We start from the raw sequence: 272,981 nt of genomic DNA on the forward strand, positions 1-272,981 counted from the left end.
ATACAAAAATTAGCTGGGCGTGGTGGTGGGCGCCTGTAATGCCAGCTACTTGGGAGAATGAGGCAGGAGAATCGTTTGAGCTTGGGAGGTGGAGGTTGCCATGAGCCGAGATCGTGTCGCTGCACTACAGCCTGGGCAACAGAGCAAGACCCTGTCTCAAAACAAAACAAAAACAAAATAAAACAAAACAAAAAAACCAAAAACCTGAGGAAGAAGTTTTTTTTGTTTTTGTTTTTTGTTTGTTTGTTTGTTTTTGAGATGGGGTTTCACTCCGTCACCCAGGCTAGAGTGCAGTGGTGTGATCACGGTTTACTGCAGACTCAACCTCCGGGGCTCGGTGATCCTCCCACCTCAGTCCCCCATGTAAGCTGAGACTACAAGCACGTGCTTCCACTCTCAGCTAATTTTTCATTTTTTTTGTAAAGGCAGGGATCTCTCTATGTTACCCAGGCTGGTCTTCAGCTCCTGGGTTCAAACAATCCTCCTGCCCCGGCCTCCCAAAGTGCTGGGATTAGAGATGTGAGCCACTGTGCCTGCTTGTATTTTCTTTTTGAGCTTTGGGAAATAACAAATGCTAAACCAATGTATGGCTAATTGTACTCTAGGTAGAAAGGTTAGTGCTTTGAAATAAAAGTAAAACCAGTAGCTTCTTCCCACAGAGACTGGCCTCTGCCACAGTGAAGTCAAGGGTGCACCTGAACTTGCAGGTGCTCTGAAGCCCTGGTTGACACTGTCTTACTGAAGACTCAAAGTGAGGGGCTACAAGTCCACGCAGAAGGTGACCTTTGATTGTGGCACCCGGTTCCTATCTTGTCTTTCAGCATAACACTGTGTTAAGTCAAAAATGCAGCCAATGAAAATGCGACTTATATTGACAGAAAGTCCCAGAAATGTTGATAAAATTAAAATTTAAAAACAAATAGACCAGGCACAGTGTCCTGTAAACCCAGCACTCTGGAAGGCCGAAGTGGGAGGATTGCTTGAGGCCAGGAGTTTGACACCAGCCTAGGCCACATAGCAAGACTGCATCTCTACAAAAAATATAAAGATTAGCTGGGTGTGGTGGTGTGAACCTGTAGTCCCAGCTACTAAGGAGACTGAGGCAGGAGGATCACCTGAATCCAGGAGTTCGAAGTTACAGGGAGCTGTGATCTGTACTCCAGCCTGTACTACAGAGTAAGCCCCAGTCCCTAAAAAAAAAAAAAGTTTGAGCGCAGTGGCTCATGCCTGTAATCCCAGTACTTTGGGAGGCCGAAGTGGGTGGATCACCTGAGGTCAGGAGTTCAAGACAAGTCTGACCAACATGGTGAAAACCTGTCTCTACTAAAAATACAAAAATTAGTTGGGCATGGTGGCCCATGCCTGTAATCCCAGTTATTCAGGAGGCTGAGGCAGGAGAATCACTTGAACCCAGGAGGCAGAGGTTGCAGTGAGCCAGGATGGTGCCATTGCACTCCAGCCTGGGCAACAAGAGCGAAACTCCGTCTCAAAAAAAAAAAAAAAAAAAAAAAGGGTGGGAGGCAGCGTGGTGGCCCACTTACGTAATCCCAGCACTTTGGGAGGCCAAGGCAGGCAGATCACTTGAGGTCAGGAGCTTGAGACTAGCCTGACCAACATGGCGAAACCCCGTCTCTACTAAAAATTCGCTGGGCATGTTGGGGGACACCTGTAATTCTAGGGAGGCTGAGGCACAATAATCGCTTGAACTTCGGAGGCAGAGGTTGCAGTAAGCCGAGATTGCACCGCTGCGCTCCAGCCTGAGTGATGAAGTGAGACTCTGTCTCAAAAAACAAAACAAAACCAGAAATAAAGAGGTGAAGAAAGTAGAGAGGAGGTGAGGAAAGGAAATAAATCTCCCTGAAGTGAATAAATCCACATATTCAAGCAGCATTTGGATTACAGTTAATGGCATGGGTTAGACCCTTGAGATCAAGGTGCAATTTTACGCATCTGTAATTTTTCTGTCACTTTTTCTGTAAAGAAGAAATCTTTGACCAAATGGTTACACTTCTGATGAATGTGAAGGAGAAGTGTGTCGCTACTCCTTGGTGTCCTGGGCTCGCAACCCTGAGGTCCCACCCGTTCTGTGCGGCAGAGACTGTGCTGGCTGTGCAGCCTCTCCGTTCGGAAGAGCATCCTCGGCAGACTGTGCTATCCTGCCAGACACAGTGGACCAGAACCCGTGACTGGATTTCCTAAACTCCTGATGGAAGAAGAATGAGGTGAAGAAGAAACTTTTTTTTTTTTTTTTTTTTTTTGAGACAGAATCTCGCTCCGTCACCCACATTGGAGTTCAGTGGCGTGATCTTGGCTCACTGCAAACTCCACCTGCCAGGTTCAAGAGATTCTCCTGCCTCAGCCTCCCGTGTAGCTGGGATTAGAAACTAATCTTCATCAAGTGTCCAGTATCTGTCTTACAATGTGCTGGGTGTCTTACACATGGTCCTACATAAAGTAAGACAAAGGCCAAGGGACACACAGCTGTCATTGCTTCCCATACAGTCTAACCCCTTCCTCCACCAGTTGGGCTGGGGGCAGACACCTGGCCCAGGCTGGGTCAGTTGGATTTTCTCTCTCAGGAGCTTTGGAACACAGGTCCTGAGAAAAGGAGCTGATGTGCTGCAGGCAACAGAACTGCAGTGTCATATATGGTCATAGCTTGAGCTATTATTGCAGTAGACCAAAGCCATGTGCAGATAAATTACAGGAGGCGAGAGAAGCCACAAGTGGGCTAGGCTACATCACTTGCGGAGAGAAGCAGACACAAGAAACTCCGCGGTGCGGAGAAGACAGAGGTCTCTGATTTTCCAGGGTGATGTGGCTGCACGCTGTTTCATTTCTCAGAGGTCTGAGGGAGTAACTGTTGTATCCTTAGTAAAACCATCTTTTGCTTAATGTTGACTCAAGTGAGCTTGTGTTCTTGGTGTAAAAAAGTGAAAAGTGTATGTTCCAAATCTAATCTAGGGACAGAACCGAATTTTGTGTGATGTAATCCCCAAACTTCTGGGAAGAAATTTTTTTTACTTAAAAATTTTTTTTTCATTTGTCTTTTACCATGCAAGACTTCATCACCAGAAATCAACATTTTTGATTTTGAAAAATTAAGGCAATTTAATATTAAACTTTAATGGGGTTAAGACTTGTTCTGGGAAACCTGTTACTCACCCAGTCAAGCAAGACGAAAGTGACCTTTAATCAAACATTCTTTTCGGGTTGTATCTGGCCCCTTGATGATCATTTGATAAACTCTTCCCCCTGTAAAATGTCCCTGCCAAGAGGAAATTGTATTCTTCTTCTTTTTTTTTTTTTTTTTGAGACGGAGTCTTGCTCTGTCACCCAGGCTGGAGTGCAATGGCATGATCTCGGCTCACTGCAACCTCTGCCTCCCAGGTTCAAGTGATTCTCCTGCCTCAGCCTCCCAAGTAGCTGGGATTACAGGCATGCACCACCACGCCCAGCTAATTTTTGTATTTTCGGTAGAGACAGGGTTTCACCATGTTGGCCAGGCTGGTCTTGAATTCCTGACCTCAGGTGATCCACCTGTCTCGGCCTCCCAAAGTGCCAGGATGACAGGCATGAGCCACCGCGCCCAGCTGGAAATTGTGTTAGTCTAACAGGGGACTTTTCCTTTGAGTGCAAGATTGTACTAATCTCATATACAAATTGTCTGAAAGTTCGCTCAGGCAAGGACAATGAGGCAAGCTCTGAGGCAGCAAATGTCTCAATGTTCTCCTCAGCAGTGGTCTTACCTGGGAACTTGCTAGAAATGCAAAGTCTCCAGTCACAATCGACCTACTGAATAGGAAACTCTATAGGTGGGACCCAGCCGTGTGAGATCCAGGTGATGCTGACATGCATGACATTTAAGAACCTCTGCGCTCAGGATGCTGCAGCTCATATAGTGCTTGCTGGATTCCTCTGAAGACTGGGCTTGGGCTGGGTGGTACAGGAGAAAGGATGTAACCAGAACAGGCTCCTTGTGCGACACACACAACACGTCAGTCTGCTAAGACAACCAGGTTGCAGCAGATAAAGAGGTTGAATCATAGGGTCACTGAACAAGGAGATGGGAGGGAACCTCGAATCCATCTCCTCAAGGAGTTTGGGGCCAGGGTTTTGAAGGGTTTGGAGTGGGCCGAGACGTGGAGCTCATTGGTGGGAGAGTGCAGGGTGAAGTTGTGGGGTAGGGAGAGGAAGAAGCTGTGTTTTCAGGCTGATCCCTTCCTCTGTGGGGTCTTCGAGCTGGGTGCTGGAATTCAGGGTCTGAAAACATCTTAAGCAATCGTTAAACAAAGTCCTTATACTTCTAATGTCAGCGATCCTGTCTATAAGAACAATGGGGAGGCATATTAATTCTTATGCAGTCTTCTGACCCTAATGTCAGAAATCTCAGAAACAATAGGGAGGCCAATGGTCAGGGTCCAGGGCTCCAGGACTTTCAGCAACAAGGCGGTGGGCCAGAGTGCAGCCTGCCTGATGCTGATTATAACTATATTTCTGTGCAGAACCCAGCACGCAATTTTTGTTCACCCTGTGGGGACATACCCACATGCCGGTTTTCCATATTCTTCTTGGCTCAAAGTGGCCTCCCTTCAATAAATAAATGATTCCCTTGAGAGGGGCTTAGACAGTGACCCAGTGAAAAGCCTCCCGCTGTTTCCACTGTGGACTGTGGAGCTTTATTCAGACAACAGGCCCAACTGCGGCTCCACTGGCCCTGTGATAACCCTACACTGTTGGCTGGCCTGCTTCCCCGTCCAGAAGGAGGTTAATGAGAAGGCGAACATGAGCACTCCTCACAGGGAACGTGCCCGAGCAAGTCTGCAGGACTCAGATTTGCTTGCAGTTGTTAGCCAAGCCAATCTCCTACCGACACATTTAGCTTGGGGACAATGTCCTGTCCCCAGACAGGAGGCCTGAAAACTTGACAGATGGCAAGAGCTAGCATCTTTTCTTTAGGATGAGGAGCAGGGAAGAAGTCCTCATTATTGGAGGAACACACATTTTAAGAAGGAAAAAATGGCCACTCCTTACTAGATCATTCCTCACCAGTCCCTCCCGCCTTCCTCAGGGGAAAACTGCTTTCTCTTTCCTCTGTGCCCCAGGGCAGCTCCAACTCCCCAACACAGCACGATACTGTTATCCTTGCTTCTAGACTGGCTCCTTAATGAGACTCTTTGAGGGCCAAACCAATGATTAGTCATCTTTGTATTCTCTGTTTGGCAAAATGTATTTGCTGGATGAATGAGCTTTAACTAGGGCTGGTGCAGATGTTTGGGTGGCAAGGGGAGTTGGCTAGCGGATCCTAAAACCCAGGCAATCAGCCCTTCCTGACTGTAGATTCCCGTTGGCCTTGTACACACACACACATACACACATCTTAATGGTGATTTCAGGACACTTAAAATTCCCTTTCAGTTTAAAAAAGTTTTAAATGGTCCTGGCACAGCGGCTCACACCTATAATCCCAGCACTTTGGGAGGCCAGCGTGGGTGGCTCACCTGAGGTCAGGAGTTCGAGACCACCCTGGCCAACATGATGAAACCCCGTCTCTACTAAAAATTCAAAATTAGCTGGGTGTGGTGGCACTTGCCTGTAATCCCAGCTACTCAGGAGGCTGAGGCAGGAGAATCACTTGAACCCGGGAGGTGGAGGTTGGAGGCTACAATGAGCTGAGATCATGCCATTGCACTCCAGCCTGGGTAAAAGCAACAAAACTCTATCTCGGGGAAAAAAAAAAAAAGCTTTAAATGGCTCTGGTGGCTAGTTGCAATGGTCCATTCAAATAGAAGAATTAGTTTCTACCGCCTTACTCCCAAAGAACACGCACATCTTACAGAAAGGTGAGATGCTACTCACGTGTAGGGTCATTTCGGTTCCCATCACAGAAAGCAAAGAAAAACACTGGACATTCAAACTATATTGTGTCAACCTCATTGGTTCCTTTGGGACTGCTGAGAAGTGTACCTTTGTGTTCTCCATGCACAGGGATTTGCTAAGGAAATGTAGAGTGTCAACAAGACCAGAGACACTGTTTTCTTAGTTGAGCGGGGTGGCTTCATTCAGGGACTTCGACATTTGCATAGAAACCTCTTGATTGCAGGGACAGCAGGAGTTGGCATGAATTAGGCTGGTACTTGATATGCTAATTACGATTCTCTATAATCTTTGAAGGCTGTTTGGAAAGAGAATTTAGAGTTGGAGAGACTGGAAATGCAGTTAGGTTAAATGACTTGCCCAAAGGTCTCAGAGCTAATGAATGGGAAATTTGCTATGTGTTTCCAATGTGCAAAGAATACTACACGCAATACCTCCTTTAATCCTCTCAGCAATTCTCTGGTGAGTATTTTATTACTATTATTGCCCTGCTGTAAGGGAAGCCACACAGAGCTGCCACTTGCCCAGACTTACTCTGTTAATGAGTGGAGGAGTCAAATGAGGTTTGTGGAGATTTCGGCTGAGGTCAGTCTGGTCCCACAAAAGAACATTCGAAGGTCATTCTATGCTTACCGGGAACAGAGCTAAGATTGTCTCAATTTTTTTTTTTTTTTAATCACTCAAAGATTTTAATGCTCAGTTTTTACAAACACATTCAAGTTTCCATCCAATTTTCTGATTCATAGCAAAATGTACTAGCTTTAAAAATGTGCATTCTTCAGCTTTCTCCTACACTTTCTTGCCTATTTTTCAAAACTGAGCACTGGGTATTTTTAACATAAGTGATATTATATTATATGTGCATTTTAATTGCATGTTTTGGGGAAGAAATGAAATCCATGATATTTTGGGTAACTCATAGTGTACTTATAAAATGAAAAGCTTGCTATCAAAATATACTTTTCACCGGGAGAAAGAAATAAAACAAACAAATGGATCTACACGAATTAAACCTTGCCTTTGGTAGATTTCAGTGCAGGACAGTCCAGAACAAACATATTTGCCCTTACTTCCCCAGAGCTACTCAAATTCTGAGTTGAGTATTTCAATTTTTTTTTTTTTTTTTTTTTGAGACAGAGTCTTGCTGTCGTCCAGGCTAAAGTGCAGTGATGCGATTTCGTCTCACTGCAACCTCCACCTCCCGGGTTCAAGTGATTCTCCTGCCTCAGCCTTTCGAGTAGCTGGGATTACAGGCATTACCCAGCTAATTTTTGTATTTTTAGTAGAGACAGGGTTTCGCCATGTTGGCCAGGCTGGTCTTAAACTCCTGATCTCAGGTGATCCGCCCGCCTCAGCCTCCCAAAGTGCTGGGATTACAGGTGTGAGTCACCGTGCCTGGCCTATTTCACTAATATTTTTAACTGAGATTTTATTAGGTTGGCATTTGTTTATCATTCCACATCTGTAGCCAAGCTCTGAGCGCTTACAATTTTCTGATAATTGTTGGGAGCTTACTCAGGAGCATCTGGACCACTGGACACTTGCGGTAACAGTCCACACCCAGCACTCCCTGTCATCAGATGCTCCACGCCTTTCTCACACTCACCTTGAGCTAGTAACTCTCCTCTGAGCTGTATTTCTTCAAAGATTTCTGAACAACTTCAGCAACTTTAAGGTCAGGTCACTTGCAAAGCTCAGCTCTCTCCTTGGCAAGCTTCTGTTTCTTTCTTTCTTCTCACAGCCTGTTCTTGATTAGGGTCACTCTGTCTGTTGTGGTCTGAGTAAAAGCAGGACCCAGTGAAAAGGGCCCTGCGTTCCCTGGCTGTGATGGCGCTCTTCTGGCCCAGCGTCTTTTGTAGACTGTGGCGGCGGGGTCTCAATTCTCAAACCAGCAATGAACATCTGCTGCTCAGTTCCTATTATTACTGTACATAATAGGCTGCATTTCTTAAATTGGAAAAAAAATGGGCATTTTGTACATTCAAGTTAGCCTTCTAGTTAGTTCCCGACCAAATTAACTATTATCAAGATGTTTATATTTCATTGAATTCACAAGCTGTCTGACAGCAACAAAGGTCGTGTGAACATTGTGAAATCAGGAGCAGAAACATGGAGGTGTCTTTTTTTTGCTTCCCCCCTCATTTGAGATTTGCAGCGTACCTAACAGCAACTGATATGGTATATTCTGTCCTTAAATTTAAAAATTAAAAAGGTAAACACTTAGGTTGAATATTTGGAGGGAAACATTGATACTTTTACGCAGCAAAAATAAATACATACGTATATTTCTCGTTTGTTCAAGACATTTCTCAGCAACTGGAAGTGCTGCTGTGAGACTTCTCCTGAAATCTGCACACGCTCTGGTGGTTGGTGCAGGATAAACGTGGGAATGTGCTGGTTCCTACGGCAAAGGCCCCGGTTGGGGCTTCTCCCTCCCAAGCTGTCCGGTGACGCCAGCCACACATGCAAGGCCAGCAAATTGGAAGCTGGTCATCACTGAGGCCTTAGGACAGCTTGGGTGGGTGTTGAGGGTAGATCTGAGGGGCTAAGGAAGGGGGGGCACGATGACAGGGATGGGCGTTGGCTGTGCCTGGCATGCAGTAGTTGCTCAACAAAGGTGGAGTCTCTAGACAGATGGCTCAGAAGTCTTCAGGGAAGGGGGAGGGAGGTCAAAGATGAACCTTCAGAGCCCGGTATCAATTCAAAGGAGCAGAAAAGCAGTGCAGACAAGGAGGCTTCTCATCTCTAAGCGTCTGCCTGTTCCTCTGCCTTCTAGAAGACACTTCCTGTTAGAGTTTCAGGTTCATGCTCCTGGTCTTCCCTCTTCTCCCTGGTTGGATCAGAGCCTCGATCAGAACATAGCTCCTGGGAGACCCCACTGGCCTCCAAGACAGACAAACAGGAAGAGGGGGATTGTGGCAAGTCTTTCCCCACTCAGTAATGTGGAGAAACTGCCATGGGAGACGAGAAGCTGAAAATGTTTCCATCTATGACCTAATAAGCTAAGGCAATTTCACACACACACGCACGCACCCCATCAAAAACATCATGAATCCTGATGACATCATTTTTGCATCTGCAATGCTATTCCTATTGTCAAGGGCCTTCCTAAAGCACCTTGTTAAATCAGCATTTGATTCAATCACACTGCCTGGACTCAAATCAGCCTCTGAGACTGCAACAGGCCATGCTTCTTCACCGCACCCACAGAAGCACAATCCAAGCACATACTTGGGCTGCTGACGCTTGGTCACTGCGTGTTTACTCACGTAGCACAAAGGGACGCTGGGCCACATACGGTCGTGTTGTTGAATGGAAGCTGAAATGTCACAAGCAGGTTTCCTTGAGCCTTAATGGGTTTTGTTTTCCGAAAGTCTCAAAGGATCGAACCACTTGCCCCTCTCCCTCGGTCTTCTCAGAACACTCTCCCAGGACCGAATTTCAACTTCTGGAGGGATCAAAAATCAACTCGTTAATCAGGAGCTCAAAGCCAGCCTCTTCCTGGATCAGTGTATGGGGGCTGTGCCCCTCCACACTCACGGCCCTATTCAATGTTTTAATTAAAAATTTTCTTCCTCATCTTTCCCATTTTTAACCTGTATAGAACTCATTTGAGTGGAACTCATTCTTCTGTGGGCTCCATGCACTCCCGAAGGCCTCCGATTCCTGATGAGCATAAAACCTTCTTTCCACCATCATCTCGTTTGCAAATGGAAATTCCAGAGCTGCTCCTGGCACTGAGAACCCCAGGGCAGACATCTGGTGGGAACTTTCCATGAGGAAGCAAGACATCTCGATGTGTCTGTCTGCCGTCTGAGGACCCTCAGCTCTTTCCTTCCAGCCACTTCTCTGGCATCTCTTTCCTCTGTGCATCTTGCAAAGTCGGCCCGTCTCACTCCTGGGAAAGCCCCCAGCTCTGATGGTGGCCTGGTCCCCGCGGGGAGTAGAGAGTGTATGAGAGGAGGCAGCACCCAGTGGGGCAGGAGTGTGTGCACCGCCAGGCAATTCAGAGTTCAAAGACCGGCCCTGCCACTTAACAGTGTTATGCTGTGCGGTGGGTGGCTTCTTCGCCTTGTGTCTTGGTTTCTTCATCGGCAGCACTGACAGAAAAATAGCATCTGCCTCCCCCAACTTAGGACCCATTACTGCGTTTGACAAGGCTCATTTGCTACCTTCACCATAAAGCCTTGCCAAACCTAATTACTTCCTTTGTAGGTTTTTGTTCTTGTTTTTGAAATTTGCAAAACAGAAAACCTATTTATTTTCCGATGAGAAATGGAACTATCAAGCACATTGTTTGCCTATAAGCAGATTTATACAGGAAGCTAAATTATTGTCAGGATGTTGGCTGCACACGGCTCAGAGGCGCTGGTGTTGTGAAGCAATGGTGGCCTCACACATTCATCTCCACTAATAATAGTTCATCCTCATTCAGGTGGCACTAGATGCCAGGTGATGTGACTCTAATGTTTATTTATTAAATTTTAATCCTCACTATAACTTATGAGTTAAGAACTGTTGCCTGGGCGCGGTGGCTCATGCCTGTAATCACAGCACTTTGGGAGGCCGAGGTGGGCGGATCACAAGGTCAGGAGATCAAGACCACCCTGGCTAACACAGTGAAACCCCGTCTCTACCAAAAATACAAAAAATTTAGCCAGGCGTGGTAGCTGGCGCCTGTAGCCCCAGCTACTTGGGAGGCTGAGGCAGGAGAATGCCATGAACCCGGGAGACGGAGCTTGTAGTAAGCCGAGATCACACCACTGCACTCCAGCGTGGGAGGCTGAGGATAGATCACGAGGTCAGGAGTTCGAGACCAGCCTGGCCAACATGATGAAAAATTGTCTCTACTAAAAATACAAAAATCAGCTGGGTGTGGTGGCGGGCACCTGTAATCCCAGCTATTTGGGAGGCTGAGGCAGGAGAATCCACTTGAAACTGGAAGGCGGAGGTTGCAGTGAGCTGGGATCGCGCCACTGAACTCCAGCCTGGGCGAAAGAGCAAAACTCTGTCTTGAAAAAAAAAAGGAAGACTTTCATCCTTAGTTTAATACTCTGCTGTTGCATTAAACTTGAAATTCTTAGCCCATTGATCTCTGAAACTGTGTTTCTTAAGAGAAATCCAGTGGGACAGTAGAGTGTATAGATTAACAGAGCAGACACATGCAAGATGCATGTCTGCTGTTCCTTGCCATCTGATTTGCACACTGCATTCATGTGGCCCCTGAGCACAGCATTCCACTGGGCCACGATATATGGAATTCAGCAAGGCTCAACCCAAGTACAAGGTAAGGGTGTCGTGTCCATGACCAAGTAGGCAGAGGCGCTGGAGCTCTGAGAGGCCATGCTTTCCTTTGGACCAGGAACTGACCAGAACTGGCTTTTGAATGCAGAAAGGAGACAGACAGTCGTGTTCAAATACACACAGATGGCCAAGAAACCCTATCACATCCTTTCTTACTCATGCTATTTCCCTCTACTAGCCAACCCACTGTTCCTTTTTCTTCTAATTCTTCCCTACTGTTTAGTAAGCTGAAGGAAGAGTGTTTGTAAAATACATGAATATCAAGAAGCAAAACAAAAATAGTTGAGTTAGTTTGGGACAGTGTTTCTACAATTCTAGTAAGAACAAAACGTATTATTAGTATATGAGATTCAAAATACAAATTGTGTAATATCTGTGATCCAACGTGAGCTAAAAGCTCATGCTTTTTGCATTTAAAAGTGGCATTGTACAACAGAAAGGTTTATGGTCTTGTTTTTGTTTTGATCGTCACGGTCTTAGAGTGCCCTTGTGCAATGCTAAGGTTCTGTGAAATGGCTTATATTGAACACAGGGCCTTGCTCTGAGGGCCAGGTGAGGCCCTAGGAACACAAACGCCAGGGTGACCATGGGGGCCAGCTCCTGATGTCAGCCAAAGCTTTTCTCTTCCTTGTGACATTTCCTGTATGAGATTATGTGTCCCATCAAGGCAGGTACCATGTTTTTTTTTCATCCCAGTAGAGGTTGCTGTTCCCAACCTCTACACATGGCCTAGCATTTTTGAAGGTGTTCAATAAAGAATCTTCAAATGAATGAGTGTATACACGAGTGAGCGGATGAACAGGCTATGAGGATTCTTCATCTTCTATCCCAGTTGGATTCAATTTGGAGATGTTCTTACCTGTGGGAATGTGCATTAGTCATGGCTGACCAGGCAGGCTGAGTTACCCGGCCTGGGCCAGTTCGCACCTGTTGTCTCCTGTAATTACTGAGTATCTCCTTTCACTCTCAGACGTTCTATGATCCAGATGATAAACTATATGACCACCCTAATTGCAGAAGGTAGGAAGGCTTCAGAAGAAGAACAATAGCCAGAAGACACCAGTCACGGGACTTCCTAAAGCTCGGTGTTGATGAAGGAAGGGACAGCAAATGCTTTCTAAGGCCTCTTTCTTTTTCTTTAGATGGGGTCTTGCTCCATTTTCCAGGCTGGAATGCAGTTGTGCAGTCACGGCTCACTGCAGCCTCAAACTCCCAGGCTCAAGCAATCCTCCCACCTCAGCCTCCTTAGTAGCTGGGACTACTGGCACACGTCACCATGACCTGCTAATTTTTTCAAGAAGATGGGGTCTTGCCATGTTGCCCAGGCTGGTCTCGAACTCCTGGGCTCAAGCATTTCTCCTGCCTCAGCCTCCCAAAGTGCTGGGATTACAGGCATGGGCCACCACACCCGGACTCTAAGGGCTCTTTCTGCTCTCAGATTCTTAGATCCTGTGAGATATATTATATATACACATATGTATTATATCATATGTATTTTATATATTATTATATATATAAAACTTTTTCTTTCTTTCTTTCTTTTTTTGAGACGGAGTCTCACTCTGTTGCCAGGCGGTCGCGGCTCACTGCAACCTCCGCCTCCTGGGTTCAAGCGATTCTCCTGCCTCAGCCTCCCAAGTAGCTGGGATTACAGGCATGTACCACCATGCCTGGCTAATTTTTATAGTTTTTTAGTAGAGATGGGGTTTCACCACGTTGGCCAGGCTGGTCTTGAACTCCTGACTTTGTGATCCACCTGCCTCGGCCTCCCAAAGTGCTGGGATTACAGGCATGAGCCACCGCGTCCAGCCATTTTTTTCTTTATTTACAGGCACACCTCATTTTATTGTGCTTTGCTTTATTGACCTTTGCAGATATTGTGTTTTTTACAAATTGAGGCTTTGTGGCAACCCAGCATTGAGTGCGTCTATTGGCACTACTTTTCCAACAGCATGTGTCACTGTGTCCCATTGTGGCGATTCTCACAATACTTCACAATTTATCATGACTAGTATGACTATTATCTGTCATGGTGATCTTTGCTTGCTGATCTTTGATGTTACTATTGTAATTGTTTTGGGGTGCACTCATATGAGATGACAGACTTAATTGATCAATGTTGTGTGTGTTCTGACAGATCTGTGGGAAATATTTAAAGAAGGAAATACAAAATTTACTTATTCTAAATCCACAGTATTGAAAAACACAAAAGCATGGTTAACTCTCAACATTCTACCCCAGTAAGGTGTTCAGGAATATGTAGAACTAACTGTGACATTGTGAAATATGTATTTGGTCTTCCTCCCGCTCTCCTGGTATACAGCTCCTGAAATCCTTGGACTCTTCAAAGTGATAAATGCCTTTCTGTAGCTTCAGGATGGGGGCTGTCCCTGGAAAAACCAAGGCAGGATTAGAGAGTTGGGACTTTCAACGCCACCTCCCCATCTCCGGGGAGGGGAAAAGGGCTGAAGGTTAAGTTGATCAGCAATGGCCAATGGTTTAATCACTCACGCCTACTTAATGAAGCCTCCATACAAACCCAAAAGGACTGGGTTCAGGGAGCTTCTGGATCGCTGAACTCGTGGAGGTTCCCGGAGGCTGGTATGCCCATGGAAGCTCCATGTCGCTTTCCCCATACTTCACCCTGTGCATCTTTTCTTCTGTGTCCTTTGTAATATCCTTTATAATAAACCAGTAAACATGTTTCCCTGGGTTCTGTGAGCTGCTCTAGCAAATCAATCAAAGCCAAGGAGGGGGTCATGGGAATCCCGATTTATAGCCAGATTGGAAGCACAGGTCACAACCTGGGGCTTTTGATGAGCATCAGAAGTACGGTGGGTGGCCTTACGGGGCTGGGGCCTCAACCTGTGTAATCTGAGGCCATCTCCAGGTAGACAGTGTCAGAATTGAACTAGAGGACACCCAGCTGACGTCCACTGCAGAATTAATTGCTTGTTTGTGGGGGAAAAATCCCTGTACATCTGGCATCAGAATGGTGTTGTGAGGGTAGACTGGGAGACAACTGAGTTTGTTTTTTTGACTCACCAGCATTTGTTATATCAATTCCATCATATAACCTTCCTAATTATGCTAGTCTATTAAAATTAGTTAACATCTTTTGAGTATATTTTGTCTGAGAATGAACAGAGGTGATGACGCGGGTTGGATGTTCCTTCCCCTCCAAATCTCACATTAAATGGCGACCTCCAGTGTTGGAAGTCAGCCTGGTGGGACGTGTTTGGATTACGGGGGTGGATTCTTCATGAATGGCTTAGCACCATCCCCTTGGTGATGAGTGAGCTCTTGCTTTGCGTTCACATGAGATCTGGTTATTTAGAAGTGTGTGGCACCTCCCCCAACCCTTGTTCCCACGCCAACCACGTGGTGCCTGCTCCCTGTCACCTTAACCATGATTGGAAGCTCCCTGAGGCCCTCACCAGAAGCAGATGCTGCAGCCAGGCTGGTGTAGCCTGCAGAACCACAAGCCAATTAAACCTCTTATCTTTGTAAATTACCCAGCCTCAGGTATTTCTTTATGGTGACACAGAAATGGCTGAACACAGGTGACCTACAACTTACTGTGAATAATCCCATATTGATAATCATTAGATTGGTGCAAAAGTAATTGTGGTTTTTGCCATTAAAAGTAATGTAAAAAGGGTGGGGCACAGTGGCTCACACCTGTAATCCCAGCACTTTGGGAGGCTGACAGGGGTGGATCACCTGAAGTCAGGAGTTTGAGATCAGCCTGGCCAACATGGAAAAACCCTGTCTCTACTAAAAATACAAAAAATTAGCCAGGCATGATGGCGCGCGCCTGTAATCCCAGCTACTCGGGAGGCTGAGGCACGAGAATCACTTGAACCCAGGAGGCGGAAGTTGCAATGAGCCAGTATTACACCACTCTACTCCAGCCTGGGCAACAAGAGCGAAACTCCATTTCAAAAACAAAAAAGGAATGTGAAAAGTAATAAAAATAGCACCTTTAAGTCAACCTTAACTCTCAGATTCATAAAGCTGGGAATAATATTAAAGCTTATTTAAATGCAACTCCTTAATTTTATAGACAAGGCCTCTAACGCCCAGGAAGACTGAGCCTACGTTGTGCAAGGTCACTAAACAAATCATTGTGTCCAGGAATAGAACCCACATTGTTCTATCTCTTCATTGGTAAAGTATGCCTGACAATAATTTTACACAGGAATAATACTTAAAATGTTTATTTCATAAGCACTGTTATTTGCTGCTATGGAACTTTCTATAAATCCATGGTTCTATTTTTGCTTTCCATGTAAACATACCCTTATTATGTATGTAAAGATGAGCTTAGAGTTGGGCTGGAAAGCCAGACTTCCTTCCAGACAGCAGGAAGAAATGGGAACTGGCATCCTCTATTTCAAATCCCTACTTCTGTTTTGACAGGTAATAATGTTGCCAGATGCCAGGGGTTCAGGCTAGGTCTGGTTGTCACTGTACAGAAAGCCAATCACTGAGACGATGAGTGTTGCTGGGGAAGAAAGGCTTTAATGCAGGTGATGTCAGCTGGGACACGGGAGCCCAGTCTCAAATCTGTCTCCCTAACCAACTGAAGTTAGGGGTTTATATAGCAGGGAGTTAGGGAGAGGTAAAGAAGGGGCATTGGTCAATAGGCAGCAGGTGCATTTCATGACCGAATGCCATCATCTGAAAAGTTTCAGTTCCCTGATACTATCTGGGAGGCCTGATGGTCGGTTTCCTGAGAAAGAAACTCAGACAAAACAAATGTAAGTTCCTCAGGCTTCAGCTCTATGGGCAAATCAAGCCGGGTTCAGCAACTCTGTAGGTAGAGAAATCAGCAATGGTGAATTATGATAAGAGCAAACATGGTGAGATGTAGAATGTTCTCAATTAACCCGTTAATTTCTCCTAAATTTTTTGGAAACACACGCTGCTGACCAGGAAAGGTAGAGAACTTTGATTAGTTTTCCTTACATAACAACGTATTTTCCCTGTGCAACAAGCCTAGAATCCCAGGATAATTTTTGAAGGTTTAGCAGTTATGTTTTAAGAGAAAAAGAGTTCAATTTCAAGGCAACATGCCAAAAGGTTGCAAACATGTAGCAAACATGCCAAAAGGTTGTATAATAGAATTCTGCCTCCCATGATGAAGAAGATTCTTAGAACCACCTGGAGGCTGTTTTAAATTATACACACACCCATCACCCTGCGACTGACCACTCTATAGTAGATTTTATTTTATCCCTGTAGGGAAGGGTGCCATCCCAAAAGCCACCACAAGGCGGCACCCTGCAGGACATCGCGGCTCTCCCTGGGCAGGAGCTGTCTTTCTCAACCCTGCCAGCCCCAGAGCCCCACCTCCCGCCTTTTTTTTTTTTTTTTTTTTTTTAAACAAATGCCCTTTAATTTCCTGAAATGAGAATCACTACTTGTGGTTGTCACTCCCCTAACCATATATTTTTAAAAACTGTTATACTTCTCTAATGGTAATACAAAAAAGAAATAAGAAAGCAACTTATAACAAAATAATATCTATTTCAATATATAAAGCTTAGGTACAGATATACTACAAAATATATAATAAAGTAGTCAGATGCTCTACATAGAAGCAACTGCTAAAACACAGACAAATACAGGTGGGTTCTATTCATGACTCCAGTCCTTTGAGTGGCACAAACTCAATGAAATGATCAAAGATAAAAAAATGCATTGAAAATCTCCAAATAAAATAGTCTTTATTTTATTTGTATTTTTTATTTTTTGAGACAAAGTCTCCCTCTCTCACCCAGGCTGGAGTGCAGTGGTGCGATCGCAGCTCACTGCAACCTCCACCTCCTGGGTTCAAGTGACTCTCCTGCCTCACCTTCCCAAGTAGCTGGAATTACAGGCATGTACCACCATGTCCGGCTACTTTGTTATATTTTCAATAGAGACAGGGTTTCGCCATGTTGGGCAGGCTGGTCTCAAACTCCTCACCTCAAATGATCCGCTGGTCTTGGCCTCCCAAAGTGCTGGGATTACAGGCGTGAGCCACTGTGCCCAGTCCAGTCTTGATTTCTATTGTGGTTTCATTCCTAAAAAAAAAATTCAGCAGATATTAAAACAGCCCTAAAAACATACTGCTTTAGTATACATATATCAAAATAACACGGTGCACTCTATTAATGTAATTATGATTTATCAATTAAAAGTTATATTAATTTTTAAAAAATGTTTTAAAAGCTTAAAAAATACTGCTTTATATGTAAAAGTATTTCGTTTACGTGTAAAACATGTACTTCTAGCCTTAGATAATGATAAACAGATTTTTTTACCCACGTGAATGTTTTAGGGGACACCCAGAAGTCCTGTAGTAGGAGAGACGACTCTTTTTTTTTTCTGGGATGGAGTCTCACTCCATCGCCCAGGCTAGAGTGCAGTGGTAAGGTCTAGCTCACTGCAACCTCTGCCTCCCGGGTTCAAGTGATTCCCCCACCTCAGCCTCCTGAGTAGCTGGGATTACAGGCACACGCCACCACACTCGGCTAATTTTTGTATTTTTAGTAGAGACAGGGTTTCATCATGTTGGCCAGGCTGGTCTCAAACTCCTGGACTCAAGTGATCCACCACCTCAGCCACCCAAAGTGCTGGGATTACAGGTGTGAGCCACCTCATCCCGCCTGGGACGACCCTTCTCTGGGCACATTGCAAGATATCTAGCCACCCTGACTACTCCCCTGCCCTCACTTAAATGCCAGTAGCACCCTCCAATCCAGTTGTTGTGACAACAGAAAACGCCGCAATATAGTCTAGAACGCTCCCTGTGGGTGCACTCTACACCCCTATGAAGAACCACTGGTAAGGAAGGAAAGGGCCTCCTTACACCTTCACCTCTCTACTTCCTCTGGTTCTCACGTCACAGGGAGACTCCCCTGTTCTCCCAGCAGACTGTAGGGCATGCTAGGTTGGGATTCTCTAGTTCAGGTTTAAGTGAGCAAATATCCATCACCCAGCATCTCACATGCACAGAGGTGGGTCATCCCGCACAGTAGCGGAAGAAGTTTTGAACAGAAATAGGAAGAATGCAAATGACAAGCCATGTGACACTTGGACCTGGGTAGAAACAATAACACATGTGCCTGTGGTCCCAACTACTTGGGAAGCTGAGGTGGGAGGATCACTGGAGCCCAGGAGTTAGAGTCTGCAGTGAGCTATGATTGCACATTCCACTCCAGCCTGGGTGACCAAGCAAAACCTTGTCTTTTTTAAAAAAGAAAGAAGGAAGAGAGAAAAAAGAAACACGAACGCAGTGCTTTTCAATGGGAAGTAAGATAATTACTTGCATCAAAAGTATTTGTTAAAAATACAGCCTTCTGGCCGGGTGTAGTGGCTCACCCCTGTAATCCCAGCACTTTGGGAGTCCGAGGCGGGCGGATCATTTGAGATCAGGAGTTTGAGACCAGCCTGCCCAATATGGCGAAATCCCATCTCTACTGAAAATACAAAAAATGAGCTGGGCGTGGTGGCAGGCACCTGTAATCTTAGCTACTCAGGAGTCTGAGGCAGGAGAGTTGCTTGAGTCCAGAAGGCAGAGGTTGCAGTGAGCCAAGATCATGCCACTGCACTTTAGCCTGGGTGACAGAGCAAGACTCCACCTCAAAATAATAATAATAATAATACAACTTTCCAGGCTAATATCTCTTAAATCAGATCCCTGGGGATATGGCCAGATAATCTGCATTTTTAACAGTCTCACCAGGAGATTTTAATGTCCTCAAGCTTTAAGAGCCTCTTAAGTTATTGTCATTGTCACCACCAACACCACGCACAGCTGCCAATGTGGACATGAAGCTTTTTTCAGGTCCCATGTGGCATTTTGGCAATCACCCCTGCAAAGAGAGCTGGGAGGTCCCCACAGACCCTAGTGTTGGATGCAGACTCCAGCTTCAACCTTGGCGGGTGGTGGGGAGGCGGGGGGATCAGGCATCAGGTTGTCCCTTTTCAAAGGTAACTTTCCTGCAGTGCCCAAAAAAGCCACTCACTCTGAAAAATTCCCTCTTCTTTCCACTCTTTTCAAAGAGGATGATTTCTCATGACTTCAACCAGGAATGCTTTCATATTTTAAATGTGCCTTTCTGTTAAAATAAGGGGAAAAACTGGAAGGTACATATATGCCTGGGTTTGGACAATGTATTAAAGGTATAGAAATTCTGCATGTAATTCTGCCTGGGAGTATAGAGTGAAGTATAGTCCTGAGTAAGTCACATTTTTTTTTTGTCTATGAGTCAAACCAAGTAAAAAAAGAATTCATTTCTCTTTATATAACTGTATAGATACAGAATAGATTTCTAACTCTCTCAGTGAGAGTTTGGAATCTGAGTGAAAAATCTGGTTTGCTCATATTTTAAGAGTTTTGAAGATTAATTCACTGGCGTTAAATAATGATGATGATGACATTGATAATAATACCTTACCCAAGGCCACACAGACAGCAAATGACTTGGGCAAGATTTGAACCCAGATTTACCTAGTGTCGAAGTCTCAGGTCTTGTCACCATACCACACCGTTCTTGGACAAAGAGGTTGTGAACACAGCCACACAAACATTACTCATCACACCACGGCTGCACGCGGCTCCTTAGGACGGTACTTGGGCCTCTGCAGAGGAATGAGACGATGGGGCCCTGGGCCTTGCGCCAGCATTTACAACCCAGGGTTGCAATGCAGGGAATCAGCCACAGTGAAGCAACCCGGAGATCTGCAGGCACACGAAGCCACTACCACCCTGGACACGAGGCAGTGGAGGACGAACAGCTACCAGGAGGAGCAGGCCATCCAGTGATGGCTGGAACCTCAGAAATCCACTCCTTATGGAGACCCAGCCACGGCCGGAGAAGCCGCCTGCAGTAAAGAGGGTAAGAAATAACCTGGTTTCTTCCTTCTGGGTCCACTCCCATCTCCTGACCAAACCTCCACTGGCCAAACCCAGTCAGCAAACGCAGCGGCCTGGAGATCCACGCTTCTGCTCCCTGCAGAGTAGCGCGAGGGCAAGACTGGATCTGAGGGCACACAGAAGAAAACAGGCATGCCCAGGCTGGGTTTTGTTATTTCACGGAATAAGCACTTTACAGTTCCCCTAAATAGTAAATCCCCTATTACCTTTAGATTCATTGGATTTAACAGAAAAAGAATTTAAAATCACGTGTTTCCTTTCTTTGCTCCCTCCTTCGCTTCCTCCCTTCCCTTCTTCCCCTCCCTCCTTCCCTTCCTTCCTTCCTTCTTTCCTTCCCATTTTTTTGAGACAGGGTTTCACTCCCATCATGCAGGCTGTAGTGCAGTGGTGTGATCATGGCTCACTGCAACCTCCCCTCCTGGGCTTGAGGGAGCCTCCCGCCTCAGCCTCCCAAGTAGCTGGGACTACAGGTGTGTGCCACCATGCCCAGCTTATTTTTGCTTTTTTTTTTTTTTTTTTGGTAGAGACAGGATTTTGCCATGTTGCCCAGTCTTATCTCAAACTCCTGAGCTCAAGCTATCTGCCCACCTTGGCCTCCCAAGATGCTGGGATTACAGGCGTGAGCCACCACACCTGGGCTACTTTTTCTTTTTCTTTTTTTTTTTTTTTTTTTTGAGTGACTTTAAAAACATCTATTATGCAAGCAGGTATCTCTTTATACCTGTAACTCACTGAATACTGAAAAACAAAGAAAGCATTATTGGCCGGGCTGGGTGGTGCATGCCTGTAGTCCCAGCTACTTGGGAGGCTGAGGTGGGAGGATGGCTTAAGCCCAGGAAGTTTGACTTCAGTCTGGGCAACATAGCAAGACCCCATCTCTTAAAAAAAAAAAAGGAAGAAAAAAGAAAAAAAAAAAAGGGAAAGCATTGATTGAATACTTCCTTACAAAGGGCTAGTAGTCCCATTTGCCGAGCAAATAATAAGTAATACGGAGGATGAATTTTATCTGACTTATTACCTGAAAGAGAGAGAAGCTGGCTGCAAATCCTACGGTCATCAAGCTACTCTCTTTGGAAGACTAACGTATTGAAACATTCTTGGGGGGCCCTTTCCTTGAGTGTATTTGGTATGAGAAGCTGGCAAGCTTGTGCTGAGAGTCCCGGCCATAATTCTTCCGAAATGTGAGGGTGTGGGAGGCTTCAGGGTCTCTGGAGGAAGTTCTAGGCAGAGGTCGGTTGTGCTGTGGCCGGACCGCGAGCCCAGCTCCCGCGGAAGGGGAGCGCTAGAGCGCCCTCTGCGGACAGCCCGCCCGGCGCGCGCGGTGGCCGACACCTGTCAAGCCTTTCCGGCTGTGCGGTCATCCACGCCCACCGCGGAGCCCACAGTGTCCTTCTCCCAGCGCTGGAGAAACGGCTAGGGCATTGGCCTCAAAGGAGATTAAGGAATCGGATTTCGTAGAGATTGGGTTTCGTGCGTGCCGTCTCACATTCAGAGGCATTCCCAGAAAAACGACCACAACAGCCTCGGAGCAGGCGAGGTCTCAGTGTCCCCAGAGCTCAGCCAGGGCCAGGCAGGACGACTTCGGGGCAGGACTCTCCTGACTTACAGGATTACAAAAAAAGGGTTCATCCTGCATTTTTTGAAGGAGATGGCTATGTAGGGTAAATCTGTGGTTAAGATCACAGACTTTGGAGTCGATGTTTTCCTCTTTATTTTTGTGAGTCGCCCCCCCCCGCCCCACTTTTCTGTCCCTGCTCCCTCGGTCCCCTCACCGCGCATACTGCCACAGCTACTCGCAGCTCCCATGGCCCACCTCCCTCTCCTCTAGGCTGCTGCCCCCGGGATCTTTCTGAGCACATCAGATCATCTTGCTCAGAATTGCCCTGGCTACCGCCTCTAGTTTAATGCCCAACGGCCTTGGTAGGATATTCGGTGCCACACACCCTCCAGTCTCCCCTCAAATCCCTAACCCACCTGCCTCCCCGCCTAGGGGCCCTGCTCTCTGCAGGCTCTACTGTGTCCTGGGCCCTCAGCTGCGAGACCAACCCCTCCTTCCAGGAAAATGCAAGCCTCCGCAGGCGGGGTTACGCTCCCGCCCTTCACCTTGTAATTATTACCTGACCCTCTGTCTCCTGCAACGCCAGGGCTAGACGACAGGCTGGCCCTTATTCCTATGGACACTGGCCAATATCCAACGCCTGGGACATAAACTGCACCCAATGGGATGTGGACTGCACTTTACAGTTTGCACGGTGTGTTCTGGTATTTGCTCAATCTTCACACACACTCAGGTGGCAGTACGTTTTAATGATGCAGGCGAAGGAACTGGGGCTCAGAAAGGTCTAGTGCTTTCAAGAGGTAGAACCGGTGCCCGGGCTCCGGGCTGTCTAAGCGGAAAGCCTGCAGGACTCGGAATCCTGAGGACCTGGGTTTAAGCCCGCTCAGCCAGGGACTGGGTGAGGCATCGCAGGCAAGTGACTTCACCTCCCTGCGCCTGTGCCTAGTCTTTACCGAAGACAGCAATTCCAATTCGGGACTGTGGTGAGGTTTAAATAAAACAATGCCCAGTAAGTGGCCGGCAGGCCTGGCTCGCAGCCGGAACTATAAATGCGAGTTCCCTTTCTGACCCCAGCTTGGCGAGGGCTTCTCCTGTTTGGGCAGCAGCTCCTCCTCTTCTGAACTCCCGAGGCCACAGGGGTGCCAACTGTGGAGCGCCCGCCGTGCCATTTTGACGCGAGAGCTGTGTCTGGTACCAGAGATCCTTAAAGGAGCTCGGGGACCAGGGGCACAGCTTAGACAGGACGCGGGGGAGGGGACGGGCCTCGGGGAGGCGGGCGGCGGATGGAGGGGCACGAGGGGGGCGTTGTCAGCCGCGGCACATGCCTTCCCCAAGTGGCCGGTGCCGCCCCTTGCCCCCACTTCGCCTCCGCCTCTTCCCTTCCTCCCTAGCTCCTGGCAGCGTCTCTCTAGGGCCTCAAAAAGCAAGGAGGGTCCCCGGGCGGCGAGGGCGCGTGGAACCAGCCTGCGCCTGCTCCCAAGGGCGCGCAGGCCCCGCCCCCTCCCTGCCGGGCGCCCGCCCCCCGGGAAGCGCAAGCCCCGCCCCTTCCCTCGCCCCTCCCCCGCGCGGCGCCGGCTGGCTGGAGGCGGGGCATGCGCACGGGCAGCGGGCGAGGGCGCGGGGCGGCGGGGCGCGCGCTTGCGGCTTCTCTCAGCCGGGAGCGGCGGGGGCGGGCGCGGGCCGTAGCGGGCTGGCGGTGGGCGGGGAGCGGGACGCGGGAGCCGGGCGCGCGCCGCCAGAGCCGCCGCGGCACCGGTGACCGCGAGCCCGGAGCGCGGGGTCCGGGGATGCGAGCGGCCAGGAGCCGCCGCGCTGCTGAGCCGGGAGAACTCGATCCACGGTGACCTCAGCGAGGGGCGAGCGCGGCGGCGGCGAACCCCGCGGGAATCCTTGGGGCCGGGGTGCGGGGGGCGGGGAACGGCGGGAGCGCGGGGCGCAGCCCGGGCGGGGCTGGGACAGTGATGAGCGAGTGCGCGGGGAGGCTGCACGCCGCCGCCGCCGTCGCCGCCCGGAGCGTCTGCCGCCTGAGCTGCTGCCCGCGGACCCCGCCATGGAGACGCTGAACGGCCCCGCGGGCGGAGGCGTCCCGGACGCGAAGCTGCAGCCGCCCGGCCAGCACCACCGCCACCACCACCTCCACCCGGTGGCCGAGCGGCGGCGGCTGCACCGAGCGCCCTCGCCCGCCAGACCCTTCCTTAAGGACCTGCACGCCCGGCCCGCCGCGCCCGGCCCGGCCGTCCCCTCCTCGGGCCGAGCCCCGGCGTCCGCCGCCCCGCGCTCGCCCAACCTCGCGGGCAAGGCGCCGCCCTCGCCGGGGTCCCTGGCCGCGCCCAGCCGCCTCTCCCGGCGCGGCGGCGGCGTCCCGGGCGCGAAGGACAAGCCCCCGCCGGGCGCCGGGGCCAGAGCGGCGGGCGGTGCCAAGGCTGCCCTGGGAAGCAGGAGGGCGGCGCGCGTGGCGCCCTCGGAGCCGCTGTCCCGGGCTGGGAAGCCTCCCGGAGCCGAGCCGCCGCCCGCCGCTGCCAAGGGCCGCAAAGCCAAGCGCGGCTCCCGGGCGCCACCCGCCCGCACCATCGTCCCCCCGACCCCGGCCGCCCGGATCCCTGCCGTGACCCTCGCGGTGACCTCGGTGGCCGGGTCTCCGGTCCGCTGCTCGCGCATCAGCCACACGGACAGCAGCTCCGACCTGTCCGACTGCCCCTCCGAACCCCTGTCCGACGAGCAGCGCCTGCTCCCTGCCGCCAGCAGCGACGCCGAGTCTGGCACGGGCTCCAGCGACCGAGAACCCCCCCGAGGAGCGCCGACGCCGAGCCCCGCAGCCCGAGGAGCGCCGCCGGGCAGCCCCGAGCCCCCAGCGCTCCTCGCCGCGCCCCTCGCCGCGGGCTCCTGTCCCGGGGGCCGGAGCATCCCGGGCGGGGTTTCCGGGGGTTTCGCGGGGCCCGGCGCGGCGGAGGATGCCCGGGGTCGCGCACCGCCGGAGCGACCTGTCCCCGGGACCCCCAAGGAGCCCAGCCTGGGCGAGCAGCCTCGGCTCGTGCCAGCGGCGGAGGAAGAGGAGCTGCTGCGGGAGATGGAGGAGCTGCGCTCGGAGAACGACTATCTCAAGGTGAGCCGCGCCTCGGCCGCAGGTGTCCCGGGGCGCCCCCGGAGGGCCTGGCTGCGGCGGGGACCCGCCAACCCCGCCTTCCTGGGCCTGTCCAGCGCCTTCTCCCTCCTGCCCTCCATGGTCCTGCCCCCGCATTGTCAGGCATTGGGAACTTAAGCCTAAACTTCTGGAAGGAGCAGCAAGACCTGGGGGTGTCCGCCAGTTCGCAATCCACTTCGCTGTTCTTGCGTCTAGAACTCTTGCCTCTCTTCGCTGATACTTTTACTTTTGTTGACCTGTTGGGGCCTAGGAGGCTGTAATCGTTTTGGGGACATCAGCCGACACCCCCGTCCCCGCTCAGAACGTGCCAGCCTCTCTTGTGGGAACAGGTGATCCTTCACCAGGGAGCTCTAGCCGGGCCACGTGCGGGCGTGGCGGTTCAGGACAATACCACTGGGGGGCTCCGGCTGCGGACCCGCCTGCCCCTTCTGCAATAACAGGAAGAGCTGGGGGCCCTCGGGGTCTCCTGGGCTCCGACATCCCGGCTAGAGGGGGCCGCGCCGTTTTCGGTGACCAAGCTGAAGCTCAGTAGTGGTCCCTGGAGCGTGGCCCGGGTTGAGGAGCAACAGTGTTGCGCGGGCCAGTGCTTTGTAAGCATCCAGGAGCCGGCTTTCTGTGTCAGGAGAGGCCACGCCAGCACTTTCTAAGGAATCGCGGCGCCTGCTGCACTCTGAGTATTTTCCGGCAGGGCCTGCGGGCAGTGGCCTCTTAGTCGCCTTAGCACTGGGTGCTTAATCCGGCTCCATCTTTTCTCCACGGAGGGGGGCTGACGCTGCAGACGGGTTCCCGGGGTCAGGACGATCCAGGTGACTTGAGAGAAAATAAGGGGAGTTGTACTGATAGCAACTGTTTTATTTATTGTAATCTTCAGGTTCGTAAACAACTCCAGTAGTATAAATCTGTGTATCTGTTAAGTCTTAATGAGCAGCCTTCAAACCCAGGGGTGTGGCCCTGCTTCTTCAGGGGGTTATGTGATTTGAGCTGTTTTCTCAGCAAATGATGAGCCTAACCAATACGGGCCAGTTTTTGGCTAGTGGGATTGAGGACTGGGTTTTAAGGTGAATGGTGGTGAAGTCTGCAGTTCACAATTAGAGCATGTTAACACTGCTGGGTGGTCCCAAGCCTAAATTTCTTATGGAGCTGCTCCAACCAGCTGAGCCTTGTAGTTATTTTACTTTGTGCAAGAAGTAACAGTGAGGCAGAGAAAGAGAGGTGACAAAATAAAGATTGGGACTTACAGCAAGGTGTTTCAGATAGTATGTTTGCTTTTGTCACTTACTCTTAGGTAAGAGACAACGGAGTGAAATTCAAAGGCAACTGTGTTGCGGGTGACTCCATCATGAAAGCTGTTTTGTAAATCTCCAACAAATGTAAGCTCCCTGAGGGTGACAAAGATAATCTTGTTTCTGTATCCTCGGCTCTTAGCATAACCCCTGACTTACTTTCTGATTGAATGGTGTTTATCCAAATGACTGCTATGCCAGGGAAGCCGGGCGCGGTGGCTCAGGCCTGTAATCCCAGCACTTTGGGAGGCCGAGACGGGCGGATCACGAGGTCAAGAGATCGAGACCATCCTGGATAATACGGTGAAACCCCGTCTCTACTAAAAAATACAAAAAAAACCTAGCCGGGCAAGGTGGCGGGCGCCTGTAGTCCCAGCTACTCGGGAGGCTGAGGCTGGAGAATGGCGTAAGCCCGGGAGGCGGAGCTTGCAGTGAGCCAAGATCCGGCCACTGCACTCCAGCCTGGGCGACAAAGCAAGACTAAGAAGTTTCTCATTATACCTTTGATCTTAAGGTAGGCTATCCATTATTTTGAAGTTCATCCTTGGTGCAACTGGTTATTTGCTTTATTTTTTTGCGATGAATGAAATGTGTCTGAGCCTGGAGTCTCATATAGTGTATTTGGTATTTCAGTGGATCTTCCCAACAACATAGTGTGGTGGTGGTGGTATCATGGTCATAACTACTGTTTCACAGACGGAGATGCTGAGAACCTAAAACAGAAATGACTTGGCCAAAGTCATACAACGAGTAAGTGGTGGCACCTGTGTTTCCCCAGAGCCTCTGCCCATTTTACTGCACTGCGATGCAGCCCTATTTCCAGCAAGGCTGCTTTCCTCTGAGCACACTGCTTCTGAGTTGTTTTCATAGCTCAAAATGTTCCTTGTGGTGAGCTTTTCTAGGGGCTCTCTGTTTTCTTTTCAGGTGAGAAGGCCGTCAGGCCTGTCTCTCCACTAGCCTGTATACGAATGGTCACATAAATCCCACTGCCAGTGTTTCAGTTGTGAGGACTGTTCAGTTGCCATTTAGTGTGGAGGAGGTGTCACTTGCATCCATTTACTCTGCCTGAGCCCACTTCCCCACCCTTCCTCTGGCAGCAGGGGAGAGAAGAGGGTTCTGAAGGAGGCTAGCAAACCAGATGATTACGTGTATGCATGTGAGGTGCTCACTTGGTCACTCAGAAGCTTAAATGACAATAGTTCAGTTCAGGAAAGAAACGCAAGGATGCTAATGGACTTTTTTTCTACAGGTCATGGAGCCTGCCCACATGTGCAAAATTGGGTCCAGAGCTTCAGGGACCCCATGGGGCAGAGGCAGTAGTCATGCCTTTGCAGTGGTGGTTAGCGTGTGCCCCTTATAAATCAAAACTTCTCTTTTTGTTGTTTTCAGGGGTACTTTTTTCTGTTTCTTTTCTTTCTTTTTTCTAAAGAGACAGTCTTGCTCTGTGGCCCGGGCTGGAGTGCAGTGGCGTGATCATAGCTCACTGCAACCTTGAAACTGTGGGCTCAAGTGATCTTCCTGCTTCATCCTGCTAAGTAGCTGGGACCACAGGTACACACCACCAAGCTGGGCTAACTTTTTAAATTTTTTATAGAGACAGGGTCTGGCTATGTTGTCTAGGCTTGTCTTGAACTCCTGGCTTCAAGTGATCCTCCCTCGTTGCCCTCCTAAAGTGCTAGGATTACAAGTTTGAGCCTCTGTGCCCTGTAGGGGTACTTTTTAAAGAGGGTAGATAAAAGTACATCCTTGACCTGCTGCTTTGTTAGGGAGCGCTGCACAGAACTAACTCTCAGGATTAGATACAGCATCCATCTATTCCATTGTATCTGACAAGGCTTGGCCCACAGATTTTACGTTGCTGTATTCTGGAGGATTCCAAGTAAGTGCTGTCATCATTGTTGTACGAGACTGTCGCAGTTTCTGAACTAGAATGACCAAAGCCCAATTCAGCAGAAAAATAAGTCCAGCAAAACCTTAGGAGGATGTCCTATGGATCAGGACATTTAAGTGGAATTATCTTGGCTTTTAGCCAGGCTGCTGTATTTTTTTATTTTATTTTATTTATTGTTTTTGAGACGGCGTCTTGCTGTGTTGCCCAGGCTGGAGTGCAGTGGCGTGATCTCGGCTCACTTTACCCTCCGCCTCCCAGGTTTAAGCAGTTCTCCTGCCTCAGCCTCCTGAGTAGCTGGGATTACAAGTGCGTGCCACCATGCTTGGCTAATTTTTGAATTTTTAGTAGAGACAGGGTTTCACCATGTTGGCCAGGCTGGTCTTGAACTCGTGACCTCAGGTGATCCGCCTGCTTTGGCTTCCCAAAGTGCTGGGATTACAGGCATGAGCCACCGCGCCCGGTCTGGCCTGTATTTTTTAAAATAGCCAGTGTCAACAGAGAAGTGGACACCTTCTGTTGTGCTGTAACAGAGCACAATTTCATCATCCCTGATTCTGCTTTCTGTTCCTTCTCCACCTTTATCAAATGGTGCCTGGGTGACGAGGTGAAAAATGCAAAATCAATCCAAGTAGCTGGCTTTTGTGTGAAAACACAGACAGAAAAGCACTCTTGTTGTTCTTTGACCTCTGATAAACTCAAATGCATTTGGAAGGTATTCCGAAGTTCAGGTGAGCGCTTCAGTTGAGTTATCCAAAGGCCTGGGCTTCTCATAAAACCCGGGCACTTTCTTAATGTCGAGGACTTGGGTAGAGTGCTGGTGTGTTCCTTCCCTGCCAGGCTGCCAGGCCTGTGTTTTGCTCGAGTGCTCTGAGACAATCAGACAAGCCAGAATGCTCATTGTCAACATATTAATTATGTTCTCTGTTTCCACAGGCTTTTCAGGAGGACTTAATCAGTTGGCGTTTACTAGCCTATTTTGAAAATGCTTTTAGTGGCCATAACCTCACACCTCCCCCACCCCCAAATAGTGTCCTCTTGCCATGCTGACCTCCGCAGGGTGGGTGAGGATTGGGGTGGGAAGAGCTGTTCCTTTTTGCTTTGCTTTCTCAGTTATTTCATAGGAATTGTTTTTTGTTGAAAGAAAACAAGTTGGTGCTAGATACAAGGGCAGATAAAATTGGCTTCTTGGAGAGGAATGTGATTTCCTAAGGGAGAGGTTGAGCTTCGGTTTTATGGGTTGCAGTGTCTCACTGCTGATCCAAGCTTACCATCCTGCTTCTCTTTGGAGTTAGCCTTTTGAGTTTCAAGCCCTGACCTGGTTTGTGACATTTGGCTGCTGGGCTGCCCAGGTGCCTGGGCTCAGTGTGGCCTGGGGATAGAGGGGCACTTGGAGAGGAGCGCAGGTGGTGCTCTGCCGCTGACGTGTCTTAGCGCCTCCTTGCTCCCTGCCTCCTACTCCTTTCTCTTTCGGAAGGGTTAACATGGACAGTATTCCCCATTCTTTCCCAATATTCGCTGTCCATACCCGCTGTGTATTCAGCCAGTGAAAGAGAGCGGCTGTGATCATTTTCAGTGGCAGCTAATGTAGGCGAGAGCTGTGGCCACCAGCTGCTGACTGGACCGTCACCTGGTAGACAGTGGGAGTGGCCCTGTACCTCCTTAGTTACAGCTGGATCTCTTGGAGGAGAACATTTCCCTTGTCCAGAGGGAAGTGAGGTAGATTATTCGTATGTTACAAAAGACAGTAGTTTCTGTCTGCCCAGAAGATAGAATTGTTGCAGCAGTAGCCAGATGACTGCTTCTACCTTCCAAACTGGGTCTATTTAAAGAGGAGGTGCTAAAATAGAGATAGTTACTGATTTTGGGTATTTAAAAGAGATTCAGATTTTCATATAGTTATTAACATGATTAAGAGTTTTCATCACTTATACTAAGAAACATGGATTCGGTTTTTATTATATATTCATGAATAACTATCCTATTAGAGGTTTTCTTTGAAACATGTAATTGTAATCTTGGTTTACTCTAGTGCACACATGGTACCTCATTATTCCTCTAATTTGAGATACATGATAAGGCTTGATTTGTCAGCCACAGGCGAAGGGGAATAGTTGACCGGACTCCACAGTACTTCAAGATTTCGTTTTATATACAAAACTTAAAAAAGATATTTAATTAAAACTAGCTTTTCAATGAGATAATGATCTAACACTTAAGTATTCTCTAGACTTGATGTTAATTCAGTAAAAAACTGTTAAGGACAGTTTTTTTTTCCTTATTTCCGTGTATAAAAAGACAATAGTGATTTTCCAATTTTATTTACTATCTCTTAAGTTACACCTGTCAGAAACATCATATGCTCTGCTTGATTTGGTTTACGTAAATTTTTAGTAGGCAGATGTCGTTAAGGTTCTGCAATACAGTTTTCTAAATTGGAGCATGTCGTAAGAAAATTAATGTAATGTTAGTTTGAAAATCGCTATCCATCATGACCCTAATTCCAATAATCATAGTTTTTGCTTTTCAGATGGCTGCTGCCAGCTTACATGGTTTATAATTTGCTTCTGTTTAACTGCTTTTCATTGAACCTGAAAATTACGTTTTTCTAGACTCTCTGGGAAGAGTTGAAATACTGGCCCTGGTCCTATCTCTGCAACAGACCAATGGTAGAAAGCCATTTATACTTATAGAATCTCAGTTTCCTCATTTTAAAGATGGGAGTATTAGCCAGGCATGGTGGCATGTGCTTGTAATCCCAGCTACTCAGGAGGCTGAGGCAGGAAGATCACTTGAGCCCAGGAGCTCAAGGTGGCTGGCAGTGAGCCATGGTTGCACCACTGTGCTCCAGGTTGGGTCACAGAGTGAGACCCTGTCTCTAAAAAAAGGAGGGAAGAGGCATGGATATCTTTGCCGCACATTGCAGTGTCTTCCTAAGAACCAGTTGCTCTAATGGATATGCTTGTGTGTTGTCACTTGTCGAGCTGTAAATGTTAGGCTGCATTTATTGGTTTACACTGATGGTCGGCTTTTAAAAGTACAATTGAAGGTCTGTTATTGTTTCATTTGTCCAGGTTGAAGCAAATAATTTATAGTATTTACTTGAAAGAGTGTGTGTTTGAAAACAGACAGGCCTGGGTTTGCAGTGTGGCTTCCGTTTACTAGATGGGAAGCTTTGGACACATGTAACTAGCCTCGGTTTTGTTTTTTGTCTAGAAACTGTGTAATATGTTCCTGACAGGGTTGTTGTAGGGTTGGTAATGAGGGTGAGGTGCTTAATAAACGACACCTGTTCTGTAAATTTAGCTAAAATATGAATTATAAGAGCAGTGATTTAAATACATGCAGTTATGGTGCATTAGTCCATTTTTATACTTCTGTGAAACACTAGACTGGGTAATTATTATAAAGATAAAAGGGTTTAATGGACTCACAGTTCCACATGGCTGGGGAGGCCTCACAATCATGGTGGAAGGCAAAGGAGGAGCACAGACACATATTACATGGAGGCCCGTAAGAACCGTGCAGGGGAACTGCCCTTTATAAAACCAGCAGATCTCTTTTGAGACTTACTATCACGAGAATGGCACAGGAATAACCCGCCCCCATGGTTCAGTTACCCTCCCACTGGGCCCCTCCCATGACACGTGAGGATTATGGGAGCTGTAGCTCAAGTTGAGATTTGAGTGGGGATCCATATGGTATGGGGAACCATATCATATGGTCTCTCCCTAATTTTCTTTTTTCTTTTCTTTATTTTTTTTGAGACAAAGTCTCACTCTGTCACCCAGGCTGGAGTGCAGTGGTGCCATCTTTGCTCACTGCAAGCTCTATCTCCTAGGTTCACGCCGTTCTCCTGCCTTAGCCTCCCGAGTAGCTGGGACTACAGGTGCCCGCCACCACGCCTGGCTAATTTTTTGTATTTTTAGTAGAGATGGGGTTTCACCGTGTTAGCCAGTATGGCCTCCATCTCCTGACCTCGTGATCCGCCCGCCTCGGCTTCCCAAAGTGCTGGGATTACAGGTGTGAGCCACCGCGCCCGGCCCCTAATTTTCTTTTCAGTACAACTAATGTTGGTGATATTTGTGCCAAAAAATATTGCTATTTACATCTGGCCTGCTCAGTGATGTGCAGGCCTGGTTGCATCTAGCCCTTGAACAGTTTTCGTCACCTGTAACATATGTATGAAAATGTAGCATTTAACATTAGGGTGGATGTGGGTTCTCCTATTGCAAAGTCTGAAAGCTAGAGAGGTTTTATACCTGGAAGCTGTATCTTGCATCTTAGGGCTATATTGCATTTTTAAAACTTTTGTCTGAGTTAAGATAATCCCAGGCATTAATGACTCTGGAAGGCTTTCTGGAAGGAAAAGCAACCACAAACCATTCTTTTCATGAACAGAATGGCCAAAGTCACTGTATATTTGTATGTAGGGATATACATATACATATATTGACTTAGTGTTGAACATTTAGTGATTATTGCTTGTATTAAACCGATTTGTATTAATGACTCAGTGAAACAATTACCTCTTTACTCAGAAACAAGCATTGCTATTAGGTTCTTAAAGTCTGATCCATTAGTTTCATGGATGGGGTGTGAATCAACCTTGATGTTGATTTTTGAAGATTCAGAACTAACTTCCCACTCCATTGAAAGAGTGACAACCACAAGGCTCATTTTAAAGCGTTCAGTCTGCAGTTGACCTCCTCTAGGAGTGGGTAGTGCAGGGGTACAGCTCCCATAGGGCGTCATCAAAGCCTCAGTGATCAGGCGTCAGTAACAGCCTCCTCTTTGTGGAAGATTTCTGGAAGGTTGGCAAGCACTGTCCTGAAAGAGCTGTGTTCTCTGGTCCCCTGAAGAGCCCAGACCACCCATTCTGTTTATGCATGTTCAGCTGATCAGCTCCTATGCTCAGTTCAGTAACTTCCAGTTCCAGCAGATCTTACCACAAAGACCAGGATTTACCAGGAGAGATTTCCATGGAGGAAAAAAGAAATGAAACTCGGTTAGAGTTCACAACATTTTCAGTGTTAAGATTGATCTTTCTTAAGACATACTAGGACATCTTATATTTTTAATATTTTCATCATTGGTATAGAAATTCTGTAGGAACATTTAGGAGCCAAGAAGAAGAACATTTTATGCATTTGACTACTAGGAAGTTGGTGAAGCTTTCTTCTTTAACATCTGTTCTCCTTGGTAGCCTATTGAAACAGGCTCCAGTTGAGTCCTGGTCAAGTGAGTAGCTCATTCTCTTGATGGGATAGTGTAGGCAGAGTGGAGAGAACCTACAGGCTGGATTGGGGGATGAGTTGCCATATCTGTGCCCTGTCCAGTCGACCATTGTGTATAGCTAAGGTTGACTGAAGCATCTTCGTCACCCCATTTTGTGCCAACTCTTATTTTTCCATAAGGATTCTCAATTTTATTTGTTGTGTTTCTTGTACTTAATCTTACCTAGGATAAACACATCTTCAGGAGATTTCTTTTTGTTCTTTTTTTTTTTTGTCTGAGGCTCAGATGTTGGGCACGTTGTTTTATATTGTTAGTCAATTCCTGGTTTTAAGAATAAATACAGGATTAGCATGAGTGGTAAGAATCCAGGAACAAACTAAATAGCAGGACAAGAATGGACAATTAGGGTGTCTAAGTGTAGGAGATACTTTTTTTTCTTGAACCTTAATATTCATTGAATAAAGTAAATGGGAATAACCAAGTGCATGCTATTCTGGAGGCATCTGAAACATCAATTATGAAACCAGTCAAGAAAATCCCTAGAGTGTTTTCTTAATCTTCCTCCTTCCAAAGTGTTCCTCCTTTCAATCTTGTGTAACACTTCAGTAGCGTGAATCTCTCATACCTGCAGCTACATCTGTAGGTTTGGGAAGAAGCTTTCATCATTGGGCTGCAAGGCTGGAACAAAGCGAGCATGCAGTTGTGTCTGATGTTAGTTGCCTTTCTGACTTGGTCTTTGTAAGTGTTCACTGGCGCACCTGTGTGTTCATTCAGCAGTATTTACTGAGGGCCTACTGTGTGCTCCATGCTGCTCTGGATGCAGAGAGAAGCAAGACAGACAAGCCTGCTCCCCTCTGAAGCTTACCTTGTTAGTGTAGGTGACAGTAAGTAGGAAAAAATACCAATACTATTAGATGGCACTTAGAGGTGGGAAGGAAACAGAGCCAGCAAGAAACTAGAGACTTGGGGGCTGATGAGGGTGGTCAGGGGAGGCTTTGCATGACCTCAGATTATATGATGGAATGAACTCTGCAGAGATCTGGAGTGGGAGTGTTTTCAGAAGTGGGAATAGCAGGTAAGGTCTTGAGGCCTGAAGAAGCGAAGTTCCGAGCAGTCTCAGACCCTGCAAGGCTAGTCGTGGGCAAGGAGGGAGTGTGGCCAGGAGGCCCTAGGAGGCCTGGAAAGAAGGAAGCCCCTCGAGGGTTTGAGAAGGGAGTGAGGTGGTCTGATTTGCACATTAAAAGGATCACTCTGCTGGGTGGGGGACAGACTATAGGAGGATTAAAGGGCCAGCTGGGCAGTGGGCACCTGTGTGTCTCCACTTACATCTGTGTGTGGCTCCCCTCCCCCAGGGATGGAGGCCTGGACCAGGGTGATCCGTCCAGAAGGGGCACAGCTCTGGCTGAGGGCTTGGCTGCAAAATGGGAGGGAAGGGAGGGCCAGGAATGACTCCTTGGGTTCTCCTGTATTCACGGTACATTCCTGTGGACAGCAAAGGGTGAAGGTGTGGGACATACAGGATGGGTGAATGGGAAAAAACATACCCAGTGTGTATTTAAAATAATGGAAAATGTCTCATTTGTGGATAGAGTCGCTTAGTCGATGCTGAGATGCGTCTTGTGGAACAGAATTTTTGGGACATTTGCAGGTATGTTACAGTTCCAGGGCAATTAGCAGTTGTTATCCTACTGAAGTGTATGTTCTTTGAAGGCAGGGTCCCTATGATTCATCTTAGTACCTAGATTATGCCTTAGAGATAAAGGCTTAGGTCAATGTTTGGTTTGAATCGAAAGGTTCGATTATCTGCAGAGTTGATTTTATTTGATTATGTACGGAGATGTTGGGAGTGGGATAAGTTCTGAGAGGCCACAGTGAATAATCCAGTTTTTTAGCTTCTGGTTACATAAGATTTGACCAGATACTCAGTTATATTATCTCGTGCAAATTTCCAGAGGTTCTGCTGCCTGTCACACAGGCGTGGCCATGAGCTGATGGGTAAGCGTGCAGGTTTTCGATATTTAGTATTGAGGAGCGGGGATGAAGGAGAGACACACCATCCTTTTTTGATGTACTTGGCTCATAAATCTTCTCTGTCTGGTTTGCATAGGATGAGTTAGATGAACTCCGTGCTGAGATGGAAGAGATGAGAGACAGTTATTTAGAGGAAGATGTTTACCAGCTGCAGGAACTTCGGCGAGAACTGGACCGTGCTAATAAAAACTGCCGAATCCTGCAGTACCGTCTTCGGAAAGCTGAGCAGAAAAGCCTGAAAGTGGCTGAGACAGGTCAGGTGGATGGCGAGCTTATCCGAAGCCTGGAGCAGGACTTGAAGGTGAGTGAGAGGGGTGGTGCGTGCACCCCCGAGGCTGCTGTGGACTGGCTGGCCACGTGCACATTGCCCTGGTGTTTTTTCCCTGCTTGTGCCTGTCTCTACAGATTGCAGCAGAAACAGTCTTGGTTTGCTTTATGGCTTATGGAGTGTGTGTAGTTGTGTGACTTTGACAGCCTAAGGTTTTAATTTATCATAATATTAACTTTTAAAAAATGATAATAATCTGCGATAACAAAGAATTAATACATGCCAATGGGTCTGACAATTGGATAGAAATTCTGCAGAAACTCTGAAAGATCTGAAATTAAAAAAAAAAAATCTATTGTAAAAAAAATCTGTTCTCAGTGTAGTCAAAGGCCACTCGTAAAAGTTGACCATATCACTTCACATTTTTTATTGTTATTTAGGTTTCTAGGATGCAGAAATCCTGACATTCCCATAACGCAAGCGAGACTTGTGTAGTGAGGATCTAACACCAGGAGAAATCACAAATTGTCTAAAGTGTCTTTGAGAACCACTGGGAGAAGTGGGAATAATGGGAAGAAATCCCAGACTTTATGCCATTTTCTCTCTGTGGGCAGCGAGGCCCTCATGACCTGATTATCAAATCATTTATCTAGAGATGAATTATGCATACTGTTCTCTTTATTACCAGAGTACTTGTGAAATCTCATCTAGCCTTTCAGTGTGATAACAGGAAAAGAACCTCTGTAATTCTACCAAAGTTATAAACCACTAACAAAATGTCATTCAGTGTAATAAAGGGTGATTTATATTTCTCTTACAAGGCCTCTTTCCTCATTTGCTTTTAGAAAGTAAACATGTTTAACTGCTTTGCTCATTCAAATGGTTTACAATACCAGAGCCACAGTACAAAATTTAAAACTTGACTACATTGAACATCTTAAGCATGCAGCATTTTTTTTTTTTATTATTTTAGACACAGGATCTTGTTCTGTCACTCAGGCTGGAGTGCAGAGGCACCATCATAGCTCACTGTTACCTCAAACTCCCTGGGCTCAAGCGACCCTCCCATCTTCACCTCCCGAGTAGCTGGGACTATAGGCACCACCATGCCTGGATTATTTCTTATTTTTATAATTTTTTTAGAGATAGGGTCTCACTGTGGTTCCCAGGCTGGGCTCAAACTCCTGACCTCAAGTGATCCTGCTTTCTTTGCCTCCCAAAGTGCTGAGATTACAGGCAACTTATTTGTTTTGTTAGCAGGTGGGTTCGATATTACTTTAGTGAATAGAAATGTTTATTTGTTTACTATTATTTAAATTTCTCCCTTAAAGCCCGTGAAGCTGGGCAGAATTGGCATGCGTGGTGACCATCTATGGGGGAGGAGGGTTATCCAAAGTGGGCTTTAAAAACTATTTATTTATTTATTTATTTTTATTTATTTATTTATTTATTTATTTATTTTTTTTTTTTTGAGACGGAGTCTCGCTCTGTCGCCCACGCTGGAGTGCAGTGGCGCAATCTCGGCTCACTGCAAGCTCCGCCTCCCGGGTTCACGCCATTCTCCTGCCTCAGCCTCCCGAGTAGCTGGGACTACAGGCGCCCGCCACTGCGCCCGGCTAATTTTTTTCTATTTTTAGTAGAGACAGGGTTTCACCATGGTCTCGATCTCCTGACCTTGTGATCCGCCCGCCTCGGCCTCCCAAAGTGCTGGGATTACAGGCGTGAGCCACCGCGCCCGGCAAAACTATTTATTTTAAAGCCATTTAACTTTAGCAGTTCGGGGGGTTGTATACCAACTTCAGTGACAGTAATGTTAGCACGTTCTGATAATGCACCACTATCAGACCAGCCAGAGTGGCCTTTTAGTCCAGATGTTGATTTCATTTTTAAACGAATCTCCTCCTCCTCTTAAAAACAAGTCAGTTATGTACTGCCAGGGTCTTTGCTGTGTGGTGTAATATATTAATGATTTTGCCTCTGACGTTATCTGATAGTACCCTTAGCACACACAAAGCCTCATATCCTGATAACGATCTCTGTGGGTCGATACAGGTAGCCAAAGATGTATCTGTCAGATTGCACCACGAACTGAAGACGGTGGAGGAAAAGCGCGCTAAAGCTGAGGATGAAAATGAAACTCTCCGACAGCAGATGATTGAAGTAGAAATATCCAAACAGGCCCTCCAGAATGAGCTGGAGAGACTGAAAGAGGTAATCCAGAACCGTGGGGCTCCTGCCCCTTTGGATTTAATAAGGAGGAGCTTGGAACTCCAAGTGCCCCCTTCTCATTGTGGTCGAAAGCCGGGGTTGGCAAACCGTGGCCTGTTTGGCTCAGAAGTTAGATTATTTTTACATTTTTTTCCTAGCATGGTAAACAAACAAGCAAACAAGCAAAACTCGCAGGAAAGAAAGCCCCCAAAAGTAAAGAAGGCTATGGATTCAATACTGTGTGATGCTTGCAAAGCCTAAAATATTTTCTATCTGGCCCTTTATAGAAAAGGCTTATTGGGGCCTGGTCTAAAGCTAGTTTTTGTAATTACCACTCAGATGAGCTGACCATTAATTCCTTTGATGTGTCCAAGTGGAGGCTATTATTGCTAGAGTACAGAATTAAGAAGGAGCTTTTTTCCCCAGAGTCTTCTCCAGTGAACTGGAAAGTATGTTATGGTTGTCTATGAAAGCTGTGTAAACAGACAATGTATGTATGCCACCTGTGTAGCTAAAATGAGTTAAATATAGACATTTTTAAATTTTAGGGAGTGATTTTTCTAGCAAAGTAGTCTGGAAAATGAATATTTTTTTTTCATGTGCATACAGCAATGCGAATCCTGTTTTGTTATTGACTTCCATTATAAGATTAAAGCAGAGTGTTTTCTTGGAAAATGTCCTGCATGTGTTGAAATTAAAAGCCCTTGGCGAAGGCTTTAAGCTTACAGTGAATTCTGGCATGTTACCTGCACCTGCCAACAGCCTTGCTTAGTGGCTCATTTTTCCTTTGGAAACGTTTCCTGATTCACACGGTTCTTCCAGATCCATGCTCCCTTCCATCCGCCACACCTGGTTCTGGCCCGCAAGGCTCTGGGTGGAGTTGTGCGTGTGTGGTGCAGGCCCTGCTCTCAAGGCGCCTCCATTTCAATCAGGTGCATAGATAATAAACAAATCACAGCAAAGTACAGGTGTGCCCCTCTCTGCTTCTGCCCCCGCCCCTCTGCTCACAGCTGCCTCGGCCTCCCTGCTCTTCGCACGCATATCCTCACCGGAAGGTTCTTTCTCCAGGCACTCACCTGTGGCTCATTCCCTTATCTCTTTCGGGTCCTGAGATTCACTCAGCCCCTCCCCTCAACACTCGTGAAATTTGTCCCCATCTCCACCCTGGCCAGCCCTGTTCACCTTCCCATCTGACATATGCATTCTGGGACATTATTTGTCTGTTGTCACCGCTTATCTGACAATGCTGTGTTTTCTTTCTCTTTCATCCCTCCCCTCCTTTACTGGTGCCCCTTCAGATCACAAGCTCTGTGGGGCAGGGACCGGGGCTTTGTCTGTCTGGCTCACTGTGGGGCCCTCATGCCTGGAACATGCTGGGTGGAGGAATGAATGAGGGAGCAGAGCATAGAGCTGTGTGATCAGAGCGTGCCTGGGAGATGAGGTGGCCTCCCAGAGGAAGAGGTTAGCTTCTGGGAGTTTGCTTTCATCACAGGTAACCCTCAGCCCTTTACTTACACTTGTATCTGCTCCCGGGACTCCAGGAATTTGTCCTCTAACCGAGGATCTCTGCCTCAAAGTACCAGTTGCTGGTACTTTACTTCCCTCCCATTCCTTTGTTCTAAGTTTGCTGGAATAATTTCCTTTCTCAGTTTGAGCCTGACCTTAACAGTTAGAGGGTAGAGAAAATAGTTTACAGTTGACTCTGGAACAACGTGGGGATGGGGGCCATGGGGGTCACCTCCTGTGCAGTTGAAAATCTGTGCATGTCTTGTAGTCCTAGAGACCAGGGAGGCAGAGGCGAGAGGATTGCTTGTGCCCAGGACTTTGAGGCCGGCTTGGGCAACACAGCAAGACCCTGTTTCTTAAAGAAAAAAAGAGAAAATAATGTATATAGCTTTTGACTCCCCCAAAACTTAACTAATAATAGCCCACTGTAGACTGGAAGCCTTACTAATATAAAATGGCCAGTCAACACATATTGTGTATGTTGTATGTATTGTGTACTGTATTCTTATAATAAAGGTAGAGAAAAGAAAACATGGTTAAAATCAGAAGGAAGAGAAAATATATTTACTATTCATTAAGTGGAAATGGACCACCGTAAAAGTCTTCATGCTCTTAGTCTTCACGTTGAGTAGATAGAGGGGGAAGAGGAGGGTTTGGTCTTGCTGTCTCGGGTGGCATAGGTAGAAGATTTGAGTGTAAGTTGACCTTCACAGTTCAAACGTATGTTGTTCAAGGGTCAACCATAGAAGTATATTTTATAAAATTTTATATGTGTATACATTTGTGTATAAATATATAAACATATAAATCTATATTTTAAGTAGGTGAAGATTCTTTTGCATATATTTAAATGGATTTGTGTAGGACTTGGCATCTCATTGGAGGAAGAAACGATTATTGTTGCTCTTGACATTCAAAAGCAAGGCCAGGGTGAGACAAGGATCTTCAGAGAGCCTGATGCTGGCTCAGGGTGGATGTGAGGAGAGAATGGAGAGGGATCAGCCCTCCCTTTGTAGGTTAGAATTACTGAGAGGAATTGTTCAATTAGGATGAAATAAGTATTTTACTTCCAGAGCTGCAGTCAGGGTGGAGGGACTGCATATTTACACCAAACTTCTAAATGAATCATAAAACTGACAGGAGTCCCAGGAGGGTTAGATGCTGGTAGATTAAACTGGAAGCAGAGAACAATGGCATCTCGTGATACAAGTTTCAAAGGTGGTGGAGGAAATATTTTTTGGAAGATGAGAATGGGTTCTTTTTGCAAAAGCCAGTACAAACAGGCTAAGCTTTGCTCTGGGGTGACGGTAATATTTTTTCTATCCTGAGCCTCACTTTTTGTTGTTCACCCCTGGAGTTTTGTAAATGGATGTGTGACCTGAAAACGGCAAGGACACTTCATGGGTTGTGTGTCTGAGCAGCAGCAGTTGTCGCAGGTGTGTGTGTATCCCCTCGGTCTCAGGGGTCTGTGAGACAGCATCTCCATGCTTTGTTTCCTCTGGAGCCACCACTCCCTTCTCTCTGAAGCTCTAGACTGTTTTCAGCTGCCTAGTGGACATCTCCAATAAGAGTTTTTCCTAGCACTTTAGACTCTGTCCAGAACAAACTCATCGCCCCTTGCGCCACCCTGCACCTGCTCTGTCTCCTATTTGTGTAATGGTCCCTGAGTCCTTTCAGTCCCCAAGGCTGACGATGGCGCTACCCTTAACCCTCTTCTCCCTTCTTCAGCTGCTTGCTCTGTGCTGTAGGTTCGGCTTTTGCAGGCTTTGGACATTTCTTTCTCACTGATACCTGATAGAACATGGATGAACCTTGAAAATATGCTAAGTAACAGAAGCCAGACATACTGTGTGATTCCATTGATAAGAAATATCCAGAGTAGATGAATTCATATAGATGGAAAACAGATTCGTGGTTTCCAGGGGCTGGGGACAGGGGAGAGGTGGAACCAACTGCGTAATGGGCGGGCGGTTTCCTTTTGGGGTGATGAAAATGTTTTAGAACGAGATAGATGTGGTGGCTGCACAACACGTGAGTGTACTAAATGCCACTGAGTTGTGCCCTTGAAAATGGCTTGTTTTCTGTTACGTGAATTTTAACCTCAGCACTTTGGGAGGCTGAGGTGGGTGGATCACCTGAGGTCAGGAGTTTGAGACCAGCCTGGCTAACATGATGAAATCCTGTTTCTACTAAAAATACAAATATTAGCCAGGCATGGTGGCGCGCACCTGTAATCCCAGCTACTCGGGAGGCTGAGGCAGGAGAATTGCTTGAACCCAGGAGGCCGAGGTTGCAGTGAGCCAAGATCATGCCATTGCACTCCAACTTGGGCAATAAGAGCGAAACTCCATCTCAAAAAAAAAAAAAAAAAGATTTTTCTTTCCCAGTCTATCCATACTTTTACCAGTCCCCCACCTCAGACGAGTATTTGAGAGCTGACAGTGTGGGCTGACCACGCACGTTGAATGTATACACGATTTCTAGTCCTTTCCTGTTCTCGCTGCATGCCAAAATTCTGACTATCTCACTCTGCTTAGACAGACAGACCTGCCTTGGCTTGTCTAACTCTTTCGCATGACGCAGCAGCCTATTACCCTCTGAGCCATCCCTGGCGCGCTGTTGGGTTTGCCACTCCAGGGCTGTAGACGTTGGCCTGAAATGGAAGAGCGGTTTAGAAGGATGACGGGGACTGTGCGCTCTAATTCTTTTTGAACTGCTAGAGGTGTGTCTTTGAAAAGTTACTTTCTCTATTGATAAAAGAGGGCCGATCTGGCTAAAATTGTCCCTTCCCACTAGCCAGCTTCTCACTGGCATCCTGTGCCTGTTCACTCTTGGAGTCTGTGACCCCAGGCACCTACATGCCCTCTGCTTGTACCAAAGCTCAAACAATTTTCATCTTTTTTTTTTTTCCCTGATATATTTCTTCTAGTATTCAACTCTACCTATAGTGGAGTCTCTCAAAAAGTAGAAAACAGTTAACCTTGGCTTAGTTTCCACTTCTTAGATTGCCCTAATTCTTTCACTGAACAATATTTCATTCTACCCCCAATTTTTAGAGTTCTATTACATGCTAGACACAAATAACAACTAGCCAGGTTAGCCAGCACTTATAGGGATGAGAGACATGTTCTAGATCATTCCGGTGAGCTCAGGTTATTGAAAAGAGTCCCAGGGAACCAACTAAGAGATGGCTTCTTGTGGCCGCCTTTTCTCAACCTCAGAAAATGACATGGATTCCCTGGGTTTGGTTGAGACTTCTTTTGTGCATAGTTAATCCTCAGATTTTGTAATAATTCCTGTGTGCTTGAGAGGAACGTGTTTTGGGGTGCAGACTTTGATTTAAATCTATTAGATTGAAGACTTCAAACTTCAATTGTAACCCACAGCAAAAAGGGCATCATCACTCAATATACAACTATAAACAAAAGTTTTTTTTTTTTTCCCGCTATTCTTGCCTATATTTGCTGTTTACATTTTTTTTTTTTAATTTATTTATTATTATTATACTTTAAGTTGTAGGGTACATGTGCACAACGTGCAGGTTTGTTACATATGTATACTTGTGCCATGTTGGTGTGCTGCACCCATCAACTCGTCATTTACATCAGGTATAACTCCCAATGCAATCCCTCCCCCCTCCCCCCTCCCCATGATAGGCCCCGGTGTGTGATGTTCCCCTTCCCGAGTCCAAGTGATCTCATTGTTCAGTTCCCACCTATGAGTGAGAACATGCGGTGTTTGGTTTTCTGTTCTTGTGATAGTTTGCTAAGAATGATGGTTTCCAGCTGCATCCATGTCCCTACAAAGGACACAAACTCATCCTTTTTTATGGCTGCATAGTATTCCATGGTGTATATGTGCCACATTTTCTTAATCCAATCTGTCACTGATGGACATTTGGGTTGATTCCAAGTCTTTGCTATTGTGAATAGTGCTGCAATAAACATACGTGTGCATGTGTCTTTATAGCAGCATAATTTATAATCCTTTGGGTATATACCCAGTAATGGGATGGCTGGGTCATATGGTACATCTAGTTCTAGATTCTTGAGGAATCGCCATACTGTTTTCCATAATGGTTGAACTAGTTTACAATCCCACCAACAGTGTAAAAGTGTTCCTATTTCTCCACATCCTCTCCAGCACCTGTTGTTTCCTGACTTTTGAATGATCGCCATTCTAACTGGTGTGAGATGGTATCTCATTGTGGTTTTGATTTGCATTTCTCTGATGGCCAGTGATGATGAGCATTTTTTTCATGTGTCTGTTGGCTGTATGAATGTCTTCTTTTGAGAAATGTCTATTCATATCCTTTGCCCACTTTTTGATGGGGTTGTTTGTTTTTTTCTTGTAAATTTGTTTGAGTTCTTTATAGGTTCTGGATATTAGCCCTTTGTCAGATGAGTAGATTGCAAAAATTTTCTCCCATTCTGTAGGTTGCCTTTTCACTCTGATGGTAGTTTCTTTTGCTGTGCAGAAGCTCTTTAGTTTAATGAGATCCCATTTGTCAATTTTGGCTTTTGCTGCCGTTGCTTTTGGTATTTTAGACATGAAGTCTTTGCCCATGCCTATGTCCTGAATGGTACTACCTAGGTTTTCCTCTAGGATTTTTATGGTATTAGGTCTAACATTTAAGTCTCTAATCCATCTTGAATTAATTTTCGTATAAGGAGTAAGGAAAGGATCCAGTTTCAGCTTTCTACTTATGGCTAGCCAATTATCCCAGCACCATTTATTAAATAGGGAATCCTTTCCCCATTTCTTGTTTCTCTCAGGTTTGTCAAAGATCAGATGGCTGTAGATGTGTGGTATTATTTCTGAGGACTCTGTTCTGTTCCATTGGTCTATATCTCTGTATAAACAAAAGTTTAACAAAGTAATGCTTAACTTTGTCATTTGGGGTGCACTCTGATATTTTCCATTCAGTTAAAAAATTTTTTAATGGTGGTTATAAGATTGATTTATAGTTCATTAGTGTATTGTTGGAATTTGGGAAAATGTGTTAACTCATTTGTTCACTGTATACAAATTTTCTATATCCTTTGTAGCTTTTTGTCCCATTATAATTATGCATTTTAATTTTGTTCTTGTAATTTGTCAAACTTTGCCTTGTGTATTTTGATGCCAAATTTTTAAGTGAAAACAGATTTAGGACTCTTCCTCGTGGTGAGTTATTCCCTTTATCAGTTGGTAATGACCTCTTTCTTCTAATGTATTGCTTTTTGCTGTAAAGTCTTTTTTATCTGCTTTCATCATCTATACCAAATTTCTTTTGGGTAGTATTGGCTTGGGATAGTTTTTCTTTCTGTTTTCTTTTTCTTTTTTTTTTCCTTAAACAACAGATATTTATTTCTGCCAGTTCTGGGGGCTGGGAAGTTGAAAATCAAAATGCTAGTCAGTGTGGTTCCTGGTGAGAGCCCTGTTCCTTGCTTACAGATAGCTGCCTTCTTGCTGTGTTTTCATATGGCAGAGAGCATGAGAGTGAGAATAAGAGAAGAGAGAGAGAGAGAGAGCGAGCAACAAGCGCATGTTCTGGTGTTTCTTCCTCTTTTCATAAAGATATTAACCCCATGATGGGGCCAAGGCCCCACCTCCGTAGAACATCACGCTGAGGGTCAGGGCTTCCACATATGAATTTGGGGGAGGGCATAAACGTTCAGTCCATAAAAAGGGGAGAGAAGAGGAGGCAAGTTAGGAGGCTTCTCCAGTAAATCCTTGAGAGAGGTGGTGGTGATCTGAACCCCAGGGTTTTGGTAATTCTTTTAAAAATTCTTTCCAATTTTAGATTCGGAGGCAGGTGTGCAGGTTTGCTACATGAGTATCTTGGACAATAGTGAGGTTTGGGCTTCTAGTGCACCCACCACCCAAACGGTGAACATTGTACTCGGTAGATAATTAGTTTAAACCCTCACCACCATCCCACCCATTCTCACTGCCTAAGGACTCCCCAGTGTCTGTTATTTACATCTTTGTATCTATGTTTACCCAGTGTTTAGCCCTCACTTGTGAGAACATGCAGTATTTAATTTTCTGTGTCTGAGTTATTTGACTTAGGATAATGGCCTCCAGCTCCATCCGTGTTGCTGCGAAAGACAGGGTTTCATTCTTTTTTATTGCTGCATAGTAGTCCATGGTGTATGTATACCACACTTTCTTTATCTAATCGTCTATTGATGGATACTTAGGTTGATTCCATGATTTTGCTATTGTGAATATTGCTTTAATAAGCATATGAGTGTAGGTGTCTTTTTTATATAATGATTTATTTTGGGTAGATGCACATTAGTGAGATTGCCGGGTTGAATGGCAGTTCTATTTTTACTACTTTGAGAATTCCCCGTACTGTTTTCCATAGAGTTGTACTAATCTGCATTCCCACTAACAGTGTGTAAGAGTTCCTTTTCCTCCATATCCATGCCAACATCTGCTGTTTTTTGATGTTTTAATAACAGCCATTCTGACTGGTGTTTGATGATATCTCATTGTGGTTTTAATTTGCATTTCTCTGGTGATTAGTGATGTGGAGCATTTCTTCATGTTTCTTGGCCACTTATATGTCTTCAATAAAGAAATGTCTGTTCATGTCCTTTGCATAGCCTGGGATAGCTTTTCTATGGTTTCTTTAGTTTCTATTTTTCTATGTCATTATGTTTTCTGCGTATTTCTTGTGAACAGAATATAGCTACATTTTTAAAAAATGTGATCTGAGACTCTCTTTTTTTTAAACTGATAAATTTAATCCATGTATATGCATTGTGGCTACTGATGGTTTGAGTTTATTTCTATCATTGCATTTTATTTCTTTATTTTCCCTGCTTGTTCTTTCTCTCTCTCCTTCCTTCCTTCCTTCCTTCCTTCCTTCCCTCTCTCCCTCCTTCCCTTCCCTCCCTCCCTCCCTCTCCCCTTTCTTTCTTTCTTTGACTTCTGTTTGAGTTTTTAATTCTGTGTCTTAGTTGGGAAGTTATACATTCTATTTTTGTTATTTTAATGATTACTCACATATTTAATATGCATGTTTGAAGTTTAAAACTAATCATTAGCTATATTCTCCTCCTGAAGAATACAACCATCTTAGAAAGCTTCAACTTTAATCAAATCTTGTCTTTCATATGTTTTATATCATTTTAGTTTCATCTTTTTAAAATGACCCTTTAAAAACTTATTTAATAGCTAATGCTTATTTAGATTAATTTATAGTTAATTTAATTGCCAGTTTGTTTACTTATCATTGCTTCTTGAGTGTTACTCCTCTGAGTTCGGTTTCCTTCTTGCTGATCTTTTAATACATCCTTCAGGGGTTCTTTTCAGTAAGCAGTATTGCCTGAAATGCCTTCATTTCATAATGTCTTGAAATCTTTTCAGTTGGGCATGGAATTCCAACACTTTGAAGATAATATTTTATTATCTTTTGGCTCATTTTGCTATAGAGAGGTCTGCTGTCAGCATAATTTTTATTTTTGTAGCTAATCTGTCTTTACTTCCTGATGACTCTTATGCTTTTCTTTTTGTGTTTGGTATTCTGTAGTTTCTGTCCACTTTGTCTAGATTTATTCTTATTTTGCTCAGCATTCACTGTCAGTCTGATTAAATCTGTCATGAGATCTGGAGAGTTTTCACTCCAAATAGTGTTTGATAGTGAAATTTTCTCAAATCGTATTTCCTTTCATCACCTGTATTCTTTCTAAAACTTCTGCTAGTCTCATGTGGGGCCTTCTTATGTTGCCCATTCTTTTTTTTCCCTCTGAGACAGGGTCTCGCTCTGTCGCCCAGGTTGGAGTGCAGTGGTGCGATCTCAGCCCACTGCAACCTCCACCTCCTGGGTTCAAGTGATTCTCCTGCCTCAGCCTCCCAAGTAGCTGCGCTTACAGGCGCGTGCCACCATGCCCAGCTAATTTTTTTTTTTTTAATTTTAGCAGAGACAAGGGCTTCACCATGTTGGGCAGGCTGGTCTCAAACTCCTGACCTCAGGTGATCCACCCGCCTCGGCCTCCCAAAGTGCTGGGATTATAGGTGTGAGCCCCCGCGCCCGGCTGGATGGCTTACTTATTGTACTGTTTTTTGAGACAAGGTCTTACTGTCGCTCAGGCTGGAGTCCAGTGATGTGATCACAGCTCACTGCAGCCTGGACCTCCTCGGGCTCAAGCAGTCCTCTCGCCTCAGCACCTTTCACCCCCACCCCGGGCCCAAGTAGCTGGGACTACAGGCTAGTGCCACCATGCCCAGCGAATTTCCATATTTTTTGGAGAGACAGGGTTTTGTCATTTTGCTCAGTCTGGTCTCAAACTCCTGGCCTCAAGGGATCCTCCTGCCCTAGCCTCCCAAAGTGCTGGGATTACAGGCGTAAGGCCTGCCTGTTATATATTTTTTTCTCATTGTTGAGTTTTGAGAGTTCTTTGTACATTAAATTAGTTAATTAATTAAAAATTTTTTAGAGACAGGGTCTCCCTCTGTCACCCAGATTGGAGTACAGTGGTATAATCGTGGTGTACTGCCACCTTGTACTCCTGGGCTCAGGGGATCCTCTGCCTCAGCCGTCTGAGTAACTAGGACTACAGTTACACGCCACTGCACCCAGCTGATTAGAAAATCTTTTGTAGAGCTGGGGTCTCGCAGTGTTGCTCAGGCTGTCTCAAACTCCTGGACTCAAGTGATCCTCTCGCCTTGGCCTCCCAAAGTGTTGGGATTTTAGGTGTGAGCCACTGAGCTTGGCGTATCTTAGATTCAAGTCCTCCGTTGGATATATGGTTTGCAAATATTTTCTCTTACTCTGTAGCTTGTCTTCTCATCCTCTTACAGGGTTTTCTCAGGGCAAAAGTTTTTAGTTTATGAAGCCCAATTTACGAATGATTCCTGTTATGGTATCAATTTTAAGAGCTCTGTGCCTAACCCTACGTCCTGAATATTTTCTCCTCCTCATTTTTCGGAAAGTTTTATTGTTTTACATTGCACATGTATGTCTGTGATCCATTTTGAATTAATTTTTGTATATGGTGTGAAACTTAAGTTTCATTTTTTTGGCCTGTGAACATCCGGTTACTCTGGCACCGTTTGTTGAAGAGACCACCTTTCCTCCATTGAATTACCTTTGCATTGTTGTCAAAAATCAGTTGGGCACATGTGTTTGGGTCTATTTCTGGGTTCTCTGCTGTGTTCCATTGATCTCTGCCAGAGCCACCCAGCCTTGATCACTTTACTGTGTATGTCCTGAAAGTGCTTTCTTGTATGGAGTCTATGCCAGTCTCATTTGGTCCCTCAATGGCATTTTGGCCCACTCACCTCTTTGCACAGCCCCATCCTTATGAAACACTGGATAAATATTTGTTCCATGGGTGAAGGTTTTATCATCTTTATTTTCCCTTGAGAAAGAGCCAAAACATCATTTAAAAATCTCTTGCTGAGGAATTTCTGATTCTTTATATCATTACCTCAGGATAGTTAATAAAAGCCAATAATTCCACTGTAGGTCAAGCTTTTTGACAATGACTGTGAGTCATGAAATTGCCCTGTTTGGTTAGTGATAAGCGAAGCCGCTTCTGTTCATCAACTTCCTGAACGTCAGCCAGGCTCCTCGCCGGGCTTGGACAACACCGGCTTGTGCCCTGTGTGCCGTACAGCTGCCTTCTTTTTATTTCCTGTGCAGTCTCACCCACAGCACTGCAGGCTCTGGGGGACCTTTTAGGGCAGATTATGGCACCCTTGGGATGGCTGCATCAGACACAGCTATGCTATGTGAGCAACCTGTTACTTTGCAGACTTCCCAAGAGATTGAAGATCCATCTGTTTCTGCCCTTCTCTAAGATAGCCTTTCTTGGAAAATGCGAATCTCTGATAATGTGCAGGACGTTTCAACATTTTACCTTCATGTTAGAATGGAACCTCTGACTTGTAGTGAAACGGGCACTGTGCTTCAGTCGCTTTTCTTAAAAATAATTGACCAGGCCCAGTGGCTCACGCCTGTAATCCCAGCACTTTGGGGAGGCCGAGGTGGGTGGATCATGAGGTCAGGAGATCAAAACCATCCTGGCTAACACGGTGAAAGCCTGTCTCTACTAAAAATACAAAAAATTAGCCGGGCATGGTGGCGGGTGCCTGTAGTCCCAGCTACTCGGGAGGCTGAGGCAGGAGAATGGCGTTAACCCAGGAGGCGGAGCTTGCAGTGAGCCGAGATAGTGCCGCTGCACTCCAGCCTGGGTGACAGAGTGATACTCCATCTAAAAAAAAAAAGATAAATAATAATGATAATTAAAATAGGCTAGGTGTGATGGCTCACGCCTGTAATCCCAACACTTTAGGAGGCCGAGGCAGGCAGCTCACCTGAGGTCAGGAGTTTAAGACCAGCCTGACCAACATGGTGAAACCCCATCTCTACTAAAAATACAAAAATTAGCCGGGCATGGTAGCAGGTGTCTGTAATCCCAGCTACTCGGGAGTCTGAGGTAGGAGAATCACTTGAACCTGGGAGGCGGAGGTTGCAGTAAGCCAAGACTGCATTGTAGCACTCCAGCCTCGGGGGCAAGAGCGAGACTTCATCTCAAGAAAAAAAAATAATAATAATAATAATTAAAATATAGACAACACATATTTCTGAATAATTTAGACTTTCACTAGGCAGTCAACTACATCAAATTTGTAGCATTGTCTGTTCTATGGGAAAAATAGAAACTACTGCTCTTCTCAAAAACACATTTTTTTTTTTGAGACAGAGTCCCACCCTGTCACCCAGGCTGGAGTGCAGTGGTGTGATCTCAACTCACCGCAACCTCTGCCTCCCAGGTTCAAGTGATTCTCCTGCCTCAGTCTCCTGAGTAGCTGAGATTACAGGTGCGCACCTCCACACCTGGCTAATTTTTGTATTTTCAGTAGAGACGGGTTTTCATTATGTTGCCCAGGCTGGTCTTGAACTCCTGACCTCAAGTGATCTGACTGCCTCAGCCTCCCAAAGTGCTGGGATTACAGGTGTGAGCCACTGTGTCCCACCTCAAAATTTATATTTGGATCTCTTGGGGGTCTGTTGAATTTATTTGCTACAAGTCATGTTATTGATGTAATATAATTTAGGTAACTTTATTCTTTTAATCTTCATATTTTTGAGACAGGGTCTCGCTCTGTTGCCCAGGGATCATGGCTCCCTGCAGCCTCGACCTCTTGGGCTCAAACAGTCTTCCTACCTCAGCCTCCCAAGTAGCTGAGACTACAGGCGTGTGCCACCACACCCGGCTAATTTTTTTCTTTTTTTTTTTTTCTTTTTTTTTTTTAGTAGAGACTGGGTCTCACCGTGTTGCCAGGCTAGTCTCAAACCCCTGAGCTTAAGCGATCCTCCCACCTCAGCTTCCCAAAGTTTTGGGATTACAGGTGTGAGCTACTGTGTTTGGCTAGTTTAGGTAACTTTTATCTTCAAGCGCAAAATCAAGAGTCAGAGAAATAGAAATACTTAGAAAATACTCCGTAGTATTCTCTGCGGCCTGAGTGCCCTTCCTTTTTTTTTTTTTTTTTTTTTTTGTTGAGACGGAGTCTCGCTCTGTTGCCCAGGCTGGAGTGCAGTGGCCGGATCTCAGCTCACTGCAAGCTCCGCCTCCCGGGTTTACGCCATTCTCCTGCCTCAGCCTCCCGACTAGCTGGGACTACAGGCGCCTGCCACCTCGCCCGGCTAGTTTTTTGTATTTTTTTAGTAGAGATGGGGTTTCACTGTGTTAGCCAGGATGGTCTCGATCTCCTGACCTCGTGATCCGCCCATCTCGGCCTCCCAAAGTGCTGGGATTACAGGCTTGAGCCACCGCGCCCGGCCAAGTGCTCTTTCTTGGTGTTGCTCAGACTCAGGTGAGCCGTCGTACACTGAAATGGTGTAACTGTGAGCCAAATAAGCAGTTGTGTTGTTTTTTCTCCCTAGTAATACAAAATCATTCAGCACTGAAAAGGCGCCGAGTTACCCGTACTTGGTTACACAGCCCAACTGAATGTCTGTCCCTGTTGGGCAGGTGATCAGGCGGTACTTGAATTCTGACCTGAGGATAAGCCCCAGAGAGAGGACGGACCCTAGGTGCTGGCAGGGCGCCGCTCCCCATGGCTGTTTGTACAGGGTGGTTATTCTTCCCTGAAAGAATGTTGGGGGTGGGGGCAGTTAGGTGCATGCTTATTCCTTGCGTCCTAGATATGCTTTCGTGTGACCTTCAGCAGTGTTCCTGGGACAAGGGAAGCAGAAAATGGGGAAGGCGTTCGTCAGGCAGTTGGCATTTGAACGTAGACACTGTTCATCTTTGGGTGCGGATGTGCTGTGGTCGCCCAGGCAAAGCCGTGTTCATTTAGCAGACATCTATCTGTGTACTGTTTAGCGCTGAACAGTTGCGGTAGACCTTTGCCAATTGTTTTCCCATCACGAGTGGCTCATCTCTCCTGGCAGGAGGGAGGAAGGTGAGAGCTGAGGATGCAGTGCCTGGGAGTCAGGGCGCAGGGCGGCCCTTGGGACTGTCAGACCACCTGGTGGGCCGAGGTGAGATGAGGCTGAGGAGTGTTTGGTCCTCTGTGTTTATTCATAGGGATTAGTAAAGCTTTTTTTTCATAAATGAGAGAAACAAAATCACTGCTGAAAAATCTTCCATGTATTGTTTTTGTAAATTATAGGAAACATTAAAATTTAAAGATGATATAGTTTTTCACAACAAGTCCCTATTTCTGTTGGCCTCATTTTTTGTTTGTTTGTTTTTGAGACAGAGTCTCTGTCGCTCAGGCTGGAGTGAAGTGGCGTGATCTTGCCTCATTGCAACCTTTGCCTCCTAGCTTCAAACGATTCTCCTGCCTCGGCCTCCCCAGTAGCGGAGATTACAGATGCCCACCACCACACCTGGCTAATTTTTGTATTTTTAGTACAGATGGGGTTTCACCATGTTAGCCAGGCTGGTCTCGCACTCCTGACTTCAAGTGATCCACCCACCTTGTCTCTCAAAGTGCTGGGATTACAGGTGTGAGCCACTGTGCTTGGCCGTTAGCATCCTGTTAATAATTGAGAGCCTCAAGCACTGGCACCGGGTGGGAGTGGGCCGGCCAGCCGGCTGGGTCAGAGTTGGGCCTTGGCCAGGCCATTTTTACTTTTCAATATTGAAGTAACACTCAGAGTTTCTTGTTTGTTTCCAAGGGTTCTCGTGTAGGAATCTTGGTTTGGGTTTGGATGTGTCATTTTTATCTTCCCTTGAGAAAGAGCCATAAACATGATTTTGAACTTATTTGTAAACAAGGTTACTCACAGGGTCACCTAAGTAATAAGGCCCAGTTGTCATCTAACCCTCGTGGAAACATCACAGGTGAGGGTTGCTAGAGGAGTCTCTTGAGTAACCCGCTTGGAGCGGCATTTCTCTGCTGCCGTTTTAGGCTGGGTCCTGCTTCGTTGTGGGGACTGTCCCGTGGACTGCAGGATGCTTAACGATGTTCCTAGCCTCTGCCCACTAGATGCTAGTAGCACCCCCCTCCCCAATTTGTGACAATCAAGAACTCTTTTCCCCTCCCACTCCCCTGAAGCTTTGGAGGGAAGAGTCGTCGCTTGTCCCTGAGGACTTGGTGTTGAAGAATTTCAACTGCCTTGAAGGATGTGTTTGACAAGTTTGTGGGTTGGCTGCACAAGGTTTGTTCTAGCACCTAGGAAAATGCTCTCGTCTCTCCCTTCTTACTGTCTCGGGTCACACCCTGCTCCAGAGCCATCTCCGTGAAGTCTCCAGCTTGGCTCATTATGTATTTTCTGAAGGGTACCCTGCATTTTCCAGCTGATTGATGAGATGGGTAGAAGGTGACACCCATGTTCACCTTCGTTCTCAACCTCTTGCAAAACACCCTTTTAAGTGACTCTATAGATGTTTGGGCCCTTCTCTGTGGGAAGATTAGAGGGTGGCAGTGCCAGGGGCAGGTTTTGACAAGTGGTTTCTTGTGCCATTGCTTTTATTGAGGCGGTGAAAGATTGTAGAGTGCGTGCCCGGCATCAAGCCCTTTGGCCAGTGATGCCAGGCCCTGGCTGCACGGTAGCATCCCTGGGGAGCTTCTAAGAATCCTGCTGCCCAAGCTACACCCTGGCTCTTACATCAGACGCTGGGTTGGTGACCCAGGCATCTGTGGTTTTTAGAACTTCCCCGGTGGTTTCAGGTCAGCAGCAGTGTGCCTGCAGCATCTCCTTCACGGAAGCTAACAATTTTCCACCAGGAGAGGGGCTGGGAGTTGGTCAGATTAATGAAGGGTAAAAGTAGGAGTTTCCCAAACTGGCATTTTGTGAACATGAGGCTTCAGAGTCACTTGTTTGGACAAATGACCTCTTTCCATCAAAGCCAAGGCCCCAGACAATTTAGCTATGATATATAATTACTCTAATGAGTTAGTAAGTTCCCAATCATGAGTTTTATATTTCCAGGACTACAGAAGTTGTAAAGGACAATAACTATATGGTTTCCTGTTAACAGTTTTCCTAAAGCAAATCCAAGGTCAGATTCTAGCATATACACGAAGATGGCCTTTGTCTACGGTGGATTTGAACCTGCCACTCATCAGTTCCACTCCACTCCTCAGCCACCTTCAGTTTCTTTTCTCCTCTGTCCTCTTCCCTTTAGCTCAGCTAAAGAGCACACTGTTCTGGCTGTTGTGAAAGATGGCACTGAATCCGTGTGGCTCTGTTCTCTGGGTCAATGGCAGACGGAATCTAACTGGACGGGAACCCTTGCTGGAACGTGGGTGGTCTCTGACCTGTCTTTCCTGGCTGCCTTTTTCAAGTCATCCCCTTCAAAGGCCGGGTGTCGTTTGATCCCTGCTGCTCTAGGGGTAGTAGAACACATTTTCTGTAAAGGAGGAGGTTCAGGGGAGTTTGCCAGCCTGGGCAGGCTGACTCTGCATTCCTTCTGGAAATTCCTCTAGTTGGGGGGTGGGCATGGAGGTAGGGGTGGGAGTTGAATGAAAGCAGGAGATAAGAGCGTGTGAGCTGAATGAGTGAGGGCCCGCTCAGAGCCACGGGCTGAGTGTTTTCCAATGCTCAGAGCAACCCAGTATCAGGGCACACTTCCCCTTGAGAAAAATCAAAGCCCAGGGAGAGTGAGTGGCATGCCCCAGGTCATACAGCTTGTGAATGGCAGACAGGACCTTGCGCCAGTAGGAGCCATGGACGGTAGGGGACAGAGCAAATACTTTATGTATTTATTTTTAACCAAAATAACTTTTCCTTTTCTGAAAAGAAATGGGGAAATTCAGCAGTATTTGTGTGAAATGTATAAATTTGTCTACTATCATATATTAAGGCTGTGTGTGTACAAAATAAAGAAGACAAATAATTAAGTCCTTCTCCTCACTTTTTAATCCTGTGTCACATAAGCAGCCAGGGTATAGCTGCTTCCATGGACAAATCATATTTCACCTGCTCTGCCATTGATTGAAAGGTACACCGTTAGGAGAAAGCAGAACATGCTGCCAATTACATGATGGCATGCCATAGATCATAACATGCAGCCTGATTTCAGAGATGTTAAAATGTGACACCGTGCGTCTTAAAATCAGTGAAATATGGTTTGTGTAGATGCTCCTTGACTTGTCATGGGGTTACATTCCGACAAGCCCATTCATTGTAAGTTGAAACTATAGTAAGTCAGAAATCCATTTAATACACTTAGCCTACTGAATGTCATAGCTTATCCTCGCCTGCCTTAAACAAACTCAGAATACCTACAGTTGGGCAAAGTCTTCTAACACAAAGCCTGTTTTATAATAAAGTGGTGAGTGTCTCATGTAATCTATTGCAATACTGTACTAAAAGTGAAAAACAGAATGATTGTACAGGTATTTGAAGTCGGGTTTCCACAAGTAACATTGAAAAGTTATACCTGGAACCATCATACATTGGGGGCCGTCTATATCCATGTATTTTTCAAGTTCTCTTGGATAAGCCCTATTATGTCCTGTGCCCCAAATATTCCTACCTGAGTAGAAACCTCAGGAGGCATGAGGGGATTTGAAGAGCCATTCGCCACTATGTCTGACTCCAGAGGACACCTTTCTGGAGGATTCCTGTGAGCTGCACTGGATATTGCCTGTAACTCTGCGTATTCCCTTGTGCAGTAAAGTTCTGGACGGGACATTCACACGCAGGACACTGGCACCACCCTTCACTTTCATCTTCGCAGCAATGAACCAAACTAAGAGAGTCGCTGATGTTCATGATAAAGTTTTCTTGAGTTCTTGCACTAGGCTCTGTTTTCACATTTAGTAAATGGCTTAAACAGAGACAGGGAAGTTTAATGAGTTTTAAGGATGGGTTTAGAGAAAGCATTAAGAAACTTCCTGTAGTAATCTCACTTCGTACCTGTATTTAAAATTCACAGCTGATTCCAACAGCTTCTTGTATCTTTAACAAACCCTGGGCCGGGCAGTGAGGGGCATGTCACGGCCGTGGGATCTGGGCTGGCCATCAGGGTGCGTGTTCTTGAAACTCTTCTCAGAACCTGATTGACAGCAAGTGAAATGAGCAGAAACCATCTAAGATGCCAAGCAGGTGACCAACGCGAGGGCAGCCAGGCATCTGGGGTCTCCCTCAGTTTCCTCAGGGCTGAGACGATGACGGAGGGAATGCTGTATAAACGGTGCGGGCTAAGGATTGAGCAGTGAGTTCGAGTCCTGTGACATACACACGGGGGAAGATAGCCCCTCAGTGCTTTCAGAACTGCTCAAGGACTGGGGTCGTGCAGGGCTCCATTACCAACTGCAGGACAGAATCTGCTACTAAACCAAAGTCATGGCCCATCTGACCCATGACTCCAGTTGGCCGGTGGGCTGGCTGTCCTGTCTGTTGCTTTTTGGGGCCATGTCAGCATGATGAGAAAAGTGAGTTTGGTTTAGGCAGCCATCATGTGAGTCTTACTGGAGTGTGTTGGTCTCAAAGAATCAACAACATACTTTTTCATTTTTCTTATTTCTCCTTCAATGGTATTTAAGAAGCAACAGTTTAGTCAATAATTTCATAGCTAATATCATTTCCTTCCGAAAGTTTTGCCTGGTCTCGCATTTCCAAACCAGAAAGCCTCTCCTTTCTCTTGGGTGGCTACGCGGTGGGGTGGGCCTCCTCTCTCTCCGCAAAGCTTAGGGACCCGTTCCCACCTGGGCTCTGAGTTATTGGTGCAGGTTTTAAAAATAATTGTATGCATTAATCATTTGCTAGAAGACAATGTTTGTTGTTCTTGTTAAGTTACTCTATATACTAATATTCTTTGGATTTATGGGTATGACACGTGTTTACATATAATTCCCAGTTTACGTGTGGTGGGAAACTCATGAGTAAGGAGGTGATTTCTGTCTTCTTTTGTAAAATCATTTTTATAGGTACTTTTAATGTGAAGCCCTGTGGATTTATAGCATGATTTTTTAGGTGGTGCTCTTTCATATTTTGAGACAGACATGTTGGCCAGTGGACACCAATAATTTAAAAACGACCTTGGCAGAGACTTGGAGGTCCAGTTGACCTCATATGATTAGCAGAGAACAAAGGTGTGGCATTTCTTTTGCTTTCAGAATAGAAAATAGAGACACTTCTTTTGAGTTTCTCTTCCTTTTCCTCCGCACAACACAGTTTTGCTTTTTATAGGGAATAACTGCCTTTTAAAGTCAGGTTAGACCTACCTGGTGCATTGATAAGGACGCGCTGCTTCGAGAGTGGATAGGGAGGCTCCCACGGTCCTTCTTGGCTAACCTCCCCTCTGCAGCGTCTATGACATCTGAAAACTAGGCTCAACAGAGTAAGAAACCTTGGACAGCCAATATTATGTTGACGTGAGAGTCCACTTAACTCATAGATGACATCCCTGAAGTCTGGACTTAGTATATTTTGGTGCATGTCGCTTGTTCATCTAAAAAAAGCATCCTGGCCAGGCATGACGGAGCATGCCTGTAATCCCAGGCACTTGGGGAGGCCAAAGTGGGAGGGTTGCTTGAGGCCAGAAATTGAAGACAAGCCTGGGCAACACAGCAAGACCTTGCCTCTACAAAAATTAAAATTAAAAAAATTAGCCAGGTGTGGTGGCATGTACCTACAGTCTCAGCTACTTGGGAGCCTGAGGCGGAAGGATCTCTTGAGCCCAGGAGTTCCAGGCTGCAGTGAGCTTTGATGATACTATTGCACTTCAGCCTGGGCAACAGAGTAAGCAAAAAAATTAAAAATTAAAGAACACCCTGAAATATGGGATGCTCAGGGGTGAGGATACTAGTCAGGAGCAGGCAGGGGACTGTTTCACCAGAAAGCACGTTTGGGGTGGGCGTGCATACGCGGTGGAAGAGAAGCAACACAGAAAGGTTTTCTGCTAGAATATGAATGCGCTTCCCGCAAAGAGTTCCTGTGCATATCTGTAGTGTTTATGAGATACCCTACACTGCCTAGGATTCTTTTTCTCGTGTTAATAATGAGAATGCATCTTTCGGAGATCAACAACAACGTCTTTCATATTCAGAGAGGTCAGAGTAATTGAGAAACTGACAGGTTCAGGGAGAACACTGTGAAACAGCACCGTCTGGTCATACAGCCGTCTGCTCGGAGGGGAGGCCTGTGTGTGGGTTTAAGTGCTGATACCAGGAGGGCTGCCACAAGTATCTGCATTAAGGAGATTGTTTTTGTATTTTTGTTTGTTTGTTTGTTTGGAGATGGAGTCTTGCTCTGTCGCCAGGCCAGAGTGCAGTGGCCTGATCTCGGCTCACTGCAGCCTCCGCCTCCCAGGTTCAAGCAATCCTCCTGCCTCAGTCTCCCGAGTAACTGGGACTAAAGGCGCATGCCACCACGCCCGGCTAATTTTTTTGTATTTTTGGTGGAGATGGGATTTCACCATGTTGGATGCTCTCCATCTCTTGACCTCATGATCCGCCTGCCTCCGCCTCCCAAAGTGCTAGGATTACAGGCGTGAGCTGCCGCGCCCAGCCAAGGAGATTGTAAAGAGGAAATGAGAGTAACATTTCTTTTCTGGCTGTAATTATAACAATTGCTTTGTCCTTGTAAAAGATGTTAATGTCTCCTCCAGCCCATCCTCCTGAGTGAATTTGGAGGCAGGCATCATAGTAATTGGTTAGTCAAGAAACAGTTGTATATTGCTCTTTTTACTCACTTATCTTTAAGTTGTTTTTAAAGCAGGTTGTTTTCCCATTAATCAAAATCCAGTCTTTAGAGCTCTGTTACTCCTATGTGTTTAGGGAGGCAGGAACCAACCCTCTGAAGCGTTTGGAAATCCATAAGTAACAAGACAATGGCCAAACTGTGTTACAACCCTATGAGGCAGGCAGATTATTTTATCACCCTCATGGGACAAATATCATGAGGCCCAAGGAAATGAAATAACTCAATTTTTTATTTTAGTTAATTAATTAATTTTTTGAGACAGAGTCTCGCTCTGTCACCCAGGCTGGAGTACAATGGCACAATCCCAGCTCACTGCAACCTCCACCTCCCAGGTGCAAGTGATTCTCCTGCCTCAGTCTCCTCAGTAGCTGGAATTAACAGGTGCCCACCACCACACTTAGCTAATTTTTGTATTTTTAGTAGAGACAGGGTTTCACCGTGTTGGCCAGACTGGTCTCTAACTTCTGACTTCAGGTGATCTGCCTGCCTGAGCCTCCCAAAGTGCTGGAATTACAGGGGTGAGCCACCACGCCTGGCCAAAAGAACTCAATTTTAGATTACTCCTGTTATGAAGCTGTGGGACTCTAGGCTTCCTGAGGGCAGGGGTTGTGTGGTCTTCCTTGTTGAATCCATAGCCATAGCCTAAGGCAGCACCTGGGATGTCCTAGTTGCCCTTACATTTGTTGAGTTGAGTTGAAAAGTGAACACCAGACCAGATCTTTTGCCTCTTAGGTCTTCTCACCACAGACTCTGTTCTTTCCACAGAGCAACCCTAAATTGTCCCCTTCTACATAGGGCAATACAAGAGCCCAGAATGGTTAAGGGACATAGCCAGGATTTTCTTGAGTCCCCATCGAATGTTCTTACTACACAGGTTCATGCATGTAGGTACTTGGGGATGGGGAGCACTTTGAAGTGGGATGGGTTGGAAGGAGTTTGAAGGTTGTCTGCATGAAGTTAGATGTCTGGACTGCAGGACCCTGGTTCATTACAGTGGCATTAATTACTCAGGAATAATTATGTCTGGCTGTCTGGCTGTCCTTTTCCCTGCCATCCATGTGGAATTAATGAGAACACTCTTGTTTCAGTCATTCATCAGTGTTCTTTGTTCAGCTTCTGCTTTCCTAACTGCAAATGAATTGCTTTTAATAGCAAGTACCTTTTATTCTATTGTTAACACTTGAGAATGTTTAAAGGATGGGTTTCAATTGGATTCCTTAATAGAAGGAACTGGCTGCTTTTCCAGGGCAAAAATTACCTGAATGGCAATAGGAAACTGTGCAGCTAAGTAAAAGATTATGGGATGGGAAACACAAAAGGGACATAACAGCTAAATGGAAAACTGTGACTGAGCACCAACTCATGCACACCCAACCCAGGAAGGACAGGAAGGAAAATAAGAAAACAAAAATGATTTACTTTTGTGCCAAGCAGCACAGACTCACAAATCAGTTAATGGGTACGGTAAATGATGATGTGCTTGCTGTTTGGGAGTTTTTTTCTCGGTGGACTTGGTGGCCATCCAGGAACTCATCAAATCAACTTAATGGAGAGTTAAATGGCTCTTGAAACAAGCTGGCTTGAGGCAGCTGGGAGCCAGGGCCTGTGTTCGCTTGGCTTAGTGTGGCTCAGCCCGCAGGGTGCGCATCCGCTGGCAGAAGAGCTTGTTTTTCGCAAAGAAGAGTGGGTCTGAGGGGAAGCTGCTGGAAAACAGTTGCCTGTGTCTCCAAGAAAACGCCTGCTTCCTTGATCCTATTCAGACCTGCCCTGGTGTCCTCAGGAGCTCTGATGCAGGGCAGAAAACAAAGCACTGTGCTGTGGAGCCAAGCCTAATATCTTCAGACAGGCAGAAGCCAATTCTAGATAGGACAAGACAAATCCCAGTTTGGTGGGAGTATGTCGGCAGGTGGGACACATACCTGGTTAAGAACTTTTGTTTATTATGGAGAGTTTCAAACATATTCAGAGAATAATGTAAGGATGCGTGAGATACCTGTCTCCAACCTTTCCACAGACTGCTTTTATCTGTTCCCTCTCCTGCTCTCCCTCTCTCCCTCCGTCTTAGTGCGTCCTCATGCTGCTAATGAAGACGTACCTGAGACTGGGTAATTTATAAAGGAGAGAGGTTGAATTGACTCACAGTTCCACATGGCTGAGGAGGCCTCAGGAAACTTACAATCATGGCAGAAGGGGAGGCAACTCCTTCTTCCCATGGTGGCAGGAAGGAGAAGTGAGAGCCGAGCAAAGGAGGAAGCCCGTTACAATACCATCAGCTCTCCTGAGAACTCACTCATTATCACAAGAACAGTATGGAGAAAACCACCCTCTGATTCTGTTGTCTCCACCTGGTCCCACCCTTGACACGTGGGGATTATTACAATTCAAGGTGAGGTTTGGATGAAGACACAGCCAGACCACATCGCCTTCCTTTCCTTTATGCTGACCATCTTTAAGCAAATCTCAAATACCTACACACACGTTATTTGGTACTTCTGAATTTCTTATTTTTCTATGGAAAATGTAAAGCATATAACAAACAGAAGTTCATGGTTTATACAGTTTTCCCTTAACGAAACTCACCTTTAGGGAGGAAGTGTGACACCAATAATATGACTACAATAATACTGTGAACTTTGAAAACACGTGCACTACTCATGGACCTGTATGCCTTTGACTTTCACTTTGAAGTTGGCAATAGAAGTTATTACTGTTACTTTTCTACTCATCACAATTAAAACTGTGTCACCTTATTAAAACTAGAAAATTTGAATGAGTTACTTTAACTAGGGAAAATTGCGTAAGTTACTTTAAACTGCTTTTGGTGGAGCCATAGATGGAGAAGTCCCGTGTGGAGGAGCTAGAGAAGGTAGTCTGATTTTGATTCATTGACAGGTTCCGGTTCCTTAGTACAGAACATTGTTCTAGCAGGCTGGTAAGGCTAAACAGTTTTTAAATGACGTAAACACATGCAAATATATAGCATACATAAATGAATTGATAAATGTAATCACATGTTACATATTGGCGTTTTATGTTTTCTTTTTTCTTTACTTTTCCTTTTACTTGCATGAATCTGTCTTTCCCAGCACAATAGAGGTCCAGTCCTAAGCATAGAAGGTCTTAGTACTACAGATAAATATATTAGTTTACTATTGATGCTGTAACAAATTACCACAAATGTAGTGGCTTAAAACAACACAAATTTATTGTCTCATACTGCTGTCGTTCAGTTGTCTGAAATCGGCATCACTGCACTAAAAGGAAGTTTTCTGCAAGACCATGTTCCTTCTGGAGGCTCTAGGGAAGAACCCGTTTTCTTGCTCATTCCAGATTCCAGAGGCCATCCACATTTCTTGGCTCAGGACCTCTTTCTTCATCTTCAAAGCCAGCAGTGGCGGGCTGAGAGCTTTCCCTGCCATTTGTCTGGTGCTCTCTCCTGACTCCCTCTTTCATTTTTAAAAACCCTATGATGGCATTGGGTCCACCTACATAATCCAGGATAATCTCCCTATTTCAAGGTCAGCTGATTAGCAACCTCCACTCCCTTTGCTGTACAGCATGATACAGTCACATATTCTGTGGATCAAGGATGTGGACATTTGAGGGGCATTATTCTGGCTACTGTAGTAGGAAAGCAAAACTTGAGAGCTGGTGAGGTTGGAGTTCATTTATTCTGTCTTATATTTGCATGGTTGGGAAACTGAGGCCCAGGGCATCACATTTATGGTGCATAACTGGATGCTGGCTGCTCCTAAATCTTCATCTCATCTTAGGACAGCCCTTTGAAGTGGGCGTTTTTATATTCCATTTTTATATGTCTTGTAAGATAAGAAAACTGAGGCTTGGAGTAGCTAGCAAACCTGCCCTAGGTCCCATAGCTAGCAAGTGACAGAGAGCAGAGTCTCACAGCTGTGACTGGCAGCTGCCCGGGCCCACTGGCGCCCTTTCCACCGCTTGCTAGGTGCATGCGGTTAGCTGCCAGGTCTCCGGTTTCCCATCTGGCATTCTTCTCCTGTTCTGCCATTCTGCTCGCTCACATTTTCCTCCAGTGACATGAGTAATAATACATTTTCCAGAACTTCTCTTTGAAAGATTGAAATATTATCGGTGTTATCAACCCTTTTAAATTGTTGTAGCTTCTGACTTCCTTCTTTAATGGACACTGTATTTTCTTCATCCTCTTGGAACATTAATTCTGTTGTAAGTTACTCAGTTCAAACACATCAGATTTTTGTGGAAATTCTGAGATAAAAACTTCTCCTGGTTTTCGTTTCTCACCCTGCTTCCTGCTGCTGCTTGTGACTACGTCCCATATTTTTTTCTATTTTTATCTTCTTTCTGTTTTTAATTCTTTTCTTTTCACAGGTTTGGATACTTTTTTTTAGAGCGTATCAACCTGATTTGTAACTGTCCCATTTAAAGCATGGTATGTTTTTTTTTTTTGAGTAGCATCTGTTAGGTTTTTCAAGTAGCATCTGTTAGGTTTTTTGAGTAACCACCACCGCCCCCTTTATTCAAGATGGGCGCACTCACCTGATGGTTTTCTTCTGTCCCTTCTGCTTGTTGCAAGGATGTGGGTTACACCAAACTTCTGTACAGGAGTCCTGCATCCCACCTGCCACCTCCCAGAAGTTCCCTGGCTCTGACGACTAGAGGCTTATGCAGGGAGTGTTTGCGGGGGGTGGCCCTGAGCAGGGCATCCAGCCCCCCTGAGCTGTCCGGCCGTGGCCTTCTGTGGTCTCCACAAATCCCATGATCCGTAAAGACATCACAGCTGCCAATGGAGGGTCAGAGCAGTGAGTCCACCTCCCGCCTCCTGATTTTGAGACGCTTTGGGAATTGGAGAGTCTCAGTTATAAGTAAAGTTCATGACCTAATTATTTTTATGATTAAAAAGTAATCATTATATAGAAAAAGAGTGTATATTTTATGTAAACTGTATAATTTAAAGAATCATAAAAAGAATACCCATCTTAGGAAATAGAGCATTATCAATTGGTTGCAAAATCCAGATATGTCTGTCCCCTGTTAATGGTGTTAATTTTTTTCTTGCTCTCCTTTACAGTTTTCCAACATTGTGTGTATCCCTCGGATGCATATTGTTTAGTTTTCCTTATTTTTGAATAAGCCAAGAGACGGAGTCACACTGTAGCCGTCCGTCTGCGGCATCCTTCTGTCACTTGGCAACATGTTTGTGAAATTCTTACATGCTGATGCCTGCAGCTGGAGTTCATTCATTTTTACTGTTCTTTATCATTCCGTTGTCTGGATATACCACACATTATTAGTCTCTTCTCTTGTGTTTTGGGTTGTTCGGGAGCTTCCTGGTTTTTGTTATTACAAAACACGTGTCTGTGAACACACGTCACTGTTTGTTTCCCGGTGCCCATGTGCCGTAAGTTCTCTAACGTGTTCCCGGGAGTAGATGTGCAGGGCCGTAGGGCGTGCGCATGCTCAACTTTTATCTTTTTATTTTTAATTGTGGTAAAACATACACAACATAAAATGTATCACTTTAACCAACTTTCAGTTGCAGTGCAGTGGCATTAAGTACACTCACGTTGTTGTGCAACCGCCATCCGTCTCCAGAACTTCTTTCATCTTGCAGAAGTAAAACTCTGTATCCATGAAACAACAATTCCCTGTTCTAACCCCCTCCCAGCCCCTGGCAACCCCCATTCTATTTTCTACCTCCATGAAATTGCTGTTCTGTGTTCCTCACATAATGGGAATCATACAGTATTTGTCTTTTTGTGTGTTTGGCTTGTTTCACTTGGCGTGAATGTCCTGGATCCGCGCTCGATCCGTGCTGCAGCCTGTGTCAGAGTTCCCATCCCTTTTAAGGCTGAGTAATATTCCGTGGTACTCCACATTGATCTGTTTAGCCATCAGTAAACACTTAGGTTGCCTTTTGTCTGTTGTGAGTGACCCTGCTATGAACGTGAGCATACACATGTCTGTTCACGTCTCCCAGTTCTTTTGGGTGTGTACTCGGAAGTGGGATTGCTGGATCAGAGGATACCTCTACTTTGAATTTTTTAAGGAACCGCCCCACTGTTTTCCATGTGGCAGCACCGTTTTACACTCCCGTCAGCATTGCACAAGGCTTCCAATTTCTCCACATCCTTGCCAACTCTGGTTATTTTCTGGTTGGTTGTGAGGACTTGAGGTGAAATATCTAAAGTGCTGAGGCTACTTAAACAGCGGCTGTCACTCTACTCAGCATTGTCATTCTTTGAAGTGTGGACAGGGGGAATCCCATGGATTTGAATCTAGAAAACCCTGGATATGTTAAAGTGGGCACTTTCTTGTCCTATGTGCAGTAAAAATAAGATTGAGGATAAATTGGTTTTCCTTCTTGCACAGAAGCCTTCTCTCAAGCTGTATTGTGGGGTCTGCAGACCCTGCCCACGTGGGCGCAGGAGACAGGGGAGTCCCCACAGTGTGCTGGATCCAGGCCTGGGCAGTGATGGATGTGGGTGATGGATGTGGGATTATTAAACAGATAATTATCTCATTATATCAAACAGTCATGAATAGATACCTGAGGACCGCGTGTACCTACAATGAATACAGAAAGGGTGGCGGGAGAGGGGGCAGTTCTGTTCTCAGAGAAAGGAGACAAAAGTGGAACGGGCCAGGGAAGCCCATTTAAGATTTAGCTGGAGAACCTGGACTGCCAGTTCCGTTTCTCCACCCACGCTGAGCATTGTCACCTGGGCCTGGGTATCGCGACGATGCTCACCCTTCCGGTGTCCTGTGTTGGCCCGGCCCTTCCATGTGGACATCAGAGATGGTCAGCCTTTTGGAGAGACAGGTCCAGAGCCCACACCATGCCTCTTGTGGTCTGGACACCACTGGTCCTCACAGGCACTGACTCTGTCTTTCCTAGGATGGCTGCAACCAAGGGGCCCCCCACTGAACAGCTTCAGAACCTGAAGCTTATTCTTTCACAGCAGTGGGGACTGCGGTCCAAGATCAGGGTGCCTGCAGGGCACGCCATCTGGAAAAGCCCTAGGGGAGAGTCTGTTCCATGCCTTGTGCTTCACTCCCTGGCCTGTAGTGGAGGCTGCAGTCCAAGGTCAAGGTGCCTGCAGGGTGCACTGTCTTGAAAATCCCTAGGGGAGAGTCTGTTCCATGCCTTGTGCTTCGCTTCCTGGCTTGTGGCTGAGCCACCCAAATCTCTGCCTCTGCCTTTCTCATCACACAGCCACTTCCCTCTGTGTGTCTGAGTCTCAGCTGACTTCTCTGTGTGTGTCTCCCGTCCTCAGCTTATAAGGACACCAGTCATATTGGATCCGGCCCATGCAGTCTAGTGGGTCCTCCTCTTAATGTGCAAAGCCTGTATTTCTAAATAAGGCCATATTCCCCGGCACTGGGGGTAGCCGTTGAACATATCTTCTTGGGAAATAGTTCAGCCTACAACACAGAGGAAAGCACAGAAGCTGAGTGAGCCCTGAGGAAGTTTTGCAGGAATCTGACACTGCCCTGCCCTGCGAGGACAGGATCAATGGGCTCGCGTTTTCTATTTTTTGTTAGTATTATCTGCATTATGTTTTTCCTGAGTGGCTCCAGAGGATAGCCTCAGGAGAGCCTGCACAACAGCCCTGTGCAGGCTGCTGTCCTCACTGTGTCCTTGTGTGCCCCATGCTGGAGTCCCATTGGCAGGTTGTGAGAAGAGCTGCCTGGATGTCACCCACACACCTAAGCTCTGTGTCCTCCCTCCAGGTCATGTTGGTGCCCCTGGTCTTCCGTCCCCAGACCATACCCCTCACAACTGCTTGTGGCCGCCTCTTTTGGGGCCCCACACCCCTGTCAGCTCTCTGCCTCACACAGTTTCCTGGTTCTGCCCTGTTGCTTTCCAGTCTCTCTGTCTCCCCTGAACCGAGGCGCCCAGACCTCACACCAAGCCGGACCCCTTCCTTCGTCCCTCCCCTGCAGTCAGTTTTGCACAAAGCTGCCAGGTAGGTCTTCTTGAAGAGGCTTCACAACACTAAATGTATTAATATATTAGTCGGTGCCAAGGCAGGAGGATTGCTTGAGCCCCTGGGAATTGGAGACCAGCCTGGACAACATAGTGAGACCCCATCTCTACAAAATTTTAAAAATTAGCCAAGCATGGTGGCTTATGCCTGTGGTCCCAGCTACTTGGGAGGCTGAGATGGGAGGATCGTTTGAGCCCAGTTGATCAAGGCTATAGTAAGCGATAATTGTGCCATTGCATTCTAGGCTGGGTGGGTGACAAAGCAAGACCCTATCTCCAAAAAAATATACATACATACATAGACACACACGCACACACACACACACACACACACACATATTCTGAATGTGTATATTCGTGACTCCCCGAAATAAATTCAGCTTATATATATGTAAATAAGTTCTGAAGACTCTACGTGTGTGTATATATAGATGTATATTTTTCTGTTAACGTTAATATTAGCATTAGTTCAGGGTATCAGCCAGTTCTGTCTTTCGGGATGGAGTCACTGGACTGAGGCAAGACTTCAATGAAGGAAGCCACGTGGTTTGTAAAATGAAACTGCCAGGGGACCTTTGTATTTTATGGCCAGGTGGTCACAGCTCCTTCTTCAGGGTCGTCACAATCACCTAAGAGATTGAGTTCCTTCAAAGCAGTTTCTTGTGCACAAGGACAGACGGGGTGTCCTCTGTTCCCTCTGCTAGCACATGATGCTGCCGTCAAAATGGCACACATCATCTCTACTTGTAGTTCTGTTATGAATGGAGACCCTGGACTTGCCTCAGATGACCTCATGAGATATTTTACTCGTTTGGCAGCATTAAAAGGTGGAGCCTTCGATCAGCCAGCAGCATTTTCCATTCCTGGGACATCCCTTCTTATGCAGCATCTGCAAGCTCATTTCATAAAGGCATGGGAGAGCCAATTGGAGAATGACAGGTGTGCTGTGGCACCCCCAAATGCAGTTGCCGCTGCCTCAGGCCTTACCGGTAATGACACTATATCAGGGTGGGGAGGACAGTGGGTACAGGTTAAGAGTTGGCCAGCCTGGGGCTTCAAGCCATGCTGTCACCATAGCAGGGGACAAAGTGTATGGAGAGGCCAGGCTGGCTAAGGACGGACCACACGAATCTAGGGTCCTGGCTCAGGGTGTTTGATGCACTCTGAAGGCAGTGGGTGCCACAGGAAGTGTTTAAAGGAAGAATGACATGGGCAGTTGTATCTTTGGAAAGTAAGCGGAGGAAGAGTGAAGTGAGGAGACAGAGCCAATGAAGAGGCTGTTGCCCTGGCCTAAGTGAGAAGAAAGCAGAGCCTGAGCTTGGGCAGATACAATGGTGGGCCCGAGAGAGTGACAAGAGCACAGGGAGGGGGTTTGGTCACCTGTAAATACCTGTAAGCACAGCGCCTCCCACTGGACCTGGCACTGGCCCCCAGTGAACAGGACTTGGGGCATGATCCTGGATTGTGCAGACCTGGGAGCCTGTTCTTTCCTTGGCAACTATGGGACTTTGGGCAGGTTGCGTAATGGCTTGAACTTCAGTGTCTGCACCTGTAAAATTGAGTTGTTGGGACCCGGCTGTAAGCTTGTTTCAATGTTTCAATAAAACAAAGCTTTGCTCTAAGAGTAACTTTACTACTAAGACTAACATAAAACTGTATTTTCAGTTTGTTTCTGTTAACCCATAGGGAATATGAAAGTTGCTGTTAGCTGGATGGTAATGTCATTTTATTTTATTTATTTTTATTTTTATTTTTATTATTTTGAGACACAGTTTCATTCCATCACCCATGCTGGAGTGCAATGGTGTGATCTCAGCTCACTGCAACCTTTGCCTCCTGGGTTCAAGTGATTCTCCCACCTCAGCCTCCCGCTGAGTAGCTGGGATTACAGGCTCATGCCACCACACCAGCTAAGTTTTGTATTTTTAGTAGAGACAGAGTTTCGCCATGTTGGCCAGGCTGGTCTCAAACTCCTGACCTCAAGTGATCTGCCCACCTCAGCCTCCCAAAATGCTGGGATTACAGATGTGAGCCACTGAGCCCGGCCGGCAATGTCATTTTATGTCTTTCCCTGGTGTGACTGCCTAAGCCAAATACGCCTGGAGAGAGCCCAGTCCTGAAGGGTGTTCCTCCTCCCAGGTGGGGCCCCGCCTGCTGCTCTCTGTGCCCTGGGCACTGTGCAGGAAAGACTGGGCAGCTGGGGCCAGTGCAGCCTGTGCTTGTCTCCTGGCTGGCTGGAGGTGCGAAAGAAGGAGGGAAGTTTCTATCTTCTAATCAGATGGAGGGCAGGGAGGAGGTATTGAATGCTACCAGTTCTTCCTTGGGGTTACAAACCCGGACTCCAAATGCCTGTATCCAGAGGACACTGCCCTGCAACCGTCTTGAGAATAGTTTTCTAGGCATGGGAAAAGTCGTAACAAGACTATGAACATGCTTTTTGAATGCATTGCAATTATAATCAGATTATGTGTCTGATTTAAGGGAGTCTTGGCTTTTAAGAGTGCTTTGTCTTCATTACAGGGAAATGACTTGCTGATAAAACTGAATTTATTTCCGGGAGTTCCAAGCTGGTCCCCCTTTGGCATGGCTGGGAATGAGGCCTGTAGTTGCCTTCTCTGGATGCATTGATAAAGTTACTGGCAAGCCGGCCTGAGTGATGGGTGGGGTGGACAGATGCACAGTGTGCACCGTGGCCAGGCCCTCTCGTGCTCTAGGGAGGAGGAGGATGGGGTGGACAGTGCCCTGGGCAGTGGGCCCCCAGAAGGACCCGTGGGTGTGGGCATCTGACTGTACGTGTGCATGACTCATGCACACATGTTACCCACACATGGACTGTCTGGATTCTGTTGAGAACAAAATATTTATGCAAAAAAGATCTGTAAGGCTCAGGCTGCTGATGACTTTGCACTTTCACTTGGATGTTTATGCAGAATTTTCGACATGTTTGGACGTAGCTTGTGTGTGTTCTGTCAAAAGAAGGCTCCACAAGGATATTTCACCAGGCCCTCAGTTGTCTGTTTTAAGTTTTGCGTGTGTAGACATTAAACATGCCTCTTTTGGTGACCACCCAGGAGTGAAATGTGATGCTTGATCTATGCTTCTGAGGATGTAAGTGATGTTGCTGCTACTGTTACTGCTCAAAAGTGGGCCACCTAAATCCTTCCAGAATAGAGTGGTGGTGTTTTGGGACGAGAAAACTGACATTTTGCGCCATAGTTTCTCCCTGGGTTGCTATTTTTGACACTCATGTCATCAACACTCTAAAAACAAATGCCTTTTGTTTTTGAGGGTTTTAGCTCCATTCCCTTCAACAGTCAAGGAAATCTGAGGTGAATTTTCTCATCGGTCTGAGTCACGTGGGTCCAGTGCAGGATGGGGTACGTGTGAGGCAGATGTGAGGGGTATAGTTGAAGGGAGGTTGGCTGCTGTTGCAGAAGAGGGAGACGTCACAATAAAAAAAAAATCCTTTTTTGCTATTATGAAGACTAGATGAGGTTAGAAATGCTCTGAGTTGGGGCAGATGGAGCCCGTGGGATTCACCTGTGAAAGCTGTTTCACTGACCTGTGCGTGAGGTGTTGAAGATTTAGGTTAGGGCAGCGGTGACGTGGAAAAGAGATTTGTAAGGCCAAGCTGCTGCAGACTGCACTTTCAGTTGAATGTTTATTAGGAATTTTAGCATGTTTGGACGTAGCTGGTGTGTGTTCTGTCAAAAGAAGGCCCCAGAAGGAGATTTGAAAGGAGGTTGTTGATAAATCTGTAAGGCTGAAAGGTAAAGAAGGAGTGGGATGGAAAGGACCCCAGAGCTTTGACTCTAGGACAGAAATAGAGAGGGCTGACGTGGGGAGAAGAGGACCAGGTCAGCACTGACTTGCTGAGTATGAGATAAAACTAAGTATAATCCAGTGTTTTAAGTGAGAACATTAAAAAGTTTTATTTTGAGTAAGATGTGTAAATATTGTGACTGCTTATAAAAAGTCATCTGCCTATCCAAAGTACTGAGCAGTGGTTTTGAAAAATTTGTTAAAGTTTTATCTTTTACTATTTAAACCTCCATGTACTAGTTGAATAGGAACTGATCGTTATTAACATAACTTTTAAATAGATTTTTAAAAAAGTTTCATTGCTTTCTTTAGCAACGGCGCCTCTTTTTTTTCATGTTTGATTTGAAGGAGAGTTTTACGAAGGCCTGGCCTGGCACTTGTCCCGGAGGAATGCTCGTGGCATAGCACGTTAAAGAGTGCAAATGTCTGCTGTCTTAGAGGGCTGAGTTTTTATGCCACAGACACACAGAGTGTTTCCAAGTTTCTTGGGGGGTAACTGTTTAAAAATCTTACTTGTTACCATCCCAATTGTTAAACACAATAGAATGACATTGAAAAATATTGTCATAAAGACAGTCTAGAAATGATGAAGAATCAATTCAGCCACTTATCAGATATTACCCGTTGCTCCTGGGGTTCAGGCACCCTATTGCTGGGTGCGTGGGCTATTTCTACAAACAGCATATCCCCTGCCTCCAAGAGGAATGACACAAGGTTGCTCTGGGCTTTGGAGCTTTGGACAGTGCACAGTGAGCCATAATGAGGCCTGAGTTCAGTGCCACAAAGAGCTGGACATGAGCAACCTCAGAAAATACGGTGGACAAACAGCCAAATGCATGAAGATGTCACCCTATCGAACATGGCCATCCTGACCTGCTTCTGTGTAAAGAGAAAGGATGGAACTGGGCCAAAGCCAGAGGATGATTTTTACTATAGACCCCTAGGCTGTAAGACCAGGTGGCCTCAAGCAGAGCCACAGGAACCCACAGAAAAAGATGAGAGTAGAACAAATAAACCCAAACTCCTGGTCAGGCAGTGGGGCTGCCAGCTGCATCTGTGCATGGCACAGACAGAAGCCTTCATGCGCATTCATACCTGGACCCAGGGAAGCCCAACATGGGCAAGAATGTTTTCATAAAATGCTAAAATCATTGTTTAAAATAGCCAGTGCTACGTTCCATTGTTAGAGGCATGGCCTTCTAATCCAGTTGTTTACCTGTGAATCAACTATAATGTCAATTTTTTTAAAAAAAATGGGTACTGACAGATCTGGGATTTGATTTTACTCTACTCACAAGCTAACAAGCTACCCTCCTACCATTCTATGGATGCTGGCAGAAGACACGAGACTCCTGGGTCAGAGACAAAGGACTTCTACTCAGGGCACAGCAGGCAGCATCAGCACAGTTAGTTTTCCTTATCCCCACGTCCAGTGAGCATGACCCAGTGGGCCCAGATGGATGCTATGCAAACAGTCCAGCTCTGCCCTGACTCACTGGTCCTTTTTACCTGTGGCATCAGAGAGCCCCTGATGTGAGCTGTGGTGTCACAGCTGAGGAACGCAGCCTGGAGAACCCACCGTGTTATAGCCATTTTATACCACGTTATAGTAAGCAAGTCTGCTCTTCGTTGCAGAGGGAGACGTCACCTCAGCCGTAAGGTTTCTCACTGCAAACACAGTCCTGAGAAATGGTCCAGGTAGTGTATGGGTCCAGCCTTACATTCACGACACACCCAGCAGCTGTGTAGGAGTGAAGAGCCCCATGAAGACTATCTCCTAATGACGTAAATCTATAAAAATAATGATATTGTAGGTAAAAATCTGAGGGGACTTACAGTTTGTGACTATCAATATGGGACCATTTCATACCTTTTGGTGATATACTTCAAATTTAAAATATATGTTAATTCTTATCATAAACTGAAAATTTTATTGCTTTTCGTACAGACTTACATGATAAGCAACTGGTTGCAATTTTTCCCCCACTTCCTGTTTATTTATTTTGAGACACAGTCTTGCTCTTTCGCCCAGGCTGAAGTGCAGTGGCACTGTCTTGGCTCACTGTAACCTTCACCTCTTGAGTTCAAGCAATTCTGGTGTCTCAGCCTCCTGCGTAACTGGGATCACAGGTGTGCACCACCACGCCCGGCTAATTTTTGTAATTTTAGTAGAGACAGGGTTTCACCGTGTTGCCCAGGCTGGTCTTGAACTCCTGGCCTCAAGCAATCCGCCCACCTTAGCCTCCCAAAGTGCTGGGATTACAGGCATGAGCCACGCACCTGGCCTCTCCTTTATTTTTAAGCAAGCATTTATAAAATAACCCCATGTGTGTAAGTGTGTAATACTCTACCAGGAGCTTTTGGGAATATGGAAGAAGTAAATGGTTCAGTTCTTGCCCTTGGCTTTATAACATGGTAGAGTGATGAGACAGTGTTACAGGAAACAAGCAAAGTAAATCCATCAAGTGCCTGGTAATTAGATACCAGTAATGTCAGAGGAAAAGGGAACCAAGTCATTTTGTAAGATTTTGATAGACTCTTATGATAGATGCAGAGTTTTAAATTTGTATTTTTACAGCCATAGCCACCCAGGTTCCTAATAGCTTTAGTGTAGATGTGTGCAGTTCTGCAAAATGCCTGCTATCTAATGTTGCCTTTTTCTTCTCAATTCCGTTTTATATTCTCTGTTGTTCTCCATTTCTTGGTCCCTGTCTTTCTGATGTGTGGAGTATTAGCAGAAAGAGGACTTAGCTCTTTAAGCTTTTTGATGGGAAGAAAATAGCTTGCAGGTGGAGAACACCTGCGAGTCCTTTTTACCTAGCGGCATCAGAGAGCCCCTGATGTGAGCAGCCTGGTGTGTTTGGTCCTGCAGGTGTTATCTTGAATCACTGATAATGCTTTGGAGTCCCTCGGTCACTTTTTTGTGAAAATGGCTGCATTGGCGACAGTGCATTTGAGTCACACCGCCTGTTGCACCAGATGCCCCCGCGCCACGGCTGCTCTCGCTGCCACTCTGAGTTAGATGGTAACTTCTCAATGCATGGGACGACTGTGGCTCAGGGCCACCAAAGGACTTGCCCAAGGTCACACACGTGACAGGACAAGGTGCAAGACCCAGGCCTTCTCCTGCCGATGTTGCAGGTGCTATTTGGGGTGTCGTTTGTTACTTTTGTTGTTTTACCCTGGATTGGTTTGAGATGAAAATGACCACATCAGCACAAAGCACCGTGTTTAGTCCTTGACTCTCTCCTCAGCAGGCTGGAGTTTAACAAGGGATTGGGCGGTGGCAAGGTCGTTCCTTGGCCCCAATCTTGCAGTGTGTGAGTGTCACTCTTTATGAAACGGTGATGAACCGAGCCAGCTGCCATTTCTCCCAGGAGCACTTCAAGGACATCTCACATGCTTCTCCTCACTCTCCCTGGGACTAGGTCTGTCCCAGAAAACCTTCTTGAGGCCAGTGCAGCTTCTGAGTTCCAGGACATCTCTCAGGGGGGCCCCACGAGAACCTGACCTATTTTATGGCAGATCATGACTATTTTTAGAGTCTAAGCCACCTTTAAAAGACAGACCATCATCCTCTTTCAGAGAATACAGTCCAAGTCAACAGAATGTCTGTTCTCAGGGAGTGGGGCAAGGAGGAGGATGTGGTTATGGAGGTTCTACAGTAAGTTATGAAGCATGACACACATGTGATTCTTTTCATCCATTTTGTTAGGTCTGTATTCAGAGTAAGAATTATTAGCCAGGCATGGTGGCTCACGCCTGTAATCCCTGCACTTTGGGAGGCCAAGGCAGGAAGATCACTTGAACCCAGGAGTTCAAAACCAGCCTGGTCACCACAGCGAGACCTTGTCTCTATAAATAAAAAAGTAAGTCAGGTATGGTGATGCACACCTGTAATCCCAGCTACTCAGGAGGCTGAGGTGGGAGGATTTCTTGAGCCTAGGAGTTTGAGGCTACAGTGAGCCAAGATCACACTGCTGCACTCCAGCCTAGGAGACAGAGTGAGACCCTGTCTAAAAAATAAAAAAAAATTAAGAATAACTATGTAGAAGCTTTAGCACTTTCATACTGGGGTCTGTCTTGTAGGGTCAGGGCCTTTTTGGAGGTTGTCAGACCACCTGGTGACTTCTAACCCATGTCACATTTCCACTACAGAACAGTGTGAGATTTCAGCCTTAGCCATGAAAAAGAAGTGTATATATATCAAAGGCAAGAGATCCAAATTCTCACTTAGATGGAGTTTCAGGAATATTGAAGGGGAGAGGCAAACTTGTTGGAGAAAAGAAAAACTTAGAGCCTTTACAGGTGAGGAAGAAATAAAAAATAGGAGTGTTTTTATTTCTTTACGCAGTGATGTCCAGAGTCCAGGCATCATCAGTTCTGAGCATCTGGGATGTGGCCAAACCACAGGGTGCTTCAGAAAGCCTCTGAGTTCCCAAAGAAGTTGCAGGGAATCCCAAGCAATATATTTAGTGGGCAGGATCTCGTCTTAGAGCCCTTCCCTATGAAGTTAGCTGGATTTCTATCATCTTCTAGTGGCTGTGGTTGTCTAAGGCCCCAGCCCCTAGTGGATTTGACACTTGCAGAGTAAAGGGCACTGCTGACACCCTAGTGATGAGTGAGGGGAGCAGCATTAGCACCGTGGAATCGTCAGCCAGAGAGCTACAAGGTAGGGTCCCCAAAGACTGGTACGGGGACCCCAGACACAAGGAAGATGTTGACCTGCGTTCTATGAAGTTCTTATAAGAAGGCAGGAGATAGCCTGCGCCTTTTCGGAAAGAGTACCTGGGAATGAGAAATACTGGCTGTCCCACTGCTGAATGCCATGGGCAGCTGTGGTATTTTCATCCCAGGTTCAGAATTTGGGAGTCTAGAACTTCACAGCCATCTATAATGCTTGACTCTGTGTGTTTAATTCTTGCTTTAAGTTTTAGCTTCTACAGGAGAAAGCTCCATTTCCCTGGAAACATAGGAAACCTGTTTTCCTGAGGTTGCCAGATCAGGAGCAGTCAGTGTAGGGTAAAAGATGTGTGTCCTGGCAACCAAGGAGACCCCCCCAGACTTTGTAACAGGTGATTCAGTTCTTCCTTTAAGAAAGTTTCCATAAAGTTCTTATAGAAAACACAGGTTAAAAACAAAGATAGAAGGGGCTGGGGAGCAGGGAGACCTGTCGTACATGTGAGCGTATGCTGTCACTGACCATCAGTCAGCAGTGACGAGACCCAGGCAGACATCTAGAACAGGAAGGGGGCGTGTGTGCAAGGGCCATGTACCCTTGCAGAAGCACATCTATGGCAAATGCCAGGGTTTGTTTGGAGATAGATTTGCATTTTTGAGGGTTTTTTCCCCACAAATATTGTCTAATAAAGGTGATCTGATCAAGTTTCATAGTTTCTTGAAAGCAATAGGTTCTTACTGTGAGTTAAATGCTCTCATTGTCTTTTATTGTTATTGCCATCAATAAAATGTATGGTTCTTATGACTTAATTTTTCTTCCTTTGGTTTTAGAACCTTGGGTTTGGCTGGAAAATGTTTTAAAGACTGACTTGTCAGCTTTTTTATCCAAGACAGATACAAGGGAATAGCACAATCCGCTCCTTTGTGAAGGGTTTTCATTAATGACTCAAAGTTGATGGGTAGCACCCACTCTTTTTTTTTTTTTTTTTTTGAGACAGAGTTTCACTCTTGTTGCCCAGGCTGGAGAGTGCAATGGCGCGATCTCGGCTCACCGCAACCTCCGCCTCCCGGGTTCAAGCGATTCTTCTGCCTCAGCCTCTGAGTAGCTGGGATTACAGGCATGCACCACCACACCTGGCTAATTTTGTGTTTTTAGCAGAGACAGGGTTTCTCCATGTTGGTCAGGCTGGTCTCGAACTCCTGATCTTAGGTGATCTGCCTGCCTCAGCCTCCCAAAGTGCTGGGATTACAGGTGTGCACCACCACGCCCAACTGCACCCACTCTTCTAATCCCACAGGAGTTATGCCAGCTATACCACCAGGAGATCTTTCCACTCATCTAGTCATGGCTCACTCCTTGTTTCCTAGGTGGAAATAATTTCACACATTTTCTTCTATGGATTTCAGCAGTGTCCTTCACCTGGGGTTTCCTTCATCCATAGGATTTGGGGTAATTGAAGGCAAGGGATACATTTTTTTCAGGCTGATTAATCTCACCTGTGATTAGTGTCGTGCTTCTGCTTTAGGATTCTAGGTAGGCTCGAGGACTTGATAAATCTAACACAGCCTGGTCTTGCATAAGCTATATGACTGTGTTCCTTTGTGCTGAGGTTTTCCTGAGAAAAGTTTGTGTTTATCCCATATTCAGGCGCTCTCTCATCTCCCAAGGGCCCGGGGATTATCATGAGTTTGTGATCACACAGTAATGGGTGGCACAAGGAAACAAAACTATTGTTGCAAATTCTGCTGATACCCAGGGAAACCAGATGACAAGAGTCCAAATAGAGATGAGAGGACCAAATACATCTATCTTGCAGATTTCTCTAAAAAATTCCTCCCTTTCCCCCTCCACTTATTGGAGCTAGTGAAATCCAGTTGAAACACCTCCTCCGAAGTTTCAGTCCAAGCTAGTGACAGCAGAGGGGCAGAAGGACAAGGGGACAGCAGGGGGTGTGGAGAGCATCCTGGAGGAAAACGGGGGTGTTGTTACTGTTTGTAATTCTGCATTTGTGATCACACCGTGAAGAAAATTGCCTGTGAGCAAAGTCTTCGTGTGGAAAGACTTAAGTGGCACATCACATGCACGATGGTGCTGAATGCTTCCAAACTTACTGATGTCTTAACAGGCCACCGAGCATGTCCTCTGCAGAGATCATCTGTATGACTTCGGTCTGAAAGTAAATGCTGGTTCCTCTCAAAGCAGAAAAACATTGTGAAGTATTTTCAGCGTCTTTTCTGGGGCTCAATACTTTGTTCATTCTTGGTCATTAGCTGGTATCTGAGCTGAGTTCAGGAGGAATTTGGAAAGAATCCTGTTGATTTCAAAGACTGCTGGAACATTAACTGCTTGAGGGTGAAGAGTTGACTATGATTTCTTCCGTACAGCTAGGAATATACAACCTGAATCCTTTCCCTGTGTGCTTAGTTCATTTTGAGGCTGCTTTTTCCCAAGGGCACTCTGAGACCCTTCTGGCAGCAGAGTTGGAGAGGTTCTCATTTGTCACAACCCAAAAACAATCTCGTGGGAAGAAACCTTTTCAAAGAGCAGGAGGCCCCGACGAGGCTGTTATTACAAGGGAGTTGCCCTTCCAAGCCCAGGATTTTTAGAGAAGCATGTAATTGGCATAAATTTCCAGAAAGAAGTGTGATGGCCACAAATGTCAACCTGTTATTATAATCGATTTTCTGTTTCTACCAGTAATCTAGAAAATGCCAGGTCTGGGTCTGCGGGGGTCCCAGAGCTTGAAGAGAGGTAGAGGTGGCACCCGTCAGGGAGAGGTTGCACGTCCTGGCCGAGGGAGGGTGGCGTGGTTTGCAATTCCAGGTTTCTCCAAGGGGCCCCGGGGGCTCATGCTCATGGGGCCTTGGTGTCCTGAGGGTGGGTCTGCTCCACCACGGCACGTCGAGCCATGCTGTAAAGTAGGTCAGAAGCGACTCCAGCTGTATGAGAAGTGCTTGGACCCCTATTTGCCCCCTTTGGGAGTCACCAAAATCCCAAAGCCACAGCACATTACTTGTCATATCTTCTTCTGAAACGTGGGCTCGCCTCATGTCCATCTGGAACGCGAGAGCGGTCAGCAGGAGGTGGACGGTCCTTCAGTGATTCCATCCTGCCTCCTTGTAAGTCCCTTTTCCGAGAGGCAGTGCCAGGCTATGGAGGGTCGCAGGCTGTGGGGAAGGAGAACGGGTTCAAATCCTGGCCATGTGGTGGGCAAGTTACTTCCTCTGAGCCTGTTTCCTCATACAGGAAATGAGAACAAGAGTCCCCACCTCATACTGGTGGTATTAGGATTGGGGATCTCGAATATAAAGTGTTGGCCATCTAAAGTTAGACACAATACAAGCGCCGTGTTTACTAACTCCCCTGGCATTCTCTAGGACAGTGCTTTGGGGGATGTGTTGTCATCTCAGCAGGTGGCCCCACTGACCTGCTAGGAAGCAAATGTTAGGATTTTCACTTCTCAGTCAATACAGAGGGTCAGCTAGAGCTATATCAGGAATAGAAAGTAATGCTTGCAATGTTTTCCTTTTTTCATTCCTTTTTTCCTTACCTCCATTATTTCCAACCTTCTTTACTCCTTTCATTCTTTTTTCTTCCCATGTTTCCATAAGAAACCGTGTGTGTGTGTGTCTGCGTGTATGTATATGTGCATTTACATAAAGCAAATGTGGGCTTTTGTAGAAGGCACTCTTCCATTATTTCCAACCAATTTTAAGATTTTACAACTCTATTAGAAAATTAAAATTTCTTCGTCTAGTATTTTCTGGTAAATTTTAGAAATATTTTTCCACAAATAAGGATTGAGAAATGGTGACTTCTTATGAAGAAACGATGCGTGTAGTGGTTGATTAAAATATATTGCCTTGAAATGTCCAGAGAGAAGAAACTGGCCTTAGAGATGTAATAATATAAAAATTTTAAATGTGTGTCATCATTTTTTTAAAAAGTAAGGTCTTTGGAGAAAAAACTTGCTAAAGCTTTGGTCACTGTTTAAAGGCTGCCCTCACAAAATTTATAAACAGTCTGGGTCTATCTGGATGTGTATTTTACAGATTAAAGGCAGTACTCGCCTGTCTTAGTTTCTTGGCCATAAAAGGAGAGAAAAGAGAACGTATAGGGCTGTTCACATGGAAGGTGCAATAAATCACAGATTGCACAGTGATGCCCAAAATGTAAGCCAGGTTGAGTCACATGTAGAGCTTTGTTTGGGGTGCTTATGACTGAAAATAGACAATTTTTGGTGTAATTAGTATTTTTTATTGTGATAAATATACATAACATAAAAGTTACCATTTTAACCTTTTTTAAGCACCAATTTGGTGGCATTAAGTACATTCACAGTGTTGGACAACCATCACCATTACCTATTTCAAGAACTTCTTCCTCATCTCAGACAGAAGCTTGTACCTATTAAACAATAATCCCTCACTCCCCTCCCTGCCCTTTACCCTGGTAACCTCTGTTCTTTCTATCTCTATGAATTTGTGTATTCTGGGTATCTCATATGTATTAGTCTATTTTCGTGCTGCTGATAAAAGACATACACAAGACTGGACAATTTACGAAAGAAACAGCTTTAATGGACCTACAGTTCCACATGGTTGGGGAGACCTTACAGTCATGGTGGAAGGTGAAAGGCACATCTTCTGTGGCGTCAGACAACAGAATAGAGCTTGTGCAGGGAAACTCCCCTTTATAAAACCATCACATCTCGTGAGACTTGTTCACTATCACAAGAACAGCACAGGAAAGACCTGCCCCCATGATTCAATTACCTCCCTCCAGGTTCCTCCCACAACATGTGGGAATTCAAGATGAGATTTGGGTGGGGACACAGCCTAACCGTATTTTCATGTAAGTGGAGCCGTACAGTATTCGTTCATATTTTGTCTGGCTTATTTCACTTAGCATAATGTTTTCAAGGTGTATTCATGTATCAGAATTTCATTCCTTTCTGTGTCTGAATAGAATTCCATGGGACATACTGATCATGTTTTGTTTATCCTTCCATGTGTTGATGAACACGTGGGTAATGTCCACCTTTTGGTGATTGTGAATCGTGCTGCTGTGAGTATTGGTATAGGTTTGAATCCCTGATCATTAGTGCCTTAAAAGATGTCTTTTTGTAAGTTTAGATTTTCCAAGAGAAGGTTCAAGGACACCTCGTTGAACGGCATCCTCTTGCCGTCATGAGGGCAGGCACCTGGCATGTTGCTGTGCAGTCTCCATGGTAAAGCTGCACCCCTGCCTGTGAATGCACAGTACAGAACCCATGCATCAGCCGAGAAGCAGCCACGCGGTGTGTGCTGGGACATTTCAACTAGGGTAGCTGCCACCACTGCTCCCAGCCCAACATTATTCAATGTTCAGGATTGATTAAGGAGAGCAACCCTGGGGGGATGCCCCCACTAAGGAGGCTCTCAAATGAACAGTTGGGATGATGGAGTCTTCCTTGGCCATGGAGAACAGAAGAACATAGAGAAAAGGTGCTGTCCCACAGGAGGCAGTTTCCTACGTGGAGTGAGGAAGGACAGAAATCGATGATGACTTCCTGGCTTCCACCCTTGAGGACAGAGCCACTGCCAGAACCCCCACAGGGATGACAACAGGAGCGATCATGCTGACAGCTGAAAGGGAGGTACAAGAAGACATCAGCACGCGCAGCACGGGGTGTGCAGGAAGGAAGCAAGCGGGGAGCCCCTCTCGGTGAGGGGCAGGAAAAGCAGGAGGTCTGAGGCTCTGCGGGATAGGCGGGAAGGACGAGATGAGCGTGAGAGCACAGGGAGAAAGGGGCTAGTGTGGTGCCCGCTCAGGCTTGGGAAGCAGCGTCTGCACCCATCTATTGTCACAGTGGCTGTTTCTGGGCTGAGTTCCGTTTCCGTTTCCGTGTACTCTGTCTCCTCTTTGTTAATTGCATTCTTAATTATTGTTTGGTAGCGTCTATAAAGTCTTCTATATAGTCTACAGGCTGAAATGACCTGCTAGCTGCACGAAGAGATTCTTCTCCCCCTGGAATGGTAGCTCACAACCAAGCCCGCTCAATACGTCCTCATTGATAACATGTCTCGTGTCTGTCTGGAGGAAGGGGGCCTGTGACAAGATGTGCCAAGTTGTTCTGTCTGGCTTCAGTTATGTGCAAGAAAACACAACTGAAACCAGGAGTTACCAGGGGTTAGAAATCAACGAGGAGGAAAGCGATGTCCAAGAAAGGGACAGCTGTGAAGTGGCCATCCTGGGGTAGGAATGAGGCCGGCTGGCTGGGGCTTCCCTGACAGGCCGCCCAGACCCCAGGGTCCAACCTGCTGTAAAGTCCCCATGGAACATAATCTAAGTCTGTCCTCATTTTTTCCAATTGGATGCCAGTTCACTTCCAAATGAGATGTCATGTGCCTGCGCATCTGGCTCACGCCACCACCGAAGCAGAGAGTCTCCAGCCCAGCTCGTGCCACACTCTATATGCGTCTCACTTTCCATCTAAACCCAAAACTCTTGTATGGAAGAGGTTTCCTAACTTCTTTTCCTTTTATTTCCCTTTCCTTTGCTTCTACATATCCTTTGGTTCAGCAGGTCTCTCTCAGCCTTATTGCTCATTTGATTTTAATATGTTGACAGAAAGTCTTGTCAGTTCCGAAGAGGAGTGTCTGTCCTTTGATAATGAGGCCCTAATAGCAGGGGAGAGAGCACACATCATCGGTTTTCTCCTGGTGGTTTGACTCATCCTATAAATTTTGTGTGAAATCACTTCTGCCATTGGCTCTTGGCATACTTAATTGCATTGTGGAAAATCTGACCCACTTATCTCCCTGAAATGATAGAAATAATGCCCTCTTACTGTGGGAGAGAATTTTGTTGTTAAAATTTTTCCTATGAATTAACAGATTGGGATTTTTATTTCAGACTTTATATACTCGTGATGTGAAGTTAGAGTTCTAAATTAATTCTGTTCTATATGTAGAATAGATAGAAATCACACAGTTAAAAAAGTTCATACTTCAAATACACATTTTCCACGCAGAGTGAAAAAGCCTGTTTTCTAAACATTGATTTTTCTCCTAGAGAGAGAAGAAAGCCAAAATGATTAATAGTGGGTCTTTTTCTCTACTTTGAAAAAAAGGAGGGGGTCATTAGCACTTGAAAAATATTAAGCAAGAAAAGAATCATAATTGGCAGGGTACTATTGCTTTATATGGTTATCACTTGTTAAGCGTATTACTTCATTTGATCCTTAAAAGAATGCTTTATATAAGGAAGGTATTAGTCTCACTTTTTTTTTTTTTGAGACGGAGTTGCGTTCTTGTTGCCCAGGCTGAAGTGCAGTGGTGCGATCTCAGCTCACTGCAACCTTTGCCTCCGGGTTCAAGTGATTCTCCTGCCTCAGCCTCCCAAGTAGCTGGGATTACAGGTGCCTGCCACCATGCCTGGATAAGTTTTTGTATTTTTAGTAGAGACAGGGTTTCACCGTGTTGGCCAGGCTGGTCTCGAACTCTTAACCTAAGGTGACCTGCCTGCCTCGGCCTCTCAAAGTGCTGGGATTACAGGCATGTAACCCCTGCTGGGATTACCAGGCCTGGCCCCCACCCCCGCACTTCTAAGTAAGGAAATTGAGACCACAGGCTGGCTCGATGTGCCTGAATTTGGATGGGAGCGTCCATGTCCTTAATTCATCTTTCCCTTTTACCTGCATAGCCTGGGCACTTTCACATGGTTGCTGGACAATTGAGACTTTGTAAGGATGTTGGGTCACCTTTGGAATAAAGTTCATTATCCAATGCAAAACAAACTATACTTTGAATTTTCAAAGTTTTTCTAAAGGCATTATCATGGAGGCGTTTAAAAACCAGTTAAAATTACACAGTCAATGCTGAGAGGCACTGACAGTTGCAATTACTCCCAGTGATCAAAAGAGAGAAATAAAATGCCCAGAAGAGTCAAAACACAATAGTGGCCTATGTGGGTATGTGACCAGGGCACCATGGGGTTGCCTCAAAGCTTGAACTTGTGGCAAGAAGAACAAGGGAGTTGATACCCGGTGGGATGAAGGAAGGGTCTTCCCTTGGCCTTTGCCTACCTGCAGGCCATTTGCTGCTTGATCTCCAAGAGGCTCCTTCTCTGAACACTGGTTAGTTTTTTGAAGCACATTTGCACCTCAGGATAGATGTCATGGCGGCAGGCCTGTGTGCCCTAGGAAGCTTGATGCAGCCCGTGAGCGGGGTGGAGGTAGAAGGAGGATGGAAAGTTGGGGCAACTATGCCAGAGACACACCCACGCTCTTCCCCAGTGAACCCAAGGGGCAAGAAATGACTGGCTGAACAGACGACTGATTGAAAGAGCAAAAGTACCTCCACACCAAGTCTCTGCACTGTTGGTGGCCTGGTTGTGTGCGCGTCACAGGCAGCTGTGATGTGGTCAAGCAGAGCACCCTCGAACGAGAGCCTCCTTCCCCCCACAAGTCCTTGAGCAAGTCACTTAACCTTCGCACACCTTCATTTTCTTCTGGGGTAGTGACTCGCACGGCCCGTCCTCGGGAAGAAGTGGACCCAACCACACAAGGGATGGAAGTGCCAGTAGGAGGGTGCTGTAGCTGCTCGGGCAAGCCACTCCTCCCATGCTTCCTCAAGGAAGCTTCTCTCTTCTCTTTTGGGTGGGAGTGATTCTGTTGAATAATAAAATCAGAGAACCTAAGCATTAGAAGGACCCGGGACACTTACTTTCATCCTTGGAACAGTGATAGAAGAGAAGTGGTCATGCGGGCTCCTGGGAGATGTGAGGTCTGTCCCAGCAGGGAGCAGCCACATCAGAGAAGGAAGCAGGCAGAGCTTCCAGCAAACAGAGCTCCCTGACTGGGCCTCTTTCCTCCTGTCCACTCAGAAACCAGCCTGATTGCACAAATGGATCTAGACAGCCCCAGGAGGAGCCGTCCCCACACAATGCCGCCACAAGTCTGAATAATGCACACACTCGCCCTTACGTACCCGCAGGAGGTCTTCCGGATTTTTATAGCTTGCAAATAAAGATCCAACAACATCTGGATTTTCTCAGATGTGAGAAGCTGGTCATAGATTGGTGTCATTTAGAAGACAAAACATGAGACTGATGTGTTTTTAAAAGCATGCAGCAGATGCTGCACACAAGAAAGGCGTGGTTAATGAGCACGCCAGGCCTGCATTTCAGCAGGGGTGTGGCAAAGAATGATGCCTCATGAGGCCTCCTCCCTCATCCTCCATGGAGCGTCTGTTCTGTGAGCTGATCCACCGAGCTCCCACCTAGGTGAAGCATGAGTTGTCCGAGCTCTGGGAGAAAGGAGCAGCTGTCTCTCCGGTGGCTGCTGTAGAGACACTGTAGGCTCTGTGTCCTGGTCTGCATCAGAGGCTGGGGCCTGGAGGGTCCCAGTGGGGACTTGCAGACGATGGTCTTTAGCTGTTGAAAGGCTGCAGTGAGAACACCAGCTCTGGCAACTGATCCTGCTTTTCAACACTGTCTGCGATGTTCTGTCTCATAAATATAATATACTAGCAGAGAGATTCACAGTTGGGGGTGTTAACCTTCTTAGCCTGTGTGTTCATTCCAGACAGCACCAGAGATAATCAAACTGGCTTCTTTGGTTTTCATCACATGAAAGCATGGCTGTTTATTTTTCTGCCGAATGCCTGCTTCCAGCTGTGGCCCTGGCCCAGCCGCCTTCTTGGGAGAGGGCTCGGCAGGACAGAGCTGAGGGTGGGCAGGTGCAGCTGGGACATCCCTCCTTCTATTCTGCTCTGTGCCCGTCCTGACTCCCAGGGCTGGGTATTGTTCTTTGATGATTTTTTTCTGTTTCCAGGTTGCCTTTTAGGGGAAGCATGTCCATTCCCAGCCCTCACTGGCTGACCCACCTCAAAGACCAGGGCTGGCCAGCCCCTTCCGCAGCGTCAGAGCAGCTCTCTAGCCTCCAGGGGTTTGTCCTGTTGTGGGAGCAGGTTGCATCCTGTGCCTCTCCCTGCAGCTGTTACTGCTCTTGCCTAATTAAATCATCTGTAGTTCCCAGGACAGTGGCAGAGGCTGACGGAGGAGGGAAGGTTTTTGCTCCTTAAGAATCATGAAATCATGGAGCAGAAAGTTACCCCCTCCTCTTAAATCACTTAAAGTATCATGCCCTGGGGCTTAGAGCTAGGGATCCAAGCTGCCAGTGCTTGGAGATGAGAATTGCTGAGGATTTGCCCAAGGGGCATCAATAGCTTTTGTGCAGTAATGCTAGCCAGTGATGCTTTTGATATTTCAGTACAGTTTAGTAGATGATTTATGGAACCAAGCAGTGGCTCCAGATAACAAGGACCCTAGGCAGATACGGGTCAGTCAGTCGGACAGGGTGTTATTAGGCCTCGCCTAGTGGGAGAGTCTCTTGGATACGAAGCCTTCAGCCTGGGAAGGCAATTAGGGTTTCAGAGTTTCATTTGCTGTCCTCAAATATACATTAAGCCCTTTGTCCTCTGTGCAAAGATATATTTGATGATCCACAGTGGCACAGAGCTAATCCTGCCTGGGGGTTAATCCTGCAGTTTAATCTCCTGTTCATTTCTGTCTGGCTTGAGTACCCATGGTCCATCAGTCTTGTCCATCATTTCCAGGTGAGGCGGAGCAGAGGTTTAGTGGAGGTGTGGGATGTTTGCATTACACTAGGTCAATTCCGTTGTCCTTAAAAAGTAAGAACCTTTCTGATTTGAAAAAAAACAGTATTAATCTTGACTATTTGGGGGAATGAAAAAAAATCTAGAAGCAAAAACATAAAGTCATCCGTAATTCTGTTCCCCATTGATAAGACCTGTTAGCATTTTAGTGTATTTGCTTCCAAACATTTCCAAGACAAAAATATTTAATCTTGTTGAGATTATATTAAGTATATATTTTTAATCCTTTGTTTAAAAGGTGAATCTTTTATAAAAAATTTTGTCACTAAAATTTTTTAGTAATGACAATTTTTAATGGCTACACAATATTAACTGTTTTTAGTGCCAATGAAAATTTATGTGCCTGATTTCTTTCTTCCCAATATTTTGTTGTGAAAATTTTCAAACAGATAGCAAAAGTAATTTTGTTGTGAACACACCTGTACTATACTCGGTTTATCACATGTCTGTCTACCCATCTTTTTATTCATTCAGCCATCTTGTTTTTTGATGCATTTGAAAATAAATTGTAGATGCCTATTCACTTTCTCCAAAATACACGTTGTTAACTAGAGCTAAATTTTTGTTTATATATTTTTTGAGTAAACTCATGTGGACAGAAATGCACAGATCTTAGTTCACGTTTCCTGAGTTTTGACAGCTGTATACAAAGTTTTACTGCTGTAATGGTGTACTCTGTAATTAGAATGATACTTAAAGTCAAATCAGAGGGTCTGTGGGGACGCTGGCGGATTAGTATAAAATAGTCTCAGGAGTAACTCAGAACTTTCTTATGTGCTCTTTGACAGTTAAATATTTTTTCACATTACATGCATCTGAAAAACTGAAGATGAGTTTTCTCTGAAAAGAGGGCAACGTTTTGACATATCATTTATTTGTATGATTTTTCAGCTTTGTTTTGTTGTCAAAGTAGTTCTAACTCTCTTGCATTATTTCATCAAACTGGGAAGTAATTTGCCTCTCTTGATGGACTGGTAGTTTCCTTCCATTAGACCAATGGCAGAGGCGGGACAGAATATTTTCTTTTTTTTAAGATGGAGTCTCGCTGTGTCACCCAGGCTGGAGTGCAGTGGCACGATCTTGGCTCACTGCAACCTCCACATCCCAGGTTCAAGCAATTCTCCTGCTTCTGCCTCCTGAGTAGCTGGGATCACAGGTGTGCATCAGCACATGGGCCCAGCTAATTTTTGTATTTTAGTAGAGGTAGGATTTCACCACGTTGGCCTGACTGGTCTTGAGCTCCTGACCTCAGGTGATCCACCCGTCTTGGCCTCCCAAAGTGCGGGGAATACAGGCATAAGCCAGTACGCCAGGCCAGGAACAAATTATTTTCTAAAAGACACAGCCTTATATTCAGTCTGACAGGCAAATGTCATGTGTTTCTACAGACTTTCAACTTTTGTAAATGCCCAAGGGCTCATCTGTAGGGTTTTCTCAAATGTATGATTCTGATTCCGTGTTTCCTACCGTGCTCCATGGTATTGCTGAGTGCCTGCATGGATGTGCACAGAGTTGGGATTCTTGCAATTTGGGGGAAGGATACTTTTGTTTTGGGTGTAGTCATCATTATAGTTTTGTCATGGTCATCAGTTTCAATTTTACTTTGCACCGTAATTGTAATTTACAGTTTTACTTCATTACCTTTGGTTTAGTTTATTTTGCAATGTTGGTTCAGAGTACTATGTGATAGTATGTTTTAGCCAAAACATACCTAGCTTTTTCCAAAAACTAGGCTTCAAGGTACATATCACAAAGGTTAAAATGAGCCAACCAATTCATACTGCAAAGCAAATGTATGTCATGTTCCCGAGTTTGCATGTGCAGCGTTCTTCCTCCAGGAGAAAGTGGCATTTGCTGGGGGGTGTGCTGGGCATCTGTGTCCATCCCAGGTGGCCTGGTGACCCTGACCTTCCACTTGCTGGACAGGCTGTTGCCTTTGGGGCCTTCCCAAACTCTTTGACTTGGCTACTGGGAATCCTGAACCATACTGTGGCTCATGGCTCCACTCTTCTTTAGCCAAAGTGTCTCAATGTAATTTTCCTCCTCTTTCCCTCATTTACTTACAACATTTGTCCTCTAATAATAGTTTTCTGTCTTACTTTTCCAAATAAGGAATTCTGCTGTCTGCAGTCTCAGATCCTTTGAGAAATCATCAGTGCCAACAAATATTATTTCATAGCCATCAGGCACCTGCGAATGTAGCAACTTGTAACCATTCCTAGAATAGTCCTTTGTGCTCTTTCGCTAAAGAAAGGCAAAGATTTTTTGGATGAGAAAAATTGGCAGTTTGGGGCTAAGAAACCAGAAAACAGCCCAAATATGGGCGATTGGGCTATGAGATCCCTGGAAGGTGGCTCTGAGGGTCTGAGGGCTGTGACCTTGAATGTAGGCTGAGGGTTGGGCCCAGGTTGGTGGCCCATCTCCAAGTTTAAGGGATCTTGAAACATTACCCCACTTTTGACTGTGTTTTAGTTTTCTCGTCTGTTACTCAGTGGTAATAACATAATGTGTCCCCAGGCTCTCGTCAGGATTGAATTAGATTAGATATTGTCTTAGTCAGCTTGGGCTGCTGTAACAAAATATCACAGGCTAGGGGCTTAAAGAACACATTTATTGCTCACAGTTCTGGAGGCCGCAGAGTCCAAGGTCAGGTTGGGTTCTGGTGAGGACCTTCTTTCTGGCTTGCAGAAAGCTGCCTTCTCGATGAATCCTCCCGTGGCAGAGAGAGGAAGCTCTGGTGCCTCTTCCTCGTCTTAAAAGGACGCTAATCCCACTGTGGGGGTTCCACCTTCATGGCCTCATCGGAACCTAGTTATCTCCCGAAGGCCTCACTTCCTAATACCAGCACATTGAGAATTAGGGCATCCACATATGAATTTGGGGAGACACAAACATTTAGTCCATAACAGATGTGTAAAGAGAGTTTAGCATTGTGCCTGGCATGAGTGAGTGCCCAACACATATGGTAGTTGTTAATATCATTATCATTACTGTGCTCTTAACGGGGCCAAGGAGAAAGGGTTTCCTTTGCATTATGGCTAAGGAGGGTTTCCACTGGGTCTGAGAAGGGGATTTGTGTTTATTGGGTCCTGCTGTGAAATTCCAGTGCAAGGTGAAACAAGCAGCTCCATGGTGTGAAAGGAAGCAGGCTCCCCGGAACTGTTAAAGGGATAGGTGAAAACATAAATAAATAATGCCTCTTATGGCATAATATTTAGAATAGAAACAAATAAAGGGATGAGTGAAGAGGAGGAAGGGGGAGGGGGCATCTTCCAGCTAGGATGTAGTGTTTCTGGCTGAACGAGAGGCCGATTAATTCACATCCTTCACATCTTCTAGCACTTACATGACAACTTTAATATGGGTAAAATAATCTTTTTTATATGATAGAGATGGGGTCTTGCAATGTTGCTCAGCCAACATTGAACTCCTGGCCTCAAATGATCCCCCTATCTCAGCCTCCCAAAGTGCTGGGATTACAGGTGTGAGCTCCCATGACCAATTTAATATGAGTAAAGGAATCTTAATAACTTCCTTCTAAAAGGGAGAAGAAGACCTCTGCACCTTCATTTCCTTAATCTGATTTTATACCTGTGTGTGCTATAAACTACCCTCCAAAAACCTACAAACTTTCTAAGTAATAAGAATCTGTAAGAATTCTGAAAATTACCAGTCTGCGTCTACATCCTTGTTCCCATACTGACTTATAATTTACAGCATCCTTACTTTTATTTGTCTCCTTTTATTACCAATCTAAATTTTTTTAAAAAATTTAGACTTTCAAAGTCTGTCTCTGACACACTTTAGCCATTGGGAGCTTATGAATTTTTCTGAAATTATTTGGAAGAAACTGGCCAACTTAAAATAGGAAGCATTAAGAATTGACATGAAAGTCCAAATAATTGCCTAACTTTGTATTTTATTTAATCATTTTCAGTACTCAGCAAAGCATCAGCCTTAGGTGGATTCAATTTGGATTCACAAACTTAATTTTTTTTCCTTTTCAGTAGGAATATGCAGTTGATTTGCTGGCAGTTGGTCAGGCTAAAAGGAGGGAGTAGAATTAGTCACCAGGCAAAGCCCCCACTGGGGGTTCATGTTATTTAATAGTCTGCATTTACCTCTTCCCTTCATTGTTCCTTGGAAGAGACTCTCCATTGGATCTCTGAGGCATCCAGAGGAATAAACTGGGCATGACTGATGTGCACACAAATTGTCCTACACCTGCGGTTACTTCACCCAGGGTCCGGTGGCATCTAGCACTCTACACTGGACAAGACCCTGGCAGGTGGCCGTTGAGGAGCCTGCACGTTTCTATGCTGGAGGCACAGTGCTTGTTCCTCATGACTGCTTGGCACTTGGCCAAGGGGACCATATGCCTGGAGATGTGTAATGCAGTGGGGTACCTGGCCGGTTTCCCCAACCCTCAGGGGGCTTCCTGGTCTTTTTAACCAACCACATATGCATAGGCTATACTCGAAGGACCAAGCTGATGAAAACAATATCAGCCTATGGGAAGAGACCCAAGAAACTGGTGAATAACTTCCACTGAATTGTTATTGCAGTCCCACATAGGAGATCTGTGATAGTCTCTTTTCTCTGACATCTTTAAAATACAAGTTTTGTTTTCCTGACCTTTTTTTTTTTCCATTTTAAAGGAAATAATACTTACTGTAGATCATTTATGAAAAGCCACAAAAAAAGAAAGTGAAAATCACTAGTAATTCTGTCATGTGAACATGATGACCATTAACATTTGGGGGTATCCTGCTCCAGGCCACTTTCCTAACATATATATATATGTTATATATTAATATTATTTAATATATGATACATATTTAATACATGTTATATGTTAAATATAAATATATTTTAAGCATTTTGAGATCACTAAATATATGCTGTCTGCAGCCTGTATTTTCTTTATAGTGTGTTGTAAGCATTTCCTGTGTCCTTAAATAGTCTTCAAAAGCATGACGGTATCTAGAAATCTAGTATACAACATGAGGACTATAATGAGTCCTATTGTATGATGTACTAGTGATTTGTCAAGAGCATAGCTTTTAGGGATGCTAACCACAAAAAATAAGAAGAAGAAAAAAAGGTAACTGTATGAGATAATGGTTATGTTGATTTGCCTAACTGTGGTGATCATTTCACTATAAGTATTCTGAGATGAGCATATCAAAACATCATGTTGTATATCTTAAATATATACAGTAAAATAAAAGGAAAAAATTGTAATACCTCCATAGTACTCACGATGATAAAAGGTGCTGTGAAGAGCATTCTCATTCATAAATCTTGGTGCATGTCTCTGGTCCTTAGGGTATGTTCCCAGAGGTGGAATTACGCCTCTCAACCTGTGTCTTTGTAAGGCCGAGTTGCACCACCATCCCCCACCCCAGATGCTGCGGGTTTCTCCCGCCCCTTCCTCTGCACAGAAGTGCCCGTCTTCCTGGGTTCGTGCTAACACTGAGTGCCCTACTTTTTTGAATCTATAAATCTCTAAGTGAAAAAAAAACGTGTTTTAATGGTCAGTAATTGTGTTTATTGGCCGTCTGTTTATTTTATTAAGGCGTGTTTTGTGTTGCTTGCAAGATACTACTCTTTTGTCTGTCATGTGTTAGAAACATCATCTTCTTTCCGGTTTGTCATTTGTCTTTTAATACTGTAAGTGGTTTCTTTTGATGTATTTTTTTTTAAAGTTAAAAATCTTACCAATCTATCAATCTTTTCTCTGGCTGTTTCTGCTTTTGTTTCTGTGTTTATAAAGGCCATACTCCAAGAACAAACATCAGTTCATCTTTTTTTTCTCATGCCTTTATGATTTTTTTTGCATCTAAAATGTTAATTCATCTAAGATTTATCTCAATATAGTATGTGTCTCATCTTTTTTGATCTCACGATGTGTATAGTTGTTTCACCAACACATACCAAGTAGTTCATCCTTTCCTCACTAGTTCAAAATATGACCTGTATCAATTGTTAAAATCTCATGTATTCTTTAATCTATTTTCTGTTTAGTTTCATTAATCTGTCTGTTCTTGTACCAGCACCGAACCATTGTATTTTTATATCTAATAGCACAAATATTGTCATTATTTTTCCTTTTCAAAGTGTTCTTGGCAATTTTCACCAATTTATTTTTCTAAATCGGGGTCAGTAAAGTAGTTTGAGGCTTTGCAGGCCCTAACAGTTTGTCATTAGTGCTCTCCTCTGCCCTTGCAGTGCGGAGCAGCCATAGACAGTGAGAAATGAGGGTGTATTCTAATTAAACTTTGTTTACAAAACAGGCTGTGGGTTGATTTGTCCTGAGGGCTATGGTTTGCCAATTTCTGTTCTTGATGAGTTTTTGAATTATTTTGTCCATTCTTACCACCCTCACAAACACATAAAAAGTACGTATAAATACACATACACACACACTGTTTTCGAGTGTGTGTGTGTGTGTGTGTGTATTTTAAGGAATTTGGTTAAAATGACATACTTCCAAAATGGTTTGGAAGAAACATGGTCTCTTTATAACAAGGTCTTCCCATTAGGCAGCATTAAGCATTATTTTATGTTGATCTTCAGTGTTCTATGGTTTCCTTCATACAGGTTTTGCAAATTTCTGGTTAACTAAACTAACTTTCTTTCTTCCTTTCCTTTTTCCTTTTTCCTTTTTCCTTTTTCCTTTTTCCTTTTTCCTTTTTCCTTTTTCCTTTTTCCTTTCCTTTCCTTTCCTTTCCTTTCCTTTCCTTTCCTTTCCTTTCTTTCTTTTCTGTCTTCTCTTTCTTCTCTCTCTCTCTCTCTCTCTCTCTCTCTCTCTCTCTGTCTTTCTGTCTGTCTTTCTCTTTCTTTCTCTCTTTCTTGAGGGAGTCTCACTCTGTTGCCCAGGTTGGAGTGCAGTGGCACAATCTTGTCCCACTGCAACCTCCACCTCCTGGGCTCAAGCGATTCTCCTGCCTTTGTCTCCCGAGTAGCTGGGATTACAGGTGTAAGCCACGACGCCCAGCTAATTTTTGTATTTTTAGTAGAGACAGGGTTTCACCATGTTGGCCAGGCCGATCTCAAACTCCTGACCTCAAGTAATCTGCCCACTTCAGCCTCCCAAAGTGCTGGGATTGCAGGCATGAGCCATCGCCCCTGGCCTCTGGTTAACTTTAAAACTTTAACCCTTGCAGTGTTTTTCATTCTAGTTGCCACTGTGAATGGAGAGGGGCGTCCCATGACTCCCTGCCCGTTCTGTGAATTGCTAGAAGGATGGCAGGACTCAGGGGTACAGTTGACAGCCCATCAGCAAGGGAAGGGGAGACATGGGGTGGGTAGGGGTGGCTAGAAGAGTCCATCCAAGGGCTCCCACCCAGAATGTGCTCCAGCCTCCAGCCTGAAACGCAGCAGCCCATGATTCTGCATAGATTGTGTCTCCAGTTCTAGCTTTCATTTTACTTCTATTTAGTTTTCTTTCAGTGTGTACATTGGGAGAATGTGATGAAAGCCAGGGACAGCAGGCTCTGCACTCACTGCGGGCCCTGATTGCTATTACAGCTCTGGAATTAAGTCCCTTAGGTTAAAGCTTGGGAGACAGCCTGCTGAATCATCAGGATTTATCTCACTCAGCTCATTCAAATAAAAGAAACCTCTGGCCGCTGACGGTGGCTCACGCCTGTAATCCCGGCACTTTGGGAGGCCAAGGCAGGTAGATCACCTGAGATCAGGAGTTCGAGACCAGCCTGGCCAACATGGTGAAACCTCATCTCTACTAAAAAACAAATTAGCTGGGCATGGTGGTATGCACCTGTAATCCTAGCTACTTGGGAGGCTGAGGCAGGAGAATCGCTTGAACCAGGGAGGTAGAGGTTGCAGAGAGCTGAGATCGTACCACTGCACCCCAGCCTGGGCGACAGAGTAAGATTCTGTCTCAAAACAAAACAAACAAAAGAAACCTCTTAACTGAAGCATGAAGGTGAAAATCTTGGCGAGCTTCCTTATTAAGAGTGGAGAAATTCAAGCTGTCCTTAAGACAGGCCTACCTTTACCTGTTGGTGGAGACTGGTTCTCTTCGTAGTGTGACCCGCTTTATCAAAAAGGCTAAAGGAAATAAAGCCTTCTGCAGCTGGGGTTCCCTCCACCTTTGTTAGTCAGGGAGCCTGCCGCCCCTGCTCCATGGTGATTCCGTGGCCCTCTTCAGCCCTCTGCCCTGAGGGCCTTCTCTCAATTATCTATTTTATATTTTCCGGGTCTCCAGCCTCCTAGAGGCCAAGGGGCAGCTAGAATTTTAACTGTTTCTTAACCTAGGATTCTTCCAACAAATGGCAAGGACTGGCATTCTGAGAGTGAGACACTTAAAATGTGAACAGTACTGAGTTAATGAACTGAAGTTCTAACTGCGATGTAAGTGACTTGCATAGAGCTTCCTTTGCAAACTCTTCTGATACAGGGTGGGTGCCCAGGAATAAAGCCGAGAGAGTCAGGGCTCTGAGCAGATCTCAGATGAGGTCCTGGACCCCGAGGTGGAGGTGCAGAGGGGAGGGAGGTGGGTGTCGGGGACAATCTCTTTCCTTTTGCAGACTTGCCTTATAGGTCTGGAGCCAGCAGAGCTCTGCTTCCCACCTGCTTCCTCCCAGCTTTCCTCAGGATTAACTTAATCTTTGCAGATTAAGAGGCTACAAATACGTTCATTTTCCTCTAGGAGGCTTCTCACTCCTCATTTCTTTCTGCCTTCACACTTTCCCTTTGCAGGAGCTGACGTATCTCCCAGTTCGTCTGTTGCAGACACCCCTAGGCCCCTTTACTCATACTTCTGTTTGTATTTTCAGATGTATTTGCAATTTCTTGCCTGGAGTCTATAATGTAAAACTAGGCAGGGCTCCCAGGCACTGAAGGACACAGCCAAGGCCTTCATTTCACTTAGCAGTAAGTTATGAGCTTTGTAAGATCTTTAAGATGGAGGTTTAGCCATGAATTGGAGTGGGTTTTCTGAGAATTTCACAACCTAGTTAGGTTTTCTCTGTAAACAAGGGCCGCCTTTCTTCTTCCTTCACAGCACTTTTTATCTGGCCACTCAGGAAACACCAGTTATTTATTTGTTTATTTATTTATGTATTTATTTATTTATTTTTGAGGCAAGGTCTTGCTCTGTTGCCCAGGCTTAAAGTACAGGGCTGTATAGGCCTGATCATAGCTCATTGCAGCCTCGAACTCCTGAGCTCAAACAATCTTCCCGCCTCAGTCGCCCTAGTAGCTGAGACTACAGGCACACGACTGCACACCCAGCTAAGTTTTTAAAAATTATTTTTTGCGTGGTCGGGCGCAGTGGCTCATGCCTGTAATCCTAGCACTTTGGGAGGCCAAGGCGGGCAGATCACGAGGTCCGGAGATCGAGACCATCCTGGCTAACACAGTGAAACCCTGTCTCTACTAAAAATACAAAAAATTAGCTGGGCGTGGTGGTGGGCACCTGTAGTCCCAGCTACTTGGGAGGCTGAGGCAGGAGAAAGGCGTGAACCCGGGAGGCGGAGCTTGCAATGAGCTGAGATCTCGCTGCTGCACTCCAGCCTGGGAGACAGAGCGACTCCATCTGAAAATTTTAAAAAAAAATCTTTTTTGTGGCGACAAGGTAAACTCCTGGCCCCAAATGATCCTCCCACCTTGGCATCCCAAAGCATTGGGATTATAGGCATGAGCCACTGCACCTGGCCAGGAAACACCAATTAATTCTCATATTAGCCCAAACAAAACATGATTTGGAAAGTGAACCAGCTCCAGAAATATGAGTTATCTATTCCCAAGCTTCCTGCCTTTCTCCTCCTCTTCTTGCCTTCTCTGCACTGTTAAAATTATCCCAGCCACTCTCCTCTGTCATTAAACTGAAAACTTAAGGAATACCCCAAATACAATAATTAGGATTTTAAGAATCTTAAGATTCAAAGACCTTCTCCAACTTCTCCAACTGCATTTACACATTGACTCTAAGTTGTTTCTTGATTCTGGCGGGAAACAGCCTCCGTCCAGTGTGTGTGTCCCCACCCGTGGCAGTGATGTTCGCTAATGCTGGCTGTCACATGTGAGCCCTTGGTCACAGAATGTCACTTGGATCTATTTCAGAGTTCCCTAAAAAGAAGAAGCACTCGGGAAATGTACAAGGAGAAGAAAACCTTTAACCAGGTAAGCAGAGGTTTTCATTCTAATGTTACATCTCCTGTAAGTGAAGTCACCTCATTTTGAATTTTTTTCAGTGTTAGTTTTGCCTTTAAAACATTCAAAGAAACATTACCTGTCCAAACATGTGGACTCATTCCTGTCCTCCACAGTGTGAACATTTTCTTTGCAAACCCACAGATCCTCCCTCTTGTTTCTCCCCCATGCTGACAAGCTGGTGATTTCTTCAGGAAAAAGAACTGGCTTTGTGTGAAACAGAATTAAGTGTGGTTTGGGGGCCTGAGGTACTTATACATGGTAAAAAGTGTTTTGACCTTCAAAGTCATCCACGCAGTAAAATAAAACAGCCACTGTGGAGTTGAGTCATTCATAAGACACTGTTTTGAATGTTGTTGTTGTTTTTTAATGTGCAAGCTGAACAATATCTTAAATGGTCTTCATTGAAGGTAAACTATTCTCAGCCCTTTCTAGATGCACAGTATGCATTCTTCAAAACTTTCTTAGCTTTTCTGTAAAGCTGTTTTACTGGATTCTGTTTTTAAATTGCTGCTAGCATTAGGTGGTGGAGAGAACAAAGGTGTTATTGGGGTATCAGCTCACTGCACTCTGAGAGCAAGTGGTAATTAGAGAGACACAATGAGTCGGGGTAACTAAGAGCTCAGCAACCTCCACCGACCTCCTGCCGCCCTGTCCCTGTGAACTCCCCTCTTAAGGATCCCCTGGGTTTCTCCATTCTCCAAACTCACTAATCCCCAGGGCATCATTCAAGGAGGGGCAGACCCCTGCAGCAGCAGAACACGGAAGCTCAACTGTTCCCTTCCACCCTCCCCAGCCTCCCAGTCTCACTTTGGAATCCATTAATAATAGGGAAATTAAAGTCTGCCTCCCACTGCTGGGTACTTACACTCTCCTGGGCTGAGAGTGTTTTCAATCGACTGGCTCTTGCCCAGGGAAGATCTTTTCCTTAAAAGGGGAAATTCTGCCCCATTGTGAAATGAACAGCATTCGCCCCGTGGGTAAAACGGGCCAAGAACAGGAGCTGCTGCTCCTTGGGCGCGTGTCAGATAACCCTGGTAGCTGGGATGCGTTGAACGCCCGCCCAGCCGGCGGGATTATTGAGGAAGGAGTTTCTGTTCAGCAGAATGGTGGAATGGAGCGCGCTGGGAACTGCAGGCCCGCAACCAAAACCCAAAGGAAGCTGGCGCCCCGGCGCAAGGTAGGCACGCGGGCAGTCACCCGCTCGGGGTGCTGGCTGGACGGCTGACTTGCAAGCCAAAGAATATATACAGAGAGCGATATATTTCTGTGGCTTGACAAGGCCTTTCCCGCTGGTGGTGATGGTGGTGGGCCCCTGGGTGTCTCCCCTCCTGGCCATGCCTGCCCTGTGCCTGCAACAGGAATCGTGTGTCATATGGAAAGTTGGACTTGACCTGCTTTCATACCACATTCCTGGGGTTATCCAATGATCTCTTGAAACCAGAAATGATATCCTTCAGTTTAGACTCGGCCTTGCTCCCCGCCCCCACCGCCCCGCGAGAGTCTTGGCAGAGTTTTAAGAAGTCTATGGTTACAACATAAGATGGGCATCCAGCCTCCCGCTGCCTGAGCTGAAGCTGTGATTCCCCATCTTATGAGGAGTGGCTTCCCCTACTCAGAACAGGCCGAGCTCAGCTTCCCTCAGGCCGCCCCTCTCCTGCACACAACACCCCGCAGGTGCAGCGGGCCCTGCCCTAGCTGCCTCGACCTCACCGAGGACGTGTGACTTCATTTAATACACACTCTCCCATGGCTTCCAGGACAGTCTTTCTCTCAACGCTGCTTTAGTCTTGGTGGCAGGCCTCATAGTGCATGCATGGTTGTCAAGTGGAAATGACAGCATGCTGTCATACTGACAGCTTTTTTCTTTAAGGAATGAGAAGACGTTTTGGACATTTTATCAATCCTCAGGTAATCTACACATTGACACTCGTTAGAGTATGTCATAGGATCTTGCTGCTTTAACTGACCTGGGTTTAGGTTCAAGGAGACGGAAGAGAATTGTTCTATGATCGATTTGTAGTGGATGGTGGACAGAGGGGAATGGTGTGAGGTTGAAGGTTTCTGGAAATCAAGGTGATTTGAGGGCTCTATGGGGACCTTCTGCCTGCATGAGGGGTGCAGATAAGCATGTGTAACCTCCAGCGTGTTTCAGGACCCTTCTCAGAGATGATCCTCCTCCCCCAGTGTTTCAGTTCAGCTTGTTGGGGAAGACCCCAAGTTGCTGGTCACAGCTATTTCCCTGAGCCTTTCCTGTCATATCATTTTTCCCCTTACACGGGGTTTGTGGTGAGCAAGGAGGGACCAGGCAGAGTGGGATTGCCTCAGTCCCTGGTCCACGCGCTCGTTTGAGCCAAAAGCTTCCCGTACCATGCAGGCAACAGTGCCCCTCGCCCGCCCCTCCTGGCCTGGCTCCACCACATCAAGGCCTTGCCAGCTGCAAGTTTCTGTGGACGCTGGTCACAGCAGGCGGCCCTGCCCCCACCTTGTCCAGCCCAGTCTCGAGTCCCAGGTTCAAGAAGGGTGGAGAGTGGGGCCGAGTTTCCCTGTAGCTGGACAGCGCTGCCCTCTGTGATCTCTGCCGCTGTGGATTTCTCTGCTTCAGAGGTGGAGATGGGATCATTTAGATGATTTTTGACAATGGACGGACACTGGCTCTCAAATTAACAATGGGGCTGAGGGTACTCCTCTGTTTTCTGGTCCTAAGCTTTTAAGTATTTACAATCCATCTCCGTTGATAGGTATTTTAGCTTAAACTGCATTCCTTCATGGGAACAACAAAGACCTGTCTGTATATTTGAATTTCTTACAAATCTGTGTTTAACAAAAATTGAAAAGGTGCTTTTTTGTTTGCTCTACTTTCGAAAGTTCTAAGAAGCTGGGGTTGTTTAAAAGTAACTTGCCAACTTCTCGTACATAGTAGGTACTTAATACTTCCTGAAAGAATGAATGAACAAGACCAGGCTCGGTGGCTCACACCTGTAATCTCACACTTTGGGAGGCTGAGGTGCTGGATCACCTGAGGTCAGGAGTTCAACACCAGCCTGGCCAACATAGCAAAACCTCATCTCTACTAAAAGTACAAAAATTATCTGGGCGTGGTAGCATGCTCCTGTAGTCCCAGCTACTTGGGAGCAGAGGCAGGGGGCAGGAGAATTGCTTGAACCTGGGAGGCGGCAGTTACAGTGAGCCAGGATTGCACCATTGCACTCCAGACTAGGTGACCAGAGCAAGACTCCATCTCAAAATAAAATAATAATAATAAAAAAGAATGAATGAACAGATAAACAAGCATGCTTTTCCTCTAGTATTAGTATTAAATAACAATGTATGTCTTTTACAGTCCATGTATTCTGTGTAGGTTCTTTCAAAAAATATGTCGTTACCCCAGTGGCGATGATAGCCCATTTGCCTCAGTAGTTGTGAGTAGGGCACACAGTCTTACTTCAGGTTAGTCACAGGATTGATTTTTATGTCTGCCTAACCCAAACCCAACCAAATCCTTCATGTGATAAGCTCTCAGGACTCAAAGACCATGTGACATTTATATGTTATTCTCCTAATGTGCAGAGAAGGAAAAAACTCTTTACTGGCTCCTTTACCCAATACTAATTGTGTTTCAGACAAATAAGAAAATTAATTTCAGGGAGCTAGAGCATGGTGATTTATCATATACAAACCAGTTTATATATAAAAAATACACTTTTTAGGTTTATGATTTATCATATACAGACCATTATTTCATTTGACCCTCATCACAACCTTGTGGGTCTGTGATTAGCCCAGGCCCCTTGGACAGTAGGAGGGGCAAAGCTAGGACTCCGGGCAGCGTGTTTGACCCCAAGTCCAGCAGGCCTGGTTTTGTCCTCAGCTAAGAGATGACAATGGGCATGTCATCCTTCCGAGGACGCACAGATAGCGCCAGGGCAAGCTTTCCCTGTGGCAGTGGCTGCACACTTGGTCGTAGGTGTGGGCCTGAGCCTTCCTGGTCATACCGTTTTTTCCCTTTCCATGGGGTTCGTGGTGAGCAAGGAGGGCCCAGGCAGAGTGGAAGGAGGAAAGTTGGGAGGTGCCGAGGGAGGCATTTCTCTTTCTTCCAAATTGTGAGTGTGCGACCAGACTGCGGCAGAGAACGAGCCATGCTCTCTGAGTGTAGAAGCTGCATTGTGAGCACACGTGACGATCTGAAGGGGTTAATTCTCCCCCGGGGGCTGACTTGTTCCAGAGAAGGGCGACAGGCCTGGAGAGCAGTTTGATGCCTTTTCCTCTGCGAGGGCTGTGGGATTTGACTCCTGTAGAGCCATTGTTGACAGTTCCTCTGTGTGATGGGGGAAACCTTTGCTGAAGCCCTTTTGGAACTTTTGATGGCCGATCAAAGAGGAGTGATTTGTGAAATCGGTTATTTTCCCATCTGCTGGATGTGAATAGTAAAACGTTTTTGCAAAACCAAAATGGGGAGTTCATCTGGCTTCAAAACAAGGAGACCAGCCCTGCAAAGCAGAGTTGATTTTCCAGTGGATCCAAAAAGTGCCGTTCTGACCTCAGCCAAGCATTGCAGGCTGTGAACAGCAGAGTCAGCTTTGAGGATCCTCCAGAACCCTCTGGAAGGCCTATGAGGACACTTCTCAGGTTTTGATACACTTGACTATCCAACATTTAACTCCTTGCCTTGGGTCTCCGAGTTTAATTTCCTGCTGTGTTACAGCAACTAAAGGGAAAGGAACATAAGCAAAGGCTCTGAAGTTGCACTTGCGTGGCGAGAGGCTGCAAGGAGCCCAGGTGGCTGGGTATGCAGTACCCGGGGCTCGGTACTGACTCAGTACGCGCCTGGACTTCCAAGCACCCTCATGCTTATGCCTCATTTTTTTGGTCATATCATTCTTGTGGGACATTAGGGCTGGGGAGACCGGGATGGGGAGAAGCGAATTGCCCTGTCTCAGGTACCTTAGGAAACCAGGGGAAAGCTGAGCTCTTATTTGGGGTGGCCTGACTTCCCCATCCTGGTCAGACCTCGTGGATTGCCAGGCACTTTGAAAGAAGGAGGTCTGCACGTTGGAGGTGGTGAGTGCAGCAGGGTGGAAGATGCTCTGAACCCTGTCTGCCTGCACCAGGCCTTGGTGAGGGGTCCTGCTGTCTCTCACTGGTGCTGGTGAGTAACCAGGTGGGATCCACAGAGCAATGAGGGGTTGCGCATTCCCGCTGGGTTTTGCGCCTCATTTCATTTTCCCTTCTTCGCTCATAACTTGTATGATGATTTCCACGTGCACTTTTTTTTCCAAACTAATTTTTTTTGTTTCTTTTGTTTCTGTGGCAAAGCAACAAACTGTAGGCCTTTCACAGGCCCCCTCCACAAAGCCCCCAGGCCCACCTCTGCTTCGTCTTGGCTCTTTCTCTGTGTAACTCACCGGCACCGACGGGAAGATCGGTGTTTGATGTTTGTGTGCATTGGGGGCGAGGTGTGAGGGGAATCATGAAAAACACGAACATTTGGTATTTTCAAATAACCCTTCTCCCGGGCTGTTCTCTCCTGGCAGGATGACAGTGCCGATTTGAGGTGCCAGCTCCAGTTTGCCAAAGAGGAAGCCTTCCTGATGCGCAAAAAGATGGCCAAGCTAGGAAGGGAGAAGGACGAGCTGGAGCAGGAGCTCCAGAAGTACAAGTCCCTCTATGGGGATGTGGACAGCCCCCTGCCCACGGGGGAAGCAGGCGGGCCCCCCAGCACCCGGGAGGCCGAGCTGAAGCTGCGGCTGAAGCTGGTGGAGGAGGAAGCCAACATCTTGGGCCGGAAGATCGTGGAGCTGGAGGTGGAGAACCGTGGCCTCAAGGCAGAGATGGAGGACATGCGGGGCCAGCAGGAGCGGGAGGGCCTGGGCCGGGACCACGCACCCAGCATTCCTACCTCACCCTTCGGCGACTCCCTGGAGTCCTCCAGTGAGCTCCGCCGCCACCTGCAGTTTGTGGAAGAGGAAGCGGAGCTGCTCCGGAGGTCCATCTCCGAGATCGAAGACCACAACCGGCAGCTGACCCACGAGCTCAGCAAGTTTAAGTTTGAGCCCCCCCGGGAGCCGGACTGGCTCGGGGAGGGTGCGAGTCCTGGTGCCGGGGGTGGGGCCCCCCTGCAGGAGGAGCTGAAGTCAGCCAGGCTGCAGATCAGCGAGCTCAGCGGCAAGGTGCTCAAACTGCAGCACGAGAACCATGCGCTGCTGTCCAACATCCAGCGCTGCGACCTGGCAGCGCACCTGGGGCTGCGTGCCCCCAGTCCCCGGGACAGCGATGCCGAGAGCGATGCCGGCAAGAAGGAGAGTGAAGGGGAGGAGAGCCGCCTGCCGCAGCCCAAGCGGGAAGGCCCTGTTGGCGGGGAGAGTGACTCGGAGGAGATGTTCGAGAAGACGTCGGGCTTCGGGAGCGGGAAGCCATCGGAGGCCAGCGAGCCGTGTGCCACGGAGCTCCTGAAGGCCCGGGAGGACTCCGAGTGCCTAGTGACCCTAAAACACGAGGCCCAGCGGCTAGAGCGGACGGTGGAGCACCTCATTGCGGACACCGACAGGTTCCTCCGTGACGCGGGGGTGCAGGGTGGTGCACCCTCGCCGGGGCCTGGCCTCCAGGGTGAAGAGGAGCTGGGCGAGGGGGACCAGCAGGAGCCTCACCTGCTGGGGACCATCAACGCCAAGATGAAGTCTTTCAAGAAAGAGCTTCAGGCCTTCCTGGAGCAGGTGAACCGCATTGGGGATGGCCTATCCCCCTTGCCCCACCTCACAGAGTCCTCTAGCTTCCTCTCCACTGTGACTTCCGTGTCCCGGGACTCCCCCATCGGGAACCTGGGGAAGGAGCTGGGCCCAGACTTGCAGGTAAGGGGGCTCGTGGCTTCGCCTCCCTGCTCCGCCTTGCTCTTCCTCCTTCTCGCTGGCATTGCTGCACTCGGGCTCACGCTGCTCACGGCTGCTTGGTTATGATTTCAAATCTGCATTGTACTAAAGCCTCCGGGGCAACCGGATCCTCTCTCTTGGTTGGGCTCCGTTTTTTTTTTTTTTTTTTTTTTTTTTTTTTTTTAAGTTTTCTTGTATTGCCTTGTTTCTTTTTCCTTTTTCCTGTCTTATTTTTAACTGCGCCACGGCTCATGGTTTAGAGGCCCTCCCAGACACGAGGCTAAGCCCAGTGGAAGCGATAGGGCTCGACGCAGGCCGGCCTTGCTCCTCTCTTGGTATTTCAACCAACCAGCCACATGCTGAAGAAGCCGTGAGGAGACTAAGACAAACGCATGTCACAGTCAGGATAATTAGCAGACTCGCTACCAAGCACGTCCCTTCCTGGGTGTGTTTCAAGGGACACAGTGCAGTCCAAGGCCCTAGGCAGCCCAGGCCCCCATTCCCGCTGGAGGATCAGCCAAAGCGGGCGAGGAGCGCGGTGCTGAGAAGGATGGTTTTGGTGGAAAAGCTCTGCTGGCTCGTGCCGCCCTGCCGCCGCTGGGGAGGGCGCGGAGGGCCTCCGAGGACTGCTGTCCTAGCCTCGCCTGGGTGCATGGCCCAGCTGCCGCCCTGGACTGTGGCTTTGGCTGCTCGACCCACAAGTAAGGAAGGAAGAGCCTCGTTTTCCGTTTCCTTCACGGGTAGCGTGCTTGCGGTTGAGTTCTGGATTCACGCATCGCCATCGCATGTGCCCCGTAACCAGTGTTTTGCGCCCCCACTTTCTCTTTTTGCTTTTCGGATGTGTCCACCCGCCCTTTTGCTCATTCTCATCTTGGGTCTGTTCTCTTCACTTTCGTCCACCGCTGTCTTTAAGCTGGTGTTTCTATTTGTGCTGTTCTTTGGTCGTTTTCTCAGTCGTCTCCCTTATCCATTTTTGTTTTCTTTATCCCCTCTCCCTGCCTCCACCTTCTTGTCCTTTGTTTTTGTTTTTTTTTTTTCTGTTTGTTTGTTTAAAATTTAAAAAAAAAACAAAAATCCCTCCCGTGCACCTAACAGTCCAGACTGAGGGAGCAGCTAGAGTGGCAGCTGGGGCCGGCCCGAGGGGACGAGCGGGAGAGCCTGCGCCTCCGAACTGCACGGGAGCTGCACCGCCGCGCAGACGGGGACGCCGGGAGCCATGGGCTGGGAGGCCAGACCTGCTTCAGTCTGGAGGTCAGCGTGGGCAAGCAATCCCCGCCCCCCTTCCTTTTTCTGTGTGGCTGGCTGCGTGACGTTTTCTGTCCCGGACAAGGCCCTGAGGGAACATGGCAGGAGGAGGTGGAACTAGGTGGAACTCACTTGGCAGCAAACCCATTGTGTGCACGGGGACAGGCAGGTGTGTGCAGGTGCATGCAGTGAACTGCTGTGCTTGTCAGACAGAGGGACAGCTCACCACAGGCGCTGTCCACCACCTGTTTCCGCAGACCGGGAGCCCCTGGAGGTAGGCCGATTGTTGAGCGCGCGGTGGCTTCTTGTGCAGTTGCAGAGAACAGGGATGAAAACTCAGCCCGGGCTTCCCTGCTCTGGAGGCAACTCGCCTTAGGGCTCCCCTTTTTCAGCTGTTGCCTGTGTCTCGTGTGACCATCCCACGGTCTCGAGTGATACTGCCAGCCGGTTGGTAGAATCAGGGAGGCTCACTCCTGACCTGTGGGCACCCTTAGCAGGCTCTTTCACCACAGTAACCCGGTGTACACAAGGCTGAAGCCACCACAGGGACCATGGTTGGAACTGCTGTCAGAAGCCTGGGAAAGTGAAAGCTCTTAGACGCAGGCCACCCCACCCGGGAGAGAAAGAGGGGGTTCCCAAGGAGCTGTTGAATAAGGAAGCACCTTTAAAAGTCCAGATGCTGTGTCAGTGTAAAGTATGATTAGTAATAGAGAGAGAATGCAATGTCCTGCCATTGGGGACTTACAAGGGGGGAAGTGTGTCATAGCTCCCCTAGTCAGGGGCTAGTTTTCCCTTCCCACTGTAGCTCTTCCTTCTTTGCCATGGGCTGTTTCTGGAACCACAGCTCCGGCTACACAGGGCGGCCCCTTTCCCTTTGATGGTTGGTTTTACAGGAACTGCATCTCCCTTTCCAAGTGTTCTGCCCTTCAAGGTGTGTCACACATAGCTGTGTGCAGTTACAGCCTGTGTTAGACAGCGCTCCTCCCGGATTCTTCCTAGGTCCTTATTGTGTAACCTGGAGCAGTGATAAGTTGTCACCATTGTGAATGCATAGCATAGCTTCAGAAACTGGGAGTGATTTGGGAGAGAGAAGCATACTGAGTTGAAGCAAACCAAATACTGAGGGACAATAAAGCTTCGCAAGAAGTAGATTAGCAGAGTGAGCTGGTGCCACGGGGCAGCACAGGATCTCCAAACAGTGCAGCTCAGAAGGGAACAGCAAGTCTACAGATGAAGGCTCTCATTCTGCGGATGAGAAAAAGGAAGCCCGAGAAGTGAAGCGGCTTGCCAGTAAACTCTCCTCCTGGTTGGTGGCAGAACTGGGTCTAGAACAGCCTTCAGCCAGCTGCAGCCCCCACTCCCCAGCACATCCCCGCAGGGGCCTGATCTGTAGCGGTGGGAGAGCCCTGCACTGACCCCTGGGTGCGTTTCTAAAGAGTCACTCTAACGACTAATTGTACGGCCGCAGTCTTGCCATGGAATGGCACCTTTTTTAAACATCCATCTAGCTTCCTTTAATTTTGTATATTTTAACAAGAAAGCTTAAAATCTCCATAGTGAAAGGCCAGATCTAGGGAGCATCATTTCCTAGAAGGGGAAGCAGTATGAATCAGGAGTTTTAAACAAACATCCCTCGTTCTGATGTTTTTTATTCACAAAGACATTTCACACAGGAGAGAAAACTCAATTATGCTGCAAACACATCCTATTTTATTTTATTTTATTTTATTTTATTTTTTAATAAGGCATGTTCTGGAGCCACTTGAAATCTCCACAGTGTTTCCTTTTATTAGAGGAGCTGGATATGGATCTGTCGCAGAGCCTGGGTTGGGAGAGGCAGCCCCGTCCCTGGTGTGAATGTCACTCTGACAGCCTTGTTAGTTTGGTCTTTGAATATGACATTGTGTTAAAGAATTGTACAATGGATAATTCTGGGGAGCAGAACTCTTAAAAGCCTTTTAATGAGAACATCCCTGAATTTGCTGCCAACAATTGCTTTCCCATGAGGCTCTAATGGAAACAGTACACAAAGCTCCCGTAAGTCAACCCAGCAGCCCAGCCGGAGACTCCTGCACACCCGGCTGGAGTAACTGAGGGAAACACAGCACCGACACCTTCACGCAGACTTGAGGCAGGGCTGGAGCTCTAGGTCCCGCCGGTAGCTCTCTTCGCTCCCTTCTACGTTTCCCTTGAAATAACCACCAATGTTGCCCTCAGGCCAGCCACGACTGTGCCAGTGTGGATCCCCTTTAGCTCTCTGCCCGTAGTTCCTCGGGGGTGTGGGAGGGGCCCCAATAGCACACCTAGTATCAGGGCATCAAAGAAGAAACTTTCCATATTTGAGCAGAAGTTTTTTAAGAGGATTCATGTCTCAAGCTGCACTTACAAAACGCCTCTGTGTCTTTTGCCTTATGGATTTTTATATTTGGGGAAAGGGGAAAGAGGGTAAGTTATTATTTTGAAAAATGGAGGCATTTTGGCCAGACCAAAACTGTGACTACTACTCATAGTTGTAGCAGCCACAGCAGTTATAACATTAAAGAGGAGAAAAAGAAGTGCCTTCTTACACATGACACATTTTAGCAGATTGCAAATCTGGGCAGTGGAGGAGCCCTGCTGCTCAAACGCCATCATTCACTAAACCTGGGAAAGGGGCGGCTTCTCCAAGGCCAGCATTCTTACAGCCATAGCCAGAGCAAACTGAAGTCAGAACCCACGGACACCCACTAACACATCAGTGCAACCACGCAAAAATGAACTGCTAAAAAAATAACAGACTTCAGGACAAGTGCTCCTGCTGCCTGCTCTTCTCAGGAGATATTAGCGAGATGCTCACACTGTGCACTGGACTCTTCCCTGACTTGGCTCCCTGGGGTTCCCATCAAACGTGAGACATTCGCATTTGTTAAGAGAGAGTGGTGTGTGGAATGGTTTGGAATGTGTGAGGCACCTTAAAAATAGTCCTGAATGAGAAGTAGCCATGCACGGACGCTGGTCGGATTTCAGATATAAAGGAGACCAGGCCTGTGACCAGAGGATTGAGTTTCTGGGTCAGAAATCTCAAAGAGCTCTTCTCCTCAGTGCCTGCTTTTATCCTTCAATCAAGGAAGCACACAAAGCACTCACGATCCCACGTGCCTCAGCTGTGAAATGCCAGCCACAAGGAAGTTACGTGGGGTTTTATGCCAAGTATTTGCACACATGTGTTGGCCTCATGTACTGCTTTTGAAATAAGTGGTTGCAAAACTGGCCAGGACAAAATGGAACCCTCCAGAAAATGAAGCCGTGGTCTTGCTGATGGAATTGTCCTAATACAGGAGTAGTATTGCTAGGCACTCTAGTGACGGCCATGAGAAGCCTTGCTTTTCTGTTTGTGTTTGAGATTGTGAAGATAATCTTCGTAGGTGTGGGAAGTAATTTATAAGCTGCTTTCTCTGGAGTTGGGGAAGTTAGCCTTTGTCAGTCAGTGTGGGATGCAGCTCTACTGGGGACGACATGGGCGGGAGTTTCAGAACACTGATGTGGGGAGAATGGTTACGGTTGTCAAGACTAGTGTCTCAGCAGCCTCGGAAACAAGTGAGGGTGGTGTTGGTTTAGATGAGCTGCTTTAATAGGGAGATCAAAATGAATTTGATGTATAATCAGAATCCTAGGTAAGTGAACAAAGAACGGTTTTTTTTAGAATCAAACCTTTGGGGATTGGGTGGTAAAGGGAAATACTTATTTTTTTAGAAGATATTTATGTGTCATGTGAAACTTTTCTCCAGATGTATGTGGTCGTATGCAGTTGTGTGGCAGTAGAGTAATTCTAGGCTGAACCTGTTGCCATAGCATGTTTGTATGTTGTTTTTTGTAACATTGGAGTGACGCTGGCATCCCAGCTAGGAGCAGTTGTCCATGGGAGTTTTAGTATTGCATTAGCAAAAATGGACAGTAAAGGAAAATGAAACTTCTGATAGGTCAGGGGGATCCAAGCGTGTCTGCTTGTGAGCAGGCAGCAGAGTCTACAGAGAACACTGGAGCCTTCACAGGTGAATCCGACTTCCCCCGTGAACAGACTCTTAGGACCTCCTTTTCTGTGACTCTTCAAAGGTGTGGTTCAAACAGTCATGCAATCTATAGAAACTAAACTAATAGATCTTTGCTTTTCTTAAACAATACGCTTGATTAGGATGTCTGTTTTTACACCTCATAAAGCTTTTGGCTAGCACCTAATGCATTAAATAAGGAGGATTTTTACATTTTGAGTTTATAGAGTAATATGTAGCTGGAAAGTAAAGCTGGCAGGAGAGCAGCCTAGGTGACCTGGAAACAGTCCTGCATGGAACACCTGAGACAGGAGGGAAGCCCCGAGGGCAGGTGTGGTCACCGTGTTAACGCTGTATCCCCCACGCTTTAGACGGTGCCTAGCACTGGAGGTGCTCAATAAATACTGAATAAAACACTGCATAAAATACAAAGTATCCTCTTAAATACATTGCTGAATTCCCAGGAAATTTAGGGGAATCTTCAAGAGTTGGAATTGATTTTAGAATTGGGACCCAGAAAGCCAGACACGGTGGTTCACGCCTGTAATCTCAGCACTTTGGGAGGCTGAGGCGGGCAGATCACTTGAGGTCAGAAGTTCAAGACCAGCCTGACCAACATGGTGAAACCCTGCCTCTACCAAAAACACAAAAATTAGCCGGGTGTGGTGGCATGCACCTGTAATCCCAGCTGCTCGGGAGGCTGAGACAGGAGAATTGCTTGAGCCCGGGAGGTGGAGGTTGCAGTGAGCCCAGATCGTGCCACTGCACTCTAGCCTGGGTGACGGATCGAGACCCTGTCTCAAAACAAAAACAAACAAACAAACAATTGAGAACCAGAGCGGTCTCTGTGGCCCTTGGGTGGGTGGATTAGGGAGATTGTTGCCAGAACTGGTAACTGGGAGCCTTGGGTTTCAGCAGCTCCAAAGGAACAGAAGATGGGGCCCGACATCGCAGGGAAAGAAAGGAAATGAATGAACCAGAGAAGCATTTGCCTGCTGGCCCTGGGGCAAGGAGCGAGGAGGCAATGCGGATACTTGTTTCCCCAGCAAGAGCTCTGCATCAGGAGTGGGAGGGCTAGAGCTTGCCTCACCCAGGGTCAGGCTTCGAATTGATGTTACCAGTTTGGTCCGGGAATCCCCAAAGAAAGGGATTTGTGTAATATTGCGAGCTCCAGCAAACAGGAAACCAATCTGGAGGCACATCCTCCACCCAGATCCATACCAGATCCATAGGTAAGTGCCCCAGGAGATGAAGTCACACAAGCCAGTAACGTCCAGCAGGAACACGAGTTGGCAGACACGGCAAATGGGATTCAGCCCTAAGACTGCAGATAATAGAATTTTCAGATGGACACTATCAGATAAGTGCGTTCACAGTTATTAAAGGCAACCAAACAGGACAACAGTATGTCACCATCATAAAAGACCACATATATTTTTTAAGTAATAGAACTTTTAGAAATGAAAAATTAGTCATTGAGGTCAATTCAACACGTAGGGAAATGCATCTTTTCAGAGAACCCCAAACGATGCTTCATATGTATAAAAGACTATAATAGTCTCGAACAACTAGCAAATCAAAGCAGCATTTAATGCTCTCAGAAATTACTGAGTTTTCTGAAAATAGGATGTTTAAATCTCTAGTTTTCAAAATTTTATGCCAAACTTGGTGAATCCCCAGTGTCTGATTTTCTCTCTCCATTCTTCTTTCCTTAATACCCCTTTCTCGTATCCCCAGTGCTAAGGAAAGTGCTCTGCTCTTTTATTTTTTGCATTTTCTGTTCTTAGGGTGTGATCTTCACTCTTGACTACCCAGGTACCATCAGATTAGGAGGAGCAAACAGTATCCTCAGGGAGAAGTAGTAGATGAGTTAAAGGGACTCAGAATGAACCAGTGAAACAGCACATATTTTATTGCAACAATCTACTCGAATTCCCAGTTTTATAAATCACCTGTCTTCAAGTAGCATAATCCAGTGGGTAAACTGTCATGCTTAAATTTTGGTGATGCCTGAGATTTTTAGCATAACAGTGTTTCCATCTCTAAACACATTTGATTTCAGAAGTAGTGGCACTGACTCCTCTATCATGGCATTAGAACATAAAAGGTAGACTTTACCAATAAAAGTCATGATACGGATTCCACCACCTGTCTTTAAATGTAGTAAGTCCATCTTTGTGCGATTCTCCTTAGGCAACATGTGCGATTGGGAGGCCTGAAGCCGTGCATCTCTGCTCATTGATGAACCCCCACCCTATTGCCCTGAGCATCGGGGTCAGATCACCTCGATAAAGACACCCTCGGCTGAGCAGGAAAAACTCTAATAAGAAAGCGTATGAAAAAATTGATTATGCAACTCAGAAAGACCCCATGACTTGGGGAGGGAATCCAAGAGGCTGATGTGTAATAGGTGGTCATGCTTGCCTCGGTCATAGTCAGCTCTGACCATCCCAGCATCCAGAAGCCACTGTGGGAGCAAGGTCACCTCTGGTGTACTTTGGCCATCTTCTCTCAGTCTGGTTTGTGGTTATGGTGGTGGGTGAAGCTGCCCACTCCCCTCCTGGGTAAGAGATGCAGGGCAGCTAGAGCTGTCCCTCCCCAGGTAACTCAGGGAGCTGTGGGGTCTAGAGGGAAACCCCAGGGGAGCTGCCACAGTCACTCCACTGCTGCAGCGCCCACACATGCTGTGTCGCTCCGTGTGTGTCCCTGGCTTGTGCAGATGTCTGTCCTGCGTCGTCACCTCAGGCAGAGTTCTCACTTCCACTAAACCCCTTCCTTTATCCCACCGATCAGCTCAGGGGCCCCTCTGTTTTACCTGAGCAGAGTGTATCCATAGAGGAGCTACAGGGTCAGCTCGTGCAGGCGGCCAGACTGCATCAAGAGGAGACAGAGACATTTACAAACAAGATCCATAAGGTAAATATTTAACACGGATTTTTCAGCACAACCGCTTCATGAACTGCACAGCCCCAAAGGAGAAATGCCACGATGCATTTTCAAAGAAGGCTGTCTGTTGCGTACAGGCTGCTAGACTCCCGGGCACCTATGGGAAGGTCACCCAGTAGAGCTGTCCCCTCTCAGATGCCCCTACAGATAACTCTACCTTTCTGCTCTGGCACATGCTTTTCAGCATCTACACTGTGGTCTCAGCAAGGTCTTCCTCATACCTAATCTAAACTTTCCTACAGCAGTACCAGCCTAACATCAAGTAAGAGCCTAAATGGAACTGGACAGAAAAGTGTGTCTGTCACCTCTGCTAATGTTGGGTGAATTTTCTGATAGAAAAATCAGCAACCTCATGCTAAGCCATTGCCTTCAGAAAACTGCCGCAACTTGAGCTGTGGCCTGATGAACCTCTGTTACTCTTGAATAACCTGGTACTGGCTAATTACCTTTTATCTGCAAATCCTTCCCCAGAGTTCCCAGTAGAAGGGATTCGCAGATGTGGGCACTCATCGCCCTGGACATCCATGAGAACGGCCCAATCCCTGCCACCCCAAACCTAATTAAGTTGTGGACAGATATCTAGGTTCAGAATTGCTGCAGCTGCTCTTCCCCTGTGTATTTGTTCTTGAAAGATAGTTGTGTCTTTAAAACCAAACAAAGCAAAGCAGTTGACCTTGAATAGAGCACCTTGGTGTTTTAAAATAAATATCCTATGCAGATAAAGTCCTGGTGGATCTAAGAACTTACTTTGGCGAGGAATGTGCGCTGCACGTAACCCCCATGTTGACTGAGGCCATGTGATTCAAGTGGGTCACAAACTGATTAAAGGAGCGAGTGCCTTCTCCGTACCTTGCAGCTTAGGGAAGGCAGAGCCGAATGCCAAGATCTAAATACTTTCTGCCAACTTCCACCACTACATGCAGGACTCAATTTTTAAGTGTTTCATTTAGGGGTCAAGTTGCACATCTTATTATCAGAGGAAAATAATTCCATGTTACTTGAAAGATAGATTCCTAAGTAATTAAACAAAAAAAGTTTTGCATGGCACCAAAAATGGTTTGAAAAGTGAGTTTATCACTGAAGATGCTGCTAGCACAATGTCCGGGGCCCACGTGTTTCTAGTACGTGGGTTGATGATGGAGGAGTATTGCAGAAGAGGCTTCGAATGGTAGGAGATGTCCTTCAGGCTTATTCAGAAGGGAAGGGAAAGTGTCCCCCAAGGTGCCCAGAGGGCAGAGGACTGAGCTCTGAGACTTGGGGGGTTCACGGAGTCGTGGAACAGAAGGAGCTGGAAAGGGCAGTCGAGACATGAGGGAGAGAAAAGAAGGCTCTCCAGGAGGGCCTGGGCGCAGTGCTGGAGGCGGGTCTGAGTGTCTCAGCGCCTCTCCACAGCCGGGCCCAGGGCCTCTCCACAGCTGGGCCCAGCGCCTCTCCACAGCCAGGCGGGGAAGGGGCTCACGTTATCTTCACATGGCCCCCCTGAGGCCAGTGAAGCCTGCCCAGCACGAGTCAGCTGGCTAAGACTTGTAAAAGAAAGTAAAACTACAGGACTTTCTAAATGGATTATGTCAAGGGCGAAGTTAAGTCCTGGAGTCATGAACATGTTTGCAGTTTTGTTTCTTAGATTATAGATGAACTCTCTTCCTCATTGTTCTTGTTCTGTAAATGACCAAGAGGCCAGAGACCAGACCTCCCTTCTTTTTAATTACTGATCTTTGTTATAGATTAACTGCCTCTTCTATTGTCATGTATCTAACTCAAACCAGATGGTGCAAAAGATCCCATGACTGTTACATCTTCAGTGTGAAATGTTAAATACACTTCCCACCCAAAAAAATACCACGTTGACTTATCAGGAGGAAATTGCAGATGCTGGGTGTCTGGTGCACTAGGCTGCCCTTGTGTCCACAGGGGAGAACCAGTGGTGGAATGCTGAGGGCTGCTGAGATGGTGAATAAAATCACCTATTTTCTGTTATTTTGGCCAAAACTACAATAAAGGTCAGCTGTTAGGAGAACAGCCACCAAGTCGTTGTCTAGACCTGTGGACCTTTGCAGAGCTGCCTCTGACTCTTCACTGGCCTTCAGTGCATTGGCCTCCAGCAGCTGTGGTTCTATTCCCATGGCCTCTGAGAATGAATCTAGTACTTTAAAGAGAAAAATAAATCCCTTCCTTGGTTTTTGGCATAAGAAGGAGTGTTAAGAGAGGACAGCTGATAACCTTCAGGCTGGCATTCGAACCTTTTATTGGTCTATAGAACACAAAGCTTTGATCCCATAGTATCACTTTAGCTACTGTAAATATTATTTGTTGATACTATTCTTGTGCCCTTATGTGCAAAGCGGTATTTTATTCACTCTTTTGCTTTTCAGTGTTGATATACAATTATCGTTTGTTGCTTAGAAGAGTGTCTATACCAGGGGCATTTAAAAAAGGGGAATTTAATGTGGAGATGCAAGATACTTTTTCAGTGACACTTTTCTTTTCCTAAGAGATATGCACATCTAATAGGAATATCAAGTCTTTAAGCATGGAAATAGGCTCTCAGACACACTTTTCTGTTTCCTCGCTGTTGTATGCAGTCGAGGCCTGCGTACTTGGAAGAATTCCTTCCACCCAGCCTGCTGTGCTCTCCACCAGCTGGGGTTCTCTTCTGTCAGGGCTGTGGGGAGTCAGGGGGCTCAGGAAGTAGAGGGGAAGGATTTCCACTTCTTCTTTACAATTTAATGTGCGTTTGAGCGCCTAGCCCATACAGAGGGGAAATGGAATCTGCTTACATGGGATTTAAGTCAGTGGTAAGCCGCACTTCCGAGACACGGTTTTCCTGAAGGAGTTTAGAGACATACGAAACACCATGAGAGACTTGGCAATGAAAAATTGTCACAATACCTTATTTTGAAATAGCACTTGTTTCTGAATCACACGATTCATGGGGTTTTGTCAACAGGAAACGTCTGAAGCCCTTAATCAAACTAAACTTCTGGGGGCTCCTGTGTTTCATATCTTATATGCAGCACGACAGAGACTGAGTGGCAGTTTGCAGGGACTCTTGGTTTGGTTTGGGTGGCGGATTGGATTAGCCGCTTGTCACACTGTCTCTTGTTCCATTCAAGATGGAGGAGGAGCACCTCTATGCCTTGAGGTGGAAAGAACTGGAAATGCACAGCCTGGCTTTGCAAAACAGCCTCCATGAGCGAACCTGGAGTGATGAGAAGAATCTGATGCAGCAGGAGCTCCGGTCCTTGAAGCAGAACATTTTCCTCTTCTACGTCAAACTCAGGTGGCTGCTGAAACACTGGCGGCAAGGGAAGCAGATGGAGGAGGAAGGAGAGGAGTTCACTGAGGTAACTCCACTGTCAAGTTCCTTTTATTTGCATCTGTTTTGTTCTTGACCCCAGACACTGTTATCTCCCCACGCACCCTATACACAGTCATGTTCTATTATTTTATTTCTCAATATTTGATTAACATCTAATATTGCTACAACAAACATTTAGAGCAATTCATACAGACAAAGAGAAAATTGAACACAGGTGACTGAAACATCGATCATTTTCCTATACACAAGCAAATGTAACAGAAGTAACATTACAGTAGCAAGAGCAGGTATGCAGTGCTAGGCATAAACTTACTGAGAATAGTGCAGGAAGGACATGAAGAAAACCACAGACTTCCCTATGAAACCTGCATGATGTTCGTGAGTGAGGGACTGGCAGAGGCAGGTGCTGTTGGTTGCCTGCTCAATATCTACTCTCTCTCTTTTTTTATTGGTACATATTCGTGGGATACAATTGCAGTTTTGCCACGTGGATATTTTGCGTTGTGGTGAAGTCATTATTATTTTAAATTGTTTTGTCAATTTTGATCCAAGAAATGGAAATGCAGCAGCTTGTCCAGTTATATATGAAACTAAGAATTCCGTGCTATGCTCTGACCTAGTTTTAAGAGTGCCCTGGTCCATAACTCCACGCTGTAGCAAAGTTTCGCTCCTGTCTCCTTTGCTGCTCATTTATAAATTCATTGATGTTATCACCCTGAGGTCCTGCACCATCTCATTCAACCTGGCTGGTTTGTAAAAGCTGGTTTCTAAAACTTTTGCTTTTCTTTCTATTTGAGTTTTGTTCCTAGATGTGAAAAGCCGTCCTGCCCACACAGTTTTAAAAGGATCTTTTCTAAGCTTCAGATGACTCACTTTGCCACCTCTGGAATTTGTATATGTTCTTCCTGTTATGCCTCAATTCCTAGGTTTATAATAGAAACAGAACAGAGATCTTTGCCTTCTGATTGCTTTTGTATTGATTAAGTCAGAGTGACTGATTGCACTGCCGGCTCCTTCCTGGCTTTGCTTCCTGGTGCACCCGGGGCTGGAGCCACTGGTGTTCTGTGTATTCTGCACATCCACGACCCTGACTTCTTGGCCAGCTGCTTCGAGGCATTGTGAATAGATGGTTTCTTTTTAGCTCCCAAAGACCTTTTGTCTGGTTTTCACTCTAGGGAACAGTGTATGTAATTTTAAGTTCTCATCCTAGGAATGGGAAAATACAGTGCTTCTCTTTCCTCAGGGTGAAGAAAGTCTTCAAAAACTAATTCTGCCAGCTTCCAACTATCCATGACATAGAAAACCATTATTAAGCAAAGCCTAGAAATCGTTTTAAAGTTTCCTGTTGATCAGTACTCTGGAGTTCCTCCTCCTTTAACTTACAAAACCATAGCTATTAGTAATACTAATTTAAAAACAGTAGAATTAAAAGTTCTCCTTAATGTCTTCTAATGTCTTCTCCTAATGTCTTCTAATAAGTTGAGCACCCACCCTGTGCTATTTAAATGCAGAAGGTGCCCATGAGTGAAATGGCCAAAATGAGCATTTTAGGGGTAAGGACTGAGAAGTATAGGCGTTGATAATCCATAAAATGGATCATTATCCTCAAACAATGAAAATCAGGCTCTACAGCAAAAGGATTTGGCTGAAACTGTGATCGTCACCTCCTGCCTGTTTCAGGGTGAGCATCCAGAGACCCTCTCCGGGCTTGGGGAGCTTGGAGTCCAGGGGAGTCACCAGGTGGATGGCCCAGACCACGACGACAGTGACCGAGGCTGTGGCTTTCCAGTGGGGGAGCACTCCCCACACTCCCGGGTTCAGATAGGAGACCACAGCTTACGGCTGCAGACCACGGACAGGGGACAGTCCCACAAGCAGGTGGGTGCCTCAACCCGAGCCCGTCACCCTGCCCCCACCAGGGAGAGGAGACTGCTAAGCTACATTTGTGTCATTTTGTTTCCAATGTTGGTGTTCAGGTAGCAGAAAATTCCACTGCCTAACTGCGGTCACCTGTTGTCATTTGTGATGCTGGGTTTTTCCTAGAAGTCACCTCATCAAGCCTTTCATCTCAATGTCAGCCCACCCTTTCATTTGAGTTACCCATATAAATAAGGACTGTAGTAAGGCTAGATCAGTGGTGGTGTCCGTGCTGGGGCCAGTGAATTTACCTCAGAGAGTCTGTCATTGGCAACATCATTCATTTGGCAGCATAACATATAAGGAGCAAAGGACAAGTTTAAAAAAAAAATCCCCCAACGTGGAAGAAATATTTCAAGTTCTCTTTGGCCCACTTGAAACATGATGCTCCCAGATAAAAGTATTTGATGACACCTTGAAAAAAAGTAAAGCATGTAGAATGAGAGGTGAGACTTCAGTGTTACTAAGTAGCTGTTATTATTGCCAAAGACCATACAAATAGACTCTGCTTAATAAACCAAAAGATACTACTGATAACATCCAAACTGCCTGCATTTTTATAGCAAAATGTCAGTGACGGAGGATTTGGAGTAAGGAGCTCCTGAGCAGGACCCTGTGTTAACACTCTGTCGCTCCCAGGCTTCTGAGTCCCCTCTAACCCAACTTTATTATGTATTCATGATGATAAAGCTTCTCAGGAGGCTCCTGGGGTGCAGCTGGACGCCCCTGCCCTAGGAGGCCTGCGTTCTGGGCTGAGGGCGCAGGGCCAGGTGGCCACAGCGGCGGCAGTCATATGGGCGCGGCTCTAGCCTCTCAGCTGTAGACACTCTGGGGCACTCCCTCTGCACTGGACGCCGCAACTGCTGCTTCTCCCTGGCCCGGGCTCCCGGGGCCCAGAGCCGCTGCTTCTAATGGGAACGGGCTGTCGCCAGAGCGCTGGCTCAGATCCAGATGACAGGCGGCGACCTTCTGAGTGTAGGCTGAGGGGAATTTGGGTTCCCCCTGCTCCCTCTCTATACAATCAGATTTTCACACCTAAACAGCTGTTTCCTATGTACACCCATCCCCCCTTCATTCTCCCTGAATAACATGACTTAAGAAGGAGATGATACTTTCAAAGGAACTTTTATTCACAGCCATCAGAAAGTATGCCATTATGCCATTGTTCGTGGGAGAATTTAGGTCATGGAATGAGTTTTCCAGCAATAATCTAGTTAGAAATGAAAATGCTACTTTCAAAAAAGCAAAAAAGAAATGTCATTCAGTCCCATTAAGCATGTGTGCTTGCCTCCCTTAATATTGCCACTGACGGCCACTGTTCCCACCTCACCGCCAACCTGCTGCATCTAAGACAACGTGTTGCCCACGCACTCACGCAGATGCTCTGGACGAGAAGACACCTCGCACATCTGGTTTTCTAAACAACAGTCATGGAAAATGTTACTCTCAGGGTGGAAAATAATGTGAAGTCACTCAGCTGGAACCTTACATTCAGCATATTTTAATGTCGTTTCCCTTTGCTTCCTGCTTCTTCCAACACTAGTTTTTAGCGAGAGATGGACCCGTGAGCTTCCACTGTGGGCCGCGTGTTATAGAAGCACGTGGATAGGTGGCCGGGTGGAGTCCAGACACTGAGACCCAGGTCTGCTGAGTGGGCCAGTGTCCGCAGTAGTGAGCGAGGAGCTCAGTACTGTGGGCACAACACTCATCTGTCCAAGGACGGAAGATGGACGAGCTCTACTGTAACGACAGCTGGTTCTCTGGGAGGGAACATTCCCGGTTAGAGGATTTGCCTCTCTGTGACTGGCATGAGTATTAGCCAGGCAGCTGGGATGCAAGAGCCAGGGCACGTGTCTCGCAGAGCTGCACAGAACCGGGCCGTTCCAGAAACGCCGAGCACCTCGCAAGGCGATTAGTAGCATGGGAAACCTAGCCAAGCCATTTTCCCAAGGACAAGTTCTCAGTCACAATGTTCCTCAGGCCTTGGTCTTTGCTTTGTGACATGTGGAACATTCTCACAATTGAACTGAAGTAGATGGCAACATTTATCACGTCCGCAGAGGTTGAAGAAACAACTGCATACACTGATCAGCCTTGGGATGGCTCATAACAAATCATCAGGTTGGCAAACATTTGGCTCTGCGACACTCCCTGTTTCCCAGTGTTCAGCTACATGAGTTCGTGGTCATGACCTGGTGGCTCCAGAGCCACAGTGAATGCTTTTCAGAGGGAATCGTATCGTTCTCCTTGAGCTCCAAGACTCTCGCCACTGTGTTAAGCATCTGAGGCCAGCATTCCTAAGGCTGTTTATGCATTTCATACTGATTTGTAATTCCTGGAATCCAGCTTCTTCACACAAGGTGATGAATGGTGTGGGAATGATGGCCCTGGGGCACCAGCAGCTCCTTTTCCCTACTTGGGTTAACTGATTTAAAAAGAAGTTACTTTCTCATTCAGGGATGTGACCTAATTCTCTTTATCATTTAATAAAACAACTAAGTAAAAAAAAGTGTGAAGAACCTAATATAAAATTCATAGCAAGAGCTGAAGGAATTGTATTTCATATTTAAGTCTTCATCTGCTACGGGTCACTAAAGAGCCTCACCCCTCACCCAGTCCAGCCTCGGGACTGAGTAGACTCCACTTCCCTGGACCTCTGCTCCTTGTCAGGGCTCCTGTGCTGCATTAGGGCCTTCAGGGGCTGCCTGAAAAGTCAGCCTTTCTCCTGCAGACAGAAAGCCCTTGGCTCCCTGGGCCTCCGGGGCTGTGGCTCTCCCAGGCCCCAGCAGTCTTCCTTTCTGGCCATGCAGGCTGCCCACCTTTGCTTGCCCAAGTTGCAAAAACTGCATGCTTGCCAGAGGAGGCCTCACATCAGAACTGTGATCTGCCTTTTTTTTTTTTTTTAAATAAGAAAGTTCTCTTGAGCCTAGATGGTGTTTACATTTCAATTTTGTACGTCATACTGTGGTTCATTCTTCAGTTTATCCTGCAACTGGGAGGCCTCCCCTATAAGGCATGCTTCTCTTTCTGTAAAAGGAACCAGACCAGAGCTTGGGATCGTGAAGTGTTTTATCTTTGCCATGTACTTGTGGTGGCAGTTGTTCTGTCACTCCGAAAGTAGCCCCTGCGTGAGGTAAAAATTCACATGCACAGATGGGTGCTTGGTGGAAGGATTCTCCCCGCCCCGTCCTACCTCCCAGAGTCAACCATGGCCAGCAGTTTGCCACAGGCCTTCCAAAGTGCCTAACTCAACCTGGGACCTCACAAATAAGTTTCTTCCCTAGTGGCCACCTGATTTTCATCAGACTTGCCCTGGTTTCCTAAGCCTTTGGGTTGATAACTGTGTTTACAGCTTATAAAATATGTGCCTCATCTATTCTTTCCCGGATCCACATTCGTTCTTGGGAAGCTCTCGGTGACATTTGTGGAGACCACAGCCCAGAGCCCTCCTGGACAGGATCACTGGGCAGACTCTTGGCCAGAGGGCAGAGGACTTCTGTGTGTAATGACTCTAATTCCCATGATATTAATAGATTATATTTTCAGGGTCTGTCTTCAGTGGCCCATTCTCTGTAGGGGATAATGGTTTTTAGAAAAGAACTTTTCTGGATGTAACAGTGAAGGTTACATTGAGGAGAACAACAAATGGCTCATTTATAAAAATGTTGCCGGCTGTGTGAATGTATCAATTCTAGTTAATCTCACAGTAAAGAATTTCTCCAGGGACTGCCGCTGGTGGAGGAGTTGCCTGTGTTGAATGCTAAGTGAGGTCTCAAAAAGGAGCTATGCGTGCCTTGTGGGGGTCTGAGCAGCTACTGCATCATTCTGGAATTCCCCTGCCTCTGTCAAGGAGCCTAAATAAACGTGGACGCTGTCATCTCTATTTTGTGACTGTTGTTTTGTGGGTTAACCCATAGCAGCAAGTCAATGTGTGTTCCAGCTTCAGATTCAGCTTATAATCTGTTATAAAGTTAGTGGCTCTGATGCAAGCAAAGTAGTTGGTGGTGGTTTAGCTCTTTTGTAGAGCTGTGATTTCACCTGATGAAATCTTAGAAATCTTAGGCAAGAACAATTTGGAAAAATAGCCAGCATTGCGTCACACATACCTTGATACGTTACCTTATCTACAAACTTCCATTTCACTTTCTATTAGTAATACTTATTAATAGACTTGGATATTAGACTTGGATAGATAGACTTGGATAGCAGTCTTATGGACCAAAGACCAATTCTGAACCTGTTAAAAAGTTTGATGTATTACAGCACATCGTAAGTCTCACTCAAGAGAGCTGAGCTAGGTGAGGCTGTAATGCCTATAGGCGGAGGAGAGGGAAATAGTTGGAAGCTTTTTATCCTGCTGCTTTGCTAGAAAATCAGCCAGCTAATATCTGAATGAAAAGCCCGATTTTTGAGTTGAAACCGACCTACACTCAACACACGTACAAGCTAAAAGGTTGCATCCTAGACCCCGGCACAAAAGGTTCAGAAAGTCCCGTGTCCAAGAAGACTTACATCATAAAGACGTCTTAATGGACCTGAGTCTTCATTTGATTCTTGACTTGATTTGGGTCATCTTTTTACCCAAAAGGTAGCCCAGCAAGGGGTGCCACCAGGGGAAAAAAATAAGAGAAGTTAACTTTTAGGTATTCTCTCAGAATGACTCACTATCATTAATTTCCCTTGATATGGGAAATGGAATTAGCTTCATGGGGATTAGATGGCTTCTGCAAGGTGAAGTTAAAAAAAAAAAGAAGAAGAAGAAGAAAAAGGCTTGGCAGGGTATAATGTCAGAATTCGAATATTCCTGGCTCCGTTTGTTGGCCTTGGAAGGGGACGACCTAGACTGCAGTCCAGGATCTCACTTCTTTGACAGTAGAACCTTGGCCCTCAGCCACTCTAAGCCATAGTTCCTCCTCTGTAAAATGGGGAACATAGCATATGCACTCAAAATTGATGTGACATATAAATAAGGTCATGTTGGCGGTAATTTAGTGCACCCCCGGCCATAGGAAACACCTATAATATTAGTAATTATCGTTACTTTTTTTTGCATGTGTGTGAAAGTCATTAGAAAAATCATGCCCATCTACGGCTCATTCTGGGTCTTCAGAAATGTTGACACGGACGTCCACTTACGCTGTTGCGTGCTAATGGTAGGAGCTGGCCTGGCTTCCTGCTGTGCCTCATGCTGCTCTTGGGGAATGACGATAACAGGTACCAACAGCATTGAGCTAGGCTCTCTTGCTCCCTTTGGCCACCTTCACCCCAAAGCAATTCTGGAGCTCATTCCACGTTGATTAATATTATCCTGGTTTAATAGAGCACTGTTTTGATTACTCTGACGCAAATGTGCATAAATCATTAAGGCTTAAATTTTATTGAATTCAGTATCTGTTAAAGCCAAGAAGTACTTGCTTCCAGAGAAACCAGGTTTCCAATCTGCAAGAGGACTGTACAGTTCTGATTCTAATGTCGTGTGGTGTTCGGGCCAAGAACAGCATAGTCTGATACCATATGTAACCTGGCATTTGTAGGAAACTATTGATTACATATAACAATGTATTATATGGTTTTCTGCTTTCTCTTCAGTGAAAATTAAATGACTTCTCCAAAAACTGGATCAAAATTATTACCATTATTTTCTGCTTGAAATACTCTTGACTCAAAAAACAGTGATTTTTAATTTAAAATCCAAAGATGAAACTCCCAAACAAATCTACCACAAAATATATGCGATTATTCAGCAAACAAATTCTATATGAAGATGTATATTTCTGAAAAGATTGTTATGACACGTCTTATCACTCAACTGTACTTAGATAAGTTTTAGATTTTTTTTTTTGAAACAGGGTTTTACTCTGTCACCCAGACTGGAGGGCAGTGGTGTGATCGTAGCTCACTGTAACCTTGAACTCCTGGGCTCAAGCCATCCTCCCATCTCAGCCTCCTGAGTAGTTGGGACTACAGGCAAGAGCCATGACACCTGGCTAATTTTTAGGTACTTTTTGACGTGGAGTTTTAAAAGCTGTTCTGTGTTTGTCACAGCTTCACATATTTGGTGAGCATGTCTTTGAGTGTAGTGCTAATTTATTTCTGTTCAGTTGGTTGGTAAGAATGCATAAGACTCATAGATGATTCCCTAGCTTCTGAGTTCTTCAAATGTTAACTGAACTGTACTCTTAATGCCTTTTGTCCCAGAGTTATTAAAGTAAAAATTGTTCCCTGTGAGAAAAAGAGCAATAAATATGAACAAACAGGCCTTTCTACTCCATCAAAAGTCCGTTGTAGCTGGGCACAGTGGCTCATGCCTACAATCCCAACATTTTCTGAGGCTGAGGCAGGTGGATCACTTGAGGCCAGAGTTTGAGACCAGCCTGGGCAACATGATGAAACCTTGTTGCTACAAAAAATACAAAAATTAGCTGGGTGTGGCGGCACACGCCTATAGTCCCAGCTACTTGAGAGGCTGAGGTAGGAAGACTGCTTGAGCCCAGGAGGTTGAGGCTGCAGTGAGCCGTGATCCACTGCATTCTAGCCTAGGAGACAGAGCAAGACTTTGTCTCAAAACAAAACAAAAAAAGTCTACTCGATTAAATACTGGCGACAACTATGGAGATCCCTATAATAAATCTGCTCATATTAAAGAATTTCTCTTTTTAATACGACTTTATTTTTGAATATATACATATATAATTATATATAAAATATATAAAAAATATATTAAAAATATATAAAATATATAATTATATATGTATATATTATCTATATTATAAATATATATAATATATATTTTAATATATATATAATTTTAGGTTCAGGGGTGCATATGCAGGTTTATTATATGGGTATATTGCATGATGCTGAGGTGTGGGCTTCTAATGACCCCGTTACCTAAGTAGTGAACGTAGTACCCAATAGGTAGTTTTTCAACCCTTGCCCCTCTCCTTGCATCCCCTTTTGGAATCCCCAGTGTCTGTTGTTCCTCTCTCTGCCCGAGTATACCCCGTGTTTGGCTCCCACATATAAGTGAGAACATGCAGTATTTGGTTTTCTGTTCCTGCGTTAACTTGCTTAGGATAATGGCCTCCAGCTGCATCCATGTTGCTACAAAAGCCATGATTTCATTCTTTTTTGTGGCTGCACAATTTTATATAAATACAAACATCCATCCAAAGTATCTTAAATTCCTCCCATATATGTTTAACCATTTTTGTGTATGTTTAGTGGATCAACTAGATGGATTTAGAAGCATGACTGTGGAGTGAAGGCCAGTGTGTGTGCAGAACCTGAAGGAGGGGTCCCCAGTGTACTTGCCGAACCAGGGAGGAGAGGTTTATCAAGTTTGGGGGATGAGGAATTCTGAGAGGGTGGGGCTCTGTTTTTCCATACTAGAGCTTGTCTGTATCCAATGGGACTTAGAGAGCTTTTATAACTCCTGCTTCATAAATGCACCCAAAAAAATGTCCTGAGACCGCCCAGAGAGCTTGTGATGTGCTTTCAGTGCTGATTGGAAGAGATGGGCTTCCGAGGCTTTTATTATCAAGGTACCATAATTGATTCAGCATGTTTCATTCATTTGGCCAAACCTTTCTGATATAATGCCCTTGCTGGAATGTACTAAGATAGAAATCATGGCTTTGAAATTTGACTTCAAAAGGCTGGGCAGGTTTTAGAACATATAAACCATTTTAAGTTAGATATAAGCACATTAGTAATAAAAATGCACTCTTCATTTACCAGACATATTTGCTTAACATGAGCCAAGGATTGTGCCAAATACTGGAAATGTGAGGGTGGGTCTGGCTTGTCCCTTTCTAAGAGGCAGAAAAGTGGGGGCTAGTAGTTCCATCTCAAGGAACCACAATAAAGCCTTCATGAACAAGTTATGCATTTCACCTTTGGCTTTAATTATTAAGCATCAAAATGTTTAATAATTAAACCCACCCACCAACAGTGGCCATGTGTGTCATATCTATGACCTTTTAGTAACCACAAGTCAGAGTCTGATCACCCTATGTGCATAGGAGTCCTTGGCCTTTGTTAATTCTCCTCTAGTACAACATCTGGCACTAGAATGGCAGCATATATATGAGTGGGTGTATAGGTCTTGTCATATCTGCACCCTCATAATAGTCTTGTCAGCCCAATTCAGTGTTCTGGACATCTGAAGTCACACAGTGACTGGCAGCCTTGGCTTCGCGGTTCCCTGTGGCCTCCTAGAGTTTCCTTGCTCCTGCTCCTCAGGGCCCAGAGCACCTTTGTGGCAGGTTCCCACAGTGCCAGCCCAGGTTCCAGCCTCTGAACACAGCTTCCACGTCACCAGGTCAGCCTTCCTTCTACCTTCCTGCCGATCAAACAGGTCCTCAGTCTCAGGCCCAGGAGACCGATGGCCAGCAACAGGGACCCCTTCCTCCCTGGCAAACTGCAGACTCCCCACCCACCCTGCACCCACTGCCAACAGCACCTGGGAAACAACCCCCACCCTACCGTGATGGCCAGATCCTCTCCTCTTCTGACCTAAAAAATACACTTGCAGGAGGTGGCGGAGCCTGACTCAGTGTTCCCACAGGTGGTGGAAAACCAGCAGCTGTTCAGCGCCTTCAAGACCTTGCTGGAGGACTTCCGTGCGGAGCTGCGGGAGGACGAGCGTGCCCGACTGCGGCTGCAGCAGCAGTATGCCAGCGACAAGGCGGCCTGGGACGTGGAGTGGGCCATGCTCAAGTGCCGTCTGGAACAGGTACCGCCCTCCCAGGTCTCTCTTGATCCTGACTATGTGTCTCTGCTGTCCAGGATATGTGGAGGGGAGTGGGCACAGAGAGATTCAGAACCATGGGCTTGTCCAGGAAAAAAGAGAGGAGTGGCTGTGTCTCTTCTTAAAGTGCAGAGGCCTCATTTTCCCTGATGTCCCCTCTCCCACGTATGCAGTACGGCCTCCACCAAGCAGCATTTTCAGAGCAGCATGTATTCTCCCATTCTGCATTAAACAAGCGTGTATTTAGCTCCATCAGAGGATGGCCAAGCTGAAGCTGTCATCACACTGAGCTGACATCACTCTAGACAGGAGCAAAGCAAAAGCAGATTGTGGTTTAGTTGTCTTTGAAAAAGGTAATTGCATGCTTTCGTTGAGATTTTTCAAAATATCAAAAAGAACTTCGAGACCTCCCACTGCATGCCCAAGAATTCTAATCAATTTCAGTCTCCTTATTTATACCGCAGGAAACTGAGGCCCGGAAGAAACAGCTCAGCTCAGATCACAGAGCCATTTAGTGCTAGGGCAGGAAGAGCGCCCAGGTTTCCTGCCTCCACCGCACACCACAGAGGGAAGCCCCAGCATAGGAGTTAAGATCAGACATAGCAAGAAACATCCTTTCCTCAGTGTTTCTTCCTTGGAAACCATTGAATGTCATGTGACTTCCTACATAGCATCTGCTGCTGAGAGCAGCTCTCAAGGTGTCTTCCAGCGCCTGGATCGTGAGGAGGGAGGGCAGGTCTGTGTATCCTTGGTAATCTATTTCCTAGACTCTATTTTGAGGCAAACCATAAAGTAAGTAAAATTTTATAGGAATTGGCCTGGTCATGAAAGGAACAGAATTGCCTGGAAAGGAGACCCCCTGTCACATGGTCTTGATAAAAGATGAAAAAGGCTTGATGTCTCAAAAATAAGAATAATAATAATAATAAACAAAAAAACAAACTCTAGCTCTCCTGGTGCCCACAAGTTCCCCTGCATTTCCACCTGGCCGCAGCAAGCAGCGATGTTGGGCTGACAGCCCTGGGTGGGGCAGGGACACAGCCTTGCAGGCCTGAGCATCAAGTGAGAGAGCAGCTGGCCTGGTTGTGGCTCCTGCCTGCTGCCTGCGGGAGATTTGACCTAGACGCTCCGTTTATCTAAGTCCCCGCCTGCAACGTCAGCAGCAAAGGAGAAATGACTAAGGACAGTCTCTGATGAGCTGCCTTTAACCCTATTTAAAAAATATGTTTATAGAGGGAGCTAAATGTTTTCAAAGCCCGAACTGTAGCTAAAGAAGGGAGATGTAATCTTCGATGCAAGCCAGTTTCAAAACATTTCATCTTTGTTTTATAGGAACGTGTATCCACTCACAGGTTTGCTACAAATAAACCCTTAGGGAGAGTCCCTAAATACCAAAAAAATAAAGCTAGAACTTCAGACCCAGAAGCCAGCAGGTGGTCATAGGTAGAGAGTTTATCTTCTGCCCAAATCATTTAGGAAGTTTCTTAAACATTTGCAACCCAGGAGGCAATGAATATAGGATGATGCTAGCCCATTTGTAATAATATTACTCTCTTCTACTTAAATACAAAACAGTTTAATTCTGCTACAAGTTACCTTCCTTCAGTGAAGCCCATGTTGATGACACTTCCCAGGTCCTCGATTCCTTCAGCAGACTCCTGAGTCAGGCTTTGCTCTAAATGTTGAAGATCCAGCAACAAATCAGATGTTCCTTGAAGGGGTTCTCAGTGCAGCGGGGGACCCAAACAACTGCTGTCCTTTATAAAAGCGTGGAAAGTGCCCACCAGGCTTGCACATCGGGCTGTCAGGGAACAGGAACGTGCAAGGTGCATGCCTTGGCTTGAGAATTCGGGGAAGGCTGTGAAAGTCCTGCTGAGAAAAATCTCAAAGGATGGACAAGAACTGGAATGTGGAAAAGGAGAGAAAGAGTTTCAGGCAAAAAAAAAAAAAAAAAAGAGTACCGTGAAGAAAGGAGCATGGCTCATTTGATAAGCTTAGGTATGAGGGGAAAGAATAATATTTAAGGAATTGATCCTTTAATTCTGATTTTATCATGAAAGCTTAGATTCCCTTTTTCAAAAGATTATTCTGGCTTCAAGATAGAGAATGGATTAACCTAGGGTTAGTGGTCTATAGACTGATATCAGGGAATTGCCGAACTAGAATAGGAAAGAGATGCATCTTTACGATCACTGACTTTCCACCAAAATTGAGCGTGTCCTCCAGTTATAAATGTAGGCAACAAGCCCAACAGAAATCACGGATCTTTTTGAAAGGAAATATGGAATGAAAGAATAAGAAGTAATCACACATCTCTCCATTTCCCATTACAATTGTTGTGGATATCCCAGAATTAACAGTGAGGAGGAGACTTTTGGCTTCACCAGGCTGCCACCTGGGTCCACAGTAAAAATATTGAGGAGCCCTGGGTTGCAGAGATTCGAGGTGACAGGGGTGACTCTGAAGTAAGGCAGCAGCAGTGGAGAAGGAGTGGAGGGAAAACACCTGAAAACAATAGAGCAAGTAGAGAATGGCCGGGCCTGGTGGCCGGTTCATGAGACACCGTGGAGCAACAAGCACCTCGCACGGCTCTCGGGTTTCTAGTGTGGGTGCCTGGGCGATGGCGCCATCAGCAAGACAGGAACGCAGAGAGCCAGTTGGGATGGAAAGGGAACAGGTTGGATTTGAGTTGAGGTATATGTCATCACAGGCACTGGGGGCTGGGCTGAAGACGTATATACCTGGGCGTGAATGAGGAGGTGGGAGGCAGGGCCATGGAGGACTCTCCAGGACTGCACAGAATGAGAGGAACTCATAGAAGGAACCAAAATATTCATTTTCAAGAAATGAGTAGAGGGAGAAGAGACTGGAAAGGAGCAGCCAGAGAAATGTGCGAACATCCAGAGCAAATGCCATCCCAGAAGCCAAAAGGAGAGACACCATGGCGTTCCAAGTGGAGTTCAGCAGTATCAGATGCTTTGAAGAGGACGGGACAGATGAGGGATAAAAAGCTTTGTTGAACTTGGCAGTGAGGAGGTCACTGGAAAACTTGACAAGAGCAGTTGCCGTCGGGGTGTGGGGCTGAAGCGCTGTGCACTGTGCAGAGGGACAGAAGTTGAGTTGGGCGGGGAAGGGGAAAGAGGGAGCACAGACAGTGCAGTAACAGGAGCCGCGGGGTCACCGGGATGCCTGTCCAGTGAGACCTGACAGTGTAGGGACACTGGTGACACGAGGTCCCTCAGTAGGCGGGGGGATTGGGCTCTAAGCATTGAGGGGAGGGGGTGACCCTGACCGTGAGAGACCTGGGAGGTGTGGACAGAGGAGTTTGTGGGCAGAAGGAATGTGCCTTCACTGTCTTCACGAAGCAGGTGAGCAGAGGCGATGTGGGGCCCAGGAAGGGGTACGCTGCATGAGGAGATTCTAAAGAGAGGACATGTTGGTGGCTGGAAGCATCTGCAGGTGAACAGACGCACCTGCGAGGGGCTCAGCGGCCTTTCATTCTGGGTTATGTGGGCTGCCAGCAGCTCTTTTAAAATGGGATTTCGTGGTGCTTGGTGCTTTTCTGGTAGTCTTCTGGTTAACTAACACTGGAGGTTTCTCCCCTCTTTTGTTTCTGCATTCTTTCTACTTAAAAAAGTTTTGTTTTCCCCAGATTTGCATTTTATAATTGATCAAGAAGCGTCGCCACTGACCCGTGCCCGTGGCTGTCATCTGCTTCCTCAGGCCTTTCCCTGCTTTCTCTCCAAGGCCTGAGTCCCACTCAGATTCAGGGACAAAACAGTGTGCTCTCCCCACTTAATGAAGGGTTTGCCTTTATTACAGAGGCGAGATTCGATGTTAGCTCTCTCCCAGTGAGTCCCTGGTGGGCAAGAACTTTCAGTTTAACTGAGCACACCACTCAGCAGCCTGTCTTAGTCCATTTACTGTTGCTGTAAAGGAATACCTGAGGCTGGGTAATTTATTTAACGACGAGGTTTATTTAGCTTACAGTTCTGCAAGCTGCACAAGAAGCATGGTGCCAACATCTCAGCACCTGCTACTGGAGAGGTCCAGCTGCTTCCACTCAGCAAAAGGCAAAGGGGAGCCGATGTGTGCAGATCATAGGGCAAGAAAGGAAGTGCAGGTGGGAGGAGGTGCCAGGCTCTTTTAAACAACCAGCTCTTAAAGAAATAATAGAGGGAGAAGTTATTCAGTCCCTGCCGCAGGGCATGAATCTATCCACTCCCATGACCTAGACACCTCCCACTAGGCCCCATCGCCGACAATGGGGATCAAATTTCAACGTGAAGTTTGGGGGACAGACATCCAAACCACAGCACTGATACAGACGTCTTTCTAAATATAATAATACTGGCTGGTTTAAGTCATTAATCTTTATATTTTTATATACATATATAGTCTCAGAAAAGTTAAAACAATCTGCTTAGACATGGATAATCAGCCATGAATTATTTTAGTGGGTCTTGAAGTAACTCATTATAAGAAAGTTAATTGAACTCTACATATGAATATTGGTTACTGACTTACCATGTCCCTTTGGCAAGTCCCTGAAGCACTGAGCTGCCATTTCTTCACAAATAAACTGGGAATAAAGATACCTATACGTAGAGGATTGCAGTAGAGACCAAGTGAGGCAATCTGTGTGAAAGGCCTTTCTTCGAAAAGTATATTTTTGTTAAAATCGTGCACTTAATAAAATATAAGAGATTGCTTGTGAGGATAAAAACAAGGCACTGAACAGCAAGCTGTTGTGCGGTTTTAGTGTTTGCCGTGCAGTTTTAGTGTTCGCCCTAGGGTTTATAATATACGTATTTAATTACTCAGAGTCTACCTTGAAATCCTATTAGGCTACTTTTCATGGTGCCTGAGGAAATTGCAACAGTATATTCCCAGTTCCTTCCCATCCTCTGTGCTATTGCTGTCATAGTTTACCTCTACATATTCTGCAAACACAACACATTGTAACAATTTTTGCTTTAGATAATCAAATATTAAAAATAATTAAAACAGAAATAGTGAGTTTTATATTTACTTAGATGTCATTTCCAGTGTTTATTTTCTGTAGAGATCAAAGTGTCTGTTAGTATATTCCTTCTGCCTAAAGAACTTCCTTTTTCATTTCCTGAAGTGCAGGTCTGTTGGCAATGTTTTTTTGTTTTTGTTTTTGTTTTTTGTTTTTTGTTTTTTCAGTTTTCATTTGTTGAAAAGTGTTTTCCTTCTGTTTTGAAAGATACCATTTCTGCGTACAGAATTGAGTCTAGGTTGAGATCTTTTTTCTTGCAGCACTTTAGATGCCACTCCATCATCTTCTGACTTGCACAGTTTCTGATGAGAAGCCTCCTGGAGTTCTTGTCTTTCTGCCTCTATGGCATGTGTCATTTTTCCCTGTCTTTAAGGTCTTCTCTTTGGTTTTCACAAGTTTGAATACATAAGATGTAGAATCTTGTTTGGTTTCGATATTTAACCTCCTGGGTATTTGACAAATATTTATTGAAAACTGTCCCATCCCTAGGTTCCATACAGGAGCTAAGGATATAGGGACAGGTACCTTGTGGTACCTGCCCGCAAGGATTTACACAGAAGTACAGGCAAGAGACAGTGGTGACTTCGACTAGGAAAGTGGAGCAGGGAAGCTGGCCATGGGAAGCTCAGTTTACTCACCGCTTAACATTCTTCGTGACTGTCCGTGTCAAATGCTCTTGATTAGGACTTTAAAAATGTGTTTATACTATGGGATTGGTCAATCTCGGTGTAAACATGTTTCCAGGGATCACATGTAAATGTGCTGAGACTTCATCCTTGAATGCAAGACTTGTCAGAGAGGGGATTCCTAAGTCTTTTCTCCTTGACAGCTGGAAGAGAAGACTGAGAACAAGTCGGGAGAACTAGGCTCCTCCGCTGAGAGCAAGGGGGCCTTGAAGAAGGAGAGAGAGGTGCACCAGAAGCTCCTGGCCAACAGCCACAGCCTGGCCATGGACCTGCGCTGGCAGATCCATCACAGCGAGAAGAACTGGAACCGGGAGAAGGTGGAACTTCTCGACCGCCTGGACAGAGATCGGCAGGAGTGGGAGCGGCAGAAGAAAGAACTCCTGTGGAGGATAGAGCAGGTGAGGAGGCACCCCGGGCCCTGGAGCATAGGCACAGAGTGTAGACTACTCAATGGACCCAGAAAGCAAAAACATTAGGCTGCTTTGTGGTCCTTGCAGCATCAGGATGCATGGGCTTCCAAAGGAAGAGAGAGAAATACCAGAATCGCTTGTGTTGGAGACCTAGGCTCATGCCTCTCCATGACACAGATGTTTTCATTGCAAAGTTCATCGGTGACTCTCCTATGTGTGCGTGTGGTAGTGGCAGAGCAGGGTGGGCGGGGGTTGTGGGCGGGGGGATAACTTTTTAAAGGAATTTAAAGACTCAACTGGAAAGAGGAGGTTATTTCAGGTCTTATTCAGTTGAAAACAAACTATAACTTTTAAGTTTGCCACTAAAGATGTGGTCACAGTGACTGCTCCAACTTGAATGGAATTGTTGTCATTAGAAAAGAAATTGCTGAATTCAGTTGGAGGTCAGGCTGTTCGCTGGTGAGTGTGCCCGCTGTGGATATTGCTGAGCTGTGATTAGATGGACCATAGTCAAGAGAGGTAGCTGGTGGCTCATCATCTTCAGCTAAACAAACAATTCAGAAACTCAGATGAATTTGGGGAGGATTGGGGTAGTCGTTTTCTGCCAATATAACCGTTCTCTGCATTGCGTCAGACTTAGAACAGTTTGCATAGTTGCAGTAGTTCCTGAGGGATACACAAATTAAATTGATGAAGATCTGGAATTCTTTCCTGGCTGGATTTTTACATAGTATACATTTTGTTTCTTTCACCCAGTCACACACTTACAAATTTATGCGGTCTCAAGGAAATGTATTAATCACTAAGAAATTGAGCTCAGGAAGAATAATCTCATTATTCTATTTTAAATAACCATAGAGCCTTTTGAAAAATGTGCTCTATTATCCATAGCCATGGTGCCTGTGTTATGCAGGTACAATGACAAAGGCGAGCGTATGCATATGTTGGATAGGGAGGGAGGCAGAATGAACTAAATGGTAAAAAAGACCAAGAGCCTTTGGCTTGGAAACCACTGAGAAGAATAAAATCCCCGCAGGTGAGCTTTGATCACCACTGCATTCCAGCCTGGGCAACCGACCGAGACCCCATCTCCAAAAAACAAAAGAAGGAAAGTACACTGCAGATAGAAGAGCTGAAACTCTTCCCAGGTTTCACCACTTACACAAATGAGTCACCTTACTAATCTTTGATATTCCCCAAATCCTATCAAGAGGAGTGCTGGCCATTTCCTTTCTGGGTTGGAAATGCAGCACTTGTGAAGAGTCTCCTGTATTAAATCTCCTGTGTGTCTGTGCTCTACGGTTAGGTGGAAATCTTAGGGATAGAAGTGGCACTAATTTATTATATCCAACTTTAGTTGACCAGTGTCACAGTAACTCCAGGCAACTTGTCGCCAGGGAGCTTCATTCTTGGCCCATGCTCTAGGGCCACTCACTTTTTACGTCCCTCCTGTACCCCGGTGAGGCCATCATGATCCCTGCCATGGCCCCTTTAGGGTGCCCTTCGCCTGTTAGCCATGGTGGCTTGTTGGACTAGTCACAGGCTTCATTTGTTTGGGAAGTCACACCTTGGATATAAATTAAGCAAGTCTTTTAGGTTTTTATTTTTACTTTTGGGAATGAAGAATTTCTGCTAAAGGAAAAATTGGACACTTGTGGTGATACTCAACTTTTGAAAAGTCAGTGACTTAAAGATGAGCCACAGCCTCATTTTGAGACTATATTTTGGAAAGGTAGTAGTCGTCAGGAGCTGACCTCCAATTCCGAGTTGTCAGTATTGGAATAGTTCGGCCACACTGACCGCCTCAGAACCCAGTCCTCAAGGTGGACATCTTTGAGCATCGTGGATCTGAAACACGTGAGCTTCGGGCATGCATCTGTTCCTGAAATCTGTCTGATGGATCCCACAGTTTTTGTACAATGATGTCATTGCTGTTTTTAGAAGACGATTGGTTACAAATGAACTGACGCTTCAGACATGCAATTGTGGCTTTCAAAAATAAATCTGGCCTTTTCTCCAAAATAGTAAACATTTTTAAAGACGATTTCTTAAATCTCAGTGCCCCATCCTGATAATGAGGGAAAGCAATTATAGGCATTATCTCAACTTCCTGAGAAGAGGATATTGGTTCCAGTGTGTCTGGGCGTGTGTAGATTTGGTTCGTTTATCAGTCATTGGGTTGCTTGTTCATTTAACTTTTAGCTACATATTCCGTAGGTAAATGAGAAATGTAACTGAACATTCTTCACAATGTATCCTCTCAACATTTGACTGCTTGGTAAGCCATATAATATAACCTTGACTGTGATAACCTAATACAGATGGTGAAAGAAGTAACACTAAATCCATTTTCCACTTTCAGAACACATGCTTCATACTTGTCCAGTGTCATTAAATTCCTACATAATTTCTGCACCACATGAGGCATGTTATGTGATGTATGACTGTGGGAATGTGGCTAAGGTCATGTAACACATTTTATCTATCTTATCAGCCTCTCGTCTCAATCCCAGTTTGATTGTGGGGTGGGGGTAGAAGACTTTATGGAGTCACATTACATTTCTCCTTAGAATTGTTGAGTTCCCAGTTAACATGCAGATGATGTAAAACTTGCTGTTATATTTGCTGTACTGATGGAGCTAAAAAGTGTCATCCATAGGATTTGCTGTTATATTTGCTGTACTTACCAAGCTAAAAAGTGTCATCCATGCATTCTCCTTCCAGTAACTTTCTTAAATCAGCTGCCATTCTTTTAAAAAATCCGTTCTTTTAAAACCTATTTACAAAGTGGCCTTTTTTCTTTCTACCAGTCTGGGTACGGTGACACTCTTGAGGTCACCTTTATTGTTTTCTGTATTTAACTACAAATCTTTAACATTTTCGACTGGCATTAAAAGTTGTTTTACTCCAAGATTGCAAGTAGGTGCTGATGCTGGCTGAAATGACTCCTATAGGAACCCCTCCCGCTCTGAGGACCCATTCTATTACAACACCCCAGAGGCATCTTAGCAGCAGATACCTCCACCACAAGCACTCCAGCTCGTTTTTAGGAAATCTGACACTTAGCAGCTTGAGTACAAGTCGCTCCTAGCTGCCTGCGTTTATTTTTGAAATCCCACTTCACTGAGTTAGAAGGTGCTTGTTCATAGCTCTCCTCTTTAGTCATTCTTTTCCCCCTTCACTCCACACCCTCGGCGCACATTTGCAGCTTCAGATGGGATTCTTGCATTTTAATTTCTTGCCCAAAATAGCTTAGAGATGATCATGTGTTGAAACTAAATTGTGCCGACATGCATTAAATGAACATATAAAAAGCCTTCCTTCTTCTTTTTTTTTTTTTTTTTTTAAGAAAGCAGTTAGCATCTTTAAGAAAACTGCAAAGAACTGTGTCATCATCAGGGAGGAGGAGGAGAGAGCAGAGGGGCAGAGCTAAAACGTAGAGTTTTTAGGATTTGCTGGGTCCTTCATTTGACTGTGAACTGCCTCAGATGCTAACATGTAAGCTTTGGCTGCATCAGACTCCATCTTTCTCAAAGATAAAGATAAATCTCTGTTCTGCCGCCTTAGAAATTACTAACAATGAGCCAGCGTCCTTTTGTCTTTCCTGCCTTCCATGGCTTTCTTCCTGACTATACAGAAAGCATGTTTGCATCCAACGTGTGGATGAATGCTCAGATTAGGACACAGAGATGCAGTTTGTAAGTGATGCTGAAAAAAAATGAATTGATCTGCATTCAAGGAGGTTTTAGAATTTCCTGGCACCGTCTCAGCGCTTGAGGACTTTAAATCATTGTTTGGCCACTCCTTCAGGTCAAATCCAAATGTCACTTTCACTTATTCAGAAGAGCAGTCAATCCTGTAGTGTGAGCTTGTCATCCAATAAAGGCTCCGTTAAAGACTCATAGGCGGAAATAGCTTCAGGTCTCAGTTGTGCTTTCTGTGGCTGTTTTAGAAAGGGAAGCAATGAGGAGGGATCAGGAGAATGGAGTGGAAGCTGGTGAGGGCTCCTCTGGGGAGGGAGGCCGTGCACCCTGCAAGCCATTTGCCTGCCTGCCTCAGCAGTTCCTTGTGATTTCGTATGGGCCCCCTTCCTGAGCCACCTCCACAAGATCTCCACCTAGTGCCCCAAAACGGCCCAGAAAGGCATGATGCCTTTACGTGGGCTGGGCCCCCACCAGCCAGCCTGACTCCTGTGAGCCCACGTGCACAACCCATCTTACAGATAAGGAAACTGAGCTCAGGAGAGTCGGGAACTTGCACCTGCCTGCGAACCAGCAAGCCACACACTGATGGTTCCGACTCAGGTCTTCTAACTCCAGGTGGCCTTGTGCTCGCCCACTGCCACTTCTTGAGTTCAAATGAGTCAGGCAAGAAGTATGACTATAATGTAAAGTGGCTTTTTAAAATTTTCTTCACTCAGTCATACCAGATCTTTACTTGCCTTTAAAGCTAAGTTTTATCATCTCAAAGTGTAAGTTATGTTTAACACCAAATGGTTAACAGCCGTTTGAGTTTGTAACATCAAATGGTTACAAACTCAAGTTTGCTCACTTGAGTTATTGATAGGACCTGTTCCGCATGCCCTGGGACTAGTTAGGAAAATCAGCTTCACACTTAGAAGTTTGCTGTCACTGACAGTATTCCACCGATGTGTCTTCAGTTCTGAAGGAAGTTCCAAAGAGCATTTTAAACATATTTAACAGCATCAGATTTAAAAATAGTAATAAATGTAGAATTTCCCATGAGCACAACTCTCAGAGTTATGTACAGTAACACTCTTGGTGTCAGAAAGAGTTCACCGTATTTGTGTGTGGTTAATGCAGATTTTCTGGGCCAGATAAAATTGTGGGTTTTGTAAAGCATCTGTAATGTTGTGTTACCTTTTGAAATTAAGATCAGAACGTTAAGAACATTTGCTTCTCACAATGTTTTTCAAACTGACCTATGAGTAATTCCAAATTGTGGAGAAACAATGGTCTGAGGGAGACCATCAGACAGAAAAGTGAGGCTAATTATTTTCATTTTTAAAATTCTCAAGTTGCAGAAAGAGAACAGTCCCCGGAGAGGTGGCAGTTTCCTCTGTGATCAAAAAGACGGCAACGTTCGCCCCTTTCCCCACCAGGGGAGCCACCGCGTGCCCCGTCCTGTGGCCATGTGGCCTTGTGCAGACGCCGACTCCATCCCGTTTGAAGACCAGCCGCTGTCCAAGCTGAAGGAGTCGGACAGGTGCTCGGCCAGTGAGAATCTCTACCTGGATGCCTTGTCCCTGGATGACGAGCCAGAGGAGCCACCAGCCCACAGGCCCGAGAGGGAGTTCAGGAATCGCCTCCCTGAGGTCAGCCAGGTTTTCTCCATCCTAGTTGACTACTATGGAATAAGGGAGCCGTCATGAAGCCTAAGAGGCATCCGCCAGATTCCTCTCCTGGCGGGCTCCAGCACTTTTGCATACTGCAACCTCCGAATTGAGTAAAAATGAAATCTTCACAACACCAAGGGTTTTGCTTGACCCTAAATTAGCATGCCCTGCTGTCAGTTTAACTTTGCCCCCTTGTTTCAGGTTTAGAAATACTGGACTGGAGTCCTATACAAAAGGCAGGTCTCACAAATGAGTGTGTCCCATAAAACACACAAGAGGAAGTAAGTAATTCTGGGACATGTATATGCTCAACTTTTTCTTTTTCTTTTTTCTTTTTTTCCTTTTTTTTTTTTTTGATTTTTTGGAGCTGGAGGTCTCACTCTCTTGCCCAGGGTGGAATGTAGTGGCCGATAACGGCTCACTGCAGCCTTGACCTCCCAGGTTCAATTGATCCTTCCCCATCAGCCTCCTAAGTAGCTGGGACCACAGGCACGTGCTACCATGCCTGGCTAATTTTTTTTAATTTTATTTTTTAAGTAGAGACAGGGTCTCCCTGTGTTGCCCAAGCTGCTCTCGAACTCCTGGGCTCAAGTGATCTGTCTGCCTTGCCTTCCCCAAGTGCTGGGATTACAGGTGTGAGCCACCACACCCAGCCTCAACTTTTCTTGAAATAATAGTACAGTCTTCTGATTCTAGAAAACTAATATAACCAAAAAAATTCTGCGCAAAGGGAAACCATCCAACACTTAGAAACCTTACATAAATTAGATCACCAAATGAGTGAGCTAAGCTGTAGACATTTCCATGGCACAGTGGTAGTTATGTTTTTCTGGCTTTAATATTTTTAAAACCTTGTTTTAAAAGTTGATTCCAGGGCTGGGCGTGGTGGTTCATGCCTGTAATCCCAGCACTTTGGGAGGCTGAGGCAGGCGGATCACGAGATCATGAGATCGAGACCATCCTGGCTAACACAGTGAAACCCCGTCTCTACTAAAAATACTAAAAAATTAGCCGGGCGTGGTGGCGGGCGCCTGTAGTCCCAGCTACTTGGGAGGCTGAGGCAGGAGAATGACGTGAACCTGGGAGGCGGAGCTTGCAGTGAGCTGAGATCGCGCCACTGCACTCCAGCCTGGGTGACAGAGCGAGACTCCATCTCAAAAAAAAAAAAAAAAAAGGTTGATTCTAGGAATCATTATCTGTGAAGCAGTTCAACAGTTGCTGCACGTATCATTTGGTCTCCTAAACACTTAAGACTTAGACGAGTTCATATCAAATAGTGTTGTTGAAATATGCGGAAATTATACTTCACTCACATCAGTAAGGTCAAATGCCTTATCCTCAGCAATGTGTATCAGGCTGACAGGACATTGCTGCAGTCCCACCCTGTCTGATCTATTGGCAATCTAGTACAGTCCGGTTAATAGCAGAGGTAACATGGGGTGTGGTCGGGAGCCTTTGGCTGGAACCTGCATGGCAGAGACGAGGGGCATGCTTCCTAAGGGGAAGTGATAAATACCCCTTGCTATTTACTGTCTGGAAAAATATGCTTCCATTAAAGTTAGTCAGAGGCTTGCTGCTTCACAACCACGTCAGCACAGGAGTAAGAGTTTTCTCAGTACACAACCTTGGGTTTCTGTTGTTCTCTACAAACACAGCATCATTCTTCTTAAAGGGGAAGGCACTGTACTTTGCCTCTGATTCTAAATGGGAATGTTTAAAATCAAGTGCCCGAGCCTAAGGATGTCACGTCAACTTCTACAGCAAGACTGGGACCAAGGGACACCAGTCTCCTAACGTTATTCTATCACCTTCCATCTTCCTCTCTAACATAGCACACACACACACACTCTCTCTCTCAGTCTCACTCTCACACTTAGGTTGTCACAAAAGCTGGCTTTGAAATTCATGTAGTCGGTGAGGTCCTTTGAGGAAGCACAGAAGAGCTACTTCCTCCATGACAAAGTTTATAGCCAGTTGTTCTCACTCATGTGGGCTCCTCCCTGGACTGCAGAAGCTCCAACCCCTCCTCATGCTGTGCACTCGCTTTGATTATTATACTTCAAAGGCCTCAGGGCAGTAGCACTCCTAACCAGAGCTTGGCCTCAGTGTACATTTTAAATGGTGTTTTCCTGGGGGTTCAGAGCAAACAAATCACTTAAGTACAATCAGGGCTAGTTCTAGGCAACCAAAGTTAACCGATTCAGACGAAGTCATTTCTTCTTTATAGGAAGAAGAAAATCACAAGGGGAATCTTCAAAGGTAAGTAAGATTGATGAAAAAAATAGATTACTAGAATAAAAATGTCTTGGTCTTAAAATTCTGTTTTGTCAATGCAGTCTATTTTACCACTCTCTCCAAAATGACTTAAAATTATGCCACTTCTGAAGAAGTGGCTGCTTTACTATTCATTTCATAAATGTGGTATTTTTGATTATTAACAACAAAGAAGCTAGACATGCTGTGTCATGGGTGTATGAGTTTGATGGTAGACTTTCCAGTTGTAGCTGTGTTATGTATACAAAGGAATGCTTGTGTTTAGTGATTATTGAAAGGTCCATGGAAACCTCTCTTTTCTCTTTTAAAGTCTGGGAAATCTCTCTCTCGTATGCTGTGAGATGTTTTATATACTGTATTTAAAAGCTCCACTAAGAGAATTTATTAAAATATTTTGGGGCAGTAGTCCTATAGTGGTTGGTGTGGATGTTAGTTATACACCGGTTTTTTCCTCCCCAGTTTAATTTCCTCCAGTTTTACTTTTTCTTCATTCTCCAAATGAATACATACCATTTCTACTACATGAAATTTCTTCTCAGGCAATTCAACATTTCCAGATCGCCTCATCCTTGATTTTCCTCTGAACTTTGAGTCTGTGAATGACCGTCCCTTTCCCATTTGCTCTCCGCAGCACCTAGCCGTGCCTGTGGCACACTTCTGTCCTTCACACTGTCTTCTCTGGTCCTTCTTGGGTGGTACAGGACAGTACTTGAGAGCTCAGGCTCTACAGCCAAACTGCCTGGGTTGGTTGGTTGGTTGATTTATTTATTTATTTTTGAAATGGAGTCTCACTCTTTCTCCCAGGCTGGAGTACAGTGGCACAATCTTGGCTCACTGCAACCTCTGCCCCCTGGGTTCAAGCAATTCTGTATCAGCCTCCCAAGTAGCTGGGATTACAGGCAAACCCCACCACAACGGGCTAATGTTTGTATTTTAATAGAGACAGAGTTTCACCATGTTGGCCTGGCTGGTCTCGAATTCCTGACCTCAAGTGATCCACCCGCCTCAGCCTTCCAGAGTGCTGGGATTACAGGTGTGAGCCACTGCGCCCAGCCCAAACTGCCTGGGTTTAAATCGCTTTTGCCTCCTTGTGTAGGTTACTCAACTGCTTTGTGCCTCCGTTTCCTCATCTGTATACAGGAGGTATTTTGATTATCTTTTTTTTTTTTTTTTTTTTTTTTTGCAGCTTATTTATGTTAATACACATAATGAAAGCAGCACATGGCACAAAACAAGCAGTAAACAGAGTTTAGTCATTACACCCTCCCACCTTCCCCATTCACAGAAGCAGCCACATCAGTGTTTCCAGTTAGGCTTTGGAGCAACTGTACTCCACCACTCAAGCCATCAGCCTTTATGCTTTCAAAAGTAACACATGCTTGTTATAAAATGGAAATATTGGCTGAGGCAGGAAAATTGCTTGAACCTGGGAGGCAGAGGTTGCAGTGAACCGAGATTGTGCCACTGCACTCCAGCCTGGGCGACAGAGTGAGACTCTGTCTCAAAAAAAAAAAAATATATATATATATATATATATATGTATATCTCGAAATGTCCAAAGTGAAAACTGGATGTGCCCTCCCCACCGGCCCCTTTTCCTCTGGCTTCCAGCTGCCTGGTATGTTTGCACCACTCTCTTCGATGCACCCGGAAGCGCCTACACGTGCTCCAGACGTGTCCTGCATTTTCTCATCATGGTTTTGTTTGCTTTGGCTACTGCTGAGGTTAATGGGCTTTGTTTGCTTTGGCTACTGCTGAGGTTAATGGGCTTTGTTTGCTTTGGCCACTGCTGAGGTTAATGCCTCTGCTCTCTCTTTTTATCATCTCTGTTCCACCATATCCATCCATGCCCCAGAGGCACTGAGTTCCCACCCAGGTAGGTGCCACTGATTTAACTCTGAGACAGTTCCTCTGTGGGCAAAAGTGGGAGTTAGATGAGCTATGTCTACAGAAATGTGGTAAGGACCAGGGTGTCAGCATGTGTTCGGCACTTACAGTCCCCAGCCAATAGTGTTCTGAAACTCATTATTAATTCAGCAACTCCTTGAATTGAGAAGAAGGAAATTCATACTTGCTGGAAAGCTCATGACCTTGGGACAAATCAACCCATCCCTACCATTGCCCTTCCTTTCCAGCCCTGGATCTAGCCAGCACCACTGGACAGTTGGTAGATTATTTCTAACAACAACAACAAGATAACAAGATGGAATGCCTAACGACGTCACTTTTAGCCTGCTGTTTTACCCCAGGGGGCTGACCACATGGGTGGGTGCCTTGCCTCCAGGGTGAAGCCAGCTGTGAGCAAAGCTGCCCAGAGCTTTGCTGGTTCTGTGTACCAGTGCACACAGTATGGGCACTTGCTCAGAGCAGACCCCAGTTCTGGCCTCATCATATTAATAGGTCCTGTGGAGGAGTGGTCCATACACTCAATCTGGGACCCCTTCCACAGGGCCTGCACTAGTCTAGATCCCTAGGTTTAAGCCTGTGCTTTGTGGGGTGAAAGGAGTATCAGTATGTCCTATAAGAATCTGGACAGAGTCTGCAGACACCTCACCTCCCCATCACACCCCAGCTGGAGGGATTCCAGGCCAAAGAGGTTCTGTTGCCTGAGACACCGGGCACAGCCAGCCCCAGCCCCGTTCCTGACCACCACTTCTTTGCCCTGGTGGCAGTTGTGCCCGAGCACTCCGGCCACTTTCTGTCTTAGCCTGGAAGCATTGCTGGCCCCCCTGCAGCACCTGCCGGGTGTGTGAGAGGCACTCAGCGAACTCATGGCAGATTGAAAGTGCTGACACGTGGAAGAATCCACACCAAATCTGTGTCTGTCAGGTGGCAGCTTGCCAAAACCTGGCCATCGCCACGACTCACCGTCTTCACCCTTCAATTGTGGTTTGAGCGAGTCTCCTAAGAATTCTCACTGAGGCACTGAGGCACTGAGGCCTCAAGTGATTCTCCTGTCTTGTCCTCCCAAAGCGTTGGGATTGCAGGTGTGAGCCAGAGTTGGTTATATTAAATTCTGACCAATGCAAGGCTTCAGGAACAATTCCAGAGCCACACAGAGTCCAACAGCTGCCCGCAGGACAAGCCCGTGAGTGCAGCACATGAGCAGCTGCAAGTGTTCTCCTGGTGTGGGTGGAAGCAGGCGCCTTCACTGACACTTCCCACGCAGGGCAGGACATGGGTGCTGTGGTGTGGTGGGGGCTGACACCCTCTTTTCTGCTTTTCCCAGGGCAGTGTCCGTGTCCTCCATGTCTGAGTTCCAGCGCCTCATGGACATCTCCCCGTTCCTGCCTGAGAAGGGCCTGCCGTCCACCAGCAGCAAGGAGGACATCACCCCACCCCTGTCTCCAGACGACCTCAAGTACATTGAGGAGTTCAACAAGAGCTGGGACTACACACCCACCAGGGGCCACAATGGTGGGGGGCCAGACCTCTGGGCCGACAGGACCGAGGTGGGGCGGGCAGGGCACGAGGACAGCACAGAGCCCTTCCCCGACTCCTCCTGGTACCTGACCACAAGTGTCACCATGACCACGGACACCATGACCAGCCCAGAGCACTGCCAGAAGCAGCCGCTGCGGAGCCACGTCCTCACCGAGCAGTCGGGGGTGCGCGTGTTACACAGCCCGCCTGCCGTGCGCAGGGTCGACAGCATCACGGTGGCGGGTGGTGAGAGTCCCTTTCCCACAAGCAGAGCCAGAGGGAGCCTGGGAGACACCAAGGGGGGCCCTCCAGAACCCATGCTCAGCAGGTGGCCTTGCACCTCCCCCAGGCACTCCCGGGACTACGTGGAGGGGGCACGGCGCCCCCTCGACAGCCCTCTCTGTACCTCCCTGGGGTTTGCCTCCCCCCTGCACAGCCTGGAGATGTCCAAGAACTTGAGTGATGACATGAAGGAGGTGGCCTTCTCTGTCAGGAGTGCCATCTGCTCCGGCCCTGGTGAGCCACAAGTCAAGGACATGGCCTGCCAGACCAATGGGTCCCGGACGATGGGGACCCAGACTGTTCAGACCATCAGTGTGGGCTTGCAGACTGAAGCCCTGCGTGGCAGCGGTGTCACCAGCAGCCCCCACAAGTGTCTCACGCCAAAGGCTGGGGGCGGTGCTACACCCGTGTCGTCTCCTTCCCGAAGCCTTAGAAGCAGACAGGTGGCCCCCGCCATCGAGAAGGTGCAGGCCAAGTTTGAACGCACATGCTGCTCTCCCAAGTATGGTTCTCCCAAGCTGCAGAGGAAGCCCCTCCCCAAAGCTGACCAGCCAAATAACAGGACGTCACCGGGGATGGCCCAGAAAGGGTACAGTGAGTCAGCCTGGGCCCGCTCCACCACCACAAGGGAGAGCCCCGTGCACACCACCATCAACGATGGCCTCTCCAGCCTCTTCAATATCATCGACCACAGCCCCGTGGTGCAGGACCCCTTCCAGAAGGGGCTGCGGGCCGGCAGTCGGTCTCGCTCAGCAGAACCCCCACCAGAGCTGGCCCCAGGCCAGGAAACAGGCACCAGTTCCCGAGGAAGGTCACCTAGCCCCATTGGGGTGGGCTCAGAGATGTGCAGGGAGGAAGGGGGAGAGGGCACGCCAGTGAGGCAGGACTTATCTGCTCCCCCTGGCTACACACTCACTGAGAACGTGGCCCGGATCCTCAACAAGAAGCTGCTGGAGCATGCCTTAAAGGAGGAGAGGAGGCAGGCTGCCTACGGGCCCCCGGGTCTCCACAGTGACAGCCACTCGCTGGGGGACACAGCCGAGCCAGGGCCCATGGAGGTAATGAATGCCGAGTGCCCCACACCCTCCCCCACCAGCTCTTCCCTTTAGCTGTGGGGCAGGTTGGGATTTGGGATTGTGCTCTGTCATTTGATCTCAGGAATCGTCCGTGATTGGTTGTTGGGAGCTGGGGAGGTGTTGGGTTTATGGGAGACTAGAATAGGCAGAAAAAACCCTGAGCAACTTTTTTAAAGAAAATGTTCTTTTATTGTCCTCGGGAAATCATATAGTGCGTGATTTGATATGGGTTCTGTCACCAGTCTAAGTGATTGATCCTTACTTATCAGGGTGTTTCATTTGGGGTCACAGTTTGCCTTCTTTCTGTGTGAATGTGTGCGCGTGTACAAACTATGGGATGGTTGTGTCAGGCTTTCTGCATACTGCGGACCTTCATGTGGGACAGCATGAGGTGAGCTGCAGAGGGTCTGGACAACGTGAGCACGAGCACATCTCATCAGGAGCCATAAGATCTCGATTCCTGGGATGGCTTCCTTACAAAACAGCCATGTGGCAGCTCACAAATCACTTACCCTCTTGGTGGTCACGAGCCCCTCAGCAGTAAAACCAAGTGAAACAAATAGACAAAATCAAAATCCTGCCCTAATACAATATGATTATCATTATTGCCCTTGATACTACTCACAAATCAATCCACTGTGAACTGGGTTCTGATACATATCCACACGTGGTGTTTTTGTACAAACAGGGAGCAAAATGAAAGCCTGATGATATGCTGGTGGGGATGGCTGTGGGGATGGCACTTTGTGGTTTGTGCAGCACAGAGAGGATGTGTCTGTCTGGCGAGTGATTCCAACTCGCCTGGAGTCTGGATGAACAGGCTCCACGCTGGGAACCCCTGGCCCCATGGGCACTCTCCCAGCCAGGCTGCTCCTGCAGATGGTAGGGGTCGGAGGAGGAGGATGGCAGCATGCTCCTGGGCTGCCCGCTGCGTTCTCGCCAGGACCCGAGCAGCCCTGGCTTCATGGGCAGGGAGGGGAAGAAGGTGTATTGCCTGTTTCACCTGGCCCACGTTTCCCACAAGAGGGTAAATGATGGCTGGCTTCCCAGTCCGGCCCACCAGTGAATGTTTAACTCAGAATGGAGGCTGGAAATCTGAATAGGTCAAACCTGTGGAACTGCCAATGACTTACAGAAATAGCAATTCCACATGGTTCACACCTAATATAAATATTGATACTACATGGCCTACATGTTCCAAGATCTGAGTCTTTGTGATAAAGTTGTTTGCATGCTCTGAGGACAAACTGCCGGTTGAATGTTCTCAGGTGACAAATGGTGTCTCCTTTGGGCTACTGTCACCCCATCCTTCTGGGGTCCTCAGGTAAGTACTGCTGCCGCGGAAGGGTCTGTTTATATGGGAATGCCCTGCCTTCTTAGGGCTCCCGAGGGCTCTAATTGCGGTTGACAGAGGCTATGTCACAAAGCATTAACCGCCTGTGCCTGTGTTGTCTATTTATATTACACACCAAATAGAAATTGTTTTTTAGGAACCAAAACATGCTTTGAATTACTGATAGTGAATCCTGCAAGCAAAAATAGGTTCATGATGGGATCCCAGCATCATGGCATGAAAATGGTTTTATCAGCACAAAGTGGCCCAGCCCCTTTTGTCCTCCGTAAAGTATTCGTTTAGATTTTCTCTTCACTTGGTGTGTTTGCCACCAAAAGAGATGACATGAAGGGAGCGCAGCTGCAGGGACTCAGAGCATCTCAATGCTACGGGCTCTTTTTTCCATTCCTGTTGGAATTTTGCTTGTTCTGGATTCCAGTGGGATTATTCCTGAATTGATGTAATATATTAGGGCCACTGCAACCCCTTCCCATTGCTCCATAAATGATGCAGTAGTTCTAGGTATGCATTCCCAAATCCCCGGGACTGCTTCTGATTCCAAGCCCACCCCGTGCCCTGCTGCGGAATCTCTCCCTGAATGTTCGTTCACTCAGGCATCCAGACCCAGGAGCGACGCAGGTGACAGGCAATCTCCCTTTCTCACTGCACTCTCCTCCCGGAAACCACTCAGGCCTCGTTTCCTCGCGACACCATGGCACTAGTTCAGCAGTGCAGAGAGAAGCCGTGAGGAGGAGTTCTAGTGTGAAGAGAAGGAACAATCTGAAAATGGAATGCTATTCCTCCCTCCCCTAAGTGGAAAATATGAGGGGAACTTTTTAGAGTAAGTGGCAGTAGCTTGGTTGTTGTGACCAAAACAAACGCAGCCGAATAAAGGTCTCTGTTTTAGATAACAGTCATGCAATGTCCATACCTCTCTTTGCCAGAATGCTGTTGGAAATGTTAAATGCTAAAGGGTGACTCGGCATAGAAACTAGAGGGAGGTCTGTGGCTCCTCCATGGAGTTTCCTTCTCTCTGGGCAGATGGCAGAGGGCAGGCCTGTCTGCCCAGCGCCCGGCCGCTTCCCCACACCTGCCTTGGAGTGAATGTGCTAGATCTGAGAGCCCGCAAGGCTCTCCTGGTGGCTGTCCCTGAGTGAGAGGGACGGCCCTCTACCTCTGGGCTTGCTGACTTGAAACCTTTATTGTTCTCCTGTTTAAAAAACACTTTCCAACCTTCTTGCTTTTCTCTTCTTTGTCTGTCTGTTCTGTCCAGAACCAAACTGTCTTACTAACTGCCCCCTGGGGACTCTAGCCCTGCCTGCCTCACGCTGTAAGTGCTTTCTTCCTTGTTTCCCCACTGTCTGGAGAGCTCGTGTTGTGTACCTCGCAGTTGGCACCCGACACTCATCGCCTGAGGGAGTTCTGCCCGGTGGCGGCACCCTCGCTCACCCCGGATTCCAGGAGGCTCACCTAAACCCAGCAACAGATTGACAGGGCCAGAGACTCATCTGCCCTGCGAGAGGGTTGACCACTCAGTGCAAAGAAGGGTTTTTAGGTTATAGAGATTCTGCTGAGATTTCTGTGCTTTTGTACATTTGCAGCCAATTTGCTTTCAGAGAACTGAGTAGATACTGGCCAGCAGGGGACATCCTAGGCACAGGGGTCTTGCCTGAGGGGGTCTTTGGGCCCAGCCACCCAGGACTGGTTACCAACATGTTGATTACATGCATGCACTGGCATGTGCTGAAATGAGGTGGGACCCTAATGTGATAAGGCTTTTTTTTCATTTTTCAACAATCATACCGCAAGGAATGAACCCAAATATATCTTGACCTTCCAAGTGAGCACCGTAGGTGACAGAGCAGATGCTCAATAGATATTTGTTGAATGAATAAAGAACAAAGTCATCCCCACTCCAAGTATCTTGAGAACATCTCTCAGAATTGCTTTCAGAGTCTGAGTCAAAGCACATGAGAAAAGATATACTTTGTTTGTGATCAAGGATATAGTCATCCACTCACCTCATCCACTGGCCTTAACTCGCAGTGTTAAGTACAGAAGTATCTGTTGTCAAATACAACAGACGTGTCCCCGTGAAAAAAATGACAAGGAACACGGGGAGGGCCATTTCCCAGAAACGTGCTACAGGGGCGGCATCCCAGGACGAGATGCCATGCAGCGACAACAGTGGCTTCTTAGGAAAGCACAGCATCATTTGCTTGTACACGCTGGCGTGTTTAAGAAAAGGTTCATTCCCTTGAATGCAGACTCACAACATTACTTCCTTCACAAGCAGAGGCTGGCAAAGAGCGGGTACTGAATGGTCTCATACAAAGCCTGCTCTTTAGCACCAGCCAGGAGGAACGGGATACAGTGGTGTCAGATAAACCTATGACAGCAGCCTCACCAACACACAACACACAGAACAGATATACAATACACAACACACACACTACTCTTACAAGAAGGGGAGCACAGACACAAAACATACAGATTTCCCAAACTGTGTGTCTCAGCCAAGCACTGTGGGCTGTGGTGAGATGGGGACACAGGAGCACCTTGAGTTAGTCTGCATCTTGGTGGCTGGTGGAGTTTTAACTGGAGAGGTGTTTCTGGTTGTCACAGTACTGTTAGCACAATGCTTTGGGAAGAGAGCCTTCTCCCTGTGGCTGTGTGAAGTGCCAGCCACAAAAGCAGCAGGGAGCATGAAGCATAGTCTCCAGGGCCACTGTTCCTTGTCTGCTGACCCCAGAGGGAGGCAGGGAAACCACTCGCCCCACTGCTCTTCTGGAAGCCTGTGGCTCCCACGCTCTCCTCGGGCCATGCTGTCTCTGCCACATTCCATCTTCTCCCGAGTGACACTGCCCATTCCGTGCAGTCATCTGTCCTTCCCCCACTGCTGCTCCCCTGCACCACTGGCTGGGCTGTCCTCATCCTGGTCTTTTCAGTTGCTTGTCACATCTTTTTACATTCTCCAACTCCCTTTCTTTGAGAGTCCTTGTTCTCTGTCATCCTTCCTGTGCCTTCCATTCAGTTCACCTCAGCGTCCAGTGTCTGAGTGTCATTCCAGCCAGCGCGCTCCACGCTGGGCAGCTCAGTTTCCTCATGCCACAGCGTTTTACGTTTCTGTATATCAGCAAATTCCAAGTTTGGGTGTCCTGGTTTTGTAACATGTAGAGTAAGGACAAGGAACTCAACATTCTTTAAAAACAAAGTAGCTTGAGAATAAGGATTCTAGGTGGTTTGCACATGGTTGAATGTGTCTTGCGTCACCTGTTCTCAGAACATTAGGATGCCTGAAACAAAACCACCAGTACATTCTGATTCTACCTTTTTAAAATGCTGCTGTAATTGAAGAGTCATTAAAGAAAACTAGACCCAAATTAAAATTTCTCCCTGCAGCATTTTTGCCATGTTGTGGGAGTTTGTTTAATCTACTGCCAGTCAATTTCAAATAAACAGTAGCAGAGTTCGTTTAAGACGACTGCCGTTGCTAACACAGCTGAATGAAATCAGAGGTCTCTTTGTGGGCTCCCAGTAGATCCAGGCCCTATAGGACCAGTTCATTTGTCCACTGTAGCTAAATAGATCATTCTAAAGGACCAAAGGAAGAGATCTACCAGATGGGAATATGCTGAAGTGGCCTGTGGAGACCGCTGCCACAGTCACTCTGCCATGTCTTCTGTATACCCCAGCCCAATTCTAAAGGAGCTTTGCAAGCTGACTCATCTCACAATATTGCTGTGTTTAATCATAATTGGTCTCTTCCCATTCATGTCACTGACCATGTCACATGTGTTGAATTCTTTATTATTTTAAGTTATTCTGCATGAGCATAGAACGTCGTTAATATTCACGAGTTGCCTGTGGTGTGTACTTCATCTCACTTGAGTCTGTTGAGAAGTGTGTTTGGGGGAATCATCCACTGGTGACACTGCCGGTCTGAGTAACCCTGTCTCCCTTTCTCGGCTCTGAAGGAACTACCTTGTTCTGCACTAGCTCCATCCCTAGAGCCCTGCTTCTCCAGGCCCGAGAGACCAGCAAACCGTCGCCCTCCGTCCCGGTGGGCCCCACATTCCCCCACTGCCTCACAGCCTCAGTCACCCGGAGACCCGACGTCCTTGGAGGAGCATGGTGGCGAGGAGCCGCCCGAGGAGCAGCCACACCATGATGCAAGCTTGCATGGATTATCACAGTATAATTCACTGTAATTTGCATAACCACACCATCGCCATGAACAAAACTCTGCCCAAAAGGAGAGATCTAGTTTTCTCAAGGTCAAAGAATGTTTTTTAAAAACACACAGCTGCTGAATGTTCAACCTGTGAAACTGAGATGTTTCTAGAATGAAACAGTAAATGTGCCTGTAATAATTTTTTTCATAGCTCAGAAAACTATTTTTGTCTCCATCTTTTTTATACACAGTATATTAAATGAAAAGATAAATAAGGTATAAATAGATTTAAAAAATAAAAGTGTTAAAAAATGTACATTTTAAGAGATTTTGAACACCCTGCTGTCAATACCTGACTGCCTCTCTGTTAAATTTGCCCTGTTACATTTTGGTTCAGTTTATTTCCATGTTGAATTAGAGTGGATTAAGTTAATTTTATTTTGTCAGTGTTACTGTTTTTTAAGACTTTTTTAATGCTTCAGACTGTCTGATTCAGTGAACTTTTTGTAGTGAAAAAGCCATGAAGCCAGTAGACAAGACAGATATTCTGTATACTGGAGGGGATACAGGACGTTTTTGAAAAGGTACAAAGCCCTCAGTGGGCTTAGAAACTTCACTGTATGATCCTTGTATTATGCTACTTGGCTTGCACGTCTTCGGGTGCATGTATATACCGCTACTGTGTCCTCGCCATCACCTAAATGTGACTCAGTCTGTTCCACTGTAATATGTTGTGAATTTCCTTGTACTGTACTTTTATTGTTGGTCTTCTTGCATCGATGATCCAACAGCAACATTTTTAAATTATTGTGAAAAGATTAACTGGCAGTGTACAGAGTTTACTGCAAGTTTTCTTAAGGGAAAACACGACAAAAGGCACGAGGATACCAATTGGAAACACGTGCTGGTGCCTCTGAGTCTGTATGAGACCGTGATGAAGTAGAAATAAAGCCCTTCCGAGATGGCAGCGTGTCTCGGGCTCTCATTTCACACACCCTCCATCTCTTCCTAAGGACTCAGATGGAAAGTTTTCCGTGGCTACAGGAATGAGGGAGAGAGATCATGTAAAGAGACAACAGCTGCTGATCATCTATCTTGCTGGGAATGCACGCTTTGGGTGCGTGATCATGTTGCAGTTTTGCTGTTCTCTGTAAGAGAGTCCTAGGATGGAAAGACAGCTTTAGTGTTGAAAAGCCAAAACTGTGGTGTGGGCAGGGATGTGAGGAAACTGGTTACCTACAAGTCCGAGTGTGCCCGGCCTCTCTCCTGGCTCTGTTCATTAGGAGAGAGGGAGTGGCCAGTAACGCCAGAAGAGGCCTTTCCACCTCTGATCCTGAGATGTCGCCCGCCTCTCAGTGTTTGGTGGAGTAGAAGCCTACAAAGAAGTGATGCTACTGAAGAGCCCAAAAAGAATGACTTCAGGCTGAAGCTTCTGGCTTTAATATTTCATTGAACGCTTCATTAACCCAACAATTTTCTTCTTATCTAGATGAGCTAATGTAATAGGCTATCCTAGCATTACCACAGCTTCATCCTTAAACTGAAATATTTTCAAAAAATAAAAACCAATAGAGCAGCATTCTTCATAATAGCCAAAAGGTGGAAACACTTCAGTTGTCCATTGACAGATGGATGGATCAACAAAATGTGGTATATGCATATAAAGGGATACTATTCAGTCCTAAAAAAAGTAAATTCTGACATATTACAACATGGATGAACCCTGAGGACATTATCCTAAGTGAAATAAGCCGATCACAAAATGGCAATTATTGTATGGTTCCATGTATCTTGTTTATATATCAAGAGTAGTCATATTCAAAGAGAGAAAGTAAAACGGTGGTTACAAGGTTTGAGGAGGGAATGGGGAATGGTGTGTAATGGGTACGCAGTTTCAGTTTGGGGTGATGAAAAAGTCCTGGAAATGGGCAGTGGTGATGGTGCACAGTGAATATACTTGATGCCACTGAGTTGTACACTTAAAAATGGTTAAAATGATAAGGCATATAGATTTTACCACAACAAAAACTTTTTTTTTTTTGAGACGGAGTCTCGCTCTGTTACCCAGGCTGGAGTGCAGTGCCATGATCTCAGCTCACTGCAAGCTCACACCATTCTCCTGCCTCAGCCTCCCGAGTAGCTGGGACTATCGGCACCCGCCACCATGCCTGGCTAATTTTTTGTATTTTTAGTAGAGACGGAGTTTCACCATGTCAGCTGGTTGGTCTTGATCTCCTGACCTCGTGATCCGCCCGCTTTGGCCTCCCAAAGTGCTGGGATTACAGGCATGAGCCACCGCACCTGGCCTAAAAACTTTTTTTTGAGATGGAGTTTCGCTCTTGTTGCCCCTACTGGAGTGCAATGGCATGATCTCAGCTCACCACAACCTCCGCCTCCCGGGTTCAAGAGATTCTCCTGCCTCAGCCTCCCGAGTAGCTGGGATTATAGGCACCCGCCACCAAGCCCAGCTAATTTTGTATTTTTAGTAGAGAGGGGGTTTCTCCATGTTGGTCAGGCTGGTCTCAAACTCCCGACCTCAGAGGATCCGTCCGCCTTGGCCTCCCAAAGTGCTGGGATTACAGGCATGAGCCATTGTGCCTGTAAAAACTTCCAGTAAATGCAAAATATAAATGTTTCACTTTACCACTCTAGATATACCTGCAAACAATCAGTAAATATTCTTTGCCTATTCTGTGCAGATTGCAACTGCCGAGAGGTACATTGGTAGTCCTTCAATTGGAAGCAACCAGCCACCAACAAGACGGGAAGTTGTGGCTCTCATGTCTGAGAGCCTCAAACCATGCTATCAGGACTTTGCTCGGTCTCCACACTCTGTGTGGCTTTATTCTCGGACAAGCATCACAAAAATTGGCAACGATGGTCCCCAGCTGCTCCTATTAGTTTAGCAACTCCTAGAGAAAGGGGATCTCTTACCAGGAGCTGCAGTGAAAGCCCAGCACCGATGATTCTCATTTGGTAGGGCTTAAGTCTCATGTCTGGCTCTGAGCCAATCGTGGTGACAGGAAGACCCAGCAAAGGAAAATCAGGGTGCAATTACAATAGAGGGTGTCAGGAAGGCAGTGAAGGCTATATACCACTGTGGGACACCCCAAAATTGCAAGGAAAAAGCTCTGACCACCATAGAACTTGCCAGTTGGCTGAAAGGTAAAATTCCCAGGCACAAAAACAATAAAATGCAAAAATGGTGTGGTAGAAATTCTAAGTACAGTAGGGCTTGAGTTGGGCTTGGTAGCACGGGAAGCATTTCAATGTGCAGGAAGAGAAGCAAGTGGGAGATGGGAGGAGCAGAGGTGTGACGGGCAGGAACAGACACAGGTCGCATTGGGCAGTGATGCACGAACCAGGCTAGGGGCAGAACTTTCATCAGAAAAGCCACATCTGGCAGCACCAGTGCCTTGAAAGCCATCTGGGAACTTCTCCTAGCATTCATTTTCTAAAAGTCGGGCATGTGTATTCTTAAGTCTAGGGTGGAAGCACTCCAACTGTTAAAGGCCAGGCAAGACAGTAGGATGAAATCATTTTCCACACCACCGTCCAGATGAATGCCAAGGCTGCTATGTGGGTCACACATGGCTGTGAAAGGGGAGCAGCTGCCTGAAGGGAATGGCTCCATGAGCTGCCATGAATGTGCCAGTTGCCTTTATGCCCTAAAGAAATCAGCAAAAGATTCCTCAAACATAGCCACAGACCTCACACGCCAGGCGTGCCCTGCCCCCTGGGTAACAGCCAGCACCAGCAGCCCAGAGACATTTCTGGTCCAACTGCAGCCAAATTGGGCAATAGTGGCCACATTTCACCCTCTCTTTTAATCAGGAGGTAACATGTTAGCATTTTCTGTATTATGCATCTATGTTTTATATCTGTGTACATCATAATTCTATTTCTTAAACACATTTGCTTCAACCTTTTTTTCCTGTAGAATGGCTTGCAATTCTTATGTAATACGTTTGTTTCACCCTTTTTGTTCCTGTACAATGAATGTAAGGTTTACAAACTCCTTATTTTAAAAATTTAATTTAGTTTTAATTGTATATGTTTAAGGTGTACATGATGTTTTGATATGCATATACAAAGTAAAATGACTAGGCAATTAACATATTAACATCTCACATAGTTATGGCAAGAGCACCTAAAATTTACTCTTTTAGCAAAAATCCCAAATACAATACAGTATTATTAGCTATAGTCCTTATGTTGTACGTTAGATCTCCGCATTTTATTAAGCATGATAGAGTTATGCTTATGTATTTTGTTTAAAAAGCAACTAATGGCCAGGCGCGGTGGCTCAAGCCTGTAATCCCAGCACTTTGGGAGGCCGAGATGGGCGGATCACGAGGTTAGGAGATCAAGACCATCCTGGCTATCACAGTGAAACCCCGTCTCTACTAAAAAATAAAAAAAACTAGCCGGGCGAGGTGGCGGGCGCCTGTGGTCCCAGCTACTCAGGAGGCTGAGGCAGGAGAATGGTGTAAACCCGGGAGGTGGAGCTTGCAGTGAGCTGAGATCCGGCCACTGCACTCCAGCCTGGGCGACAGAGCGAGACTCCGTCTCAAAAATAAATAAATAAAAAGCAACTAAGAAGTACAACTATCATTTTCTATTTTCCAGTTCACGGTTTTAAACTGAGGTAAAATACCCATAATATTTATCATTCTTGCCATTTCAAAGTGTATAATTCAGTGGGATTTAGTACATTCACAATGTTGTATAATCACTACCACTATCTCCTTACAGAATATTGTCATCACCTGAAAGGAAACCCCATATGCATTAAGCAGTCAGTGCACCCAGCCCCTGGCACCCACTCATCTAATTCTGTCTCCATGGATTTGCCTATTTGGGATAGTTCATATAAGTGGAATCATGTACCACGCAGCCTTTTGTGTCTGGCTTCTTTCAGTTAGCATAAAGTTATCAGGGTTCATCTGACACAGGATTTTCTCAGCCACTTTGCCAACCAGGGACCTCCATGGCCAGAGATGCCCTGCTGCTGCCCAGGCCTCATTCAGCCTGGGCCTGCCACTGGAGGTGCCCCACCCACTCAGCCTGCCCGTGTTATAGCTTATACCCATGTTTGGCAGTTCCTGAACTCTTGTCCCATGTCCAAGAAGAATAAAGATATACTGACAATTTGAAGGGGAGGAGGGTGGATTAGAATTTTATTGAGTGATGGAATAGCTCTCAGCAGAGAGGGGACATGGGGGTGGTCCCCCACCTCCATGGTTAGGTGATTTCTCTCTCAGTGTAGCTGGGTCTGGGACTTTTATGGGCTCAGAATAGGGAATGTGTGCTGACTGGTTTGTGAGTATGCAAAAAATGTCAAAACAAAGGCAGTGCTCAAAGGTGGGCATGACAGTGTAGAAAACCAATTAGGAAAGGGTAGGTATATGTAAAATAGGTGAAAGGTGGGGATCAATCAAAGGAAAGCACACCAAATGGGAAGACAGGTTCTCAATCCGGTTCATGGATTTGACTTTTAGCTTGGCTTTCAGGCTTTAACTGTCTTAGATTTGGAGGTGGGATTTCACCAGGGACCTGCCCTATCTGCCTGGGCATGTGCCTGCCTCCTGCCACTATCACATCCATGTTGTAACATGTATCATTCTTTCCATAAGGCTGGATAAAATTCCACTTTTATTTATCCATTCATTGGTGATGGTATGTGTCTATTTTTAAAACAAAACCTTTGATTACCTTATTTTCTTTACTTATTTTTAGAGATAGTCTCACTCTGTCACCCAGGCTGGAGTCCAGTGGCACCATCACAGCTCTCAGGCTCAAGCGACACACTGCCACAACAAACTAACTTAAAAAAAAAATGTATTCTGTGGGCAGGGGTGGTAGGGGAGGAGGGTTGTTTCAGCAGGGGGAGGGTGTCTCACTATGTTGCCCAGGCTGGTCTCCTACCTTGGCCTCCCAAAGCAATGGGATTACAGGTGTGACCCATTGCACCTGGCTGGTTACCTTAATCATCTTTAAGCATTCCCCCCAAAGGAGGTAATTCACAGTGAATCAACAATCAGTTTACATCATTAAGGCACTTTGGTGTCTTTAATCTTAAATCTTTCATCTTAGATGTTTCAAGAGACCACCAGTAGATATTTTATACTTGTCATGCTCTTCTTTGATTGCATTTGGTCCTTTCAGCATCATTCTTTGGATGCAGTGTGTATCAGAATCCAGTACAGCAGGAAATTAGGCTCTGAATCATAAACAAACTGGTCACTTGAGTGAATTTGATGACTGTAGGTCTTTAGTACACTCTGGTTCACTAAAATCAAGTGGCACTGAGAGTGACAAATCTGGATTTGAACCCCGGTTCACACACTTAAAGTAATGCAACCTCAGGCCATCTCTTTAATACTTGTTTTTGTTTTTGTTTTGTTTGATATACAGTTTTGCCCTTGTTGCTTAGGCTGGAGTGTGATGGCGCAATCTCAGTTCACTGCAACCTCCGCCTCCGGGTTTAAGCAATGATTTTCCTGCCTCAGCCTCCCAAGCAGCTGGGATTATAGGCATGCACCACTATGCCCAGATAATTTTTATATTTTTAGTAGAGATAGGGTTTCACCATGTTGGCCAGGCTGGTCTTGAACTCCTGACCTCAGGTGATCCACTCGCCTCAGCCTCCCAAAGTGCTGGGATTACAGGCGTGAGCCTGGGATTACATGCACCCAGCCAAGACTTATTTGAGAAACAGCAACAGTAATACTTCCCAGGGCTATTGTAAGGATTAAGGTTTGTTATTTACAAACCTGTGTGCAAGATACCATTCTAAGAATTGCAAACACCAGAGATATATACAGAAAAGACAAGCTCCTTGCCTTGTGGAGCTTAATTATGAGAAACACATCGCAAACAAGGCTAAGTGGGATAGAGAATTAAGAGGCTTCCTGGGTAGGTGCCGTTTGCTCTGAGGCCTATGAACAAGAATCTGTCTGCCAGGTAGAGGGAAGAGCTGGTGCAAAGTCAAGATGGGTTGGGGGGCATGAACTTGGTGTGTTCCAGGAAGTGGACAAAGGCCACTGTGGTCACAGCAAGGTGGGCAAGGGCACCAGAGAGGGGCAGGAGGAGGGGTCAGGGGGCTTAAAAGAGGCCTAGTGGTCCACAGTAAAGGGTTTAGGTTTTGTTCTAGGCAAGGGGGAAAAAAACCCCATTGGAAGATAAAAAAGCAAGGAGTTACATAATGTGATCTGCATTTTTAGATTACAGTGTTGAGGATTAGAAGTGGATGAGATTGGAAGGCTTCCAGATACAAGGCTGTGGTGTTGACCCAGGGAAGCACCAATGATGGCTCCAGCAGGTTTTCTGCTGCTGTTAGCGGCCTCACCACCACCAGGCCAGCCACGTGCTGCTTGGCAGGAACCACGCTCTAGCAGGCCCCGCTGCCAAACTCCAGACTCTACCCCAGCTGTTCAGCCAGAAACGGAAGGAAGCCCTTGGTTATTCTGCTGCTGCCTCTCAGTCCAGGCCAGGCTTCCTGCGAATGGCCTTGGGCCAAGAAGAACCTTCTAAACCCCATTGTTTTCAGGGCACAGGATTACATAGCAAGGTTCACAGGCCTTTCTGCCTTGTTTCTTTTAAGGTGCGATCCCCTTCTCCAACTTTCAGGTTGGTGCTTCCAAACTACTGTCAGTCATTTATCATTTGGTAAAAATGAGTTCCTTCTCTTTAATTTTTTTTTCATGAGGGGACAACTGAGGTCTCTGGGTGTAGGGCTGGTAGGGTGGGGCTGGTAGGCACAGCTCTCGGTGCTACTGCACAATCTAATCTGAGAGAACAGAAAAAGGAACACAAAGAAAGACTACTGCTTTTTCCTAGGCCCAGTTCTGTCTATTAGATTGAAAAAAACCCACCCCATTTCAAAGACGGGGGTTTCTATAACTTCCCAGTGAGCTAATAAACTTCAACCGGGGTCCAGGAATCCAAATAAAAGTTCATAATTCCCATGGTAATCCTAGAGTGAACTCATCAGTCATCAGTGGCCCCAGGTCTACAGGCCAATCCCAGCCCATGTGGTCCCCTATAAATACCATTTCAAATTGGTTAGAATAAGAACAAAGCACTGAGGACACAATGATAAAAGTCCCTAAAAGTAGCTGTTGGAATGATAAATTCCAAATCTCGGGAGGGTGATGTAAGCAATTATCTATAAAACTGCTGCTTATATTTCTTGAGTCATTTCATTTAAGGGAATTTACCCCAAATAACCCCAATGAAATCAAACTAATTTACACAATATATTTGTAGCAGTACAATACCGTAAAATTTGGAAACAGGCTAATCAAGTTATGGTCCATCAACAGGTTTCACTACTGTGCTTGTTCACCTAATAAACACTCCTAATGGCCAAGTACTGAGCTAGCCTGGTGAGGAAACAAAGCTAACCATGACCTGCCTGCTCCCCAGGGGCTCCTGACCTAGTTGAGGGAGTCCAATTACCTGGGCTCCAATCCTGTTCCAGTGCTTTCTCACCCAATGGCCTTGTGGAAAGTACCTACTCCTGAGCCTGAATTATCTCATATGCAAAACGGAAGTAATAACAGTAATCACTGTTAGGCAGGTTATGAAGACTAAACAAGATAATACTGGTTAAGCACTTAGAATAGTACCTGGTACTAAATTTTGTTAAATGAAGTAATGGTATAAATGGCAAATTATAACACAATGTAAGTGCTATAATAGTATATGTAAGGATACAGTGAGCACCTAAAGGGCTTCATTCTGTCTGGGAGGATGGTCTAGGAAGACCTCACACTGACCTGTTTGGTAACAGTCCTTTGCTGAACGCATAAGATTTCTGCAGGTAGAAATGGGGAGGGAACAGAAAGAGTGAGAGAAAATTTCGAATGTACTACGTAGGTTATGCATTTTACTCCTTTGGGGGTTTTCAAGATAAATACAAAACCAGAGTGGGGAAAAGGAGCTCAGCCCTCCTGATACCCAGGACCCTGCCATCCATCCTCACATAGAAATCCCTTAGTAACAGCTGGCGGCGTGCAGTGCATGCCCTAGCAGAACACCAGTTCACTCCTTTCCAGACACACCACCTTCTATGGCATTTTGTAGGAAGAGTCACCTCTCATCCTAGTCCCATAAAAAAACTCTCCGACCTTGCTTCCCATCAGTTCATGTCAACTTCCCTCAGCATGCCCTACTGACATCGGCAGCAACATCCATACTATCTTGTGGGTTTGTGGCTGTTTACTTGCGAGATACACTCTAGACAGGTGCCAAAGTTCTCAGGGTAGTGCTAACAAAAAGGAGATATATATATATAAATATTGTTGTGTTACTCATTAGAGCGGCTCAAAATACTCTATTTGCTCCCTCTGAAGACATAATAAAATCACACTTTTCCACTGCCCTTTGAAGTGAGGTACAGTTCTTTGGTCAACAAAATGTGAACAGTAGCCACTGTCACTTCCTGCAGGAAGCTTTTAGAGCCAGTGCCCACTTACCATGTTCCTTTTTCTGCTTCAGCAATTGTTGAAGCATCACATGAGGGGATCCCTCAGTGACTGGGATACGTGGACCCACTTTATGAAGCATGAGTGAAAAATGAGCTCTTACTGCGTTATACCACTGAGATTTGGGGAACTGTTCATTAATGCGGCATAACTTGGCCAATCCTGACTGAATAACTGTCTAAAAAAATGGAAATACATATGTAAGTAACATCAGGGAAAGAAATCAAAGCAGAAGATAGAATTTCCACAGCATATAAAAATGCCACTTCAGATTAACAGAGGTAAAAGAATTTAAAGCTCTCCAAAGTTTTTTTCTCCCTTACTCAATTCTCTGACTTAATAATAAAAGAAACTTCCAGTTCCTTTGGCCAAGAAGGTAGATGAAAGTAGAATTGAGCTCACTAGTGAACTAACTACATGTATGAGGCACAAGAGACTGGGCTAAATATTCCCAGGATGCTGCTCCTACCGTTATTCCTTTTTCCTCCAAACACTTGTTGGAGAAGTGTAGGTTGCCTTCCTCCCTTGAGCCAGAACACAGAGACAAAGATGAACAGCAATTTTCCTAGGGAACTACAAATGCAGTTTGGAATGGACCTTAAGAACATCCTTACCAAATCTTCATTTTATACATACTTTCAATAACTGCCCACATTCTCTAGCTGCTTACTAGTGCCAGGTGCTTTCCCTATAATGTGGCACAGCAGTCTACCTGGCTGCATCTTAGAATCATCCAGAGTGACTTAAGGCTCCATCCCAGACCAAGCAAATCAGAATCTCTTGGCTGTGGCTTTTGGTAATATTTTAAATGTTTCCCCTGGTGACTCTAATGAGCAGCTAGGATCAACAGTAGAGGAGAATTTCTTAAGCAAGTGGTTCCCAAACTATAATGCACACTGGATCACCAGGGGAGCTTCAAAAACCCCTGATGCCAGGCCAGGCACAGTGGCTCATGCCTGTAATCCTAGTACTTTGGGAGGATCCCTTGAGGCCAGGAGTTTGAGACCAGCCTGGTCAATATAGTGAGACTCCATCTCTACACAAAATAAAACAATTAGCCAGGTGTGGTGATGCATAGCTGTAGTCCTAACTACTCCAGAGGCTGAGGCGGGAGGATCACTTGAGCCCAGGAGTTTGAGGCTGCAGTAAGCAATGATCACACTATCATGCCACCAGCCTAGGTGACAGACCAACACCTTGTCCAAAAAAAACACACACACACACACACACACAAATAAATAAATAAGTGCCTGGCCCCACCCCAGACCTCCTGATGTAAGTGGTCTGGGGTGAGATCTGGGCATCAGAACTTTCTAAAGCTCCCCAGGTAATTTCACTTTGCAGCAACATTTGGGAGCCATGGTGATAAGCAGATTTAAGTTTGAGGTCTCGTCAGACAAACATGGGTACAAATTCTCCCTACCATACTGTGTGATGTTGGGCATGTTCCTTGCCCTCTCTGGAGTTCAGTTTTCTCATGTTGTCAAGTGAGAGAATGACAGCACCTTTCCAAGGTGGCTCTGAGGGACTAATGAGGCTGTGAGTCAGTGCAGGGCCTGTCACATGAGAACTACTCAACAAGTGCAAGTCACTATTGTCTCACTGAATTCTCCCAGTCAACTGCCAATCAAGGTGAATGCCCTATTTTATAGCTACAGGAACTGAGAATCAGAAAGGTATTTGGCTGTCTCAAGATTACGCAGTAATAACTGGCAAAGCAGGCTTTCACACCAATGCTATACTGACCAGGTACTTGCAAACTGACCCAAACCCACTGCACTAACCACCCCTCTGGGAAAGCAAACGGAGCCAGGCTGCGCATTGTTGAACCAGCCTCACTAAAGGACACATGTAGGCTGTCATGGTGGACCTGGGCCCATCTCAGCTCACCTGCTTCTGCCCTGGAGCTCAGTAGACTAAATCATGTCTTGAATTTCATTGACTTAATTTCAACTCTTTTCAAGGTTGCAAAATAGCCCAAAATGACCTATTTGACCAGAATCCTTTCCTCAGTGTATTCTAGAAAAGCAATAGCTACTGATGACTGTTTCTTTTATTAATGTGGTACCATTTCTAAAGGGATCATGGCCTGTTAAATCCTCACATAACTCGTGACACAGAAGGATGAACTCAGACACTACTGACACATTATTGTATTTGCTGAATGGCTTATGGAGAAGATAGGGAATTTGCCTAAAGCACTTCTGCACCCTGAAGTATATATAATACTTTGGCCCAATGTGTGAAAAAAGTATACAACCACAGCACTAGATGGGGTACCCAGCACCCTTAGGACCACAGGTTTACTTTGTTTACTTAAAATGTGTGTTCATCACTAACAAGATGTCACCAGTGCATCGCCCCAGGTGCCCCACCAAGGCCCCACCCTGTGTGAGGGCTGAAACCTTAGGGCAAGGAAGACAAGTATTCAGCTCATCTTCTCTCATCTCCATCATCCTCTTACTCCTATATCTGGACATGAACAATTGACTTTTCCCCGCTATGTAGAGTGACACTACCATTTCCAGAAATTCCCTCGTCCTCATTCAATTAGAATGAAACCCCTAAGCTGCCCCTACCTAGGAACTCTGGAACAGCCACAACTGAGCTAAGGCAAAATTTCCCCTGCAGAGGCGAGGAGCTACAGGGTTGCAGGACTAACTGCCTGTGTTGGTAATTTTGATGCCCCCAAGAATGCAGAAGGGATTTCTGCATGTGGAAAGTCACCATTCTCTTGGCCATAGAAGAGACCTACCAGTCACTTCTTGCCTTGTTGGCTCCATCTTGAATGTGAACAAAGTCACCCCTAGACCATATTGGCTGCAAACACTCCAAATACCAAAGCAAAAGCATCATCCCCCTGAGAACGCTGTGTCCCTAAAAGTCAAATCTAAACTGAATTGAATTATCAGAGCCATGACAGATCTTGTCTAAATTTACCCTGCCCCACTTAGGGGAGGAGCCAGAACCAAGCCGATGTTTTAAAAACGAAATTTGGGACACTGTACTCAAGGCACAAATGCCCCATAAAGCAGCCTCAAAACCAATAGTTTCAAGGTTCAATCCAATGATTAACTTGCCGTCTGTGAGATCAGACAGGCAGAAAAGTGCATCCGTGGCAGTCAAGGCAAGGGCTGCAGGTAACACCTAAGCACGACAGCAGCACCCGGGGGGCTGCAGGCAGGGCAGTGACGCAAGTGGCCCAGTGAGGTGCAGGAGCCCGCCTTGTTGCCTAGCAATGTCGTGCAGACGTCACTTAGAAGCATCAGTAGCCACAACCGGTTAACACATTACTCTGGCATTTCAACAAAGCATAAAATGAGCTTTAAATCACTGCACCAGGTGGCGGATAAAATGCAGCGGATGGGGCATGTGCGTCAGAGGCCAGAACACCTACCTCTGCCTCTGCATTTAAGATGACAAGATCTCCTTCCCCAGGGCGGAAGCGCACCTTGTGTGCCTCCAGACAGGTGGTGCAGCCCAGCAGGCTGCTGCGCACTTGCCAGGGAAGGCTGGTTTCCGCTTCCGGCTTCCGCAGGCTGATGCCGCTCTACCGCGTGCAGTGACAGGAAAGCTAAGGCAACTTACTGGCCTGGCTGGAACCATGAATTAACAAATTATGGCTTCATGGGCACGCTGGCTTGTAGACACCATGGAAACAGGAGCGGCCTCTTCCTTGTGACCTCACAGTGCTCTGCATAAGTTTAGGAGACCTTCAATAAATGCTTGTTGGATCCAATACTCTCATTCCTAATTTTGGGGGAGTCAGTACATTACAATTTAAGGAATATGTAAAAAAGCACATCCTGTCATTTGAGACACGGATGAACCTGGTGCATTATTTTAAGTGAAATAAACCAGGCCTAGAAAGACAAATACTACATGATCTCGCTCACATGTGGAATCTAAAAAAGTTGAACTCATAGAAGCAGAGAATAGAATAGAGGTTACCAGGGGCTGCAGAGGTGGTGGTGGGTTGAGATGTTGATCAAACTATAACATCAGGAGGAATTAGGAGGAATATGTTAAGGACATCTACCATACAACATGGTGACTGTGGTTAAGAACGATGTACTGTATAATTGAAAATTGCTAAGAGAATAGATTTTAAATGTTCTTATCACACCAAAAAAGATAAGTACGTGAGGTAAATGACAAGTTATTTAGGTTGATATAGTCATTCCACAATATATACATATATCAAAATATCACCAGATGCGGTGGCTCACACCTGTAATCCTAGCACTTTGGGAGGCTGACGCGGGCAGATCACTTGAGCTCAGGAGTTCAAGACCAACCTGGGCAACATAGTGAAGCTCTATCTCTAAAAAAAAAAAAGTAAATAAATACAGAAAATTAGCCCGGCATGGTGTTGTATGCCTGTAGTCTCAGCTACTTGGGAGGCTGAGGTGGGAGGATCGCTTGAGCCTGGGAGGCAGGGGTTGTAATGAACTGAGATAGCACCACTGCACTCCAGCCTGGGTGGCAGAGCCAGACCCTGTCAAAAAAACAAAACAGAACAAAACAAAAAAAAAACCCATCATGCTGTACAACATAAATATATGTAATTTTTACTTGTCAATTTAAAAAGTAAAAAATAGGTTGGGCATAGTGGTTCATGCTTATAATCCCAGCACTTCAGGAGGCTGAGGTAGGAGAATTGCTTGGGCCCCAGTTGAAGACCAGCCTGGGCAACATAGCAAGAACCCATCTCTACAAAAAACATTTTAAAAATTAGCCAGGTGTGGTGTCGTGTGCCTGTAGTCCCAGCTACTCAGGAGGCTGAGGCAGGAGGATCGCTTGAGCCAAGGAGTTTGAGGCTGCAGTGAGCTATGATCACACACCACTGCGCTCCAGCCTGGGTGACAGAGAGACCCTGTCTCTAAAGAACAATTAAAGAAAGAAAGAACAATTAAAACATAAAAATAAAAAATTATAAAATGTAATGAATATAGCCTAAGCCAAATAACCTGAAAGACTCATTGCCTAGCATAAACACACACATGATAATAAGCACATTGTAATGCTAATAACTACAGTGCATATGCTAATTGACGGTTTCACAAAGTGCTTTTATACACATCATTCCTTGACTGTTCAGGACTTGGGGACCTGAATGAAGTACTTTTCATACTCAGTCACTTTCTCAACCCTGTCTACAACTCTCCCTTGCTCAGGCCTTCTCCATGTCCCTAAGGTGCTCACGAAGCTACTAACTGCTCTCCCTGGGAGGCTCTCAGAGGGCCCCACTCCCCTCAGATTCCCCTTGAGGGGCTTCCAGAAAACATCAAAACAGGTCCTGAGCTATTCCAGACTAAAGGGAAAGGGGAGACAGGAAAAGGAGGTGTCAGAAACCTCACCTCTCCCCTCTATCTCCAGTAAACCGCCTCCACATAGTCCCCAGAATTATTGGCTAAGCCAAATATGTCTAAGTCTTTTAATCAATAATAAACGTGATAACAATTATTTATTAAGCACTTGACCATGTGCCACGGATTATCTCATATAATACAACAATCCTAAGCATCTTTTTTTTTCCCCCAAGCATCTTGTAGATGAGGAAATGGAGACTTAGAGAGGTGAGGTCATTTATAGGGAGTAAGAGTGGAACCAGCAGTTCAGATCCTAGACCGTCAGACCCAAAACCCATGCTTGTAGTCAAGCCAGCTCATGCTCCTTCCGTGCGACTCGGCCTCTCTTCCCTGATTCCATACAGAAATCTCCCAGCAGCACTTCTGAATAGCTCCAGAAATACATCATTACTACTATTGTTCCCTACCCATGCCCCACTTGGGGGCCATCGGTGAAAGGTGGCAGAGAGGTTTCATGTCCATGTATTCATTCACTCAGCAAACATTTCAGGAGTACCCACCCTTACTGGCCATTCTTCTACACTCTGGGCACAAAGTCAAAGAAAACCTAGTTCCTGTACTCAAAAGAACGAGACACATATAGAAGCAAATACATTCAGAAGAGCATGTTAGACAAGGCAGGGAGACACCCGAGAGGCTTGGGGAAAGGTGTGGCCACTCTACTGGTAGCTCAGCAATGACATTACAGAGTAGATGAGACATTCAAATCCTGTCATCTTCAAGTAAGACTGATTAAGCCCCATGGGTGGTGTGTCAAGGGTTCATACCTAGAGACCTTATAAACAGACACCTCCCTTAGTCCTGAGAGACAAATCCTATCCCAGTCCCTGCACAGTGGCCCCTTGTCTTCAATCATTTGGCAAGTATTTCAGCTCTACCTTGTGCTTAGTGCTCTGCAAGGGGCTGCACGTACGGCAGGAACCAGAGGAGACCAGGTTCCTAGCTTCATGAAGCTAATGGCTTTGTCACCAGACCTGTCACACACCAAAAACCTGCCCAGGCATTTGTTAAAGCATTGACTCTTAACAGGAATTTTTTGTGGTGCAATTTGAAAAGCGGGCACATGCATGGTTGCAAACAAACTAGTTTAAGTCAGAGCCCTTGCACCAGATGCTGTGGGTGACGTAAGGACAGAGGCAGGGCCAGTATCTGCAGTGGCCCAGGGCCAAGAGCCATAACATGTTGATGTTTTCCAAGCAGTGTGCTTCTGTAAGGTGACATTTTGTTAAAAATAGGTGATCTGTGTGAATGAGCCCATTTCTCAAAACCTTCCAGGAAATACAACAGGCACATATTTCATTCCCATCCTCATCACTACCCTCCAATATCCATTCTTCTATTAATTGTGCAGGTAAAGCTATCATGAAGAGCTTACAATAAGTGTATAATAAATGAGCAGGCTTGGAGTAGGGTATGCATAGCATCCCAACTGTATTTGAAACTACTGTTGTACTCTGATAACTCTAGTGCCTATCCTGCCAGCCAAGCCAGATGATAGAGATGTTCAATGTCTCCGCCTCAATTCTCAGTTTCACTCTTATTATTACTATTTCTTCCTGTTTGTTCAGCCACCTTTCTGTCTAGCCCCAACCTCACCATCCATCCATCCACCCATCCATCCATCCATCTTCCATTCACATCATTCTCTCGTTCATTCCAGGGCACTGGTTATTAAGAGATCCCCAGTGCATCCTCCCAACTCAGAATAAGAGATGATTCTGCAGAGAAAGAAAAAATTGGTGTCCTCCTGGGCTGTAGCAGCTGTAATAAGAGAAACTGGGCTTCCCTTTGAAATATGATCTACAAAGGGACCCTCCATTGCATAGACACAAAGACACAAACAATTTCTGTGTAGCCCATGGAATGAGAGGTCACCATGTAATGCTGAATCACTTCATAATGTATATTGCATGGGCTATGGAAGGTGGGAAGAAGTATGGATAAAAAAGGAAATTATACCATGATAGAATTTGGAAGAAGCAGGACTGAGGTCTCAAGGAGGTTGAAATACAAACAAAATGGAGAAAAGACAGTTCAACAGGAGATTGTGGCTGTAGACACTAGGACTGAAAATGGCTAGCAGGACAGAAAACTCAAAAGAAGAGTGCCTTAAACAAGATTGAGGCTTATTTCTTTCTCATAGAAACGTAGGCAACACAGGGCTGTTACAGAGTGCTATGATCATAAGGGAACCCAGGCTCCTTCTACATTGTAGCTCCATCACCCTCAACATGACAGCTTCCAACTCATGGTCCAAAATGGCTGCTCAAGACCCAGTCATCGGTCGGGAGCAAGATGGCTGAATAGGAACAGCTCCAGCCTCCAGCTCCCAGCGCCAGCGACACAGAAGACGGGTGATTTCTGCATTTTCAACTGAGGTACCGGGTTCATCTCACTGGGGAGTGCCAGACAATTGGTACTGGTCAGCTGGTACAGCCCAACCAGCGAGAGCTGAAGCAGGGCAAGGCATCGCCTCACCTGGGAAGCGCAAGGGGGAAGGGAATCCCTTTTCCAAGCCAAGGGAAACTGAGACACACAATACCTGGAAAATCGGGTAACTCCCACCCTAATACTGCGTTTTACAAAGGGTCTTAGCAAACAGCACACCAGGAGATTATATCCCACACCTGGCCTGGAGGGTTCCACGCCCATGGAGCCTCCCTCGTTGCTAGCACAGCAGTCTGAGACCTAACTGCAAGGCGGCAGTGAGGCTGGGGGAGGGGCGCCCACCATTGCTGAGGTTGAAGTAGGTAAACAAAGCCTCTGGGAAGCTCGAACTGGGTGGAGTCCACCGCAGCTCAAGGAGGCCTGCCTGTCTCTGTAGACTCCACCTCTGGGTGGAGTCTGACAGCTGTCTGACAGCTTTGAAGAGAGCAGTAGATCTCCCAGCATGGAGGTTGAGATCTGAGAATGGACAGACTGTCTGCTCAAGTGGGTCCCTGACCGCTGAGTAGCCTAACTGGGAGACATCCCCCACTAGGTGCAGACCAACACCTCACACCTCACACGGCGGGGTACACCCCTGAGACAAAGCTTCCAGAGCAAGAATCAGATAGTAGCACTTGCTGTTCAGTAATATTCTATCTTCTGCAGCCTCTGCTGCTGATATCCAGGCAAACAGGGTCTGGAGTGGACCTCAAGCAATCTCCAACAGACCAACAGCTGAGGGTCCTGACTGTTAGAAGGAAAACTAACAAACAGAAAAGACACCCACAGAAAAACCCCATCAGTACGTCATCAGCATCAAAGACCAAAGGCAGATAAAACCACAAAGATGGGGAAAAAGCAGGGCAGAAAAGCTGGAAAGTCAAAAAATCAGAGCGCATCTCCCCCTCCAAAGGAATGCAGCTCATCGCCAGCAACGGATCAAAGCTGGACGGAGAATGACTTTGACAAGTTGAGAGGAGAAGGCTTCAGTCGATCAAACTTCTCAGAGCTAAAGGAGGAACTACATACCCAGTGCAAAGAAACTAAAAATCTTGAAAAAAGAATGCAAGAATGGATAACTAGAATAATCAATGCAGAGAAGGCCATAAATGAACTGACAGAGATAAAAACCATGACACGAGAAATACATGACAAATGCATAAGCTTCAGTAACCGACTCGATCAACTAGAAGAAAGAGTATCAATGATTGAAGATCAAATGAATGAAATGAAGCGAGAAGAGAAGTCTAGAGAAAAAAAAAGAAAAAGAAATGAACAAAGCCTCCAAGAAATATGGGATTATGTGAAAAGACCAAATCTACGTCTGATTGGTGTGCCTGAAAGTGAGGGGGAAAATGGAACCAAGTTGGAAAACACTCTTCAGGATATCATCCAGGAGAACTTCCCCAACCTAATAAGGCAGGCCAATATTCAAATTCAGGAAATACAAAGAATGCCACAAAGATAATCCTTGAGAAGAGCAACTCCAAGACACATAATTGTCAGATTCACCAAAGTTGAAATGAAGGAAAAAATGTTAAGGGCAGCCAGAGAGACAGGTCGGGTTACCCACAAAGGGAAGCCCATCAGACTAACAGCAGAAACTCTCCAAGCCAGAAGAGAGTGGGGGCCAATATTCAACATTCTTAAAGAAAAGAATTTTAAACCCAGAATTTCATATCCAGCCAAACTAAGTTTCATCAGTGAAGGAGAAATAAAATCCTTTACAGACAAGCAAATGCTTAGAGATTTTGTCACCACCAGGCCTGCCCTACAAGAGATCCTGAAGGAAGCACTAAACATGGAGAGGAACAACCAGTACCAGCCATTGCAAAAACATGCCAAAGTGTAAAGACCATCGATGCTAGGAAGAAACTGCATCAACTAACGAGCAAAATAACCAGCTAATATCACAATGACAGGATGAAATTCACACATAACAATATTAACCTTAAACATTAATGGGCTAAATGCTGCAATTAAAAGACACAGACTGGCAAATTGGATAAAGAGTCAAGACCCATCAGTGTGCTGTATTCAGGAGACCCATCTCACATGCAGAGACATACATAGGCTCAAAATAAAGGGATGGAGGAAGATCTACCAAGCAAATGGAGAACAAAAAAAAGCAGGGGTTGCAATCCTAGTCTCTAATAAAACAGACTTTAAACCAACAAAGATCAAAAGAGACAAAGAAGGCCGTTACATAACGGTAAAAGGGTCAATTCAACAAAAAAAAACTAACTATCCTAACTATATATGCACCCAATACAGGAGCACCCAGATTCATAAAGCAAGTCCTTAGAGACTTACAAGGAGACTTAGACTCCCATACAATAATAATGGGAGACTTCAACACCCCACTGTCAACATCAGACAGATCAACGAGACAGAAAGTTAACAAGGATATCCAGGAATTGAACTCAACTCTGCAGCAAACAGACCTAATAGACATCTACAGAACTCTCCACCCCAAATCAACAGAATATACATTCTTCTCAGCACCACATCGCACTTATTCCAAAATTGACCACATAGTTGGAAGTAAAGCACTCCTCAGCAAATGTACAAGAACAGAAATTATAACAAACTGTCTCTCAGACCACACTGCAATCAAACTAGAACTCAGGACTAAGAAAATCAATCAAAACCACTCAACTACATGGAAACTGAACAACCTGTTCCTGAATGACTACTGGGTACACAACGAAATGAAGGCAGAAATAAAGATGTTCTTTGAAACCAATGAGAACAAAGATACAACATACCAGAATCTCTGGGACACATTTAAAGCAGTGTGTAGAGGGAAATTTATAGCACTAAATGCCCACAAGAGAAAGCTGGAAAGATCTAAAATTGACACTCTAACATCACAATTAAAAGAACTAGAGAAGCAAGAGCAAACACATTCAAACACTAGCAGAAGGCAAGAAATAACTAAGATTGGAGCAGAACTGAAGGAGATAGAGACACAAAAAACCCTCCAAAAAATCAATGAATCCAGGAGTTGGTTTTTTGAAAAGATCAACAAAATTGATAGACCACTAGCAAGACTAATAAAGGAGAAAAGAGAGAAGAATCAAGTAGACGCAATAAAAAATGATAAAGGGGATATCACCACCGACCCCACAGAAATACAAACTACCATCAGAGAATACTATAAACACCTCTACGCAAATAAATTAGAAAACCTAGAAGAAATGGATAATTTCCTGGACACGTACAGTCTCCCAAGACTAAACCAGGAAGAAGTTGAATCCCTGAATAGACCAATAGCAGGCTCTGAAATTGAGGCAATAATTAAGAGCCTACCAACCAAAAAATGTCCAGGACCAGATGGATTCACAGCCGAATTCTACCGGAGGTACAAGGAGGAGCTGGTACCATTCCTTCTGAAACTATTCCAATCAATAGAAAAAGAGGGAATACTCCCTAACTCATTTTTTGAGGCCAACATCATCCTGATACCAAAGCCTGGCAGAGACACAACAAAAAAAAGAGAATTTTAGACCAATATCCCTGATGAACATCGATGCAAAAATCCTCAATAAAATACTGGCAAACTGAATCCAGCAGCACATCAGAAAGCTTATCCACCATGATCAAGTGGACTTCATCCCTGGGATGCAAGGCTGGTTCAACATATGCAAATCAATAAACATAATCCAGCATATAAACAGAACCAAAGACAAAAACCACATGATTATCTCAATAGATGCAGAAAAGGCCTTTGACAAAATTCAACAGCCCTTCATGCTAGAAACTCTCAATAAATTCGGTATTGATGGAACTTATCTCAAAATAATAAGAGCTATTTATGACAAACCCACAGCCAGTATCATACTGAATGGGCAAAAACTGTAAGCATTCCCTTTGAAAACTGGCACAAGACAGGGATGCCCTCTCTTACCACACCTATTCAACATAGTGTTGGAAGTTTTGGCTAGGGCAATCAGGCAAGAGAAAGAAATAAAGGGTATTCAGTTAGGAAAAGAAGAAGTCAAATTGTCCCTGTTTGCAGATGACATGATTGTATATTTAGAAAACCCCATCATCTCAGCCCAAAATCTCCTTAAGCTGATAAGCAACTTCAGCAAAGTCTCAGGATACAAAATTAATGTGCAAAAATCACAAGCATTCTTATACACCAGTAACAGACAAACAGAGAGCCAAATCATGAATGAACTTCCATTCACAATTGCTTCAAAGAGAATAAAATACCTAGGAATCCAACTTACAAGGGATGTAAGGGACCTCTTCAAGGAGAACTACAAACCACTGCTCAGTGAAATAAAAGAGGACACAAACAAATGGAAGAACATACCATGCTCATGGATAGGAAGAATCAATATCGTGAAAATGGCCATACTGCCCAAGGTACCTTATAGAATCAATGCCATTCCCATTAAGCTACCAATGACTTTCTTCACAGAATTGGAAAAAACTGCTTTAAAGTTCATATGGAACCAAAAAAGAGCCTGCATTGCCAAGACAATCCTAAGTCAAAAGAACAAAGCTGGAGGCATCACGTTACCTGACTTCAAACTATACTACAAGGCTACAGTAACCAAAACAGCATGGTACTGGTACCAAAACAGAGATATAGACAAATGGAACAGAACAGAGTCCTCAGAAATAATACCACACATCTACAGCCATCTGATCTTTGACAAACCTCAGAAAAACAAGAAATGGGGAAAGGATTCCCTACTTAATAAATGGTGCTGGGAAAATTGGCTAGCCTTATGTAGAAAACTGAAACTGGATCCTTTCCTTACTCCTTATACGAAAATTAATTCAAGATGGATTAGAGACTTAAATGTTAGACCTAAAACCATAAAAACCCTAGAAGAAAACCTAGGCAATACCATTCAGGACATAGGCATAGGCAAGGACTTCATGTCTAAAACACCAAAAGCAATGACAACAAAAGCCAAAATTGACAAATGGGATCTAATTAAACTAAAGAGCTTCTGCACAGCAAAAGAAACTACCATCAGAGTGAACAGGCAACCTACAGAATGGGAGAAAATTTTTGCAATCTACTCATCTGACAAAGGGCTACTATCCAGAACCTACAAAGAACTCAAACAAATTTACAAGAAAAAAACAAACAACCCCATCAAAAAGTGGGCAAAGGATACGAACAGACACTTCTCAAAAGAGGACATTTATACAGCCAACAGACACATGAAAAAATGCTCGTCATCACTGGCCATCAGAGAAATGCAAATCAAAACCACAATGAGATACCATCTCACACCAGTTAGAATGGCAATCATTAAAAAGTCAGGAAACAACAGGTGCTGGAGAGGATGTGGAGAAATAGGAACACTTTTACACTGTTGGTGGGATTGTAAACTGGTTTAACCATTATGGAAAACAGTATGGCGATTCCTCAAGGATCTAGAACTAGAAATACCATATGACCCAGCCATCCCATTACTGGGTATATACCCAAAGGATTATAAATCATGCTGCTATAAAGACACATGCACACATATATTTATTGCGGCACTATTCACAATAGCAAAGACTTGGAATCAACCCAAATGTCCATCACTGACAGACTGGATTAAGAAAATGTGGCACGGCCGGGCGCGGTGGCTCAAGCCTGTAATCCCAGCACTTTGGGAGGCCGAGATGGGTGGATCACGAGGTCAGGAGATCGAGACCATCCTGGCTAACACGGTGAAACCCTGTCTCTACTAAAAACACAAAAAATGGGCCGGGCATGGTGGCGGGCGCCTGTAAGCCCAGCTACTCGGGAGGCTGAGGCAGGAGAATGGCGTGAACCCGGGAGGCGGAGCTTGCAGTGAGCTGAGATCCGGCCACTGCACTCTAGCCTGGGCGACAGAGCCAGACTCCGTCTCAAAAAAAAAAAAAAAAGAAAAAGAAAAAGAAAATGTGGCACATATACACCATGGAATACTATGCAGCCATAAAAAAGGATGAGTTCGTGTCCTTTGTAGGGACATGGATGCAGCTGGAAACCATCATTCTCAGCAAACTATCACAAGAACAGAAAACCAAACACCGCATGTTCTCACTCATAGGTGGGAACTGAACAATGAGATCACGTGGATTCTGGAAGGGGAACATCATATACCAGGAACTATTATGGGGAGGGGGGAGTGGGGAGGGATGCCATTGGGAGTTATACCTGATGTAAATGACGAGTTGATGGGTGCTGATGAGTTGATGGGTGCAGCACACCAACATGGCACAAGTATACATATGTAACAAACCTGCACATTGTGCACATACACCCTAGAACTTAAAGTACCCAGTCATCCTTATTCCACCTCACAATCAGAAAGAAGTCACATCCTTATTCCACCTCACAAGAAGAAAGAAGAAGAACAGATTGCCCCTTTTCTATGGAGACAGTTCTCAGAAGTTGCATACACCACTTTTGCTCACATCCCACTGAGCTAGAATTTAGTCAGATCACCACAGCCATCTAGTAGGGAGGCTGGAAAATACAGGCTTTATTCTGAACAACTTTGTACTCTTCAATGGCAAATGAAGGCTTTCTAGCAGTCTCTGCAAAAGGCCTGTGTAAACACTCAAGTTTAAGATCTCAGAGATGGAGCACTTCCAGGTAAAGACACAATGACAAATATGACCCCAGGAACAGGTGGTTGAAAGGCAGTCAAAGTGAAGCTCATTGACATATTAAAGTCAAGGGACAGTGAGGCTTACTTATGGAATGAATCATTAACAATGTAGAAGATGAAGCCACATAGGTTAACTGAAGAGTTCAGGTGAAGAGGAAGATTCAGAGGCCACTGATGATATTGTAGTTATATGGTAGACCTTGCAGCCACATGAACCACTGACTTAAGTTTATTCTATAATTATTTCAACTTAAAGAATCAGGAACATTCTCTGATATTTTGCCTTTGATTTCCCATAGTACTGGAGACATTGAACACGCTTAATAAATACAAGTTGTGCAAAGGAGTCACAAACCCTCACTAGACCCCAGAAGATAACCAAATATATTCTATCCCCCAAAAGCTCTTGCTGACTCAGGCATTAGGAAAATGACAAATATTCTTTCTGTTGTGCTGCAGCATGTTGGTAAACTGCCCAGTTTAACAAGCAGCATATTTGAAATATACTACCTGTTATTTGAAGATTGAAAATACTGTAGGGAAAAAGATATATAAAACAAGAAAAAATAAGGAAGTTATATGTGTGCTGTGTTACTATATAGGAGACTGAGAATAGACTTAAGAGAGTGCAGCATCTGTTTCCAAAACAGCCAGACAGAAGGGAATTCTCTTCCTATTCTCATTACTAAATACTCAAAAGAATCACTGATTTGGGGAGTAAGGGACAGAGCAACTTCTTTCTCCTTCCTGTGAAGATGAAACGCCAGCCTGCTGGCTTCCATATGAACTGTGCACTTAAAAAGCAACCATGTAAGCAGCTTGGAGGGACCGAGAGTCCTGTGTCTGACTGCTGCCCTCACCGGCAGCAGGGATGCTGAGCCACAAGCCACGTCTTGGCTGGTGCACAAGGGAGAGGCTCATTCTGTCTGCCTTCTCTTCTTCCCTCCAAAAGCTAGCTCCAAGGAACTTTTATCTACTCGGTGTTACAAAGAGGAAGACAAATGGGTGAAGTTCCGCCAGCTGAGACAGGGTCAGAATCCTGAAAGGACCTCATGCCAATCAAAACACAGATTCAAAAGCAAGTGAGATCCAAGTCTAATGAGACTATGCAGAGACTGCAAGGTTCATGCAGTACAGGAGATAACCACCTTAGCAATTTTCTTTCTTGAAACCCTTGATTAGAAATCCACCGCCTCCTCCTTTTTATTTATTTTGTTTTTTTGGTGAGAACTGTGAGTGCACCTACCTAGCTAATATCCATAGCAAGACAGAAAAAATGTTTAAGTTATCCTAAGCTTACATTCCAAAGCAAATTTTCTTTTCAAAAATAAAATATAGATAACAGAATAATTAACAATACCTATGTATCCACCATCAGAATGAATAGTTAAAATCTATTAACATTTATATATTATATAAATTATAATTGGCTCGCATTACATGTGGTATTTATGTCCCACAGAGTTACCACAAACACTGAATTCTCAAATACCAAACCATTGCTCCTACTAGAGGAAATGTAAGATTAGCTTCCTGTGAGTCTCTGGCATATGTATCCATGAACAGAATGTGGTATGGTTGTATAGGGTTTATAAAATGTTTTACATAAACAGTATCATACCGTTTCAATATTCTGCAACTTGCTTCCTCCACTTAACTGTATGTTTCCAAAGTCTATTTATATTGAAACATATAGATTTAATTAATTGATTGAAACTTCAGTACCGTAATTCCAAGACTCAGCAATTAGATGATATCAATCACCAAGAATTTCAAACACTTTCAGTGAAAACGTATTCTTCATCCTCTACCTAAAAAGTTGTCTTAAACAAATGTGGTCACAATATTCTTTTGTTAAATCAAATGTGATGTAGAATATAATCAGAACCCCTCAGTACATCAATGTCATCTTCAATCAGGACCACTTCTCTGATGTCATCTCCCATCACTCAACCCCATGCAATTTATGCTGTGGTATACACGCTTTTCATGTCTTTGGCCCTTTCAAATACTATTAGCTCTGCCAGGTAGGTTATTTTTTTCCTTCTTTGTCTGGCAAACTCCTAGACAACCTTCCAAACGCAATGCAAATGCCATCTCCAGAGGAAGATTTACTTCAAAGCCAATGAAATTTAAGCTTCAGGCCTCTCAATTCCACAGGTCTCTACAAAGACCATGGGAGAGATTTAGCAAAGTATCCATGTGGACATTTGTATTTTTGTAAAATCATAGGATTAAGGTTTTTTTTTGTTAAAGAGCCATCCAAATGATATAATCTTAAACTAAATAACAAACAGAGATGGAGACTCTCTAAAGAAAATTATATTTATCTGGGAATAGCATTGCAATGAGAATGTGAATGTCATAATAAACTATGTGCATATTCGAGGAGGGTGGAGCAAGGGGAAGTTTTTATTATTTATTTATTTATTTATTTATTTATTTATTTATTTTGAGATGGAGTCTAGCTCTGTCGCCCAGGTTGGAGTGCAGTGGTGCAATCTTGGCTCACTGCAACCTCCACCTCCCAGGTTCAAGCGATTCTCGTGCCTCAGTCTCCCGAGTAGCTGAGATTACAGATGCATGCTGCCACACCTGGCTAATTTTTGTATTTTTAGCAGAGGCAGGGTTTCACCATGTTGGCCAGACTGGTCTCAAACTCCTGACCTCAAGTGATCCACCTGCCTCAGCCTCCCAAAGTGCTGGGATTACAAGCATGAGCCACCGCACCCAACCAAAGGGGAAGTTTTTAAAGGCAAAATGGGAAGAAGTACATTAACTATTTTGAATCAAGTATCCTTGCCTACAAGGTTCAATAACAAGGGTGGCATCAGTCCAAGGTGAGACAGGCAATTGCTGGATAGACGTCCATGCAGAAGTATTTTCTGTGTAAGGTTACTGTGGCTTTTGTGCAAGGCTGCAGTTTTTGCCATCTTTTGTAACTGTTCTTGTTATGACGCACACATGCGTGAGAACCCGCCCTTCATGGCCTTCTCTGCCCCCATTTGTCAGGGTTTTAACTCAAGAGACTCCATTTTGATTCTGACAACCTTCAAACGCTTCAGACCCCTCTAAACCTGGATCTGCCCTGATCATCGCTTTTGTGAAGCTTTCCATGACCTCCTGAAAGGGAAGTCCTCCGAGGTTCCAGAGCACTTTATGTCTAATACTTAATATGTTTTAGTATAACTTATCAGCCCATATAATTGGACAAGATATTAGAGAATTTTTGTTCATATGTCTGTCTCAATAGTAGGTATTCAACAAAAACTTGTTAAACGTGTATTACTGATGAAAATACAAACAGAGATTCGTGAGTTTATTTGCTGTCTGTTCCATTTTCAGACCCTGCCACCATCCAACTTCAGAAGGAGCCTTCCAACTGCATGCTCACGGCACACCAGCGGACAGGGAGGGGCCAGAGGAAGCCAGATGGCAGCAAGAGGGGAAAGAAGTTTTCAGGAGGGTGGTGAGAAAGAATGTGAAGTCAAATCACAAAAGGAATGGAAGTCAAACAGAAACAAGGCTGAGAGTTCAAACAAGGAAGGAGACAATAACACAGACCCATCATCTGGGAAGAGTTCTTGTTTGAGGTGGTGGGGTAGTTTCATTTAAAAACAAAGGGAAAAGTTCAAAGTACATAAAAAGGAGATATGACGAAAATAGGTATTTAGTTACAACTGGGTAGATTAAATTTGAGAAACTAGCTAATCCTGCACCGTAGCACTCGCTGTTTCTTCCGCTGGACAGCCCTCTTCTGTCAGCTCTCACACATCCTTCAAGAACCAGCTTCACTGTGACTTATCTGAAGCCATTCCTAGGCTTTCCTGCCTGAATGCTCCAGATTTCATTTCTCCCTCAGCTCTGCAACCAAAACTATAAACATAACTACAAGTGTGTTTTTTACTTATTTTAAACATCTGAGTAAGTACTAAACCATGTGTAAATAAACTGTTCTTTATATTTTCATCTGATAGTCTTAACTTTCCCACAATTAACTACTAAATAGAAAATTTTAGTGTTTTTTATTTCAAGTCATCCTTTTATCCCATGTACCCAAGATAGAGTTATGTTCTAGCAAAATATGACATTGTTCTCCTGGTGAGAGACAAGAAGGCAGGCAAAAGCAAAAGGCAGAACCAAAACACATTTGAAAGCACTTCCCATGGGAAAGAATGTCACATTTGAAAACAGATTCCTCCGTTGTTTCCTTGGTTTAAGCGGAAGTTACTTGCTTTGTAAAATTACAGTTGAAACCATTGTTGCAGAGCAAGAGATTCTCTATTCTCCTGTGGCAGTTATTACTGCGTCCGAGGCAGGCTCAAATAGAATCTGAGATCATTCAAAATTTAAACAGTGAATGCAGCAATCAAAATGTCACCGGGGTAGGGGAATGAATGAATAATTCAGCTCACTAAAAGTTAACATTTAGAAAAGACCAGACTTGCAAATTCCAGGAGGTAATGAGAGCCTGGAATAAGATGGTCCCTACCCTCTGCCACCTGCTTCAATTAAAAACAAACAAAATGACCATGAAATCTGTATGTTGACCTCCTAGACACCCTGCTTTTTAGGGGTGCATTCAGATCTGAGGAACAGCAGCCAGAGAGTGATCCAAACACCCTGATGGGGCATTCACGAACATTATTTGATTTCAGTTCATCCAACACTTCCTGAGCTTCTACCAAGCCAGCTACTGAACTGGGGGCAGGGAATGCAGAGATGTATAAAACCATCACCGCCTTTGAGGAGCTCATGGTCTGGGAGAGTGGCTGACAAAGACTCAGGGATCCTGCATCATGGGAGGGTATAATAAAACTATGACAAGGACAACAGGATCCCTGAAAGGCCCACTTGCATAGGCTTGTGTTTGTGGTGGGGAGTTGTCTGGTATAAAATCTAGATGGCTGGTGACGGTCAGGGAGCTCCAGCAGCAAACTTGGGGTTCAGGACCAGGCCCTCATGAGGACAGCTTAGGTGTGGTGTTTTCTCTGCCTAGGATGTCCTCACCTCCTTTGCCCACCTGGAAACCTCTATTTCTCTGCAAGACATTCACATGAGCTTTACTTTCCAGACGAAAGTGCTCTTGGCCGTCCCAGGTCCCAGACAGCCTTGGGTGCCCAATTGTTATAAACAAAGACAATGACCACATCCTGCGGTGACAGCTCCTCGTCTGATTCAGTAGATGGTCTGCGAACAGACAGAGAAGGCCATGTTTCATCTTGTCTGCATGTGCAGAGCCTGACAAGCAAGGCACTCAGTAAATGTTTGTTAAAATGAATGAGGCCGAGTTCCACTTCGCTTAGGAGGATGTGGCTTCCATTCTAACAACAAGAAAAAGCCTGACATTCTAAAACATCGTAACTTTTCTTGAGCCCATCTGAGGAGGTGAGGCTACGAGACAATGAAGTGAACACAATTCCAAAGACTGACAATTGCCTCCGACCAAAGTGGGCACACCTTTGTCAGAGATGGAGGAGGACATGGCTGCCCGAAAAAGCAGGTTGGAAGGAAACAGCTAAAATGGTAATAAATTCTTAAGTGTGGCCTAAGCACAACAACGTTAGTCCCAGACACAAGGAGCGGGCATTCGTACTCACACGCGAGCTCTTTTCCAAGGTCTCCGTGGGGGCTCCTGAGGACGCTGGGAGGCAGGACTGGAAGAGCAGAGAAGCCACGTCCTCCACCACGAGCCTAACACAGAGTAGCAACGAGCGCGAATGCAGAGTTAGCCATGAAGGCCAAGGTGGGGAAGGGACACTGAGAAACCTCAGGGCAGCGCGGGCCCCACCAGAAGCACCGGAACCCGGCCAGAAGGCCTCTGCCCCACCCCCGCGCTGTGAGCGCCCACTTCCGGGTCACTTCCGGATCCGGGCGCTCGTTCCTCTGCGTCCGGCTGTGGCCTCCGGGGCCTCCATGCGGCCTCCTCAGCTGTGACTCGACCAGGCTCTGCATGGGTCCCCCCTCCCAGCGCTGCAGCTCAAGAGACTCTCCAGACAGTCAGCTGGGGCCGTCGCGGCCGCCTCACTTGCCTCTCCTGTCACGGGGATGACTTTCTCATGCTGCCTGTTGCCCAGTGTAAGAGCCGTCGGTTCATAGATTTTCCTTAAGGTTTTTAGTGTTTTAAGTCTCAGCGGTCCGTCTGGTACTTGTTACATCATCTTGGTCAGAAGCAAATGTTCAATTGATTTTCCACAAAGGTGCCAAAGCAATGCAATAAAGAAAAGAATGCCTTTTCAATAAATTATATAGAAACAACTAGATTCTCACATGCTAAAAAATAAACCTCAGCCACCTACCTCCCATCAAACAGAAAATGTTACATGATGGGTGCATAACCTGAACGTAGCAGTTAACATAAACATAATACAGTTTTTAAGGAAAAGCATTCTCTAAAACTTAAGAGTAGGAAAACATTTCTTAGATAGGAAACAGCAAATAACAACAATGAAAGAAAAAAATGGTAGATTTTATCGAAATTGAAAATTTTTGCTCATCAAGTGACTGTCAAGAAAACAAATAGGCAAGCTGCTGACTTGGATAAAACATTCACACAACTAAAAACGATTATGTAGGATGAATAAAGAACTACTATAATCCAATAATAAAAAGACAACTAAAAAGTGGTCAATTAATATGATCAGATACTTTACAAGGAAGGTATACATGTGGCCAATAAGGATGTAAAAAATTGTTCAATGCTATTAGTCATCAGGGAGCAGTAAATAACTAAAACCAAAAGACATACCACTACGTAGCCACAAGAATGTCTAAAATTAAAAACACTGACAACAACAAATGTTGGTGAGGAAGTGGAGTGACTAGAACTCATATATTGTTGGTGGAGGTATAGTGGTATCTAGCAATTTCTTGCTAGGTAACATACACTTACCCTATGGCCCAAAAGTTCTATGCTAGGCATTTATCCAAGTGAAATGAAATATATATTCATTTAAAAGGCTCAGATTTGTAATATCCAAAACTAGGAAACTCCCAGGTATCTATCAATAGGAAAACAGATACACAAACTGCAGTATATTCATATAATGTGATGCTGCTCAGTAATAACAAGGAACAAATTATTAATACACAAAACAACATCAATGAATCTCAAAACCATGCTAAGTGAAAGAAACCAGATAAAAAAGAGTATGTACTACTGTCTATACATTATAATTACATTTATTTGAAATCTAGAATAAGCAAAATGAATGTACAAAAAAAAGAGAGCTATCTATCAAAACAATGATGATACCAAAAAAATCAGATTGATGGTGCCTCTAGGGAGGAAGGAATGGTGGGAATTAGCTGGCATAAGGGACTTTCTGGCATTACGGTACCATTCTATGCCTTGATAGGGGTTTGGGTTATACAGATTTAGGCAACTACCAAAATTCAACAAATCAACTTGTAATTTCATCATCATGTGAACTCATGGAGTTCATTTACACAAACCTAGATGGTGTAGCCTACTACACAGTTAGATTATATGCTATAGTCTAATGCTCCTAGGATACAAACTTGTACAGCAAGTTACTGTACTGATTATTGTAGGCAATTGAAACACAATGGTAAATATTTTATGTATCTAAACATTTCTAAACATGGGAAAGGTACAGTAAGATTTGATATAAAGGTTAAAAAAATAAAAGATACTCTTATAAAAAGCATTTGCCATGAATGAAGTTTGCAGGACTGGAGGTTGCTCTGGGTGAGTGAGTGGTGAGTGAATGTGAAGGCCTAGGTCATTACCGTATACTACTATAGACTTTACACACTCTGTACACTTCAGCTACACTAAACTTATGTTTAAAGTACAGTAAGTGTGATATGACTTTACAACAGCTACAATGTCACTAGGCTATAGAAATTTTTCAGCTCCATTATAATCTTACAGGACTGTATTTTAAATTCCTTCTGATTGGGCAAAGAATGAACTCCAGAGTCTAGGAAAGGGCTATCAGAACAGAGGTTCTGCAGTATACACTCTATGCGACAGGGACCACATCCCTCTCGTGTTCCTGCTATAACCCTACAGTCACAGTACCTATAGGCATTCCACAAATGTTTACTGGTGAATGAATAAATACATACAGAAATAGGAAACCAGACAGATCATTATAAATTCTCAAGCAGGAATGTGACTACGTGACTGGGAAAATCATCTTTCTAGATCAATCTTATTTCTCTTAAACTGTACTTCTGAGATTCTCCAAAAGAATGCAACTTCTTTTGAATGGCTTATTCCTGGAAAGGTTTTTTGTTGTTGTTTTGTTTGGGTTTTTTGTTTGTTTGGTTTTTGCTGACACTGGAGGTATTCTTTGCACATTCTAATGTATGCCAAGAAGTCTGTAAGAGTTCTGAACAGTCTCAGAATCTTGCTTTTGGAAGATCTTTAGAGGTTGTTCAGGCTAGCAACTTCCCAAATACAGAATAGTAAAAGAGTCTTGTAATCACTTTTCTCCCTCTTTGCAGGAGAAAGAGAAAAGATTCTAACCTGACAGCAATAGTACAAATGAGAACCACAAAAATCTCTTCTTGAAAGATTCTTAATCTGTGGGAGAGAGTTGTTTTATGAGAGGCCAGGGGCCAGAGCAGGCTGGTCCAGGTTCTGAGTGTTCCAGAGAAGACAGGTCTGCCTGTGCCATCTCTAGATTTGGTTTTCTTAAGTGCTCTGAAGACAGTTCTATATGGTAGGCTGGGTAATGGAAAAGAATGCCTCGCCTAAAGACACACTCAAACTAATTTTCTATTTCTGGTTTCTTTAAAAAAGATGCTCCCAAAATACTCTTTCAATGAGATTAAAGCCTATTTGCTGCTTTGTTCAAAAGGAATGGGACTCCTTATGTATTTAATTGAGGGTCTTTTAGGCTACTTAGATTCTTTTACAGACCTGGAATTCATCAGTAGGTTCTGGTGTTAATGTGGCTGAACTGCTTCAGAACACTCAGTGATTCTCACAAAATCCCAATGGTGCAGTGTTGTTTTTGTTCACATTGTGCAAATGAGGAACTAAGACTCAAATAGATGAAATAACTCACAAAGTCATTCCACCGGTACGAGGAAGAACAAGAGAAGGAGAACTGATCTTCATGCCCAGGTGAGATCTCTTGACTGTCAGCTTGGTCTTTTCACAACAGAACTTGAGTGCCTGTTTTTCCCAGGTGCTAGTAATTAAAGCACTCTTGCTAACACTCGTCACAAGAATAGCCTGGGAGTCCGAACTCAGCATGTTTGGTTGTTGCTATTTAGATTCATGACTTATTTTGAAGTTGTCAGGCATTCCCTGAGACCTGATGCCAGATTTGTAGTTAAAGGAGAACCATGACCTATCTCCAGAACATTCCCTGTGAGTCTGAATAGAATAGAAGTTATAGATCCCTATGTCTTCACTAAGTTCTTAGTATATTCGGAATGGCTCATGCTTACATCCTTTCTGTCAGTCTTCCATCACTCTCTGGAACGTGATGTAAGATCATCAATGAAGCACAACCACTGGGAAGCAGCTAGAAGGGAGTCAGCCTTTGAGTGGGATGGACCCATGATTTCCTTGCCTCTTGCTTCATCATTGGCAAGTCAAGGTGCTGGCTAAGTGGAGACTCAAAACAGGAGAATTCACAGACGGTTCAGACAAAAGTAGCTTTTTTTTTTTTTCCTTAAGTGGAATTATCTTGACCAAGTCTGGCAAAGCATATGGAGACCTAACTAAAAATGGCAGCCAAGAAACGATCAGAAGGGTCTATAACCTTTGAAAGAACTCAATAGTACCTGGCCACATCTTCAATCTCTAATGCTGGGGGATGATAAATTATTCAGATGAAATAATCTTGGCTTCCACTCACCATAGCCCAAGAGCATCGATCCACATCATCACTAATGATGAGAGCGTCACCAATCCACAGAGGTCTTCACAATGAGATGCCAACAGGAAATGGAGGAGTGACAGCATTTCTGCTTTAGACTGTTTACCCCTTCCTCACCCTGAGATTTCACATGCTCTTCAGCGGGCCTCCAGGAGTGAACTGTCCTTCCTGCTACGTCAAACAGCAACATGAAGATCAATTATCTACCTATATTCCCTGTTGGGCTCAGCGTTTGGGGTAGTGAAGGACTGATTCAGATCCCCCTGCTGGTACAGAAGACAAATCCATTATCTCACTTCCATACCAGTGCTTTTAACATCTAGATCAGTGCTTTTAAAACTTAGATTTGCCTAAGAATTATCCATGTATCTTGTTAAAATGCAGATTCTGATGCACTAGGTCTTATTGGTTAGATACTCTGCCTTTCTAGCAAGCTCCCAGGTGATGCCAATGGTCCTGGTCTATGGATCACTCTTTGGAAGGCAAGGAACTACATGACTGTGAAAAGTAGGCCCACCCTGCAGACTCTCTCCACCTGGGTCTAACCTGTACATTACAGCAATATCACACCTCTGCTGAAATCCACTCTCTCTTTTTTTTTTCTCAGACGGGGTCTCGCTCTGTTGCCCAGGCTGGAGTGCAGTGGCACGAACTGGGCTCACTGCAGCCTCTGCTTCCCTGGTTCAAGCGATTCTCATGCCTCAGCCTCTGGAGTAGCTTGGATTGCAGGTGTGTGCCACCACACCCGGCTAATTTTTGTATATTTTAGTAAAGACAGGGTTTCGCCATGTTGGCCAAGCTAAATTCACTCTTTTGCCTGACTTTCAAGGTCCTGTACAAACTGATCCTACTTGCTTTGTAACCTTTTCTGTCATTGCTCTCTTCTCATGATGTGCATCTCAAGCAGGTTGAACTATTGCTGCTTCCCAGCCATACTGCCACTCTGCCTTTATTTTGCTCTTTCTTCTACTTGGAATGTTCTTGCCCACCTCTTTCAAGGCCCAGGTCAAGTGCTGCCTCCTCTATGAAGCCAAATGAGTCCCTCCAGCCAGAGGCCTTCTTCCTTCCTCTGGCTACTGATATCACTTTATAGCTATTTCTCTTGGGGACGCTATCACTATCTGTCTTGAACTATGACTTGTGGACCATGTCTTTTATCTTGTCTCTACTATTATTCTTTGTAAACTTTCTTAGGGCAGGTTCTGTTTTGATTTGCTTGTAACATATAGACACTTATCACAATGAATTATACATAGCAGGTACTTGGAAGTAAGTGCGTGTGTGTGTATATATATCAGTTAATTTTATCAGAGTACAATTTAAATCAATAAAATGCATAGATTTCAACTGTACTGTTCATTGAGTTTTGTACTCAAGCAACTACCACCCAATCAAGATAGAAAACTTTTCCATCACCCCAGAACACTCTCTATTTCCTGTTCCAGCCAATCCCCTGCAACAGCTCCCCTCCCTAGCTAGAAAATTACTGTTCAGATTTCTACCAGCATAAACTGGTTTTGTCTCTTCTTGAATTTTACATAAGTGGAATTATAGAAAACCTACTCCTTTATTTGGCTTTTTCCACTCAACATAATGTCCATGCTGCCACACTTTGGAAATAGCTTCTTAAATAATTCACTGATGGGGGCGATGGAAGCGTTGGTTTAGTGAAATCAGACTGGCCTGGGGACTTTCCTGAATTCAAGGACATTTTGGACTTTCTGTGCTTGCTTCCTGCCTGATGTCCACCTGTTCACTAAATTACTGAAGCTCCTTGAAGCCCTGTTGCTCTTTCTCTGCCAGCACTTCTGCCTCCTCCACAGTGCCCATGTGTCTTCCCACTATTGCCAGCAAAGGGCTGTCTCCCGACTGCCTTCCCTACCAGCTCCCTAAGACTTTGTTGCTGAGCTTCAAGGTTCTGTGTTCCCTTGGATTGGCTCTGTCTGTTGGAAAAGATGTGCTCTCCACTGTTGATTTTTGTTTGTTTGTTTTTGTTTTTGCCAATCAGCTTTTCTTCTTTGAGGATGAGGGTGGGTCACCCTTTGAGGCTCATCCAAAGTCACCATCCAGTGTCCTCCATGCCCATGACCTGCTATGGCTCATATCAATTCTTTGCCAAGAGGCAAATGCAACTGGAGCCCCCAGTGTGTTGCTGGCCCTGGAGTCTCCTGCGTGCTGCGACCTGGGAATTCTCACCAGGCCTCACCTGAAGTCAGCTTGCTCCCCTCTGCCAGGCCACATGGCCCAGCAGTGGTGACAATGGCAGTAGGCCATTCCTGGCTAACAGACTCATGCTTGGTCTGGTTCTTAGTGTATGTTGGGCTGAAAAGAGCAAGCATTGCTTCCTTCCCATTACAGTAGTCACAAAGGGCTTATTCTCATATCTTTTATTAACTTCGCTGTTGTCTAGGTCAGAGTTGCCTCTCCGGGTCTATGTGTGACTGATAGGGTGAGAATGAGGCCCAGACTGGACAAGTCCTAAATTGTGGCTCCAGAAAAGGAGAGCCAGGCCTGCACCTCCTGACACTGGGACGTATGGCTGAGATGTGAGCAAAAAGCCAGGTGCCACCCACAGTGAATTATCTTAATCTGGGAATAAGGAAAGACAGCCATAGGGTCACTCTGCCATTTTGCACTTTTTTTGTTTTGAGACAGGGTCTCTGTTGCCCAGGCTGGAGTGCAGTGGCACAGTCATGGCCCACTATAACCTTAAACTCCTGGGCTCAAGACAGCCTCTCACCCCAGCCTTCCAAGTCGCTAAGATTACATGTATACACCATCATGCCTGGCTAATTTTTAATTTTTTTCTGTAGAGACAGGGTCTTACTGTGTTGCCGGGGCTAGTTTTGAACTCCCCTGGCCTCAAGTGATCCTCCTGCCTGGACCTCCCGAAGCGCTGACTACAGGCGTGAGCCACCACACCCAGCCCATTTTGTACTTTATGGGATTTCATTTCCTGATTGCTCCTGAAGGACATGTGTTCCTAATAATGGGGAACGCCCACATAACCCTTGCAGCCCTGTGAGGTCGGCATTGTTATTCCTGTCTTAGGAAACCACAGCCCAGAGAGGATGCTGACCTGTTCCTGGTTGTGTAGCACAAATGGCAGATCCTGGATTTACACAGGCCTGGCTTCAAGCTGTTCCTACCACTCCATCACCCTGCCTTTCTGTCTGGCTCCTGGAAGGTGATTACGATGCCTCTGATCTCATATATCCCATCAAAGTGCTTAGATGTGCTGACCACAAAGCTCTTCTCGGCTCCTTACAGCACTTAGTGGTGGGAAGCCAAGAAGGAGCTGGTGCCTTTCCCCTCCCCGCCAAGGGATCGCTGGAGCTTGCGGTTCCCGCCCATATGCATTAGCCTCTGCTGCATGACTTGATATTTGCGGTATACTGACAAGGCCTATTGTATTAGTAGCTAGGGCTGTCGTAACAAAGGACTGCAGACTTGGCTTAAACAACAGAAACTTATATTTTCACAGTCCTGGAAGCTCCAACATCAAGGTGTCAGCAGGATTGGTTTCTTCTGACGCCTCTCTCTCTCTAAGCTTGGAGATGGCCATTTTTGGAGTTGGCTTAGCGATGGCCATTTTTTCCCCCATGTCTTCATATCATCTTCCTTCTGTGCCAGTTGTGTCGTAATATTCTCTTATAGGACACCAGTCATAGTGGATTAGTGCTTTAATTGTTTTTAACTTAATTACCTTTTTAAATACAAATATAGCCACATTTTGAGGTACTGGGAATTAGGACCTCAACATACACATTTTGGGGGAACACAGTTCAGGCTGCAACACCTATCCAAAAATATTTGCCATTCCAGGGTTATGACACATTTCAAATTCCTACCATTGGTCCTCTGAGCTAGAGTTTCGTCAAAGTGCAAACATTTTAACAGAAGGAAAGAGTATGGAAACACAGATTCCTACTAACATTGCAGTCATTTTTCCCTATAAATTACTCAGCCCAGTGCCAAGCCTGCTGAGATGGCCTCAGGGCAAATTATTTGAGAATGAGGGGAGAAATTAAGGAATAAACTATAGTTTAGGGTTCTGCCCAAGAGCCTGAGACAACATTTGGTACCATATTGAGCTGTGGCTTCATGGATGGAGTGTAGAGGGATGAAAGATGCTGAAAGAAACTAAGATAAGATTTACCCACTTTTAGGATTTTGCTGGGCACTGTGTGGTGGAGTGTTAAGGTATGAATTTTGGAATCAGGCAGAACAGGATTTGCTGGTCACCAGCTGTGAGCCCCTGGGCCAGTTACTTGAGCTATCTGGATCTGTTTCCACTGACCACAGTGGGGAGATATTAACGCCACGCTCCTGGAGTTGTGCTGATGAGCCGTCCTCCACTGGGCAGGGAAAGCATGGAGCATAGCAACAGCGCACAGAGATGTTCAGGAAATGAACCTCATGCACTGCTCCAACACTCCATCAGAGTACACATAACAACCTAGATCCCAGAAGATGTTTCCGAAGTGATGTGGAAAACTTCCTTCCTCACTTGAGTGGAACCAGGATATCCCAGAGAAAGAGCAACCCAGCCGCAGACCTGAAATTCAAAGCAATAACCAGGACCAAACTAGTAAGCAGATTCCAGAAGAACGAGAACTTTCCAGTGTCTGACCTGGCCCTCCGATGGAGAGGGCCCCTGCTAAGAGGTGGCCTGGAACACTCTGAGTTGGGGACAAGGCACTTCATTTTGAACTTGAACCCCAAAGTCCACGAGTCCAAGCTGAAAAGTTAACCCCAGAGCAAACCACGCCACAAAAGACCACAACGTAAGGGCTAAACAGCCCCAACAATCTGGAAGCCAAATCACTGGGAGCTGTTAATCCAGGAGGGCAACCAAGGCCAAAAGCCACACTGAGATCAGAAAGCAAAGGTGCTCCCAGCCAATGGGGCCAAAGAGGAGCAAGGCAGTGATAGACCAGGAGAGACTCTGGAACCAGCAGGAAAACCAGCTGCCACCAGCTGCCTATGGCTGAGAGTGGAGCCACATTATATGCCCTTTAAGAGTGAATATGCAAATTAAACCCATTCTGACCTGCAGAGAGTGAGAAAAGACCATGTCACAGCACCTGCCACCCACCTCCTGCACCCAGTGGGCCTGTGCCTTGGCACGAGCAGGGAGTGGAGCTAGGGCTCTGCTATCTTTGAGGACAGTCTCAGCATCTGGGGCAGCCCACCTGGTGAGCATCTTGCCATCCTGAAGGTGATTTTGTTGATACAGATTCAAATTTTTCATATAAAATGGCCTCTAAACGCAAGTCAAACACTGCATCCGATGCTCAGCTCAAGGGGGCAATAATGACAGGGTGCAATTTTTACCACATGTACTGGCCACACAACCTGAATCCTGTGAAAGTCTACTCTGTATTTGGTACCTATGAATGCAGGCGGGGGCAGATCCTGAACTATGAAAAGTAAGTATTTGTTGTTTAAGTTACCTAATCTATAGTATTTTTGTTATATAGCAGCCTGAACTGACTCAGACATATGAGTAGTCAAATTTCTAGAGACAGAAAGTAGATTGGTGGCAATCAGGGGCTAGAGGAAGGAACACAGAGTTGGTGTTTAATGGATACAGTTTTACTTTGGGAAGATGAAGAAGTTCTGGAGATGAATAGTGGTGATGTTTGCACAAGAATGTGAATGTATTTATTGTCACTAAACTGTACACTTAAAATGGCTAAACACTAAATTTTGTGTCATATAAAATAACATATGTGTTACCACAATTTTTTTTTAAGAATTGGTACTGTGTAACTAATAGACATTGCCCTCCCCAGGAAATCTCTGACCAAACAGCTCCATTAGGTTAAGAACTATGTGCTCAGTAAGTGTATCTACTGGTGTGTTTTGTGGCCATTTTGGCTTTGCCTCCACTCCCGTTGGAATTGAAGATGCCCAGCCTGTCAGCTGAGCTGCGGGGGGGATGGTTTGTCCCAGCTTTGCAAGGTTAGCCAGAGAGGACTTCGTGTCTCTGAGGCTTGTCCCCTTTACCACTAGTGGCAGTCAGGGGAGATGCCTCTTTGCTCCCGGTATTTTCTTCCACGCAGAAACAATCTTAACAAACAGGCCATTCTGGCCTCTGATCTTCCTCACTTCTGCTCAGCAAAAGTGGAGTGGCCTCTGCCGTGAGGGAGAGCCTCGTGTACCCAGCCCCTTGCTGTCTGCATCTGCTTGCGAGCAGTCCCACTGCAGGAAGCCCACCTTCTGCTCCACATTCCCCGTGCCTGCTGCCTGGGCCTGGGCCTGCCTGGTTGCGGGGCTGTTGTGATCGGAAGCCCCCATGCCTGTAGATCTAACCCTCCTCCTCACATACCATCCTCATCAGTAGGAAAGGTGCTAGGTTGGTCTCTGTCTGCCAACTCCTTTGTCTTTTCTCAATTCATTTAGAACCTGGGTGGCAAGAGCAATACCGGCGGGAGGGGAGGCTCGGAGATCTAAACATCATTTCTCATTGTGTTCCTGAAACCACCAGGGGATGAGTTGCTACATTCCTCTGAGGACATTGTCATGCTCTGGGTCTCATCTCAGCCCAAACAGAGGGGAAGGCGGCCTGGGAAGCAGGGTCCTCCGTCTGAAGCGGAGCTCACCCACTGAGGTGCGCAAGTCCCGCCAGCCGGACTCCAGAGCAGCTGCTGGAAGGACATTCTGCCCTGGAAGGATAGAACATGACCCTGGGGGGACCAGGTCACACACAAACAAGACAGCCTGGCCAGAGGAGGCAGCAGAAAGCTCGAACATGGTGGTTCTTTTTCTATTGCTGGGTAACAAATTATCAGATATTTACCAGCTTAAAACAACCTGTGTTATGATCTCACAGCGTCCATGGGTCTGGAGTCTATGGAAGGTGGGGCTCGCCTGTCACCTTCAGATCCAGCCCGGCGCAGAGTTCCCACGTCAGTCCTTGCTGAGCAGACAGCATTTCAGCAACAATCTCAGCCTCTGACATGAGGGGTTTAGAATTAAGTCAGTGATCTGGGATATAGAGGCCTGGTCACAGCAGGCTGGGTCCTCAGCTCAGGGTCTTGCAGGCTGCAATCCAGCTGCCAGTCAGGCAGGCGGGTAACAGTCAGCACACACCTCTTACCACCACAGGGCCCCCCAGGGATCCATGAATGCCTGGAGATGGGCGGCTGATGGAAGGCAGCAGGTTACAAACCCCCATAGGGTACGATTCAGAGGCCTTGGGTAGCATAATCAGACAGAAGATAGAAAGAAGGCACAAAGTCATGGACAAGGCCAATCTGGCAGCACACAGCATACCTCTTCTGGGGCTCGGGCCAGCAGAGCAGCAAAAGAGAATCATACCTGAGAGAGAAGAGGGAGCCTGCCCACTGTGACCAGGCCTCTGTATCCCAGATCACTGACTTAATTCTAAATCCCCTGGGTCAGGCGCTGAGATTACTGCTGAAATACTGTCTTCTCAGCGAGGACTGATGCAGGAACTCTGCAGGGCTGGATCTGAAAATGACAGGCAAGTTCCATCTGCAAGGAGTGGGAAGGCAGAGGCCACCAGATGCCTTTAAGCTTTTACTCTTGACTCTGACTTCTCCAGATGAGCTGCTCACCTAAACCTTTGCTCTCCTGATGGTCCTCATTCTACCAGCTTTGTGCTCCTAAACCTCCAGGCTGCTTTTTCTACCTATGCTGCCTTAGACTGCCAACTGATGACAAATTATCAGCCTCGACTTCTCTGCTTTTTTCTTCTTCTTCACTTCTGAGGTCTTTGCTCCTGATGAAAGGCTGGTGTTGCAAGGATTCCAGCCACAGCCTGGACCACACCCCAGGAGCCAGTCTGTCGATGCTCTTGTCTCAGTACCTTTCTCATAAATCAGCCAGGGAGGGGTTCAGTCTGCATCCTGGCCAGAGATCGATGGCGCTAATGGTGTCTGGTCCATTAGAGGTGGAAGAGTTACAGCCTGTGCAAGTCTGCAGCGAATTGCACCATCAGCTCTGCCAGGTACAGACTCTGGGAATATTCCATGGTAGTTCTCTGGTCACTCAGAACAGGGCACGGTAGAAGGAAAAACCTTGTCACAGGGCCCTCTGACAGACAGTTCTGTCCTATGCCAGGTTCCTCGTCCTTCCTAGTCCTAGGGACACAACCCCTTGCAGTCATCTCATAAAGTAGTTTTCTTGATTATTACTGTAATAGAACTGTCTGTAGACAGTCATCCTTCTCCCAAAGACTGTAGCCACTCTGCAAATTATCCTCACAAAGCACTTTAAGCTGGACCACTCCAAGGATGAGGACCTGGAAGAAGCATCTGGATAGACACAGCCTGTGCCGTGCTGCATTGGGAGGGGGTCATCCCAGTGTGGTTCCAGGATCATGGCTCTTGGAAATCCCAGTAAGGATGCCTTATTCTAGAAAATAAGCTTTATGGTTAGCAAAGATGACCATGTTCTCCTTATTAATGGGTACCATTGGAAGATAGCGCATCCCTGGACCTACTCCCTAGGTCACTTCCATGGTAAGGCTCCAGTCCCTCCACACAGGTTCACTCAGGAACATCTCTTATTATCCAGGCAACAAGATCCTATTTGCCATGTTGTATTCTCTTAGACCCATCTTTTAGCAGCTGTGACTTATGCACATCTTCATCTCTAGGGTATCAAAATCCAAGATCTCTAAATCAAATGTAGGCGATGGCTGGAATTTCCCCATCCTGTGGGCAGCAACTTTTGGGAACACTGACAGAATAGAAGAAAAAAAGAGGCTGGATTCTATTTGCATCTTAACACCAACGGCTGAATGAAGCCCTGACTCCCGTTTTGATGTGCTACCAAGTTTGAATCATGCTGACACATGCCCATCTGTCAGGTGGAATAATGGGGTTTTGAGTGGCTTGATTGTAGCCCAAGGATTAAAGTCCTGCTGAGTTACCTGGTGTTGAGTTAAGGCAGTAAAGAGAATGCTCTTCTCTGCCTAAACCAAAGCAAAGACAGAGCTTTTTCCGCTAATGGCAACTCCTAGCCACAGATCTGTTGCTAAAAGGAAAACAAGCCCATCTCCTGTTTGTTCTTTAATAGCCTCATCTCTGATGTAAGCGGCCTTCCCACTCCAGAAACTCAGCATTAAAGTGACATCATTGAAATTTGCCATAAATGCTACAAGCACTTTTTTCAAAATGATCTGGTTTATGAGCAGGGTAGCATAGCCATAACAAGCACCCCTTTCAATACCAACGAATTCTATTTGAAATAGCCTGTTCATTATTCCATCCCAGGGTCTCTCACCCCTCCTGCTTGAAATGCAAAGCAGAATTTTTAAGATTTTGAACTCTGAAGTCAGACATAACTAGATTCAATCCCAGCTCTGAAAATCACCATGGGGTGTGAAAGTTACAAAACATGTCATCAAAATTTTAACACTCCTTCCATCAAGAGTTGGGGTCCATTGTCCCCTATCCTTGAATCTAGGCTCTGTGACTGCTTTACCCAATAAAGTGCCACAGAAGTTGTGGTACCAGTTTCTGGACCAGACTTTAAGAAACCAGCAGCTTCTACTTGCTGTCTCCTGGGATGTTCCTCCTTCTCAGCGCCCAGTCATCCTGCTGGGAGGAAGCTCAACAGCTCATGGAGAGGTCCACGGAGAGGAGACCCAGGTCCTCAGGCCCATAGCCCCAGCTGGGCTCCCAGCCAACAGCCAGCACCAATGTGCCAGCCCTACAAGTGAGCCATCTTATAAGTAGTCAACTAGCCCCCAGGCTATGAATAATGCTACTGTGAACATTCATCTACAAGTTTTTATGTAGACATATGTCTTCACTTCTCTTGGGTATTTTCCTAGGAGTAGAATAGCTAGACCATATGGTAATTCTATATTTGACCATTTGAGGAACTGCCAATCTGTTTTCCACAGCGGCTGCACCATTTACATTCCCACTAATGATATATGAAGGCTCCAGTTCTCTTTATCCTAGCCAACCTATTTTATTATATGTATTTCTGCTTAGAGTTATCCTCGTGTGAGTGAAGTGGTATCTCATTGTGCTTTTGATTTGCATTTCTCTGATAGCTAATGATATTGAGCATCGTTTTATGCACTTATTGGTAATTTGCATATTTTCTTTGGTGCATGTCTATTAGATCCATTGCCCATTTTTTAATTGGGTTGTATGTCTTTTTATAATTATTTGTATATCCTAGATATTTAACAGTTATTTGTATATTCTAAATATCAACGTGCAAATATTTTCTCCCATTCTATGGGTTGTCTTTTTTTTTTTTTCTGAGACAGGGCCTTGCTCTGTTGCCCAGGCTGGAGTGTGGTGGCACAACTGTAGCTCACTGCAGCCTCAAACTCCTGGACTCAAGTAATCCTTCTGCCTCAGCCTCCTGAGTAGTGTGGACCACAGGCATGAACCACTGTGTCCAGCCCTTTTTTTACTTTCTTGATGGTCTCCTTTGAACCACAAAAGTTTTTGATTTTTATGAAGTCCAATTTGTCTATATTTTCTTTGGCTATTTGTGCTTTAGGTGCCATATCTAAGAAACTATTGCCTAATCTAAGGTCACAAAGATTTACATCTATTGTTTTTAACAAATGTTATAGTTTTAGCTTTTACAGTTAGACTTTGATCCATTTTGAGTTAATTTTTGTATATGATGTGAGGTAAGGCATCTATTTAATTTTTTTACATGTGGATATCCAACTGTCCCAGAACCATTTATTAAAAAAACTATTCTTTTCCCCATTGAGTTATCTAGGCACCCTTGTTGAAAATCAATTGACTGAAAATTTGAAGGTTTATTTCTGGACTCTCAATTGTATTCCATTGGTCTATATATCATTCCTTATGCTACTAACACACTATCTTGATTACTATAGCTTTATGGTAAGTTTTGATATCAGGAAATTGAGTCTTCCAACTTTGTTCTTCTCTTTCAAGATTATTTTGGCGATTCTGAGTCTCTTGCATTTCCATATGAATTTTAGGATGATTTTATCAATGTCTGCAAAGAACCCAGCTGGAATTTTGATGGAGATTGCACTAAATAACTCTACAGACCATTATGGGGAGTGTTACCATCTTAGCAACATTAGGTGTTCTGATTCTTGAACATGAGGTGTCTATTTATTTATTTAGGTCTTCTTTAACAATGTTTTGTAGTCTTCAGAGCATTTAAGTTTTGTACTTCTTTTGTTAAAAATATACCCAAGCATTCTATTCTTTTTGATGCTATTGTAAGGGACAGTTCTTGCTGTTTTTTCAGTACTAAGAAGGCCTTCCTTGCTAATGGCTCTATCTTAGAACACAGATATTTCAAACTATATAGGAGTTTTAGGCTTCTGGTTAAACTTTAGCTATTTTACAGTTAATCAACCGGAAATAAACTACATAATAAAGACTTTTCCTTTGCCCTGCTCCAATAGGGTCTAACAAATTAAATTTATATTTTCAAGGAGCTTACTTTTCATTTTATTTACTTTTGTTTCTCAGTTCAAATGCGATCAGCAGGAAAACAAAATGTGGCCACTATGCTATAGCAGGTTATGTTAAATAACCTTACTTTAAAGAAACATAAGGCAGAAGTCCTTTCCCAGCTACTTTCCTTGAAAAGAATTCTATCTTTGGGTTATTTCTGTATGCCCTTTCGGCAATGCAATCTTTAGTCTCAACATATGCGGATATCAAGTTTCTTCTTTCTTGGGAATAATTAGAAAAAGCATAAAATGGAGTTTAGAAATAGAAAAGAGATGATATAAAAGAAGAGCAGTGGGAATTTTGCGAATAAACCTTGACAGAAATGAAGGGAGCTGACGGCAGGGCCTTTTGTGCCTTGAATAGCTCCTGCTCGGTGAGGAGGGGCCTGCTGAGGGACTCTAGTGCCCAGCAGGGCATAGCCTGGCTGTGGCTTCAGGCATCAAAATCAGAAAGAAACCAAAATGGGCTTCTTTTTTTGTTAGCGAAAAGTTTCAAATATACCAAATTTTAAAAATACATATTTGTCATAATGAACAAATACAATGTACCTCCAGGAACCCACCACCCTAGATTCAACAATCCTCAACTCATGATCAATTCATCTATAAACCCACCAATCCCCCACCTCCACCTCTGATTATGTGGAAGAAAATCACAGACATTACATTATTTCACCTACAAGCCTTTCATTGTATATGTATATATCCATATCTGTATGTGTGTCTGTGTGTGTGTGTATAATTTTAACATTATAAAATATTCAACCAGGTTCAAATTTCTCCATTACCTCATAATTTGTTTTCCTGACGGTTTTTTGGATCAGGATCCAAAAACTTATATGAAGCTTTATGTGTTGTAATTGGTAGATGTTTCCCTTTGAGTCTTTTAATCCATGTTCCAATGAAGATCCAGGCACGAGGGAAAATGCACATGAGTCATCTGCAACAAAGCAAAATAAATGTGTGTTGTCCCGTGGAAATTGTAGGCAAGGACAGTCTTAACCACTTTCAGCAGCCAATAACAGTGAGTATAAATTTCACAGGTCATAGATTCAAAAGCATAAAAATATAACTTCATTTTACCAATTTTTAACTTGAGCCCCCCCATTCTGTCTTTAGTTTGAAAACTCAACCTAGCCTCAGATAAATTTAATCAAATGCAGTGAAATTTCCATTTTAATCACATTCAGAACATACCTTCCCTGATTTCCTTCTGGAGCTGGTGTGATCCACTTAAATGTAGCTTGCGGTGGTGGGGAGGAGCTTATCTGAGCTCCTTCTATTTCATTTTCCCCCTCTGCATTAATTTTTGATTACTGTGTAACAAACTGCCACAAACTTAGCAGACTAAAACAACACTCATTTGTTAGCACAGAGTTCTGTAGGTCAGAAGTTCTGCACAGCATGGCTGGCTTCACTGCTCGGGGAGCAAAGTCCTCTGGAGGCTCTGGGGGAAAATCCACTTCCAAGCTCATTCCTGTTGTTGGCAGAATCCAATTCTTTTTGGTTGTGAGACTGTAGTCCTGGTTTCCTTGCTCGCCTTCAACTGGGAGGTCATCCACGTCCTTACACATGAACCCCTCCATTTTCAAGCCAGCAAGGCTGCATCAAATCTTCCGTGGGCTTCAAACTTGACTCCCTTATCTGTAGCCAGAGGGAGAAAACTGCTTTTAAAGGGATCATGTGACTAGGTTATTTCCCCCTCCCCACAGATCGTCTCCCTGTCTTCACACCAACTGATGTGGTAACTTAATGGCATCGGCAAAATGCCATCACAGCAGCTTCTAGGTGCATATATACCAGGGACTTGGAACCAGGGTGGGGCGATGGGGTCTCAGAAGTTTGCCTACAATGGTCTCCATGGGACATAGCTGCATCCTTAACTGTCCACACCATACCTTCTGATGGTGGGTCTCCTCATCCAGTCTTGAGTCCTGCTCTCTCTGTCTGTCTCTCTCTCTCTCTCTCTCACTCTCTCTCTCTCTCTCTCTCTCTCTCTCTCTCTAACCTCCAGCTAACCTCCAGAAGTGAGAAAGGCAGGACTGGGGGCTGAAAGAGAAGTTGTCCCCCAGTGTGTTATAAACTGCAGCTCCAACTCTGATGGCCCTTCAGAGTTGGCCCAAACTGAGACAAGGAGACTGGGCTTTTATATCCCCACATTGCCCAGTCATTGGCCACAAGCCACTTCTTGGAGGAAGGGGGTGAGGCCTTACCTTGCGGAAGGGGTTGATGCCTAATCAGTTCCCTGTGGCTGAGGGCAGTTTCTGATGACGGACCCAGCTGAGAGATACCTGCTGTTCGCAGTTGCTGGGAAATGGGTGCCTCTGCCCAGAAGAGGGGATACCAGTGAGCGCTGCAACAATATCCACTCCACCCATCTATTCTCCTTTCCACATCACAATTGGGCCTTTCCTTTTGAATATATAAGCCAAGAACGTTGGATTTTCAATGCATGAGCTAGCAAAAAAGACTTCATATTTTACAAACCATCCTGCCACAGGAAAGTGGATATTCAAATGCATAGTATCCATTATTATTAATTTAATGTATAATAGAATTTCGTTGATATTTTTAGTTGTGCATATACTACTTTACTGGGTGTTTTCATGTCAGTAAAACATTTAAGTCCCCTCACATCCTTTCTGGAACACAGTGAGAAATAAAAGCATCAAATATTCATGTGTTCTCATGGATTATTTTACACCTGGAGTCCTACTGTTAGATATAAGTTCTAAATTTCTTTTCAAATAATCAATATGTCAGTATGTTCAATTCTTTGCCTTCTACTTTTAAACTTAACTTCCTCGTAAAGCAATCTTTTTCAATTACCTGCTCCACCCTAACTCATTCCGATTACCTGCTCCACCCTGACTCATTCCAATTACCTACTCCACCCTGACTCATTCCGATTATCCGCTCTGTCATAGCCATTTTTCCCCCCAAAGCACTCACCCCGTCACTCTCTTTAAATTAGCCAGTTGGAATTAGTTTAGCCTGTGCGGTCTAACCCTAGCCAATAGGGGAATGACACAGCAGCAAGGACCACATACGTCAGAGATGAGAACTCCTTTCCTTCCCTTGTCTAATTGTGCACTCAGCATTGCTCCATCTGCAAGGGTGCACCCATCTATAGAAGTAACTTGCCTTGCTGAGAATTAAAAAAAAGATTTTATATTTGAGCGCAATTTCTTTTGTGGCACCGAAACTTTATTTATAACACTACCAACTCAGTTCTTCCCATAAAATACAATAGGGGTTGTTTTCTAAATGTCTAGTCCCCATTAATTTACCCAAATTGATCCAAGGTTTGGGAAGCCTGAATTCCCATCTGTCTTACTACCCCTCTATCTCCAACACATGCTGCCTGACTTATAGTAGGTGTTTGGCAGTGAATGAATGTCTGATAAAAATAAATATATGCATACACAAATAAGATTAATGTTATATATAAAGTTTCAGTGCCACAAAATAAATAGCACTCAAATATAAAATTTTCTTTTAATTCTCAGCAAGGCAAGATGCTTCTATATAAGGGTGCGCCTTACAGATGGAGCAACGGCAAGTGCACACTTGGACAAGGGAGAGGAAGAAGTCCTCATACCTGACACACGTGGCCCCTGCTGCTGTATCATTCCCCTATTGGCTAGGGTTAGACCACACAGGCTAAACTAATTCCAGTTGGCTAAAGAGAGTGATGGGGTGAGTGCTTTGGAGGGAAAAAACATGGTTATGCAGGGTGAAGAATGAGTCAGAGCGGGGCAGGTAGCAGGTAATCAGAATGAGCCAGGGTGGAGTAGGTAAGTTGCCTTATGAGGAAGTTAAGTTTAAAAGTAGGAGGCAAAGAATTAAACATACTGACATATTGATTCTTTGAAGAGAAATTTAGAACTTATATGTAACAATCCCTCCTCTTGCATTTCCTTACAGATTTTGCTGTTCAAACTTTTAAAACATGTCTTGGCTTATTTGTTCTGCTGGATTTTCCAACAGAAGAAGCTTCTTTGGATAAGGTGAAGCATAGTTAAGGGAAGTTTTAGTAAGTACCATTTCTATGAGCCCCTCCACCAACTTACAGATGCATGGTATGACACAGCACCCGACAAGAATAAGTAATCCTATTACAGTTGCGAGGGAAATGAGAATTGAGGCTATTATTCCTTTCCATTTACCGAACTACTTTTCTAGCCATCCTGTAAAGGGGTCATTTACCCCTGAGTTGCTAGCTAACTCATTGGATAGAGCAGTCAGACCTTACAATGCCTTTGTTATACTTCCATTAGGGGCAGTGTTGTTTGGGATGAAAGTGCAACATTGAGTTTGAATCATGATGCAAACTCTTCTTTCTGCTAATAACATGTCTAAGGCTATCCTATTTTCCCAAGCCATCTGGCTAGTAGCCCCTAATTGTACAGCTATTTCTTTAACAGCATCTTTAGTGTAGTTAATAAATTGCTGTTGGTTGTAGTAGATGTAGTTTATTCAATCTACATTTTTATTAACTGTCACCCACCAAACTATTGACTCAAATCCTGCAGCTATTTCATTTCAAGCTTTAAATTGATCTGGTATTCCCTATGGGACTCTCTAATTGTGTCTAAATAGAGATGAGAGTTGAAAGACCCATAAGGGGCTTCTCTAGCTTTACGATGTCTTATTTTTCCTTCCGCTGGTTGATGAAATGCCAGGGTGAAAGGGATAGCCAATTGGACTAAAGCACAAGTGTCACTCCAGTTATTTGGCAGAGTGTCCAGTAAAGGTTCACCACAATACCACCACACATCCACTCAGGGATGAACAAGGGCTGATTGACTGATAAGCTCTTGAAAATTGTTATGCTCACTGCATCCCTTCAGGTCTCTGAGGAACTTTAAGTTTCCTCCCTGTCGTGAGAGAAACAAAGTGAACTTAGAGTTGTGAGATGGAAGCTGGATGGCCCTCGGGGGCTGAGCCACAAGGTGCCAGACTTCGGGATATAGCAGAGAGATATAACATGTTACACTGTTAACTTTTAGCAAACTTTACTTTTGTTGAAAACCTTGTAAGTTTGGGATTTCCATTATCCTTTGCTGTTAATAAGACCTTGTTTAATCCAAATTAACTTAGAATTGGTATAGATGGTTCCTTCCTGGTTCTGTAAGTACTTTAAGGCTTGGCCGAGTAGAAACAGCTCACACATTTGAGTAGACCAATTATTAGGCAATTTTCCTAATTCTGCTTTTACAAGAGTTTCCCTATCAATCACTGAATACCTATTGTGCCTTTTTCCCTCAGTCACCTGGGAGGAACCATCTATCCTCCCAGGAACTGTCCTGAAGGGAGTTCCTCCTAGGTTTGGTCAGACCTTTGTGTGGTAATTAATTAAGATTTAGATCCCCCGTTAGGAAACCTGCTGGGTTAAGGGAATTATCAGTGGTTACTGTTAAATCATCTTTTTCTAATAGAAAATAGCCCCACACTGTAAGATTTTTGAATTAGTAAGCTACATGTTTGCTTTTTTGTTGTTGTTGTTGTTGTTTTTAGGATAGTTCTGAACTTATAAGGTGTACTTACAATGAGGTTTCCTCTAAAAGCTATTTTTCTACTTTCTTCTGCTAGCAAAGCAGTTGCCACTACAGATTAAATGCATTTGGGCCATCTGCAGGTTACTGGGTTAAGGATTTTTGATAGGAAGGCCTCAGTGCTTTCGGGCTACACCCTTGTTTATACTGACAACAAGGTGGTATTGGAGTGTTATAGGGTCACGCAGAAGACCTTCAATTATCAGTTATAGGTTTCAAATTTACCCTGGCTTTTAAAGAAGTAGGTTACACTGTTTTCTCTTTACTACTTCTCTCTCTCTTTCTCTCTTTGACTTTGTGTCTCTCTCTTTCTCTCTCTTTGACTCCCTCTTTGTCTCTCTCTCTTCCTCTCTCTCTCTGTCTCTCTCTTTCTCTCTCTCTCTTTGACTCCCTCTTTGTCTCTCTGTCTCTTCCTCTCTCTCTCTGCCTCTCTTTCTCCTGTCTCTCTTTCTCTTTCCCCTCTCTTTCTCTCTCTTTCCTCTCTGCTGTTCTTTCCCTGCCTCTGTCAGCCACTCGTGCTGCTGTTCTTCCCTCTCCTTCCCTTTCCCCTAGGGGAAGGACAGGCAGAAGTGGAGCTACTCTTTCTTCCGCTGAAAAGAGGATGCCCAAGATGGACATTAACTTGACTCAAGTGTGCAACTGAGGTCCTAAGAATTGGTCAATTTGGTCTGTCAAATTGAGTGAGTTTCTTAATCCTGAGTTCTAGTTTGATTGCACTGTGGTCTGAGAGACAGTTTGTTATCATTTCTGTTCTTTTACATTTGCTTAGCTTAGGAGTGCTTTGCTTCCCACTACGTGGTCAATTTTGGAATAAGTGTGATGTGGTGCTGAGAAGAATGTATATTCTGTTGATTTAGGGTGGAGAGTTCTGTAGATGTCTATTAGGTCTGCTTGCTGCAGAGTTGAGTTCAATTCCTGGATATCCTTGTTAACTTTCTGTCTCGTTGATCTGTCTAATGTTGACAGTGGGGTGTTAAAGTCTCCCATTATTATTGTGTGGGAGTCTAAGTCTCTTTGTAGGTCTCTAAGGACTTGCTTTATGAATCTGGGTGCTCCTGTATTGGGTTCATATATACTTAGGATAGATAGTTCTTTCTGTTGAATTGATCCTTTTACCATTATGTAATGGCCTTCTTTGTCTCTTTTGATCTTTGTTGGTTTAAAGTCTGTTTTATTAGAGACTAGGATTGCAACCCCTGCTTTTTTTTGTTCTCCATTTGCTTGGTAGATCTTCCTCCATCCCTTTATTTTGAGCCTATGTGTGTCTCTGCACATGAGATGGGTCTCCTGAATACAGCACACTGATGGGTCTTGACTCTTTATCCAATTTGCCAGTCTGTGTCTTTTAATTGCAGCATTAGCCCATTAACGTTTAAGGTTAATATTGTTACGTGTGAATTTGATCCTGTCATTTTGATGTTAGGTGGTTATTTTGCTCGTTAGCTGATGCAGTTTCTTCCTAGCATCGATGGTCTTTACAATTTGGCATGTTTTTGCAGTGGCTGATACTGGTTGTTCCTTTCCATGTTTAGTGCTTCCTTCAGGAGCTCTTGTAAGGCAGGCCTGGTGGTGACAAAATATGTCAGCATTTGTTTGTCTGTGAAGCATTTTGTTTCTCCTGCACTTATGAAGCTTAATTTGGCTGGATATGAAATTCTGGGTTGAAAATTCTTTTCTTTGAGAATGTTGAATATTGACCCCCACTCTCTTCTGGCTTGTAGAGTTTCTGACAAGAGATCCGCTGTTATTCTGATGGGCCTCCCTTTGTGGGTAACTCGACCTTTCTCTCTGGCTGCCCTTAACATTTTTTCCTTCATTTCAACCTTGGTGAATCTGACAATTATGTGTCTTGGAGTTGCTCTTCTCGAGGAGTATCTTTGTGGCATTCTCTGTATTTCCTGAATTTGAATGTTGGCCTGCCTTGCTCCAGGAAGTTCTCCTGGATGATATCCTGAAGAGTATTTTCCAACTTGGTTCCATTCTCCTCGTCACTTTCAGGTACACCAATCAGACGTAGATTTGGTCTTTTCACATAGTCCCATATTTCTTGGAGGCTTTGTTCATGTCTTTTTACTCTTTTTTCTCTAAACTTCTCTTCTCTCTTCATTTCATTCATTTGCTCTTCAATTACTGATACCCTTTCTTCCACTTGATCAAACTGGTTACTGAAGCTTGTATATGCGTCACGTAGTTCTCGTGCCATGGTTTTCAGCTCCCTCAGGTCATTTAAGGACTTCTCTACACTGGTTATTCTAGTTAGCCATTCATCTAATCTTTTTTCAAGGTTTTTAACTTCTTTGCGATGGGTTCAAACATCCTCCTTTAGTTTGGAGAAGTTTGTTATTACTGATCATCTGAAGACTTCTTCTCTCAACTCGTCAAAGTCACTCTCCATCCAGCTTTGTTCCGTTGCTGGTGAGGAGCTGCGTTCCTTTGGAGGAGAAGAGGTGTTCTGATTTTTAGAATTTTCAGCTTTTCTGCTCTGGTTTCTCCCCATCTTTGTGATTTTATCTACCTTTGGTCTTTAATGGTGGTGACATACAGAAGGGGTTTTGATGTGGATGTCCTTCTGTTTGTTAGTTTTCCTTCTAACGGTCAGGACCCTCAGCTGCTGGTCTGTTGAAGTTTACTGGAGGTCCACTCCAGACCCTGTTTGCCTGGGTATCACCAGTGGAGGCTGCAGAACAGCAGATGTTGCAGAACAGCAGATGTTGCTGCCTGATCGTTCCTCTGGAAGCTTCATCTCAGAGGGGCACCCAGCTGTATGGGGTGTTAGTCAGCCCCTACTGGGTGGTGTCTCCCAGTTAGGCTACTCGGGGGTCAGGGACCCACTTGAGGAGGCAGTCTGTCCGTTCTCAGATCTCAAAATCTGTGCTGAGAGAACCACTACTCTCTTCAAAGCTGTCAGACAGGGACATTTTTTGCTGATGCGTAACTTCTAAATCTACCCAAGTTAGGCAGTGCAGCTGAGCCAGGATCAGACATTCATGCTATTTTCAGGCAAGCTTACAAAGCTACATTTTTACCAGTGAGAGCCACAAATATGTGGTCTATTCCACAAATGTTCTTTGCCCAGTCTGAAGGAAAAGACTAGTATGAAGATGATAATTCCTCCCAGCATTGATGATCAAAGAACCAGATTCTGTCTACACTGGATCTGGTTGCACTGGCTGACTTGTACTCGTCTTGATCAAGAACAGAGTGAGGCCCAGTTAATTCTGCTGGGAGAAAGTGAGTAGCTTGGCTCCAGGTCAAGATGTACAGGAGGTAGTCATTGAAGAAAACACGTGCCCAACTCATCCAACAGCTGACCGTTGAGAAGACCAAACACTTAAACTGCTCCCATGGAATTTGAGGAGCTGGCCAGACTATTTCCAATGCAGTGAAAATTTTCCATTTGATTCTGAATAACTGCTTATAAAACACAAATAAATGGAGCAAGTTTTGTAAGTTTTCTTCAATTATGGCAATAAAGTAAGTGAATTCATTGGAACAATTCCTATGCTAAGCTGCTAACCAGCTGACAAACCAGATCAATAGGATGCTGTCTACTCCTCTGACAGCTACATTTGTGTGTTACCACCTCTAATTGGTATTTGATTTTAAATCTACTTCCAAAAATACGTTTTTTAGAAGTTTAAGAAATTTACTATTAATATTAATTTGAAATAATAAATTATAAAATTATAATAATGAATGTGGTATAAACATTTAAAAATGCAATTGAACACATTATAAAGTTGAGAAACAGATCCATATACACACAGAAATTTACTATAGGATAAGGTTAGCATTTCAATCAGTAGAAGAAAAATAGTTTATTCAACAAATGATTAGGGGACAATTATCAAGAAAACAATTTGCAGCCTGGGCAATATAGGGAGACCCCATCTCTACAAAAAAAATTAAAAATTTGCCAGGCATGGTGGCACATGCCTATAATTCCAGCTACTCAGGAGGCAGAGATGGGAGGATTGCTTGAGCCCAGGAGCTTGATGCTATAGTGAACTGTGATAACACCACTATATTCCATCCTGTGTAACAGAGCTAGACCCTGTCTTGAAAAAAAAAAAAAAGGGAAAGAAAAAGAAAAAAAGAAAAAGAAAAATATTTGAATCTGTAATCACACTTTTGTGTTGGAAAAAAATGGAATCATTTAGGTACTAGAGGAAATCATGGGGTAATTTGTTTTTGTAATAATCTTAGAAACGGAAGAGCTTTCTATGTATGATACCAAATCCAGAGTCTGTATCCTGTGTAATAAACAATAAAGAAGTTTAGAGAAAAAATAATAAAGGGCTTTGTCCCTGGTTCCTGGTTCCTGGGAGTTCATATCTAACTTCTTGGAATTTCCTGGGTGATAGGAATGTCTTTGTTATTCATGGTATGCCCTGATAGTTTATTCTAATAAGGTGACTCATAAGAAGCTCATAGACAGTTTCTAAGAGATGACTCGAGACAGGGGCTGGCCACTGACAGAAAGACCAATTATGTGATTAGAGGGTTGGAATTTGAGCCAAGTGATATCAGCCTGACCTCCAGGGAGGGGAGAGGGGCGACTGGAGACTGAGTTCAGAAAGTGACTAGTGTTTCAATCAATCATGCACACATAATGAAACCCAACAAAAACTCTGAACTTGAGGTTCAAGTGTGTATCCTGATTGACAGTACTCTGCATATTGTACACGCCAGTGTGCTCAGAGGATGATGCATCCCAACTCTGCAGGGAGAGGACACCAGAAGCTTCCCATCTAGGACCCTCCCAGACCTCTCCCTATCTGTCTCTTCTTTTTATTGATTCTTATTCATAATCTTTTTATAATAATAAAACTGTAATTTTTAAAATCGTATAGCTCTTTCCTGAGTTCTATTTGTCTTTCTAGTGAATTATGAAACTTGAGAGGATTGTGGGAACCCTGAACTTGTAACCAGTTGGTCAAGAGTGAAGGTGGCCTGGGGACCCCTGGACTGGACTTGCAGCTAATGTCTGACGTGAGCCTCATTTCAGGCATCAGCTGCAAGTTCAGGGGTCCCTAGGTCCCCAGGAAGTTTATCTTCACTCTGGATGCTTATTGACAGAAGCCATTGCACTCTTTTAAAAAGGACTGATAAAGCTGATAATATTAAACTCAGAATTTTCTACACAGCCTCCTCAGAAGTAATGTAAAAAGACCAATACAAACTGGGGGAAATGTTTGCAACTCATATCACTGAAAATGACTAATTTTTCTAACAAATAAAGAACATCAGTACTTTAGGAGGCCAAGGCAGGAGGATCACTTGAGCCTAGGAGTTCAAGACTAATGTGGGCAACACTGTGAGACCTCATGCCTACAAAGAATTGTTTTAAAATTGGCCAGGCATGATGGTGTGCACCTGTAGTTCCAGCTACTCAGGAGGCTGAGGTGGGAGGATTGCTTGAGCCAGGGAGGTCAAGGCTGGAGTGAGCTGTGATTGCCCCACTGCACTCCAGGCTGGGTGACAGTGAGACCCTGTTTCAAAATAAAAAGAAAAGAAAAAGAACATCTACAATACAAAAAAGATGAAAAGCCCAATGGAAAAAGAAGCTTAACCAAAAAATGAAATATAAATGTCTTTTAAATTTATGAAAAGATGTTCAACATCACCACAATGAAAAATTACAAAATGATACTTCCTGAGATGTAAAATTTTTACCAGATTAGTAAAAATCAAAAAGTTCAACGACATACTGTGTGTGGAAGTAGGAAGTAAGCACTCTCATTCTTTCTGCAGGAAGTATAAGTCTGTATGTCCTCCAGGAAGGGCAATTTGGCAATAACTATCAAAATATTACTGCAAGCCAGATGCAGTGGCTCATGCCTGCAATCCCAGCACTTTGGGAGGCTGAGGTGGGTGGATCACCAGAGGTCAGGAGTTCCAGACCAACCTGTCTAACATGGTGAAATCTCATCTCTACTAAAAATGCCAAAAAAATTAGCCAGGCATGGTGGCTGGCACCTGTAAGCCCATCTACGTGGGAGGCTGAGGCAGGAGAATCACTTGAACCTGGAAGGCAGAGGTTGCCATGAGCTGAGATCACAGCACTGCACTCCAGCCTGGGCAACAGTGCGGGATTCCATCTCAAAAAATAAAAAAAAAAACTTAAAAAATTTTAAACCCAAAATATTACTGCAAATGTCTTTATATGCAGTCGTGTTAGTTTTAGAAACTGATTCTATGGATATACTTGCTCGTGTGTAAAATTATTTATATACAAATTATTTATGACAGTATTGTTTCTAGTAGTAAAATATTGGAAATATTCTAAATGTTCATCAATAGGAGAGTGGTCAGATAGTTACGCTACAACCATACAATAAAAATAATTCGTATATCCATAACAATAAATGAAGAGGGAAGCTTTTATGTACTTCATGAAAAATATAGTAAGTGAAAAAGAGGGGTCCTGCAAAGTGGGTGTTGTATGCTACTAGTTTGTAAAAATTTTTTTAAAAATAGCAGAGGCGTATTGGTCTGCTAGGGCTGCCATAACAAATACCACAGACTGGGTGGCTTAAACAACATAAATTTTCTCTCAATTCTGAAAGCTAGAAATCCAAGATGAAGGTGTCAGCAAGTTTGGTTTTTCCTGGAGGCTCTCGTCCTGACTTGCAGATGACCATCTTCTCCTTGTATCTTCACGTGGTTTCCCTCTGCATGTGTTTGTCTTCCTCTCCTCCTCTTATAAAGACATCATATTGGCATAGGGCCCACCCACATGACTTCACTTTACCTTAATTATCTCTTTAAATGCCCTATCTCCAAATGCAGGACACACTGGGGATTAAAGCTTCGGCATAAGAATTTGGGGAATACAAATTCAGTTCATAACAGGGCACAATAAGGAAGATAGATATACAGATCTGTGTCTACATATGCATAAAATATCTTGGATATACACAAGAAACCATTAATATCATTTGCCTTCAAGGTGCAGCCCTGTGTGGCTGGAGGAGAGGAGGGAAGGGCGACATTTCATTATAGGCCTTTTTGAAGTGTCTGGATTTTGGATCATTGTTTATATTTAAAAATATCCAAATTTAAAATTGTTTAAATGAAGAAGTTGGATTGGAGTCCAGGACTTCAGACCATATATGGCATCTGTTGGGAAGACTGTGTATCTGCTGATGAAATAACAAGTCCTCACACTCTTCCAGGATAGTAATTGTCTGCCTGGCACTTACGTAATGGAGATAAAGCTACTGGAAGCCAATACTATCACAAGATGAATGCTTCCTATTTTAAAGATAAGCATCTGAGCATTTATCTATTTTCACAATCCAATTTTCTGTGACAGCAGCATTTTTCCATCACTAACTTCAATGTGCAAGATAATGCATTTGTAGCTGACAACTATTTTACAAATAGTAAAGAATGTAGCATAATAATGTATGTTCACTTGGGCTAAGACATAAGTAATTGAACATTTTTATAAGGTAGCTGTAGCTGAAATAATACATACTTTATTGCCACAAGATAGGGGAATAATAGCTATGCCTTAATAATCTCAGTGTTAAGAATAAATTTCCCAACACCTCTTAGAAAGGTGAAAGAAGTATAGACAATAGGACTAGAAATACTACGTGTTTTGAGGAATAGTAATAATAACTAGTGGTGCAGTTGTTTTGTGCTATATATGTTCAAAGTGCTTTTCACTTGCTCATTTATTCCAACTATTATTTGAAGATAAATTTTGACTCATATTTTATACATGAAAAAAATATGAGGCAGTATAGCACAAAGATGGCCAGTATCAATTCTGAGTGCTCGTGAAATTCAAAGACTGTTTGTGTGGTATTTGTTATATCTAGAGATATTGCCAATTTAGAGAAATTGGACCATTCTTTAATTGGCTGATGGGTCCTCTTTATACCAAGAAAATGTGATTCAGGGATCAAACCTGAAGTTAAAAAACATGCAAGAGAAGACAAGAACTCCTACACAGTACATATTTGTTTATTTTTTTTGAGCAATAATTACAGTATACTGAGAGTTTTTATTTCATTTTATCTTTACCATGAGAAATACACAGAAAAATTCTCATTTTTAAAAACTCTCAAAGACACATGATATTAATAATATAATGTATTTAATAATATAAAGACTGTGTTACTTTCTGCCTATGCTATTGAATACTTCAATACATATCTGCAGATGACCCTAAAAACCCACAAAGCCCAAAACTGAAATATGTGATAGAATTCCAATGACAGACAGTAACTGAACATGAAAGAGTTCTTCTTTCTCCTCCAAAATTAACTATTCAGCCATCAGCTATGTAGAGCTGAATGGGACAGCCACTCTCCAAGGTTCTGAGGACCTGACAGGGTCCCGGTCTACTCTTCTCATCACAGCATAATGAATGCATTTGCAGATTGAGAATATTCACTCCCTGATATGGTTTGGATTTATCTCTCCACCCAAATCTCATGTTGAATTGTAATCCCCAGTGTTGGAGAAGGGGCCTGGTGGGAGGTGATTGGATCATGGAGGTAGATTTCCCCCTTGCTGGTCTTGTAATAGCAAGTAAGTTCTCACAAGATCTGGTTGTTTAAAATTGTATAGCACCTCCCCACTTTTCTCTCTTCCTCCTCCAGCCATGTAAGATGTGCCTACTTCACCTTTGCCTTCCACTATGATTGTAAGTTTCCTGAGGCCTCTCCAGCCATGCTTCCTATGCAGCCTGTAGAACCGTGAGTCAATTAAACCTCTTTTCTTTATAAATTACCCAGTTTCAGGTATTTCTTTATAGCAGTGCAAGGACAGACTAATACACTCCCTCACTTTTGTTCCAAGTGAAAGATCTGTTTGTGATTATACCACCAGGAATTCACTTGAGTTGCCTATGGACTAGACAGAGATGAGGAGCTTGTTCAGGGAATACTTAAACTAATCAAAGCAACTTTACTAACAGGCTTATCCCAGACACAAGCTCTGAAATAGTTGGTGATGGATTCAAAGAATGAGGTGGCCAGGTGCAGTGACTCATGCCTGTAATCCCAGCACTTTGGGAGGGCCAAGGCAAGTGGATCACGAGGTCAAGAGATCGACATCATCCTGGCCAACATGGTGAAATCCCATCTCTACTAAAAATACAAAAAATAGCTAGGTGTGGTGGTGCGTGCCTGTAGTGCCAGTTTCTTGGGAGGCTGAGGCAGGAGAATCACTTGAACCCTGGAGGCGGAGGTTGCAGTGAGTCGAGATTGTACCACTGCACTCCAACCTGGTGACAGAGCAAGACTCCATCTCAAAAAAATAATAAATAAATAAAAATTTAAAAAAGAATTAGGAGTACTAGTTTCAAGTTTAGCTACACAGAGCTACCCTACAAAGATGACCTCCAGGAAACCACATTTTCTGATATTCATGTCTTGGAGAGTCCTCTCCCACACTGAATCTCTGCTGGCCTGTGACTCACATCAACCAAGAGAATGTGGTAGAAATCTTACCATGCCAATTCCAGGCCCAGCCTTAAGAGGCTTGGCAGCATCTGCTTCTCATTTTTTGGATCACATCCCTTTAGGAACTTTTAACTACCATGTGAAAAGTCACATGAAAAGTTACCACATGGAGAGAAGTCCCAAGACTGGAGGGAGAGAGGCAGTGTGTGTGTGTGGGGAGACAGAGAGAGAGAGAGAGAGAGAAGAGGCCCAGTGGAGCTCCAGCCATTCCCTCCAAGGCTGCATGTGGATGAATCATCTTGGACCTCTTCAGCCCAAGCAAGCCACTGGCCTCACATGGAACAGAAGAACCACACAGCTGAGCTCAGTCAGAATCACAAGAGATAATAAAACATTGTTTGCTTTAGACCACTGAGTTGTGAGGTGGTTTTTTACCCAGAAATAAACAACTGAGACACAGATCCAGACCAATTTCATCAGAAATGTGCTAGGCATGTCTGTCTTGTTGCCCACTAGCATCACAAATTCAGCTTGCCCACAATGGAACTAATCATTTCCCCCATGCCCTCTCCACTCCTGTGGCCCTCATAACAATGACTGTACCACCATCCACAGAGTTGCCCAGTGGCCCTCTGGAGCGAAAGGGAGAAACTCATTAGGTTTAAAGCTGCGATGACTGGGATAATACATCCCCAGGCCTAGCAATGATGGCCTTCTGATAAAACACTTGAATAAATGAACGAACAGATGCCATTCCACAAATTGTCCTGTACTCTCATATTTCCATTTCTCATGCTGCCTCTTTTACTCCCAACACTATCCCTCTCATAATTAATTAGCTTAACTCCTTACCTGTAAGACCAAGCTAGGGCAGGGTGTGGTGCTCAAACCTCCTGTAATCCCAGCATTTTGGGAGGCTGAACTGGAAAGACTGCTTGAGGCTAGGAGTTTAAGATCAATCCAGGCAGCACAATGAGACCCCCATCTCTAAAATAAAATAAAATAAAATAAAATAAAATTAATTAATTAATTAGCTGGGCAAGGTGGCACACACCTTTCTCAGCTACTGGGGAGGCTGAGGTGGGATTATCGCTGTACCGGGAGTTTGAGGTTACAGTGAGTTATGATGGCACGGCTGCACTGCAGCCTGAGTGAGAGAGTGAGAGCCTGTCTCAAGAGAAGAAAAAGTCAGAGTTAGAAGTTCCCTTTTCCTGGTGTCTCCCTGCTCTTCACCCCACTTCTCCTCTGTGTTCCCAGAACAGCCACACACACTGTGAGGGCTATGGCATGGTGAACAGCACATGCACACAAACGGCACAGCAGCTTCTGCTGCATGCCATGGGGTAGCTGTGTCTTTGATGTGTCTCCTGATGTTTCTCTCCCTTACCACTCACCACTTCGCTTTATACCACTGAAGAAGCTCAGCCGTCAGGGATTTCACTCAAGTAAAAAGAATGAGCAGGTACTGCCTAAAACAGAAAAGTCCTTGATCTGCTTTGAACCAGAAAGTCAAGGCTGACTTTCTGGAGCCTGTCATGAGACAATGCAATCAAACAGTTCAGACTTTTGGAGACAAAAAGGGATTTTTAGACTCCCCTTACAGGCTGACTTGAACTAGACAGTTTGGGGTCCAGACAGTCCTATTGACTTTTGGGGGAGCCTCACAGAGAGCTGGGGAGCCTGCCATAGGTCTTGTGTGTAAGGGTGAGCTGACCAGGAGCAAGGCAGTCGCTACCACTGGGGTCAGATGGAGGTCCAGGCTGAGGCTGGGAAGACCTGCAGCTCCCCAGAGCTGGGGCAGGGTCAGACAGGTGAGTTATAAAAGCCCCAGACTCTGTGCTGAGACACCAGACCCCAAATTATTACAGATCAGCTTCACATATATCAGTGCCCAGGGCCTGCACAGTTACCAAAAGAGTCACGTGGGGGCCAGGTGCAATGACTCACACCTGTAATCCCAGCACTTTGGTAGGCCAAGGCAGGAAGATTGCTTGAGTCCAGGAGTTCAAGAACAGTCTGAGTAGCATATCAAGACCTTGTCTCTACAAAAAATATTAAGAAATTAGCCAGATGTGGTGGCATGCACCTACAGTCCCAGCTACTTAGGAGGCTGAGGCAAGGGAATTACTTGAGTCCTGAAATTCAAGGCTGCAGTCAGCAATGATTGTACCACTGGATAACAACCTGGGTGACAGAGCAGGCTCTGTCTCAAAACAACAACAACAACAACGACACATAAAAAAAATCAGGTGAGGCCACCATATAAGAGCAGAGACCACAGGCCATCACTTCAATACTGGGGTCAGCTGGAGCCAACAGAGAAAAACATGTCAGGAGGAAGTGTAAATTCTTCCTTAAACTCAGATGCACCTTTGGAAGAAGGAGAAAGATAGAGGAAAGAGGCTAGGTAGGGAGTGCCCTTCAAATTGACTGTTTTAAACTGCAAAGGGCTGGAAGAAGTACATTTAAAGGACACATTTAAGTTTGTCCCGTCGGCAAGAATCTCACCCAGGTCCAGATGAGCTCAGACAGAAATAATAGAGGTATGTTGGTTTTGCACATCTAAGCGTACTGCATAAATTTCAACTCCCACTGCAATCATTCAGGTTGGGTGACCTTGATTAGGCCATTAATCCCCCCCGGTTGCAGCTTCCCCACCAATAAAGTGAGGATATTGGTACCTACATCAGAGCCATGTGGTGAGGACTCAATGACCTAAGATCTCCCAACAACAGTGCTGGAAGTAGGGTCAGCCCTAAATGTGGCAGAAGTGCCCATTCCTTCTAGGATAATTCCACGAAATTTGTATCACTGACTGTCGTCACCATCTTGCTGTCTAGGCATCGAGTTCACTAGATTGTGAGCAACTCAAAGACAGACTATTGTTTTGGTTTTGCGTCTTTGGCGCTGAGCATAGGGCTGGGCATGTGGTAAGGGCTCAGATATGTTTGTTGAATCAATTTCTCTTGACAGGTAAAGATGAGACAGGCTCAAGGCTGGGAGGCCCCCAGAAGGAAGGATGGCAGCATAGAGAACAAGACTCTCAGAAATTCAACTTGGCCCTGCCACCGGGAGCCCTCTCCCTCCCCAGCAGGACCCATCCATCATGCAGGAGCCGCCATGGAGCCCTGGGTTTTATGCTTTGGGCCTTACTGGTCAAGGCAGGCCTAGGCCGTTGCTGTTCACAAAGGCTGTCAGATGCTAATGACATGAGGACGCTGGCCATCTGCCACTGGAACCTGAACAGCTGCTTAGCAGGGAGATGCGTGCCATCTCTCCACCAAGAGTCTGAAGGGGAAGCTTCAGGTCTAAGAAGTCATGAGCAAAAGCCAGGCAGGAAGCAGCAATGAGGAATTTGCTTGATTAATGGGAATAACTAATCTACTGCATATTTACTCCATACCAAGCAGTGTGCCCAGACTTTCTGTGTCACCTCATCGAATCTCCAAAACTACTCTCCAGAGAAGATTCAGGATTATGAATCCCAGTTTACAAGTAAGAAAATGAAATCCACAGAGAGGTCAAGTTATTTTCCCAGGGACACAGAGCTAGCAAGAGGTGCAATGGTGACTTGGACCGAGGCGGTCTGACCCCACACTGGGGCAGACCAGCACATGCTGCCCCGAAGTATGAAGGATTGCTGAGCTGAAAGCAGTTAGGAAGAAGCAGACCCAGGAAAGCTTTCTGCTCTCCCTCTATTTGCCTAAAATCAAAACATAGATTTCCAAAGACAAAAGGTATCCTGGCCACCCACCACTTCTACTACAGAGAAAAAAGTTTAACCACTGAAGACAACTTTGGACTCTTATTGGCCTGGAGATAATACATGAAGAATGCTTTGCTAACCAACCTTTGGCTGCCATTTATTTGTCTTATTCCAAGAGCCTACCTCCAGAAAATCAAAGTCTTTTTCCTTGTCCTGTAAGTTCTCTAAAAGTTTACTATTCTTATGTTGGTTAAAGTTAAACGGGTATTATTTAGTTTTTACACAAATTGAACATTGAAATAAAAGCACAACAGGATTATCATAAAACACTAATCTGCTCTTTTTTACAGTTTACAGAATTTTCTGTAAATTTTCTGTAAATTTTACAATTTACAGAAAATTGTAAAGGGTTATAAAAGGTTTATGAGAATCTTGCCTTATGGTCAAACTGATTAAAATCAGACAGATTTGTGGAACAGACAAAACAGCAGTGGAGACTCACATTGTGGACTTTTGCTGCAAGAATCACTGCAGGAACATACTAGGAAAACCAAAAGAATTCACGGATCCTTTGACGTAAATAGCATGCTGCTTCAAATTCTGAAAGACACGTAAAAAACTGTGAGTCCTCAAAGTGTAAGAGGGGGAAAACCTGCCTCTGAACACATATCCCCACTGGGGAATCTGAAAATCCAGATTACAGGAGAAAGATTTAACCTTACCTGGAGCTGAAACGGATTCAGTGTGAAACATAAATGTAGAAGTGGTGGCAGGAAGAGCCTTGTAGGCACTCCCATTCTCCAGCTCAAGCCCAGGGAAGCCATCCCTGACTCTATCTCACACGGGCCCTCGGGGAAGGCAGCCAGCAGAATTTGGGAGGGGTTACAGGATGAAAAAAGCTCCCAAATGAACTTTGTAATAATTTTGACAGGGGCAAACTCTCTTGAGCAGAATCCAGGGGGTGAACAGGAACTGTTACAGAAAGGAGTGCAGGAACCACAGCTGACAGTATGGGTAGACAGGGATGAAAGAACACTGAAAGCAATGCTTGCTTTCTCAGAAGGGAAGCTTACAGCCTGGGGCAAGGTCTGAGTCCTGCATGCAGGCTGCCTAGAGATAAACTTGGTGCTGTTAGTGGGGCATAGCAGGAGCAAGACTGACCTCGCCAGCTGTGTAGGAGCTGGGTGAGGCCTATTGCTACCAGCTTTCCCCCATTCCCTGGTGATACAGGCAGCCATAATACCCCCTGGGAACATAACTCCATTGGCTCGAGAACCACTCCCCATCCACCACAGTGGCCACAGCAAGCCCTGCCCAAGGAGAGTCTGAGCTCAGACCCCCACAACCTTGCCCCACCTAATGGTATTTCTCTACCTGCCCCCATAGCCCAATCATAAAAAAACATAAACTTTTGGGAGATTTATGGCCCCACCCATCACCTGGGAAATCAGAGTACTTCCTGTGGTCAACTCAGGGCAAGCTTATATTCCCTACTATAACTACAGCTGGTGCTCTCTTAAAAGTGCCACCTCCTGACTGGAGGCCAACCAACTCAGGCCATTACAGCAACTCATGACAGAATAACCCTGCTCCAAGGAAGGAGAAGACAACAGCTAATACTACTGCCTGCAACATCCTGGCTAACCAGGGGTCCTGAGTCTGTCCACATGACAACTTCACTGCTAGTGTACATTCAAGGAAGCCAGCACGCTAAGCATATCTACAACCAAGGACTTTCACAGAGTCTGCTTCATTCCCCTGCCACCTCCACCAGAGCAGGTGCTGGTATCCATGGCGGGGAGACCTGAAGATGTATCACATCACAGGACTCTTTGCAGATATTCCTCAGCACCAGCCCAGAGCCTGGAGCCCCACTGGGTGGCTAGATGCAGAAGAGCAATAACAATCATTGCAGTCTGGCTCTCAGGAAGCCCCATCCCTAGGGGAAGGTGGTGTGGAATACCCTGTGGACAAACGAATCTGAACAGCAGCCCTTGGGTTCCAGATTTTTCCAATGAAGTAGTTTACCCAAATGAGAAGAAATCAGAAAAGTCATTCTGGTAATGTGACCAAAAAAAGGTTCTACAACATCCCCAAAAGACCACATTGGCTCCCCAGCAAGGGATCCAAACCAAGAAGTCTCTGAATTGCTAGATAAAGAATTCAGAAGGTTGATCATCAAGCTACTGAAGGAGAGGCCAGAGAAAGGTGAAAACCAACTTAAGGAAATTTTAAAACATACAGTATAATGGCTTAAAAATTCTCCAGAGAAACAGATATCATAAAGAAAAAACAATTACAACTTCCGGAAATGAAAGATGCACTTAGAGAAATACAAAGTGCACTGGAAAGTGTCAATAACAGACTGGAACAAGTAAAAGAAAGAACTTCAGAGTTCGAAGACAAGACTTTTGAATTAACCCAATTAGACAAAGACAAAGAAAAAAAGTTTTTTTAATGAACAAAGCCTCCAAGAAATTTGGGATTATTTTAAGTGGCCAAATCTAAGAATAATTGGTAATCCTAAGGAAGAAGGGAAATCTAAAAGTTTGGAAAATTTATTTGAGGAAATAATCAAGGAAAACTTCCCTGGTCTCACTAGAGATCTAGACATCCAAATACAAGAAGCTCAAAGAACAACTGGGAAATTCACCACAAAAAAGATCATCACCTAAGCACATAGTCATCAGATTATCCAAAGTCAAGACAAAGAAAACAATCTTAAGAACTGTGAGGCAAAAGCATCAGGTAAACTATAAAGGAAAACTTATCAGATTAACAGCAGATTTCTCAGCAGAAACCCTACAAGCCAGAAGGGATGGGGTCCTATCTTTAGCCTCCTCCAACAAAACAATTGCCAGCCAGAATTTTGTATCTAACAAAACTAAACTTCATAATGGAAGGAGAGATAAAGTCTTTTTCAGACAAACAAATGCTAAGAGAAATTGCCACCACCACACCAGCACTACAAGAAATGCTAAAGGAGTTCTAAATCTTGAAACGAAACCTCAAAACAGAACCTCTTTAAAGCATAAATCTCACAGGACCTATAAAACAATAACACAATGGAAAAAAACCAAGGTATTCAGGCAACAACTAGCATGATGAATAAAATGGTACCTCATATCTCAATACTAACATTGAATGTAAATGACCTAAATGCTCCACTTAAAAGATAAAGCATGGCAGAATGGATAGAAATCCATAAATCAAGTATCTACTGTCTTCAAGAGACTCACCTAATGCATAAGGAGACACACAAACTTAAGGTAAAGGGGTGGAAAAAGATATTCCATGCAAATGGAAGCCAAAAGCAAGCAGGAGGAGCTATTCTTATATCAGACAAAACAGACTTTAAAGCAACAACAGTTAAAAAGACAAAGAGGGACATTATGTAATGATAAAAGGATCAGACCAACAGGAAAATATCACAATCCTAAATATATATGCACCTAACACTGAAGCTCCCAAATTTATAAAACAATTGTTATTAGACCTAAAAAATGAGATAGATGACAACACAATAATAGTGGGGGACTTCAATACTCCACTTACAGCACTAGACAGGTCATCAAGACATAAAGTCAACAGAGAACAAATGGACTTAAGCTACACCCTAGAACAAACGGACTTAACAGATACTTACAGAACATTCTACCCAACAACTACAGAATATACATTCCTTTCATCAGCACATGGAACATTCTCCAGTATAGACTATATGATAAGCCACAAAACAAGTCTCAATAAATTTAAGAACATTGAAATTCTAGCAAGTACCCTCTCAGACCCCCAGTGGAATAAAACTTGAAATTAACTTCAAAGGAACCCTCAACACTATACGAATACATGGAAATTAAATAATCTGCCTCTGAATAATCTTTGGGTCAACAATAAAATCAAGATGGGAATTTTAAAAATCTTTGAAGTGAACAATAATAGTGACACAACTTATCAAAACTTCTGGGATACAGCAAAAGTGATACTAAGAGGAAAGTTCTCAGCATTAAATGCCTACATCAAAAAGTCTGAAAGAGCACAAATAGATAACCTAATGTCACACCTCAAGGAACTAGAGAAACAAGAACAAACCAAATCCAAACCCAACAGAAGGAAAGAAACAGCAAAGATCAGAGCAGAACTAAATGAAATTGAAACAAAAAAAATACAAAAGATAAATGAAACAAAAGCAGGTCATTTGAAAAGATAAACAAAATTGATAGACCATTAGTGAGATTAACCAAGAAAAGAAAAGATCCAAATAAACTCAATTAAAAACAAAATGGGAGATATTACAACCGATACCACAGAAATACAAAAGATCATTCAAAGCTCTGAACACCTTTATACACACAAACTAGAAAATCTAGGAGATGGATAAATTCTTGGTAATATACAACCTTCCTAGATTAAATCAGAAAGAAATAGAAACTCTGAACAGACCAATAACAAGTAACAAGATTGAAACAGTAATTTAAAAATTGCCAACAAAAAAAAATCCAGGACACAGATGAATTCACAGCTGAACTCTATCAGGCATTCAAAGAAGAATTCACACCAATCTTACTGAAACTATTCCAAAAGACAGAGAAAGAAGGAATCCTCCCTAAATCGTTCTATGAAGCCACTATCACCCTAATACCAAAACCAGGAAAGGACATAACAGAAAAAGAAAACTACAGACCAATACTCTTGGTGAACATAGATGCAAAAATCCTCAACAAAATACTAGCTAACAAAATGCAATGGCATATCAACAAGGTAATATATCATGATCAAGTGGGTTTCACACCAGACATGCAGGGATGGTTTAACATATGCAAGTCAATAAATGAGATACTTCACATAAACAGAATTAAAAACAAAAATCATACAAATATCTCAATAGATGCAGAGAAAGCATTTGACAAAATTCTAATATCCCTTTATGATTAAAACCTTCAGCAAAATCAGCATAAAGGAACATACCTCAAGGTAATTAAAGCCATCTATGACAAACCCACAACCAATATGATACTGAACAGGGAAAAGTTGAAAGCCTTCCCCATGGAACTGGAACAAGACAAAGATGCCCACTTTCACCCCTGCTATTCAACATTGTACTGAAAGTCCTAGCCAGAGAAATCCAACAAAAGAAAAAAATAAAGGGCATCCAAATCAGTAAAGAGGAAGTCAAACTGTCACTGTTTGCTGATGATATGATTGTATACCTAGAAAACCCTAAAGACTCATACAAACTGATAAATGAATTCAGCAAAGTCTCATAATACAAAATCAATGTACACAAATCAGTAACACTGTTTATATACTAACAATGACCAAGTTGAGAATCAAATCAAGAACTCAACCCCTTTTACAAGTGCAAAAAAAAAAAAAAAAAAAAAAAAAAAAACCACTTAAAAATATACATAATCAAGGAGGTAAAAGATCTTTACAAGGAAAACTACAAAACACTGCTGGAAGAGGTCATAGGTGACACAAACAAATGGAAACACATCCCATGCTCATGGGATGGGTAGAATCAGTACTATGAAAATGACCATACTAACAAAAGCAATCTACAAATTCAATGCAATTCCCATCAAAATACCATCACCAGAACTATCAAAAACAATCCTAAAATTCACAGGGAACCAAAGAAGAGCCCACATAGCCAAAGCAAGACTAGGCAAAAAGAACAAATCTGGAAGCATCACATTACTTGACTTCAAACAATACTCCAAGGCTATAGTAACTAAAACAGCAGGGTACTGGTATAAAAATAGAGACATTGACCTATAGAAGAGAATAGAGAACCCAGAAAGAAAGCCAAATATTTACAGCCAACTGATCTTCAACAAAGTAAACAAAAACATAAAGTAGGGAAAGGAGCCCTATTCAACAAATGGTGCTGGAGTAATTGGCAAGCCACATGTAGAAGAATGAAGGTGGATTCTCATCTTTCACCTTACACAAAAATCAATGTAAGATGGATCAAAGACTAAAATCTAAGACCTGAAACCATAAAAATTCTAGACAATAACACTAGAAAAAGTCTTCTAGACATTGGCTTAGGCAAAGAGCTCATGACCAAGAACTCAAAAACAAATGCAACAAAAACAAAGATAAATAGTTTGGACCTGATTAAACTAAAAAGTTTCTTTACAGCAAAAGAAATAATCAGTAAACAGATAACCCACAGAGTGGGTTTCTGCTTGAAATATTGTTGATCCTTTCTGTTTTGTTTTTCAGAGCCAAGAAAACTTTTTGGGGGTTACTATTTACAGCTTTTGGCAATTGAGTGGAGCATATGCCTATGAGCAAAATTTGGAGCATATCTCCTTCTACCTGATTTCTCCAGAATTTCAAAACTATTCATGAGCATTCTTAACTTATGGCAATATAGTTATTTGCATAAGTGCAATAAAAATCTGTTTTCTTTGTAACAGGACACAGTTGGAGAAACTGGTTATTTTACCAGGGCCTTGGCTGGAATGGTATTCTTTTAAATATAAACAGACTGCTTTAAGGAATCAAAGTTGACTTATAGAGCCAATAAAAGCCCCTAGGGAAAGCTAGTCTCATTCCTTGTCTACACAGTCTTTGTACAAGTTTCCTGACCTGCGGTAGGTAAAGAATAAAGAATGTCACTTTCTGACAGGCCCAGGAGCTGCAAGTTATCTTGGGACCTCAAGAGGAGAGGAATTTACCCGTCAGGCAGTTATTTGCAAGTACAAACCTGTGGCTGGGCTCAAGACTTTGAGAGGTCCAATCTGAGATTCCTTGTGGAACAAAGTTCCATCAAAGCTAGTTTTAAAAGAGCCTGTATGGTGAATAATTATTCTTCATGCACTTTATACAAATAATCAGGCCAAGTGTAGTCAGGTTAAAACTTACCTTGCAAACAAATCAGTCTACCATGATTGGTTTTTAATAAAAGTGGGGGTTGGAGAGAGAGAAAAAAAAACCATGAATTGCCCTCCCTGTGTTTAGCATATAATAAAGAAAAACCATAAGTATATTCAGTCAGGCAGTTCATACTGCTGCTCTGTCTATTGAGGAGCCATTCTTCTGTTTCTTTACTTCTCTAATAAACTTGCTTTCACTTTTAAATGAATTTAGTGTTCTTTGTTGAGGATGCTATACAAGCTGAAATCAAAGCCACTTCTTTGAGAACTACTCAATTTCTGAGTGATTCCACGTGTCTGTGAAACAAACATGTGAATAAACTTTTGGGTTTTTTTCTTGTTAATCTGTCTTTTGTAACTGGAGTCTGTTCCAACTAAGAACCTATGGTTGTCACTATTTTTCTCCAGCACCATACGGGGGACCCACCCAGGAGAGGGTCACATGACACCACATGTGCTTCTCATCAGCCTTAGAACACTTTCCAGCTGGGACATACTCCTGTGTCTCATCTTTCCTACTAGACCAGAATTTGCCACATCTATTCTCTTTTCAGTCCATCCGATACACCCATCCTCCGCCCCGCCACACACACACACTGTACACGTGCAAACATCTCCAATTAAACTAGACTATAGAGGGCTTTGGGATGGAGGGAGGTGCTAGGACCCCAAGCCCTGCTCTGCCTGTAAGCAGCAGTTCACTGACCCATTCGCTTTTTTGACAAATGTGACTAGATAACTCCTGAGAGCTTCCAGCTCTCACAGTCTATCACCTAGTAAATTGCTACCCAAAATGATGCTATTTCACAGGACTGTAGCCAGCCTATGTGCCGATTATCAACCCCCAGGTAGGCTCTGGGGAAGAAAAAATGCCAGCCACCTACTTTGCAGACCCTGAGGCTGTGGTTGATATAAATAGGGACTGCTGTGGCTTGAAAGTCTGTATTCCTGAGACCAGGCACAATGGCTCATGCTTGTAATCCCAGCAGTTTTGGAGGCCAAGGTGGGAAGATTGTTTGAGGCCAGGAGTTTGAGACCAGCCTGGACAACATAGCCAGACCCCATCTTTACAAAAATAAATTAAAATAAAGCATTAGCCAGGTGTGATGGTGCACACCTGTAATCCCAGCTACTTAGGAGGCTGAGGTAGGAGGAACATTTATGCTCTTGAGTTTGAGGCTTCGGTAAGCTGTGATTGCACCACTGCACTCCAGGCTAGGTGACAGGATGAGACCCTGTCTCGAGAAAAAAAAAAAAAGAAAGTGTGTGTTTCCTATCAGTAGCCTTTACCCAGAAAAGTCATGAGATCACCTCACGAGGCAGCAGACAAATTATATCAATTCTATCCATTACACAAATACTCCAGACCGCAGGGCAGCAAAATATAAGAAATATTTATTAAGGGAATAAAACATCCAAAAACTTAGACTTATGCTATAGCAAATCAAACCCTTTTCCTAAGCGTAGCTCATGTTTTTTTCCAAAGTACTTCTGTGTGCTGCCTCTGTACTTCCTGGTGCCTTGATGGAGAAGCTATGTCCTAAACAGTTAGGACCCTGATGGATGAGACCTTGTCTCGAGAAAAAAAAAAAGAAAGTGTGTGTTTCCTATCAGCAGCCTTTACCCAGAAATGTCATGAGATCACCTCACTAGGCAGCAGACAAATTATATCAATTCTATCCATTACACAAATACTCCAGACAGTTTCCTCGATTTGCAGCCCCTGGGGACTGCAGAGAGAGGGCATTGACAGCAGCATGTGATATTGATATGCTCAAATCAACGTTTTAAACATTGACCTCCAAAACTAATAAGACTAAGGAAAATAAGCAGCCCAATTTCTATTTCTTCAATCTTTGAGCAGGAGCAAACCAGACTTTTTGGCCAAATTCTTAGATTTTTAGCAGAGCAACAAGAATGTTGACACTTAACAACTTCTGAAGGACCTACGGAAATTGCTCAACAAAAGGGTGCAGATGCGTGGGCCGTTCAGGTAACTGCAAGCCCTAGGGAGCAGTTCCCCCTGCCGCACCGGCAGGTTAAGAACCTGTTGGCCACAGGCCAGGCCTCATTCATCATCACCCGGGTGCTGTCTCCTGACAGTGAATTTTCCGCCCCTTGGCAGCACCTGTCTGGCGGCCTGGGCGATCAGCTGCTCTCCTGTGGCTCTGGCTGAGCACAGGGGACAGCCTTGGCCCAGCCCTGTGGAATCTTCCAGTCCACGCCCTCCTCCTCTTGGCAGCCCAGCACACACACACAACCCCGAGGGGACCAATGAGCAGTGAGTTTAGTTTCCCTGCATTCAATGGGAGGGCACCAGATGGAAGGCCGCAGAACACACCAAGCCAGGGCCTTTGTGGGGAGGTGGGCTGTTGGGGGGCTGTCACCATAACAACGGGAAAAGCACTGCTGAAGTTTCTATTTTGGTGCTGCCACTAATTACTATGAACGTTTCATTCGGCCCTGTGATCAGCCATCCCCAGAGCCGCCTGTCACCGGCAGATGGCTTGTTTTCTTTTCTCTAGAAAGTTAGCCAAAGACCACAGTTGTGTTTGGTTGTTTCATTCTTTTTTAAAACACCGAGTGGCTTAAGAATGCTTTGTTTTTGCATTTTGTTGTAAGAGTCAGATGCCTCTAGATTTTCTCCAAACAAACACTATTCTGGGAAATAAAAGGCAGGCCTGGTAGCATTGACTAATTTAGTGTTTAAATATATGTATGAGTGAGAAAAAGGATAGTTATGCCCTTACAAGTAGAAATACTTAGCAGATCTGACAAGTAGATACATATGAGGTTATTTTTAGAAGTGCAACTTTCACCATTTATTGTTTTATTTTTTAAGAGTTAAGGTCTCGTTCTGTTTCGCAGACTAGAGTGCAATGCCACAATCGTAGCTCATTGCAGCCTTGAACTCCTGGGCTCAAGCGATCTTCCTTCCTTAGCTTCCCTAATAGCTGGGACTACAGGTGTGAGCCACCACATCCAGCTAAGTTTCTTTGTTGAGATAAGGTCCAGCTATTTTGCCTAGGCTGGTCTCAAACTCCTGGTTTCAAGTGATCCTCCAGCCTTGGTCTCCCCAAATGCTAGGATTACAGGCATAAGCCACCACACTCAGCCTTCCTATTTATACACTAAAAATTTTAAGTGAAATCCCATCTCTACTAAAAATGAAAAAATTAACTGGACGTGGTGGTGGTGCATGCCTGTAATCCCAGCGACTCGGAATAAGGGAAGAGATCACCGCTCATATTGTCTTATGCCCAATTTCTGCCTCCAAAGAAAGAAGAAGTAAAAACTAAAAGGCAGAAATGAAATTCACAAGCAGACAGCCCAGAGCCACACCCTGGTCCTGGTAGTTAAAGATTCACCCCGACCTAATTGGTTATGTTATCTATAGATTACAGACATTGTATAGAAAAGCACCGTGAAAATCCCTGTCCTGTCCTGTTCTGTTCCATTCTAATTACCGGTGCATTCTGTCCCCAGTCACGCACCTCCTGCTTGCTCAATCAATCAAGACCCCCTCACACGGACCCTCTCAGAGTTGTGAGCCCTTAAAAGGGACTAGTATTGCTCACTCAGGGAGCTTGATTGAGATGTGAGTCTTACTGAAGCTCCCTGCTGAATAAAGCCCTCCCTTCTTTAACTCAGTGTCGAGGGGTTTTGTCTGCGGCTTGTCCTGCTACATTTCTTGGTTCCCTGACTGGGAAACGAGGTGATTAACGGATGGTCGAGGCAACCCCTTAGGCTGCTTAGGCCTGCCCTGTGGAGCATCCTTGCGGGGGACTCCGGCCAGCTTGAGCGAAGCAGACCCTGAGAGTGCTCCTGTGTAGGCAATTGCCCCAGTGGAATGCCTCGCCAGAGCAGCGCATGGCAGGCCCCTGTGGAGGATCAGCGCAGTGGCTGAAGGAACTGGTACTTGGAGTCCGGACATCTGAAACTTGGTAAGACTACTCTTTGGAACTTGCCCACTCCATTTGAGTGGAAGCATGGCCTGATCACCCACAGTGTGCCTGTACCGGCACTTTGGTTTTTGTTTTTGACTTGACTTGGATTGCTTGATACTTTGGTTTTGGTTTTGACCTGGCTTGGATTTCTTGATACTCTGATTTTGGTTTTGATTCTGGTTTGGTATAAACTGTAAAAGTGTGTGTGTACCCTTTTTACCTGTTCTTTGTTTTGTGGTGTGTGTATGGTGTGAGCGTGGTGTTTTGTCTCGAAGAAGCATAGGTCAGGCACAAAGTAAGCCCACCCCACTAAGAACTATGCTGAAAAACTTCAAGAAAGGATTTAAGGGAGACTATGGAGTACTATGACACCAGGAAAACTTAAAACTTTGTGTAAGATAGACTGGCCAGCATTAGAGATGGGTTGGCAATCAGAAGGAAGCCTGGACAGGTCCCTTGTTTCAAAGGTATGGCACAAGGTAACCTGTAAGCCAGGGTACCCAGACCAGTTCCCATACATAGACACTTGGTTACAGCTGGTTTTAGCCTCCCGCCAACAGTGGTTGAGAGAACAGCAGCATAAGGGGCTGGCAGAGGCAAGGAAAGACCAGCAGAGAGAGAAACAGGAAGAGACAGAGAGACAAAGCAGGAGTGAAGGAAAGAGGGAGAGAAAGAGAGAGAGAAAGAGACAGAGGCAAAAGGAAAGTCAAAGAGAAGAAGAGACAGAAAACCAAAGAGAAAAAGAAAGAGAGAGATATACAAGTAGTTAAGAAAAAAAAAAACAGGCCGGGCATGGTGGCTTACTCCTCTAATCCCAGCACTTTGGGAGGTCGAGGCAGGTGGATCACTAGGTCAGGAGATCGAGACCATCCCAGCTAACACGATGAAACCCCGTCTCTACTAAAAATACAAAAAATTTAGCTGGGCGCGGTAGCGGGTGCCTGTAGTCCCAGCTACCCGGGAGGCTGAGGCAGGAGAATGGCATGAACCCAGGGGGCAGAGCTTGCAGTGAGCGGATATCATGCCACTGCACTCCAGCCTGGGCGACAGAGCGAGACTCTGTCTCAAAAAAAAAAACCAAAAAAACCAGTGTACCCTATTCCTTTAAAAGCCAAGGTAAATTTAAAACCTATAATTAATAATTGAAGGTATTCTCCATAATCCTGTAACACTCCAATACCACTTTGCTGTCAGTGTAAACAAGGGCGTATCCTGAAAGCACTGAGGCCTTCCTATCAAAAATCCTTAACCCCGTAACCCACAGATGGCCGAAATGCATTCAATCTGTAGCGGCAACTGCTTTGCTAACAGTAAAAAGTACAAAAAAAACTTTTAGAGGAAACCTCATTGTGAGTACACCTCACCCTCACCAGTTCAGAAGTATCCTAAGGTGCGGCGGGCGGGGTGGGGGGAAGGATGATTTAACATTAACCACTGAAAATTCCCTTAACCCAGCAGGTTTCCTAACAGGGGATCTAAATCTTAATTACCATACAGAGGTCTGACCAGACCTAGGAGGAACTCCCTTCAGGACAGGACGATCAATGGTTCCTCCCAGGTAATTGAAGGGAAAAAAAAAAGCCATCTATACCAAATCTAAGTTAATTTGGACAAAACAAGGTCTTATTAATAGCAAAAGATAATTAAAATCCCAAACTTACAAAGTTTTCAACAAAAGTAAAGTTTGCCAAAAGTTAACAGTGTAACGTGTATTATAGTAACTTCTAATCTTGTGGCCTTAGACAGTCTAGTCCACAGACATAAAGGAAGTTTGCTTTAGAAAAGAATGGTTATCATCTTTGGAAAAAAAAAAAAGGAGAGGGGGAAGGGGGGGAAGAATTTATGAAAAAAGAGTGTTATATGGTAAATTCTTGTCCTGAAATAAATTAACTGGTTGTTTAAAGAAAGAAATGTTTGTAATAAGTCAGAAAGTTGAGGTAGGTCGAAGAATTGTCTATGAAAGTCATTAAAGAGAAAAATGTTATAAAAAAAGAATTTATGCAAGAAATGTTGTATAATTTAAAAGTAACTAGGCCTCCTGAATGTAAAACTATTGGGAAAAAAACAGTTTATGTGCAAGGCGTATTCGAAAAGTAAAATACACCTTTGGTAGAAGGATTATAAGGAGGCATTGTAATACCTAACCTTGTTTTAACATGAATAGATTCTCCCTTAGAAAACTCACCTTGTTAGATACCTCACCTTGTTTTAATGTAAAAAGACTCTCCCTTAGCTGAGAAAACCTGAGGGGCTCCATTTGACTCCTTCATTTGCAAGACATCAAGGGCTCCTTACCCATCCCTTTCCTCAAAGACTTAACTTGTGCAAGCTGACTCTCAGCATATCAAAGAGTACAATTAACTGATAAGGTACTGAGGCAAGTAATGCCTGCAGTTTCCAGGAATTTGCTCAGGAGATAGTATCATAAAGCCCCCGCATTTGTGTCCAGCAGATAACACCCAGAGCTCCCACACCTATCACCTTGTGATGAATTTAAAGCCCCTGCACCTGGAACTGTTTGTTTTCCTGTAACCATTTGTCTTTTTAACTTTTTTGTCTGTTTTACTTCTGTAAGATTGCTACAGCTAAAATGCCCCTCACCTCTCTAAACCAAAGTATAAAAGAAAATCTAGCCCCCTCTTCAGGGCCGAGAGAATTTTGAGCATTAGCTGTCTCTTGGTTGCCGGCTAATAAAGGACTCCTGAATTCGTCTCAAAGTGTGGCATCTCCCTAACTTGCTTGGTTACAACAGCATAAGAATGTAAATTTTTGCCTACATTAAAAGGTTAAAAAAATTGTTTTGAAAGTTTAAGCAAGCTTTAAAACATTAATTATAAAAAAAAATCTGTGTGTAAACATATTAGCTAAAGTTAAAGAGGTATCACCCAGTTTTTCTGTGATGTGTGGTGGTATTGTGGTGGACCTTTACTGGGCACTCTGCCGAATAACTGGAGTGGCACTTGTGCTTTAGTCCAGTTGGCTATCCCTTTCACCCTGGCATTTCATCAACCAGAGGGAGGAAAACTAAAGACATCATAAAGCAAGAGAAGCCCCTTATGGGTCTTTTGACTCTCACGTCCATTTAGACACAATTAGAGTCCCATGGGGAATACCAGTCAATTTAAAGCTTGAAATCAAATAGCTGCAGGATTTGAGTCAATATTTTGGTAGGTGAGAGTTAATAAAAATGTAAATTAGATAAACTACATCTATTACAACCAACAGCAAAGAGCTTTTCATGAGTTAAAAGAAAAACTCATGTCAGCCCCAGCCCTGGGGCTACCTGATCTGACAAAACCCTTTACACCCTATGCGTCAGAAAGAGAAAAAATGGCAGAGTTTTAACCCAGACTGTGGGGCCCTGACCAATGCCAGTGGCCTATCTCTCAAAATGACTAGACAAGGTTTCCAAAGGCCGGCCCCCATGTTTAAGGGCCCTGGCAGCAACAGTCCTGTTAGCACAAGAAGCAGATAAACTAACCCTTGGGCAAAACCTGAATATAAAGGCCCCCCCATGCTGTGGTAACTTTAACAACTACCAAAGGGCATCACTGGTTAACAAATGCTAGATTAACCAAGTACTAAAGCTTGCTATGTGAAAATCTCCACGTAACCATTGAAGTTTGTAACACTCTAAACCCCACCACCTTGCTCCTGGTATCAGAGAGCCCAGTTGAACATAACTGTGTAGAAGTGCTGGACTCAGTTTATTCTAGCAGGCCGAACCTCTGAAACCATCCTTGAACATCAGTAGACTGTGAGTGGTATGTGGACGGGAGCAGCTTCGCCAACCCCTGCAAAGTGACTCTGAAGAAGACGACAAGCCCTGCTCCAGTCACACTCAGAAGCTCACTGGTCCACGCACGGCTAAATCATGAGAAAACTCATCGCAGGACTCATTTTCCTTAAAATTTAGACTTGTACAGTAAGGACTTTAACTGACCTTCCTCAGACTGAGGACCGTTCCCAGTGTATACACCAAGTCATGGAGGTAGGACAAAAAGTTGCTGCAGTCCTATAATTTTACGATCATTATAAGTGTACCGGGACTCTAAAAAAAAAAACTTGTTTGTATAATGCTATTCTATGCAAGGTATGTAGCCCAGGAAATGACCAACCTGATGTGTGTTTTGACCCATCTTAGCCTTCCATGACCACAGTTTTTGAAATAAGATTAAGGACTGAGGACTTGTGGAGGCTCATAAATGATATGAGTAAAGTGTTAGCCAAAACAAAAGAAAAAAGGGTGCCCAAGCAAGTCACCTTGAAGTTTGATGTCGGTGCTGTCATTCATAGTAATAAGTTGGGAATAGAGTGCAGTTCTTTTAATCAGGAAAGAGGCCGTATGGCAGAAAACAAGTGCACTTGTCAGAATTAGGGCTGTGTGGAAATAAAAGTGGATACTGGTCTTGTGTCATTTAGGCTACTTGGATAAAAAATAAAAAAGACCCTGTTCACCTTCAGAAAAGGAAAAGTGGCCCTTCCTGTACCAGTGGTCAGTGTAACCCCTCAGAATTAGTAATAACCGACCCCTTTGATTCTTGCTGGAAAAAAAGGGAGCGTGTAACCCTAGGAATTGATAGGGCTGGACTAGATCCTCGAGTAAATATCGTGGTTTGAGGAGAAGTTTATAAACGCTCTCCTGAGCCAGTATGTCAAACCTTCTACAATGAACTGAATGTGCCAGTACCAGAAATTCCAGGAAAAACAAAAAATTTGTTTTTGCAATTAGCTGAGCATGTAGCCCAGTCTCTCAATGTCACTTCATTTTATGTATGTAGAAGAACTGTAATAGGAGATCAATGGCCATGGGAAGCCCGAGAATTTGTACCTACAGACCCAGTTCCTGATGAACTCCCAGCTCAAAAGAATCACCTGATAACTTCTAGGTCCTAAAAGCCTCAATCATTAGACAATACTGTATATAGCAAGAGTAAGGAAGGACTTCGCCCTTCCTGTAGGAAGATTCAGCTGCCTTAGGCAAAAACTGTACAATAGTACTCCAAAAACAGCCACCTAGTGGAGTTCAAACCACACTAAGAAAAATCCATTTAGTAAATTCCCGAAGTTGCAAACTGTGTGAACCCACCCAGAGTCCCACCGGGACTGGACAGCCCCCACTGGATTATACTGGACATGTGGGCATGGAGCTTACACCAAATTACCTGACCAGTGGGCAAGTAGTTGTGTTATTGGCACTATTAAACCATCTTTCTTCCTACTGCCCATGAAAACAGGTGAACTGCTGGGCTTCCCTGTCTGGGCTTCCTGCAAAAAGAGAAGCATAGTTACAAAAAATTAAAAAGATGATGAATGGCCCCCTGAGAGAATAATACAATATTACAGGCCTGGTACTTGGGCACAAGAGAGCTCATGGGGATGCCAGACCCCCATTTACACGCTCAACCAAATCATACGGTTACAAACTGTCTTAGAAATAATCACTAATAAGACTGGCAGAGCCTTGACTATTCTGGCCTGGCAAGAAACTCAGATGAGAAATGCTATCAGAATAGATTAGCTCTCAACTACTTGCTAACAGCTGAAGGAGAGGTCTGTAGAAAATTTAACCTTACTAATTGCTGTCTACACATAGATGATCAAGGGCAAGTAGTTGAAGACATAGTTAGAGATATGACAAAACTGGCACATGTGCCCGTGCAGGTGTGGCATGGATTTGATCCATGTTTGGAAAATGGTTCCCAGGGCTAAAAAGATTTAAAACTCTTATAATAGGAGTTACAATAGGAATAGAAACCTGCTTATTGCTCCCTTGTTTGCTACCTGTATTTCTTCAAATGATAAAAAGCTTCACGCTACCTTAGTTCACCAAAATGATACCCCTATAGCAAAATACAGGCTAATAAGAGAAAAGGTAACAAATTTATTTAACAGAGTTTTACATGACATGGGAAACTTCAGAAAGGAAGACCCAAAGAACCAGAGAAAAGTGTATTTTTATGCTTGGATGTTATGAAGAATGGACAGTCATACAGAAATGTGATTGTACAAAAAGCAGGTATGACCTAATGGTACTAAACTGTAGGGAACTCAGCAAGGCTTGTCTGTTCAGGTACTTCTTGGCCTCTTTGTCTTTTCCTCCTGGTATAGGGCAGGCCACCTGCACATGAGGGTCTTAAGACCTCCTTCCAAGGAAGGTAGATCAGAGAATTCCTTTATGTCCAGCTGTCACACAGAAAGGCTGGGGTAACCTTCTTGCTTCTGAGATCCACCCCATCATCTTCAGTTCAAAGAAGTTTGGGGTTGCATTTTCTGAGCCCTGACAATGATTTAGTAGAGAGAATTCAAAGCATCAAACGAGGGCTGAACTTCTGAATACTAGAAAGTACCCTAGGAATTACATCATTAAAACCAGTAGTGCCACTCATTCCTAAATTCATATGGAATCTCAGAGACCCCGAGTAGCCAAAACAATCTTGAAAAAGCAGAACAAAGTTAGAGAAGTTACACTTCCTAATTTCAAAACTTACTACAAAGCTACAGTAATCAAAACAATATGGTACTGGCAAGAAGACAGATACATAGACCAACAGAATAGAATAGATAACCCAGAAATAAACCAGGCACATATGGTCAATTGATTTTTGACAAGGGTGCCAGGATCATTAAATTGGGCAAAGGGCAGTGTTTTCAACAAATGATACTGAAAAAACTGGACACTAAAGGGCACTAGATTTTAGTGTGGCATTATGCCACCACAAATATGCCTTTTTGGCATGTGGATTATCTCAAGCTAAGGCCAGTGAGAACACACAGACACAGGAAAAGCTCTAAAAACAGTGTGCACGTTTTTCTTTTATTTTTTAAAGGAAACTTCCACTTGCAGAGATGGCTTCTGAGTCTCCTGTACCAGAAAGAAAAGGACATTTACTCTAATCAATGGAGATGGCACCAACTTAAATCTGTATAACACACCTTACTAAACAATGATAATTTCACTGGTCTTGTTTCTATAACTTGCCTCCCCCACTCAGAAGCCCAAAGCCCCTTTCGTTTTAGCCTAAGAAGATATTTGAAACCATGACCTAACCTCATCTCCAGGCGCTTCCATGTGTACATGTGCAACAAACACGTTAATGAACTTCTGTTTGGTCCTCTGTTAATCTGCCATTGTCCAGTCTTATTTACAGGACTCCAGCTGGAGAACCTAAGATGGGTAGAGAAAAATACTTTTTTCCACACCTACAATATCCATATGCAAAAGAATGAACTTGGACCTTACAACATAAACAAAAATTAACTAAAAATGGGTTAAAGGTCTAAATGTAAGACGTAAAACTATAAAACTCAGAAAAAAACACTGGAGAAAAGCTTCATGACATTAGATTTGGCAATGATTTCATGGGTATGACACCAAAAGCACAGTCTATGAAAAATAAACAGGCCGGGTGCAGTGGCTCATGCCTATAATCCCAGCATTTTGGGAGGCTGAGGCAGGTGGATCACTTGAGGTCAGGAGTTTGAGACCAGCCTGGTCAACATGGTGAAACCCTGTCTTTAGTAAAAATACAAAAAAAAAAAATTAGTGGGCATGGTGGCAGCCGTCTGTAATCCCAGCTACTCAGGAGGCTGAGGCAGGAGAATCACTTGAAACTGGGAGGCGGAGGTTGCAGTGAGCCGAGATCGTGCTACTGCACTCCAGCCTGGGCAACAAGAGTGAAACTCCTTCTCAATAAATAAATAAATAGGACTACATCAAAATTTAAAACTTTTGCATATCAAAAGATACTATCAAAAGAGTAACAAACAAACCCCACAGAATGAGGACAAATATTTGCAAGTCATCTGTCTGATAAGGGATTAATATCCAGAAAATATAAAGCACTCAATAACGACAAAAAATAAGCAACCCAATTAAAAAATATGCAAAGGACTTGAATAGACATCAATAAGCAGATGAAAAGATATTCATCACTAGTCATTAGGGAAATGCAAATTGAAACTACGATGAGATATCAGTTCATACCCACAAGATTGGCTATTATTTTTAAAAATAGAAAATAGAAAATAAATATTGGACAGGATGTAAAGAAATTGGAACGCAAGTGCATTACTGGTGGGAATATAAAACAATACAGCTGCTGTGGAAAGCAGTTTGGTGGTTACTAAAAAAAAGACAAACATAGAATTAATATATAACCTAGAAATTCAACTCTTGGATATACACCCAAAGAAATGAAAGCAAGGATTTACACCGAGACTTGTGCATGAATGTTTATTGCAGCATTATTCACAATAGCACCCCATCCCACTACCACCAATTTTGAGTTATACGACTTACACATAAAATGGAAGAGGATAGGAAATAGACTCTTAAATGGCAAAAATCTGAAAGAGTGAAAGCCTAGTTTTATTTATTATTTTTATTCTTTGTTTTATTTCTTTTTTGAGACAGAGTCTCTGTTTCCCAGGCTGGAGTACAGTGGCACCATCTCAGCTCACTGCAACCTCTGCCTCCCAGGTTCAAGCAACTCTCCTGCCTCAGCCTCCTAAGTAGCTGGGACTACAGACACGCCACCACACCCAGCTAATTTTTGTATTTTTAGTAGAAATGGGGTTTCACCATGTTGGCCAGACTAGTCTCAAACTCCTGAACTCAGGTGATCGGCCTGCATTGGCCTCCCAAAGTGCTGGGATTATAGGCATGAGCCACCATACCTGGCCTAAAGCCTAGTTTTAAATTCACAGTGCAGGGTCCTTGAGCCCATAAAGATGCCCCATAAATGTTTGATGAATGAGTACTCATGTTTCAAGGCCCAGTTCAAATGTCATCTCCTTCAAGAAGCTCTCCTCACTTAGCCTGCATGCTCTGTGCTCTGGTGGAATGACTGTGTGTCTATAACAGAGGGTGGAGTCAGGGAGGGAGAGTGATTTAACAGAGTGGACCAAGCACAGCTTACATTCCAGTCCCTGCTCTGTCCTAAGCTGTGTCATTTTGGACAAGTTACTTAGCCTTCCTGAATTTCCTCATATGGAAAGCAGAGCAATCATTCCTACCTCTTAGAATTGCTCTGAGCATTGTTAAAGGGCCACACACAATGAGCACAGAGCACTCAGTAAATGCTATAATGCTATGATGACCACATCCCTATTCTTATAGCAGTAGACTGAATCCTCCCTAGAGGGAACATCTCTCTACCTCTGTACCCCTTTTGTAATCACGTGATGGTTCTTCCTGACTGCTGCACAGACAAAACCAATTCACTGAGACTGTGGTATTGCAGTAAAGAAATAGTTAAATTAACACGAGGCTGGCTACATGACAGAACTGGAGTTATCACTCAAATGAGTCTCCCTAAAGACTCAAAGAGAAGAGTTTTTCAAGGATAGTTGGTGGGCAGGGGACTAGGGAATGGGTGCTGCTGATTGGTTGGGGATGTAATCATCAGAGTGTGGAAAATGGCCCTTATGTGCTGAGTCCACTCCTTCATGAGGCCACAGGACCAGTTGAGTCATGAGTCATGGGTCTCAGTGAGCTCATTCTGAAAAACATCCAAAAAAACCAATCTTAGGTTCTATAATAGTGATGTTATCTATAGGAGCAACTGGGGAAGTCACAAATCTTGTGATCCTTGGCACATGACTCTTGAGCAGTAAGGGATTAGGATTATAGAAACTATGCCTACAAGCCAGGTGTGGTGGCTCACCCCTGTAATCCCAAGCACTTTGGGAGGCCAAAGTGGGCAGATTGCTTGAGCCCAGGAATTCCAGACCAGCCTGGGAAACATGGCAAAACCCCATCTCTACTGAAAATAGAAAAATTAACCAGGCATAGTGGCCCATGTGTGTAGTCCCAGCTACTCTGGAGGCTGAGGTGGGAGGATCACCTGAACCTGGGAGGCAGACGTTTCAGTGAGCTGAGATCACACCACTGCACTCCAGCCTGGGCCACAGTGTGGCCCTGGTGTGGTGGCACATGCCTGTAATCCCAGCAACTTCAGTGACTGAGGCCTGAGAATCACTTGAACCCGGGAGGCAAAGGTTGCAGTGAGCAGTGATAGTGCCACTGCACTCTAGCCTGAGTGATAGAGTGAGACTGAAAAAAAAGAAAAAAGAAAAAGAAAAAAGGAAAGAAAGAAAAAGAGAGAGAGGGAGGGAGGAAGGCAGGGAGGAAGGAAGAAACTATGCCTATATTTTAGCAGATTCAGGCCCCTTCCATAATCCTAATCTTGTGGCCTTCACTGGTTTTACAAAGATGGTTTCAGTCCCCTGAACAAGGAGGTAGCTAGTTTCAGAGAGGGGCTATTATCATCCCCACTTCAAAGTTAAAATATAAACTAAATTTCTCCCATTGTTAGCTGTCCCACACCCAGGAATGAGCAAGGATAGACTGTGAGGCTAGCAGCAAGATGGAGTCAGCCCTGCTAGATTTCTGTCACTGTCATAACATTTGCAAAGGCGATTTCACTTTTTCCCTCACTCAGACACACAGCTCCTGGCCCCTGGTCAAGAGTCAGCTAATGAATGAGTGAGCAAATGAGTGAATGAATGAATGCATGTTAAATCAACCTATTGTCCAGGGGGGCCTCCTGGGGTAGGAACGGCTGGAGACAGGGAAGCTCAGGAATATCACCCACAGCACCAACCTCAGACATTCAGCCTCTTTCATTCCACGTCAGCCCAAAGGAAACACTTACCTTCATGTGGTAACCAATGGCCTCCCCCAGCCAGTTCCTCAGGACCTGAGGGTGCTACAGCCTCCAAATTGCCCTTATGCCAAGGACTTCTGCCAAAAGGTGGTATCACTTGGCCTGTGTTTTGGATTTCAGTGTTATTTGTTTTTCCTCCTGCTCATGACCTTTCATAATGTCTGAAACATGATATTCCCAGCAGATTTGCTCATTCCTCTATTTTAGGAAAATATTATAGGGGCAGAAGGAAAACTTCTTCTGAAGGTTTACTGAAAAATCAACTTACAAAAGTCAGATGAATTGGAGGAAAAGCATACAAAATGCATACAAAATACGGGGAGCATCACAGAGTGATTACCCAACCCACCAATGGGTTGCAGAAGCTTCTGTGTGAGCTCAGAGCATGGTCAAAACAAGGCTATGGTGATGAATCTGGTTATGGGAGGGGAGGGGAATGAGAGCTGCCTAGCAAAGAAAGTCTTGTTATGTAAATAAAACCTCACAGGCAGCAGCCCTCAGAAAGAATAGATGCTAAATGTTTCTTTCAGACCTTTAAAATTGACAGATTCTTAGTTCATCTTTCCTGGATTATGACAAGTGAGAGCCTGGCTTCCTCTATGCAGATTCTCTGTAGATGCAAATTGTCCCCACAAAAGACAGCTTTGCAGGGCTACTTCTGTATGCTGGCTCTCTGGCAGCCATCTCGAAATATGTCAAAGAAATGTATTTTAGGGTAAAATATTTTTATTTCCTTCATTATCAAAAAGTAATGTGCTATTTCTGTAACTGCATTTTCTCTGTTAGTTCAATAGTGGTGACACGTGTTGTCTTGTTTATTAACGATAAACCAGTGGTTCTAACCTGGGGAGTGGGTGAGTAATGTTCCCCCCGAGGGGACATTCTACAATGTCTGAAGACATTTGACGGGAGGCAGTGCTAGGAGCATCTAGTGGCCAGAGGCCAGGGAGACTGCTAACATCCTGCAATGCAGAGGACAGCCCTCACCACATAGAATTGCCTGTCTCAAAACATCAGTGGTGCTGAGGTAGAAGCATCGCCCTATAACCTAAAAGAAGAAAGGTAGTCATCACTGTTAAATGGTAGTTTTCAAAAAAGACAAAATCATGACTCTCACACAGATATTAAAAATGAACCCATGGTAAAGATTCGATTTTACTCATGAGGGAAGCAGACAAATACTATAGCCAGTTTAAAAGAAACTCCAAAGAGCAAATTTATGGATCAGTTGTATGAAAATTGATATGCAAATTGAGGCAAAATGGTTTTCCCGCAGTGGGAGGGAAGTTAATTGAACCGCCAGCAGACGGGACATAATTTGCATCCCACACTGTGGAGTGGGCGGGTGATTTACAGTGATTTACAGAACTGTAAAATAGCTCCCATGGAACCAGAATCATACAGAAGGGTGTTCTGTGAACTACATCAGGGCAAAACACTGATGCTTATCAGAATTAAATGTTTGTTCCATGAAGGTCAGTTTAAAGTCATTTGAGGATGAAGGACTAACTTAAAGAAAAGTTTCAACATCAGAGTATTATTTTTATTTTCTTCTTAGAGTCTCATTCTTTCACCCAGGCTGGAGTGCAGTGGCACAATCTTGGCTCACTGCAACATCCAGCTCCTAGGTTAAAGCGATTCTCCTGCCTCAGCCTCCCAAGTAGCTGAGATTACAGGCACCTGCCGCCATGCCCAGCTAACTTTTGTGTGGTTTTTTGTGGGAATGGGGTTTCACCATGTTGGCCAGGGTGGTCTCAAGCTCCTGACCTTGGGTGATCAGTCTCCCAAAGTGCTGTGATTACAGGCATGAGCCACCATCCCTGGCCTCATCTGGTTGTTTAGAACAGACTTTCTGAAGCTTCAATGTGCATATGATCACCTGGGATCTTCATGTCTAGGATGAAGTTTGAGTCTTGATGTTTGTAACAAGCTCCCAGGTTAGGCCAGCCAATACTACCAGTTGATGGACACACTTTGAGTAGCAAAGGTTGGAGAAAAGAAATTCCTTTATTACAAAGTAAGGAAACCAAAGACACAAACACTACAAATAGGTGTGGTTATAGATCTCACCAGTCTCTTGAGCTGAGAAATAAGCCTTTGAAATCCTTAAAACACCCAAAGCATCAGAATTTGCAGGACACAAACCAGACCAGGATACTGGGACTCTTTGGTGTGGAAGACTAGTACATCCAAAAAAGATGTAGTCATCCAACAGGTTGTTCCTGCTACTGCACAGACAACGCCAGTTCACTGAGTCCATGGTATTGCAGTAAAGAAAGAGTTTAACTTGAGGCCAGCTACATGGGAGAACTCAAGTCACTCTCTCCACAGGCTCAGAAGCTAGAGTTTTTCCAAGATAGTTTGGTGGACACTGGACTAGAGAATGGGTGCTGCAGATTGGTTGGGGATGCAATCACAGGGAGGCAGGAGAACAGGGTCTGGAGGCAGGGAACATAAGGCCAATTCACGCTGACTTCCTAGAACTAAATCAAATGGAAAGGCTTCCATTACGGCAGGAAATATCCTCTCCATTTACATAGGGCATACACCAAGTAACTAAAAGGAACCTCTAGAAGGTATTTAAACCCAAGAAAATTCTGTAACTGGGCTCTTGAGCTCCTATGCTCAGGCCGGCTCCCACCCTGTAGAATGTATTTTTCATTTTCAATACATCTCTGCTTTTGTTGCTTCATTCTTTCCTTGCTTTGTTTGTGTGTTTTGTCCAATTCTTTGTTCAAGATGCCAAGAACCTGGACACCCTCCACCAGTAATAATAGAGGTATGGAAAACAGTCTTTGTGTGCTGAGTCCACCTCTGGGTAGGGGGCCACAGGACCGGTGGAATCATAAGACCTGGGTCCAGGTGGGGTCAATCTGAAAAACTTCTCAAAAGACCATTCTTAGGTTCTACAATAGTGATGTTATCTACAGGAGCAATTGGGGAAGTCACAAATGTTATGACCCCTGGCCACATGACTCCTGAGCAGTAAGGGATTATAGAAACTGTGCTTAAATGTTAGCAGAATTCAGGCCCCGCCCATAATCTTAATCCTGTGGCCTTTCATTAGTTTTAAGAAGGTGTTTTCAGTCCCTGAACAAGGAGGAAGTTAGTTTTAGGGAGAAACTATTATCATCCTTGTTTCAAAGTTAGACTATAAACTAAATTACTCCCATGATTAGCTTGGCTTATGTCCAGGAATGAGCAAAGACAGCCAGCCTGTGAGGCTAGCAGCAAGATGAAGTCAGCTATGCCAGGCTTCTGTCAGTCATAACCTTTGCAAAGGTGGCTTCAAAGATGGGAGGGGTTGCCTTTGGGGAGTCCAGGATGAGGTAAAAATAATAAACAAACAAAATAATAAAGAAAACAAAGATGGGAGGGGTGAATGCTGGATAAAAGATAAGGCTTTAAGTCAACTTCAAATAATGAGGTTCAGAAAATGTGACTAAGTATGGAGTTTATTCAAGCCCAAAGGTTGCAGATGGCCACCTGGGAGACATCAACTCCAAATGACGGGCGTTAGTGTTTCCAAAATGGAGAAGTTCAGGTTTCACTTATGTTGGCAGAGACAGAGAAGTTTTAGCAGGATCACAGCATTTTCCATAGGAGACCAGTGCACATGTTGAAGTGGCCGCATTGTCTGGGGTAAATACCCTGGTTCGTCATTTCGTGCCAGGAAATTTTAGGACATGAACACAGATGAGGATTTTAGGAGCAGAGGTTTAATAGGCAAAAGAAAGAGAAAGGAAAACGGTTCTCTCTAGTAAGAGAGAGGGGCTCCTGAGAGGAAAAGACTGGCTGGTGGCGGAGTCCGTTAGATTTTATAGGCAGGCTTGAGGAGGCAGTGTCTGATTTACGTAGGGCCCACAGGTTGGTTCCATCAGGTGTGATGTACACATAGCGCATGGGGAAGGCTGGGCACTCCACCCTAATCTTATTATGCAAATGGGCTTTCCAGTTCACCAGCACCATCTTATCTGCTCCTTACTGTACAAGTGGCTGGTAAAGGGAGAAGGAAAGACGGAGCCACCATTTTGAACACGCCTAATCCCAAGTAGCTTTCTCTGCCAGCGTTCACCCGTACAAGCTTCCAGCTCGGTTGTCTATGTCTGCAGCTCGATTTTACAGGCTGCTCTTTGTTAGAAAATGATTTGGGGGCTGCTTTTCATTAAAAATAAAAACCTTACAGAGGACTCCAGTAGTGTCACTATCTGTCTAGATAATTTCCTCTTAACTCCTATACCAATGTTACAGCAATTTGGTTACAGATTGCTACTATTAACAGAAAAGTCAAACTCTGTAAGTTATTTTAAAGAGTTCCATTCTGAGCCTATATGAATGACTGAAGCCTAGGGAAACAGTCTCATCAGGTCCTGAGAAAGTGCGCCCAAGGAAGTTGGGCTACAGTTCTGTTTTGTACACTTTAGGGAGGATGGAATTACAGGCAAACACATAAATGAGTGAATGGAAGGTACACGTTGGTTTGGCCTGAAAAGGTGGGATATCTTGAAGTGGGGACTTCCGGGTTATAGGTAGATTCAGAGATTCTTTATTTTGCAATTGGTTAAAGGCTCTGTCTAAAACTTGGAGTCAGCAGAAAGTAATGTTTTATGATGAGAATGCTATGTAGCAAGATTCATGGCTTGCAGATATGACTTAACCATTGCCTTGCATGGCCTTAGTCTTGTTTATGATTTGGTATCTTATTGCCACAAAGAGTCTGTTCTGTCAGTTGTATAATCTCTATTTTAACGTTAATACTGATCAGTTACTGTGCCTAAACTCCAGAAGGAGGGGGTATAAGAAAAGGTGTCCAACCTCCCTTCCCATTGTGACTGGGAATTCCATTTTTAAGGTTTTTCTGGGGTCCCCTTTGTCAAGAGGGTGTCTGTTCAGTTGGTCAGGGACTTAGGATTTTATTTTTAGTTTACACTACATTCCAAGGAAGATTACTTTATTACTCCATGAGGAGGGGCAGTGATCTAAGCGGTTCTTGTTTTTCATGGGAAAGAAAAAGGCAGGTGTTACAGCTGCATTCCACGTGACTCGGGCCACATAGCCACATTCCTCCCAAGGCTCAGAAGAATCTAAAGTTCCAACAGTTCTAAGTTTGAATTATTTCATTTCACAAAGGGCAAGGACTTTAGAGAGTAAGACAGGGGAAGGAGGATGAAGTGTTCTCCTGGAGAGAGGTGAGGTCTGCAGGCGTATCAGGGGAACCCACCCCCGATGGTTAATGTGGGTTCTTTTCTATTTCCTAGGGGTCTTGGCTGGTTTGAGAAATAAAGGGAAAGAGTACAAGAGAGAGAAATTTAAAGCTGGGTGTCAGGCGGAGACATCACATGTCGGCAGTTTCCGTGAGGTTCCCCGAGCCGTAACACCAGCAAGTTTTTATTAGTGATTTTCAAAAGGGGAGGGAGTACACGAATAGGGTGTGGGTCACAGAGATCACGTACTTCACAAAGTAATAAAATATCACAAAGCAAATGGAGGCAGGGCAAGATCACAGGACCACCGGATGGGGTGAAATTAAAATTGCTAACGAAGTTTGATAACATCTTATCAGGAAACAGGGTTTGAAAGCAGACAACCTGTCTGACCAAAATTTATTAGGTGGGAATTTCCTCGTCCTAATAAGCCTGGGAGCGCTACAGGAGACCGGGGCTTATTGCACCCCTTTGACTTGGACTCTAAAAGGCAGTCGCCCTAAGGGAGCCATATATAGACCTACCCTCGGGGTGCATTCTCTTTCTCAGGGATGTTCCTTGCTGAGAAAAAGAATTCAGCAATATTTCTCCTATTTGCCTTTGAAAGAAGAGAAATACGGCTCTGTTCCATCTGGCTCACTGGTGGCCAGAAGTCTTATCTCTCTTGTTCCCTGAACATTGCTGTTGTCCTGTTCTTTTTTCAAGATGCCCAGATTTCATATTGTTCAAACATACATGCTCTACAAACAATTTGTGCAGTTAGCGCAATCATCACAGGGTCCTGGGGCGACATATATCCTCCTCAGTTTACAAAGAAGATGACAGGATTAAGAGATTAAAGTAAAGACAGGTACAGGAAATCATCTGTATCTGTCTTTTGATTGGGGAAGTGATAAGTGTCCATGAAATCTTCACAATTTATGTTCAGAGATTTCAGTAAAGACAGGCATAAGAAATTATAAAAGTATTATTTTTGGGGAACTAATAAATGTCCATGAAATCTTCACAATTTATGTTCTTTGCCACGGCTTCAGCCAGTCCCTCCATTCGGGGTCCCCGACTTCCCGCAACACAGGCGCAGCCTGGGAGCATGGGGACATGGAGACAGGGTGCGGCTTTGGGACAATCACCTAGTGAAGGAAACCAAACTATGTCACCCCAAAATATATTTCCTTGATGTATTTCAATATGGCTCTTCAGAAGAGCTAGAAATGCAAGAATAGCTGAAAAGCTGTTTTTCGTGGGTGAGGTGTGCATCTGTAGAGAAAATCTGCATTTATGCAGCCAGCCTTTCTCTTTTTCTGCCTTGTCCAGATCCAGGAAAGATTAACTGAGAGTCTGACACCTTTGAAAACCTGAGAGAAACATTTACCATCTATCCTCTCTGGGGTCTGCTACCTGTGAGGTTTCATCTACAAAATAAGACCACCTTTACTAGCCAGGCCTCCTTTTCTCTCCCTCCCATAAACTTGTTTTACCACCATAACCTGTTTTGCCACGATCCAAGCCTCTGTTCTTTCTGTAACCTCAAGATGGTAGGAAAAGAAAAGAACTTATCTGAGGAATGCAAGTCCTTTTAATTATCACACCTGGAGAGACATTAAAATGAGACCTCAATCACACCCTACTCCCTGCCTGAGCTATGTAATCATCTCTTGAAACTGCTTGCTACTGCCACAAGTAGCTATAAATTAACCTAATAACATCGCACCAGACACTGAAACCCACACCCTATAGCTTAACCATTATAGCCCATCACTAATCAATGTTACTTCTATAAAACAATGAGAATTCCTGACAACAACTTTGCATTTGCCCACTGCCTGATCCCCTTTTTTTGGCCTTTAAAAATCCACTTGTGGTCGGGTGCGGTGGCTCACGCCTGTAATCCCAGCACTTTGGGAAGCCAAGGCAGGCAGATCACTTGAGGTCAGGAGTTCCAGACCAGCCTGGCCAACATGGTAAAACCTCATTTCTACTAAAAAATACAAAAATTAAACCGGGAGTGGTAGTGCATGCCTATAATCCCAACTGTTCAGGAGACTGAGGCAGGAGAATCACTTGAACCTGGGAGATGGAGGTTGTAGTGAGCTGAGATCACACCACTGCACTCCAGCCTGGGCAACAGAGTGAGACTCTGTCTCAAAAATAAATAAATAAAATAAAATAAAATAAAAATCCACTTGTAACTGCTGCACTTCAGAGATTATATTCAGGTCAACTTGAATCTATGCTTCCAGGTTGGAATCCTCAAACCTGGCCCCAATAAACTCTCTACTTATATTAATTTTACCTGAGCTGCTTCCATTTAGGTCACCAATGGTGTGAAAGCATCAACCATTTGGCCATTGCTTTGAGATCTTTGTAAGACTAAATCTGCCTTCTGTCAGTCGATTTTTCAGTGAACCTTCAGAGGGTGATACAGTTTAGATCTGTGTGCCACCAAATCTCATATCGAATTATAATCCCCGTGGTTAGACGTGGGACCTGGTGGGAGGTGATTGGATCCTGGGGTTGGAGTTCTCAGGAATGGGTTAGCACCGTCCCCTTGGTGCTATTCTCATGAGTGAGTTATCGTGAGATCTGGTTGTTTAAAAGTGTGTGTCATCTCCCCAGTCTCTCTTCGTCCTGTTCTGACCATATAAGATACCTGCTTCCTCTTGGCCTTCCACCAGGATTGTCAGCATCCTGAGGCCTCCCCAGAAGCAGAAGCTGCTATACTTTCTAAGCAGCCTGCAGAACTGTGAGCCATTGAACCTCTTATAATTTATAAACTACCCAGTCTCAAGTATTTCCTTATAGCAGTGCAAGAATGTGCTTCTCAACTATCAGCAGCAATATCAGGAAATTCTTGCATCCACATCTTAATCAAAACCAAAAATAAGCCAGGTATGGTGGCTCACGCCTGTAATCCCAACAGTTTGGGAGGTTGAGGCGGGCAGATCACCTGAGGTCCAGAGCTTGAGACCAGCTTGGCCAACATGGTGAAATCCCATCTCTACTAAAAATTCAAAAATTAGCCTGGCATGGTGGCATGCACCTGTGGTCCCAGCTACTCGGGAGACTGAGGCAGGAGAATCTCTTGAACCCAGGGGAGGGGGGTGGCAGGTAGGTTGCAGTGAGCCGAGATTGCAACACTGCACTCCAGCCTGGGTGACAGAGCAAGACTGTGTCTCAAAAAAAGAAAGAATAGACCAAGACATGAGATGGGGAGTTTGGAAGTGAAGTGTATTCCTAGATGTTTAATATGCAAAGCGTGCCTGTAATTAGACTTTTTTTATAACTCACTTCACTCATTTACAGTTACTGTCTGACTCTCAGAGGTATTTGAGTTTCATCCTTGGTATCAACCTAATATAAGAAAATGTTTTCCTCAGATTTCTTTGGAAGCAAAGTGTATTCCTAGGTGTTTAATATGCAAAGCATGCATGTAATTAAAGACTATTTTTTAAAAACTAACTTCACTCATTTACAGTTACTGCCTGACTCTCAGAGGTATTTGAGTTTCATCCTCGGTGTCAACCTAATGTAAGAAAACGTTTCCCTTGACTCGAAAGGGCCTACTGACACATTAGCGAAATGTAACACACGGATCTTGTTTGGTGCATAATTCAAACAAACTAACCCTGATAAAACAGTTTTGAGACAATCTGTAGAGTATAAACACTGCCTGAGATTTAGATGGTATTAAGAAATTACTGTTGGATTTTTTTTTTAGTGTGACAATGGTATTTTTATTACTTTAAAAAGTATTCATCTGTTAAAAAGATATGCAGTGAAATATTTACAGGTGAACAGACATGACTTATGGGATTTGCTCTAAAATATTCTGAAGAATGTGCACTTTTGAAAATTTTCCATAATAGACGGTTTAAGAAAAACAGTGTCTCCCTCAATGAGTCTAAACGTCTGGCCCATTCTCATGCAAAGCAGCATTTGGCTTCTTTTATCTTTTGTTCTCTTTGTTACTCCGACTAAAACTACACATCAACACTCCTGCCGTATTGCCAACTTCTTTCCTTCCGCTGGAAAGCTTCCTTTTGATAGCATAATTCATTTAAATATATTTAGATGAGCTGATAGTGTTTTTATTTAAAATATTTATTTTAAAATTTTATATTTGTATATTATGTGTTTGTATTTATGTATTTATATATAATAAGTTAAATTATAATTTAAAATAAAATTTAAAAGAATATTTTAAAATGAGAATATTAATAGTTCTGGAAATGTTTTGTCTCCATTGGGCCTTAGTGACAGCCAGACAAGGTTATGTTGCCACATTACCAGCAGAGGCCTGGCTGTGTCCTGGGCACACCGTTGAGGGTCCTGCAGGGCCTCTTCCCTCGATGCCTTCACTGCTCCCCACTGAGCTCCATAACACAGTCCAAGGATGGGCCACTGATGTGGTTCACACAGGGGGAGCCTACGCCACAGGGGCTACCGAGGAGACACTCGTACTCTGATGATGATCACAGGGACTCAGATTTCCAGTACACTCGTCTTTCGGTCAGCCTACATTCCAGACAAGAGCTTCCTTGAGAAATTCCCTGAAGCTAAAAATGATCCTTCCCAGGTCTAAAAATTATAGTTCTCTATTCCCATGTCTGGCACAATTACCTTCCAAAGGGCATATGTGCCCAACAGGCCCTGAGCGTCAGCTAGCTTGAGTCTCACACGCCTAAAGAAAGGGAAGCAGTGCACTGAAATGAGTGGTCCACGCCCTCTCACCAAACCAGGGAAAGCGGAAAGCTAACTCACTTGTCAAGGGAATATGTGGAGCTTTTCGTAACACTAGGACCATATTATCAACCATGAAGGTTCTTATTTTATAGTTTATCCACAATTTTTTTTTTTTTTTAGATGGAGTTTCACTCTTGTTACCCAGGCTGGAGTACAATGGCACAAACTCGGCTCAGTGCAACCTCCACCTCCCGGGTTGAAGGGATTCTCCTGTCTCAGCCTCCCAAGTAGCTGGGATTACAGGCACCCACCATCATGCCCAGCTAATTTTTGTATTTTTAGTAGAGACGGGGTTTCACCATGTTGGTCAGTCTGGTCTTGAACTTGTGACCTCAAGTGATCCGCCCACCTCGGCCTCTCAAAGTTAATTATAGGCGTGAACCACTGTGCCCGGCCAATTTTAAGGGTACCATAAAAGACTCTCGGTCCTTGGTTCAGAGGTTACAGGACACAACTTGGTCATTTACATCCTAGGCACAGATTGCCTTCGGGTGAATGGGAAAAGGTGGCAGGATAAGGTGTACATTACTAGACACAGGTCCCAGACTCATTCTTAGCAAGTTGTGTGAACTTGGACAAGTCTGTTAACATCCTTGCTGTATCCTGTTTCCTGTATATGTGAGTGAGAGACTGAAGAGAAACATGGACAACAGCCAGACCACATATAAACATAGAACTCTGACCCGCAATCTGCAGTGACCAGCCCAGGAAGCCAACCTACTATCTACGAGTCACCCTTAGAGGAAGTCAGATCACTCTCTCTAGCAAACAATCCAAACTGGACAATCACACCTGTAACAACTGGCCCCAAATGTTCAAGACTTAATAATTAACTGGCAGCTTCCGTACTTTTTGTCCCTGCTCCCAAATTAGGACCAATCAGAGAAAATAAAATACGTACCCCTAACCAATCACATGGGATGACCAACTCCTACTTAGCCACTTATACCTTCCCCGTGGTGACAGCTTCCAATCTGAAGCTGTCCTTTTTCATGTCGCCCAGGCTGGAGTGCAATGGCGCAGTCTCGGCTCACTGCAACCTCTGCCTCCCAGGTTCAAGCAATTCTTGTGTCTCAGCCTCTCAAGTAGCTGGGATTACAGGCACAAGCCAGCACACTTAACTAATTTTTGTACTTTTAGTAGAGGCAGGGTTTTGCCATGTTGGCCAGGCTGGTCTGGAACTCCTGGCCTCAAGTGATCCACCTGTATCAGCCTCCCAAAGTGTTGGAATTATAGGCAGGTGCCACTGTGCCTGGCCAAGCCTTCCTTTTTCTACTAGAAAGCTTTTCTACTTCTCTGCCTGCCTTTGTATCTCTGCCAAAATACAAGTGATGGTGACCGACTCCCTTACAAGTTCTGACTAAACAGCCTTTGCTCATTCTCATTTGGGTGGTCTTCATTCATTTCCACATGAGACAGGGGTAGACTAAATGATTGATCTAGTGTCCTAATGCTTTTGGATTCTACAGGAATTTACATTTGGTCAACAAGTATTTACTGTGAATCCAGTGAAATGCCAGTCAGTGTGCTAGAGGCTAGAGGTATTTGGGGAGTTTCCAGCCTAGTGAGGGAGACACTGGTACATTAAATCATTACACAAATGAATGTAAAATTGCAGCTGTGATGAGGCGCCATACACCGTGCATGAGTGCCTAAAACAGTTGGCCTAGTCAGGGAGTCCAGGGAAGATTTCCCGGAGGAAGTGGTACTTACACTGAGATTTGAAGAGTCTCAAGAGTTTACCAGGTGAAGAAGAGGAAAGAGAAGGAAAATCCAGGCCGAGGTCATGGGGTGTACGAGGGTGTGGATGAAGGTGAGTCCAGATGGGGCACACAGAGCATGGGGGACAATGACAGGTGAAGTCTGAGGGAGAGGAAGGGACCAGGCCACACAGGGTCTCATAGGCACCCTTAAGGAGTTTTGTCTCTATCCAGACACTAGCAACAACTGCAACATAATGACACTGTCCCCACAGGTTCACAAGAATTGCAGTCTGGGTTCTAGACAGAAATATAGTTGTAATGAAGCATTAATCAGGCTGCACTCTGGTCCACTTCCCTGCTGCTGAAAGTCACTCAGCACTAGGTACTGACCACTGGCATCCCCATTGCTCTCACAGACAGGATTGCTGACATTAAGGTCCTCAGACTGCCTAAGAATTGATTTGCATCCCCATTGCTCCTAGACATAAGATCGCTGACATCAGAATCATAAAGTCTTTGTTTAAGGATTGCTTAAGATGTTTCTCAGACCCCAAATTCCAGTGAAACAACTGACGCCAACCAGTTTGAAGACCCCATGGAGGAATGGGATCAGCATGAGAACACAGCTGCTTCATCTCCCTGTCCCATGACTTCACCCTGCACTCTTCAACCAATCAGCAATCTCCACACTTTGGGCCACTCCAAACCCTTAAAAATCCTAGTCTAAAACTCTTCATGGAGATGGATTTAAGATTCCTTCCCATCTCCTTAGTAGGTGGCTCTATAATTAAACCTCTTCCTCTGCTGCAAACTGGTATCTTGGCATATTGACTTGCTGTGTGCATTAGGCAACAAACCTATTATGGTTGCAATAATAGCCCATATTGAATTATTGAACAACACTTACTGGAAACTATGTATCCTGAATATATGAAGAACTTTTGCAGCTCAGAAATAAAAAGACAAAAACCCAATCAAAAATAGGGTGAAAGACTCAAATAGACATTTCTCCAAAGAAGCTATACAAATGGTCAGCAAGCACATGAAAAGATGTTTATGTTATTACTCACTAGAGAAATGCACATTAAAACCACAGTGAGATACCATTTTAGTACTATGGTGAGATGCCACTAGGATGACTGTAATTTTTTTAAAGGAAAATAACAAATGTTGGCAAGAATGTGGAGAAATAGAACCCTCATACATCGCTGGGAAGAATGTAAAATGAGGTAACCACTGTTAAAAACAGTCTGGCAGTTCCTCAAAAAGTTGAACATGAAGTTACCATAGCACCCAGCAATTCAATTCCTACGTCTATACTCAAAAGAATTGAAAATGTATGTTCACACAAAAATCTGCACATGAATGTTCACAGCCGCATTATTCGCAATAGCCAAAAATATAAACAACCCAGATAACCATCAACTGAGGAATGAATAAACTGTGGTACATCCATACAGTGGAATATTATTCAGGTATAAAAAGGAACGGAGTGCTGATTCGTGCTGCAACAGAGATGAACCTTAAAAACATGATGCTCAGTGAAAGAGGCCCGACAGTAAAGGTCACGTAGCAAATTATTCCATTCATGTGAAATGTCCAAAATAGGCAAATTCAAAGAGATGGAAAACAGATTAGTGGTTGCCAGGGAACAGGCAGAGGGGAAAAGTGACTGCTTATGGTTTCCATGGTTTCTTCTTGCAGTGATGGAAATGATTTGCAATTAGACAATGGTGATGGTTGTACAACATTGTGAATATACTAAAACACCATGGGATTGTACACTTTAAAATGATGCAATTTATGTTATGTGAATTTTTGTCTCAATAAAAAAAACTGCAAAAAAAAGGGAATTAAGAAAGCAAAAACAGGCCGGGCACGGTGGCTCAAGCCTATAATCCCAGCACTTTGGGAGGCCGAGACGGGCGGATCACAAGGTCAGGAGATCGAGACCATCCTGGCTAACACGGTGAAACCCCGTCTCTACTAAAAAATACAAAAACCTAGCCGGGCGAGGTGGCAGGCGCCTGTAGTTCCAGCTACTCGGGAGGCTGAGGCAGGAGAATGGCGTGAACCTGGGAGGCGGAGCTTGCAGTGAGCTGAGATCCGGCCACTGCACTCCAGTCTGGGTGACAAAGCGAGACTCTGTCTCAACAAAAAAAAAAAAAAAAAAAAAAAGAAAGCAAAAACAGGTGGGGCATGATGACTCACACCTGTAATCCTAGCACTTTGGGAGGCCAAGGCGGGAGGATCACTTGAGGCCAGGAGCTCAAGACCAGCCTGGCCAACAAAAAGATGGACAAAACTCCATCTCTACTAAAAATACAGAAATTAGCTGACCTAATTTCTAGGCCTATAATTGGGCGCCTATAATCCCAGCTACTCGGGAGGCTAAGGCACAAGAATCCCTTGAACCCAGGAGGCAGAGGTTGCAATGAGCCAAGATTGCATCACTGCACTCCAGCCTGGGTGACAGAGTGATACTCTGTCTCAAAAAAAGAGAGAGCAAAACACAAAAAAGCAGAGAACTTTCTCCAACTGCAATCAGAAAAAAAGGCAGAAGGAAGCCAGGTGCTGTGGCTCACGCCTGTAATCCCAGCACTTTGGGAGGCTACGGCAGGCAGATCATGAGGTCAGGAGATCGAGACCATCCTGGCTAACACAGTGAAACCCTGTCTCTATTAAAAATACAAAAAATTAGCCAGGCGTGGTGGCGGGCGCCTGTAGTCCCAGCTACTCGGGAGGCTGAGGCAGGAGAATGGCGTGAACCCCGGAGGCGGAGCTTGCTGTGAGGCAAGATCATGCCACTGCACTCCAGCCTGGGAGACAGAACGAGACTCCATCTCAAAAAAGAAAAAGGAAAAGAAAAAGGCAGAAGGAGAAGCCAGAGGGATTCACAGCAAGAGAAAGACTCAATACACCTTTGGTGCTTTGAAGAAGGAAAGGGCAAGATAACAAGGAATGCAGGTGGCCATAAGGAGCTGTAAAAGGCCCTGGCTGACAGCCAGCAAAGAAACAGGGACATCAGTCCTTCAGCCACAAGGAACCAAATTCTCCCAACAACCTGAGTGAGCTTGGCAGAGATTCACCCGCAGAGCCTCGAATGGAATGCTCCCTGCTGACAGCTTGATTTCAGCTTTGTGAGACTCTAGGCAGAGGACCCAGCTGAGACCCCCTGCACACACCCTTCGAAACTACAAAACTGTCAGATAATAATGGATATCGTTTTAAGCTATTAAATGAGTGGCAATTTGTTAGGGCAGCAATAGAAAATGAATACACTGGTTTCTTAGAAACTTAGTTTCTACCAATGTATTCATTTTCTATTGCTGCCCTAACAAATTGCCACAAATTGAGTGGCTTACAGAAAGGTGGTTTGGCTGGACGTCGCATCCCTGCATCATTTTATCTAAGTGCTGACTGCAGCATGAACGTGGATAGGAATGTTGAGCGTAGGAGAAAAGACAAGAAGAAGACAAGGAAGGAGGTGAGGACGGAGCCATGAGGACTGCTCCATTACATGGCCAGTCAGAAAGCCACCAACAGGCCGGGCGCGGTGGCTCAAGCCTGTAATCCCAGCACTTTGGGAGGCCGAGGCGGGCGGATCACAAGGTCAGGAGATCGAGACCATCCTGGCTAACACCGTGAAACCCCGTCTCTACTAAAAAAATACAAAAAACTAGCCGGGCGTGGTGGTGGGCGCCTGTAGTCCCAGCTACTTGGGAGGCCGAGGCAGGAGAATGGCGTGAACCCGGGGGCGGAGCTTGCAGTGAGCCGAGATCGCGCCACTGCACTCCAGCCTGGGCGACAGAGCAAGACTCCGTCTCAAAAAAAAAAAAAAAAAGAAAGCCACCAACAGGACGAGGAGCCATGAGGCTCAAGAAGAGGAAGTAAGTGCTGTGTTACAGTTGTTGCTTTGATCAATGCTGTCTCAGACAACAGAATACGCTCTAGCTAATTTAAATAAAATACATGTATTTAAAGTCATTAGCAATTCATAGAATTGTTAGGAAAAGCAAGGACACAGAGGCTAGGCTGAGCTTCCAGGAATAACTGTTAGAGGAGCTGCTTGCCTCTGCCGTCATCGGGCAGTCATCGATCTGGAAGCTATGTCCCTGCTCTTGGCTGGAGAACCTTCCTGCCCTGCTGCAATGCACACCAGCAAAAAGCGATGCCTCCAGCCCTGTCTGCCTGCCCAGCATCTCAGTTTCAAATGACAGTCCCAGAGAGGGCGCCTGACGGATGGAATTGAAACCTCAACTGGAAAGAGTGGAGGGGGAATATGGAAAATGTCAATTTTAGCTTTCTCCCCACTGTCAAGAAGGTATGCACAGCAGGAATAGAATGAATGCGGAATGAGTCAGCCCACAGTATCTTCCTCAGAAGGCAAGGAAGGCCAGTGTTTCAAAGAGGGAGTGGTTAGGCTGGCAGTGTCAGACGAGGTTGAAAGAGACAACGAACCTTTCCGGAATTTAGTGATGGCAGGACACCTAAACAAAGCTGAACCAATGCATCACAGAAGTGGAGTCCTTGAAGAATAAATATAAAATAAGGAAACGAAGACAGCGCCTATCATCAAGTGTTTCCAGAAACTTGGCTGTGCAGAGGTGGAAAGAGACAGGGCGGAGCTGCAGGGGTGAGGGGTATGGAGGGACAACTCAGAGTCATTTTCCCTTCCTCTCCTTTGATTCAGATTGGTTTGGTTTCCAGATGTCTAAAAACTGATGAGAAAGTCCTTTGGGGGGCGGGGGGGCGGGGTTGGATATAAAGATAAAACAGAGCATTCGAAGGGCAAAAGGGTATTCCATACAGTGAGGTTTCTGAGAAGGCAGCAGGGGTGGGGGCAGGGAGGCCCAGAGCGCAGGTGGAGAGTGAGCCTGGTGTGGAGTTAGCCACCTCTCCCCAGAGGAAGACGGGGATGCGGAGGGTGAAAGGGGGCTCGCAGACACGGTAGGAGAAAGACAGGCACAGCCATCTGGTAGCTTCTATTTTCTCTGTGAAGCGGGATGTTCAGTCAGTGGCTGAGAAGGAGGAGGAGGAGGGGGCAGGAGTGGGCAGCTGAGAGCCAGGAGAGGGACGGTGCGATGGCTGCTCTGCAGAGTGAGAGGGCGAGGGGGCCACAGACACAGCGAGGGGCGAGCATCACACCCCTGAGCATGGCGGGACCTGCTTGCTAGGGTGTGGCTCTCCTGGAGCAGAGAGAAAGTATGCGCGCGCGCGCGCACACACACACACAGACACAGACACACACACACACACAGACACACACAGAAACAGACACACACACACACACATGCATAGACACACTCCCAGAGACACAGACACACACACAGACACACACAGAAACAGACACACACACACAGACACACTCCCAGAGACACAGACACACACACACAGACACACACAGACACACTCCCAGAGACACAGACACATACACACAGACACACACAGAAACACACACACGCAGACACCCACACACACACAGAGACACATGCACAGACACACACCGAGACATACACAGAAACACAGACACACATACACACAGAAACACAGGCACAGACTCCCACACGTGGACGCACAGACACACATATATATGATACTTCTTGTCTCATCTGGGATTGGGTTTCTGCCAGATGAGTACAACACTAAGAAAAAATGAGCTAGGGAGTTAGTTCTGTGAACGCCTAGCTGGTTTCAGAAGAAAACAGAAAGGTGAGGGCTGAGGGACTGGGAGAAACAGAGTCTGAGGCACCACTTCCAACCAGGTGGCACCAAGAGCCAGCGTGGCAGCGGAGGGGGGACGTGGGGGAAGCAAACTGCGGGAGAAGAGGTCGCACGGAGAGAGTGCCTCTACTGACTTAGGGATGTGCAGTATTTTGAATGATCGCTATTTTCCAGATCCTGTGATAGACTAAATGGTAAACGACCCCAAGGAAATTCGAATCATGGTGATGATGTGTCCACAGGGGGCAGATTTACCAAGAAACCTAAGCTGTAAGGCCTGTCACCTGTAAGTCCTGGGAGGGGCACTAGTAATTTTTATATTTGTTATTTTGCGTATATGCACAAGCTTCAGGGACAAAACTTAGGCCCACCCACGGGTCCCTCCCCAGGCCTTGGAAGAGGACATGCACATAAGGAACACCACAGTCAAAGGTTCCTCAGCCTCACGCCCTCTCCATCCCGTCATGACATCTAACTACACTGAAAGAAATGAGCATCCAGCTGAGGTTAAGTTTCTGCACTTGTGCGTATGTGTATGGCATAGACTTCAAGGTGGCCCCGCGACCCCTGTGACTTGCTCCTAACCAACAAAATATGACCAACGTGATGCAGTGTGACTCCTAGGATTATGTAGTTGTATAAGGCTTGGTCTCCTTGAAAGATTTGAAGAAGCCAGCTACCATGAGGTCTACATCTTTCCACAACCTTGGTGAGTTTGGAAGGAGACTCTTACACCACGAGCATCTCAAGATGAGAACACAGCCCTGGTCAGGACCCTCATTGCAGTTTTGCTGAGGACCCGACTAGGCTGTGCCCAGACACCCGCCCCACAGAAACATAATAAATGTGTGTTGTTTTAAGCCACTGAGTTTACAGTAATTTGTTATGCAGCATAAAAAATGGATACAATAAGTAAACATAGGGATAATAGCCCTTGCTCTGCTGGGTTGGTGTGAGGATTACGTGGGATATGTGAAGGTGGTGCTATGGTGTGAATGTCTGTGTCCCTCCCTCCAAAACGCAGGTGTTGGAACCTAATCCCCAACGTGGTGGTAGGTTTGCCACCTGAAGCAGACAACGGCCCTCACCAGATACTGAACCAGCTGGTGCCTTAACCTTGTACTTCCAGCCTCCAGAACTGTGAAATGTAAGTTTCTGTTCTTTACAAATGACCCAGCCTCAGGTATTTTGTTATAGCAGCAGGAACAGACTGAGATAGTGGCCAACACAATTCCAAGTGCCTGGTGAATACTTCCCTTCTGTCCCTTCACAGACAGAAGGTCTAGTAAGAAGCAATAGTTCTAGTGAGAAGTAACTCACCCCAACTCTATTAGAATTGACTTAGAGGTCCAGGCCAATTAGTTGGTGGGACAGTAAGTGTTTTAGAAGTAGACGTGGGTTCAGATCATGGCTCCATTACACCCCAGGTGTATGATTCTAGGGAAGTGTTGTGCCGGACCCCTGTTGATTCCAACAAAGATGGCACCCTGTCCGAGAGCCTGAAGAAGAGACCCAGAGCTAGCAGACGAGAGAAAGAGTTGAGTGAGGACCCACATACAGGGCAGTCCAGGAACAGGGTGCTAGACATGACAACTGCTATTGTTTGAAAAAGCATGCCGTTTATGTGGCAATTTTCACTTCACACCCTCCGTCTATCAACCTCTGTTTAAATCAAAACAAAGGCTTCAATCCCCTGTACGCCTGTGTTCCAAGGAATGGACCAGGGTTTTGGATGTCCCTCATAGATAAGGAGTGAGTCTCTGGGTTGGCCACTCCCAGACACACATTCTTCTTAGACCACAGGGTCATTCTCAGGGTGTGCTTAAGTTACTGCTATCAGTTGCACCTGCCATACAGGAAGTCACTTAACCACCTTAACTGGTGCTGTCTTCACCTATAAAGGAAACACGTTCTTTAATTCCCAGGGGACAGAGGGAACTAAAGCAGATAAAAATACATAGAAAACGTTTTGCGTAGTTGCCGGCATAGAATAAGAGCTCAACAAAGGTCATTTCCCTCCGTCTCTTGCATTTCATGACCACAAACTCTCCACCTGGAAGCCCGTGTCCTATCCTGCTGCAACCCCTGCACCGCCCTGCTCATCTGTCCTTCTCTACTCTTCTCTGGAAAGCCCTCCTGCCTTGGCCCAGCTCCATTCTTCCAGGGCTCCTTCTTAGAGAATGTGCTTTGGGAAGGAGCTCGTTAGTGCCCTGAAGCCAAGGGGTTCACAGTCCATGATTTAACATGAGGGGCTCCCTGGGGCACTTAGCTTTTCACAGGGCTTAAGCTTTCAACCTGAGGATGAATCTTTAATGACAGCACTTCAGACACTTGGGACAGAACCCTACGGATGGTGACAAGCAGTCCATCTTCGCTATGCACTTTGGACCCTGCACTGAGCCCCATGGCCTGCTCTTCCGGTGCTAAGCACTGTGTTGGAGCAGAGAGGACTATCAGCCTAAAACACCAAACGCACCCAGTCACCGGGCAGAAACTGAGAGGCGGCACACACTTCCAACCCAGCTGCTCAGAGACGAGGTGATATTTCAAGCCCGAAAGATTCATCTCATAAAACTCTTAAAATACGCTAATTAATGGTAAACTGGGCAGATACTTTTCTGTTAAAGAACAGATTACAGCTCTAAGTGACCCAGGGAGATCACATTCTAAAATGGATATTCCAGACTAAGATGCGCTGCCCTTTTGACCAGAATTTGCTGGGGCAGAAATAAACCATGTCATCACACAGTTTGTGGTATGTGAAGGTGAAGTGCATTAGTTTCAATGAAATGTTGAGGCACGGGATCTCAAAATGAATTTTTGTATTGCTTCCTAGAGTGAAAAGTTGTCGGATACATGTAGTTTGTATACTAAAATATTGAAATTTCTGGGGCATTTTGCTGTATTACAGAGACAAGTAAAATATTAGAAACTGGAATGGTTTCAGAAACACTAGAACATATGGTACCCATCCTAGCAAAATTCATTGCCAACGCAGAAACCAAAAATAATTGGAATTTTTGGTGAGGTGAATTTGGAGACACTGCCAAAAAATGGACTCTTTCCATTTCTATCCCTTCTGCTTGCAGTCTCTGGCCAAATGCTGTCCATGGATGAAAAACAAGGTTTCCCAGGAGATTGCTAAAGTAGATGGCACCACGCAGTAGGACGGCCTTGCCCTGCTGAGGAGAAACGACAAGGCACATATGGTGCTCATTCCTGCAAATGTCAACTTATTTCAAAACCAAAAAATGAAATAAAATGCGTTTCAAACGTTCATGCACAGATCCACCGAGAATGTGGTTCCAAGGATGTGAGTAGGATGCCATGAAGTGGTTGTCAGAGTGTCTTGCAGATCCTCTTGATATCTGGCCTTCTTCTAGCCAGTGGTGCAGCCAGGGAACTGACTCACGATCACTGCAGGGCAGCATGCCTTTCAGCTCACACCAGGAAGACTCTGCAGATTGAGTAACCTTCTTCAAGGGGCTGTTAAACTTTAGATCCTTCATGACTCACAGAGTGAAGCCTCACAATAATCAAAGTTTAGACAATGAAATATCCTCAAGAGCACTTATGATTTTTACAAAATATGCAGCCTCTTTGCCTGTACCTTTAAGTGGCCATTGGCTGTATTAGTCAGGACAGGCTAGGTTATGCTGCAGAACAAACAGGCCCTGACATCCTTCAACAAAGGTATAATTTTTGTTCATGATATTTCTCCAGCATAGGTGAGCAGGTAAGGGGGGGTAGTCTGCTCCACATAGCCACTCAGGAACCCAGGCTAAATGAGGCTTTGTTGTCTGTAATGTGGCCAGTGGCCTAGGGAAGAGAAAAGCCTGCACAGACAGCTCACATCTATAGTTCAGACCAACAGGGCCACATATCACTTCTTGCAGTCCATTGGCCAGGACTACTCAAATGACCCCATTTAAGGGCAGGGAGATTTGACATGTAGTCTTTCATGTGCCTGATGGAGAGGAGCACTAGTAATATCTATCAGATTTTAGTATTTCATTCACTTACTTGAGCCTGTACTAAATTCTAGACCTTGTGATGGATATAGATGCATATAAAGTACATTAATTGCCCTCAAAATCAGAAGACACCATATCTCAGGATGGAAAAGGTGACGTTTGAGACCTTGACCACCCATACTCAAGCAATTACATCACTTGGAATATCTGTCTCCTAAAAGATGGAGAATGATTGTCCAGAGGAATGACTGCCCAGAGGAAAACAGACTGGACAGTCCCTGACATGCAAATCCAGGAATTACATATGACCCCTACCATCAAAGGGCTCAGCAAGCACCCGCTTACTATACCTGCCAGAGCCCTGGCAATCAAAGCGGGGTGGGTGATGCAGTGTTCAGAGAAGGAGGAGAAGAAGAGGACTATGTGAAAAACAAGAATATTCTGATTGATGACATATTCTAGGCTCTGAGGCAGGACTGGATCTGCTGTCTGTCAGGCCTCTAAGCCCAAGCTAGGCCATCATATCCCCCATGACCTCCACGTGTACATCCAGATGGCCTGAAGTAACTGAAGAATCACAAAAGTGAAAATGGCCAGTCCCTGCCTTAACTGATGACATTATCTTGTGAAATTCCTTCTCCTGGCTCATCCTGGCTCAAAAGCTCCCCGACTAAGCACCTTGTGACCCCTGCCCCTGCCAGCCAGAGAACAACCCCCCTTGACTGTAATTTTCCTTTACCTACCCAAATCCTATAAAACGGCCCTAACCCATCTCCCTTCACTGACTCTCTTTTCGGACTCAGCCCGTCTGCACCCAGGTGAAATGAACAGAAAGCCTCTTTGGCGGTCTCTTCACACGGACGCAAGTGAAACTGTCGTGATGGTTCCTCTGTTTTTGTAGGTTTTTTTCTTTTCTTTCTTTCTTTTTTTTTTTTTGTTTTGTTTTTTGTTTTTGTTTTTGTTTTTTTTTGAGATAGGGTTTGACTCTGTTGCCCAGGCTGGAGTGATCATAGCTCCAGTCATGGCATGATCATAGCTCACTGCAGCCTCGAACTCTTGGGCTCAAGTGATCTTCCTGACTCAGACTCCTGGGTAGCTAGGATCACAGATGTGCACCATCATGCCTGACTAATTGTTTTTAAATTTCTAGATTTTTGTTTTGTTGTGAGACGGAGTCTTGCTCTATCGCCCAGCCTGGAGTGCAGTGGCGCGATCTCGGCTCACTGCAAGCTCTGCCTCCTGGGTTCATGCCGTTCTCCTGCCTCAGCCTCCCGAGTAGCTGGGACTACAGGCGCCTGCTACCACACCCGGCTAATTTTTTTGTATTTTTAGTACAGACGGGGTTTCACCGTAATAACCAGGATAGTCTCAATCTCCTGACCTCGTGATCTGCCTGGCTCAGCCTCTCCAAGTGCTAGGATTACAGGCACAAGCCACCATGCCCAAATTTTTAAATTTTTATAGAGATGGGGATCTCATTATGTTGCCCAGGCTGGTCTTGAACTCCTGGCCTTAAGTAGACCTCCCATGTGGACCTAGAATTATAAGCATGAACCATCACTCCTGGCCCATCATGGCTTCTCAGAACGCTCCCTTTTGAACTTTTTATCTTGTCTGAAATTCAACTGATTGGCGATTCATCTTGGTTATTGAGCTCCTTTTTTTCAAAACATGCATATTTCCCAGAGGACTTTGAAGCTAATAGCTATTGAGTGTGGACCCACTCAATCAGACATCTTTCTTTTCTAACACCTAACTGAACTTGGGGATAGGGGTTTTACTGAGGACCAGGTGATGGCAAGGCTACTTGGGGTGCCCGAGTGAAGGGCTCAGGGTACCACTAGTAGACTAGGGGCCTAAGGAAATAACATCCAGGGATGGCCAGGAAGCAGCCCTCACCAGATTCCAGATATTCCAACCTCTTGATCTTGGGCTTTCCAGGCCACTTTTGGGTTTGTGGGTGATGCCTTCTCATTGCATTTTCACGTGGTGAAGAGCTGAAAGAGTGAGCAAGCTCTCGTATCTCTTCTTACAAGGGTGTTAATCTCATTTGTGAGGGCTCCACCTTTATGACCTACTTACCCCCAAATGCCTCTCCTAAGACCATCACGTTGGGGGTTAGAATTTCAACATATGAATTTCCAGGGGACACAAGCTTCCAGTTCATAGCAGGGCTGGTAAGGGTTACAGTTGGAATTGAGGGTTCCATGCTCTTTCCCTAGTGATACCTTCCTTCTGGTCACTGACCTCACCCTCCCTCTTGCAGTTGTGGCCTCCAGGTGTCCAGAGCAGACTCAGGACAGGCCTATGAGGACCAGCATTCTCTCTCTGACCTTGTAGTCAAATGGGTCTTGAGAGGCCCAGCTCAGAAATCTCGCTTCTACAGTTGTTACGTTTCCTGTGGCATCTGAAAGGAAAATAAAATCTCGGGACCCCAAACTTGCTAAGCCAAAGGGAAACATTAAGCTGGGAACTGGGTCAGGCCAACCTGCCTTCCACTTTGTTCCTAAATAGATAGCTACAAGATAAAAGGCTACGTTCTTCCCTTACAATTTCCTCACAAGGAAATCTCTTGTGAGCCCCAAGATTTTTACCCTAAGACAGTTCTGTTGAATTTCATCCTACAATGTGTTAATAAATTAACAGCTAGTCTTCTGCAGAGAGGGAACGAAAACCAAGAACTAAAAGTCATCATTTCTCTGCTCAACTGAGATGAATGCATATCTAACTGCTTCCTCTACTTCCTATGTTTATTTTACCTTATGTAAAAATGGAGATTCACTGAGCCCAAGACAAAGGCATAATTGACTATTCCTCTCCTCCCTCTTTACATGAAAAAAGTGTCTTCACTGATCAAAAGACTCAAAGGAATGCAACTGTTTGCCTCTTTTATCTACCCTTTCCCTTTCTTTTCCTCCTTCCTTTTTCCCCTACTGCCTGCTCTTTTTCTCTTTGAATATTGAAGTCCCCAGACCCTCTTTGGGAAAAAATCACAGAACACAAATGTTTCCTGTGGGTTTTACCCTTTTTTTCCCTCAGGCATGTCTTCAACTTTGGCAAAATAAACCTCTAAAAATGATTGAGACTTGCCTCAGTTATTTATTTAAAAAAAATTTTTTTTTTTTGGTTTACAGTCAAAAGGCTCACCAGACTCCAAGAAGCTTGCTCACAATGCATCCAGGGTAAAAATTCAGCTGCTCATGAAAGCCTGCTCATGTAGTTAATCTCTTAAAGGTAGGCAAGGAGTGTTTTTTGTTGTTGTTTTTTGTTTTTGTTTTTTTGGAGACAGGGTCTTGCTCTGTTGCCCAGGCTGGAGTGCAGCGGTGTGATCATTCCTCACTGTGGCCTCGACCTTCCAGGCTCAAATGATTGTCCCACCTCACCCTCCTGAGTAGCTGAGACTACAGGTGAACACCACCGTGCTTGGCTAATTTTTCAGTTTTTTGTAGAGATGGAGTCTTGCTATGTTATCCAGGTTGGTCTCAAACTCCTGGGCTCAAGCAATCCTCCTGCCTCAGTCTCCCAAAGTGCTGGGATTACAGCCATGAGCCTCCACACCCAGCCTGTGAGGAATCTGAAGGTGTTGCTGTAACAGACAGTTCTGGGATACATGACTATAAAACATGTGACTGTTCTCAACCAACCGTTTGGGGAGAAAAATTTGGAGTCTGACCTAATGCATATTCAACACCCCCCCTTTCTGTGTTTGACAAATACTATCTATTTTTCTGCAACAGATTTAGCTTGTTCCATGTTATCTGCTGAAATTGGCTAGGAGTGGGTCATCACTTCTGAAATAAAATGGCTCCATCCTAGGCTCTGAAATAACACAAAGCATATGAGTAGAGATCACTTTTTTGGTCACAGTTTGCAGGTAGAACACCTGGATTCTCCTAGGTTTCTTCTAGAACTGGATCTGCCACTGGGTATTAATTGCTAGAGACATCATCTAACCTGTTTGGATTTCTGAAAGATGAATGCAGTGAGCTGCAGGATATCTGTTTGCTCAGCACTCTGGGATTCTATGAACTCTGAAGAGTTGGCATAAGAAGACCATTCAGGAAAAATGTGAAGTTTTGGACCATTTAAATTCAGAGATGTAGTGTCCTGGCCAACTTTCTGCTGCCTGGGTTGACATCTAGCATGATATTTTCCATTTGGCACCTGTTTGGGTATGTGATCAAATATTGTAAACAGAATAATTTCTCACAGCAGCAGAAAGGCAACTTTTGGTTTTCCAGTGCCTTGGAAGGCAGCAAACATAGGTTCAGGAAGCAAATAAACCATTTAATATTGTTCTGACCTGTTCTTCAGGAGGACCAGATTATCATGACGTGGCCTCCTAAAACATCCTTTCGAGGGCAAAGGAGACAGAAGAAAGTGACCTCCTAGCAACTGCCTGTGCAAAGAAGAGACTCAACGAAAGAAAAGACTCCTCTCATGAAGACCCAAGAGTTTTGGGGTCAGAATGAGGATAAGAATTAGGTGCTGCTGACGTTTCTACACCTACTCTTCTGTGCTTCTGCCTTGAAATCTTGGGAACTTCCTGCTCAAAGATGAAACCTCACACACTATATGAAATTTCTTTGTTTTTCTGTGAGTCTTTCTCTTTGGTCAGATTCAAGCTGTTTTCAGATACCCAAACCACCGTTTGCTGAAGTCAACTCATTAACTAAAAACAACAACAACAAGTAATATCAATCCTTTGGCGCTTTACAGACAAAGCAACCTACTGCATGAATTATAGGCCACTTCTACCACTGCCCAGATGAAATGGGACCAAAGTGGACACTTCTTCCAAACTTAGGTAAAAATGGAGACAGGGTGAACAAACAGGAAAACATTTCAACCATCCATACATGTGGCTCTGTTTCAACAGTGTTTGCCATATACTACAGGCAGCTACAAGTGATGTTTCTCATTGTAAATATATTCTTCAGATTGCAAAAATATTTTGCTCTTTGGTTGCTTTTATTTGATGGGCAAAGCCCTGTGCTAGGAGATGAAGAGGTACAGATGATTATAAAGCAGAATCCCAGCTCCCAAACAACAGGTGAGGGAGGAACCAAAATACTTAGAGAATATTTGCATGTGTGAAGGACCTCATTACCGTACCACTGGTTACAAAGGAAGTTCATGGGAATCCAGTGGGGGCAGGAGCTGGAACTGAGAATGGTGAGCCATCCATGAGCAGAGACAAAGCAGGCTGAACACAGCAGGTGGTGCTGCAGTGAGAGGAGCAGGCACTCTCCCTGAGCACACCCCATCAGTTTTGAAGGTATGCTTACATGACCCTTGTGAAAACCATGATAAAAAGATGTTAACCAGGCTGGGCATGGTGGCTCACACCTGTAATCCTAGCACTTTGGGAGGCCAAGGTGGATGGATGGTTCGAGGCCAGGAGTTCAAGACTACCCTGGCCAACATGACAAAACCCCATCTCTACTTAAAATACAAAAATTAGCCGGGCATGGTGGTGCTTGCCTGTAATCCCAACTACTCAGGAGGCTGAGGCACTAGGATAGCTTGAACCTGGGAGGTGGAGGTTACAGTGAGTTGAGATTGTGCCACTGCACTCCAGCCTGGGTGACAGAGTGAGATTGTCTCAATTTCAAAAAAAAAAAAAAAAAAAAAAAAAAGGGCAATGTAACTGAAAGTAAGAAAACAGGAGCATGAGAGAAGTAGAGAAAGATCTTCAAGAGTGATGCATTTTTATGTTAATTATCCCATCGCAACTGAAGCGCAGATCCACCCCCTTCCCTGTTCTCACCTTACCACAGGCTGGTTCTTCCTAAACATTTCACCTGACTGGGCCTCTCAGGGGAGGGAAGATGGCGCTGAAATATTGAAAGAGATAAGCAAGGGTTAGGCAGAGCAATGCCAGCACTGCAGGGAGTACTGAGTAGCTCTTTTTGATTGGAATTTCTGGAGTGCACAGGAGAATAGCAGAAGATAAGGTTGGAAAGGTAAATAGAGATCTGACTTTAGAAAGCTGGAAATTTCAGCTTGAGTGCTTTGGACTTTTCTCAGTAGTCAATGGAAAGTTTTGATCAGGGAATCAAGAGTACAATCAAAATAGTGCTTTAATAATAGGAACGCCTTGAGTATATTTAAGCATATGTTTACAGATTAGCTACTTGGCAGAAAGCCTTGGGTCATCAGGAAAGAGACAAATATTCAAAGCTCAAGGGTTAGCAATTAGCACTAAGACCCTTATCGACCGGCTACTCAGCCGGCACTAGTCACCTATTCTTTTGAACTACAATTTCCATCTCATGTGCAATGAGGACTAGGACTAGAGAACTGCATTACAGACTCTCTGGGATGGAGGCAGCAGATAATGAATGGCAAGTGCTCAGGACACATTTCTTATTAGAAAAGATGACAAGACTAGACATTGTTTCTCTTTTTTCTTTTTTTTGAGACAGAGTCTCACTCTGTCGCCCAAGCTGGAGTGCAATGGCGTGACCTTGGCTCACTTCAACCTCTGCCTCCCAGGCTCAAGCAATTCTCATGCCTCAGTCACCCAAGTAGCTGGGATTACAGGTGCACAACACCACGCCTTGCTAATTTCTGTATTTTTGCTAGATATGGGGTTTCATCATGTTGCCCTGGCTGGTCTCAAACTCCTGGCCTAAAGTGATCCTCTTGCCTTGGCCTCCCAAAGTGCTGGGATTACAGGCATGAGCCACCGTGCCTGGCCTGAGACTAGAAATTATAAAGGAAACTAAGAGGAACGAAAACCAGATTTGTGAACCCTGGATCTGTACTCAATTTTCAAGGAGTATCTACAGAGCAGGGAGTAGAATTTGTGCATAATTTGCATATGTTTGTGCAGAATTTGTATTTGAGACAGGAGCAGTATGTGGGAACAGTTATTATGTCTGTTTTCATACCTATTATAGCATGAACATACTTTAAAACCCATAGAAACACATTTTAAAATCATAAATAACAGCAACAAATAAAGTCTTTTGATAGGTTTGTTTTCTTCATTCGTCAGAATAATTACAATAATTCCCAAATGACCAATTCGAACAATGAAGCCTCTTGTTAGTGGGGCCAAAGTCTGGATCCATTAACAGGGGCATTCCTGTCAAAATCTGATCTTTGCTCTAAGTGCTCAAATAGCCTAGGTGTCCTAGATACTGTTCTTCATATCTCTAATACATGCAAACACAGACCTGACAACTACTTCACAACCTAAAAAGGCCAGCCAGAAGTTAGACATTAACTAAGGAAGATAAATCTTAATCAACTGAATAAATGCAAAGTATGTAACATTTTAAGTAAAACAAACAGAGTAGAGTTAACCAAGAACCCTTATAGGAGGAAAAAAATCATTATTTCCTCCTTCGGGTGAGGCAAATACTGTTTCTTTAAACCTGAAATGTGAAGAGCATTCATTTATATATTTCAGGATTAGATTCCGTTCTCAGACTGATATGCATTTCTGAAATGTGTGTTACCTTTTCCCTGTTGAGAAAGTGGGCGGATCAGAACTGACTCAGGCCAGACACACCATGGGTAGAATAGGTCAGCACTGTAGTGAGAATGGCTAGTATGTTACATTTATTCTACATTACTATGATCCATGTATATTTTGTGTTCGTTATTGTTTTTCCAAAGGGACCACCAGAAAAATCTGTTGATCAAGCAAATCTGAGTATATGAGACCTATAGCAGTAAGGGAGAATACTACAGTGTCAGAGTTTTAGAAGTATCTCAAAACAGAGAAATTAGGAAAGGGTGTTGGAGGGTGTTACGGCCCAGATTATGTGATTTTGAGACATGCTTGCAAGGCAAGAAATGAGATGAGATTGGGCAAAATTAAGATATAATAGGCTTGAAGAGGTGAACACAAGGAGGTGAGGGTCTTTTGTTTTGTTTTGAAACAGAGTCTCACTCTCTCACTTAGGCTGGAATACAGCGGTGCCATCAGAGCCCACGGCAGACTCAAACTTCTGGGCTCATGCTATGTTTCTGCCTCTGTCTATTGAGTGGCTAGGATTACGGGCGTGGCACCACATCCAGCTAATTTTTTAGTTTTTATTTTTGTAGAGATGGGTTCTCACTATGTTGCCCAGGCTGCTCTTGAACTCCTGGCCTCAAATAGTCCTCCCATCCCGGCCTCCCAAAGTACTGATACTACAGGTGTGAGTCACTGTGCCCCGCTGAGATGAGGGTGTTGAAGTGAGCCTTTATGAGCAAGCTGTTAGTTTTCATAAGAAGCCACTTTAATTGCTTCACAGTGTTATCTTCCAAGAGCAAGAATTTAATGGAGCAGGTAGCGAAGGATTGCTTCCAGCATTGTCTAACACAGGAGCAGGTCTAACGGTCAGACTCCATTCCTTCACCTTCTCTTCTGGCACGGAATGTCTTTGCTAATACACTTCCCTGAAGTCAGGAGGAGGGCAGGCATGGCTCCTCAGCAGCACTTGCTGCCTTGGTGGGTGCGGGGAACCTGCCAGCATCTGCCAGCTTAGTGGGAAGGCTAGGCCTTCCTAGGGAGGGACGGGCCACCTCCACAAGCCCAAGGGGTTGAGCAGAGTGCAGAGTCCAGATCTTCAGGGGCGATCTGGGAGCCAGGACCTACATAGCCCTGTCCCATATTTAGGATCCTAGCTTTTCCCCACAAGGGCCCTGACCTTTGCATAACAGACCTGCCTTGGCCGAGCATTTAAACCTCTCTGGAGCTCCCTGACTCTAACAATCAGGTCCTCAGTCTGCCTCTCAGCTGTGCGTCTGTTCTTCCTCTGCAGGAGATGGAGGCCTCTTTGTTAGCTGTCACAGGGCCCTGCATGAACAGGCCTTTGTCTCTCCTTCCTCTGTGTGCATCAAAACAGCTTAGTGAGATCCAGCCCACTCTGCCTTTTTTTGTAGGCATTTTTCCACCCGTATTCTTAAAATGCCTGCATCCTGGCACGTGCCACATTGTCCCCTCCCAGAACATTTGCCAGGCACTACTGGTCAATTCTGGAGCCTTAGGCCAGGGACTCGAAATGACCCAGCTCCCAGCCAGGACACAACCTCTCCACCTGCTAGGGTGGGAGGGCCAGTTCCACATCCCAGCTCCGTGCCTGCTTTCTCAACCCATTGCTGTCCCCACTGTGTTATTCTGGGTTCTCCCAGAAGCAGATGCCACGACAGGATTGATTGTGCCAGAAATTCATTAGGGGAAAGGCCTGTGAGAGGCAGTGAGGAGGGAGCTGAGGAGACAGGAAGAGCCATCAGGCTGCAAGGCAAGCCTGGGCCATGAGTGAAGGAGAAGGGAAGGAGGAAGTTTAGACAGAAGCTGCAGGCTGCTCTGCAGTGCTCAGGAGCTCAACAAGGCTGTTGCCCAATCCTTGAGCCAAGCTTGCCCATCAGACTGCGAGGGAAGGCTGCCTTAGTGACCTGCAGCCCTCCGTCCAGGAAGGAGGGTCTTGGAGTGGATGTAGCAATGCATCTCAGAGCACAGCAGCCGGGCTGCTCCGTCACACTCCCTGCAGGTGGAGATCTAGCTGGACTGCTCCGTCACACTCCCTGCAGTTGGAGATCTAGCTGGGCTGCTCTGTCACACTCCCTGCAGTTGGAGATCTAGCTGGGCTGCTCCGTCACACTCCCTGCAGTTGGAGATCTGAGGGACACCTTCCCATAGCTGCCACAAACACACACACAAACACTCACACACACAATACACCACACACAGGAATGTACAGACACCAAACCCACACACAGCACACACACATCACATACACACACCCTTCAGAGACAGACACACAAATACCACATAACCCACACCATACCACACACAGACACCACACACACACCACACACACAGACATTGAACACACACCCACCACACACACAGACACACACATTACATTATACCATACACACACACACATAAACTACACACACATACACCACACCACACATGCAGACATGGACACCGGACACATGCATACTGCATGCCCCCCACAGATAGACACATACAGACACTGCACACACATCCCACACATACATACACACAGAGAGACTCACTGGGGATAGATGACTATGTAAGAAAGGTTTTTAAAAATTTCTTACTGTCATTTAAATATCATTTTTACCCAAAGTAAAAAGCATCAGGCTTAAACTTTTATGACAATGCACTCCACAATTGTTAAATTGTATTTATAAGTAAATCCCCTACCTTTCAATATAATTTGGAAATAAAAGGTGCAGATTATTAATTTAAAATATTAAGATTTCCTTAGCTTCATGTTCAAAACTTTCCATGACACAGTCCCAAACCACCTTGTTGGTTTTCTCATGACGCTGACCAGTGAAACCTACACTGGCCACACCATCTCACTTGTGGTTACCGGCAATGCTATTCACTTTTATGACTCTTTCCCTTTGCTTTGCTATTTCTTCTATGTGGAATTCCTTTTTCCCTTATTCTCCACAAATCAACATCCCATTCATTATTCAAAATCTGCTTCTGTGATTCCTGAGTTGGGATGAGCCTGGGAGACAGAGTAAGACTCCGTTCCAAAAAAAAAAAAAAAAAAAAGAATTGAAAACAGGAGTCTGATATGGTGGCATGCACCTGTAGTGTCTGCTACTTGGGAGGCTGAGGCGGGAGGGTCATTTGAGCCTAGGAGTTCAAGGCTACAGTCAGCTATGATCCCACCACTGCACTCCAGCCTGGGAACAGAGTGAGATCCTGTCTCAAAAATAATAATAAATAAATAAGAAATTTTTAAAAAAAGAAAGAGAACAAAAACTCAAACAGATACTTGCAAACCAATGTTCATAGCAGCATTATTCACAATAATCAAAAGGTAGGAACAACCCAAATGCCCACTGATGGATACATGGATAAACAAAATGTGATTTATCCATACAACAGAATATTGTTTGGCCTCAGGAAGGAATGAAATTGTGATACACGCTATGACATGGATGAACTTTGAAGACTTTATATTAAATGAATGAAGCCAGACACCAAAGGACAACTCTTATTTGATTTCACTTAGAAGAGGTCCGTCGAGTAGTCAGATACATAGAGACAGACAGTAGAATGGTGGTTACCAGTGGGTAGGGGAAGAAAGGAATAGGAATTATTGTCTAATGAGTATAAAGTTTCGGTTTGGGATGATGAAGAAGTTCTAGAAATGGCTAGTGGTGATGGTCATGTGACAATGTAAATGTTCCTAATGCTGTTGAACTGTGCACTTAAAAACGGTCAAAATAGTAAATTTTATGTGATATATGTTTTATCACAATAACAATATTTTGAAAATTAGGATCCCAGCTTCCTGTTAATGACCGTGATTGATACTCCAGCTCCCTCTGGCACCATCATCAATTCCAGGCCTGTTTTCAGATGCAACCATGGAACTGCATGCAGCGCTCAGGGGCTCCACCTAGCACGTGAGTGTGGGTTGCTAGGCAGGAGTTGCCCAGCCTATTTGGGTCTAACCCTTCCCAGAAACCTAGAAAAATCTACCTGACTGAGCAGCAGGGCGTGTGCACACTACAAGCACCCTGAGTGTTATGTATTAGGGAGGCATTGAATTAAGAAAAGAAAACAAATCTGCAAATATTCACCCAGGAAGGGTCAGTTACAACCTATGGAAGAGAAGCTTTCTCTCCAGAGGGACCTGTACAGGCTGGGACACCACTGTCCTCTGACGGTGCAGCAAGACTGCCTGCTTGAACTCTCACCCCGAGACCCTCCCAAGCTCCATCCATCAATGCTCTTCCATGAAACTTCATGGCTGCAACAGCAGTTCCAATGTCCCCACCACCCTGAGACTGCCTGGCTCTGATCCCAGCCCCCTCGCCACGCAGTTTTCTCTGTGGCAGCATCTCAGCGGTGTCCTCTCCTGCCCTTGCAGAGCAGCTGCTTTTCTCAGCATCTGTCAACAACCCTTTACCCCATCAAGCGCTGCTAGCAGCACCCCACATCAAGGGAGGAGGCTCTGGAAAGGACCAGGGCTTCAGTCCAGTCCCCACTTACCAGTTAGGCCATAAGTCTCACACTTCCAAGTGCACAAGAGTTACTGGGGCACCTATGAAAATCGGAGATGGTCCTGGTGCCCGATTCGTAATACACACTTCCCAAAGAATTCTGATGTAGGCGCTCATATTCTGAGAAACAACAGACTTGAATCTCACTTTCCTCTCTTATAGATGAGAATAATCATCCTTTAATGAGAGAATTCCTTGAGATAATATATACAGCAGCATGTAGCATAGTGCTTGGCTCAAAGTAGGCATTCAGTATATTCATTTAAATTTGAAATGAATGTAGAAAGAAATGGGTTGTGCAAATCATATACCCTTGCAGGAGGATTAAGGCCAGCAAGAGCTTCCGAAATAGAGGGGTTGATATCATTGGTTCTACTGAAATATAAATATAGATGAATTTGATTTTCAAATTCATTTTCTGAGAATAGAGCATCTATCTTTTATCCAGAATCTACTGCATGAACAGCTGCCATGGCTCACACAATGACTAAGAAGGTTGTTTTAGCAAAGATGAAAACTGGAAGCTACAACCGGTCTAAAGCCTCAAGTGGATGCAAGGAGAGCCTCTCTAATGGCCAGCTGGGCTCCAGAGAGCCACGGCTTTCCTGACCCTAACTTCCCAGCCTTGCTCAGAAATGTAGAAATACCACAGAATTCAAAAAGAAAAAACTCACTTCATATCCATTGGGATGTCCATAATCAAAAAAGCAGAGGCTGGATGCAGTGGCTCACAGTTGTAATCCCAGCACTTTGGGAAGCTAAAGCAGGAGGATGGCTTGTGGCCAGGAGTTCGAGACCAGCTTGAGCAACATAGGAAGGCCCTGTCTCTACAAAAAAAAAAAAAATTAAAAATTAGCTGAGCATGGTGGTGTGTGCCTATAGTTCCACCTACTTGGGAGGCTGAAGTAGGAGGATTCCTTAAGCCCAGGAGTTCGAGGCTGCGGTGAGATATTATCACACCACTGTACTCCAGCCTGGGTGACAGAGGGAGATGCTGTCTCTAAAAATCAAGCAGACAGAAAATAACAAGTTTTGGTGAGAATATTAAGAAATAGGAGCCCTTATATATCACTGACGGGAATGTAAACTGGTCCAGCTGCTGTGGGAAACAGTATGGCAATTCCTTTAAAAATTAAACACAGAATTACCATATGATCTAGCAGTCTAACTTCTGAGTACATACCCAAGAGAACTGAAAGCAGAAACTCAAACAGATATTTGCACACCCATGTTCATAGCAGCTTTGTTCACAGTAGCCAGAAGGCAGAAGCAGCTCAGGGGTTTATCAACGGGTGAATGGATGGATAAACAGAATATGGTGTGTCCACACAAGAGAATACGATTTGGCCTCAAAAAGGAAGGAAATTCAGACACAGGTTACAACATAGTTGAACCTTGAAGACATCATGCTAAGAGCAATAAGCCATAAAAATACTGTATGATTCCATTTATATGAGATCCTGAGAGTGTCGAATTCATAGGAATGGGAAGTAGAATGATGGTGTTAGGATTAGGGAAGGGAGAATGGGGAGTTAGTGTTTAACAGGTGCAGAGTTTGTGTTTGGGATGATGAAAAATTTCTGGAGACGGATGATAGTGTTGGTTGTATAATAATCTGGATATATTTAATGCCATTGAACTGTATACTTAAAATGATTAAAATGATAATCTTTATGGTATGTATATTTTACTGCAATTAAAAAAAGAAAACGCACAAGGGCGGAAATTTAGATTTTTCCCTTAAATATCCTCTTCTATTTGTGAACACAAAGTATTTTTCTCACATGATGTTATTCTGCTAGGTGGTCATGAGATGCTCTTCTGCAAGACCGGCAGGTAGAAGCAGCCAGCCTGAAGAAATAGATAGAAACTTTCTGAGGGCAGAACCAGGAAGTCTTAAGCTAGATTAGAAATCTACTAGTTCTACCTGTTAATTTTGTAGAGGTGGAAGGTGAGAGTTTACGTAGCCTGAGTGAGGTCACACAGTGGGGGAAGTCAGGCTTTGATGGCTCATGTTACCTAAACTTCGACTTGCCTGCCTAGACTCATCCTCTACAATACACTTAAGAAACAGAATGAGCAGGATGAGGCTAGACTTATCCTCTACAACACACTTAAGAAATGGAGTGAGCAGGCCGGGGGCAGTGGCTTACACCTGTAATCCCAACACTTTGGGAGGCTGAGGTGGGCAGATGGTTTGAGCCCAGGAATTGAAGACCAGCCTGGGCAATATAGTGAGATCCCGTCTCTACAAAAAAAAAAAAGAAAAGAAAAGAAAAAGAAGAAAAAAATAGCCAGGCATAGTGGTGCACAACTCTAATCCCAGCTACCCAGGAGACTGAGGTGACAGGATTGCTTGAGCCCAGGAGTTCAAGGGTATGGTAAGCTGTGATTGCACTGCTGCACTCAAGCCTGGGCAACAGAGCAAGACCCTGTCTCAAAAAGGAAATGGAGAGAGCAAAATGGACAGAACAGTATGTGCACGTGTGCACTTAACCAAAGGTAACACCATGGGACTCATTTATGCATGTGATTCCAGTACAGTACAATGATTTAAACCATTTTAGTTTGCCAGAAGATTCCAGAACCAAATGCTTACTTCTCCCCACCATTGCTGCACATTGACCTTTTTTACCCTGTGTGTGCACAAGAAATGGGCCTATTTTCCAGATCCTATTAAAACAAATTCCTACCGAACAGGGGGAAAAAAGATTCAACAGAAACAAAACTCATTCAGTGTTACATGCATCAAATATGTATTCAATGTCTGTTATATGCCAGGGACTGGGACTATGTTAGCCCAGGGACTATAGCTGAGAGCAAGCCAAGCATAGTTCCTGCCTTCATGAAGTGCTGTCCTCAGTCAAGTACGTAGAATGTCACACTAAGGGAAGGCTGAAGAGCTTGGGGAACATTTGGGAATTACAGGAAATCAAAGCCTGGTGTTTTAAAGGTTAAAATGAGGAAAGTTTGGAGAGCTCAGGCGGCAGAATTAGGATGGTTCACTCAGAGAAGGAGAACCCATGGGAGATAGGAGATAGGTAGGTGGGGTAGGTGGGTAGGTGGGGTAGGTGGGTAGGTGGGTGGGAGGGTGAATGGATAGAGAAAGGGAGAGACAAAGAGGTTTCAATAGAACTGTGACAGGGATTGGACTTACGCGGTCATTGTGAGGCTGTTATCTTCACGTCTGAGGCTGTAGTCTAATGTTCATGGGGCAAGGAGTCGGGGAAGGAAAGATGGCTGCAGACTGGGGAGATATAGAACACGCTGAACCCACAGCACAAACTGGAGCCTACAAGGAGGGACTAACATCCACGTCCACCTTACTGCCCCTGTCCTTGATGTGGGTGTCAGGCATGAGCCAGCATTCTTTGTCATGGACCAAAACACACACACCTGGCCCCAGAGTTGGAGATGCTGAAGGAGGACCCCGGGAGGGTGGAGTGGCAGGCCCAGACCAGGCCTCATGCCCGGGAGGGTGGCGTGGCAGGCCCAGACCAGGCCTCATGCCCAGGAGGGTGGCGTGGCAGGCCCAGACCAGGCCTCATGCCCAGGAGGAGAGCCCGTGGGGGCGAGAGCGCCTGTGGCAGCCCCGGGAACGGCTGCTGCTCTGTCTCCGCTGCCTCCCTTTTGCAAAAATCTCTTCAGTGCTGACCGTGACTGGAAACGTGGAGGGAAGGGAATTCTGGAAAATGCGGTTCTGCCTTGCCACGCTGACACATTGTAAAGCCACCACAGATGGCAAACTAGCCTGGACTTGGAGTTGGGGCAGGTCTCCAAAGAGAAAGTGACGTCTAAGCCAAGGCCCAAAGGAGATCAGGAGGCAGCTGGATGGAGGAAAGGGAGAGACTCCCCAGAGTGCTGGAATCCCATTAAAAGAAACATTGTCTGGAAAAATCTTGTGTTTTGAAAAGGAAATGGAATTTTAAAAGGGAAAAATGTGTCCCAAAGAATAAACTTGTACAAAAACAAAAACATAACACTTGTATTTAGCATCTAAGTGAATTGAAATCAATAAACTGGTTGAGAAACCACTTTTCAAACTCACCTGATGTGTCACACCTTCCTCCCCCTTCCCTCCCTTCCACTTTTCTTTCTTCTTCTTCTTCTTTTTTTTTTTTTTTTTTGAGACAGGGGTCTTTCTATATTGCCCAGGCTGGCCTCAAATTCCTAGGCTCAAGCAAACCTTCTTCCTCAGCCTCCCGAGTAGCTGGGACTACAGGTCCCACCACGCCTGGCCCTTTCATCTTTCTTACTTCCCTGCCATCCCCTTCCAACCCCTGCCTAATCCTCATTCTCCTCTGCCCACCAACCTCCTTCCCCTCATTCCTCATTTCCCTTTTTGTTCCAGCCAAGGAAATTGCTGGGTGAGGTTCAGATCACACAGATATCTTAGCTTTTGTTTTTAGATGTTACCCAGGAGTAAAATCAGTCATGCCGTATAAATGTCACAGCTTGGGGTTGCAGGTTAGTACTCACATTGTCTTGGTATGGGTTGCCAAAATGCCAGTGGTGTAAGAGCCTCTGAATCCTCTCTATGCCTGTACAGTCAGAGCCAGTTCTCCCTCTGCACGCCTCAACAAAGAGCAGGGAAATAAATACCATGTTTGCAATAAATACCTGGGTCAGAGTTTGACTCAACAACCAAATACATGTCCTCTAAATTCAATTTAGTCCGTTTCCTGAGTGAAACCAAATATGCTGCAAGAAAGGCAGGCTTCCTGTCTTCCCTAGCCCTTTTCAAAAATGATTATTCTTAGGAAAACCACCCTAGAGGGCTGCTTCTGGCCTGACACTGGAACAACCTAGGCACAACAGGGAGGGGGAAGGGAGGGGGAAGGGAGGGGGAAAGGAGGGGGAAAGGAGGGGGAAAGGAGGGGGAAAGGAGGGGGGAAGGGAGGAGCCCACTGCTGAAGGAGGAGACAGATGGTCCTAAACCAAAATGCAGCATCCAGATTCCAGAGCTTTCATCCCCATCCTGAGGGGGCAAATCCTTGCTTCCCCACTTAGCCAGGTGTCCCCAAGACGAAGCTCAAATTCTGTGATCCACTGGAAGGACTCCTAGAACTCAGAAGAGCCACTGTGCTCGTGGTTATGGTCTGTTGCAGTAAAAGGATACAGACTGTTGTCAAAGGAAAAGGATGCACAGGCCAGAGCCCAGAGAGTGGCGGGGGTGAGCCTCCTGTTCTTACTCTCTGTGGAACCATGCAGACGGTGCTCAATTCCCCAGGAACCTTGTGGACAAGATGTACAAAGTATCGCCAACCAGGGAAGCTCCCATAAGCCTCCGTGTCCAGGGATTTTGCTGGGGTTAGGCTTTCAGGCATGAGTGCCTCGTTACTGACTTTAGCTATTTGAATTTCAGCCTCTCCAGAGGCCGAACAGTGTGGCCCAAGGTCCTACCATAGATAACACTGTTAGGCTAGACTAGGTAGCGT

At 45.0% G+C, this 272,981-nt stretch overlaps 1 protein-coding gene and 4 long non-coding RNA genes across 14 annotated transcripts; 2 read left to right on the forward strand and 3 right to left on the reverse strand.

The window, feature by feature from the left end:
- Nucleotides 1-16,805: 16,805 nt before the first annotated feature.
- Nucleotides 16,806-23,152, reverse strand: LOC140709016 (uncharacterized). The gene is made up of 3 exons (XR_012089337.1): nucleotides 21,129-23,152; nucleotides 19,685-20,216; nucleotides 16,806-17,252 (listed from the first exon to the last, which is right to left on the reverse strand). It is a non-coding gene; the product is annotated as an uncharacterized lncRNA (long non-coding RNA).
- Nucleotides 23,153-23,608: 456 nt separating this feature from the next.
- MTCL1 (microtubule crosslinking factor 1) lies at nucleotides 23,609-149,747 on the forward strand. Of its 10 annotated transcripts, none has more exons than XM_007974638.3 (16): nucleotides 23,609-24,771; nucleotides 35,327-35,551; nucleotides 37,571-37,729; nucleotides 95,581-95,640; nucleotides 96,773-96,850; nucleotides 101,205-102,518; nucleotides 103,632-103,787; nucleotides 110,603-110,725; nucleotides 113,869-114,099; nucleotides 115,755-115,952; nucleotides 124,561-124,728; nucleotides 130,596-130,850; nucleotides 135,901-136,197; nucleotides 138,446-138,477; nucleotides 141,722-143,255; nucleotides 148,584-149,747. In XM_007974638.3, exons 1-16 carry the CDS (start codon nucleotides 23,719-23,721, stop codon nucleotides 148,815-148,817), a joined length of 6,117 nt encoding a protein of 2,038 aa, XP_007972829.3. In that variant the 5' UTR covers nucleotides 23,609-23,718; the 3' UTR covers nucleotides 148,818-149,747. The 10 variants fall into 10 exon arrangements, with proteins under 10 accessions (XP_007972829.3, XP_007972831.3, XP_007972830.3 ...); XM_007974640.3 differs by having other exon boundaries at nucleotides 110,633-110,725; XM_007974639.3 differs by having other exon boundaries at nucleotides 96,776-96,850.
- Nucleotides 149,748-194,791: 45,044 nt separating this feature from the next.
- Nucleotides 194,792-196,472, reverse strand: LOC140709063 (uncharacterized). The gene is made up of 3 exons (XR_012089395.1): nucleotides 196,216-196,472; nucleotides 195,200-195,646; nucleotides 194,792-194,942 (listed from the first exon to the last, which is right to left on the reverse strand). It is a non-coding gene; the product is annotated as an uncharacterized lncRNA (long non-coding RNA).
- A 33,000-nt stretch (nucleotides 196,473-229,472) lies between these two features.
- On the reverse strand, nucleotides 229,473-234,548 carry LOC140709064 (uncharacterized). Its single transcript, XR_012089396.1, has 3 exons — nucleotides 234,181-234,548; nucleotides 230,574-230,690; nucleotides 229,473-230,387 (listed from the first exon to the last, which is right to left on the reverse strand). It is a non-coding gene; the product is annotated as an uncharacterized lncRNA (long non-coding RNA).
- A 15,366-nt stretch (nucleotides 234,549-249,914) lies between these two features.
- On the forward strand, nucleotides 249,915-255,977 carry LOC103222745 (uncharacterized). The gene is made up of 5 exons (XR_012089397.1): nucleotides 249,915-250,449; nucleotides 251,741-251,852; nucleotides 251,956-252,275; nucleotides 252,591-252,713; nucleotides 254,656-255,977. It is a non-coding gene; the product is annotated as an uncharacterized lncRNA (long non-coding RNA).
- The last annotated feature ends 17,004 nt before the right edge of the window (nucleotides 255,978-272,981 follow it).

This window comes from Chlorocebus sabaeus, chromosome 18 (genome assembly GCF_047675955.1).
Source record: "Chlorocebus sabaeus isolate Y175 chromosome 18, mChlSab1.0.hap1, whole genome shotgun sequence".
Classification (NCBI taxonomy): domain Eukaryota; kingdom Metazoa; phylum Chordata; class Mammalia; order Primates; family Cercopithecidae; genus Chlorocebus; species Chlorocebus sabaeus.

Bases quoted from the DNA above. Each gene is read 5' to 3' on its own strand.
- MTCL1 (XM_007974638.3), top strand. From the start codon at position 23,719: ATGGAGACGCTGAACGGCCCCGCGGGCGGAGGCGTCCCGGACGCGAAG. The intron at 35,552-37,570 runs GTGAGTGAGAGG...GGGTCGATACAG, and splicing joins GCCTGGAGCAGGACTTGAAG to GTAGCCAAAGATGTATCTGT. The intron at 115,953-124,560 runs GTGGGTGCCTCA...GTGTTCCCACAG, and splicing joins GGGGACAGTCCCACAAGCAG to GTGGTGGAAAACCAGCAGCT.